The sequence below is a fragment of the Ranitomeya variabilis genome, chromosome 4, assembly GCF_051348905.1.
Source record: "Ranitomeya variabilis isolate aRanVar5 chromosome 4, aRanVar5.hap1, whole genome shotgun sequence".
In the NCBI taxonomy this organism is placed as follows: Eukaryota; Metazoa; Chordata; class Amphibia; order Anura; family Dendrobatidae; genus Ranitomeya; species Ranitomeya variabilis.
The window spans coordinates 637,750,554-638,038,911 of record NC_135235.1 but is presented as its reverse complement, the minus strand read 5'-3'; the positions used below and the strand labels follow the sequence as shown (position 1 = coordinate 638,038,911).

The following is a 288,358-nucleotide window of genomic DNA, read 5'->3' as shown; positions in this document are numbered from 1 at the left end:
GTCCAGAGTAACTCTGTTGCCTCATTACAGTGAATGGCTCCCTCAGGGGTTTCATCTGAATCACGTCACTCGGAGATTTAGATCGGGATCCAAGAAGTATCTTTTCTCCTTGCGGAGAGTGACATGTTAAGCATGTCGAGATGAGGAGACTTAGGGCTCCTTCTCACTTGCGAGAAATACGTCCGAGTCTCGCAGGTTAAAACCCTGCTATGGCGCCGGCACTCTAGAGCGGAGCGTGCAGCCGCACAGCAATGAATGGAGCTGCACGCTCCGCTCTGCAGTGCCGGCGCCACAGCAGGGTTTTAACCTGCGAAACTCAGATGTATTTCTCTGCAAGTGAGGAGCCCTTAAAGTCGCAATGCTCCTCTGGGAAATATGCAAATTGTCTCTTCAGAGAAGAACAGGACTAGAACTCTAATGCCACCTATTGGAAGTATCAATCCTAACATTGACCGTTAGGATTGCTACTTCCAATAGGTGGCACTAGAGTTCTAGTCCTCTTCCTCTTTGAAGAAACAAATTGGAGATTTAGATCGAAATTCCAAAGTAAGTGGTCAGCATAGAGCACCGGATAAATGTGATCCCAAACGTTATGTGCAATGTTCGCAATAAAAGCTTCAACTCAATCCACAAAAAAAGCAAGCCCTGGCTCAGGTCCATCATCTGTTAATGGAAATGTAGGGGCCTTCCACGTTACTGGTAGCACAAAGATTCTGGAAAAGCTAAATGGCTCCTCACCCGCCAAAAGAAATAGAGAAAAATTTCCGCTCCCAAATCCCACTCCCTTCTGAGCCCCAGTGATCGTAAACCACATAATGCGTCCACGTTTGGCATTTCTGAAGGGGTATAGTTTCCAAAATGGGGTCACTTGAGGGGGGGGGATTCTACTGTATAATAGTGCCCCGTTCCTCCCGAGTCTCTGTATGACTAAGTAGTACTGTACAGCCACATATGGGATATTGCTACGTTCAGTAGAGATTGTGGGACAAATTTTGGAGACATTGTTACCCAAAATCTGGGGCTAAAACAAAATTTTGGTGGTAAAAATGTAGTTATTTTGTCTTTACTGCCCAATGGTATAAAATTCTGTGACACACCCATGGTGTCAATATGATCACTGCACCCCTAGATGAATTCATTGAGAGGTGTAGTTCATAAAATGGGGTCACTTATGAGGGGGTTCTGCTGTTCTGGCACCTCATGGTTTCTCCCAGTGGGTCATGGCTCCTGCAAACCATTAGGGTATGTGTCCACCTTCAGGATGGCCGGCGGTTTGGACGGAGCGGTAAACCCGCTCCGCCCTAAGCCCCGCCCCCTTCTGTGACGCGATGATGTCGGATGTGTTCATTGCTCACATCCGGCATCATCGCACCCCACACATAGGGCCCTGTGATATACCTTGCGGCAGCGCAGCGTCGCCCCAAGGTAAACGGACATGCTGCGATCTTAAAAGACGCGCCGCATGTCCGGAATCGCAGGGCCGACGGATGCGTGTTACCACGCATAGTGGAGACGGGATTTCATAAAATCCCCTGCACTATGCTGTAACATCTGGACGCTGCGTGTTTGATGTTGGTTCCAAAATTGTGCTGATGTAAAGTTGACATTTAGGAGATGTTACTTATTAAGTATTTTGTGTGACTATCTCTGTGATTTAAGGGCATAAAAATTCAAAGTTTGAAAATTGCTAAATTTTTCACATTTTTGCCAAATTTCAATTTTTTCACAAATAAACGCAAATCATACCAAAGAAATTTTAACACTAACATGAAGTACAATATTCAAAAAGGGAATAACCTTTGGCACTCAAACAGTCAAGTTTTCGCTATTGTTTGGTGAAATACATTTTGGGTTTTATGGAGATGTACAGCCGCATATGATATTTTATTTGAGCTGATGTTTTATATGGTGAAATAAGTTTAGTTGATGATGTTAATCACTAGCTGTTCATATTTTTTTAATGTTCATAGACTTCCTTGACAAAAGCTAAGATTGCCGAAACATTGGAAAAATGATGTCTGTCACCCTATGATGTCGGCAATGTTCATTAATAAAAACCACTATTTGAAAATTGAACATATTGTTGACTGTTTGAGTGCCAAAGGTTATTCCCTTTTTGCGTATCATTTTTTCCTTTGAGCACCATATGCTTGGCAGAGTGCACCACTTTTGACCTCTCTGGATAAAGTACAATATGTCATGAAAAAATAATGTCAGAATCACTGGGATCCGTTGAAGCGTTCCAGAGTTATAAAAATATAAACTGACAGTAGTCAAAATTGCAAAGATTTGCCTGGTCATTAACGTGCAAACCACCTTCGGGGGTAAAGGGGTAAAGAATTGAGGATTAAAATATGTGCATCAGTTATACTCTGATAATCAAGTTGTTTAAGGAGTTTAATTTGCGTAAAACTGAATTCTTTAAATACTTGCAGCTAAGACATGCAATACGGGCTCAGGAAGCCATCTCCGATCTCTCTATATCCTCTTATGGGCTGTTAGACTTCGAAGTACAGGCGAAAGCAATGAAGGGAACCATCTCTCTGGTTTACAACTCATTGTTGCTAAAGATTTTGTGTGACCCAATGGTTCTGGTACGGAGTAAGTGGGAGGAGGGCGTGGGTAGCATTTCTACAGAGGAATGGGAAGAAGTGCTGGAATCTCAAGGGTTTCTATAGAGTATAGAGGAACCTGAACGTATTGTATAGAGCAGGCCGAAAGATGGATGACTGTTGTCCGTGTCGCAGGGAAGAAAATGCGGATCTGATGCACATGTTTTGGGCATGCCCGAGAGTGGTGGGGCTCTGGGGGGATTAACAGCAGAAGTGTTTAATATTCAAATCGCGCTTAGCGTGAACACCTGAGTGTTAGGATTAATGGGGGAGGTGGAAGGATGTCCCCAGGAACAGTTAGCTACTGCTAAAATACTCTACCAGGCTAGAGAATCTATAGCCACACACTGGCTGGCAACCAGACCTCCCTGTCTAGAAGAAGTGGTCCAATCACTCCACTCTTCTATCTTAATGGAAAAAAAGGTTTATATCAAGAGGGGGAGGGTGGTAAATTTGGTAAAGTATGGGGAGACTGGATTAGGTGCGCGGCTGGGGTTTCAGAGGAGCTACCTATACTGTAGATATCTGATAATGTAAATTATTATTACCACCTGCATGAGTAGTAGGATAATGTATGTGACTAATTGTTTAATAACACCTATTTGAGTATGGGTCTGGTTTTATTGTACTGCACACCTCATACACACGCACGGCTTCGCTCCGTACACATGCCGCTCTGCTCCGTACACCTCGTACACATGCCGCTCCACTCCGTACTCCTTGTACACATGCCGCTCCGCTCCATACACCTCGTACACACACGGTTCCTCTCCATACAAGTCGTACACTTGCGGCTCTGCTCCGTACACCTTGTACACATATGGCTCCGCTCCGTACACCTCGCACACACACGGCTCTTCTACATCCACCCTGTAAACCCCTCCTGACCCCACACATACACTTCCCCTCATCCAGCACCATGACAACCAGCACAGCAGAGCCCTGCATACACTGAGGCCCCTGATCATGTGACCCCTGACTCCTCCCCTCCTGTGACCTCATCACAGGTCCTGTGCGCACAGAACAGCCATATATGTGGTGTGCGGCTCTGCAGGTGGAGGTAGGTGCTGGAGATTCCCCATTACTGGGCGCAGGAGACATTAACCCCCTCAGTCACATTCCAGGACACAGAACGTGTTCCCGTCTGTGTCGCTATATCAGGGTCTCTGTCTGTATTGGATTACATTGGGTCACTTCCCTCCTGACGGCGCTCGCTGCTCTGTTACTGTACAGTCTCCATTATGGCCGTCGCCCGCTCCATGTTGTCACTATCAGGAGATATTAATGTTCTATTATTATCTGTTACTGACGTCCCCGGTTCTTCCGTCCCGATCTCTGTGGATGTTCCCAGCACTTTACAACTGTGTCTTGTTTTTATGGAATATTTCATGGAGATTCAGATATTTTTGATTTTTCTTTTAGATTTGTTCTGTGTTTTTGGTGCTGGATTGGAGATATTCTGTGAGAAATCTCTGTATGTAAGGTCCTTCATTTGAGCAGTCCCAAAATTCCCCCCAGAAACACCCAACTCAGAAATGTCTGCCTTATGGGTCACCATGTCATCTTCATCGCCAGCAAGTAAACTCATCCGCCTCTCACTGGGGATTCTTCATGGTTGAAAAGGCTCTTAGGCCTCTTTCACACTTCTGTCTTTGAGCTCCCGTCGAAATCCGTTGATGTTTGAAAGAACAGGATCCTGCAAATTTTTCTGCTGGATCCTGTTTTTTCTCATAGACTTGTATTAACGACGGATTGTGACAAATGGCCCTCTGTTTCATCCATCGTGCACTGGATCCGTCGTAAAAATTGCTGTCTGTCGGGTGGAGACAACGCACAGAGGAAGTTTTTTCTGTATGTGACAGTCGCTGACAGTCAAAAGCAGGAATCCAGTGACGGGTTCCGTCTATGGAAACTGAGCATGCGTGGAAGAATTTCCCGTCAGGGAAATTCTCTCTCTCTCGCTCACTCTCTCTCTTTACTATTGATGCTGCCTATGCAGCAGCATCAATAGTAACAAGGTATAATGTTAAAAAGAATAAAAAAATTAATTAATCGCAATATTCTTACCTTCTGGCGTCCCACGCAGCGTTACCGATGCTCCCGGCAGCTGGCGTTCCCAGTAATGCATTGCGAAATGACCCGATGATGTTGTGGTCTCGCGAGACTGCGACGTCGCCAGAGGTCATTGCACGCAAGGCATTACTGGGAACGCCAGCTGCCGTGAGCTGCGTGGGACGCCAGAAGGTAAGAATATTGCAATTTTTTTTATTATTTAACCTGGTTTGTGTTGTGTATGAGTTTTCGCAGTGTAAAACCGCTGCGAAGACGCATGCACAACAGGTGCACATAGCCTCGACGGGTCCTTCAGAAAAACTGGCCCAGTGCACCCATTTTTTACAATCTGCACAGGATCCGTCTTTTCAACATTTTGACGGATCCTGTGCAGATTGTAAAAACGGCAGTGTGAAAGAGGCCTTATCTGAGTAACTTAGCATCCCTGCCTTCCGTCGTATGTCTCAGAACAAGCTAAAATCCCACCTTATTATAACTAGCTGTAGCAGATCTTTAACTACTCCTCTCATGGGCCGCTTTGCCCCTGTTCATTTCTATAGTCACTTTTGCAACAGGGTAGTCCTTGGCATCCCTTTGAATACAATGAATGGGGGAGTGGACCTTTTCCAGGGTCACCGAGTTCAAGAGTCCAGACAACAGTACCCTTTGTGCTCTGACCAACATAGTCACACCTGAGAGTGCCGATATTTCAGATTTTAATTTGGCACACTACTGTGCGTCCTGTAAGGCCAGGTCGTAATAAGCCTTACGAGGCTCGCCAGTTAGATAGGTGGCCACCACCTCCACCCAATGCTCCGGCAGCAGCTTCTCTCACTCAGCTACCCTTTCGATTACTGTTAAAAATGCCCCAACATCACCCTGGGTGATCTTTTGCATAGCAGGTCTTACCACTTTCCAGACTTATGAGTCATCACCTGGACATGAGAGAAGGGCTGTTGGCCTCCCATGAACCGCCTCTGTGAGCAGCTCAATCTGCTACTGCTGTTGTCAATGCAAAACTTGTTGCTGTTGGAAGTGTTGCTGGATCTATTGCATAAGGCTGGGTTCACACTGCGTTACAGCAGCCCGTTCAACACATACGTTAAACGGGCTGCTGTAACGCAAGTGCCGACTTGGCACCATTGCTAGCGAAGATAGAGCATCTGCTAGCTCTATCTGCGCTAGCAGTGACGGACCCGGAAATGCTGCAGCCCGCGTCCCAGGGTCCGTCACTCAATGACGGCACATCCCTAGCGCACGCCCATTGTGGGCGTGCATTAGTGATGCGTCCGACATAGGAATTAATGGCGGCCGTTAAGGACTACGTTACACCGCATTTATGCCGCGGTGTAACGTAGTCCGTCTAACGGACGGGTTCAACGCAGTGTGAACCCAGCCTAAGCAGCTTACTTGTCTCCTGATGTGCCAGCTGTTGCTGCTGCTGGGCTTCACTAGGCGCTTAATCAGATCCTCCATGCTGTCTGATGTTGCTTGTTGGCTTATGGCCGCCTTCAACCAGGACATGCAGTACCCCTGTAGGACATGTAGAGAACCTCTGAAGTAGTCAAACGTGTTCCCTATGAACATTTTCCACACTTCCAACACCAACTGTGGTAGATCGGCTGCTCACAGAGGTAGACACAGGAACGCTTTCCTGTAAAGTCTTCCACTGGTTTATTAAAAAGGTGCTGCATAAACCAGTTCAAAAGTAGATAAACAAATATGGCCCTCCTAGCATAACGGGAAAAACAAAATAGCATACAGTACAGTCTGTGTAGCTGCGGGGATCCGCCCACTCAGGGAAAAGACGCAAGGTTTAGCTCCCTTTTAACATGAGCACACCTCTGGAGCTCTCCTCTCCAGGGACATCGAACACTGAATGAGTCCAAAGGCTTCACCTGTAGCTTCTAGCCCACACCCGGGGATGGAGATATGGCGAACAGCCTCCCACCCACTAAAACCCAGCTCTTTTTTTTTAAACAATAAATTTTTATTGAAATTCGCCAATATGGTACAGAAAGAGAAGGAACAACAATATTTTCATATATTACATTGTACAGTAAAGAAGAGGTAACTATCCTTCATTTATGTTCTGGCAAACTAACAACAAACTTAACACAAGACAAAACAAAAAAAACAGCAAGGTGGGGGACGAGGGTTAGGAAAGGAGGGAGGGGAGGGGAGACCCAAGAAGAAATTATACCAAGTCCGTTCCCTGTTGGGTAATTCAATCGGAAGCCTGAGAACTAAGGTTAGACAACTGAGATACCGTCATAGCGAAGGGGGTATGGCTTGCATAGTCCGCCCATGGGAGCCAAATAAGTTCGAATCTGTCCACTTTGTCAGCGAGTATGGCTGATAGTTTTTCGTTTACCATCTACCATGAAAGACGAGATTTAACTCCCGATAGGTCCAAGTTTGTTTTTTTTCCAAGCTGAAGCTATAGTTTGTTTAGCTGCTAAAAATATAAATGCGATAAGGACTCGGGAATATCTAGGAATATTGGGGATACGCTTATTTAGTAGAGCTTCCCAGGGGTTTTTCCTAAGGTTAACGTTCGTTATAGAGAGAATCAAGTAGTATACCCTGGACCAAAACCTACGTACAGTTGGGCATAGCCACCAAATATGAAGCATATCTCCTATGGAGTTACATCCTCGAAAAGAGTTTGGGGAGTAGTTATCGACTGCCTTTGCTACGCTGGCCGTGGTCAAGTACCATCTAGTCAGCACTTTATAATTAGTTTCTAACATGAGGGTATTTAGCATACCTCGAGTGGAGGAGGACCAAATCTGGGTCCACTCTGAGTCTGTCAGGGTTGAACCAATATCGGACTCCCAGCGAGAGGTATAGCCTAGGCATCGCCTGTGGGTTGTTGAGTTAATGTGTGAATAGAGAAGAGATATGATACCTGGAGCATGTGGGTTTTGGCGGCATCTCTGTTCAAAGGGAGTGAAGGAGTAAGGAGGGGTAGAGTTTTTTTAACAAAGATTGAACAAAATTTTTAAGTTATAAGTAGCAAAATATTTCTCTGGGTGGGAGATGATGTTTTTCTCTCAAAACAGAGAATGGGATAATCCCATCCACGTTGAAGAGATGGTGAACTCTTGTTATTCCCGCTGCCACCCATAGACGGAAGTCCCTGAGAGAATCCACGCCTGGGAGGAACTGGGTATTACCCCACAGGGGGGCCAAGGGTAGAAATGGTGATATTAAATGTGAAGAATATTTTAATGAGTCCCAAATTCTAAGAGAATGAACCATTATAGGGTTAGTGATTTCTGTACGCTGCGTTGGGAGAGTCCACAGTATTGTATCAAGGGTAGTCGAGTGGAGTTCAGAGGCCTCTAGAGCAAGCCACAGGGGTGATTCAGAATAGGCGTGGTATAACGTCAGTTGACCTAGTTGGGCTGCTTGATAATATTTCGGGAGGTTTGGGACCCCCAACCCCCCTTTTAGGCGGTGACGGTAGAGAGTGGCTCTATTAACTCTGGGGAGGCTGCCCCTCCAAACAAAGGTATTAATTGCTCGCTGGGCTATTTTAAGGTATTGAGTAGGAACCGAGACTGGGAGAACCCGAAATAGGTAAAGCAGTTTAGGGAGGATAGTCATCTTTAATGCACGCACTCGGCCGAGCCAGGAAAGATGAAGTTTGCCCCATGACTGAAGTATTAATCGAGGGTAATTAGCTGTGTTTAATGAATTGTAATCTGGAGTGAGTTTCACACCCAAGTAGTCCAAGTGGTTGGTAGCCCACTGGAACGGAAAATCTTGTTTTAGTAATGCGATAGTGGAGGGAGGGAGAGTTATATTCATGGCATAGGATTTAGAGGGATTAATTTGTAAACCTGAAATGTGCTCAAAATTGTTAAGAGTTTGAAGTAAGGCTGGAAGGGATGACCGAGGAGACGTTAGAAGGAGCAGCATATCGTCAGCGAACAAAAAAAGTTTGTGGGGTACTGATGCTATGGTAACACCCTGGATGGATGAATTGAGTCGAAGGTGTATCGCCAGAGGCTCAAAAGCTAAAAGGAATAATAGGGGTGATAAGGGACAGCCTTGGCGAGTGCCTCTATGAATAGGGAAGCGTGTGGCGGAAAAGCCATTGTACCGTACATATGCCGAAGGGGAACTATAGAGGGCGTGAATCCAGGAGAGGAAGTGATTAGGAAAATCCCATCTTTGCAGGACCGCAAACAGATAAGACCAAGACATAGAGTCAAAGGCTTTTTTGATGTCAAGCGACAGTAACATGCTTGGTATATTACTAAGTCTGCAGTGGTGCAACAGATGAGACCCTTCTTATATTATCCGATGCTTGTCTTTTAGGAACAAAACCCACCTGGTCCCTATGTATTAAGGCTCCCAGACCCGAGTTTAAACGGTGGGATAGAATCTTGGCTAGTATTTTAAGATCTACGTTGATTAGGGATATTGGTCTATAATTAGACCATACTAACTGATCAGAATTAGGCTTTGGTATCATAGACACTGCCGCTATCAATGATGCCTCTCCAGGTTTATTACCGTCTCTCAAGGAGTTAAAGTAGTTGGTGAGGTGGGGTATCAGGAGTGGGGCATATTTTTTGTAATATAAGGCTGTAAATCCGTCCGGGCCAGGCTTTTTATTGGCTTTCAATTGTTGGATAGCTAACTCTATGTCGTTGGGGGAAATAGGTTGGTTCAACTATTCAATCAAATTTGGACCCAGAGCTGGGAGTGGAATAGAGTCTAAAAAAGCGTCCAACTCCTTTGAATTTACAGTTGTAGTGGCGCTATATTCTGCTGAAACAATTGAGTAATCTTTTGTGGGTTGGACGTGATTCCTGGAGGGGTATGTAATCATACTGGGGGGCGGGGTTGAGGTAGACATTTTAACCGACGTGCTAAATTAAAATTGTTTTTATTATTGAGGGCATAAAACCGTTGTTGGGACCAGCGTATGACTCGGTCTGCATTTTCAGATAGGCAGAGGTCAAGTTCAGTTCGAGCGTGAGTGAGGTCTTTATATATGTCAGAGGAAGGCAAATTCTTCAACTGAGTCTCAAGCACTAATACCCTGTCCTCCAATTCAGCCACCCTCGCACATCTTTCTTTTTTCTTGCCGGAGGCCACTTGGATACAGAACCCTCTCAGCACTGCCTTATGAGCTTCCCATAAGGAAATTGGAGAAGAAGCTGATTGGAGGTTTAAAGAAAAATACTCTTCAAGGTGATTTTTAAGTTTTTGAGCGATTTCAGGGTAGGAGAGCAGAGAGTCGTTCAAGGTCCAATTGAATGAGTGAGGTTTAGGATGTAGCATAGAACATGTAAGTAGAATTGGGGAGTGGTCAGACCATGGGGTGGATAGGATGGAAATATTAGAGACATTTGGAATAAGGGATGGGTGGGCAAAAATATGGTCTATTCTAGTATAGACTAAATGTCGTCGGGAAAAATACGTGTAATCTCTACTTGAAGGATGCAAGTCCCTCCACAGGTGCACCCAGTGTTATTGGGAAAGGAGTTTATTAAGAGAGGTTGAGTCCGCCGAGGGAGGTGGCGATGGAGCAGTAGGGGATTGTGCAATAGTTGACCTATCCAGGTTAGGTTTGAGTATGCAGTTAGAATCGCCACAAAGTATCGTGGTTCCTTGGGCATGTTCGGTGATTAATTCACATAATTGGGAAAAAAAGGCGGTTTGATGGGTGTTAGGGGCATAGTATGAGACGATAGTTACCAGTTCGTCCGAAATGGAGCCTGTAACCATTAAGTAACGACCCTCTTTATCGGCAACTAAAGATTTAAAGACAAAAGGGACAGACCTCTTAAAACAAATGGCCACGCCTTTAGTTTTATTTGGGGCATTAGCTAAATAATATAACGGGTAGGAGGTGGATAGGAATTTTGGATAGGAGCTGGCCGAGAAATGCTTCTCATGGAGGCAGACCACATCAGCCCATTGAGTCCTGTAGTAGCGAAAGGCCTTGGTACGTTTGTGTGGAGAGTTAAAGCCATGTACATTGTGTGAAATGATCATTAGCGGCATGGTAAAAAGATATGAGGTTCGCTTATGGTAACTATCAATCATGGCATGGGACGGGAAGTGGAAGAAACCCCTTGGTTCAGGCAAGACAGGTAATAATTACTCGGGTGGGGAATGGGGAAGGAGTATTGGATGGTCGGGTTAACACAAGTAAAGCGGGTCGGGCACAACTGGAATGTAAGGGAAACAAGGGTAACTACAACATTGGCTAAGAACAACGTGCTGAGCAGCAGTGTATAGAGACACTGTAGGGACATAAGGACTAGTCAGGGACAACGCAGTATAGAGTAAAATTAGTAAATTTAGGCTTATAGGTAGGGTAGGGCAGGTGAGGGAAAGCTGGGTATGAGAAACGCCAATGAGGCATAACATTATACTGGGTCTCCCCGAGGCCAATCATCTGTGCCTTTACAGCCTTTTTACTAGGCACTGCTCCTAATAGCCAGATTCCTACTCCACACTGATGAGGGGCAAATACCCCGAAACAGCTGTCTGTGGATGGATACCATGCTTGGCATAGGTGGTTTTCCTGTATTGGATGTTTTCCTTTATTGGATGCTGCCCTTTCCGTGGTTGTTCCTTCCCGGGGAAAGGCCTGGCTATTCACTGCTTGCGTTGAGAAACACGTGATGGTGTCTCCGCAGCTACTCTACATGCATTATACTGGGGTTAACACATAGGCTGCAAACCAAGCTAGCTCCGTATAGGTAGCTGTTAAGAGAGAAAATTCAACCACAATAAAATACTGGAAACACTACATGGCGTGTAGTTAGTAACGATAACCTAAGGTTAAAAATAAAACATCAATGCATAATAGGAGAAATAGACCTTCTCGGGTGATCATGGCAGATAGGATAATATTTTGAATCTGGATTCCGAGTAGGTGTCTACCGTGAAATGGAAAAACAATAATATGCATTAATAACTTTAACTCGAACGTCCTGTCAGCTATAAAACAATTAAAAGTTATAGGTTAATAATGACACCAAGGGACTCTAAAGGCAGCGTTCAGAATTGCCTAGGTGTGCATCAGAGCTCCAGGTAGAGCTATCGTAATTGTAGGGTCTCAGGGAGGGGCCGATGAGGCTTGCAGTTCAGGTCGTCTGTCCTCCGAACGTGACAAAGACGATGATGGCAGTGAGGTGGGCGAGGGGGGATTCATAAGTTGCAGCTTGGTGAGGCAGCGGCTTGCGCCCTCTGGGGAAAGGACCGTATGAACCATCTCGCCGTGGGTAAACATCAGCTTAAAGGGGAATCCCCAACGGTACTTAATATTTTTGGAACGTAGAACTTGCACATATGGCCTCATTGCCCGTCTTTTCGCAATAGTAGTAGGAGCCAGGTCCGGGAACAGTTCGTAAGGGTGTCCCTGGAAGACCAATGATGATGATTTTCTTGCAGCTTGAAGAAGTTGATCTTTAGTTTTATAATAGTGAAGCTTTAATATTATATCTCTCGGGGGGCCATCAGGTTTCTTTCTGGTTAAAGCTCTGTGAATGCGGTCCATCTCAAGGCGTTCAATAGAAATGCCAGGTAAAAGTTCTTGGAACAGAGCTGTAGCCGTAGACTGGAGGTCTGTAATGGACTCCGGCAGACCTCTAATTCTAATATTGCCTCTGCGGGCTCGATTCTCGAAGTCCTCTAGCTTGTTATTGAGGGTATATATCTCTTCATGAAGCGACTCCATATCTTTTTCATGAGTAGCGAGATTGGCGAGAGTATAGTCCATTTTGTCCTCTAGGTCAGAGGTACGAGATCCCAGCTCCCTAATCTCTTTCGTTAAGTCTTTAGTCAATTTGTCGGACATTTTGGATAATTCCGTATGTAAAATAGACTGAAATTGTGAGAGTAGGGCAGTATGATCCGGAGTTGGGGTACTTGGGATCCTGGTGGTAGAGGCTGGAATTGTTTCGGACTCTGCTCCATCCATTATGGAGGAATTGGAGGATTCAGACTGGGAGTGTGGCCCCGGAGACATATTGTCCTCTAGATCAGTTAGCGCCTGAAACCTATTGCTAGCGTACCTTGAATTAGTTCTGCGCTGCTTAGTCATGGGAGCGGTGGAATTAGATAGAGAACCACAGTATTATAAGACCAGCTTAAAGGGATAAAGTCAAGGGGAATGCATGCTGCACGTTGTCCCTTACAGGGATTAGGGGGGTGTTGAGTTTAAGCCATTAATAAAGTCTCAGTGAGCCTCCAGGAATGAGACTTAGCAGGCCAGACCCCATGAGAGTGTAGCTTTAATGATGACCAGAAAGCTGTCGGTTCTAGAGTCACTGGGCCCCTGGGAGTATTTTATGAAAATAGACAATCTGCTGTTCTTGCCTCTATTTCCTCTTCAGAGCTTCGCTGTAGGACAACTTGGCAACCAGGACCTGTCACAGTCACCCTGGAGGAGCTCAACCCCTCTCTGCCCTACAAGTGTGCAGGTAATGCAGGGATGGGATAACGCAGCCGGGCCGCAGACCAGGGGGTCGGGTGGGGGAGCCTCAACACCAGCAGCGCCGTACTCTCCAGGGACGTGGCGCCGACAAGCTGCCCCCCGTGTCTGTCCCGGATCCGCACCGCGAGGCGAGTCCGGAGACCGCAGATATGTTACTCCTCAGGACCGCCGCAGTATAAGCTGCCTCACCCCAAGGCCGGCGGTCGCACAGCACCAGCGTTCCGGCACCGTCAGGCGCTCTGTCTCTCACCCTCAGTGTCCTGCTGTTGAGCGTTGCGGGGACCAGGCTTCCAGGGACGCCGCGGGTAGGCAAGTGACCTGCAGGGAGACTGTACCGAAGTCCCCGTTATATCGGCGGGTGCCGCTGGTTACCTCCTCTCTAGGTGTCGTCCCTCCGGCCGGTGTGCTTTTAGCCGAGGACCGCTGCAGGGATGGAAGAGGGGGAGGGCGGAAAAGTCTCCACCAACGCGCCTGAGCTCGGCTCGTCCCCGGTCTCTTCACCTCCCACCGGCCTCGGATCTCAACCGACAGAGTCGCTGGGGTTCTAAGGAACAGGGGTAAGCCACACCGTTATCCTGCTGATCACGCTCTTCTATGTGGAGGCGGGTGAGGTGCAGAAGGTCGATCGCTTCTTGCAGGCTTCAGGCCTGTATGTAGGCCTCCGGGTTTCCCTGCGGCTGAGGCTCAATTATATGGCCAATATAGCTCAATAAAGTTTCCAGGGCTTTTAGGCAGATGAATAGAGCCTTCAAAGCTTAATTTGACGATTTGGACGATTGGATTAGGCAGATTTTATCTGCTATTAGAGGATCTTAGGGAAAATGCATCCTGCTCCTTCTGCAGTTAGCCACGCCCCCCTAAAACCCAGCTCTTAACATGTCTGACTAACCCCTCTCAGCACATAGTATGCTGGAGCACTTTCCCAGGTTCATATCACTGAGGCTAACATCCTGAGTGACACATATCTCCTCTCCAGTATTTTACTAGTGACCTTCTCACAGCACTTTATAACTTTATGTATTGTTTTTATGAAATATTTAATAAAGATTCAGATATATTAGATTTTTTTCTATTGGGGTTCTGTGTTATTGGTGCTGGATTGGAGATATTCTGTGATAAATCTCAGTATGTGACTATTATTAGATTGTGTGTTATACCGGGGGCAGGATGGGGCCATGACTGGATGTAATGATCATGTGACGCCGGTAACAGCTCCGGAGATTTCTTACATGGGATCTTTATGATGTTACATCGTCATCTTCTCCCCATTCAGGTCCCTACAATATCAGATCCTCTCAGTGGAGATCTTCTATATAAGAGAATTCTCCTGAGTGACCCTACAAGGATGGATAGGGACAGGGACAAGATGGCGGAGAGGATATTACACCTCACCCTAGAGATCCTCTTCCGGCTTACTGGAGAGGTGAGAGATTCTGATGACGTCACATTACATCATTCTTATCTATGGGAGTAACAGATGGACAGAACTGGAGAGGTGAGGACTCTGGAAATGTCTGTAGTGAGATTTATTAATGTGTCTCTCCATAACCAGGATTACACAGTAGTAAAGAAGATCTCTAGTGAGCACTGTCAGGACCCTGTGTCTGAGGGATGGGGAAGACCCCTGAGCCCAATCACAGAGCCTCCACCTCACCCCCTGATACATGAGGACATCAATGACCAGAAGATCCTAGAACTCACCTACAAGATGATTGAGCTGCTGACTGGAGAGGTGACACTGCTGGGAATGTTGGGACACTATACAGTAATGCTATGGAGGGATCGGGGGAATGACGGTATCATTGTATGTGTCAGGTTCCTATAAGGTGTCAGGATGTCGCTGTCTATTTCTCCATGGAGGAGTGGGAGTATTTAGAAAGACACAAAGATCTGTACAAGGACGTCATGATGGAGGTTCCCCAGCCCCTCACATCACCAGGTAATAGCCAGGACTAAATACACACGGCCTATAATTATCTGTATGTAAAGAATGAATTCAGTCCCTGTATGTGTTTCCTACAGTTCTATCCAGTAAGAGGACAACACCAGAGAGATGTCCCCGTCCTCTTCTTCCACAGGACTGTAAACAAGAAGATCTCGATGTTCTTCAGGATCATCAGGTAGATGGAGAGAAGTTGTCATGAGATCTCTCCTTTGATGTGTAGAACGTTGTCAAGTTCTTGTGTTCAGTATTGCTTTATCGACAAGTATTATACACTGAACGGACAATTTATTAGAGACATCGCCACTTTCTTATTTGGAACTTTGCTGTATACAGAATAGACCTGTAACCACGCAGTATAATCTAAAATGAAGTGATCATGTTTCAGTGTGAAACCATTATACTGAGACTATTGAGCTCTTCAACAGCTAAGGCCCAAATTTTGAAAAACTCCCAACCTCAAGAGGTTGTTTGTCAAAAGTGCTGAGAATATTGTGGTAGAGGAAGAAAATACAATGAAAGGGGATCCTGTGGACATAAATGGCTTGTCGAGAAAGACATCAATAATTGTGCTGAGGAGCAGGTAGTTCACAGTCTTGTAAATTTGAACTGAATACAGAACTGGAGTCCAACTAACGTGTTAGAATACAATCATTGGTCCTTAGCACTAATGGACTACAACACCAGATGAACAAACCCAGTGCCACCATTGTCTGAGGGAAATAGAAAAAAAAGCTTGAGTAAAAATGATATCACTGAGCAGTGGAAAACATCTTCTAGTCAGATGAATCCAGATTTCTGTTGCAGCATGCTAATTAGTGGGTCAGAATTTAATACAAGCAGCATAAATCCATGTATCCTTTCTGTCAGATGTTGTCATTTCAGGTTGGTGGAGGTAGAGTAATGGCGGGGGATTTTTTTTCTAGGCTCATCCTGGGTCCTTTATCTGTGGATGGATGTTTTGATAATAGGGCTTACATAAGCATTCCGGCGAACCAAGTTCATCACTTCATGGCAGCTGTTTACCTTGCGTTAGAAGGACAATGCACCATGACACAATGATCGATTAGTCATGGATTGCTTCCAGGAATATTAGAGTTTTTGTTGCTTTCCCTGCCTTCATAGTCCTCATATTTAAATCATATAGAGCATCTCTAGGATGAGGTAAAACAGACTGTTCACATGTCAGTTTCTCTATCTTATTTGCGGCAATAGCAAGAAGCTATCCTGTCGGGATGGGCCAATATTTTTGCACAATTACTTCTTCATCTAGTGGAATCTATTACAAGATGAATTTCTGAGGTTCTGAAAACAAAACCTCACTAGATGGGTGTCTCTAATAATGTGGCCATTCAGTGTATGTTTTATACCTGGTGTGGAGATGACAGGGTAAATCTGATCATAGACATTACATATTGTCTGGATCTTCTCAAAATTTTCTGGTTATGGAGACTGCTGGTTAGAATTAGGAGCCAACAGGTTGGATTTATACAGGAGACCTGCAGCTATGTGATAATTACTGCTGTCATTTTTTTGACTGTCATGATAATTTATTATCTTTTCTGTTCTTCTGACTCATTTTTTACAACTTCTCCATCTGTTTCAGGGTAAATATCTGCCCCATATTAATACCCCAGAGACATATGTGAGGGGTGATGAGTGGTGTAAAGAGGAGATTAATACAGATAACTGCACAGGTAGGCATAGCCTAAAAAACAATCAGCACAAGAAATGCACTTTTCGGTTGGCTCCATCCCTGAGGGAACACAAATCCATTATGGGTATTTCTTATTTATGCTTTATGATTGTGCACATAATAATATAAGATTATTCTTGTGACTTGTTCTAACATTTCATGATTTCACATATCTGGTCACTTTACATTTTCTGTATCTAGTATCAATTGCTTTTAGGTTATCTGACGACCCATATTACACAGACATATGTGATAGGTGATGAGTGGTGTAAAGAGGAGTATACTACAGATAACAGCACAGGTGAGTATAACCTAAAAAGCAATCAGTGCCCGAAACGCACGGCAGGTTTGGCTCCAATAACACCTCCATTAAGGGTATTTCTTATTTATGCTCTATGATTGTGCACATAATGATATGTGATTATTTTTGTAATGTGTGAGGACATTTAATCTCTTGCACATATCTGGTCAGTTTACATTATGTTTTGCGGTGCATGATTATTATATTACATTATATGGTGATGTGCTGAAGATCTTTGCAATGTCCGGTATTACCCTGGTTTTTTGTAAACCTACTACCATGGATTTTGGTTTCCTTCATCATTTTTGTACAATCATGATTTTATTGCCATGGTATAGGACATGGTTCTTGTCCTCCTCTCTCAGGGTTTATATTGCTGGCCTCTCTTTGCATCTGGGAGGGGTATTTATACACACTCCAGACTAGGATTCCCTGTCAGCTATACTTTCGTTTAGTCTGTGTGTCTGACCCCTTGAGTGTGTGCTCTGTTTGCGTTTGCTGGTTTTGCTCTCCGTGCCTTATACTGCTCGTTTGTTCTGTTGGCTCTCTGACCTTTGGCTCACTCTCTGACTATCCCTCCGCCTTTTTCCTTGGTTACCTCGTTATCTCCTGGCTTTGATCTTGGCACGTTTTACTACTCTCCAGTGTATATCGTCTCCTTTGCACCCGACATCTGGCTCCGCCCTCGACCACCTCCTACCCTGTCATGTGGTTCAGGTCCTGTTTGCTACCCTGTGAGTTCCCCGTCGCTCTGCTCTCTGCTCCCTTGCTGCAGTGCGCAGCTCTCCCCACAGCAGTATACCCGGGAGTTGTGACATTATATCTGACCATACAGTCTTTCCCTGGTGGTGGGGTGTTAGTATATTATGGAGCCAGTACAGGCTCTCACTGAGCAGGTTAATGAGCTCTCCCAGATTATGTAGAAGCTGTCCATGGAACAGCAAGTCCTGGTTCGCTCGCACCAACAAGTGCAGAGAGAGGCGGCAGGCGCTCTACAGGGGTCTGCTCCATTGGGGTTCTGAGAGGGGGCTCTACTGATGTATCCCTAGCGGACCCCGAGCAACCAGTAAAATTACCCGACAATTTTTCCGGAGATAAAAAATTGTTTAGGGTCTTCAAAGAGGGATGCAAGTTGTTCTTTGAATTGCGTCCCTGGGCCTCTGGAAATTAAAGGCAGAGGGTGGGGATCGTAATATCCTTGTTAAGGGGGGCTCCACAGGCATGGGCTTTCTCTCTCCCTTCCTCTGCTCCTGAACGTATGTCTGTGAACCTGTTCTTTGAGGCTTTGGGGCACATTTATGATGAGTCTGATGGAGTGCGCCTGGCAGAGGATATGGTGATGAGTGTGAAAAAGAGGAGGCACTCCGCTGAATGGGTCTGCTCAGAGTTTAGGCGTTGGGCAGCCGAAGTATCTTGGAGCAACGCCACCCTGAGGGGGTTGTTCCGCAGAGGCCTGTCTGACTGTCTATAGGACGCCCTGGCATTACATCCTCTTCCTGATACCCCGGAGGATGCCATGATGCAGGCGGACTGTATGGATCGGAGACTCCATGCTAGAGGAGTGATGCAACAAGAGACTCCCTTGTACTCCAAATTGTGTGATGCTGCACTTGTTCCTGAGCCCATGGAGATTGGGTGTGTCTCGGTAAAGGAAAAAGAGAGAAGGCACCGTAGAGACAACCTACTATGCTTTTACTGTAGAGCCTCTGGACATTGGAAAAGGGACTGTCCCTCCTGCCCTGGAACAGTCGGAAAAGCGACTGAGTCTGGACAACAATCATGGAGGTTGTCCAGACTCCAAGGTACATTTTTTCTCGCTTGCTAACATTATGCTCCAGGTGGAATTGGAACTTTCCCGCGGTCCTGTCATGACCACCGCCTTTGTTGACTGCGGTTCCTCCATTAATCTAATTGATGCCCAAGTTGTGCCACTTAATAAGATAGGGACAGTCAGGCTGAAAGACCCTGTTAAAATTGTGGCTGTTGATTCATCCCCTCTTAAAGTCCTCTTTTTCTCAGAAGAGGCAATTTGCATATTTAAATTCCCAGAGGAGCATTGTACGGCAAATAAGCCTCCTTACCTTGACAAGCCAGAGATGGTATGTCACTCTCCATAAGGAGAAACGATACCCCTTAGACCCCATAGATAAGTTAAACAGTGAATTAAACTATCTAATATCAATTGTTTATTAGGTTGTAGTTCTGTAATCATGGTTCTTTTTCAGTACTATGTGTGCATGTCAATGGTTCGATTGCATGGAGAAATAGTAGTGGTTTTAGGTGGAATCCCTGACGAGTACCTCTTTTGAAAATATGCTGAGGAGAAACAGTTATAGGGGACATAGGCCAAAGGCGAACTTTACAAGGCATAGATCCATAAAAGAAATTGATAGGTATTTCCATTTGCGCAAGACTGCAAACAGATATGGCCATGAGATAGAATCAAAGGCTTTTTTAATGTCAAGTAATAGTAGCAAACTTTCAAAGTTATGTTGTTTGCATTGATGCAGAAGATGAGAAACCCTCCGGATATTATCAGATGCTTGCCTGTGGGGCACAAAAGCAAGCTGATCATTGTGTGTGAGAAATCCCAGACTTGAATTTAGATGTTGAGATACAATTTTTGCTAAGAGTTTGAGATCTATGTTGGGATATTGGTCTGTAATTAGACCATAATGTGTGATCTGAGTTTGGTTTAGGCATCATGGATATTGCTGCCATGAAAGAGTTTGCCCCTGGCCTATAACCATCTCTTAATGAATTATGAAAAGCTGGTGAGATGTGGGAGTATGCAAATGCATATATCATGTAGTAAAGGGCTGTGAACCCATCAGGACCTGTTTTTTGGTTATTTTTTTAGATGTTGAATTGTATTTTCTCTTTCACAGGGAGAGGTTGCTTGATTTAGAAGTTCAATCATGTATGGACCAAGGGTTGGAATAGGGTAGAGTTTAGGAAAGTTTCTATTTTTTGAGTATTTATTGGAGAGGTGTCATCATATAAATGTTCAATTTGCTGTTGAAAATGAAGAGCAATTAGTTGCACATTAGAGGTTAAACCTGTGGCGGTGGGCAGATGTATAGGATTATGAGGCAGCGGGAGGCATTTGTGGCAACCAGGCATCAATATTTTTATGTTGCAGAAACTTAAAAGTATATCCCATAGAGAGGGGGAGAATGACAGAAAAATCATATACCTGCCTGGCAGTGAGTGTCCTTGGTTGTGGTAAACAGCCATAGAAATTGAAGAAGGTGGGGGATAATGTAACTTCAGCTGTGCTAGTTCCTGAGAAATCAAAACATATCATGTGAGCAGCACTAGAGAAACATCCCGGGAGAAAAAAGTTTGTGGAAAAGGTGAAAAAAAAAAATCTATGAGCAGAATAGCTCAATGCTAAAAAACAGATATGTGCAACCTTATTACCATAGAAGCTTAGTCACATATGTGGTTACCTATTTGTTGTGCAGAAAAGTGTCCGTAGCCCGTAAGTTAGGTGAACTTTGAAAGAACCAACAACTGTCATCCATGGATGACTGAGGACACTGCTGCAAATTCATTTTCAGATCTCCCAATGCTCCCATATTCATGATGGAGTCTAATCCTTGACTTCCAATACATATAAAATTAGTCGTTTTTCTAAAAAAAAAAAAGTACAAAACCTACACTTGCATAAAAGCCATGGCTTATTATTACATGACCATACTGCTGTGCTCTGTGTTAGATGCATGTATATACCTGTCACGAAGTGTGTGAGAGAAGAACACTATCTATTAGCACTGACTTGCAATTAACTTTATGAGGGTCCACTGAACATGAAACTGCAAATGATTGGTGACATGTGAAATTAAACCAGAACCTACAGAGAAGACGGCTTCAACAGAGAAGAGAAAATATTTAAAAAGTACTATCTGGCCTAACATAATATACTAGTCTTGGTTTGCTGAAGCTGAATTCTGTTACAGTTTGTATGGAAATGTTCTAAAATATAGAATAACATAAATATTTATATATTTTCAATGCAGTGTTATTAAGAAATAATAATTTTATTCTTGACAGATGATGGTACCAGGAGCACAGAGGGACATCTCATATTTTCAGATTTTACAGCAGGTGATCATGGTATCAGATCAGATGCATATGAAGAACATGTAATTATTCCAGATACACCTCAAGCCCTTCTTAGGCAAAATCCATCATCTGATCCTTTTCAACAGATCCTTTCTTCTGCTTCATTAAAGGATAATATGAAAAAGAAAAACCATAACAGTACTGATGAACATGGAGCAGCTCACACAGGGGAGAAACCATTTTTAAAATCAGAATCTGGGAAAGGTTACCTCGTTAAATCAAGATTTCTTTCACATCGGCAAAGTCACTCAGGGAAGAAGCTATTTTCATGTTTACAATGTGGGAAATTTTTTAAAAGGAAAGCACATGTTGCTTCACATCAAAAAACTCACACAGGGGAGAAGCCATTTTCATGCTCAGAATGTGGGAAATGTTTTAATGAGAAAAAAAATCTTGTTAGACATCAAAGAACTCACACAGGGGAGAAACCATTTTTATGTTCTGAATGTGGGAAATGTTTTGTAGATAAAGCACAACTTGTTGGACATCAGAAAACTCACTCTGGAGAAAAGCCATTTTCATGTACAGAATGTGGAAAATGTTTTATGCGTAAATCTCATCTTGTTACACATCAGAGAACTCACACAGGGGAAAAACCATTTTCATGTTCAGAATGTGGGAAATGTTTTATAGCTAAATCACAACTTGTTAAACATCAGAAAAATCACACTGGAGATAAGCCATTTTCATGTTCAGAATGTTTGAAATGTTTTATAAGTAAATCTTATCTTCTTAAACATCAGAGAACTCACACTGGAGATAAGCCATTTTCATGTTCAGAATGTGGGAAATGTTTTTTATGTAAATCTCTTCTTGTTACACATCAGAGAATTCACACAGGCGAAAAGCCATTTTCATGTTCAGAATGTGGGAAATGTTTTATAGGTAAATCTTATCTTGTTAAACATCACAGAACACACACAGGGGAAAAACCATTTTCATGTTCAGAATGTGGGAAATGTTTTACAGATACATCACAGCTTTCTCGGCATCGCAGAACTCACAAAAGAGAATCCAGTTTTGTTTTAAATCATTACATTGTCACCATGTAAAAGAAAAGTTACAAGTTATAATCAAGTAAACTCTCTTGTCTACAAGAGAAAGGGAGAACAACTTACACACACACACACACACACACACACACACACACACACACACACACACACACACACACACACACACACACACACACACAATCTCAATGACCATTTGCTCTATAAAGTAATTACAATCCTGATGTCAGTAAAATATTTAACATTTGTATGTACTATTTAACCTTCAATTAGTCACAGAGTCGATTGGACCCCAATTGGGTTTGTTTTTATCATATTTCTACAAGTATGGTGAGTAACTGTCCATATTGGTATCTTTCTAGCTTAGGCGACCCTCCATACTCAGTGCATCACAAGATGCTGCATTAACTACACATAACATAGCAAAAAAAAATTCAAGGCATTTCTAGTACTGCCCACTATGCATTATGGTAAAGTTATATGTGAAGGTGATAAGAAGAAGCCGAAAATAGACTTTTACAATAAAACCCATGGTGGCGTTGAAACAAACTTCAAACCGTGCGAAACTGCTATGTGCACACGTTGCATATTGGGGTGCAGAATTTTCTGCACAAAATCTGCATCTCCTGGCGGAAAACGCAGGTGCGGATTTGATGCGCTTTTTGTGTGGATTTCATGCGTTTTTTACCCCTGCGGATTTCTACAGTGAAAGGGTGCAGAAACGCTGCAGATCCGCACAAAAGAGGTGACATGCTCCTTATTTTTATCCGCAGCGTTTTCCATGCGGAATTTTCCGCATCGTTAGCACATCATTTTTTTTTTCCTATTGTTTTACATTGTACTGTAAATCACTTTTCGGATCTGCAGCGTTTCTGTGCGGGAAAAAACGCTGCGGATCCGTAGTAAATCTGCATCGTGTGCACATAGCCAAAATATCGCTCTGCACTGTAAGAGATGGCCAATGGTCATATTCTTTCATCTCTTCAGTGTATCAGCAATAAATGCTTTGTGTTATTTATAACATGATTCATAAGAGTAAAATTACCCCAAGAGAATTTCTGAAACTTTTTCTCTAAGTAATTCATAACGGCTCATAAAAGTACAAAAGCCGAAGTTTCGAAATTACCATGTTTCCTGAAAAGACGAATCAATGATGACACTGAGACTTCTTTTCTAAACGTAGGTCAATGTCAATTGTATCTGAGATCTAGCGATGGAAAAAAAGAAAATTGCAGATGTGATAATTGTAAGAAATTTATGTGCAGTGTGCAGCATAGTGTGATTCTTGTGCCAAATAATTATTGTTTTTTCTTAGTACATAAGTAGATGATTACATTTTGTTGATTACTAAAAATCGATTTTCGTTTAGCTAAGATGTTGTACTTTAAATTACTAAATAAAGTAAAAAAAAAAATCTTCTTTTCTATTGTTTAATTTTTAAATATGAAAACTGAGGTCCCATGAAACCAATGCAACTAATAGTGTAAATATTTTGACCAAATATCTGAAGGTTAAAAAAGTGCAAAACTTTGAAAAATATGCTCACCATTACCAGTTCCATATATACCGTATATACTCGAGTATAAGCCGACCCAAGTATAAGCCGAGACCCCTAATTTTACAACAAAAAACTGGAAAAACTTAATGACTCGAGTATAAGCCTAGGGTGGAAAATGCAGCAGCTACCGGTAAATGTCAAAAATAAAAATAGATACCAATAAAAGTAAAATTAATTGAGACATCAGTAGGTTGTGTTTATGAATATCCATATTGAATCAGGAGCCTCATATAATGCTCGATACAGTTCATGATGGCCCCATAAGATGCTCCATACAAAATACGCCCCATATAATGCTCCATAAAATTTGATGGGCCCCATAAGATGCTCCATATTAAAATATGCCCCATATAATGCTGCACAAATGCTGATTATGACCCCATAAGATGCTCCATATAACAATGTGCCCCATATAATGCTTCATGCAGTTCATTATGGCCCCATAAGATGCTCCATGTAGCAATGTGCCACATATAATGCTCCATACAGTTCATTATGGCCCCATAGATGCTCCATATAACAATGTGCCACATGTAATGCTTCATGCAGTTCATTATGGCCCAATAGATGCTCCATATAACAATGTGCCACATATAATGCTCCATGCAGTTCATTATGGCCCCAAAGATGCTCCATGTAACAATGTGCCACATATAATGCTTCATGCAGTTCATTATGGCCCCATAAGATGCTCCATATAACAATGTGCCACATATAATGCTACTGCTGCAATAAAAAAAATGACATACACTCCTCAGCGTCCCGTCTCTCCGCTGTGACTGTTCAGGCAGAGGGCGGCACGTACACTAATACGTCATCGCGCCCTCTGACCTGAACAGTTACTGCAGAGGCTGCGGAAGATGGGGCGGTCCATGGCAGCTTCTCCAGGACAGATGGGCTCCGGGAGCCGGCAGCTTCTTCCTCTGTTCAGCGGTCACATGGTACCACTCATTACAGTAATGAATATGTGGCTCCACCCCTATGGGAGTGGAGTGTTGTGAATTCTGCTCTTGGGCTCCCTCAGGTGGTTGTTAGTGGCAGTGCAGTTGTCTCTGGATTGTAGTCCAGGGCAGGTGTTTCTGCTGATTGCAGCTCTATTAGGTATTTAGGTGTGTTGGATCCAGGATTCCATGCCAGTTGTCCATTGTTCATGGAGGGATTGCATCTCTGTCTGGCTCCTCATGCCCTGCTGTCAATTCAGCTAAGATAAGTGCCTGGTTTTTGGTCTCTGTTGCACGCATGCAGTGTGCTTTTCTGTGCAGTTCAATTTATTGTGTTTTTGTCCAGCTTAGACTTTGTTTGGATTTTTCTGTCATGTTGGATTCTCTGGAGACGCAGATATACATTCTATGTCTTTAGTTAGATGTAGAATATTAGTATAACCTGCTGTGGATATTTTTAGGGTTTTAATACTGACCGCTTAGAATTCTGTCCTATCCTTTTCTATTTAGCTAGAAGTGCCTCTTTTGCTAAATCCTGTCTCTCTGCCTGCGTACGTATTTCCTCTTAAACTCACAGTCAATATTTGTGGGGGGCTGCCTATCCTTTGGGGTTCTGCTCTGAGGCAAGATAGAATTCCCATTTCCATCTTTAGGGGTATTTAGTCCTCCGGCTGTGTCGAGGTGTCTAGGCCGTGTTAGGAACACCCCACGGCTACTTCTAGTTGCGGTGTCAGTTTAGGTTTGCGGTCAGTACAGGTACCACCCACTCTCATGCGGCTCCAGGGTCACGGGATCATAACAATGGAGTCCATATTCATTACTTTAATGAGCGGTACCACGTGACTGCTGAACAGGGGAAGAAGCAGCCGGAGACCATGGGACATGCAGAGACCGCGTCAGGAGCGCCAGGAGCAGGTGAGTATGTGACTGTCGTCGCTCCCCCTTATCCACCGACCATGACTCGAGTGTAAGCTGAGAGGGGCACTTTCAGCCCATTTTTTGGGGCAGAAAATCTCGGCTTATACTCGAGTATATATGTTGAGCAGTCCTGAAATTTGCAGAGAAGACTTGTCAGCTTCAGCAAGTGAACCTAAAAATGGAAAAAAGTGCAACTTTATTAACACAGAAGCTTAAGGTACCTTCACACGAAACGACATCGCTAGCGATCCGTGACGTTGCAGCGTCCTGGCTAGCGATATCGTTTCGTTTGACACGCAGCAGCGATCAGGATCCTGCTGTGATGTCGCTGGTCGCTGAATAAAGTCCAGAACTTTATTTGGTCGTCCGATCGCTGTGTATCGTTGTGTTTGAAAGCAAAAGCAACGATACCAGCGATGTTTTACACTGGTAACCAGGGTAAACATCGGGTTACCAAGCGCAGGGCCGCGCTTAGTAACCCGATGTTTACCCTGGTTACCAGCGTAAAAGTAAAAAAAACAAACAGTACATGCTCACCTGCGCGTCCCCCAGCGTCTGCTTCCTGACACTTACTGAGCGCCGGCCCTAAAGTGAAAGTGAAAGCACAGCGGTGACGTCACCGCTGTGCTGTTAGGGCCGGAGCTCAGTCAGTGTCAGGAAGCGGACGCCGGGGGACGCGCAGGTGACAATGTACTGTTTGTTTTTTTTACTTTTACGCTGGTAACCAGGGTAAACATCGGGTTACTAAGCGAGGCCCTGCGCTTAGCAACCCGATGTTTACCCTGGTTACCCGGGGACCTCGGCATCGTTGGTCGCTGGAGAGCGGTCTGTGTGACAGCTCCCCAGCGATCAAACAGCGACGCTGCAGCGATCGGCATCGTTGTCGCTATCGCTGCAGCGTCGCTTCGTGTGAAGGTACCTTTAGTCACCTACGTGGTTACCTATTTGTTGCACACAAAGGTGTCTGCAGCCTTTAAGCTAGGTGATCTTTGAAAGAATCAACAACTGTCAACTATGGATTACAGGGAACTCATTTTCAGATCCCCAGTGCTCCCATATTCATGAATCCTTTCTGTTCCAATATATATATAAAATAGTATAAATAACTTCTTCTCCAATCTTGTATCTATCGTTTGGTTCCTTTTTATAAAAAAAAATACAAACCTTCACTTGCACCAAAGCCGTGGCTTATTTTTACAAGACCATACTGCTGTGCTCTGTGCTAGATACATGTATATACAGATCGCGAAGTATATGAGAGATGAACATTATCTAATAGCACTTGCAGTTAACTTTATGAGGATCCACTGAACATGAAACTGCAAATGATTGGTGACAGGTGAAGTGAAACCAAAACCTACAGAGAATACGGCTTTAACAGAGAAGAGAAAATATTGAAAAAGCACAACCTGGTGGCCTAACATCATAATCTACTAGTCCTTAGATTGCTGAAGCTGAGTTCTATTACAGTTTGTATGAAAATGTTCTAAAATATAGAACAATATAGAATAATATAAATATTAATATAATTTTTTAGAACTAAATTTTTATAAAAGTTTTAAAATTTTAACAAAAAGACCTGAGTCCCAGCATACAATTAAATTCAAAAGACATCTTATGAAAAAGAGCGAAAGGAAGAAAGGTTACAAAAGCCAAGCTTTGTGAGATGGAACATGGAGAAATACTCCCTCTAGTATTTAGAATACCCATTTGTAAAATGAAGCAGTGGCTGCCATTTTTTCCACGCTAGTCTAGGTACCTGTATTCAATTAACAAACTTTAGCCAGAATCATCCAGCAATATACAGAAAAAAATACATAAGAAAAGTAATCGTGGATAGGGGCTGTGCGGGACTGTTCGTGTTCATTGTGGTAATGTCTATAGCCAAAATTAGAAAAATGTTGTCTCTGTCCAAATATATATGGACCTAACTGTAGATCTGCTACTAATACGCTACTCCATGCTCAATCGTCTCACCCACGATCAACAATCCAAGGGATCCCTATCGGTCAACATCTGAGAATTAAACGGATATGCTCCACGGAAGAAAAATTCCATAAACAGGCAAGAGAACTCTATTCTAGGTTCCGAGAAAGGGGCTATAGCCACAGGTCAATTCGCCGTGGTTATCATAGAGCAGAGGGGACTTCCAGGAATGCACTACTGTATAAACCATCAAGACAGCTGAATGGGGAAGGCCAACAGGTCAGATTAATAACAACATATAATAACCAGTGGAACCAACTTACTGAGATTCTTAATAAACACTGGAAAGTGCTGGAAACTGATCCAATTTTGCGAAAATTCATCTCGGCAAAACCTGCAGTAACAGCAAAAAGAAGTAAAAATCTACGAGACCTCTTAGTTGATAGCCACTATGCCCCCAAAATCAATAAAAACAACTCTATGGTTCCTGTCTTTTCACAAGGCTTTTTTCCTTGTGGTTTGTGCAAGGCCTGCAAAAATTTAGTTAAATGCAAGGAGTTTAGTAATTCAGGAGGGACACATGTTTTTAAGATCTTGCACAGACTTACCTGTTCATCTTCTGGGGTGATATATTATGCTCAATGCCCTTGTAAGAAAATATATATTGGCATGACTACTAGAGAATTTAACCCCTTTCTGTCATTAGACGTACTATTCCGTCCATGTGGGGTGGGCCCTACTTCCCAAGGACGGAATAGTACGTCCAGCACGATCGGCCGCACTCACGGGGGGAGCGCGGCCGATCGCGGCCGGGTGTCAGCTGACTATCGCAGCTGACATCCGGCACTATGTGCCAGGAGCGGTCACGGACCGCTCCCGGCACATTAACCCCCGGCACACCGCGATCAAACATGATCGCGATGTGCCGGCGGTGCAGGGAAGCATCGCGCAGGGAGGGGGCTCCCTGCGGGCTTCCCTGAGCCCCCCGCAGCAACGCGATGTGATCGCGTTGCTGCGAGGGTCTTACCTCCCTCCCTGCCTGCTCCAGACCCGGATCCAAGATGGCCGCGGATCCGGGTCCTGCAGGGAGGGAGGTGGCTTCACAGAAGCCTGCTCAGAGCAGGCACTGTGAAGCAGCCTGCACTTCTCTCAGATCGGTGATCTGTCAGAGTGCTATGCAAACTGGCAGATCACCGATCTGTATTGTCCCCCCCTGGGGCAAAGTAAAAAAGTAAAAAAAAATGTTTCCAAATGTGTAAAAAAAAAAAAAAAAAAAAAAAAAAATATTCCAAAATAATGAAAAAAAAAAAATATTATTCCCATAAATACATTTCTTTATCTAAATAATAAAAAAAAACAATAAAAGTACACATATTTAGTATTGCCGCGTCCGTAACGACCCGACCTATAAAACCCACTAGTTAACCCCTTCAGCAAGCACCGTAAGAAAAAAAAAAAAAAAAACGAGGCAAAAAACAACGCTTTATTATCATACCGCCGAACAAAAAGTGGAATAACACGCGATAAAAAAGACAGATATAAATAACCATGGTACCGCTGAAAGCGTCATCTTGTCCCGCAAATAACGAGCCACCATACAGCATGATCACCAAAAAGTAAAAAAGTTATAGTCCTGAGAATAAAGCGATGCAAAAATAATTATTTTTTCCATAAAATAGTTTTTATCGTATAAAAGCGCCAACACATTAAAAAATAATATAAATGAGGTATCGCTGTAATCGTACTGACCCGAAGAATAAAACTGCTTTATCAATTTTACCAAACGTGGAACGGTATAAACGCCTCCCCCAAAAGAAATTCATGAATAGCTGGTTTTTGGTCATTCTGCCTCACAAAAATCGGAATAAAAAGCGATCAAAAAATGTGACGTGCCCAAAAATGTTACCAATAAAAACGTCAACTCGTCCCGCAAAAAACAAGACCTCACATGACTCTGTGGACCAAAATATGGAAAATTTATAGCTCTCAAAATGTGGTAACGCAAAAAATATTTTTTGCAATAAAAAGCGTCTTTCAGTGTGTGACGGCTGGCAATCATAAAAATCCGCTACAAAACTCGCTATAAAAGTAAATCAAACCCCCCTTCATCACCCCCTTAGTTAGGGAAAAATAAAAAAAATGTATTTATTTCCATTTTCCCATTAGGGCTAGGGTTAGGGCAAGGGTTGGGGCTAGGGTTAAGGCTACAGTTAGGGTTGGGGCTAAAGTTAGGGTTAGGGTTGGGGCTAAAGTTACAGTTAGGGTTTAGATTACATTTACGGTTGGGAATAGGGTTGGGATTAGGGTTAGGGGTGTGTCAAGGTTAGAGGTGTGGTTAGGGTTACTGTTGGGATTAGGGTTAGGGGAGGGTTTGGATTAGGGTTTCAGTTATAATTGGGGTTTTTTCACTGTTTCGGCACATCAGGGGCTCTCCAAACGCGACATGGCGTCCGATCTCAATTCCAGCCAATTCTGCGTTGAAAAAGTAAAACAGTGCTCCTTCCCTTCCGAGCTCTCCCGTGTGCCCAAACAGGGGTTTACCCCAACATATGGGGTATCAGCGTACTCAGGACAAATAGGACAACAACCTTTGGGGTCCAATTTCTCCTGTTACCCCTGGAAAAATACAAAACGGGGCTAAAAAATAATTTTTGTGGGGGAAAAAAAAAAAGATTTTTTATTTTCACGGCTCTGCGTTATAAACTGTAGTGAAACACTTGGGGGTTCAAAGTTCTTACAACACATCTAGATAAGTTCCTTGGGGGGTCTAGTTTCCAAAATGGGGTCACTTGTGCGGGGCTTCTACTGTTTAGGTACATTAGGGGCTCTGCAAACGCAATGTGACGCCTGCAGACCATTCCATCTAAGTCTGCATTCCAAATGGCGCTCCTTCCCTTCCGAGCCCTTCCATGCGTCCAAACGGTGGTTCCCCCCCACATATGGGGTATCAGCGCACTTAGGACAAATTGGACAACAACTTTTGGGGTCCAATTTCTCCTCTTACCCTCGGGAAAATACAAAACTGGGGGCTAAAAAATAATTTTTGTGGGAAAAAATTTTTGTTTTATTTTTACGGCTCTGCATTATAAACTTCTGTGAAGCCCTTGGTGGATCAAAGTGCTCACCACACATCTAGATAAGTTCCTTAGGGGGTCTACTTTCCAACATGGTGTCACTTGTGGGGGGTTTCTACTGTTTAGGTACATTAGGGGCTCTGCAAACGCAATGTGATGCCTGCAGACCATTCCATCTAAGTCTGCATTCCAAATGACGCTCCTTCCTTTCCGAGCCCTCCCATGCGCCCAAACAGTGGTTCTCCCCACATATGGTGTATCATCACACTCAGGACAACTTGGACAACAAATTTTGAGGTCCAATTTCTCCTGCTACCCTCGGGAAAATACAAAACTGGGGCTAAAAAAATAATTTTTGTGGGAAAAAATTTTTGTTTTATTTTTACGGCTCTGCATTATAAACTTCTGTGAAGCCCTTGGTGGGTCAAAGCGCTCAAAACACATATAGATAAGTTCCTTAGGGGGTCTACTTTCCAAAATGGTGTCACTTGTGGGGGGTTTCAATGTTTAGGCACATCAGTGGCTCTCCAAACGCAACATGGCGTCCCATCTCAATTCCTGTCAATTTTGCATTGAAAAGTCAAACGGCGCTCCGTACCTTCCGAGGTCTCCCATGCGCCCAAACAGTGGTTTACCCCCACATATGGGGTATCAGCGTACTCAGGACAAATTGTACAACAACTTTTGGGGTCCAATTTCTTCTCTTACCCTTGGGAAAATGAAAAATTGGGGGTGAAAAGATAATTTTTGTGAAAAAATATGATTTTTTATTTTTACGGTTCTGCATTATAAACTTCTGTGAAGCACTTGGTGGGTCAAAGTGCTCACCACACCTCTAGATAAGTTCCTTAGGGGGTCTACTTTCCAAAATGGTGTCACTTGTGGGGGGGGCTCAATGTTTAGGCACATCAGGGGCTCCCCAAACGCAACATGGCGTCCCATCTCAATTCCAGTCAATTTTGCATTGAAAGTCAAATGGCGCTCCTTCGCTTCCGAGCTCTGTCATGCGCCCAAACAGTGGTTTACCCCCACATATGGGGTATCGGCATACTCAGGACAAATTGTACAACAACTTTTGGGGTCCATTTTCTCCTGTTACCCTTGGTAAAATAAAACAAATTGGAGCTGAAGTAAATTTTTTGTGAAAAAAAGTTAAATGTTCATTTTTATTTAAACATTCCAAAAATTCCTGTGAAGCACCAGAAGGGTTAATAAACTTCTTGAATATGGTTTTGAGCACCTTGAGGGGTGCAGTTTTTAGAATGGTGTCACACTTGGGTATTTTCTATCATATAGACCCCTCAAAATGACTTCAAATGAGATGTGGCCCCTAAAAACAAAATGGTGTTGTAAAAATGAGAAATTGCTGGTCAACTTTTAACCCTTATAACTCCCTAACAAAAAAAAATTTTGGTTCCAAAATTGTGCTGATGTAAAGTAGACATGTGGGAAATGTTACTTATTAAGTATTTTGTGTGACATATCTCTGTGATTTAATTGCATAAAAATTCAAAGTTGGAAAATTGCAAAATTTTCAAAATTTTCGCCAAATTTCCGTTTTTTTCACAAATAAACGCAGGTACTATCACAGAATTTTTACCACTATCATGAAGTACAATATGTCACGAGAAAATAATGTCAGAATCACCAGGATCCGTTGAAGCGTTCCAGAGTTATAACCTCATAAAGGGACAGTGGTCAGAATTGTAAAAATTGGCCCGGTCCATAACGTGCAAACCACCCTTGGGGGTGAAGGGGTTAAAGTAAGGGTAAGGGAGCATATAAGGGACATCGAAAAATCTAAGAATAAGAATTCTGATGAACCCCTAAAGACCCTACCAAAACACTTTAGGGAATTTCATAATTCAGACTCTAGTAAGCTCATCCTGAGGGCAATTGATCAGGTCTCAATGGGTCAGAGGGGTGGGAACTTGTTTAAGAGACTTGCGCAAGTAGAAAGTCGGTGGATTTACCGATTACAAACAGTGACTCCCCTGGGCCTTAATGAGAACTTTGGGTTTAGTTCTTTTCTCTGAATTAGCAAATTTTTACTTGGGTATGGGGAGGGTGGGTATTTATTTATTATAGGATATATACCGTATTAGTTTTTTATTTTAAATTTTATTCTGCTGTTCTCTTGCTGTCTGGTACTAATTTTGTATTGTTCTTTTTTTTAGACATATACTATGTTCTTACTGTTTTTTGGTATATGGGCCTGGACTTGAAAACCTCTTGGGGTTCTAGCAATGGACTACCACCAGATCATCTCTTTTCTTCTATTACTAAGTGATATCGATGCTATGGACATAATTCCGGAGGCCATATTAGTACAAGGGGCATCGTATTGTAAGAAGAAAGGAACTTAGTGTGCAGTATTGCTGCCTTTGTGCGATGTGTCAAAATTACATTGGTGTCTTGTAATTCTGTGAAATGTGTGTTTTTATTTGTAATCCAGGATATGTATATTGCTTATTCTGCATATTGCACTTTATCAGCTAATATTTATAATAATTTTTGCACATTAATTTAGTAGTGTGTATATATATATCAGTTATTGTATTTTCGGTATCACTTATTATAACCTTTTGTGACCCAGATGGTTATACTGCTTTATGCTGTTATTTATTCGCACTTTGCACTTTTTAGTCTAATATTTATAATCTCTCCATATATATGTTGTTTGTATATGTAGTTATAGGTGATAATCTTCGGTCATAAACTTTTTCAGGTTTTATGTTGATATATTTATATGCCTTTGTATTTTGGCACTTAGCACTTTCACCTCATAGTTATATATCTATTGGCACTCTGCTCACATAGTATATGTTAGCCTTTACAAGTATTTTACACATTTCACACATTTTCCGGGCTTGACACATTATTCTGTTCCTTCTTTCTTTCATAGTTACCGCAATCAGCGCGGGCCCGGCTGCCTCGCTCTTTGACGCTTACACGAGTGGCCATTAGAAGACTTGCGCATGCGCCGTCTCCATGACGGCCTATGTAAGCTTGCGCTTCACGGCCGCGGGTCTATGCGTTTCAATGAAGAGTGATGTCGGCCGCGCCTGCGCAATATGATTCCGGAACTAATTCACTAGTTGCTTTGTGCCACCTGATGCGCTGAGACGTGCCTCTGTACTATACACAATTGATTGGCCAGCCATACTTTAAATACAGCCTCACCCCTCCCCAACACACGCCTCCTGACGAAGAAGCGAAACGTGCGTTGGGGCGGCGGGGACGCCACATTATAGAGACATCTTTTTCATGTAAGTGCTGCTCATTATTGTTTATGTATTTTACATTGCCATCAGTGACTTTGACTGGGCGGTATGCCCCTACACTGGATAGTTGATGTGCATGTATATTGCAAGTGTGATTTACTATATTATGCAGGCATTACCATGACTGAATAACCGGTATAATACACCGGCAGTGGCTGTCTCTGCTTTCTAAGTAGCTACCTTGTATATGTTTGTGCGATTTTAATAGATTTAATAAAATTTTGATATATTGGCACTATATACTGTTTTTCTCTTTTGTGGTTTATATTATATGCAGTTTTTTGTGCCGTGAGAGTAGTTATGGGTTTAGTGGTTTTGCTAACTGTAGATCTGTCTATTCATCTCATCTATCATCTATCTGTGTGTGTGATTACTTTTAGTCCCTTTAAAACAGGGTGGCACATGTTAAGGAGCAGAAACTCCTAAACCCTTCATCCATTTTTAATGTGAATACCCTCAAATGAAAGCTGAAAGTCTGAACGTCAACTGCATCTGAATTGTTTAGTTTAAAATTCATTGTGGTAATGTCTATAGCCAAAATTAGAAAAATGTTGTCTCTGTCCAAATATATATGGACCTAACTGTAGATCTGTCTATTTATCTCATCTATCATCTATCTGTGTGTGTAATGGAGTGTGGGTTGGACAAATGTAAAAGAGGAGGTTGGACAATAATGACATCACAAATCTTTTTTTTTTTTGGTTCAGTAATACATCTTTATTTAGCTTTCAAAAACGCATAAAGACCGCGCAAAAACCGCACCAAAAACAAATAAAAAAATGCATCGAAACCGCGCAAAAACAGCAACAAAAATGCATCAAAAACGCCTCCAAACCGGCAAAAAAAAGCACCAAAAACTACATAAAAACACATCAAAAACTGATTCAAAACCGCGCAAAAACCCGCACCAAAAACCAGACCAAAAACTGCATTAAAAACACATCAAAATCGCGCAAAAAAAATGCACCAAAAACTGCATAAAAAATGCATTAAAACTGCATCAAAACCACGCAAAAAGCACACCAAAAACCAGACCAAAAACTGCATTAAAAACACATCAAAAACCATGCAAAAAATGCATCAAAACTGCACCAAAAATGCACCAAAAACCAGACCAAAAACTGCATTAAAAAAACATCAAAAACTGAATCAAAACCACGCAAAAAACGTATCAAAACGGCACCAAAAACTGCATCAAAACCCGCACCAAAAACACATCAAAACAGCGCAAAATACACACCAAAAACGCATCAAAGCCGTGCAAAAAACGCAGCTGGCTACAAGTGAACACATCGCTGGACCGGCGTCACACATGCCGATCCAGCGATGACAGCGGGTGATCCAGTGACGAAATAAAGTTCTGGACTTCTAGCTCCGACCAGCGATATCACAGCGGGATCCAGATCGCTGCTGCGTGTCAAACACAACAAGATCTGTTGTGAACTCTATTTTTGGGCTCCCTCTAGTGGTCACAAGCGGTATTGTGTAGTGTTGTCTTTCTGCAGGTTGCAGCATCAGCTGGTTCGTTATCCTGGTTGGTTTCCTATTTAGCCCACCTGGATACTCAGTTCCTTGCCTGCTATCAATGTATTCAGTGCTCTTCAGATTCCTTGTGTCTACCTTGCTCCCAGTCTCTCCAAGACAAGCTAAGTTTTTGTTTGATCATTTTTTGATTATCATCGTTCATTATGTTTTTAGTCCAGCTCGCTAAAATGTGATTTCCTCGCTTGCTGGTTGCTCTAGAGGACTGAGTTTCTCCCCCCACACCGTTAGTTGGTGTGGGGGGTTCTTGAAATCTCAGAGTGGATATTTTGTAAGGGTTTTTGACCGCATAGATTCCCTTTTCTATTTTCTGCTATCTAGTATTAGTGGGCCTCATTTGCTGAATCTGCTTTCACCCCTGTGTATGTGCCTTCCTCTTACCTCACCGTTATTATTTGTTGGGGGCTTCTATATCTTTGGGAATTATTTCTCTGGAGGCAAGAGAGGTCTTTCTTTCTCTCTAGGGGTAGTTAGTTCCTCAGGCTGGCTCGAGACGTCTAGGATTTTTAGGCACGTTCACCGGCTACTTCTAGTGTGTTTGGATAGGTTCAGATTTGCGGTCAGTCCAGTTTGCCACCTCCCTAGAGCTTGTCCTATGTTTGTTACTTAGCTGGAGTAATTTGTGATCCTCAACCACTAAGGATCATAACAGTATAGCAGGCCAAAAAGTGTTTAATGCATCGCAGAAGTGGGATAAAAAGAAGACCTGAGTACTTTTTTTTTTTTTTTCCTCCCGCTTTTCCTTTGTTGCAGTCTGTTTAGCTTCTTTCATCCCCTTGAACTCTGGGTGGTTTTGAGCTCAGCTGCAGACATGAATGTTCAGACTCTGACTTCTAGTGTGGATCATCTTACTGCACGGGTGCAAAGTATTCAGGATTTTGTTATTCATAGCCCTATGTCAGAACCAAAGATACCCATTCCTGAGTTGTTTTCTGGAGATAGATCTAGGTTCCTAAATTTTAAGAATAATTGTAAGTTATTTCTATCTCTGAGACCTCGTTCCTCTGGTGATTCCACTCAGCAAGTTAAAATTGTTATCTCCTTGTTGCGTGGCGACCCTCAAGATTGAGCCTTCTCTCTGGCGCCAGGAGATCCTGCATTGCTTAATGTAGATGCATTTTTTCTGGCTCTTGGACTGCTTTATGAGGAGCCTAATCTTGAGAATCAGGCAGAAAAAGCGTTGCTGGCTATCTCTCAAGGTCAGGATGAAGCAGAGGTGTATTGTCAAAAATTTCGGAAATGGTCGGTGCTTACTCAATGGAATGAGTGTGCCCTGGCTGCAAATTTCAGAGAAGGTCTTTCTGAGGCCGTTAAGAATGTTATGGTGGGGTTTCCCACCCCTACAAGTCTGAGTGATTCTACGGCTTTAGCCATTCAGGTTGATCGGCGTTTGCGGGAGCGCAAATCTGCTCATCCTTTGGTGGTATTTTCTGAACAGAGACCTGAGTCTATGCAATGTGACCGAACTCTGACCAGAATTGAGCGACAAAGTCATAGACGTCAAAATGGGTTGTGCTTTTACTGTGGTGATTCTACTCATGTTATCTCAGCATGCTCTAAACGCTTAAAAAAAATCGCTAAACCTGTCACCATTGGTACTATACAGCCTAAATTTATTTTGTCTGTTACTTTGATTTGTTCTTTGTCGTCCTACCCGGTTATGGCTTTTGTGGATTCGGGTGCTGCCCTGAATCTGATGGATTTGTCGTTTGCCAGGCGCTGTGGTTTTGTCCTGGAGCCTTTGGAATTTCCTATTCCTCTGAGGGGAATTGATGCTACGCCATTGGCTGAGAATAAGCCTCAGTATTGGACGCAAATGACCATGTGCATGACTCCCGTACATCAGGAGGTGATTCGCTTTCTTGTTCTGCATAATTTGCATGATGTTGTCGTTTTGGGTCTGCCATGGCTGCAAGCTCATAATCCAGTTTTAGATTGGAAAGCTATGTCTGTGTCAAGTTGGGGTTGTCAGGGAATTCATGGCGATACTCCGTTGGTGTCTATTGCTTCTTCCACTCCTTCTGAGGTCCCTGAGTTTTTGTCTGACTACCAGGATGTATTTGATGAGCCCAGGTCCAGTGCCCTGCCACCTCATAGGGATTGTGACTGTGCTATAAATTTAATTCCTGGTAGTAAATTCCCTAAGGGACGACTTTTTAATTTGTTTATACCAGAGCACGCCGCGATGCGGAGTTATATAAAGGAGTCTTTGGAGAAGGGACGTATTCGCCCATCCTCTTCCCCTCTTGGTGCAGGATTTTTTTTTGTGGCCAAGAAGGACGGTTCTTTGAGACCTTGTATAGATTATCATCTTCTGAATAAAATCACAGTTAAATTTCAGTATCCTTTGCCACTATTGTCTGATTTGTTTGCTCGGATTAAGGGTGCCAGTTGGTTCACCAAGATAGATCTCCGTGGTGCGTATAACCTTGTGCGCATTAAGCAGGGAGATGAATGGAAAACAGCATTTAATACGCCCGAAGGCCATTTTGAGTACTTAGTGATGCCTTTTGGACTCTCTAATGCTCCTTCTGTGTTTCAGTCCTTCATGCATGACATCTTACGAGAATATCTGGATAAATTTATGATTGTTTATCTGGATGACATTTTGGTCTTTTCTGATGATTGGGAGTCCCATGTGAAGCAGGTCAGGATGGTGTTTCAGGTCCTGCGTGCTAATGCTTTATTTGTGAAGGGCTCAAAATGCCTCTTCGGAGTACAGAAGGTCTCCTTTTTGGGTTTTATTTTTTCTCCTTCTACTGTGGAGATGGACCCAGTCAAGGTCCAGGCTATTCATGACTGGACTCAGCCCACGTCTGTTAAGAGTCTTCAGAAGTTCTTGGGTTTTGCTAATTTTTACCGTCGTTTCATCGCTAATTTTTCTAGCGTGGTTAAACCTTTGACGGATTTGACCAAGAAGGGTTCTGATGTGACTAATTGGTCTCCTGCGGCCGTGGAGGCCTTTCGGGAGCTGAAGCACTGGTTTTCTTCAGCTCCAGTCTTATGTCAGCCAGATGTCTCTCTCCCCTTCCAGGTCGAGGTTGATGCTTCTGAGATTGGAGCAGGGGCTGTTTTGTCGCAGAGAAGCTCTGAGGGCTTTGTGATGAAGCCATGTGCTTTCTTTTCAAGAAAGTTTTCGCCTGCCGAGCGGAATTATGATGTTGGTAATCGGGAGTTGTTGGCTATGAAGTGGGCATTTGAGGAGTGGCAACATTGGCTCGAAGGAGCTAAACATCGTGTGGTGGTCTTGACTGATCACAAAAATCTGATTTACCTTGAATCTGCCAAGCGCCTGAATCCTAGACAGGCTCCTTGGTCGTTGTTTTTCTTCCGTTTCAACTTCGTGGTCTCATACCTGCCTGGTTCGAAGAACGTGAAAGCTGATGCACTTTCTAGGAGTTTTGTGCCTGACTCTCCGGAAGTTTCTGAGCCGGCTGGTATTCTCAGAGAGGGAGTGATTTTGTCTGCCATTTCCCCAGATTTGCGACGGGTGCTGCAGAAATTTCAGGCGGATAGACCTGACCGTTGTCCACCAGAGAGACTGTTTGTCCCGGATAGATGGACCAGCAGGGTTATTTCCGAGGTTCATTCTTCGGTGTTGGCGGGTCATCCTGGGATTTTTGGTACCAGAGATTTGGTGGCTAGGTCCTTCTGGTGGCCTTCCTTGTCGCGAGATGTGCGTTCCTTTGTGCAGTCTTGTGGGATTTGTGCTCGGGCTAAGCCTTGCTGTTCTCGTGCCAGCGGTTTGCTTTTGCCTTTGCCTGTTCCGAAAAGGCCTTGGACGCACATTTCCATGGATTTTATTTCGGATCTTCCAGTATCTCAGAAAATGTCTGTCATCTGGGTGGTGTGTGATCGTTTTTCCAAGATGGTCCATTTGGTGCCCTTGCCTAAGTTGCCTTCTTCCTCCGATTTGGTTCCTCTATTTTTTCAGAATGTGGTTCGCTTGCACGGCATTCCTGAAAATATTGTGTCTGATAGAGGATCCCAGTTTGTGGCCAGGTTTTGGTGGACTTTTTGTGCTAAGATGGGCATTGATTTGTCTTTTTCGTCTGCCTTCCATCCTCAGACTAATGGCCAAACCAAGCGAACTAATCAGACGTTGGAAACTTATTTGAGATGTTTTGTTTCTGCTGATCAGGATGATTGGGTGACTTTTTTGCCTTTGGCCGAGTTTGCCCTTAATAATCGGGCTAGTTCTGCTACTTTGGTTTCGCCTTTTTTCTGCAATTCTGGTTTCCACCCTCGTTTTTCCTCGGGTCAGGTTGAGCCGTCTGACTGTCCTGGGGTGGATTCTGTGGTGGATAGGTTGCAGCAGATTTGGAACCATGTGGTGGACAATTTGAGGTTGTCACAGGAGAAGGCTCAGCGCTTTGCCAACCGCCGCCGCGGTGTGGGTCCCCGACTTCGTGTTGGGGATTTGGTGTGGCTGTCTTCTCGGTATGTTCCTATGAAGGTCTCCTCTCCTAAATTCAAGCCTCGCTTCATCGGTCCTTATAAGATCTTGGAAATCCTTAACCCGGTGTCTTTTCGTTTGGATCTCCCAGCATCGTTTGCCATTCATAATGTGTTCCATAGGTCTTTGTTGCGGAGGTATGTGGTACCTGTGGTTCCTTCTGTTGAGCCTCCTGCTCCGGTGCTGGTCGAGGGCGAATTGGAGTACGTGGTGGAGAAGATTTTGGATTCTCATATCTCTAGACGGAGGCTTCAGTATTTGGTTAAGTGGAAGGGCTATGGTCAGGAGGATAATTCCTGGGTTGTCGCCTCTGATGTTTATGCGGCCGATTTGGTTCGTGCCTTCCACGTGGCTCATCCTGATTGCCCTGGGGGTCTTGATGAGGGTTCGGTGACCCCTCCTCAAGGGGGGGGTACTGTTGTGAACTCTATTTTTGGGCTCCCTCTAGTGGTCACAAGCGGTACTGTGTAGTGTTGTCTTTCTGCAGGTTGCAGCATCAGCTGGTTCGTTATCCTGGTTGGTTTCCTATTTAGCCCACCTGGATACTCAGTTCCTTGCCTGCTATCAATGTATTCAGTGCTCTTCAGATTCCTTGTGTCTACCTTGCTCCCAGTCTCTCCAAGACAAGCTAAGTTTTTGTTTGATCATTTTTTGATTATCATCGTTCATTATGTTTTTAGTCCAGCTCGCTAAAATGTGATTTCCTCGCTTGCTGGTTGCTCTAGAGGACTGAGTTTCTCCCCCCACACCGTTAGTTGGTGTGGGGGTTCTTGAAATCTCAGAGTGGATATTTTGTAAGGGTTTTTTACTGACCGCATAGATTCCCTTTTCTATTTTCTGCTATCTAGTATTAGTGGGCCTCATTTGCTGAATCTGCTTTCACCCCTGTGTATGTGCCTTCCTCTTACCTCACCGTTATTATTTGTTGGGGGCTTCTATATCTTTGGGAATTATTTCTCTGGAGGCAAGAGAGGTCTTTCTTTCTCTCTAGGGGTAGTTAGTTCCTCAGGCTGGCTCGAGACGTCTAGGATTTTTAGGCACGTTCACCGGCTACTTCTAGTGTGTTTGGATAGGTTCAGATTTGCGGTCAGTCCAGTTTGCCACCTCCCTAGAGCTTGTCCTATGTTTGTTACTTAGCTGGAGTAATTTGTGATCCTCAACCACTAAGGATCATAACAGAGATCGCTATCCAGGATGCTGCAACGTCACGGATCGTCGTCGTTCTCGCTGCAAAGTCGCTTAGTGTGAAGGTACCTTTAGTTCATATATATGCAGTGACGCTGCTACCATGAGGCGACTTGAGCTCTTTGGCTCAGGCGGCAGAAGAGAGGGGGCGGCAGATTCTGTAACTGGATTTGCGCTGCTAGGTTTTTTGGTTCTTTTTAAACTCCGGGGTCAAGTGCCCGCCCCCCCCTCCCCCCCTCACGTGCGGTCACGTGCTGACTAGACATGTGTGGCCTCACTCAATGAAAATGAACTGAGTGAGGCCTGGCACGTCTAGTCGGAATGTGGTCTGAAGTATACAAATCACATGCTTGTGCTGACATGACCGTCCACCGGCAAGGGAGAATCCCAAAAGTGTGCAGTGCATGTGTTGTAAGAATTCAGAAGCCTGCGATGTCAGGATTCAGCTCTGCAGGTTCCAGTCGTCACATGGACACGTCACTCATATGCGATTTTCATACTCATGGTCCTGTGACAACGAGCTTCTCTTCTGCTTCTCTCAGTTTTTCACTGAACATTGAGAGCATTAGGGAGAGGATCTCGTGGGTACATGACTGAGTGTGCAAATCGCATATGTCCTTGGTGGGGGGGGCACCAAAACGAATTTTTGCCCCTGGTGCCAGAAACCCTAGATACACCTCTGCTGGTATGCTACTGTGAGTGGCGATTACCGGGTTCGGTGGAGGGATCTGTGTGCACAGGCAGTGAGACAGGGACTGTGTGTGTGTTTGTGTGTGCGTGTGTGTGTGGGGGGGGGGGGGCGCCATTTTTCCTTTCGCCTCAGGCAGCAGAGAGGCTAGGTTCACCCCTGTATATATGTGAATCTAAAATAGCAGAGAGCATGATAAAATATACTTCATAAAAAATATATATGTTATAAAACACACCTAGAATCATTAATTATCACACACATAAGGTATATATAGAGACAGATTCATATTAATATCAGAACTGAAAAAAACAAAACATTTCCCCTAAAAAAAAATTTCATTTTTTTTAATTTTTTTAAAGGGAAAAAAATAAATATAAAATATTTTTTTTTAAAGCTCAATACATTGCATGAGTCAAACATAGGAACATATCACTCCCAAAACAGCTTATTGGTTCATCATTTAGATCAGCAAACATATTCTGACCCAGTGTCATGCTCTATATGTTCTCCAATCTATCATTTTAGAGCATGACACTGGGTCAGAATATGTTTGCAGATCTAAATGATGAACCAATAAGCTGTTTTGGGAGTGATATGTTCCTATGTTTGACTCATGCAATGTATTGAGTTATTAAACATTTTATTTATTTTTTTAATTTATTTTTTTCCCTTTAACCCCTTCATGACCCAGCCTATTTTGGCCTTAATGACCTTGCCGTTTTTTGAAATTCTGACCAGTGTCCCTTTATGAGGTAATAACTCAGGAACGCTTCAACGGATCCTAGCGATTCTGAGATTGTTTTTTCGTGACATATTGGGCTTCATGTTAGTGGTAAATTTAGGTCGATAATTTCTGAGTTTATTTGTGAAAAAAACGGAAATTTGGCAAAAAATTTGAAAATTTCGCAATTTTCACATTTTGAATTTTTATTCTGTTAAACCAGAGAGTTATGTGACACAAAATAGTTAATAAATAACGTTTCCCACATGTCTACTTTACATCAGCACAATTTTGGAAACAATTTTTTTTTTTGCTAGGAAGTTATAAGGGTTAAAATTTGACCAGTGATTTCTCATTTTTACAACAAAATTTACAAAACCATTTTTTTTAGGGACCACCTCACATTTGAAGTCATTTTGAGGGTTCTATATGGCTGAAAATACCCAAAAGTGACACCATTCTAAAAACTGCACCCCTCAAGGTGCTCAAAACCACATTCAAGAAGTTTATTAACCCTTCAGGTGTTTCACAGCAGCAGAAGCAACATGGAAGTAAAAAATGAACATTTAACTTTTTAGTCACAAAAATGATCTTTTAGCAACAATTTTTTTATTTTCCCAGCGGTAAAAGGAGAAACTGGACCACGAACGTTGTTGTCCAATTTGTCCTGAGTACGCTGATACCTCATATGTGGGGGTAAACCACTGTTTGGGCGCACGGCAGGGCTTGGAAGGGAAGGAGCGCCATTTGACTTTTTGAATGAAAAATTGGCTCCAATCTTTAGCGGACACCATGTCATGTTTGGAGAGCCCCCGTGTGCCTAAACATTGGAGCTCCCCCACAAGTGACCCCATTTTGGAAACTAGACCCCCCAAGGAACTTATCTAGAAGCATAGTGAGCACTTTAAACCCCCAGGTGCTTCACAAATTGATCCGTAAAAATGAAAAAGTACTTTTTTTTCACAAAAAAATTATTTTAGCCTCAATTTTTTCATTTTCAGATGGGCAACAGGATAAAATGGATCCTAAATTTTGTTGGGCAATTTCTCCTGAGTACACAAATACCTCACATGTGGGGGTAAACCACTGTTTGGGCACATGGTAAGGCTCGGAAGGGAAGGAGCGCCATTTGACTTTTTGAATGAAAAATTATCTCCATCGTTAGCGGACACCATGTCGCGTTTGGAAAGCCCCTGTGTGCCTAAACATTGGAGCTCCTCCACAAGTGACCCCATTTTGGAAACTAGACCCCCCAAGGAACTCATCTAGAGGCATAGTGAGCACTTTAAACCCCCAGGTGCTTCACAAATTGATCCGCAAAAATGAAAAAGTACTTTTTTTTCACACAAAATTTCTTTTAGCCTCAATTCTTTCATTTTCACATGGGCAACAGGATAAAATGGATCCTAAAATTTGTTGGGCAATTTCTCCTGAGTATGCCGATACCTCATATGTGGGGGTAAACCACTGTTTGGGTGCATGGCAAGGCTCGGAAGGGGAGGCGTGCCATTTGACTTTTTGAATGGAAAATTAGCTCCAATCGTTAGCGGACACCATGTCGCGTTTGGAGAGCCCCTGTGTGCCTAAACATTGGAGCTCCCCTACAAGTGACCCCATTTTGGAAACTAGACCCCCCAAGGAACTTATCTAGATGCATAGTGAGCACTTAGAACCCCCAGGTGCTTCACAGAAGTTTATAACGCAGAGCCGTGAAAATAAAAAAATAATTTTTCTTTCCTCAAAAATGATTTTTAGCCCAGAATTTTTTATTTTCCCAAGGGTAATAGGAGAAATTGGACCCCAAATTTTGTTGTCCAGTTTGTCCTGAGTACGGTGATACCCCATATGTGGGGGTAAACCACTGTTTGGGCGCACGGCAGGGCTCGGAAGGGAAGGCACGCCATTTGGCTTTTTGAATGGAAAATTAGCTCCAATCATTAGCGGACACCATGTCGCGTTTGGAGAGCCCCTGTGTGCCTAAACATTGGAGCTCCCGCACAAGTGACCCCATTTTGGAAACTAGACCTCCCAAGGAACTAATCTAGATGTGTGGTGAGCACTTTGAACCCCCAAGTGCTTCACAGAAGTTTATAACGCAGAGCCGTGAAAATAAAAAATGTGTTTCCTTTCCTCAAAAATATTTTTTAGCCCAGAATTTTTTTATTTTTGCAAGAGTAACAGGAGAAATTGGACCCCAAAAGTTGTTGACCAGTTTCTCCTGAGTACGCTGATACCCCATATGTGGGGGTAAACCACTGTTTTGGCACACGTCGGGGTTCGGAAGGGAAGTAGTGACGTTTTGAAATGCAGACTTTGATGGAATGCTCTGCGGGCATCAGGTTGCGTTTGCAGAGCCCCTGATGTGCCTAAACAGTAGGAACTCCCCACAAGTGACTCCATTTTGGAAACTAGACCCCCAAGGGAACTTATCTAGATGTGTGGTGAGCACTTTGAACCCCCAAATGCTTCACAGAAGTTTATAACGCAGAGCCGTGAAAATAATAAATGTGTTTCCTTTCCTCAAAAATATTTTTTTAGCCCAGAATTTTTTATTTTTGCAAGACTAACAGGAGAAATTGGACCCCAAAAGTTGTTGTCCAGTTTCTCCTGAGTACGCTGATACCCCATATGTGGGGGTAAACCACTGTTTGGGCACATGCCGGGGCTCGGAAGGGAAGTAGTGACGTTTTGGAATGCAGACTTTGATGGAATGGTCTGCGGGCATCATGTTACGTTTGCAGAGCCCCTGATATGCCTAAACAGTAGAAACCCCCCACAAGTGACCCCATTTTGGAAACTAGACGCCCCAAGGAACTTATCTAGATGTGTGGTGAGCACGTTCAACCCCCAAGTGCTTCACAGAAGTTTACAACGCAGAGCCGTGAAAATAAAAAATCATTTTTCTTTCCTCAAAAAAGATGTTTTAGCAAGCAATTTTTTATTTTCACAAGGGTAACAGGAGAATTTGGACCCCAATATTTGTTGCCCAGTTTGTTGTGAGTATGCTGATACCCCATATGTGGGGGTAAACCACTGTTTGGGCGCACGTCAGGGCTCGGAAGGGAAGTAGTGACATTTGAAATGCAGACTTTGATGGAATGGTCTGCGGGCGTCACATTGCATTTGCAGAGCCCCTGATGTGCCTAAACAGTAGAAACACCCCACAAGTGACCCCATTTTGGAAACTAGACCCCCGAAGGAACTTATCTAGATGTGTGGTGAGCACGTTCAACCCCCAAGTGCTTCACAGAAGTTTACAACGCAGAGCCGTGAAAATAAAAAATCATTTTTCTTTCCTCAAAAAAGATGTTTTAGCAAGCAATTTTTTATTTTCACAAGGGTAACAGGAGAATTTGGACCCCAATATTTGTTGCCCAGTTTGTTGTGAGTATGCTGATACCCCATATGTGGGGGTAAACCACTGTTTGGGCGCACGTCAGGGCTCGGAAGGGAAGTAGTGACATTTGAAATGCAGACTTTGATGGAATGGTCTGCGGGCGTCACATTGCATTTGCAGAGCCCCTGATGTGCCTAAACAGTAGAAACACCCCACAAGTGACCCCATTTTGGAAACTAGACCCCCGAAGGAACTTATCTAGATGTGTGGTGAGCACTTTCAACCCCCAAGTGCTTCACAGAAGTTTATAACGCAGAGCCGTGAAAATAAAAAATAATTGTTCTTTCCTCAAAAATTATGTTTTAGCAAGTAATTTTTTATTTTTGCAAGGGTAACAGGAGAAATTGGACCCCAACAGTTGTTGCCCAGTTTGTCCTGAGTACGCTGGTACCCCAAATGTGGGGGTAAACCACTGTTTGGGCGCACGTCGGGGCTTGGAAGGGAGGGAGCACCATTTGACTTTTTGAATGCAAGATTGGCTGGAATCAATGGTGGCGCCATGTTGCGTTTGGAGACCCCTGATGTGCCTAAACAGTGGAAACCCCTCAATTCTAACTTCAACACTAACCCCAACACACCCCTAATCCTAATCCCAACTGTAGCCATAACCCTAATCACAAACCTAACCCCAACACACCCCTAACCACAACCCTAACCGCAACACACCCGTAACCCTAATTCCAACCCTAATCCTAACCCTAATCCCAACCGTAGCCCTAATCCCAACCCTAACCACAACTGTAACCCCAACACACCCCTAACCCTATCCGTAACCCTAACCACAAGCCTAATCTTAACCCTATTTCAAACCCTAGCCCTAATTCCAACCCTAACTCTAATTCCAACCCTAACCCTAAGGCTATGTGCCCACGTTGCGAATTCGTGTGAGATTTTTCCGCACGATTTTTGAAAAATCTGCAGGTAAAAGGCACTGCGTTTTACCTGCGGATTTACAGCAGATTTCCAGTGTTTTTTTGTGCGGATTTCACCTGCGGATTCCTATTGAGGAACAGGTGTAAAACGTTGCGGAATCCGCACAAAGAATTGACATGCTGCGGAAAATACAACGCAGCGTTTCTGCACGGAATTTTCCGCACCATGGGCACAGCGGATTTGGTTTTCCTTAGGTGTACATGGTACTGTAAACCTGATGGAAAACTGCTTCGAATTCGCAGCAGCCAATCCGCTGCGGATCCGCGGCCAATCCGCTGCGGATCCGCGGCCAATCCGCTGCGGATCCGCTGCCAATCCGCTGCGGATCCGCTGCCAATCCGCTGCGGATCCGCTGCCAATCTGCTGCGGATCCGCTGCCGATCCGCGGCCCATCCGCTGCGGATCCGCTGCCAATCCGCTGCGGATCCGCTGCCGATCCGCTGCGGATCCGCTGCCGATCCGCGGCCCATCCGCTGCGGATCCGCTGCCAATCCGCTGCGGATCCGCTGCCGATCCGCTGCGGATCCGCTGCCGATCCGCTGCGGATCCGCGGCCGATCCGCTGCGGATCCGCTGCCGATCCGCTGCCGATCCGCTGCGGATCCGCGGCCGATCCGCTGCCGATCCGCTGCGGATCCGCGGCCGATCCGCTGCGGATCCGCTGCCAATCCGCTGCGGATCCGCTGCCGATCCGCGGCCCATCCGCTGCGGATCCGCTGCCAATCCGCTGCGGATCCGCTGCCAATCCGCTGCGGATCCGCGGCCGATCCGCTGCGGATCCGCGTCCGATCCGCGTCCGATCCGCTGCCGATCCGCTGCGGATCCGCGGCCGATCCGCTGCGGATCCACGGCCGATCCGCTCTGTGTGCACATGCCATAACCCTACCCCTAATTACCCTACCCGTAACCCTAACCCTACCCCTAACCCTACCCCTAGTTCTAACCCTAGTTCTAATCCTAACCCTAGAGGAAAAAAAAAAAAAAAAAAAAATTCTTTATTTTATTATTGTCCCTATGGGGGTGATAAAGGGGGGGGGGGGTTATTTATTATTTTTTTATTTTGATCGCTGTGATAGAACCTACCACAGCGATCAAAATGTACCTGTAAGGAATCTGCCGACTGGCAGATTCGGCGGGCGCACTGAGCATGCGCCCGCCATTTTCCAACATGGCGGCGCCCAGCGAGGAGACGGACGGACACCGGGAGGATCGGTAAGTATGAAGGGGTGGTGGGGGGGTGGATCGGAGCACGGGGGGGGGGAACGGAGCACAGGGGGGGTGGGTCTGGGCAAGGAGGGAGCGGACAGGAGGACGGGGGAGCCGGCAGGCGGACGGAGGGGACCGGACCCCATAACAGAGGACGGGGGGGGCGATCGGTGGGCGTGGGGGGGGGGTACTTCAGTATTTCCAGCCATGGCCGATGATATTGCAGCATCGGCCATGGCTGGATTGTAATATTTCACCATTTTTTTAGGTGAAATATTACAAATCGCTCTGATTGGCAGTTTCACTTTCAACAGCCAATCAGAGCGATCGTAGCCACGGGGGGGTGAAGCCACCCCCCCTGGGCTGAAGTACCACTCCCCCTCTCCCTGCAGATCGGGTAAAATAGGAGTTAACCCCTTCACCCGATCTGCAGGGACGCGATCATTCCATGACGCCACATAGGCGTCATGGGTCGGATTGGCACGGGTTTTCATGACGCCTACGTGGCGTCATGGGTCGGGAAGGGGTTAAAAAAATTAAAAAAAAAAAAAAAAATTTTTTAAGGAGAATTTTTGTTTTCAGTTCTGCTGATATTATTAATATGAATCTGACTCTATATATACATTGTGTGATAATTAATGATTCTAGGTGTGTTTTATAACATATTTTTTAATAAGTATATTTTATCATGTTCTCTGCTATTTTAGATTCACATATATATGAACTAAAGCTGTGCAATGAAAGCTATTGAATGTTAAATAGACTGGTGAGTCACCTTCGGGTGTCTAACAATTAGCATCTAATATATAATTGTCTTGAATACTACTTCCTGCAATTTGTGCCAACTTCCGTGGCTTTGTCCGGAGCTAATGTCCGGAGATAATGTTCGGAGCTAATGTCCGGAGCTAATGTCCGGAGCTAATGTCCGGAGCTAATGTCCGGAGATTAATTGCCTAGAATACTGCTTCCTGCAATTTGTGCCAACTTCCGTGGCTTTGTCCGGAGCTAATGTCCGGAGATAATGTCCGGAGCTAATGTCCGGAGCTAATGTCCGGAGCTAAGTGACGTCACCAGTGTCCTACACCCAGGCAGAGCACAGGGGCCCCAGGCAGCATATGGGGCCCCAGGCAGAGCACAGTGGCCCCAGGCAGCATATGGGGCCCCAGGCAGAGCACAGTGGTCCCAGGTAGAGCACAGGGGCCCCAGGCAGCCTATGGGGCCCCAGGCAGAGCACAGGGGCCCCAGGCAGCATATGGGGCCCCAGGCAGAGCACAGGGGCCCCAGGCAGCATATGGGGCCCCAGGCAGAGCACAGTGGCCCCAGGCAGCATATGGGGCCCCAGGCAGAGCACAGTGGTCCCAGGCAGAGCACAGGGGCCCCAGGCAGCCTATGGGGCCCCAGGCAGAGCACAGTGGCCCCAGGCAGAACATGGGGCCCCAGGCAGAGCACAGGGGCCCCAGGCAGAGCACAGGGGCCCCAGGCAGCATATGGGGCCCCAGGCAGAGCACAGGGGCCCCAGGCAGCATATGGGGCCCCAGGCAGAGCACAGTGGCCCCAGGCAGAGCACAGGGGCCCCAGGCAGAACATGGGGCCCCAGGCAGAGCACAGGGGCCCCAGGCAGCATATGGGGCCCCAGGCAGAGCACAGTGGCCCCAGGCAGAGCACAGTGGTCCCAGGCAGAGCACAGGGGCCCCAGGCAGCATATGGGGCCCCAGGCAGAGCACAGGGGCCCCAGGCAGCATATGGGGCCCCAGGCAGAGCACAGTGGCCCCAGGCAGAGCACAGGGGCCCCAGGCAGCATATGGGGCCCCAGGCAGAGCACAGTGGTCCCAGGCAGAGCACAGGGGCCCCAGGCAGCCTATGGGGCCCCAGGCAGAGCACAGTGGCCCCAGGCAGAACATGGGGCCCCAGGCAGAGCACAGGGGCCCCAGGCAGAGCACAGGGGCCCCAGGCAGCATATGGGGCCCCAGGCAGAGCACAGGGGCCCCAGGCAGCATATGGGGCCCCAGGCAGAGCACAGTGGCCCCAGGCAGAGCACAGGGGCCCCAGGCAGAGCACAGGGGCCCCAGGCAGAGTACAGGGGCCCCAGGCAGCATATGAGGCCCCAGGCAGAGCACAGGGGCCCCAGGCAGCATATGGGGCCCCAGGCAGAGCACAGTGGCCCCAGGCAGAGCACAGGGGCCCCAGGCAGCATATGGGGCCCCAGGCAGAGCACAGGGGCCCCAGGCAGCTTATGGGGCCCCAGGCAGAGCACAGATGTAAAATTACTGTGAAAATACCTGATGGGCACACAAGTATGCGCCAGTATGGGTACTAAGAGCTTTTCCACATAATAATGAAATATTTTAAAATGTCATAGAACATACCAATATACATAGTTATTGATACATATTATTTATTATTTACATTATTGTTCTTAAGCAAAGAACCGTTGTTGTGGCAAATGCAAACCGTTGTTGTCTGATGTCTTTCATCACTCCCCTCATAAGCATGTTCATGGATCCTGTGTAACTGTACCTTAAATAACAAGAATTGTCAAGAGCTGGTGAGTGCAGCCATTTTTTGTTCTTTCTTACTATTATTTATTAATTGTATTATTCTTACATTTGAATAAATAAAGTATATATGGATTCTAGACTCCCGATTCTTTAGAATCGGGCTGCCATCTAGTAATTAATAATAATCTTTATTTTTATATAGCGCTAACATATTTTGCAGCGCTTTACAGTTTGCACACATTATCGTCACTGTCCCCGATGGGGCTCACAATCTAAATTCCCTATCAGTATGTCTTTGGAATGTGGGAGGAAACCGGAGTGCCCGGAGGAAACCCACACAAACACGGGGAGAACATACAAACTCCTTGTAGATGTTGTCCAAGGTGGGATTAGAACCCAGGACTCCAGCGCTGCAAGGCTGCAGTGCTAACCACTGCGGCGATTGCTTAAGCTGATATGTGCAGACTATATAACTCTGTTCATTCCTGAAGTAGTATTATACCTGAGGAAGGCTATTTTTTATAAATATATATCCAAAACGCGTTGTTTTATTTTATTTATTTTATTTTAATTTTCAGAGATTTGCACTATTGTTGCCTGGTGCATGTTACCTGGGAGCGCTGAATAGCCTGGATGATCCTTCCTTTTTCACTTCACTTCACGGTCTCCTGGCTGAGAGATCTGTTGTATCCAGACTGCTGCTGCATACCAGGGAAACCAGGCATCTTGTTCGGACCTAATAGGTCGATATGCTATGATACAAGCTACACACAAGGTGAGCATTTTTAACCTACATATTTGAGGTGAACGAAATTATTTACACTTAGATCTGTGCCCCGATCTCTTGTTTCCCTCCACTCTCCCTAGACCCTGTAGCCTTGGGGTCCTCTATACTCTTGATTAATAGAACACCTGTGGAGAGATCTAAAAATGGCAGTTTGGAGAAAGCACCCTTCAAATATCAGGGACCTGGAGCAGTTTGCCAAAGAAGAATGGTCTAAAATTCCAGCAGAGCATTGTAAGAAACTCATTGATGGTTACCGGAAGCGGTTGGTCGCAGTTATTTTGGCTAAAGGTTGTGCAACCAAGTATTAGGCTGAGGGTGCCAATACTTTTGTCTGGCCCATTTTTGGAGTTTTGTGTGAAATGATCAATGTTTTGCTTCATTCTCTTTTGTATTTTTTCATTTAAGACAAATTAAATGAAGATAACAATACCAAAGAATTTGTGATTGCAATCATTTTCAGGAAGAAACTGAGTATTATCTGACAGAATTTCAGGGGTGTCAATACTTTTGGCCACAACAATATAATACACATACACACAATAATATATATACACACACTCGCACAATACTCACCCCTCCTCCTTGTTCCCTGCGCTGCTTCAGGCTCTGCTGTTCGAGTCTCATTGGCTCCACTGCTGGCACAATGTGGCGCACGATGAAGTGACATCATCACTCGCCTGCTGAGTTACAAGCAGAGGGGAAGTGATAGGAGAGAGAGCGTCAGCACTCAGTATGAGGCCGTGCGATCAGTGCGCCGTACATATACTGCTCTTTGCGGGAACGCACCTCCCGCAGAACAGTATATGTACATCGCATGTCGGTACGGGGTTAAAGACAGATTTTGTTCCTCAATTTTTTTCTAAGATTTTTATATATTCCCAGTCCCTTAATGCATGCCTTACGCATTTCATAGATATTAGTTCTCTTGAAATCAAGTTTATTATTAATTAAAGAAAAAAATTGGTCACCTGCAGCACTGAAAGCGGTTTTTGTGAGTTTACTCGACTGTAATGTAACAGAAAGAACATAAAAGTGTATGAATAACAAATTTAATCCAGAAAAATGTTTCAATGCTTTTCCTCAGTTTTACAGGTCAAAGAAATGTTTACAGACCATGTAACACTGTATGTCTGAGATATGGAAGCCATCAAAATTTTTAAAAGCTTTTGTTCATGGAGATCACAGAAATATTCACAGACAAAGTAATATTGTATGTCTGAGCAATGGCATAATACTTCATGGATCAAAATATATTCAATTCTTCCAGCACACAAAAAAAACTGCAGTTGTATATTTGCCTACGGACTGCACAGGCCTAGTCCCCATCTACAGACTGGATTCTGTCACTCGTCCTGCTCCTGTGACTCTCTCCCTCGGCTAAATGCAGATTGTACATGCTGCAAACAATTAGCCCTTAGAAGGGCTGTTGGCATGATGGTTCAGCTTCATCACCAGTATCAACACTACAGGACTGTGATTCATTATACTGTGCACACAGGCCTTGACAAGCACTGTCTCCCTCCAGTACGAAGTGTCACAGAGCTGGGTAACTGCATCAGTGTGCTGAGCTGGGTGGCGCCTGTCCTTTTATAACCTCTGATGATGTAAGATGGCCAGCCAATTACAGTAATGCCACAACCAAGCTGGCTACGGCATTACAGTGACTCACAGGCAATCCCGCATGCTTATTGGCTGCGCAACAGGTGCAAAAAATGTGAAGATTCAAGTTTTACATCAAGCACCTCCCATTACTTGCCGAGTAACAAGCACATACGAGCACCATGATACTCGACTGCTAGCCAAGTATCACCGAGCACATTTGCTCATCCCTAGTGGCAGACTATATGTTATGCCCCAAGTTAGACCATTAGTAAGGGACGATGAGGAAGCTGACCAAATTTTAGCAGAATGTATGATAAGATGCTAACAAACAAGGAGATCTCTATTTCTATTCCAGGATAAGCCGTTCCTCTAGGATTAGTAGTGAAACCTGGAGATAGGGCTCTGATTAATGTGATTAAACAAACACATTGGCATTAGTGATGAGTGAATATACTCGTTACTCGAGATTTCTCGAGCATGCTCGGGGGTCCTCTTGAGTATTTTTTAGTGCTCGGAGATTTCGTTTTTCTTGCCGCAGCTGAATGATTTACATCTGTTAGCCAGCATAAGTACATGTGGGGGTTGCCTGGTTGCTAGGCAACCCCCACATGAAGTTGGATCGCCCCTCCAAGGGCCGTGGGGTACTCGGTACCAGGTCCGATGTTCACTGGGGGAATGTCATGGTGGCTGACCCGGTCCGTGGCCCTGGGATGTCCGTGTAAATGGGAATGGTCTTTAAAGGGCTAGTTTATGTTTCTGATGTCACCTGTGGTATTTGGTCAGGGTGACCGACGCTGCTTTAAGGGGTCCACTGGGGTGATGTTATGGCACCTAGATGATATACCTTCCCACAGGTGAAGTATGTCCCCAGGTCGTCCCGGTGTGTAGACGGTGGATGGTGAGAGGCGCAGAGAAGAACGAGGACACAAGGTTGCAGTCTCTTTACCTTTACTGAAGACTTCAGCATCCACAGTCCAGTGCACCAGATCACAGGGCAGGCAGAGTCCGGCCGGTTTGGAGGCAAGCCCAGCGTTCCCTTGTCCAGGTGGAAATCAGTAGCCTTCCCTTGCGCTGCAGTGGTGTAGTCCCTTACTGCCTATGGCTTCACATAAGGGTCTCACAGATGTGGTGTTTTGCTCTCTCTGTCCCCCATATAGGATAGGACAAAACCCGTATGACTGGTGACTTGAGCCTGTTTATAGGGTCTCTTAGATAACATGGCTCTGTAGGTGTCACTGTGCCTCCTGGGTGTAGGTGCGGACAGGTAACCTGCAATTAGCTGTTCTGCCAATCTCTGAAATAAGGCGTAGAGGTCCTTACTCCTTCGGTGTTCCGGCTACCAGATTTTGCACCTCAGAGGGAGGCAGCCTGAGCGGGGCTGGTCCCCTTCTGGTATCCTCTCCTTTGCTTTCACTTCCTTCACGCTCGCTGCAATATAATTCTGCCTTTCAATGTCTCTTTCTGGGAGCTGCAGCTCTGAGGGCATGCACAGCTCCATTGACTCTCTGTCCTCCTCAGACTTCTGTCTGGAACTTTCGCCTAACTTTCCCTACAGACTACCAGTTATATATATGTGGGGAGTGACCTAATAAATAGGAACAAATTTCCCCCTGGTGGCCTGGAGTGTGAATGTGTTGCATGTTTGTGATACCTGGATGCAGTTATCCTTTCTTGCCTCCAAACGTAACATCACTCTCCCCGGGGGGAAAGCAATACCACTGTAACGACCAGGACCCTGGGGCGCCGAATACTTATGCTGGCTAACAGATGTAAATCATTCAGCTGCGGCAAGAAAAACTAAATCTCCGAGCACTAAAAAATACTCAGAGGACACCCGAACGTGCTCGAGAAATCTCGAGTAACGAGTATATTCGCTCATCACTTATTGGCATATTCACAGATGGGAAGGACCTGCTCAGTATCTCTGCTGGATGACAGGTTGTATGGTCCCTATATACAAAAGAAGTTGCACTTTGTCGTGCTAAAGCATGTAGACATGGAATATATGAAATATGCAATACTGATCTGAATAATAAGAAAAAATTGAGACGCTTAGCACATAACTTGGCCAATTCATGCATGTCCAGCAACCAACAACAAGGTGGTCTCAAGCTGCTGGGACCCTACGTCTCTAGTGTGAACACCTCTGTTAGGTTGAAGTCTGAATTCCTCGGTAAATGTGGATACCTTTCTCTAATGCCTGTATTTATGGGTAGGTAGGATCCTGCTGTAATTAAAACCACCACATGTTGAAGGGTGGAGTGCATGGTTAAAGAGCTAACATACAAATAAGAAAAGAGTGACTGGCACTTCCAAGCTAATGTGAACAGGTGCATACTAGGAGCAGCCACCTCCATATACAATGTACACAAGAAGTTGCAATTTGTCTTGCTAAAGCACGTAGACATGGAATAGATGAAATATGAATATCAATACTGCTGTGGATAATCAGAAAAAATTGAGATGCTTAGCACAGAATTTTGCCAATTCAAACATGCCCAGCAACCAATGACAAGGTAGTCTCGAGCTGCTGGGACCCTACCTGTCTAGTGTGAACACCTCTCTTAGGCTGAAGTCTGAATTCCTGGGTAAATGTGGATACCTCTCTCTAAAGCTCAATTTTTTCTTATTATCCAGAGAAAAGATGTCCCTGTCAAACTTATTTCTGACTTATCAAGTCACATGCTTCAAAAATCGAGGGCACGGAGACCATTACTGGACATCTAAACATACTATACTCCTGAGGGTTTCCTTTTCTCCTGCAAGTGCGACACTTTGATTGTTCTCAATGCTGTTTTATTGTTATCCAATTAATTTTCTATGGTATGGTATTCTGTTTCTATGGCAGTTTTCATTAAAAACATAATTGTTAATACAATAGTATAGCTAACATGCTAATATATTCTTTAAAAAAAGAGCTGGTTCTGGAACTGGGGAGGGATTAACCTCCACAGAAAGTCTGCCTCCTTCTAGTGCATCTACACACTGCAAGTCAGGTTTAGGGCTCATACTCACTTGTGAGAAACTCGGATGAGTCCCGCACGTCAATACTCGGCACTGCACCCGGCACTCAGGAGCGGCTTCATGTATGGCTACGCGGCCGCACGCTCTGATCTGAGTGTCGGGTATTGACGTGTGAGACTCATCTGAGTTTCTCGCATGTGAGTATGAGCCCATAGAATATAACTCACAACTTCCTTACCCTTCTCCCTATTTTTTAGGCCAGAAGACTGGAGCACTTCTGAGGCCAGGTGACCACTCCTAATTACATCAGCTTAGGCCTTCTTTTTCCCACCCCTTCACGTTTTGCTTCATTCCCCTACCCCACCTCTTTTTCTCTTCTACTTGGAGCCACGTTCCCCATTCTTTCCTTTACCTTCTTTTGTCATGATATGGGATCAATTGAACTCAGCTCGCTTAATGCAAGAAGTTTTAACACACCACAGAAGTGATCACAAATTCTTTATACCATACGTAGACAAAGAGTGAAAATCCTATTTTTGTAAGCAACACATTCCAAGACAGGACACATACCCATTGTAAAAGACAGGTATTTCACTTACTGGTCTCACATCACCAACCCAGAGTCACGTTCCATAGATTTGTCACTGAGTACACAGGACAATCATCTTACAGGCAGAGGAGCCGTGTGCAGACAACAAACAAGTGACAGAACTCAGCGCTGTGCCGGAGACTGAGGAGACGGAGAAGATGGAGGAGACGGAGAAGACTGAGGAGACAGAGAAGACGGAGGAGACAGAGAAGACTGAGGAGACAGAGAAGACTGAGGAGACAGAGAAGACTGAGGAGACCGAGAAGACTGAGGAGACTGCTGCTGTACTGACAACCAGTGCACGGGGTTCAGCCAGGAGCGCGCTGTGTAGGCTCCGCACCCACAGAAAGCTGCATCGAGTGTCTGTGGAACTGAATACGGAGTTACCCTGACAACGAGCAAATTAGTTCACAAACAGCATCAGGAGAATCTTCTAGAAGGTTTCTGAAAGGTTTTCTTTTGGATTTCATTTATAAAGTATATTTGAAACTTTATTAGAAATCACTTGTCCTACATTATTATTAAGTAAAAATGAAAACGACGGTTACACTTTACATTCACACAGAATCTCCTGATCCCCGAGCACCAAGAATCTGAGCCTGACTGCACGATAAGCTCCGGAGCTTCAGAGACCATAGATAGAAGGGAACGGAGACGATACAGAGACCTGGATAATCCATTGCGGCTCACGGCGAGATTCTCCCCACCCCCTCCAAATGATTGACAAATGATTGACAGGTCTATCCCCAGGTGTACACAGCACACGGCTCCGCTCTGTACACCTCATACACACACAGCTCAGCTCCGTACACCTCGTACACACACGGCTCCGCTCCGTACACCTCGTACACACACGGCTCCGCTCAATACACCTCGTACACACACGGCTCTGCTCCGTATGCCTCATACACGCACGGCTCTGCTACATCCACACTGTAAACCCCTCCTGACCCTACACGCGTAAACTTCCCCTCATCCAGCACCATGACAACCAGCACAGCAGAGTCCTGCATACACTGAGGCCCCTGATCATGTGACCCCTGACTCCTCCCCTCCTGTGACCTCACCACAGGTCCTGTGCGCACAGAACAGCCATATATGTGGTGTGCGGCTCTGCAGGTGGAGGTAGGTGCTGGAGATTCCCCATTAACCCCCTCAGTGCTGAGCCTGTGATAAATCCCTGTATGTGACTATAATGGGACTGTGTGTTATACCGGGGGCAGGACGGGGCCATGACTGGATGTAGTGATCATGTGACGCCGGTAACAGCTCCGGAGATTTCTTACATGGGATCTTTATGATGTTACATCGTCATCTTCTCCCCATTCAGGTCCCTACAATATCGGATCCTCTCAGTGGAGATCTTCTATATAAGAGAATTCTCCTGAGTGACCCTACAAGGATGGATAGGGACAGGGACAAGATGGCGGAGAGGATATTACACCTCACCCTAGAGATCCTCTTCCGGCTTACTGGAAAGGTGAGAGATTCTGATGACGTCACATTACATCATTCTTATCTATGGGAATAACAGACGGACAGAACTGGAGAGGTGAGGACTCTGGGAATGTCTGTAGTGAGATTTATTAATGTGTCTCTCCATAACCAGGATTACACAGTAGTGAAGAAGACCTCTAGTGAGCGCTGTCAGGCCCCTGTGTCTGAGGGATGGGGAAGACCCCTGAGCCCAATCATGGGGCCTCCACCTCACCCCCTGATACATGAGGACATCAATGACCAGAAGATCCTAGAACTCACCTACAAGATGATTGAGCTGCTGACTGGAGAGGTGACACTGCTGGGACATTATACAGTAATGCTATGGAGGGATCGGGGGGATGACGGTATCATTGTATGTGTCAGGTTCCTATAAGGTGTCAGGATGTCACCGTCTATTTCTCCATGGAGGAGTGGGAGTATTTAGAAGGACACAAAGATCTGTACAAGGACGTCATGATGGAGGTTCCCCAGCCCCTCACATCACCAGGTAATAGACAGGACTAAATACACACGGCCTATAATTATCTGTATGTAAAGAATGAATTCAGTCCCTGTATGTGTTTCCTCCAGTTCTATCCAGTGAGAGGACAACACCAGAGAGATGTCCCCGTCCTCTTCTTCCACAGGACTGTAAACAAGAAGATCCCAATGTTCCTCAGGATCATCAGGTAGATGGAGAGAAGGTGTCATGAGATCTCCCCTATGATGTGTAGAAGGCTGTGAAGGTCTTGTGCTCAGTCTTGTTTTATCCACCAGTATTATACGCTGAATGGCCAATTTCTTACTTGAAACTTATCTGTCTACAGATTAGACCTGTAACTCCAGAGTGTAATCTAAAAGCAAGTGATCATTTTTCAGCGTTAAACCACATTAGACTGGGAGTATTGAGCACTTCAACTAGCTATGGCCCAAATTTTGAAAAATTCCCAACTTTAAGAGTTTTTTTGCGAAAAGTGCTGAGAATGTTGTGATCGAGAAAAAAAATACAATGAAATACATAACTGTGCTGAGGAGCAGGTAGTGCAGTGTTGGAAATTTCAACTGAATACAGAACTGGTGTCCAACTAACGTGTTAGAATACAATCATTGTGTCATGTCGGACGCTGTTCATACTAGGGCGTTCGACAGACAGCGGTAATTCCGCTTTTGTCCACTATGTGCTCAGTGGCGTCGGCTAGATTTTATCTAGCTGGTCCGGGGTTAATTTAGCTGGTGCTTGGATTGGTAGTTGGGTCACGCCCACTGCCTTTAAATAGTTCTTCTGAACATTGGGCATCGCCAATTATAGCTTCTGTCTTGTGCTTGGTTACCTCGGTCTGGAGTGGTGATCTAGGAGAAGGAGTATCGTGTCTGGTGGTGTATATTTCCCTTTGTCATATTTTCTCCCTCCTATATTCGTATTTCTTTTGCCCTGTTCATTTATAGTGTATTCCTGTGTGACTGCGGCGTGGTGTATATTTTCTGTTATCCTTGTCTGTGCTAACTGTGGGTATTGGTGTGTGGTCTCTTCACTGGGTGGTGGGTGGTGGTTTCAGCCTAGGGTTGAAACAGGAGACAGGGTGAGGGTGGAGGCCCAGACATGCACACCATCAGTGTAAACTCTGGGAGAGGGTCAGTCTGAGGGAAATCGCAGGGGCCCGGGTTATTAGCTCTTGCTTACCTAGGCTTCCTGTGACACATTGGTCCTTAGCACAGGTGGACTACAACACCATATGAACAGTTCCAGTGCCACCATTGTCTGAGGGAAATAGAGAGAAACAACTTAACTGAGTAGAAATTATATCTTTGGCAATGGAAATTATGCAAATTGTCTCTTCAGAGAGGAAGAGAGCTAGAACTCTAGTGCCACCTATTGGAAAGTAGCAATCCTACAAGTCAATTTTGACCCTTTAACGAGCCTCGTCACATGACTTAGGATAATAGCCAAACCAGAATCTCAATTTGCAGACACTGTGTTTCGGGGTACTGCCTCTCGTCAGTGCAAAGCAGAGACAATTTGCATAATTAGCATATTACCCAGAGGAGCATTGCGGCTTTAAGTCTCCTCATCTAGGCATGCTTATTATGTCGATCTCCGCAAGGAGAAAGGATACTTCTTGGATAATGGAAAACATTGTGCAGTCAGATGAATCCAGATTTCTGTTGCATCATACTGGTTAGAATTTCATGCAATCAGCATGTATCCTTTCTGTCAGGTGTAGTAATGGTGGAGGATGTATTCTTTGCTCATCCTGGATCCTTTGTTATCTGCGGATGGATGTTTGGACATTAGGGCTTACAGAAGCATTTTGGCCAATCAAGTTCATCGCTTTATGGCAGCTGTTTACCCTACTGTAGAAAGACAATGCACCTTGTCACAATGGTCTACTAATGGATTGATTCCAGGAACATACCGTATTTTTCGGCATATAAGACGCACCGGACAATAAGACGCACCCCAAATTTGGGGTGAAAATTGCAGAAAAAAAGATTTTTTATAAGATGGGGGTCCGTCTTATTGTCCGAATTTACAGTATCTTACCTGTGGGCTGGTGGTGGCAGAGCAGGGTCACAGGAGGCATGGTGTCGGCAGAGGTGGGGTGAGGCGGTACGGCGTGCACCTGAGCAGGGTCCCTTCCTGCTTAGGTGGGCGACGCCACGGCCTGGTGTCCATGGGAGGGTGGCAGCAGTGGTTACCGGCAGAGGTGTTGGGATGAGGAGGCACAGTGAGAGGTATGGCGTTAGAGGGGTCCCTTTCCCCGGTGAGGTGATGCAGCAGCCCGGTAATGCAGCAGAGCCGGGTGAATCCTGTTGTTACCGCGGTGGCAGAGGTGTGGAGACGAGGAGGCGCAGTGAGCGGGGTCCCTTTCCCTGGTGAGGTGATGCAGCAGCCCCGGTAATGCAGCAGAGCCGGGTGAATCCTGTTGTTACCGTGGTGGCAGAGGTGTGGAGATGAGGAGGCGCAGTGAGCGGGGTCCCTTTCCCCGGTGAGGTGATGCAGCAGCCCCGGTAATGCAGCAGGGCCGGGTGAATCCTGTTGTTATCGGTTCGCGCGGCCATCTTCCTGAGGCCGCGTGTTCGCAGATGGAGCTCTGCTGCCCGGGGCTTCAGGAAAATGGCCGCCGCGATCCCCATCTGCGCACACGCGGCATCCCGCGGCCATTTTCCTGAAGCCCCGGGCAGCAGAGCTCCATCTGCGAACGCGCGGCCTCAGGAAGATGGCCGCGCCCACCGATAACAACAGGATTCACCCGGCTCTGCTGCATTACCGGGGCTGCTGCATCACCTCACCGGGGAAAGGGACCCCGCTCACTGCGCCTCCTCATCTCCACACCTCTGCCGCCACACCTCTGCCGCCACGGTCCACGGTAAGCCTGCATTGCGAATATAAGACGCACCCCCCATTTTCCCCCCTTTTTTTGGGGGGAAAAAGTGCATCTTATATGCAAAAAAAATACGGTAAGAGTTTTGTTGCTTTCCCGGCCTTCATAGTCCTCATATTTTAATCATATAGAGCATCTCTAGGATGAGGTAAAACAGACTGTTCACAAAATGTTCTTTTCTCCATCTTCTTTATGGCAGCTGCAAGAAGCTATCCTGTCGGGATGGGCCACTGTTTCCTGTAGAATTACTTTATTTAGTGGAATCTATTACAAGATGAATTGCTTCAATTCTGAAAACAAAAAATTACTAGATGGGTGTCTCTAATAATGTGGCCATTTAGTGTATGTTTTATTCCTGGTGGAGATGACAGGATAAAGCTGATCATAGACATTAAGTGTTGTCTGGATCTTCTCACAGTTTTCTGGTTATGGAGGCTGCTGGTTAGAATTAGAAGCCGGCAGGTTGGATTTATACAGGAGACCCGCAGCTATGTGGGATATTCTGCTGTCATTTTGTGATTGGCGTGATAATTTAGGATCTTTTCTGTTCTTCTGAATAATTTTTTACAACTTCTACATCTGTTTCAGGGTAAAGATCTGACCCATATTACAGAGACATATATGAGAGGTGATGAGTGGTGTAAAGAGGAGATTCCCACAGATAACCGCACAGGTGAGTATAACCTAAAAAACAATCAGTGCCAGGAGCGCACATCGGGTTGGCTCCATCCCAGAGGGGACAGAAATCCATTATGGGTATTTATTTATGCGCCATGATTGTGCATATAATAATATATGATTATTTTGTGACATGTTCGGAAATTTCATCTCTTGCACATATCTGGTCAGTTTACATTATCTGTCTTGCAGCACATGATAATTATTATTATATTACATTATATGGTGATCTGCTGCAATCTTCTGCAATGTCTGGTATAACCTTGTTTTTTGTAAACCTACTACCATCCACTCTGATCATTACGCAGTATATTTTCACCTTATTTAAGACTTTAGACGCCTTTTTTTGTTTGTTTTTTAAGCAGATTTTGGTTCCCGTCCTCATTTTTCTGCAATCCTGTTCTTATATTCTGCAAGAAATTCTGCACTTGACCCATTTTTGTTAGATTCTATTTTACATGTGTGATAAAAATTATTGATGGTTTTTATTTCACTCTTTAATTCCACATCTTCATTTACAAAAATGGTGTACGGTCGTGCACTTGATGTGTGCATTGCAGACTAGTTTGGCTATTTGTGCAGCTTTAGATTTTCTACTCAGACAGGTACGGAAGCTAACTTCTATTACATGAAATATAGTGGCCAATTAACTGAATCAGAATTGTGTATGTTGCAATTTCTTTTGTTGCGAACCACCAAACGCCAATATTTTTACGGTGCAGATCTTCATAGTGTGAATATGTCCCATGGAGAGGGAGGAATGATGGAGAAATCCTATACCTGCCTGGCAGTGAGTGTGCTTGGTTGTGGGAAACAGCCATAGAAATTGAAGAAGGTGGGGGGGTAACGTAACTTCAGCTGTGCTAGTTCATGAGAAATCAAAAAGTATCATGTGAGCAGAGCTGGAGAAACATCCCGAGAGAAAAAAGTTTGATTGTGGAAGAGGTAAAAAACATCAGCTGTGAGGGTTTCTGATGAGCAGGATAGCTTAATGCAAAAAAAAACTTTATTAACTACGGAAGCTTAGTCACATACCGTGGGTAAGGAAAGTATTCAGACCCCTTTAAATTTTTCACTCTTTGTTTCATTGAAGCCATTTGGTAAATTCAAAAAAGTTCATTGTTTTCACATTAATGTACATTCTGCACCCCATTTTGACTGAAAAAAAACAGAAATGTAGAAATTATTGCAAATTTATTAAAAAACAAAAAACTTAAATATCACATGGTCATAAGTATTCAGACCCTTTGCTCAGACACTCATATTTAAGTCACATGCTGTCCATTTCCTGGTGATCTTCCTTGAGATGGTTCTACTCCTTCATTGAAGTCCAGTTGTGTTTAATTAAGCTGATGGGACTTGATTTGGAAAGGCACACACCTGTCTATATAAGACCTCACAGCTCACAGTGCATGTCAGACCAAATGAGAATCAGGAGGTCAAAGGAACTGGCCAAGGAGCTCAGAGACAGAATTGTAGCAAGGCACAGATCTGGCCAAGGTTACAACAGAATTTCTGCAGTACTTAAAGTTTCTAAGAGCACATCTTAGATGGAAGAAGATTGGGCCTTGGTGAGAGAGGTAAAGAAGAACCCCAAAATCACTGTGGCTGAGCTCCAGTGATGCAGTAGGGAGATGGGAAAAAGTTCCACAAAGTCAACTATCACTGCAGCCCTCCATCAGTCGGGCCTTTATGGCAGAGTGGCCCGACGAAAGCCTCTCCTCAGTGAAAGACATATGAAATCCTCCATAGAGTTTGCTAAAAAACACATGAAGGACTCCCAGTCTATGAGAAATAAGATTCTATGGCGTGATGAGACAAAGATAGAACTTTTTTTGGTGATAATTCTAAGCGGTATGTGTGGAGAAAACCAGACACTGCTCATTACCTGCCCAATACAATCTCAACAGTGAAACATGGTGGTGGCAGCATCATGCTATGGGGGTGTTTTTCAGCTGCAGGGACAGGACGACTGGTTGTCATTTACGGAAACATGAAAGCGGTCAAGTACAGAGATATCCTGGATGAAAACCTCTTCCAGAGTGTTCTGGACCTCAGACTTGGCTGAAGGTTCACATTCCAATAAGACAATGACCCTAAGCACACAGCTAAAATAACAAAGGAGTGACTTCAGAACAGCTCTGTGACCATTCTTGACTGTCCCAGCCAGAGCCTTGACCTTAGCCCAATTGAGCATCTCTGGAGAGACCTGAAAATGGCTGTCCACCAATGTTCACCATCCAACCTGACGGAACTGGAGAGGATCTGCAAGGAAGAATGGCAGAGGATTCCCAAATCCAGGTGTGAAACACTTGTTGCAGCATTCCTAAGAAGACTCATGGCTGTACTAACTCAAAGGGTGCTTCTACTCAATACTGAGCAAAGGGTCTGAATACTTATGACCATGTGATATTTCAGTTTTTCTTTTTTAATAAGTTTGCAAAAATTACTACATTTCTTTTTTTTCTGTCAAGATGGGGTGCAGAGTGTACATTCATAAGAAAAATATGGAACTTTTTTGAACTTACCAAATGGCTGCAATGAAACAAAGAGTGAAAAATATAAAGGGGTCTGAATACTTCCTATACCCACTGTATATGGTAACCTATTTGTTGTGCACAAAGGTGTCCGTAGCCCTTAAGCTGAGTGATCTTTGAAAGAACCAGTACCTGTTAACCATGGATTATAGAGGACACTGCTTTGTGCTGACTTCCAATACATATAAAATAGATAAAAGATAGAAGTTCTTTATACTATCGCTTAGTTCCTTTTCATAAAAAAAAAATACAAAACCTACTTTTTCACCAAAATCATGGCTTATTTTTACATGACGATACTGCTGTGCTCTATGCTAGATGCATGTATATAAATTGTATGAGATGGACACCACCTAATAGCAATGTCTTAAAGTTAACTTTATGAGGGTCCACTGAACATGAAACTGCAATAACAATAAATCTGAAAAACAATAAATCTTCAGGAGCGTGGTCCCGGCCGGTGACACACGCTCCCTGAGTCTCCTTCCTGGTGTAGCACAGACTCACCGAGCTCCGTAGTCAATGAATGCAGTGCCGCGTCCGGCTAGCAGGACCTTGGGTGACGCAAGGTGTCACGTGGTATGTCGGGACCAGGCTCCTGAAGATTTATTGTTTTTAAAGCTGCTGCAAGAGTGTGGATTTAACACAGCAACAACGGCATTCAGTGAAGGAGGACAAATAGAAGATCCCAGGGATTTTATTTGTGATTTCAACATCACCTTACAGATAAGGTAAAAACAACAATTTAATTTGCTATTTGAAGAATTCACTTTGTGCATGTGCATGAACAGTTTTAACTTAGAATATTCGTATTGCACACAGTGGACCTGAATTCGGAGCCTGTATTTGTATGAAAATCCTGTTCCTAGAGGATTTTGTATACATTTTTATTAATCAGCTTTTTCTATTCGCCACGACAGCACCCACTAGAGAGAGGGGATCCGCCCCTAGGAACAGGAAACCTACAGAGAGATAAAAGGGGCGGCCCCCCTCGCTCCTCAGTTGGTTTCCTGTTCCTAAGGGGAACCCACAGAGAAGACTCTATGGAGTTGTTAAAGAAGAGGAAGACTCGCCTGGATGCCGCCGGTGCTGAGCGACAGGGGCTCCAGAGCGAGTAGACAGAGTCGGGGGTTCCTGCTGGTTCCCCCCTCATCTGCTGCGGTCTGCTGGGAGGCCTGAAGTCAACAACGATCTCCCTGCTGGGACATCATTGTAGGGGATGACCGGTGGAGCGGTCTACCTGGTCTGACCCGGACCTGAGCCAGGTAACGGTGCCCTCCGGATGATGTGGAGCGGTCATCGACTTTCCCCCGGTCCCTCAGGTATGGCGGCGACATGGTGCGGGAGTAGCGCTCTCGGAGACTGCCGACAGGCTGCAGAGACACCGGCGCATGCGCGGTACAGCCGAATCCCGGATGTAGTCCCCTGAACCTCGAGGTCGGCGTTCTATTTCCGGGGAAACCGCCATGTTGGATTCTTCTAGGCGGTTTTTGTCCCCCTGACGCTACACTGGATCTGCAGGTAAAAAAAAAAAAAAAGGGAACGGCAGGAAAGGGTGTGGTTGGAAAAGTCCCTGCACTATAAAGTGCATTTTGGCAGTGCAGAGAGCGCGCTATCATGTCGTCCCAAGAGGAAGTCTGTGAGCGCCCTATGGAGGAGCCACTAGTACCCGGTGGTGAAACCAGAAATAGGAGTAGTGGACACTCGAAAAAGGGTGACTCCACTGACAAATCGGGAAGGAAGTCGTCCCGTTCCACACCCCAGGCCAAGCAAACCCAGCAATCGGTATACAGATATACTTCTGGGTGAGTGTATATATAGCTTCAGGGAAGCTTATATTGTTTTCCTCTGCTTATGTTTTTTTTTAGGCAAAGAGGATGGGGAAAACCAAGCACAAACAGTGTGCTATATGTACTGAGCCCCTGCCTGACTCTTATCTTAAAAAGCTGTGTCAGGCCTGTATAGACAGCACCTTGCGGCAGGAGGAGTCCGTTAAGATGAATGAGATACGGCTTATAATTCATGAAGAGCTTCAGTCGTTAGGAAGTGGTCCCTCCGTAAATATTGAAAGGAGAAGTAGGAGAGTGTCCTCACCTAAAGCTGACACATCAGCAGAGAGTGGGGAGGTTGACTCAGATGTCTCTCAATTGTCTGGTTCATCAGATGAAGAGGACTATGTCTGTTTTCCTACTGATGGTGTTAACAACTTGGTTAAGTCAGTAAGGAGTATGATGGGGTTGTCTGAGTCAAAAGAACCCCAAACGCCACAGGAGGTTATGTTCGCTGGTCTCTCTCAGCGAAAAGGCCACGTATTTCCGGTAAACCAGGCCATAAAAGACCTCGTTAAAAAGGAATGGAGTAAGGGACAAAAGGGGTTTGTGCCAATATCCTGTAAGAGACGCTACCCCTTCGATGACGAGGATTTAAATTCCTGGGCTAAAATACCAAAAGTTGATGCGGCTGTGGCGTCTACATCTCGCCGTTCTTCTTTACCTGTGGAGGATGCAGGTTCTTTATCCGATCCCATGGATAGAAAATCAGACGCACTTCTTAAAAAATCGTGGGAAGCCTGTGTCACTGCTTTCAAGCCAGCAATCTCGGCCACGTGTACTAGCAGGTCTATGCTAGTTTGGCTAGAGCAGCTGCATCAAAATATCAAGAGTGGCGTGTCCAGGGAGAAATTACGTGCGTCTATGCCCTTGACTAAGGGTGCTGCGGCTTTTATATCTGATGCCTCTGTAGATTCTCTCCGCCTGGGGGCCAGGACAGCTAACCTCTCCAATACTGCTCGGCGAGCATTATATCTAAAGAACTGGAAGGGGGATGCCCAGTCTAGATCCAAATTGTGTGCCATACCCTGTCAGGGTGAGTACCTCTTTGGAACCGTTCTGGATGATATACTCACTAAGGCGGGTGAAAGGAAGAAGGGGTTTCCTAATCCCTTTGTTCCTTCTTACAGAAGGGCATTCAGGAAGCCATCATTTGGCAGAAAAGGAGGCTTTAAGGACCAATGGAGAAACAAAGAGTTCAGGCAAAAGGGCAATTTATTCAACAAGTGTCCCTTCAGGCCAGCAGAAAAATTCCGGGAACCCTATTCCACCAGTGGGCGGTAGACTTCTGGGATTTATTAATCAGTGGAGGAAGATAACTGTTAATCCATGGGCCATAAATTTGATATCTTCAGGCCTCACCCTAGACTTTATCCGAACACCTCCGGACTCCTACCTGCTCACTTCCCTAAAATCCAGACTACAGCAAGAGGCACTGGAAATTGAAATTAAGTCCCTTTTGGCTAAACGGGTCTTAATAGAGGTTCCGTCGTCTCAAATAGGGAAGGGGTTCTACTCCCCCTTGTTTCTGATTACTAAACCTGACGGATCCTTTAGAACTATATTTAATTTAAGGAAGCTGAACACCTTCATTAAACCCAGAGCATTTAAAATGGAATCCATTCGGTCAGCCATTAAAAATTTGTTCCCTAACTGTTACATGGTAGTACTGGATCTTAAAGATGCTTATTACCATCTTCCTATACACCAGTCACACCAGCAGTTTCTTCGGGAAGCAGTTTTTATAGATGGTCAGGTTCGTCATCTACAATACAGGGCAATGCCTTTTGGCCTATCTATGGCTCCAAGGGTTTTTACTAAATTGCTGTAGGAGGTAATGTCCTTTCTGCGATTAAAAGACACACTGGTCATTCCATATCTGGATGATCTCCTACTTGTAGGAAAAAATGCCTTACAGTGTGAGCAAAGGTTGGAGGAAGTGGCGTTTTCTTTACAAACGCTTGGCTGGATTGTCAACTGGGAAAAATCCAGACTCCAACCTGTTACTTGTCAAAATTCCTAGGACTCCTTCTGGATTCAGTTAACCAAGTATGTTGGTTGCCTGACGATAAGAAAGCTTCCATAATTGACAAAGTGGGCTTACTACGTTTTTGATTGCTATCTCACTGAGAAGTGCCATGTCGTTGCTAGGTTCACTGACTTCATGTATACCTGCAGTTAAATGGGCGCAGTTTCATACCAGGCAGCTCCAGAAATTTATATTACAGGAGGACATTAGAAGTCGAGGACATTTGGATCAGACAGTTTTTCTAACGTCAGAAGTAGTACACTCCCTTACATGGTGGTTAAATTGGGAAAATCTGTCGAAAGGGGTACTATGGGTTATCACTCCTTCTAGTGTAGTGACCACAGATGCTAGTCCTGAAGGCTGGGGGGCACATTTTCGGGATCAGGTGGTTCAGGGTCTTTGGTCCAGATCAGAATCTGATAAACCCTCTAATGTTAAAGAATTAAAAGCCATATATTATTCCCTACTCCATTTTCTTCCCCAGCTACGAGGCTCTCACACAAGGGTCCTCTCCGACAACACCTCTGCGGTGGCCTATCTGAACCATCAAGGAGGTACACGGTCAGACACTCTCATGGAAGTCACATCAGACATCATGATGTTAGCCGAAAATCATTTGGTGTCCTTGTCAGCGGTGCACATCAGAGGCATAGACAACTTTCGTGCCGATTTCCTCAGCCGTCACACCCTTCATCAAGGGGAATGGATGCTCAACAGGAGAATTTTCAGATTGATAACAACCTGGTGGGGCATACCTCAAATAGACCTATTTGCAACAAGGTCCAACCGTCAGGTCAAAACATTTGCTTCTCTGTGCAGACTAGACAACCCGGACATATTCGATGCACTTCAGGTGCCATGGACATTCGACCTAGCTTATGCATTTCCTCCATGGAATCTATTACCCATAGTAATAAGAAAAATAAGGGAGGAAGGGGCAAGAGTTCTGTTAATAGCCCCATTTTGGCCCAAAAGGCCATGGTTTTCATGGCTCAGGGCGATGTCAACTACAGACCCTTGGATTCTGCCTCAGACCAAGGACCTGCTGTCTCAGTGACCGTTTTTCCATCCTTAAGTAAAAGGCATGAATCTGACTGTCTGGAATTTGAGAGGCAATTATTAAATCTAAGAGGATTTTCTAGTGGATTGGTAGATACCCTCATGAAGAGTAGAAAGCCTTCTACTACCAAAATCTACGTAAGGGTCTGGAGAAAATTTCTGGAGTTCCATAAAACACAACTTTCTTCTGAGGTGCCTATATTTTCAATATTAGAGTTGCAAAAAGGGCTTGAATTGGGGCTCTCTGTAAATACTCTGAAAGTTCAAATTTCAGCTCTAGGGGCTCTCTTCAGTTATGATACCGCAGGTGATAGGTGAATATCCTGTTTTATATCTGCATGTGAGCGGTCAAAACCAATAAATATACCACAGGTGCCTCAGTGGGATCTAGGTTTGGTCCTGGATAAATTGACACAGAGCCCGTTTGAGCCTCTACATACAGCCTCATTAAAGCACATCTCGTTAAAAACTATATTATTAGTGGCATTGGTATCTGCTAGAAGAGTAAGCGATTTACATGCCTTATCAATAGATCCTCCATATTTATCTGTGACACCTGATAGGTTCTGAAAACAGACCCATGTTATCTCCCTAAAGTGGCCACTAGTTTTCATAGATCTCAGGAGATCTTATTACCTACCTTTTATAAAGACCACTCAACTCCAGAAGAAGTAAGACTTCATACCCTAGATGTTAAAAAGGCTGTTCTAGCCTATTTAGAGATAACTAGGGACTGGAGGAAGAGTAGGGCTCTCTTTGTGTCTTTCCAGGGTAAAACCAACGGTTCCAGAGTCACAAAGAACACGCTATCACGCTGGATCAGAGACTCCATAATCCTAGCGTATAAAGCTGGAGGAAGAGATCCTCCGATGCATGTAGGAGCACACTCCACAAGAGCCTTGTCGACTTCCTGGGCAGAAAGGGCGAACGTACCAATAGACCTTATATGTAAGGCTGCAACCTAGTCTTCGCCTAGTGCCTTCTATAAGCACTATAGATTAGACCTATCTGCTGCTTCTGATCTAACCTTTGGGGTTTCGGTTCTTGACTCAGTTAACCCACCCAATTTATAGTCTCTGTAAATCTCTCTAGTGGGTGCTGTCGTGGCGAATAGAAAATACCGGATTACTCACCGGTAATGCTCTTTTATAGAGCCCACGACAGCACCCATTCACATCCCTCCCTTTTCCTTTATTTAGTTGCACGTGGTGCCTTGGTAAGGAGATATAAATAATAGAATACTACAATATAAGGTTGTAAATATGTATATACAGGTCCTTCTCAAAAAATTAGCATATAGTGTTAAATTTCATTATTTACCATAATGTAATGATTACAATTAAACTTTCAGATATTATAGATTCATTATCCACCAACTGAAATTTGTCAGGTCTTTTATTGTTTTAATACTGATGATTTTGGCCTACAACTCCCCAAAAAACCTGTCTCAATAAATTAGCATATTTCAACCGTCCAATCAAATAAAAGTGTTTTTTAATAACAAACAAAAAAAACATCAAATAATAATGTTCAGTTATGCACTCAATACTTGGTCGGGAATCCTTTGGCAGAAATGACTGCTTCAATGCGGCGTGGCATGGAGGCAATCAGCCTGTGACACTGCTGAGATGTTATGGAGGCCCAGGATGCTTCAATAGCGGCCTTAAGCTCATCCAGAGTGTTGGGTCTTGCGTCTCTCAACTTTCTCTTCACAATATCCCACAGATTCTCTATGGGGTTCAGGTCAGGAGAGTTGGCAGGCCAATTGAGCACAGTAATACCATGGTCACTAAACCATTTACCAGTGGTTTTGGCACTGTGAGCAGGTGCCAGGAAGCATGAAGTGCTCCAAAATCTCCTGATAGCTAGCTGCATTGACCCTGCCCTTGATGAAACACAGTGGACCAACACCAGCAGCTGATATGGCACCCCACACCATCACTGACTGGGTACTTGACACTGGACTTCAGGCATTTTGGCATTTCCTTCTCCCCAGTCTTCCTCCAGATCTGGCACCTTGATTTCCGAATGACATGCAAAATTTGCTTTCATCAGAAAAAAGTACTTGGGACCACTTAGCAACAGTCCAGTGCTGCTTCTCTGTAGCCCAGGTCAGGCGCTTCTGCCGCTGTTTATGGTTCAAAAGTGGCTTTACCTGGGGAATGCGGCACCTGTAGCCCATTTCCTGCACACGCCTGTGCACGGTGGCTCTGGATGTTTCCACACCAGACTCAGTCCACTGCTTCCTCAGGTTCCCCAAGGTCTGGAATCGGTCCTTCTCCACAATCTTCCTCAGGGTCCGGTCACCTCTTCTCGTTGTACAGCGTTTTCTGCCACATTGTTTCCTTCCAACAGACTTACCATTGAGGTGCCTTGATACAGCACTCTGGGAACAGCCTATTTGTTGAGAAATTTCTTTCTGGGTCTTACCCTCTTGCTTGAGGGTGTCAATGATGGCCTTCTTGACATCTGTCAGGTCGCTAGTCTTACCCATGATGGGGGTTTTGAGTAATGAACCAGGCAGGGAGTTTTTAAAAGCCTCAGGTATCTTTTGCATGTGTTTAGAGTTAATTAGTTGATTCAGAAGATTAGGGTAATAGGTCGTTTAGAGAAGCTTTTCTTGATATGCTAATTTATTGAGACAGGTTTTTTGGGTTATCAGGAGTTGTAGGCCAAAATCATCAGTATTAAAACAATAAAAGACCTGACAAATTTCAGTTGGTGGATAATGAATCTATAATATATGAAAGTTTAATTGTAATCATTACATTATGGTAAATAATGAAATTTAACACTATATGCTAATTTTTTGAGAAGGACCTGTATGTCTGAACCTATTAACTAAAACCTGGCGGCGGTTCCTCCTATTCTCTGTAAAACAACTGAGGAGCGAGGGGGGGCCGCCCCTTTTATCTCTCTGTAGGTTTCCTATTCCTAGGGGCAGATCCCCTCTCTCTAGTGGGTGCTGTCGTGGGCTCTATAAAAGAGCATTACCGGTGAGTAATCCGGTATTTCTCTACCGAGGGTGTATACAGGCGCAAACTTTTTTATTTATTTAATTTTTAACTTCTGACAACTTTGTGGGGTTGCCCTGTTTGCAGCCGTATACTACCGATACCTCTCCTGGCACGTGTGCCTACCTATACGCATATACTGTATATGAATTCTACTATAGTTTGTATGGAAATGATGTAGAATAATATACATATTGCTATAATTTTAATGCAGTGTTATTGACAAATTATAAATGTTATTCTTGGCAGATGACGGAACCAGCAGCTCAGAGGGACATCTGATATTTTCAGATTTTGCAGCAGATGATCATAGTATCACATCACATGCATATGAAGAACATGAAATTTTCCCAGATACACCTCAAGTCCTTCTTAGGAATAATCTATCATCTGATCCTTTTCAACTGGTCCTTTCTTCCACTTCATTAAAGGAAAATATGAAAAAGCAAAACCACAAAAGTACTGATGAACATGAAGTACCTCACACAGGGGAGAAACCATTTTCATGTTCACAATCTGGGAAATGTTACAGTATTAATTCAAGATTTCTATCACATCGGAGAAGTCACTCAGGGAAGAAGCTATTTTCATGCTTAAAATGTGGGAAATATTTCAAAAGGAAAGCACATCTCGTTTCACATCAAAAAACTCACACAGGGGAGAAGCCATTTTCATGCTCAGAATGTGGGAAATGTTTTAGTGAGAAAAAAATTCTTGTTACACATCAAAGAACTCACACAGGGGAGAAACCATTTGTATGTTCCGAATGTGGGGATTGTTTTAATCAGAGATCAAATCTTGTTAGACATCAGAGATCTCACACTGGAGAAAAGCCATTTTCATGTTTGGAATGTGGGAAATGTTTTATAGATAAATCCCATCTTCTTACACATCATAGAACTCACACAGGGGAGAAGCCATTTTCATGTTCAGAATGTGGGAAATGTTTTATTGATAAATCACATCTTGTTAAACATCAGAGAACTCACACAGGGGAAAAGCCATTTTCATGTTCAGAATGTGAGAAATGTTTTATAGATAAATCACAACTAGTTAGGCATCAGAGAACTCACATATTGGAGAAGACATTTTTATGTTCAGAATGTGGGAAATGTTTTACCCGGAAATACGATCTTGTTAGACATGAAAGAACTCACACAGGTGAGAAGCCACTTTTGTTTTAAAGCATTACATTGTCAACTTGTTAAAGAAAAATTACAAGTTATAATCAAGTAAACTTTCTTTTCTACAAGAGAAAGGGAAAACAGTATAGAGCACTAAGTGATTATTAGAAAATGTACAATGCTCAAAAAAATAAAGGGAACACTAAAATATCACATCCTAGCTATCACGTAATGAAATATTCCAGTTGCAATTGCAAATCTTTATTCATTACATGGTGGAATATATTGAGAACGATAACACATAAAATGATCAATGTAAATTGAATGAATATCCCATAAACGTCTGGATTTGGAATGACACTCAAAATCAAAGTGGAAAATCAAATTACAGGCTGATCCAAATGGAAATTCCTCAAAACAAGGAAATAATGCTCAGTAATGTGTATGTCCTCCACGTTTATGTATGAGCTCCCTGCAACACCTGGTCATGCTCCTGATGAGGGGCAGATATTCTTCTGAGGGATCTCCTCCCAGACCTGGATTAAAGAATCACTCAACTCCTGGACAGTCTGTGGTACAATGTGGTGTTAGTGGATAGAATGAGACATGATGTGCTCGATTGAATTTAGGTCTGGGGAATGGGCAGGCCAGTCCATATTATCAATGCCTTCATCATGCAGGAACTGCTGACAGACTTCAGTCACATGAGGCCTAGCATTGTCATGCATCAGGACCCCAGGGCCCACTGCACCTGCATATGGTCTTACAATGGGTCTGAGGATCTTATCCCGGTACCTAATAGCAGTCAGGGTACCTCTGGCTAGTCCATGAAGTGCTGTGCAGCCCTCTAAAGAAATGCTTCCCACACCATTACTGGCCCACTGCCAAACCGGTCATGCTGGAGGATGTTGCAGGCAGCAGAACATTCTCCATGGCATCTACAGACTCTGTCACGTCTGTCACATGTGCTCAGTGTGAACCTGTCTCATTCATGAAGAGCACAGGGCATCAATGTTTAATCTGCCACTCTTGGTGTTCTCTGGAAAATCCCAAGCACCCTTCACGGTGTCGGGCTGTAAGCACAACACCCACTTGTGGATATTGGGCCCACATATCACCCTCAAGGAGTCTTTATGACAGTTTGAGCAAGCACATGGATGTTAGTGACCTGCTGGAGATCATTTTGCAGGGCTCTGACATTGATCCTCCTTTCCCTCCTTGTACAAAAGAGAAGGTAGCGGTCCTGGTGCTGGGTTGTTGCCTTCCTACAGCCCCCTCCACTGCTCCTTGTGTACTGGTCTGTCTTCTGGTATCTGCACCATACTCTTGACACTGTGCTGACAGAAACAGCTACCCTTCTTACCACAGCTTGCATTGAGGTGCCATCCTGGATTAGCTGCAATACCTGAGCAACTTCTGTGGGCAGTAAACCCCACCTCATGTTACTGTACCTGTAGGGTTGAGAGCAATGACAAAATGCAAATATGACCAAAATAACAGACAAAAAGGATGAGAAAAGAGAAATGGTCTGTGTTCACGACTTGTAGAACCACTCTTTAATAGGGGTTGTCTTGCTAATTGCCTATCATTTCTACCTGTTGTTTGTGCCATTTGCACAACAGCAGGAGAAAGGGATTCACAATCATTGCTTCATAACTGAACAGGTTTGTTTCACAAAAGAGTGATTGGCTTGGAGTTACATTGTGTTGTTTAAGTGTTCCCATTTTTTTTTTGAGCAGTGAATATAATTACTGATGACCATTTGTTCTAAAAAAAAAAAATACAATCGTGATGTCTATAAATAATTTAACATTTTTATGCACTAGGTAGCCTTTAATTAGCTGCCTGGAGTCCGTTGAACCCTAATCGAGTTTGTTTTGTTATATTTTCTCAAGTATGGAAGGTTGGTAATCGTATGTCTCAGTAGCTTCCTAATTTGGGCACCCCTTTGTCTTTAGTGGCGCTGCGTCAACTATACAAAAAAATCCAAAGCCTTTCTAGTGCTATCCGCTATGCATCATGATAAAGTTACATAAGAAGCTGATAACAAGATGCCCGAAATAATAGACTTTTACAATAAAACCAAGGGTGGCATTGATACAAACTTTAAACTGTGCAAAACGTAAAACGTTGCTTCGAACAGTAAGAGATGGCCAGTGGTCATATCTTTTCATCTCTTCAATGTATCAGCAATAAATGTTTGTTATTTATAATATGAATAATAAGACTAAAATTGCCCTAAGAGAATTCCTTAAACTTTTTTGACGAAATTTATAAAAGTATGAAACCAGAAATTGCCAAGTTTCCTGAAAAGGCATCTCAATGATAACAGAGACTTCATTTCTGGAAGTGGTTCGATGTCATTTGTATATGAGATTTAGTGACTGAAAAAAACCCAAAAACAAATGTGATTATTGCAAGAAATGTATGTGCAACGAGCAACATAAGAAGACATATATTTACTTGTTTCTTCTAAGAATATAAGTAGAGGTTGTAGCATGGCTAAAGGGTGTCTAATCGACGGGAGGTATATATCACAGAGAAGGCTTGTCGCTGTGATGTGACCCGGAGTGTTTTCTGTAATGCTCATAAAGTAATAAGGAATTGTGTAGTATATTTGGGTCCGGGTTACGGGTAGCTATGAGAGATGGGAGGGTCTGGCTACCCATATACCTCACCCCTGGGTAAGGGGCATAACCACGCCTGTCTATGTTTGTTGCAGGACCTGTGGTGAGGTCACAACCACATGTCTAATCATGTGACAGGTACCTGGGTGTGGTTTCAGGCCACATAATGAAGGTGTGTTTGGCACATGTGGGTGAGTGTTTGGAAGTCTGTCAGAGTGGACACACTTCCATGTGTCTTGGCTGGACACTGCAGAGTGGCTTGTGTGTTGGACGGTTCCAAGTGGGGACAGACGTCCTGGAAGCACACAGAGACCATATTTAGGCTGGAGAGCCTACGTGCTGGACATGGCACAGCCTGTATGCCTACAGGTCTGAGGGAGAGCGGAGCTCTACTATGGACACTGAGGACTTATCCGTCTGATGTAAGACTGTTTACCTTTGTTTTGCTGACTTAAATGGTTTATGGAGTGAATAAACCTACATGAACGCTGAAGAGAATGTGCCTCCTGTTTCCTCCTATGCACCTGAGCGAGTGAATCCCTACAATTGGTGGAGAATGCGGGCATTGATCCAAGGAGCACGTCTTGCAGCGCTGGCTGGTCTGAGCCAGAAGATTGGACAGTCTTGAAAAACCGTGAGTAAAAACTGACCGGGGTCAGTGAGAACTGCAGTTTGTGGATACCTCTGAGGAGAAGAGGGATCCGGGAACCTGTGTGGCGGCACCAACAGGTAACGGACAGGTGTCCGTGTGTTCTGACCGGGGTCAGAGTGGAAGAAAACTGAGACAGTGCGTCTGGGCATCTCTGAGGCTGAGGGGTGTCCAGGAACCCGTGAAGTTGCCAACGGGTAACGGTCTGGAAACCGTGTGATACTGACCAGGGTCAGTGAAAAACTGTGTTTGGGCTGTAAAGCCGGGTGTGAAACAGACCGAAGTCTGTGTGTGCTGTACTGACCAGGGTCAGTGAAAGACTGTTTTTTTTTCTATAAAGCACGTGTGCAGGTGCTTGCTGTGGACCGGCGAGTCCAGGTATTTCTTTTTCCTTCTGTGGTAGACTTGCTGTGGCTCGGTGAGGTCACGAAATTTGCTGTGGCTCGGTGGGGTCACGAAGGTGACAAGCGGCTTGCTGTGGATCGGCGGGTCCACGAAGGTGACAAGTGGCTTGCTGTGGATCGGCGGGGCCACGAAGTCTGCGGTTGAGCTGTGCAGCGCGGTTGCAGCAAAGAGAGAAAAGAGAAGAAAAAAAAAAAGACATTGCTGGTTTAGTGTGCAGACTCTTAAAGGGCCAGAGGCACATTGGTGTGCTGAGCGAACTGGGGCCTGAGAGTACTGTGGGAAGTCCACAGGGTGTACCCCAGAGTGGGGTGGAGTCCCAAAAACGGAGTGGTGACCCCAAATAAGTATGGTTGGCCAAAAAGGGGCTGCGTCTCAAAAGGGGGTAGTTGCCCAAAAGGGGGTGATGGCCCTAAAGGAGAAAATAGTCCACAAGGGGGCGGTAACCCAAAAGGGGGTAGAGTCCAAAAAGGGGGCGGCAACCCAATTAGGGGTGGTGGCCCAAAAAGGGGCAGCGGCGAATGCGCTATTGAACTGTTGCCGGGTTCAATGTAAGAACCGCATGTTCAGAATGTTGTACTGACTTTTCTTCTGATAAGATGTCACAGAGTTGTTCTGTAGAAGTCAATGGAGTGTGCGTGACTGGACTTCTGGACTGAGGGAGCCTGGTGAGCGCCACACTCCCTGTCTATCTGATTCCCGGAAGGAATTATCCGGTGTCCAGGGTAATCGTTGAGACGCCCACTGTTATTGCCAGCCATGATGTACCTGTAGTCCCAGACTTGCCATTCCCTGTTGTAATAGGCCAGGACTTTGAAAGGTTTTGGGACTTGTGGGAGGAAAGGGGAGTGTCTGATTGCTCAGAATGGAGTCTGAGTGACCCTAAGGGAGCCTCACCACAACAGGAGGCTGTAGTGATTCCGAGTGGTGTGATGTATGTAAAGGAGATGGCGACACCTAAGGTTGACAGTCCAGAATTCCGGGTGACTGGAAGAAAGTGTGGGTCTGACACCTGTTTAAGTGGGGACTTGTTGTTCCAGGATGACAGTGTGAGAGGGGGTGACTCCTGTTCAGACTGTGACTCAAGCACAAAGGGAAAAGAGTGCAGTAAGGAGGAGCCGAGTAAAAATCGCAGGTCTTCATCTCGTCGCGGGGGACGCAAAAAGGTGGGACAGGTTACACCCTCTGAGAAGAGAGATGATGAGGAAGAGACGGGGTCAGGTGCAGATCAGGTTACTATCCTTGATAAGGAGGCCACTTTATCTCTGACAAACCCTAGCACTGAGATAGTTAGTGACGGGCTGGGATTAGAACAGACCTGTGGTAGTCCCACATCTGCAATGCCTGGAAAGACTGAAGTGGCTCAGTATGATGAAGTACCTGATGCTGAAGAGATGGAGAACTCTGAAGTTACCAAGAGTCCAGAGGTACCTAAGAGTAAACAGAGCCCAGGAGAGACCATAGAGGTTGATGCAGAAACAGGTGGACCTCTGAAGAGGCAGAGTGTGGGTGGGCAAGAGCCCCCGTTTGAAAGTTTAATTAAAGAACTGGTGGTGCGACATGTGCTGGCCAAAAGAGAGCAGGACCATAACATAGAGCTGCTTAAAGAAACTGTTGAACAAGAAAGGGTCCTGAGGCAAGCAATTGAGCACATAGTGGGTGACCTAGAGAAGGAGGTCGTTGAACTCAGAGGTCACCTATCAGCGTGTCAGGCCATGAATAGGGCCATATTGAAAGATATGGATGTGCTCAGAATGGCTCAAGAAAAGCAACAGCTGGAGCTTCTCCAGAGAGAGGAGGAACGTCGCTGCCTGGCAGAGGAGTTGCCAATGCCCATCTTGGCGAAGGCTCAAGCGGAAGAAAAGACTGAGGAAGAGTTCGTGCTAAAAGCGGAACAAGAGAGTCACCCGGTCGTGACAGATGTCTTGGTGGAAAGGTCAGAGGCAAAAAGGGAGCCATCAGTCTATGAAGAGAGTGAGACCCCGCTCTTCAAGACCGTGATTGATGTACCCGAAGACATGCGAGAAGCGTGCGCCAGGAAGGGTGTGCATGAGGCATTTAGAAAGGCGGTAGAGGCGTGTAGTGTGCACTGGGCGCCTGAGACTCAGCAATTGGTCATACTGACGACTAGGGAAGTCACAGTGAAGCGGGTGGCTGTCCTAAGGGATATGCACCTACACTGCCTCCGTACAAAACAGAGGATCATTTTGAAGAATGATGAAGCCGTTCGACGTTTGGAGCGTGAAAGGAAGGCCCTTAGTCGGCTGGGCTTAGTGGAAGACACAGTCCAAGTACCCAAAGCTCTGGTGGCGAAAGTCATTGGGAAACTTGGGAGAGTGATGCAGGAGATGGTGGATAAATCCGGTCTGAAGAGACTGAGGATACCGGCTGATGAAGAGGTCCAGGCCATGGGTGAAGATGGGATGGTTCCGTTCCTGGTTGTCGGATCCAGAGTGAGTCTTAGGAATATCCGCATGCTCCTGGAATATCGCATGGCATACCTAAGGGAGGTAGAACAGCTGAGACTTGAGAGACTGCAAGTTAATAAACAGCTGCCAGAGAGGCGAAGAGGTGCTCTAAAGCCTGGAAGTCCTCAAGCTGAAGTTAACAGAGGATATAGACGTAAAGAGAAGAGCTGCTCTCCGAAGAAAGACAATAGGAGAGATCAACAACTGAGAGAGAACCGAAGGTGGTCAGATGGAAGAGCTAGAAATAGTGACTCCTCAGTTAGTTCAGGGCTCAGTGACCTAAGCGGGAGATCCTGTAGCAGAGGAAATGACAAGGGGTCATCTTTTCCAAAGTGTGTGATGGAAGTGGTTGACGAATACCGACGTAAGGGTTCAGTGGCAGGCCCTGACTTAGACAGACGGTTTGACTGTCAGGGACGACTGAGAGGGGTCTCTAGTCGGTTTAGGACAAGTGCCAAGCCCCACGGCTTTAGGCAGAGGGGGGAGGTATGTAGCATGGCTAAAGGGTGTCTAATCGACGGGAGGTATATATCACAGAGAAGGCTTGTCGCTGTGATGTGACCCGGAGTGTTTTCTGTAATGCTCATAAAGTAATAAGGAATTGTGTAGTATATTTGGGTCCAGGTTACGGGTAGCTATGAGAGATGGGAGGGTCTGGCTACCCATATACCTCACCCCTGGGTAAGGGGCATAACCATGCCTGTCTATGTTTGTTGCAGGACCTGTGGTGAGGTCACAACCACATGTCTAATCATGTGACAGGTACCTGGGTGTGGTTTCAGGCTACATAATGAAGGTGTGTTTGGCACATGTGGGTGAGTGTTTGGAAGTCTGTCAGAGTGGACACACTTCCATGTGTCTTGGCTGGACACTGCAGAGTGGCTTGTGTGTTGGACGGTTCCAAGTGGGGACAGACGTCCTGGAAGCACACAGAGACCATATTTAGGCTGGAGAGCCTACGTGCTGGACATGGCACAGCCTGTATGCCTACAGGTCTGAGGGAGAGCGGAGCTCTACTATGGACACTGAGGACTTATCCGTCTGATGTAAGACTGTTTACCTTTGTTTTGCTGACTTAAATGGTTTATGGAGTGAATAAACCTACATGAACGCTGAAGAGAACGTGCCTCCTGTTTCCTCCTATGCACCTGAGCGAGTGAATCCCTACAAGGTTTAAATTTTGTTGACTGCAAAAAATGTTATATTTTTGTTTAGCTAAGATGCTGTATCTTAAATTCCTAGAAAAAAGTAAAAATTCATCTTTGATATATTGTTTATTTTTCAATATAAAAACTGAGGTCCCATGAACGCATCGTGACTACTTGTAATTAGTGTATATATTTGGACGCAACTAACTGAAGGTTAATACAATGCAAAACTTTGAAAAACATGCTCACCATTACCAATTCATTATGTATGTTCAACAGTCCTGAAATCTGCAGAAAAAACTTGTTAGCTTTAGGAAGTGAATATAAAAATGGAAAAATTACTGCTGGTTTTATATAAAAAATGAATCCTTTATTTAATTTTAATTAAAATTCCATATACATGTCAGGGAAAAGCAGTAACAAGTGGCGCGTTTCGACTGTTTAACCTGCTTAATCATATCAAGACTAATGCAGACAGGAAATCCTATTTTAAAGCAAAGACCACTCCCCTCAAGTGGTTAAAAGACAGTAGGGTATGTCAAAGACATAGGGCTGCGACAAAAGCATAGTTGGGTAACAGTTCAAAGTCAGAATTCCAAGAAGGTAGTGGGTCACGCACGACAAAAGGGTTTAACAAACGAATGGTCAAGGCAAATCCAAGGTCGAGAAGTAAAGATCAGAATAAAAGACTAGGAGCACAGAGCAAACACACATTTCTTGAGCAAAGCTACAACTGGCAGCAATCTAAGGCAGAGAGCTGGCTAAATAGTCTGAAAATAACTCTGAACAGGAAACACATGGATGAAGCCCCAGAACTCGGTGGTCTTGATTGGACAGCTAAACTGTCAAGACACTGACCATGTAGCACTCCCCAGCATCTGATTGGATGGCTGAGCTGTCAATCTCTATACTGACTAGATCAGTGAGAGTTTTAATGACTGGTGAAAAACCTCTAATAAACTTTCTGTAGTAATTGGCGAATCCTAAAAAATGTTGCAATGCTTTACGGTCACGAAGTTGAACTCAATCAATTATGGCCTGCACCTTTCCAGGATCCATATAAACCCTAAAGCCAAGACATTGAACCCCAGGAACAATATTTCTTGAACAGAAAATACTACATTTTTCCAGAGCCCATGACAGCACACCTGAGAGAGAGAGAGATCCTTCCACCAAGGACATTAAACTTACTAAAATAAAAGGGCAGTACCTCTCCCCTTCATCAGTTTGGTTACAGGGCATGAAAGAACCTTCAAATAGTTTGATGTTGGTTGTATATATAATTATTGTTTCACTCAACACAAACTTAAAACTATAGAGAACACTAAACACTATGATAGGGGAGTAATATAAGTGTGGTGTCATGGGCTCTGGATAAACCGATTACCAGTAAGTAATTTGTTATTTTCCTTTCTCCCGTGACAGCAAACCTAAGAGATTTATAGAGAAACTCTTCCACCTTATTGAGGGACCACCACTTCCAGCACACTTCTACAAAAGGTCAGGTCAGCAGATCCAGTCTATAGCGCGTACAAAATGTTGAAGGTGAGGACCATGTTGCTGCCTTACATGTCTGGTCAATGGATACCTCTGCGCAAGAGGTCGCAGCAGCTCTGGTGCAATGATCCTTAATGCCCTCAGGAACTGGAGCATCACTTGCAGAGTAAGCTAACCTAATGGCTTCTCTAAATCCATCTTGGTAGTTTTCGACACGTTACACACCTTCCTAGAGCCCTGAAAGGCTATGAACAAAGACTGACTCTTCCTCCACTGACTCCTTATTAACATATACTTTATTAATGTCCTTTTGACATCTAGATTGTGAAACTTGTCCTCTTTTAGGTTCCTAGGATTATTACAAAAGTAAGTTAGTATGATCTTCTGACTCCTATAAAGCCTCATAGCTACTTTTGGGAGATAGGTCGGATTTGGTCTCAACAACGTTCTATCATTGTAAACCTAAGTATCAAAAGGGTTAACTGATAGGGCTTGTATATCACTAACTCTACAAGTCGAGGTCAATACTACTAACAATCTTGCTTTCAGGGTAAGCTACTTAGTAGATGACTATTGTAATGGTTCGAACGGCGCCTTGGTTAATGATTCAAGAACCAAATTTAGATCCGTAGGAGAAATTCTTGGATCAGGGACTGGTGTAGATCTGTCACAGGTTCTTATGAATTTAGATATCCACCTGTTAGCTGCCCGATTATAATCATGTATGGCTCTCAGGTCTGAAATCTGAATCTTAAGGGTACTAGTATCTAACCATAGCTCTAGCCCTTTCTGGAAAAATTCCAAAATGACTTTAATTGGGACTTTACCCCTTAGTTTTTCCCCTGAAAAGTCTGAAAACTTTTTCCAAATCCTGTCATATATCTTTGTTGTTACTTGTTTCCTACTTTTTATAAGGTATAAATTAACCCTAAGGAAAACCCTTTTTGCCTCAATGGTGCTCTTTTAAATTCCATGCTGTCAGATAGAAACCATTCACTTGGGAACGACAGACTGGACCCTGAATGAGTTGATCCGTGATCTCTGGCAAAATACACAGATTTGACATTAGCCTCATCCAGGAAAACCACGTTTTTTGGGCCAAAATGGAACTATCATCATCACCCTCACATGATCCTCCCTGATCTTCCTCAAAACCGTTGAAATTATTACTATTGGAGGAAATGCATACGCCATCCTGAAATCCCAAGGAATCTGAAGGGCGTATACATTATGAGAGCTTCCTTTTGGATCCAATGAGCAGAACTTCTCCACCTTCCTGTTCTGTTTGCTAACAAACAGATCTATCTCCGGAAGTTCCAATAGATCTATTATCTGCTGATACATTTTCGAATTCAGAGCCCATTACCTTTGTTATAGCCGGTTTGGAGACAGGAGATCTGCCCTGTCGTTCTCTATTCCCTTTATGTGTAATGCTGTCAGGGAGAGAAGGTGTTGTTCTGACAGAAAAGACCTTCTACCGCTTTCATCAGTAAGTGAGCTCTTTGTTCCCTCCTGATGATTCATATATTCAACTGTAAAACAAGTTTCTGACATAATATCGACGTGGCGGCTGTAGAGAGTGGTGTAAGGAACCCTTTACTGCTTTCTGTACTGCCCATAGCTCCTTCAGGTTCGAAGAGTTTTTCCCTCTTGTAACCTGACCAAAGACTCTGTATTGCATGATCTTTTAGATTTGCTCCCAACCAGTCTTGCTTGCATCTGTGGTAAAGATATCACTGAGTCTAGGCATCCAAGGAACTACTGCTGACAGATTTAGCATGTCTAATCACTAAGAGAGGGAGTTTCCCATTTACGGAAGAAAGATTTACCCTTCCATACAAACACCCTCCTAATCACTTTTGTGCTGACAATATTTCCCATTAACGCTGTCTTGTATATAACTGGGCCCATAACACTGCAGGATATAGGAAGTCAGAGCACCCAATCGTGACATTGCTTCCCTCAATGTCATTACTGGATTGTCCATTGCCACTGACACCAGGGATACTATTTTGTCTTTTTCCCCTCGGGAAGAACGTAACCCTAGTTCTCAGAGTTTAGTATAAGGCCTAAAAGGACTGGATTTTTATGACTTATTCTTGATGTTTGTGTATTTTAAATCCAGCCCAACTTCCTTAAGATGTTCCTAACCTCTTCCAGCTGTGCTTTGCAATGTTTCTCCAACCTCCCCACCATCAGGAAGTTGTCCAAGTAGGGGAAAATCTGGTGCTGCTTTATATTCTGTCCCTCCTGCTGGCATTTCCTGCTGGTGATAGGTTTTTTTGGGTTCAGCTATAGCTTAAAGCCAGTCAGTGAAATGCCTTCTAGAGTTTTTCTGCTTTCCGCTTCTGTTTTCTCTGCACCTACCGTCTGTTTCTTTTTAGGAAGCAGGCAGCATATTATCTAACAGTACGTACTTTACACTTTATTTTGTATTTCATGGTTTTCTTTACTCAGTCTGGGATCTTTCCTTTTTTTCAGCACACTTTCCCTTTTGAGGTAAATTTACACTCTGCAATTCTCTCCAGTTCTATAGTAGTAATTTAAAGCGCTCGACAGCCTTTTAGACAGTTTAGGTCCAAGCTACCATTTTCTACGCTATGGATAGGGCTTTCTCTGTTCATGTAGGAACTATTAGGGACTGCTGGTCAGGATCTCTAGTTTGTAAAGGAACCTGCAGGTTTTTTAGCTTCTTACCTATTTTCCCAAATATTTTGTAGCATAACTTTTATCACCAGCCAACTCTATATTTTGTGTGCTCAGAAGTCCTCATGAACGTTGTGGACACCTTAACCACTCAATTGCGGTCTGCGTCCTTGGAGGTGGCAGATATCAAACAGAAACAATAATATGTTAACTGCTGCTGCACAGGTTATACTACACATGAAACCACTCAGCCTAAGGTAGATTTGCCAGATTCTTTCAACTGGGACTGAAGTACATTTTCCATTTTTCTTCATGTAAGTTGTTTTTTTGTTTCTGTCTTGCCTCATCCGGAGTACGGAGTCAACGTGTGGGTATTGTTCTGTCATTGCTCCATGGAAATACTCAGGCTTAGGGCTCCTTTCCACTTGCGAGAAACACGTCCGTGTCTTGCATGTGGAAACCAAGCACTGGCGCCGCCACTTGGGAGCGGAGTGTGCGGCTGCATAGCAACACATGGAGCTGCACGCTCCGCTCCCAAGTGCCGGCGCCAGAGCTTGGTTTCCACATGCGAGACACGGACGTATTTCTCGCAAGTGGAAAGGAGCCCTTAGGCATTTTCTCTGCCTGGCAGGGTTTAACAAAATAAACATGGCCTTTCTGGCAAAATGGCATAAACAAAAGATAAAGTATAGCAAAGTCCTTATGTTGGAGAGATTCACCCGCAGAGGACACTGCAAGTCTTCTGCTCCATCTGGAGCCACCGTCTGGAGATCTTCCTCTCCAAACACACAACACTGAGAAAAAAACAGTGGCTGAACATTTAACTTTCCAGCCACACCCTTGAGATGGAGATATGGTGAGTAGGCATCCCGCCCATCACTCACCAAAAAACCAATCCCTTATCAAGGCTGGTTAAACCCTTCATCACAGCATACTGGAGAGAAACTTATGGGTTTTAGATCATGGAAGAAAGTAATCTTCATGACACATATCTCCCCTCACATACAGTGCAAGTGACCCTGGCACAACATTTAAAATTGAAAACTCAGCTATTAGTAATGAGTGAGCATGCTCACCACTTCTCGGTACTTGCCCGAGCATCTCACTGCTCGAGATGCTCGGAGCTCACCGAGTATTGCTCGGGATTGCTCAGTGGGAGCTCGGGTCCCAGCCCTGTATGTTTGGTGCTCTTTAGAGAGCCAATGAACATGCAAGGATTGTCTCTGCCACACACTGTAATGCCGCAGCCATGTTGGTTGTGGCATTACAGTGATTGGCTGGCCGCACAGCGTCATCAGGTCTATATCAGACATGGCATCTAAATGCTCATAGTCAATAGTCTACTCTGGAATCCGGCAGTATAGGGAGAGTTGCTGCGGAGCTAAGGAGACATTTGCTTGTGTCTTAGTTAACAAACATTGGAAACATGTTGGAAACAATATTAGTTTTGTGGACTGCCACGGGTGTCCTACTGGGTTTGACACCGGGGGCAGTGGAACATGACAGAGTGAAGTCAAAACTAGGGTCATTTCTAATCCTAGCTTGCTCGGTGACAAAATCAACAAATACAGTGAAAGGAGTTAATGGTTCGTTATGAGTTTGCTTATACCATGAACCATGTGTAACCCACTTTTCTTGTAAGTTGTAAGGAAGTTTCTGTACTATCGGATTGATACTCTTAGCAGTGTCTAAGAATGCCAATTAGGGCAAGTGTTCTACCTCATGGGCAACCTGTAACTCTATCAATAAATCACTCAATTCTCTAAGCTCTTGATAACCTTTGGGCCCTATCTTAGGGAAATCATCAATTCTTTTGGATAAAGCATTCTCTATTACTTCTATGGACCCACAGCATTCATCAAGTCTTTCCCACACTTTGCGTAGGCCTATGTGTGGATGCTTTATATTAATCAATTTATAATAATAATTATAATTAATTAGTCTTTTGACATGGTCGACTGACTCACTTCTGAACCACTTTACCAGGAGATCTAACTCCTCACTACTAGAAAGGTCCAGTCCCTGAATGGTGTTCTGGAACGAGGCTCACCATGATCTATAGTTTTCAGCTTTATCAGTGAACTTTACAAGTCCTTTTGTAACCATTGATTGTTCCATTACCATGTGTTTCTGTCCTCCAAAGATAGCAACACAATAAACTGTAGGAGCTGATATAATAAGTAAACAGCAGCAATTCATCAATTCACAAATATCAAATCATTCTACAACAAGAGTCAGACTCATATGAAAAATGGCTCATATCACTGGGCCTACTAAATACAATATTAATTCAATACTGTAGCTAACCTTGTGACATATCTTTTTAAGAAAGACTAAAGGGCAGGTTCTTGGACTGGTGAAGGAGTAACCCTCCATTGAAAGTCTGCCTCCATATAGGGTATCAACACTCTGCGAGTCAGGTGTAGAATTATAACTCACCCCTTCTTTACTCATTTATTTTTTTAGGCCAGAGGTGTCTTCTAGCCCTTGGAACCCTCCCGAGGCCAAGCGACCACTCCAAATTACATCAGTTAGGACTTCTGTCCCTCATCTCTTCTCTTTTGCTTCATTCCCCCACCTCCACTCCACTTTTTTCTCTTCTGTTCTATCTCCCTCTACCCATAGAAAACCATATTGAGTAACTGTGGAACTGAATAAAAAGTTACCCTGACAATTAACAAATTGTCTGATTCAGAAACAGCATTGGGAGAATCTTCTAGAAGGTTTCTGAAGGGTTTTCTTTTGGATTTCATTTAATTCTCTCCATCCCCCTCCAGACGATTGACACGTCCACCTCCCATGAGCACATTGTACATGGCTCCGCTCCGTACACACACGTCTCCAATCTGTACACCTCGTACACACACGGCTTTGCTACAGCCACCCTGTAAACCCCTACTGACCCCACACAGAAACTTCCCCTCATCCATCCAGCATCATATCCACCAGCACAGCAGAGTCCTGCATACACTGAGGCCCTGATCATGTGACCCCTGACTCCTCCCCTCCTGTGACCTCATCACAGGTCCTGTGCGCACAGAACAGCCATATATGTGGTGTGCGGCTCTGCAGGTGGAGGTAGGTGCTGGAGATTCCCCATTAACCCCCTCAGTGCTGAGCCTGTGATAAATCTCTGTATGTGACTATAACGGGACTGTGTGTTATACCGGGGGCAGGACGGGGCCATGACTGGATGTAGTGATCATGTGACGCCGGTAACAGCTCCGGAGGTTTCTTACATGGGATCTTTATGATGTTACATCGTCATCTTCTCCCCATTCAGGTCCCTACAATATCGGATCCGCTCAGTGGAGATCTTCTATATAAGAGAATTCTCCTGAGTGACCCTACAAGGATGGATAGGGACAGGGACAAGATGGCGGAGAGGATATTACACCTCACCCTAGAGATCCTCTTCCGGCTTACTGGAAAGGTGAGAGATTCTGATGACGTCACATTACACCATTCTTATCTATGGGAATAACAGATGGACAGAACTGGAGAGGTGAGGACTCTGGAAATGTCTGTAGTGAGGTTTATTAATGTGCCTCTCCATAACCAGGATTACACAGTAGTGAAGAAGACCTCTAGTGAGCGCTGTCAGGACCCTGTGTCTGAGGGATGGGGAAGACCCCTGAGCCCAATCATGGGGCCTCCACCTCACCCCCTGATACATGAGGACATCAATGACCAGAAGATCCTAGAACTCGCCTACAAGATGATTGAGCTGCTGACTGGAGAGGTGACACTGCTGGGAATGCTGGGACATTATACAGTAACGCTATGGAGGGATCGGGGGATGACGGTATCATTGTATGTGTCAGGTTCCTATAAGGTGTCAGGATGTCGCCGTCTATTTCTCCATGGAGGAGTGGGAGTATTTAGAAGGACACAAAGATCTGTACAAGGACGTCATGATGGAGGTTCCCCAGCCCCTCACATCACCAGGTAATAGACAGGACTAAATATACACGGCCTATAATTATCTGTATGTAAAGAATGAATTCAGTCCCTGTATGTGTTTCCTCTAGTTCTATCCAGTGAGAGGACAACACCAGTGAGATGTCCCCGTCCTCTTCTTCCACAGGAATGTAAACAAGAAGATCTCGATGTTCCTCAGGATCATCAGGTAGATGGAGAGAAGGTGTCATGAGATCTCCCCTATGATGTGTAGACCAGAGGTGTCAAACTGCATTCCTCGAGGGCTGCCAACAGGTCATGTTTTCAGGATTTCCTTAGCATTCCACAAGGTGCTGGAATCATTCTGTGCAGGTGATTAAATTATCACCTGTGCAATACAAGGAAATCCTGAAAACATGACCTGTTTGCGGCCCTCGAGGAATGCAGCTTGACACCTCTGGTGTAGACGGCTGTGAAGGTCTTGTGCTCAGTCTTGTTCTATCTCCCAGTATTATACACTGAATGGACAATGTATTAGAGACACCGGCACTTTCTTAATTGACATTTTCCTAGATAGAGATTAGACCTATAATCCCGGAGAGTAATATAAAATAAAGTGATCATTTTTCAATGTGAAATCACATTACACTGGGAATATTGAGCACTTCATCTACGCATGGTCATCAGTGTTATGGTAAGGCCCAAAGTAAAAAAAAATACTCCCACACTCATGAGGTTTTTTGTCAAAAATAAAAGTACTGAGAATGTTGTGATCGAGGAAGAAAATACACTGAAACTGGATCCTGTGGATGTAAACAACCCATTGAGGAAGTTATCAATAATTGTGCTGAAGAGCAGGCAGTGCACAGTGTTGTAAATTTCAACTGAATACAGATCTGGAGTCCAACTAAGGTGTTAGAATACAAACAGATGGGCTATAACACCAGATGAACAGTTGTAGGGGGTATGATATATTATGTTTATTCCTTTGCCTTTCCCTCTCGCCCCGGTGCCGTATATTATCAGGGTTGGTCTATTTGTTAATGTATGTTGGTACTGTTACACGATTTAGTGTATTACCACTCTTATACAATTGCACCGCTACACTGTTGGGTGTATTACTGTGTCTTGATTGATTGAGATATATATATATATATATATATATATTTATATATGTGTGTGTTATACTGTTGTATTGTTGCTATGTATAGAGTAGGGAAAGCGTGGTGTCCAATTATGGGCACTAGATGGGGCACTATAGTATTAATATTGTATAAAGGAACATAGTGTAAGTAGATGGTTAATTGTAGGAGGGGCTACTGTGTGGTAAGCAGGTGTTTTGTTAGGTAAGCTGAGTAGGACCTAAGCACCCAAAGCATCCACACGGGCTCTAGGCCCAGGACACCGCAGCAGCCACGTAACGTGAAAGAGGAGAACCCAGCCATTCAGAGTCCTATAGGGACAGGACAGTCTCCAGCAGCAGCGTTTCAGCAGTGGGAAGCTTGGAAGAGAAAGAGGTCCAAAAGACGTACTGGGTGCAGATTGTTTATCATGTGGCAGGTCATTGCTTGGGCTGAAGCTCTAAGGTCCAGGGCGAAACGGACGAATGAATTCTCAAATGTAGGGACTCTACACCAGGATAATGCTGCGGTACCGCCTAAGGCGCTATTACCCCATAATGTACGTGAGGACATGAAGTGGAGTACAGGGAAAGTACAGGATGCGAACTGTATGGACTTTGATGCTGAAATTGTTTCTGATAAGGATGTGCTGCGAAGTATGTCAAGTAAAGTTGCCCGTTTTCAATTGCAATTGGACTGTGTGTCTGTTTATTCAGAAGGGACAGGAAGCAACCCTGAAGAGCAGAGGGGAATTCCAGAAGGAGTAGAAAACGGGAACACAAGTAAGCTCAAAGTGAGATGTGATTTTCATGTAGAGGGAGGCCAGGGTCTGCCAGACCCAGTATGCTCAGCCACGACTGCGCCCCTGGGGCTCCCCTACACAGTTCCAGTGCCACCATTATCTGAGAGAATAATAATTGCACTTGCAGGTGGGACCGGGGGCTTATCTACAGCATTATAGAATGCTGTAGATAAGCCCTGAAAGGCAGTGGCTGCATCTTATAGCGGCAAAATCTGCTGACAGGTTCCCTTTAATTGAACAAAAATGATATCACTGAGCAGTGGAAACATTGTGCAGTCAGATGACTCCAGATTTCTGCGCTGATTAGTGGGTCAGAATCTCATACAAGCAGCAGGAATCCATGGATCCTTTTTGTCAGGGGCAGTAATGGCTGGAATGTGTTCTTGGCTCATCCTGGGCCCTTTATTATCTGTGGATGGATGTTTGGACATTAGGGCTTACAGAAGCATTTTGGCCAATCGAGTTCATCACTTCATGGCAGCTGTTTCCCCTACAGTAAAAGGACAATGCACCTTGTCACAATGGTCTAATAATGGATTGATTCCAGGAACATTACAGAGAGTGTTTACTGCTTCCCTGGCCTTCATAGTCCTCATGTTTTAATCTTCAAAAGCATCTCTCAGATGAGTTAAAAGAGACTGTTCACCACATTTTAGCATCTCCATCTTATTTGCGGCAATAGCAAGAATCTATCCTGTCGGGATGGGCCAATACACCTGCAGAATTACTTCTTCATCTAGGGAAATGTATTACAGCATGAATTGCTGAGATTCTGAAAACAAAAAGTCACTATATTGGTGTCTCTAATAATGTGGCCATTCCGTGTATATTTTATACTTGGTGGAGATGACAGGAAAAAAACTGACTATAGACATTAGATTTATCTCACAATTTTTTGGTTATGGAGACTGCTGGTTAGAATTAAGATCCATTAGGTTGGATGTATACAGGAGACCTGCAGATGTGTGATAACTACTGCTGTCATTTTTTTGATCATCATGATAATTTATGATCTTTTTTGTTTTTCTGAATCAATTCTTGCGACATCTCATCTGTCTGTTACTCTTACAATATTTGTTTCAGGGTGAAGATCTGCCCCATATTAATAGTACAGAGACATATGTGAGGGATGATGAGTGGTGTAAAGTGGAGATTCCAATAGATAACGTCATATGTGAGTATAACTTAAAAAAACAATCAACACCAGAAATGCACATTTGAGTTGGCTCCATTCCAGAGTGAACACACCTCCATTATGGGTATTTATTTATGCGCCATGATTGTGCATATAATAATATATGATTATTTTGTGACATGTTCGGACATTTCACATCTTGCACATATCTGGTCAGTTTACATTATCAGTCTTGCAGCACATGATAATTATTATTGTATTACATTATATGGTGATCTGCTGCAGACTTCTGCTATGTCCGGTATTACTCTGTTTTTTTGTAAACCTACTACCATCCACTCTGATCATTACATAGTATATCTTTCCCCTTATTAGACCCTTTGATTCTGTCTGTTTTTTTTTAATCTTTTAAACCAATTTTGGTTCCCTTACAAATTATTGTACAATCATGTTATATATTCTGATGTCTTGCCTTTGGTGATTTCTTGTTATTCCACTTGATTCAGTTTATATTTTACATGTGTGATAAAAGATTTTGATAGTTTTTAATTCACTCTTTAAGTAATATTGATTTTTTTTTCACGTTATAGTGCTATAATCATGGCCCTTTTTTAGTACCATGACCTATAAGTCACTTATCCTTTTTCGTTCCTATTGTTTTGCCGCTTTTGATGCAGAAGAGAAACCTGTTTAATACAGAACACAGAGTGGTTGTCTCTTAATATACTTTTGAAGCTTGTCAATGATGGGGATTTGAACTCAGGACCCCTGATATGGAAGGTAGAAACATTACTAGGGAGCCAGAGGCTGTACTGTTATGTACAGGAGGATTTTCTCAGCCCAAAAACCTCAAAAGCATTCTTTTTTACGTGGTATAATATAAAATGATATTCAGATATCATGCCAGTACATTGTAAGTGCTAAAAAGCAATTACCAGAGATTTATATTTATAGAATTGCTATTAAAAATTTTATAAAATCATCCCAGTAAACATGGATATATTTTGTGTCCCTGTAATTGTAACAACATGTACAAAAAATACAAAACTTATACGTGCACCAAAGCCATGGATTATTTTTATATGACAGTACTGCTGTGCTCTGTGCTAGATGCATGTATATACCTGCATTTATGTACCTGTCACGAAAGGTATGAGAGATGAACACTGTCTAATAGCACTGAGTTAAATGTTGACATGAAACTGCAAATGATTGGTGACAGATTAGGTGAAATCAGAACCTATAGTGAAAACAACTTCAACAAAAGAAAGAAAATATTGAAAAAGAACAATCTGGTGGCCTAACATCATAATCTACTAGTCTTTGGGTAGTAGTCTACTGTCTAATGCTACGTTCACATTAGCGGCGGGCGCCGCAGCGGCGGGCGCCGCCGCATGCATCATGCGCCCCTATATTTAACATGGGGGCGCATGGACATGCGTCGCACTTGCGTTTTGCGCCGCATGCGTCGCTGCGGCGCCCGCGTCCGGGCGCAGAGGACGCAGCAAGTTGCATTTAAAAAGGACGCATGCGGCACAAAACGCAGCGTTGTGCATGCGTTTTACTGCGTTTTTGTTTGCGTTGTGCGCTGCGGCGCCGACGCTGCGGCGCATAACGCAAATGTGAACGTAGCATTAGTCACTTTAAAGCTGAATTCTATCTAATTCATAGTTTGTATGAAAAATGTATAAAAAATGGAATAATATAAATATTAATATAATTTAAATGCAGTGTTGTTGACAAATAATAAAAATATGTTTTTTCTTGGCAGATTATGGTACCAGGAGCCCAGAGGGACATCTGATATTTTCAGATTTTGCAGCAGGTGATCATGGTATCACATCAGATACATATGAAGAAAATATAATTATCCCAGATACACCTCAAGCCCTTCTTAGGAAAAATCTTTCATCTGATCATTTTCAGCAGGTCCTTTCTTCTGCTTCAGTGAATGAACATATGAAAAACAAAAACCTTATAAGTACTGATGATCATGAAATAACTGACACAGGGGAGAAACCTTTTTTATGTTCAGAATCTGGAAAATGTAACAGTCTTAAATCAAGATTTTTGTCACATCGGAGAAGTTACTCAGGGAAGAAACTATTTTCATGTATAAAATGTGGAAAATATTTTAAAATGAAATCACATCTTGTTTCACATCAAAAAACTCACACAGAGGACAAGCCATTTTCATGCTCAGAATGTGGGATGTGTTTTGATCGGAAAGCATATCTTGTTAAGCATCAGGTATTTCACACAGGATATAAAGCATTTAAATGTTTAGAATGTGGGAAATGTTTTACAGAGAAAAAAAATCTTGTTATACATCAGAGAACTCATACTGGAGAGCAGCCATTTTCATGTTCAGAATGTGGTAAATGTTTTAATGAGAAATCAAATTTGGCTAGACATCAGAGAACTCACACAGGGGAGAAACCATTTTTATGTTCTGAATGTGGAGATTGTTTTAATCAGAGATCAAATCTTGTTAGACATCTGAGAATTCACACTGGGGAAAAGCCATTTTCATGTTCAGAATGTGGGAAATGTTGTAGAGATAAAGCACAACTTGTTAAGCATCAAAGAAGTCACACAGGAGAGAAGCCATTTTCATGTTCAGAATGTGGGAAATGTTTTACAGATAAATCACAACTTGTTAAGCATCAAAGAAGTCACACAGGGGAGAAACCATATTTATGTTCAGAATGTGGGAAACGGTATAGCCAGAAATCCAAACTTATTACACATCAAAGAATTCACACGGAGGAAAAGTTGTTTTCAGGTTCAGAATGTTCATGTGATCTTGCTAGACATCAGAAAGCTCACACAGTGGATAGGCCATTTTCATGTTTAGAATGTGAAAAATGTTTTAAGAAGAAATGCGATCTTGTTAGACATCATAAAACTCACACAGGAGAGAAACCATTTTCATGCTCAGAATGTGGAAAATCTTTTATCAAGAAATACGATCTTGTTAGACATCATAGAACTCACACAAGGGAGAAACCATTTTCATGTTCAGAATGTTGGAGATGTTTTACCCAGAAATATGATCTTGTTAGACATCAAAGAACTCACACAGTGGAGCAGGCATTTTCTTTTTTTGTTTAAAATCAGTACAGTTTCAACATGTAAATGAAAAAATAAGTGTTATAATCTAGTAAATAGTAGTAAGGAAGAGCGCACAATAGGGTTTTAAATGTTAAAACAACACATAAACAACATGGATCTGCTCACCTGGTGGTGTTGCAACAAAGCAACATGTAATAAATGCATATACCAGCTGCTGCAAGACATGAATCCAAAGGACTTAGAGAAAGAACATATCCGGGTGAAGTGTTACTGGATGCGCTGCTGATAATTGAATTCAACGAATATTCTCCTTAAGGTACCGTCACACTCAGCAACTTTGAAACGAGAACGACAACAATCCGTGACGTTGCAGCGTCCTGGATAGCGATCTCGTTGTGTTTAATACGAAGCAGCGATCTGGATCCCGCTGTGACATCGCTGGTCGGAGCTAGAAGTCCAGAGCTTTATTTCGTCGCCAGGTCAGCGTGTATCGTCATGTTTGACATCAAAAGCAACGACGCCAGCAATGTTTGACATGGAGCTAACAACCAGCGAGAACGAGAAGTGAGTCGCCGTTACGTCACTGGATCGCTCCTGCATCGTTCTGGAGTTGCTGTGTTTGACGTCTCTACAGCGACCTAAACAGCAACGCTCCAGCGATCTAGTTTAGGTCGGCTCGTTGTCTATATCGCCGCAGCATCGCTGAGTGTGATGGTACCTTTAGAAACTTTATTTTAACAGGTTTCAAGGTCAGCGCAGGATCTCTTCATCAAGACAAAAGCCTAGTGGCCTGTGCTGACCTTAAAACGCGTTGACTTTGTAAACCTGTTAAAATAAAGTTTCTAAGGATAATATTCCTTTAATTCAATTATCAGCAGAGCATCCAGTGACACTTCACCCGGATATGTTCATAATCTAGTAAAGTCACTTGTGTACAAGAAAAAAAGGAAAGTAATTTTGAGCACTAAATTATTATTAGAAAATACATTTGATTACTGATGACCATTTGTTATTGTAAAGCAATGGGAATCTCAGTATGTATAAAATATTTATCATTTGCACTTACATTTTAACTTAATTTTAAAAGAATTGTTTGGTGCCTCTGTCTTTCGTCCTATTTGACATTGAGAGACATAGCGAGACGCTTCTACACATGATCAAGATAGCTGCTCAAGCAGCCATCCAAAGCCTAGCTTGTGTCATCTAATACACTGACATATATTTATTAGATGACACCATGGGCATATGTATAAATCGACCCTATAGTAAAACTATGATTTTCTCATCCTCCACCCTTCCCCAAACAAAAACAAAAAATTAATATAATTATTTGGCTTGTTCATGGCACTTAGACACAGTCACAGAAGAACATGCCCCACTGCAATGCACACTCACCCAGTACGATGCCCCATACAGTGCTCACATTACAGTATGATCCATGCACTGTGATTCTTTCAGAATGCCCTCAATACAGTTTGAAGTCCCTACAGTGCCCCCAATAAAATAGGCTGCCCGCATCCCCCCAGTACAGCAAGACTGCCCAACAGGCCCCATATACAGTGTGCTCCATAATACACAATGATGCACCCATAGTACCTCCAATACAGTTTGATGTTTCCACAGCAACCCCAATACAGCATAAGACACCATTGTGTTTCCAAAGCAGTTTGATACTCGCACTCTGACTTGAAATATGGTATAATATCAACACAGTGCTCCCCAATATAGTTTGGTATATTTCAACTCTCTTAGAAAAAAAAACACCTAGTCCTGTTGCTAGGATGCTTTACTCTGGTCTGTATTTTGTGTAGAATTAGGTTCCACAGAGCAGGCATGATTTAATGACATCATCGGGCCTACTTTGCACTGGCACAAAGGCATAATTGGGGAGTAAGGAGTTAAAGACCCTTGTAATGCAAGGAGCTGTGTCTGCTACTGAGTATACAAATACGGTTGAAATTGGGGCATCAGGCAGAGATATTCTTTAATGGGTTTCCCTGAATATCAGCCATGTAGTCTGCCACTAATGCCAGTCTGCCACTGGATGAGAACAACTGAAAATCAAATATTTGCCGAAGCATCCTTCTCAATCATGTACAGTAGAGTCTTCTCACTCCTGTTGTGGGTCAAGTAGAAGAGAGAAGTGTTGGATATCTACTTTCAAATCTGTTATTAATCATTATTAAACTGCTGCCTTTAAAATTTATATTCTTGTTTGGATCTATAGTTCTTTGTTATTTAGATGATAAAATAATGTCTTAGAATCTAAAGAGTTGAAGAAAAGTTGATAATTTGTGTCACGCAGGTAACTCGCAAGCCTTCTTAGTGCCATCCTACTTTCTTAATTTGCCACTCTGCTCCACCCCATGTCAGGCCATCTTGCTGAGCTGCCTCTTGCACTACTCCCTGCACTGCTTCTTCCTCCTGCTGTCTCCACCTGGCCATAAGGGGGTGCTGCCAGACTCTTCAGGAATTTAACCCTGCTGTGTCCTGCAGAGTTTTGCATCCCTGGCCTATACTCTGCCAGCAGGGAAAATATTAGGCAGCTCTTCCCTCCACAAATTGCCTGAACTTACTGTAGGTATCTAGTTCAAGACCGTTTTTAGTTAAATGTCTTGGTGCATTCCTGTTCTGACTCTCCGGTTACTGACCTTGCTTGTGCACTTATTTTGTCTGACCTCTTCTCTCCTGTTCCCGGCTTCATATTCTGAACCTGTGCAGCCCACCCATATCACTGACTTTCTCACCACATTTCTGTTTACTCGCTCTGTGCTTTGAATCTATGCCTCTGACCTTTGGTCAGTTGCTGCAGGTCCAAGCACTGCCTTGGAGTGGCACTTGGTGGCTACCCCAAGCCTATTCTCATGATCACAGGCTTTAGTGAAGACCAGGTAGCCACTTGGTTATGCTCCTCCAGGGTAAGCTTGGCCAGATCCGCAGAGGGTCCACACTACGGATCAGCAGAGGCTAATAAGAATACAGATGGGCATGTTGTAGCTGGTATTCAACTACTGCCCTCTGCTTCTTACTTAAGCCTTGCCAACAAGTGTAATGTGGTGTTTTAGTATGTGGTCACATCGCACACCTGTTGGTGAACTGACACTTGCAAACGCTGTTACAACACTGCAAGACTTTTGGAAATGGATGTACATGCGGCGCACCTTCACAAGTAGCTCGGGCAAATCAGGGTAGTTTTTCAGAAACCATTGAACAACTAAGTTGAGCAAGTGACCCAGGCACGGTACTTGTGCGAGCTTGTTAAGCTTCTGAGTCGCCACCAGTTTACGGCCATTATTACACAGGATCATGCCTGTTTGTAGGTTCAGCGGCGAGAGTCACAACTCTGTTTGGTCTGTTATACTTATCCTCAACCGTGCGGTGGTGTGCGGTTTGTCACCTAAACAAATTAATTTCAGCAGAACCTGTTGCCGCTTCATCGAGGCAGTGCTGCAGTTCTTCCAGCTTGAGACTGATATTGACTACATACTCCCAAGATGAGAATTTAGAGAGAATGAGGAGGGGTGCAGGAACTGGTGGAGGAAATCCTGATGGAACTCAGCCTCACAATCCTCGGTGTCAGTAACAAGTGTGCCGTCCCAGGGTCCGATTAGATCCGTTCCTGCAAAAGATTCACCAAGTGTGCCGTAAGGGAAATGCAGCGTCGCTGGCCACAAGCACTTATCCACATGTTGATCATTGAGTGATGTTATGGGACACGTGCTGGCAGGCGTGGAAGGTACACCAGGAAAAATAGTGGCGGCTGGGGACCAAGCACCGAGGGACACCCACCGCCATGAGGCTGCAGAAAGCCTTGGTGTCCACAAGTCTAAACGACAACATTTCCAGGGCAAGCAGTCTGTAAATATGCCTGTTTAGTGTTTGGGTCTTTGGGGGGGGTGGCTGGGTAGTTTCACATGCATTCCAAGGCCTGGGGTAGGGACAGCTGAATGCTGCACTGGGACAAAGAATTGGACATGGTTGCTGATGATGCTTGTGAATGTGCAACGACAGGTGCAAGGCGTGAGTCATACGTGCCTGCGTCCTGGACAGGGGATTAACAAGCACGTAGCACAAGGGAAGAGGCAGTGGTGTCACTTGCAGACACTGATTGTGGACCCAGGTGTTCGGCCCACCAAGTCGGGTGCTTTGATGATATGTGCCTGAGCATGCTGCTGGAGGTCAGGCTGGTAGTACGTCTGCTGATCTTGATAGTGCACAGGTTGCAAATGATAGTTATTTTATCGTCCGCAATTTCTTTAAAAAAAGTGCCAGACTGGGGAATTCCCAACAGGCAGCCCTCATTAAAATTTTTGCAGGGCTATCATGCGGCCCTCATTCAAAATTTTTAGAAGGTCATCAGGCAACCCTTTGTCAATATATTGAAAGGGTAAACAGGAGGCCTTCGCTCAACATCTTGAATGGGTAAGTAGGCGGCCCTAGCTCCAAATCTTTAGAGGGTAAACAAGGGGTTAACAACCCCAGTCCGCCAGGGCCACCCACAGTGCATGTTTTCAGGATTTCCTTAGTATTGCACAGGTGATAATTTAATCACCTGCACAGGTGATGATTCTAACACCTTGTACAATGTTAAAGATATCCTGAAAAAATGCAGTGTTGGTGGCCCTTGAGGACTGGAGTTGTACACCCCTTGGCTAAATAGGTGTCCCTTGCTCAAAATATTGAGAGGGCAAACAAGCAATCCATGCTCCAAAGTTTCAGAGGGTCATCATGCCACCCTCACTCTTAATTTTTCCAGTGTGTGTGTGGCACCTCAGGGTCCTGGTCATCACAGTGGTATTGCCTTTCTCCCGGGGAGAGTGATGCTACGTTTGGAGGCAAGGAAGGATAACTGCATCCAGGTACCACAAACATGCAACATTTCACACTCCAGGCCACCAGGGGGAGCTTCTGATCCTATTTACTAGGTGACTCCCCATATATACAGTATATAACTGGTAGTCTGTAGGGAAAGTTAGTCATTCCTTCAGGGAAGCTGTTCCTGGCAGGAGCGAATTCCTGTCAGAGGACAGAGGAGAGGGTTCACAGAGCTGTGCATGCCCTCAGAGCTGCAGCTCCCAGAAAGAGAGATTTGAAGGCCGAATTGTTTGAAACGAGTGCGCAGGAGAGGGAGCACAGGAGAGGATATCAGAAGGGGACCATCCCCGAGCAGGCTGCCTCCTTCTGAAGCGCAGAGAGCGGTAGCCAGAACACCGAGGTTGTAAGGACCTCTATGACTAAAATCAGAGACCGACAGGACAGCTGAACTCTACGTTACCTGTCCGACCTAACACCCAGGAGGCACAGTGACAACCTTAGAGGCTGGGGCATGCTAGAGTCTCTATAAACCGCCTCAAGTCACCAGTCATACGGGTATGTCCTATCCAATCCGGGGGACAGACAGCGATATCATCTGTGAGGACCTTATGAGAAGCTTAGCAGTAAGGGACTACACCTCCACGGAGCTAGAGGAAAGGCTTTTATTCTCCTCGTTCACACTCGGCTCTGCTCCGTATACACACGGCTCCTCGCCGTACATATGCAGAGCCACTCCATACACACACGGCTCTGCTCCGTACATGTCGTACACACATGGCTCCGCTCCGTACATATGCAGCGCCACTCAATACACACACGCTCTGCTCTGTACACCTCGTACACACACGGCTCTGCTCCGTACACCTCGTACACACACGGCTCCGCTCTGTACACCTCGTACACACACGGCTCCGCTCTGTACACCTCGTACACCCACGGCTCCGCTCCGTACACCTCGTACACACGGCTCCGCTTCGTACATGCAGCGCCACTCCATACACACACAGCTCTGCTTCATACACACACGGCTCCTCTCCGTACACCTCGTTCACACACAGCTCCTCGCCGTACATATGCAGCGCCACTCCATACACACACAGCTCCGCTCTGTACACCTCGTACACACACGGCTCCTCTCCGTACACCTCGTACACACACGACTCCGCTCCGTACACACACGGCTCCTCGCCGTACATATGCAGAGCCACTCCATGCACACACGGCTCTGCTCCGTACATGTCGTACACACATGGCTCCGCTCCGTACATATGCAGCGCCACTCCATACACACACGGCTCCACTCTGTACACCTCGTACACACACGGCTCCGCTCTATACACCTCGTACACACACGGCTCCGCTCTGTACACCTCGTACATCCACCGCTCCGCTCCGTACACCTCGTACACACACGGCTCCGCTTAGTACATGCAGCACCACTCCATACACACACACAGCTCTGCTTCATACACACACGGCTCCTCGCCTTACATATGCAGCGCCACTTCATACACACACAGCTCCGCTCCGTACACACACGGCTCCTCTCCGTACATATGCAGCGCCACTCCATACACACACACACAGCTCTGCTCCGTACACACACAGCTCCGCTCCGTACACCTCGTACACGCACGTCTCTGCTCCGTACACCTTGTACACACATGGCTCCACTCCATACATGTAGCACCACTCTATACTCACACAGCTCTGCTCCGTACACACACGGCTCCGCTCCGTACACCTCGTTCACACACAGCTCCTCGACGTTCATAAGCAGCGCCACTCCATACACACACAGCTCTGCTCCGAACACACATGGCTCAGCTCCGTACACCTCAGTCACACACAGCTCCTTGCCGTACATATGCAGCGCCACTCCATACACACACAGCTCTGCTCCATACACACACGGCTCCGCTCTGTACACCTCGTACACACACGGCTCCGCTCTGTACACCTCGTACACCCACCGCTCCATACACCTCGTACACACACAGCTCCGCTCCGTACACTTTGTACACGCACGGCTCTCTTCCGTACACCTCGCACACACACGGCTCCGCTCCGTACATGCAGTGCCACTCCATACACACACAGCTCTACTCCGTACACACACGTCTCCGCTCTGTACACCTCGTTCACACACGGCTCCTCGCCGTACATATGCAGCGCCACTCCCTCCGTACACACATGGCTCCTCTCCGTACACCTCGTACACACATGGCTCCGCTCCGTACACACACGGCTCTGCTCCGTACATGTCATACACACATGGCTCCGCTCCGAACATATGCAGCGCCACTCCATACACACGGCTCTGCTCCGTACACCTTGTACATACACGGCTCCGCTCTGTACACCTCGTACACACACGGCTCCGCTCTGTACACCTCGTACACACACGGCTCTGCTCCGTACATCTCGTACACACACGGCTCCGCTTCGTACATGCAGCGCCACTCCATACACACAGCTCTGCTCCGTACACACATGGCTCCTCTCCGTACACCTCATTCACACACGGCTCCTTGCCGTACATATGCAGCGCCACTCCATACAGACACAGCTCCGCTCCGTACACACACGGGTCCTCTTTGTACATATGCAGCACCACTCCATACACACACACAGCTCTGCTCTGTACACACACAGCTCCGCTCTGTACACCTCGTACACGCACGGCTCCGCTCCGTACACCTTGTACACACATGGCTCCACTCCGTACATGTAACGCCACTCCATACTCACACAGCTCTGCTCCATACATACACGGCTCCACTCCGTACACCTCGTACACACACGGCTCCGGTTCGTACATGCAGCGCCACTACATACACACACAGCTCTGCTCCGTACACACACGGATCCGCTCCATAAACCTCGTACACACGGCTCCGCTCCGTACACCTCGTACACACACGGCTCCTCTCCATATACCTCGTACACACACGGCTCCTCTCCGTACATATATAGTGCCACTCCATACACACGGCTCCTCTCCGTTCACCTCGTACACACACAACTCCTCTCCGTACATATGCAGCACCACTCCATACACACACAGCTCTGCTCTGTACACACACGGCTCCGCTCCATACACCTCGTACACACACGTCTCCGCTCCGTACCCTTCGTACACACACGGCTCCGCTCCATACATGTCGTACACACACAGCTCCACTCCGTACATATGCAGAGCCACTCCATACACACACAGCTCTGCTCCAGACACACACAGCTCCGCTCCATACACCTCGTACACACGGCTCTGCTCCATACACCTGGTACACACACAACTCCGCACACCTCGTACACACATGGCTCCGCTCCGTACACACACGGCTCCGCTCCGTACACCTCGCACACACACGGCTCTGCTCCGCACACTTCGCACACACACGGCTCCGCTCCGTACACCTCGTACACACATGGCTCCACTCCGTACACCTCGTACACACACGGCTCCGCTTCGTACACGTCGTACACACACGGCTCTGCTACATCCACACTGTAAACCCCTCCTGACCCCACACAGAAACTTCCCCTCATCCAGCACCATGACAACCAGCACAGCAGAGTCCTGCATACACTGAGGCCCCTGATCATGTGACCCCTGACTCCTCCCCTCCTGTGACCTCATCCCAGGTCCTGTGCGCACAGAGCAGCCATATATGTGGTGTGCGGCTCTGCAGGTGGAGGTAGGTGCTGGAGATTCCCCATTACTGGGCGCAGGGGGCAGTAACCCCCTCAGTGCTGGTGACATTCCTGGTCTCGCTCCCATATAACTTATTGACGGCCGTTTCTTCTCTTTCTTTGGAGCCAGAGCTTTCCCTTGTGAGGCTTAGTATTGGGTTTTATTTATCTGTCAGTAGGACCAACCCTGATGAAAAACAATTAAGGTCAGCTCACCTAAGACTAAATGTAACTCCCAGAGCCCAGATAGAGAGTGAGGGACGCACGGAAGGAAATCCCAGCCGGCTCCTAGGTGGAGTAGCACCGAAGAGGCAATAGCTGTAATCCAACAAGCCCAGAAGAATTGCAAATATATTTATTCCAAAAAATAAAAAACACGGTGAAAAAAAGAAAAGCAAGAAAAAATCTCAAAATCACACGGATAATGTGACGCGTTTCAACCACGTACTAGGAGCTTAGATCTTACGTCTGTTAACCTTCTCTATGCCAAAGGCACAAAAATGTGTTAGATCATTAGAATGAATATCCCAAAAAATGATGTGATGCTGCTGATAATGATTTTTGGTTATTTTGTGGCTGAGAATCATAAATCTGCTCAAAAATATTTATTTTTCATTAGCAACATACTTTGTATTACAGTTTATCAATTATATCATTTGGTAAGTATTATTAATGACGTGTGAACTGATTGGTTTTTATCTACAATACATTTCTGATTAACAGACTCAAATTTGGGCTGAAAATGGGGGTGCATCTTTTAATCCAAAGGTATTTTACCGAGATCTCAATCTGCGCATGCTGCCATTTTCCCAAACCCCACCGCAGGCAGATCAATGGGAAAGGAGGCTTTGCTCACTGGCACCGACATCTTATGAGAGCCCAGGGCCCGCAGCCTCGCACCGCCTGGTCATAGCATGTCATAGCATCGCCCCACTCCTGAAGTGTGCAGACTAGGAGAAATCATGTTCCCAATGTAGACTCCTCGTCTCCCCTCACTCATGATTCCATTCTTAAGTATTTTCGATAAATTTTTGTTTTGATCTGAAATGGGAAGATGACGCAGGATACATTTGGTAATGTCATAATATTGTTTTTCTTCTCATAATATAGATATTTGTTTTTGGTTGTCTCAAAGTATTGGAAAAATAGTCATTATGCGTTTTTTTTTATCCACAATATTCCTGACCCTCACTCCTTTGTAAGAGTCTTGTTAATAATTTTGCCTTCTGGTTTATATTGTCAGATCAAGTAGATTTGTGATAGTGTGTCTAGGATGACAGCTACCTGCATGTAGAATACTGTTTCTGTCAGGTTTAGTTTTAATGGTCCCATGAACTTTGTCTCCAAATAATGAAACATCTAGGAAAGAAACTGTATTTTTTGACATTCCATAGAATTAATGAAATCCAGAGTGAGGGCAGAACAATTCACAATTCTTTGCCACACCAAGTGAGGAGAATATCATCTATATAATGACCATACTATTTTATAGATTCCAAAAATGGATTGGTGGTCGTATATAGACAATTGTCCTCCCACCATGAAATGTAAGCTATTGCTTCTTTAGGATCAACCCTCCTAAGCCGTCTATATGGCCATGTAGGTCATAGGAAGCTGAATAAAATAATACCTTGATGTCTGCCATCTGATGTTCTAGAGAAATCAACATTTTTCTTGTGTTAGGATCTATGGGCCAGACATAGATCTCCCTGAGAATCTGCCTCCAGAGCATATTATAAATGAAAAAGGCAACAACCAATGTGAGACATGCATATTAGGATAAAAGACTGTCAGTCATTATATGTCTTACACTGGTAACACCCCCTTTCATTTAGAATAAGCCCTGGAGGCAGATTCTCAGGGAGACCTATGTCCTGCCCATAGATATTAACACCTAATTTACATATCAGAAAAATGTGGATCTCTTTGGAATAATACATTGGATCCCAGATATCAAAGTATCATTTTATTCACCTTTGATGGTTTCCTTCAGTCTCTGGTTACATCTATCCAATGACGATTTTTGTTCCCTTGGTAATGCCAGTATGTGATGTGTTTTTGAAGTAACTGTTCTGCTCCATGATTTTTTACAGAGATCAGGGTTCCTACATGCTGCCATTACTGCTACAGTCAGTGATTAGGTGCAATGGTTATGAGAAGATGTGGTATGCTTTGTGCTCAATATGGAGGAAATACATTGATAAGATATTAAATGTTCCAGTCCATACAAAGAGAATAAAACATCTACATGTTCTATCATCCCATATGTTTTCCCTTGTTATCTCTAGAAATTGTATTATTACATAGGATCTTTATGATGTTACATCATCATCTCCCCATTCAGGTCCCTACAATATCGGATCCTCTCAGTGGAGATCTTCTATATAAGAGAATTCTCCTGAGTGACCCTACAAGGATGGAGAGGGACAGGGACAAGATGGCGGAGAGGATATTACACCTCACCCTAGAGATCCTCTTCCGGCTTACTGGTGAGGTGAGAGATTCTGATGACGTCACATTACATCATTCTTATCTATGGGAATAACAGATGGACAGAACTGGAGAGGTGAGGACTCTGGAAATGTCTGTAGTGAGATTTATTAATGTGTCTCTCCATAACCAGGATTACACAGTAGTGAAGAAGACCTCTAGTGAGCGCTGTCAGGCCCCTGTGTCTGCGGGATGGGGAAGACCCCTGAGCCCAATCACGGGGCCTCCACCTCACCCCCTGATATATGAGAACTTCAATGACCAGAAGATCCTAGAACTCACCTACAAGATGATTGAGCTGCTGACTGGAGAGGTGACACTGCTGGGAATGCTGGGACATTATACAGTAACGTTATGGAGGGATCGGAGCATGACGGTATCATTGTATGTGTCAGGTTCCTATAAGGTGTCAGGATGTCACTGTCTATTTCTCCATGGAGGAGTGGGAGTATTTAGAAGGACACAAAGATCTGTACAAGGACGTCATGATGGAGGTTCCCCAGCCCCTCACATCACCAGGTAATAGACAGGACTAAATACACACAGCTTTTAATTATCTGTGTGCAAAAAATGAATTCAGTCCCTGTATGTGTTTCCTCCAGTTATATCCAGTAAGAGGACAACACCAGAGAGATGTCCCCATCCTCTTTTTCCAGAAGACTGTAACCAAGAAAATACCAGTGTTCCTCAGGATCATCAGGTAGATGGAGAGATGTCATGATCTCCCATATGATGTGTAGATGTCTGTGAAGGTCTTAAGTTCAGTCGTGTTTTATCCACCAGTATTATACGCTGATTGGCCAATGTATTACAGACACCTGTTGTATAGACCAGTTAATGTGGAGTGAAGAAGACAATCAGTAATTTGTTTTCCTTGGATCATTTGCAATGTAAATACTTAATTCTGGGAAAATCAAGTAATCTGAGCAACTTTGAAAGTTATTTATGTGCAATGGTGTGGAAAGTACATTGAGAATTTCTGATTGAGAAAAAACATCCAGTGAACATGGATATAATTTATGTTGGCAGATATGCAACAGATGCAGACTTATTTGTGTGCAGGTGAAGTTTACACTTTTCTGACAGTAGATGGCGATGTTACTGTTATATGCTTAGTTGAATGTAATGCATATACTTGTTGTTCTTTGGTTTCACTTTCTCTCTGGTAAAAGGTCCTTCAGACTTCCTGTTATGCTGTATTAAGAAGCCGATGCATGTACCTCATGTTCTGTGTAGATAAAAGTTGAATTACCCCATATAATCTACTCTCACAAGTTTCTTCTGCTACCAAGCTATGCAACAATTTGACTATTGCACAAAGCTTTTGTAATGATTCCACAACTCAGTTTGTCTTAGGATGCAGTGATTGATAGCTCAGTTGTTCAGTCTGGTGCAGGGGCGTGCTGAGCTGTTTGTGCAGTGATTGACAGCTCAGTTGTCCAGTGTATTGCAGGGGCATGCTGAGGTGGCTGTCTTTATTGACAGCTTTGCTGTCTAACATGAGACTCGGAGGTGCTCAGCTGTCTCCAGATGTTCCCTGTTCCCTTGATTACTCTGCTATGTACCTGGGTTGGCAGTCCCAAGTAGGTGTCAGCCATAGCTTCATCTCTGTGTGGTTTGTTTTCCCTGTGCCTAGTGCCTTGTTTGTTGATTTATCTCTGCCTGATCTTGGACCTTGTTCTGACCATTACCTGACTACGTCTTTATCTCTTCTCTCTGTTTATCTTGTACCCTCCTGTTTATTAACCGCGGGCTACTTGCCTAATCCCGGCTCACGGCTTGTCATTGAGAAGTGACTCAGCATCACAGCTGTCCTTTCAACATGGGCCAATATTCTTGCAGAACAATCAATTCTTACTGGTATAGATGACATGGCAATACTCTGGAGTTTAAAGGCCAAGGGAGGTCCTATGTACTACATGATGGGCTTCTCTAATAATGTGGCCATTCAGTGCATGTTTTATACCTGATGGAGATGACAGGATAAAGTTGATCATAGACATTAGATGTCTGGATTTCTGACAATTTTCTGGTTATGGAGACTGCTGATTACAGTCAGGAGCTGACATGTTGAAATTACACAGAAGATCTGCAGCTATGTGATGACTACTGCTGTCATTTGCGATAGTCATATTCATTTATAATCTTTTCTGTCATTCTAAATCATTACACACAGAATCTTTATCTCTCTTTGACTCTTACAATATTTGTTTCAGGGTGAAGATCTGCCCCATGTTAATACTACAGAGACATATATGATTGGTGATGAGCGGTGTAAAGAGGAGATTCCCACAGATAACCACATGGGTGAGTATAACTTAAAAAACAATCGGCGCTGGAAGCGCAGGTCGGGGTTGGCTCCATCCCAGAGGGAACACAAATCCATTATGGGTATTTATTTGTGCTCCATGATTGTGCATATACCGTATTTTTCTGACTATAAGACGCACTTTTTTTCCTCCAAATTTGGGAGGAAAGTGTGGGTGCGTCTTATAGTACGGATATAGCATGTGGGGAGGGGGCAGCAGCGAGTGGGATCGCAATGATATCCCACTTCAGGATGTCCCTGCTGCCGGAATCAACTGCTGGGGAAACCACATGGCCCCGCTTATTAAGTGCAGTGAATATTCATTAGCGGATCCCCGCCCACCGATCAGCTGAGCGGGGAGCAGCAAATGAATACTGCACTTAAGCAGGGACACACAGTTTCCCCAGCACTGATTCTGGGGAGAATCTGTGTGTCCGGGGGAGGAGGCAGCAGCAGCAGGGGCCAGGAGATCGCTGCATACCTGCCTGTGCTGGACGCTGAGCTGTCTGTGGTGCACAAGGAGGACCTGTGTGATGTCAGAAGTGGGCGGGCTGGAGCATCACATGGCAGCTCAGAGCCCTCCCTCTTCTGACATCATCATAGGTCCTTCAGACTCCCACCTAGAATCTGCAGCTTCCTCTTATGTCCTGCGCGTGCGCTGTGGAAAGGCAACAAGAGAGAGGGCTCTGTGTGTGCAGCCATGGGATGCTCCAGCTTTTACCTCACCACAGGCTGGCTCCCACAATTAAGAGGTTAGTCTTTACAAAACACAATAAAGCACTCTGCCACTCCTTTGGTGAACTATAACTCCCAGCATGTCATAGGATCTGCAGGACATGCTGGGAGTTATAGTTCTCCCATGGGATTTTAAAGCAGCACTCCAGTGTTATTTTGCAGTGCTGGAGTGGTGCTTTCACTATAAGCCTTGTGCCCCCATTCTTATACTCACCCTCCAGCGTCTTCATATAGTACTTCTCAGATACCACACTGGTCCCGCAGCTTCCAACATAATAACGTACTATTATATGTAATAACACCACATATAATAGTATGTTATTTATGTTATTAAATATTTTACCACATTTTTTTTGCTTCAAATATTTTTTTCCCTATTTTCCACCTCTAAAACCTGGGTGCGCCTTATAGTCCGGTGCGTCCTATAGTCCGAAAAATACGGTAATATGATTATTCATGTGACTTGTTCTGACATTTCGTCTCTTGCATACTAAATACTAATTGCATAGTAGTCACTAACTGCTACAATTATGATTATTTCGTTTTACCACATGTTATATTGTTATTGGGCTGTGGGTTCTATTATTGATGTGAAAATTGCAAAGTCCCAATTAGTCAACTGTAATTGGAGCTTTTTTCCACGCACAAAAAAATCAGGTTTTATCTCTATGCATTTTTATATTCTGTGCTGGATTTAAAGGCATGTGTTTGATGCAGCCAATAACTGGCCCTAGCAGAGATCCATGGGTCACTGCTGTGATTGACTCCAGTAGTCACGTGTTTTTCCATTCAGAAGAAATATTAGAGACTGGTGATGTAGTTGGGAGGCATTTTAAGAGCAACTTCAGGGAATCAGTAAAGTGAGTATGCATTATTCTAATATTTTAATACGCACTGTAAGGTTCAGTTTCTTTGACCTTGTATTCAGCACCAGGACCAGTGTCAAAGGCTTACCTGGTGAGGTGGGACCTCTAAGCCCAAGGTCCAGATGGGCCCAAGGGCAATGGGCATTGGTGCAGCAGATGGGTGAGGCACGCAGAATATAGAAAGCAGACAGAAGACCGTTATCAGAGGTACTGGAAGACTTAGGCAGACAGATAGCTAAGGTACTGTAAGCCATAGGCAGGCAGGAGATATCCTGTAGACCTTAGACAGGTTGTAGAGGTACTGAAAGCTGCAGGCAGACAGATAACTGAGGTTCTGGAAGCCACAAGCAAACCAGATGTGTCCTGACAACCACATGCAGGTAGCAGAGGTACTGGAAGCCACAGGCAGACAGAAGATGTCTTGGAAACCACAGGCGTACAGGTAGTATAGGCACTGGAAGCCGCAGTCAGGCAGGAGACATACCGGACAGTGCATAAATGTTGCAGAGGTATTGAAAGCCTCAGGCAGACTGTGGCCGGCGTGCATAGGAGATCAGCAGTTAGGCTACACATAGCAGGTAGTACAGGTGATCAAATGGTAAAATGATTTTTGGGGGGGTATTTAACATGCAGTTTAAATAATTTTATTTTTTGATCCTACATTTGAAGACATGACAATACCATTTTAATTTAACATTTTTTCATTTAAGTTTTCACAAATTGAAAGTAACTTTGGCAATGAGGGAAAGACGCACTACAAATCATTTTGAGCAATCAGAAATTAATTACATTGTCTCAGTAAATGGAATCCTAAAAATATAGCTGAAGAGTGGGTAGACCAAGTGCACTATCTTTAGTGAAATTGCGTAGGACAGCTTTCCGAAATAAGAATAAATCGCTAAAAGGGGGCCGTCAGCATTTCCCTGGGTGCCACGTTAACCCATTATTTTTTTTGTGATCTTGTCGCAGAGGTCTGATAGGAGCCAGTACGCTCTGGTCGTTTGCCGTTGCAGGCAGATGCCAGCCTTGTAACACTGACTGCAACTGCCTGGAAGGAAGCACTTATGAAGGTTCTTGAATAATTCTGACACTGAAGGAGTCATTAAAAGATTACTTTTGTGTTGAGTTTGGAGCAACCACTTGTTATATTATAAGAGGAAAGACCTCCACTATTCTAGACAAAAAAACACCAGTACACAGGCAGAGATGCTTACCTGTCCAGGGCCTCCAAACAATTGCACTAACCAAGGTGCAGTGGACCCAAGTTAAGATGGCAGATACACAGGTGCAATAATACCGATAAGGGAGCCACCCTACAATCAGGAACTGGCCGCTTGTTGCGCCTGTGCAAACAAATAGTCTGTATGTGGCGTGTTCACACAGAAATGCAAAGTATATGGCTCAAAGCCTATTAATGACGCCATATAGCCGGCTAACCATAATGCATCATGTGTGAACAGAGGTCACAGTATAGAGAGCCATCTAGGGCCCAGCCGCACCCTGGAAAAATATACAGTGCACCAAAAAACATAACAATGTATGCAAGGTATTGGTCGATATTATGGCCACAATATTTAAGCTGCCAACCCGCGTCAAGGGTCCTTACATATTGGCAGTCCTAATCTAAAAAAAAAACACCATAAGAGGAAAGACTTCCACTATTCTAGACAAAAAAACACCAGTACATAGGCAGAGATGCTTACCTGTCCAGGGCCTCCAAACAATTGCACTAACCAAGGTGCAGCGGACCCAAGGTAAGATGGCAGATACACAGGTGCAATAATACCTGGAGGCCCTGGACAGGTAAGCATCTCTACCTGTGTACTGGTGTTTTTTTTTCACTTGTTATATTAGTTGTGTTGTTACACTTAACGTGTAATGAGAGCCCATTAAGTTACAGACACACGAACACATGAACCATGAACTTGGTGTCAACAGAAAATTGAAAAATGAAACCTTGTAATGTAACTCATAAACTATTCGTCTCTACTATTGACTGTTGTCGTAGGCCTTATTCTGATGTCCCTTTTTTCATGGATAGCACACAAATCCATCATAGTTTATGGGGTTATTAACATGTCAGTGTTTACTTTATTGTGTGGACTGAGTGATACAGAAATATGTCCATTTTATACCTGAGTTGTGGATTAAGCTTGCTGATTAAAATCATTGCCTCAATTATGAAAGGACAGTATTTGGACATCATCTGTGTGTCATTTGTGTACTGTCTATTTTTACTGATTAATGTATAGAAGGAGCTTTTAAGTTTACTTTATCATGTGAGGAAAACAGTTCACACACTGATGTTAAGAACTGACACACTCATTAAACTCTGATGAAAAATGTATCCTTTTTTTTGTGTATGAGTTATGTCTAAATGGTGCCTTAGTCATTTGATTGTTACTACAATTTGTATTAAAATGTTTAAAATAATTACAGTTGGCCAAAAATAATAAGCATTGCCAAAACATCATGGCCCCATGATCCTTTCTCTTTCAGTAAGTATTCCCGACTCTTCATTTCATTAGTCTTCCTGGCAAAATGTCATCATTGTGGTTCAACGTAGGCATGATCTCATGAGTGGATTAATCAAATGAAGAGCCAGGGATGCTGGCTGGTAGGACAAGATTCACAGGGCTGTAGTCTGGTGGTCATGGACTATCGACATGGCCACTGGACTGGGGTCCTGCAAAAAATTTTTTTTACAGTCTCTAATATAATTAAAAATATAATTTCAAGGCAGTATTATTAAAAAGTAATACAACTGGCTTTATTCTTGGCAGGTGACTGTACCAGGAGGTCAAAGGGGCATCTGATATCTTCAGATTTTACAGGAGATGAACATGGTATTACACCAGATACATATGAAGAGTATGTTATTATCCCAGATATACCACAATCCCTTCACACTAAAGATCTGTCATCTGAATCCCTCAGACAGTTGCTATCTTTTGATTCATCACAGACTGTTAAACAAGCTAAAAATAATAGAATGGATAGTGACTATCAAAGAGTTCACATAGAAGAGAAACCCTTTTTATGTCCAGAATGTGGAAAATGTTTTACCCACAAATTAAATTTCCATAAACATCAGAAAACTCATTCAAAAAAGAAACAATTTACATGTTCAGAATGTAAGAAACATTTTACAGAGAAATCTCATCTGGGAACTCGCACAGAGGAAAAGCCGTTTTCATGCCTAGAATGTGGTAAACGTTTTGCAGCTCACTCAAAACTTATTAGACATATGATAATTCATACTGGGGAGAAGCCTTTTCCATGTTCAGAATGTAGGAAATGTTTTACAGATAAATCGGTTCTTATTAGACATCAAAAAATTCATACAGGGGAGAAACCATTTTTATGTCCAGATTGTGGAAGAAACTTTACTCACAAATCAAATTTTCTTAAACATCAGAGAACTCACACAGGGGAAAAGCCTTATTCATGCTCAGAATGTGAAAAATGTTTTACGGATCATTCACAGCTTGTTAGACACTGGAGAATTCACACAGGAGAGAAGCCATATTCATGTCCGGAATGTAGGAAATGTTTTACAGCTCATTCACAGCTTGTTAGACATCAGAGAATTCACACAGGAGAGAAGCCATACTCATGTCTGGAATGTAGGACACGTTTTACAGATAAATCAGCTCTTCTTAAACATCAGAGAATTCACACAATGGAGAAGTCTTTTTCATGTTCAGAATGTGAGAAATGTTTTACAGATCAATCACAGCTCTTTAGCCATCAGATAATGCACATAGGGGAGAAGCCATTTTCCTGTCCTGATTGAATTCTATTACCAGAGAGTGTGTTTGTGGATCAGAATGATTAAGCATATCATCCTATTCTGGAAGAATAGTTTGGCTCAAGAACACATATATATGTCCACTGAATGAGACATAAACATATTTACATCCTTGATTACCATGAACCTACCACCTGGTCCTTTATTATAATTTATTCACTATCAGCGAATAGGTGAGCTAAACTTCTGTTTACTCTGGCAGTATGGTGGAAAGCAGCAGATTGGAATGCACACTGTGGAAAACAACATACAGGCGTACAGCAAGCAATGTGGCACAAGCAGCTGACCTTTCAGGTCACACTGAATCCTGGAGAATACCACTACTTATTACATTTGATTTTTGCCCCTTTGACTGTTTATTTTTGCAGGATACATTTTGATCAGGTGTGGGCACTGAATAATGATTAGGAAGTGTATGCTGTTACCAATTAACATCTATTAGCAAAAAGCGAATAAAATCAAAATTACACACAAATATATTTCAATCATGTGTATAAAATATTCCACAGTATACTGCATCTTAAACAATTTCTTTTGTTTCTCGATATGTGATCTGAACAGTTGCTGAGCTCACAATCCAATGATGGGCTGCACTGTGGCTCAGTGGCTAGCACTGCAGCCTTGCAACAAAGCCAACGTCTGCAAGGAGTTTGTATGTTTTCTCTGTGTTTGCGTGGGTTTCCTTAGGGTACCGTCTCACAAAACGATTTACCAACGATCACGACCAGCGATACAACCTGGCCGTGATCGTTGGTAAGTCGTTGTGTGGGAGCTGTCACACAGACAGCTCTCAAGCGACCAACGATGCTGAAGTCCCCGGTTAACCAGGGTAAACATCGGGTTACTAAGCGCATGGCCGCGCTTAGTAACCCGATGTTTACCCTGGTTACCATCGTAAATGTAAAAAAAAAAAAACAGTACATACTCACATTCCGGTGTCCGTCAGGTCCCTTGCCGTCTGCTTCCCGCACTGACTGAGTGCCGGCCGGAAAGTGAAAGCACAGCGGTGACGTCCAGTCACTTTACGGCCGGCAGTCAGTCAGTGCGGGAAGCAGACGGCAAGGGACCTGACGGACACCGGAATGTGAGTATGTACTGTTTGGTTTTTTTTACATTTACGATGGTAACCAGGGTAAACATAGGGTTACTAAGCGCGGCCCTGCGCTTAGTAACCTGATGTTTACCCTGGTTACAAGCAAACGCATCGCTGCATCGGTGTCACACACACCGATGCAGCGATGACAGCGGGAGATCCAGCGACGAAATAAAGTTTCAAACGATCTGCTACGACGTACGATTCTCAGCGGGGTCCCTGATCGACGCTGCGTGTCAGACACAGCGATATCGTATGGATATCGCTGGAACGTCACGGATCATGCCGTCGTAGCGACAAAAATGCCACTGTGAGACGGTACCCTAAGGGTTCTCCGGTTTCCTCCCACACTCCAAAGACATACTGATAGCAATCTAGATTGTGAGCCCCTTTTGGGGACAGTGCCAGTAATAAAGTCTGTAGAGTTCTGTGGAATTAATGGTGCTATATTAGTGAGTAAAATAAATAGATAAAAATAAATTAGCTTGTCTCATGTAATTAGCAAGGTGTTGAGTATTTTACACAAGGTTTTGTAAGCCAAACTCAGGAGTGGGTGAAAAATACATGGTGACGTGTTTCTATTGCACATTTCTTCTGATTGTTCCACTGCTGATTTTGGCTTACAAATTCTGATGTTACATACTGAGCAAATACTGATCGTTTTTATGTGGCCTAAAGGAGATGCTTCAGACAGGCCATTTCAAACTTGTTGCAAAATCAATATTAACCCCTTCACCCCGAAGCCTGTTTTCAACTTCCTGACCAGGCCATTTTTTTCAATTCTGACCACTGTCACTTTATGAGGTCATAACTCTGAAATGCTTCAACGGATCCTGGTGATACTGAGGCTGTTTTCTAGTGACATATTGTACTTTATTATAATGGTAAAATTTCTTCGATATGACTTGCATTTATTTGTGAAAAAACGGAAATTTGGCAAAAATTTTGCAATTTTTAAACTTTTAGTTTTTATGCCCTTAAATTTGAGAGTCATATCATACATAATAGTTAATAAATAACATTACCCACATGTCTGCTTTACATTAGCACAAGTTTGGAAACATATTTTTTTGGTTAGGAAGTTATAAGGGTTAAAAGTTGACCAGCGATTTCTCATTTTTACAACAAAATTTGTAAAACCATTTTTTTTAGGGACCACCTCACACTTGAGGTGACTTTGAGAGGCCTATATGACGGAAAATGCCCAAAAGTTACACCATTCTAAAAACTGCACCCCTCAAGGTACTCAAAACCACATTCAAGAAGTTTATTAACCCTTCAGGTGCTTCACAGTAATTTTTGGAATGTTTAAAAAAAATTGAACATTTAACTTTTTTTTCACAAATTTTTTACTTCAGATCCAATTTGTTTTATTTTACCAAGGGTAACAGGAGAAGTTGGACCACAAAAGTCATTGTATAATTTGTCCTGAGTACATTGATACCCCATATGTGGGGGTAAACCACTGTTTCGGTGCATGGCAGAGCTCAGAAGGGAAGTTGCACCGTTTGACTTTTCAATGCAAAATTGGCTGGAATTGAGATCGGACACCATGTCGCGTTTGGAGAGCCCCTGATGTGCCTAAACAGTGGAAATCGCCCACAAGTGATACCATTTTGGAATGTAGACCCCCTAAGGAACTAATCTAGATGTGTGATGAGCACTTTGAACCCCCAAGTGCTTCACAGAAGTTTATAATGTAGAGCCGTGAAAAAAAAAATCATTTTTTTCTCACAAAAATGACCTTTTTGCCCAAAATTTTTAATTTTCCCAAGGGTAACAGGAGAAATTGTAATGAATACTGCTGATTAGTGATGAGCGAGCATGCTCGGGTGATCTCTGAGTATTTTGGGCATTCTCGGAGATTTAGTTTATGTGGCCGCAGCTGCATTATTTGCGGCTGCTAGATAGCCTGAACACATGTGGGGATTCCATAACAAACGGCAATGCCCACACGTATTCAGGCTGTCTAGCAGCCGCAAAGCATGCAGCTGCGGCCACACAAACTTAATCTCCGAGCATGCCCAAAATACTCGGAGATCACCCGAGCATGCTCGCTCATCACTAATCAGCAGTATTCATTACAAATAGCTAAGTAAAGCACCACATGAAGACACCCACAGGCCCAACCCAAAGCACGAGCATATCATTAATTCAAAACTGAAAATAAAGATTAAATAACTCATGGGGAGACTAGGTGGGTGAGAGCTAATAACCCGGGCCCCTGCAATTTCCCTCAGACTAGGGAAATGCTGACTGACCCTCTACCTGAAGTTTACACTGATGGTGTGCATGTCCAGGCCTCGAACCTCACCCTGCATCCTGTTACAACCCTAAGCTGAAAACCTCCACCCAGTGAATGTAATACACCAATACCCACAGTTAGCACAGACAAGGATAAAGGAAAATATACACCACGCCGCAGTCACTCAGGAATACACTATAAATGTGCAGGGCAAAATAAATACAAATATAGGAAGGAGTAAATAAGACAAAGGAAAATACACCACCAGCAACGAATCTCCAACCACCAGCTCTCCTCACCAGACCGAGATAACCGCACAAGACAGAAGCTATAATCGGCGACGCCCAATGATCCGGAGAACTATTTAAAGGCCATGGGCATGGCCCAGCTTCCAATCCGAGGATCAGGTAAATTAACCCTGGAACAGCTGGACAAAACCTAGCCGACGCCAATGAGCAAACAGTGGTCAAAAGCGGAATTACCGCTGTCTGTCGAACGACCTGGTCTGAACAGCGTCCGACATGACAATAACAATCACAAGACGGATTTTATCACCCAGGTATCATTTTGAGCAGTACAACGGCGCCAACCTGACACTGTAGGTTACTGAGCATAATTCTGCTGACAGACTCCATTTAACTAAACAAAATTTCCAGAGGTAGAATTAAAAGCACCCCATAAAACCTCAGAAAAAAGTGAGATAATCTTACATGGCCATTTCTTAGGAGCCACATACAGTATTTTTCAGATTACAATGTGCATTTTTTTCCTCCAAATTTGGGAGAAAAATGGGGGTGCATCTTATAATCCGAATTGAGCTTAACCGGTGGCAACTGTGGAGTAGGGTCACAGGAGGCAGGGTCAGTGCTTCAGGAGGCCGGGCAGTGGCGGAAAGAGCAGGGTGATGCTGCGGACCCTGGTCTTTCAAAAGATGTCGGCGCTGGTGAGCAGAGTCCCCTTTTCCGTAGATTTCCCTGAAAATGGCTACTTGTCGGCGTATGTGCAGATTGAGGTCTCGGGAGACAACATCTCAACTCTCCAGATCTCAATCTGCATGTGACACCCTCGGCGGCCATTCTCCCAAAGCCCACCACAGGGAAATAATTGGGAAAGGGGACTCTGCTCACCGGCACTGACATCTTCTACGAGCCCAGGGCACGCAGCTCCTGCAGCTACCGGCCTCTTGAAGTAGTGACCCTGCCTCCTGTAACCCCATCCCAGCAGCCCTTCAGGTAAGTTACCTTTAAAACTCACTATAAGATGCACCACCATTTTATTTAAAAAGAAAAATTGGCTATTTTTCACCCCTAAAATTAAGGTGCATCTTATGGACCAGTGTGTCTTTTATTTTAGGCCATCTTCATATGGTCCTTCTGTTCTGTGGACCAGGAATTCAGCTGCTAAAGGTCACACTTCTCCCTGAAGTTTTACCGGTCTTTTTTTTTTTATTATCTTTATTCTTTCTATGATGTACAGTGTTGGTGCCATTCTTAATTTGAACATAATATGTTGATGGGAGATAAGAGCGGATCTTTTCAAATTCGAATTTGACGACTTCACCGAATTTCACTCAAAATTTGATTTGTGGCAAATAAACACATAACAATCTCAATTCTGGAAAGCTTATAATTGCTTGAAAAGTACAAGTGCCAAAGAGGAGAGAGAGAATCCAGCTGACCATAAGAGCTTCCACTTCATAGGTGAGAGAGGACCTTGCTGACCATAAGAGCTTACTTACTACAGGAGCTTATACTTTACAGACGAGAGAGAGGACCCCATTGATCATAAGAATTTATACTCTGCAATGTAAATTCTGACCATAAAAGAGAGGGAGATGATCCATCAGATAGAGACTTACCCAGTGACTCTGGAAATGGAAAATGACTCTGCCAAATCAACTGTGCTCCACTGGGAACCGCTGACCTGTGATGGCCAAGATACTGAACACCACTTTTCAAAATATGATAATCCGTAAGATGTTATAGCTGCAGGGAAGTCCCGTGCAGACATGCAAAATGAGGTTTGCTCGTTCTCTGATGCTCCAGCAATGTGGGAAATGGTCCTGGGCAAGTTTTTTTTGCAAAGTCAATTTAAAAATGTTTTAATTTGCATGAAACCCTGAACTTCAAGAGTTTTGACTCAAACTTGATACTTTGAGAATGAATTCACTCATCTCTAGTTGGTGTTTTGTCATATAATCCATTGAACCTTCTTAGGTTGATTATAGAGGGCACTCCAGAACTGGGTTTTCATGCTCACATTATGAATAGTAGTGATATTGACACAGTATCAAGCTTAAATTTCACGTGGATGCACAAATGCCAAATGTGATGATCCCTTTTCGCAAGTCAAATCTAAGTGAAAGAAGGTGGCTGCTGCATCCAATACTGATGGACTTGCTTTATTATGGCATCACAAATTCTAAAGCAGCAGCAACGTTTTGTTCACAAGTATAAATATTGGACTTTATCAAGCATATTCACATTAGCGATGGAAACCAATGCCTTTCACCCATGGTACAAAGTCTGGCATTAAAAAAAAAATAACTTTTTTGTTTGAAACATAATTTATTTATAATTGAGCAAAAGTACTGAGGGATTAATTTATATTGTGGCTAGAATATTTGAAAAAAATGTATTCTAAGAAATTATAGCAGCATTGAACAATATTTTGGCAAATGCCGAACACCGTGGAGAAAGCTGTACAATTTATGTTTGATACATTTTGCCCATAATATGTGAACTTGTAACCTGTGTCAATTTACTTATAGTCTTGTGATTTCCTTCAGTAATCTAATGAAAAAAAAAGTCCCACTAATAAAAAGAGAATACAGCCATGGTTAAAAGGATACAGCCCTTCTGTCAAAGAACTTAGGGTTGACAGTAATCTGAATGCAATTTACTGATACGAATTCCAGATGTTCCAGACTTTCCATGTGGTATATGGTGAACAGTGTCTGGTATTGGTGAAACATGTTGGTATACAACGTCATCAAAGACAGAATAATGGATCGTAGTGAAATTATGAAGAATTGCACATTGCAACCCTCCCGCTCTCATGTTCATTATTATTGAAGACCAAATGACCCTCCATTAATTGGAAATAATGCCAAAGGCACACTCCACATAATGGCATACCCCGTTGAGACGATAGTTAAAGATGGGTCTCCAGATGTCCAAACCTTGTCTGGAGAATGGACATGACACATTGCGAGAGAGTTCAGATGCCTCACCAGCCACTATGGCAAAAGGACCTGTTCATTCTGGCTGTGGTTGGTGCTTCAGAAAGGTAAGATGGTTTCGTAGAAGCCCCTGACCCATTTTGGAAGGCGAAAGATGTAATCATCAGCAGTGCTTCTATGGAACCGAATATCTACAATTAAAAAATGGAATTGTCTCTAAGCCAATGCCAACAGCACAACGAAAAAAACCTATAATTATAGAATTGGAAGCCATACTGCGACAGCTTCTAACAATGAGTATGGTTTTCACACCTTCTCCACTCCGTGTACTTCACACACACATGGCTTCACTCAACGCATAGCATACTCACACACGTATCCCCTCCACACACCTTGTACACCCACGACTCTGCTCCGTACACCTTGTACACACGCCTCATCTACTGTATATCCACCCTGTTAACCCCCTCCTGACCCCACACAAACTTCCCCCATGACAACCAGCACAGCAGAGTCCTGCATACACTGAGGCCCCTGATCATGTGACCCCTGACTCCTCCCCTTCTGTGACCTCATCACAGGTCCTGTGCACACAGAACAGCCATATATGTGGTGTGCGGCTCTGCAGGTGGAGGTAGGTGCTGGAGATTCCCCATTACTGGGCGGGGGCAGGGGGCAGTACCCCCCTCACTGCTGTGGTCACATTCCAGGAGACATAACGTGTAGTTTTCCTCTGAAGTAGATGTATGAGGGGCCATATTTGCAGAATGAGCTGATCATTTTGTACATTTTAAAGACACATTATTCCAAAATTTATCAACATAAGAGGTATTCTCATGCTATTACATTTTTTAGTTAGACTGCATGAAAATAAGCAAGTTTCTGACTAGCTTTTTTATTTGCTGTGGTTCTTCTGCTTGGAGAGCTTTTATCTTTTATAGTGTACAGCTTGTTTCCAAGGAGACAGGCCATCAGAATCCATCCAAGTATGCACAGTAGCTACATTCCAGGAGAGGAGTTAACACCTAAGATCCCAGTAAGCTCCATTCATCCCCAATGATTTATATACAGCGCATAGCTGCTCATCTTCTCCCTCCCTTCCTGTCAGTTTCTCATCTGTTATCATCCCTTTATTATCACACTTCTCCCCTCCCCCAGGCCACAACAGAGTAGCTTACAGGGCAGCTAATCACAGCTCTCACTTTCCAGAGCTTTGTGTTTGATCAAATACCTTGCTATCTCTATATGCAAATAGGCTCAAACTGGACCACAAGGGACACTAAAGCCCCCGTCTCACTAAGCGAGATCGCTAGCGAGATCGCTGCTGAGTCACAAGTTTTGTGATGCAACAGCGACCTCAGTAGCGATCTCGCTATGTGTGACACGTAGCAGCGACCAGGCCCCTGCTGTGAGATCGCTGGTCGTGTCGGAATGGCCTGGACCTTTTTTTGATCGTTGAGGTCCCGCTGGGTAGCACACATCGCTGTGTTTGACACCTTACCAACGACCTCGTTGACGACTCAGACACTGAATCATCATAATAGCTCCCATGTGACATCGTTGTACAGGTCGCTACAGGTCGCTGGTGAGATGTCAAACAGTGAGATCGCAGCAGCGATCGTTGGGAAGATCTCACTGTTTGACATCTCACCAGCGACCACATAGAGACGCAGCAACGATCCCTGACAGGTCGTATCGTTGTCGGGATCACTTTAGCATCGCTAAGTGAGACGGGGCCTTAAGACCAGAAAAGCTATAGGGTGAGGTCCCAATTGAGCAACAAAACGAAAAGCAGAAAAAGGCCCCTTAGAATGTAACTTTTATTAAGAAGTTTAAAAAGTATCGGTTAGAGGGATATCATATACAATACTAAACAAGACATATATCACCAAAGATTCAAAGATGGAAAAAAAAAATATGGGGCTATAAGGGAGCAGACCCCCCCCCCCCCCAACCCGGGGAGCACAAGCAAATCATGATATATGGGCTAGTATGCCCTATAGCTCTCTACCTATCAGTGGAGGTTGGCAGCCTTAGTTGCTATGGCATGGCACCCCCCACTTGTCAGCGGCTAGCCCTTAAGCCAGTAATGTACCCTTAACCTAGTGTGTAAGAACAATCAGCAAACATGGTTATGTATACGAAAGCGGCCAGGTAATTAGTAGTAAAAAGAAGTTGCAGTATCACAAGAATAAGCAAAGTTACCAACGCCCACACCTTGTATGAAAATATGCAATTTAAAAATCAGGTAGCATGTGAATAAATGCCCCTTCCTACATCCTAGGAGGTGAGTGTTATGTGCTGGCCACTAGTCAATTAGTGGGTATGGAGGCGGAGGATTTGGACACAATATAGTCACCGTGTCCACTAGCCCATACATCGTGATTTCCTTGTCTTTGTCTTTTTCTGCTTATGGTTTTGTTGGCCACAAGGAAACAGGTGGATTCCAAGGCTCCTGTACTGGAGTAGGCTCTTTTACAGGAGTGGGCTCAAGCCCCACTATATGAGCAGTAGCTGGCACAATACAATTGATTCACTATGTACAGATGAAAGCAACATCTCCTCATTCATTTAACAAACTGCCAAGTGTATTACTATGTAGCAGCATAGGTAAACCTGTGAATGAGGGCAATGCAATATTTTCATGAATATTTTCATGTAAATAAATAGTTGGCCCCCAAATTCCATATTACTGGTGTGCCCCCATTTCAACACTGTATGTCAGTATTTTGATTTCAGTATATACTTCATAACAATGACAGTAACAGATGGAAACTGACCAGAAGTAAGCAGGCTGTAGAGCTGTGAGCTAATCAGTTCTTTACATCTGTCATGAGAAGCTTCAGTGATAAGTGAGTTACTAGATTGGGTTTATTGGCCTTCTGACGCTACTTAATAGTTTACTGCTGGAGAGATGTGTTACATGGGATCTTTATGATGTTACGTTGGATTATCTTCTCCCCATTCAGGTCCCTACAATATCAGATCCTCTCAGTGGAGATTTTCTTTAAAAGAAAATTCTCCTGAGTGACCCTACAAGGATGGATAGGGACAGGGACAAGATGGCGGAGAGGATATTACACCTCACCCTAGAGATCCTCTTCCGACTTACTGGAGAGGTGAGAGATTCTGATGACATCACATTACATCATTCTTATCAATGGGAATAACAGATGGACAGAACTGGAGAGGTGAGGACTTTGGAAATGTCTGTAGTGAGGTTTATTATTAATGTGTCTCTCCATAACCAGGATTACACATTAGTGAAGAAGACCTCTAGTGAGCTCTGTCAGGCCCCTGTGTCTGAGGGATGGAGAAAACCCCTGAGTCCAATCACAGGGCCTCCACCTCACCCCCTGATACATGAGGACATCAATGACCAGAAGATCCTAGAACTCACCTACAAGATGATTGAGCTGCTGACTGGAGAGGTGACACTGCTGGGAATGCTGGGACATTATACAGTAACGCTATGGAGGGATCGGGGGATGACGGTATCATTGTATGTGTCAGGTTCCTATAAGGTGTCAGGATGTCACCGTCTATTTCTCCATGGAGGAGTGGGAGTATTTAGAAGGTCAAAAAGATCTGTACAAGGACGTCATGATGGAGGTTCCCCAGCCCCTCACATCGCCAGGTAATAGAGAGGACTAAATACGCATGGCCTATAATTATCTGTATATAAAGAATTAATTAACTTCTTGTATGTGTTTCCTACAGTTCTATCCAGTAAGAGGACAACACCAGAGAGATGTCCCCGTCCTCTTCCACAGGACTGTAAACAAGAAGATCCCAATGTTCCTCATTATCATCAGGTACATGGAGAGAAGGTGTCATGAGATCTCCCCTATGATGTGTAGATCTTGTGTTCAGTCTTGTTTAATCCACCAGTATTATACAATAGTATTATACAATGAATGGCCATTTTATTACAAACATCGACCTCATCATGATCAGAATGCCTCCTGCAAGAAAATTAGACCCATGTCTGTGGAGTGGAGTAAATGACCATGTGGCTTGCGTTCCATAGATCTGATGAATTCACACCAGATTGGGAAGATATATAGCAATCTGAGTGATTTTCAATGAGACATGGGCATCGTTGCTTAATTAGCCAGGTTCCATTTGTCAAAAAATTGACGATAACATTTTTATATACAATGGTGTCAAGCGTATACCAAAAATATTGTGATTAAAGACATTTAAGGAAAGGGAATCCTGTTGATTTAAGCTTGTTAAGGAAGATATCCAGAATTGTTCACAATCATGCAAATTGGTTTCTAGCTAACACATCTGAATACTCACCTTGTTCATGAGCACAGATGGGCTATAACAGCAGACAATTAATCCCAATGCCATTGCTGTTTAAAGGAAACAAAAAGGCAAAACTTAAAAGAGAACAAAAAATGGAGGAAAACATTGTCCAGTTAGATAAATCCAGATATCTGTTGCACCATGGTAATGGCAGGGTCGGAATTGGTCACAGGCAACATAAGTCCACAAATCAACATTTCAGGTTGCTGGAGGTGGAGAATTGGGAATGTTTTCTTGGCTCATAGTGGGTCCTCTGATATGTTTGGACACTGGGGCCGACCTAAGCATTGTAGCCGAATAAGATAATCTTTTTATGGCAGAAGAGCAATGCACCATGCTACATTTGTCATATTGTCGTTGACTAATTTTTAGAACAAGGCATTGAGTTTTCCATGCTTCTTTAGCCTTCATAGTCGCAAGATCTTAATCTTATAGAGCATTTCTGGATGAAGCAGAACATATCAGTATCCTGTTCTCATGGGCCAATATTTCTGCAAATGTTTTTCAACCACTAGTTGATTTGATTACAAGCTAAAATTTCTGATGTTCTGATGGCCAAAGGAGGTCCTACGTGTCTCTAGATGAGTGTATTTTAATAAAGGAGTCATTCAGTTTATGTTTTATGTTTAAGGGAGATGACAGGATAAAGTGATCATAGACATTAGATGTTGTCTGGATCTTCTTACAATTTTCTGGTTATGAAAACTGCTGGTTAGAATTAGGATCCCACAGATTGATTTATACAGTCGACCTTCAGCTATGTGATGCCTACTGCTGTTATGTCATTTTTGGTCATCATGTTAATTTATGATCTTTACTCTTCTTGTGACTTCTCCACCTGTGTGTGACTTTTGCAATATTTTTTCAGGGTAAAGATCTGCCCCATATTTGTACTACAGAGACATATGTGAGGGGTGATGAACCGTGTAAAGAGGAGATTCCTACAGATAACCGCGTAGGTGAGTAGTGACCACTAAATGCAAGGAAGTCACAGATTCTACTCAATCTTTGGCTACTTCAGTTTTTGGAGAATTGTTTGGGTTTTTTAGGAAAATATGGATGTATAAGTGGCAAACTTTCAATTTGTTAAATTGCAAATGGGGATTTCTTTTACATAGAAAAAAATCACAGTGATGTCCACACATTATTTTCTGACCTTAAGGACACAAGATTGCTGCAGCCAATCGCTGACAACAGCAGAGTCAAATTGATCACCTCTGATATGAACTGGAGCCACTGGGAGAATATGATTGGGAACAGTGACGAGTTGAGGATCAGTAACCAGATCTATAGTGTCAAAAGAATGAGATATAGCCTCTGCTCTAACATTCTTGTTTACAAGGTAAAAGTGTTAGTAAAACTGAAAGTAGGAGAAGAGCAAGAAAATTCATATCAGGAAAGGAGAACAAACCTTCGGAAAAGAATGGAAAAATGGAAAATTGCCCCGTCATTAAGTGGTTAATGTGGGTGTTAATGTTATTTATTCAACGTCACTACATGTGTGGTTTATTGTACACATTGTCCTCCCCAAAAAATAAGGAGAATGTGAGCACTCTGATAGTATTAAATGAATACATGAGCTCCTCTGTTGCTACCTATGTAAAACATGTGAAATTCTTAATTATAATTTTTTTTGTATAAAGAAACATATAAACCACCGAAACGTGACATGTCCTTCCAGTGGCTTTTATATCATTCTCACTGTCTGACCCTACATAGAAGCACAGCGACCCGAACTATGGCGATAGTGATGATCTCAATGATATTATTGTCTCTGCAGTGATTAGCAGAGACCTATAATAGGGATCGGGTGTCATACACACTGCTCTGAAAAGCAAAAAGAACTAAGAAAATTTAGGGGATTAAGATTCAAGTCTTTACTGACATAATTTGTCTAATTAGATGAGAACAAAATGATTGATCAACTATGAATAGAAAACAATAGTCATCAAACAATTGAGGGCTGATTCCAAAATACTTTGAAACTGAAAGCACAAATTTGATATCACTTTTTGCTGTAATTTCAGTATGACAAGCCAAAATGTGACTCGGTAGTAGTGACTCAGTATTGCCCCCTATGTGCGTGTATACACTCCTGTCAATGATATCTGATCCTGATGAGACTGCGGATGGTATCATGTTGGATATCCTCCCATATTTTAATCAGGTAGTCATGCTCCTGCTTAGGACGTGGGGAATTCCAAGGACAGTCCGATCTCTCGGGGGTGGTAGTCAGGTTTCGAGCTGCCTCAAGGAGCCTCTCCCAGGCCCATTCACTTCTCAAGAAGGGTTCATCCTCCTCCCTTCCTTTCAGAACATAACCACTGCTTACCAGTAATGTTGCTCCTCTATTTTAAGGAACGCGTCCATGGTTTCGCTGTCAGCTCTTGCAGCCTTCGAGGCAAATGTTACGTCTGTAAAGCCCACTGGTTGAACAAGATGTTATGACAGGTCACAAACTCTTATATGAACCCTCATCTCCACTGGCGGTTGTACATAACTACCTCCCCTCAGAAAGCCAACTGTCAGTACATTGTGGCTAGCGGGCCCGCTAGCGTGTCAGCTGCCTTGGTCTTGGCTCGACTCCTTCTTTCTTCCGACCAGCTTAGGCCCTGCAGTCCGCTCACTAGTTGGTGGTTCATTGCTTTCCTGTCTGCAGTCCACAAGAACCCCAATGGTGAAGGCAGCAGCTTGGGTTCAGGCCTTGGTGGTTCTGAGAAAGCATCCAGTTCCGGACCACAGGCTCCTAACACCTCTGCTGTTGCGCCAGCTTGTTCTGGATCCGATATTCCTTTGGTCTCTCTCTTGGTAGTCTTGTGAGATTCTGTTATCCTTGTAACTTAATAAGCATGTAATACTCTATGGATGAATAATTGAATCCAGAAAAAATTTTCAACCCTTTTTCGGAGTGTTATATACCACCGAAATGTAACAGAAAACACATGATACCACCGAAATGTACCACAGAGCACGTAATACTCTATGGGTGAGTAATTGAATCCAAAAATATTTTCTATGTTTTTTGGAGTGTTATATACCACTGATATGTAGCAGAAAGCGCAGTATACTCTATGGGTGAATAATTGAATCCAGAAATATTTTACTATGTTTTTTTGGAGTGTTCTATATCACCGAAATGTAACAGAAAGTACCTAATACTGTCAGATGACCAAATGAATCCAGAGATATTTTTAAACACTTTTTTGGAGCATTTTATACCACCGAAATGTAGCAAAAAGCACATAATACTCTATAGATGACTACTTGAATGCAGAAATATTTTTCAACGCTTTTTTGGAGTGTTATATACCACCGAAATGTGACAGAAAGCACCTAATACTCTATGGATGACAAATTAAATTCAGCAACATTTTTCAACGCTTTTTTGAGTGTTATATGCCACTGAAGTGGAACAGAAAGCACCTAGTACTCTGTGGATGACTAATTGAATCCAGAAATATTTTTCCATGCTTTATTTCATGTAATATACCACCGAAATGTAACCGAAAGCATCAAATACTCTATGGATGAATTGAATCCAGAAATATTTTTCAATACTGTTTTGGAGTGTTATATACCACTGAAATGTAACAGAAAGCATGTGATACTCTATGGATGACTAATTGAATCCAGAAAAAAAATTTCAACGCTTTTTTATATTTTTATATACCACAGAAATGTATCACAAAGCACGCAATATTCTATGGATGACAATATAGTCTATACTGTATTGGTGAGTAATTAAATCCAGAAATATTTTTCAATGCTTTTTTCAGCTAATGCTCGCCGAGTAACACATCCAAGCACCCAGATATCCGAGTATCACCAAGCACATTCGCTAATCCCTATCGATCACTTGAAGGAACCCAGGCCACTCTGTAGCAGCTCAACTTCTGACAATGTCTCTAATAATTTCATCACGTAGGCTATTATGTGGTTTGTGTGAAATCCAGTAGATATGTCTGACCCTGAATATAACCACCAAAAACCAGCTATTCTTGATGATGTTGCAGGCAGCTAAATTCTCACTCTGGCATCTCCATACTCTTTCTCATCTATTACATGTGCTCAATGTGAATCTTTTCTCATTTGTGAAGAGAATGGCAAATTCCAATTGCGCAAAGAGATCCCACTGCAGGACATCAACACTTTTGGAGTCTGTTTATGACAGTTTGGTTAGAAACATGCATGCCTGTTGCTGCTGAAGGTCAATCTGTTGGACTCTGACAGTTCTACTCATGTTCCTCCTCACTGAATTGATGAGATAACACTGCTTGGTTGAAACAGTTTTACAACCCTGTCTTGCTGTCCTCATGTAATGGCCTGAGTCTTGATATTTGCTCCACATTCTTGAGACTGTGCTGAGAGGTACAGAAGATCTTCTTTAATTGTACTTATGATCCTACCATCCTGAAGGAGCTGGTCTACCTTAAAGAAACTTTAGGTACTACTTAATGTTAGCAGTAGTAACAAGGACACTTTGCAAAACACCATCCCAGTGAATAATCGGTCAGGAATGCTAAGAAAAGAAGGTTTGTTTGCGACCACCACTTGCAAAATCCCTTTTTGGGAGTTGTCTTTCTGTTTCCTTTTTGATGCCCCTGGTGTTTTTTTTTAACTTGCATCTCAGAAGGTGACATTGATTAACCATCAGTTGTGTTTCCTAACTGGACAGGTCCCTTAAAGTTTTGAGTTTTACTGTGATGTGCAAGTGTAGCGCCCCCACTGTCGCAGGGCCGAGGGGTACCCGGTACCGGGCCTCTGAGTCTCTGTTCTGGGGTTGTCACGGTGGCTAGGCCCGGTCCGTGACCCTGCTGAGGGGCGTACAATGATAGGAGTGCGTGATGGTGATGATGTTGTGGGGGTGCGGTGCAGTGCTGGTCACAGTAAATAACGAGGACACCAGGTTGCAGTCTCTTTACCTCTTTACTGAAGGTCTCGAGGTGTCCAATCCAGGGCACTGTTAACTGGGCCGTCTGAGACCGGCCAGTCCGAAGGCACATCAGGAGTCCCCTTTAACAGGTGGGAATCAGCGTCTACCTTCTAGCGCCTGTGTGTTGTAGTCCTTCCCTGCTGAGCACCCCGGGATAGTCCTCACAACTTATTCTGTCTGTCTCTGATCTTCGTTCTCTCCGTCCCCCAGATGATATGGCTAGGACGCACCCGTATGACGGGGTAGGCCTGGAGTTCTTCCGGGACTCTAGAGTCGCCCCTCTCCCACAGCTGCCTCCGTTGTCTGCTTAGGTGTTTAAGTGAGACAGCCAACCTATAATTGGCTGCCCTGCCGTGGTTTGAAGTAATACTTAAAGTCTCTTACTTTCTCGGCGTTCCGGCCACCGACTGTTTGCGCCTCAGAAGGATGTTGCCTCGGTCTTACAGCACAACTCCTTCTGGTCCTATTGCCTCTTTGCTGTATTCCTGCTTTTCTCACTCAGCACAATAAACCTCGCTTCTTGTCCTTTCTTAGGCATCTGTCAGGATCCCATCCCTGACAGGTCCTCTCTCTAGCTCTTCCCAGTTACTTCTCCCTGTCTTCCTGTCCAACCCCCAGTTTTACCAGAGTGTGAGGAGTGGCCTACTAGATAGAACCACTCCCCCTGGTGGCCGGAGTGTGAAGTGTAGTGTGAGTGTTACCTGATCAGGTGAACTCCTTTAGTGCAATCAGACGTAACATCACTCCCCTTAGCGGCAGAGCGACGTTACTGCAACGACCAGGACTCTGGGGCGCTGCACAAGTGTTCCCTTATTTTTTGAGCAGTGTATTTAATTTACATTGTCTTTAGTGTTTTGAAAGTTGGACTCTGAGATGGGCTGGCTTATGACTGTGAGAGGGTTTTTCATTTGTATGCATGGTTTCAGTGTGACAAACCACACTGAGTTTGAAGCATGGGGATGCACTTTTAGACGTGCGTACTGAGAGCTTCTGCTTTCAGTTAATGAATGTACCCGGGTGCAAGTCCACTGGCTCCTGTTTGTGCTCCCGGTGTCTGACATTGGCTGTAGTTCTGACGTCACGTCAGCAGCATGACAGCCTATCAGAGAACTCAGCAGCTCTGCCAATGTAGATTCTCGCTTTCAGAGCCACTAAGCATGATGTAACATCATCACCTAAACCAATGATAGACACCGGGAGCGTTGATGGAAACTCTGGCAGAGGTATTTAAGGTGAATGATTTTACATTATTGTTTGTAGGTTCCATAATTATATGGAAAGCGAAGGTGGTTGGGCAGTTTAGAGGATTTTTTGTTGGTTGATCTTTGGGTCTCCACTGAATATTTCACTAAATATAAATAGATCATTTATATTTCTCAAAAGATGGAGACTCGGTAAACTAAACCATGGACCTCTGAAGTAGTTTGTCCAACAGTGAAGTTAATAACGAAAAGAGCAAAATCTGGAGACCTAATATCAGAATCTGTTAGTCCTTGCTTTGATGCTTAAGCTTGCCACCACTGTCTTAAAGAGGATGTCTGGCATTATGATACAAGCGGGCTCGATCAATGGAATTGTAATGAGCGAGGCTGCACGCATCTAGTCCCAATGTGTCTGGATGTATCAGATACTTGCAGTCATATGACTGCCTGGTCTCGGCGCTGGCACCAGACAATGCTCACAGCATGTAATACGCATGCTGTGAGGATTCTCAAGTTTGCAGTCACATAGAGTGACTTCAGACTTGTACCCTAATGTTGGGTAACCCTTTTACTCAGTCGATAACTTAATTTTATTACAAACCGTATCAAGATACTTATATAAAAATGTTACAAAATGTATAAATATAATTGTTAATATAATTTCAGTGTACTCTTATTGTAAAATAATACATTCAGTTTTATTATTGGCAGATGGCTGTACCAGGAGCTCAGAGAGACATCTGATACATTCAAATTTGAAAGATGATCATGGTATCATGCCAGATATATGTGAAGATCATGTCTTTATCCCAGTTATATCACCAGCCCTTCACAGTAAAGATCTACCATCTGATCAATTTAAACAGGTCATATTTTATGGTTCCTCACAGACTGTTAAAAAGAAGAAAAGTAAAAGAAGGGATGGTGAACATCAAAGAACTCACACAGAGGAGAAGCTATATTCATGTTCTGAATGTGGTAAATGTTTTTCTAGGAAATTAAGCCTTGTTAAGCATGTAAGAAGTCACACAGGGGAGAAACCATTTTTATGTTCAGAATGTGGGAAAGGTTTTACACAGAAATACCATCGTGTCATACATCAGAGAATTCACACAGGGGAGAAGCCATTTTCATGTTCTGGATGTGGAAAATATTTTACAGATAAGTCAAGTCTTATCGTTCATCAGAGAATTCACTCAAAGGAGAAGGCATATTCATGCTCAGAATGTGGAAAATGCTTTACAGGGAGGTCAAGTCTTGTGATGCATCATAGAATTCACACAGGGGAGAAACCATTTTTATGTTCAGAATGTGGGAAATATTTTAGTAAAAAAACAAATCTTATTAAACATCATAGAACTCATACAGGTGAGAGGCCATATTCATGCTCTGAATGTGGGAAATGTTTTACACAGAAATTCCATCTTGTCACACATCAGAGAATTCATACAGGGGAGAAGCCATTTTCATGTTCCAAATGTGAGAAATGTTTTATAGCAAAAGCATATCTTGTTGCACATCTGAGAACTCACACAGTGAACCCATATTCATGTTCAGAATGTGGGGAATGTTTTCGCCACAAAACAGATTATAATAAACATCAGAAAACTCACACAAGAAAGAAACCATAGTCATGTTCATATGGGAAATGTTTTAACAGAAATACATCAGAAAGTTCAAAATGATAAAAGCCATTTTCATGTTATGAAAGTGAAAAATGTTTTACAGAGAAATCAGGCTTTGTTACACATCAAAGAGGAAGGGACTAGCCAATTTGTTTTGAAATCTTTATTAACAAATTTTATAAGAAAAAGTACAGCAGTTACTGTCTACAAGTGATAGGGAAATCAAAATAGATCACCAATTGATTATTAGGAAATGTATGCAACTATCAGTTATTGGAAAGCAAGCAGTATTCAAATAACTTGCCTATAAATCAATCCTGTATAAAATATTTCACATTAATATATGCAGTCTAATTAGTATTGTATTGGGGTGGCAAGGACCCAACAGTAACCAACTCCAGGGCCCCAATTCAGCTGCATGCATATGTGACATTATCCTCAATCACAAATATATATATATATATATATATATATATATATATCAATGTTGAGGGCAGAGCAAAGTACTGCAGTGCGCAGGCGCCGGGCCTCTCTGACCTTTCCTGCGCCTGCGCACTGCAGTACTTTGCTCTGCCCTCAACAGGGTAGACAAAGTACGCGTGCGCCGGACCTGCGGCGTGAAGACAAGAAGAGGACGTGATCGTAAGAAGATGGGAGGTCCCGGACCAGACCACGATGCCCACCGCAGCGGTCCCGCCCCTGGGTGAGTATAAGCTAACCACTTTTTCTCATCTTTCAGGTTACATCGGGGGCTTATCTACAGCATTCCAGAATGCTGTAGATAAGCCCCTGATGCCGGTGGGCTTAGCTCAACTTCCATTTTGGGGGTGACAGGTTTCCTTTAAAGAATTTGTCTGATGCTACTCTCTTCTGCCTGATATCACATTAGTTGTGAAGAAACATTGTTATACGTGATCAACACATTTGCCCAGTCAACCATGCAATTCCCAGCTTGTCTTATCTTATTAACAGCATGTCCTAAAATTAGATGAAACCAACTGAGCATTAGATGGCGGTTTTGCAAATGTCCATGTACACCATCCACTATTCATTCCTGATATCGGATTAGGTGGGAGAGGTGGTCTGATAACACCATTACAGTTTAAAATTAAGCATTTTAAAACGTATGTCATTGTGCTTAGTGCTTTATTCATTAGATGGTAAAAGATTTCCTTAGAACCTGTGGTGTTGAAGGAGAACTAGTATTTTGAATATACAGGGTGGGCCATGTATATGGATACACCTAAATAAAATGGGAATGGTTGGTGATATCAACTTCTTGTTTGTTGTAGTATATGGGAGGGGGAAAACTTTTCAAGATGGATGGTGGCCATGGCGGCCATTTTGAAGTTGGCCATTTTAGATCCAGCTTTATTTTTTCCAATGGGAAGAGGGTCATGTGACACATCAATCTTATTGAGAACTTCACAAGAAAAACAATGGTGTGCTTGGTTTTAACTTTATTCTTTCATGAGTTATTTACAAGTTTCTCTTTGTTTACAGCCATTGACATGTCACAGAGGTTAACATGTGAGGAGCGGGTAGAAATTGTGTTGATATCTGGTGAATGCAGTACCCGGGTCATTGCAGTATAATTCAATGCAAGACACCCTACGCAAGAAAAATGTCACCATTCCCATGTTATTTAGGTGTATCCATTTAAATGGCCCACCCAAAAAAGTTTGCCTCATCACTGAACATAATGCTCTGTGTAAACTGAGGGTCATGTTCCAATTTTTGTTTTGCCCATTCTGCAAATTCAGCGCGCCGATCTGGGTCATCCTCGATGAGATGCTGCAGCAGCTGGATTTTGTAAGGGTGCCATTATTGAGTAGCTAATATCCGCTGAAGGGATGTTCGGCTGATACCAGATCGGCGCGCAGAATTTTTTCCTGATCCACTCATCACTAGTCAGGGGGTACACAGCTGCAATGCAGCAGACCTGGGTATGTCAGGAGGCACATAGTGGCAATGTAGCAGAACTGGGAATGTCGGTAGGCACACAGTGACATGTAACTGAGTTGGGAATGTGAGGAGGCGCACTATTAGTAAAGTGGAGCAGTGGAAGACCGGGGTAGTTGCAGATACCATCTACCTGAATTCTTTGACAGTGTACAACGTTCTAAGCTGGGCTAAATGTGAGGGACATCACAGGAACACCCCAGATTATTATATGCAGAATAAGTAGGCAGCCTCATAGAAAGGATAGAGTGCTTGTTGCTAGATCCAGGGAAGGAGAATAACAGTATAATATTAGTAACACATGTTTGCTAGTAGGAAATATATGCCTATGCATTTCAGTTATTATGCTGTTACAATGCAGGTACCTGTGGGGCATTTCCTGAGGAATCAGCATTTGTAACCCATGGAGTCTTTCCTGCCACACCCCATTCTTACATATATATATTTTTACATGACCTCTTTAAATTGTGCTCCTTTGCTCATTTGTATGTGGTGATTCCATTCTCATGCTGGGATATATTGCTGTTTTACCTGTATTTTCTATGTATATTTATTTGCACTTGCACTTTGGATTGTTTTCTCTATTTGTGGTTGCTATTCCTGCACTTCTATTGTATGATAGTGTTTGATTAGAATTCTTTTGTATATCCCATTATTACTGTTTCATCTCCCAGCTTGTAAAAGGGAGAACCCATATATACAGCTCTGGCAAAAATTAAGAGAGCACTGCAGAGTTTTATAAAAATCAGCTTCTCTACATGTCTGACAGCCATTCCATTCCCGGGTCAGTTGAATGTTCTTCTGATTAGGTGATAACCTGAACCAAATTTTATTTAACGAAGGAAAGTATAAAAAACACTGCTGTGGTGTTCACAATCCTCTTGCAATAGGACAAGCTGGATGGCAAAACAAGTGCTAGTAATATCCCAAAAGTAATAGGAATGAAAAAAAAACAACTTTTAACCATGCCAAAGTAGGAGAAAAGAAAAATCTTGAGTGAGGAAAAGAAGGGCTCGATTCTGGCTTTACCAGCAGAGGGACACAGTGAGCATCATGTTGCCTACATCCTTAAAATTTCTATGATGGCAGTTCATTACAACAAGGTCAAGCAGCAGACAGTGGGGACAACAAAACTACAGACCGGCAGAGGGCGAAAACAACTCTCCACTGACAGGGATGACCGTCATCTTATTCGAAAGTCACTCAGCAACCGCAGGATGACATAAAGTGACCTACAAAAAGAATGGCAAATGGCAGCTGGGGTGAAGGGGATAACAAGAAGAGTTCGCAACAGGCTCCTAGAGGCAGGACTCAAGTCATGTAAAGCTAGAAAAAGCCTTTCATCAATGAGAAGCAAAGGACAGCCAGGCTGAAGTTTGCCAAAGACCATAAGGATTGGACCATAGATGACTGGAGTAAAGTAATCTCTGATGAGTCTAATTTTCAGCTTTGCCCAACACCTGGTCATCTAAAGGTTAGATGGAGACCTGGAGAGGCATACAAGCCACAGTGTCTTGCACCCACTGTGAAATTTGGTGAAAGATTGGTGATGATCTGGGGATGCTTCAGCAAAGCTGGAATTGGGCAGGTTAATCTTTGCGAAGGACATATGAACAAGCTGCATACAAGGTTATCCTGGAAAAAACAGTTGATTCCTTCTGCTCAGGCAATGTTCCCCAATTCTGAGGATTGTTTTTTTCCAGCAGGACAACGCGCCATGCCACACAGCTAGGTCAATCAAGGTGTGAATGAAGGACCACCACATCAAATCCCTGTCATAACCAGTCCAATCTCCAGACCTGAACCCCATTGAAAACCTCTGGAATGTAATTAAGAAGAAGATGGATAGCCACAAGCCATCAAACAAATAAGAAGTGATTAAATTTTTGTATCAGAAATGGCATATGGTCACCCAAAAGCAGTGTGAAAGACTGAAGGAAAGCATGCCAAGACGCATGAAAGCTGTGATTAAAAATCATGGTTATTCCACAAAATATTGATTTCTGAACTCTTCCTGAGTATTGTTGTTTCTAAAAGATTATGAACTTGTTTTTTATGCATTATTTGAGGTCTGTAAGCAATACATTTTTTGTTATTTTGACCATTTCTCATTTTCAGAAAATAAATACAAAATTTATTGCTTGGAACTTCGGAGACATGTTGTCAGTGGTTTAAAGAATAAAAGAGCAATTTACATTTTACTCAAAAAATATACCTATAAAGAGAAAAATCAGATAAACTGAAAATTTTGCAGTGGTCTCTTAATTTTTGCCAGAGCTGTATTTTTTGACCCTCATCCCCTTATTTCTGGGTAGTGTGGATACAGGACACCATTACTTATTGGCACTATTAATGTTGCTTATCAGTTTTAACTGGTTTTATTCTTTGTGATTGTTCTTGTATTTTAATGTTTTGTCAAATAAAATTGATGTATTGGTTTATGTATTTGGGTGTGTGCATATCTATTCTTTGATGTCTCTCTTTTGTGGTTGGAGGCAAATAGGGGGTCTATATAAAAAATAAGGGAGGCACACCGGGAAGTGTCATTATCAAAAATAAGGGCGGCAAATGAGGTGTCATTATCAAAAGGAGGCACATGGGAGGATAATAATCAAAAGCAAGGGAGGCAAACTTGGTGGGTATTATGATAAGAAGACACACTTGGGTGGTCATTAGTAAATAGATGAACAATGGGGTCATTATTACCAATACAGTGTGTCCCCTTTCAATAAAAAAAAATAATTGTCCCTCCATTTGTTAATGACCCCTTTCAGGGTGCCTCCTAATGATAACCTCTCCACCAGTGTACCTCCTTTTATCATCATAAAGAGGAACACTGGAAGGTCATTATTAAAATGAGACACAGGAGTATTATTATAAGGAGCAGAGGGATATAATATTATTGTTTTTATTGTAAGGCACAGGATGGCATTAATGGAGGGGGCAGCAAAACTATAAGGAGGCACAGGGGGCATTATTACTGTCTAGGGGCAGAGAGGAGTCACTGTTACTATGTGAGTGTATAAAGTGACTGCAGGTGGTAGCCATGGTTGAGTTATTGCTCCATAGTGCCCAGGTACTTTACAAGAAAAGATGGGTCCTGATAGGGTGTTGGCAATGAAAAGGCCTTGCGCCCGTGCAGGCTGCCTTTAGCCGACGGTATTGGCTGGCCAGGACCACGAATTCCACAGATTAATAAAAAGAGACTTCCATTCAAACATGGGGACTTTACTGAACTTTATAGGGTTTATGTACAAGGGATAGCAAGTATACAGTCTTAAGCACGTTTCCTTCACAATGAACAGCATTTTCACATACATTGTATCCTTCCACTGTAATCCACTCCAGGGCCAGTGAAGCACACTGCTTCTAGGCCACAGTCCTGATCAGCAAGTTTCTCTATATTTGCTCAGCAGTTCCGCATTCTATTACTATAGACACTCTGGATCTACCGCTCTGGACTCCCGTAAGTCCCACGCTCTCAAACCTCTTTAGTTCCATTACCTTCAGCCCTGTTAAGCTCTCAGGTTTCTTGTGGCACTATCCAAGGACCTCTTTAAAGGTATAAGTCCACTGTGTCTCTTCAGTAACTCTCATCATCAGCATCACTATTACGGTCATCTACATACTGGAGCATACTTTGAATAGTCTGTGGGAGGAGGTGGTGGTCCCAGAGAAAGAGATGGAAGCAGAGAAGGATGCTGAAGGGATAATAGTAACTCTAGGTTCTGGACTGTCATTGCACAGGCAAGTGCCATGGGATGGTGGATTACAGTGATCGAGGGAACTCATGGTACCTTACAAACCGTTAGTGAAGTTGCAGTAGTCAAGGAAAAAATTGAAGAGGATGAGGAGAAAGAGGCGATGGATGCGCAACAGTCAGGAGATGAAGAGGATAATGATCCCATCTCTGTTGTTTGTGAATGGTGTGAGGAGACAGAAAAAGCACCCTTGAGTGTTAACCCGTCACCAAAACACCATGGACTTGGACCTCATGGAAAATGAAAATGAGTGCCTTCTTGCTGCACTATCTGCAACATGATGCCAGTATTCTTAGGGCTAGAAATAGTACTGACTACTGGGTTGCCATTCTGTTAGATCCATGGCACAAAAGTAAATTTAGCCAGTTGCTTCCCCCTGGAAAGGGACACACACATGCTGGAGTATTGAAACACGCGTGCAGATAATCTTAAGTGTGATTTTCCCCAAGACAGCAGTGAGGCACACTCATAGTTCTAGACGTCCAATCCCAGGAACGTCACGGCATCATCGCAAAAAAATTAGCACCAGCAGCAGTGTAAGTGACATAAGCAAATTGTGTCGTTTCACACATATTTTACACCAGCCTGTGCACAGCAGGATAGAGTACAACTCCGACACGTTGTGAACGACTGAAGAGGGTGGTGCAGGAGTATCTCAAGGTCAATATCAATGCAATCAGGGGAGTTTGGATCCTTTTGCATTTTGGTCTTCAAAAATGAGTGGCCTGAGATCGCCTGTTACGCCTTGGAGGTTTTGTCACGCCCTGCAGCCAGCATTCTCTCAGAACGTGTCTTCAGCATCTCTGGTGGTGCCCCCACAGATAAGCACATCTAGCTGTCCCTTGAAAGAGTAGACCACCTAATTTTCGTCAAAATGAAAAAGTCACGGATCTCCAATGACTTTTGCACCACAATCGCAGACTGGTATTTTTGGGCTGATATATATCCAAATAAAGGTCAATAGTGCAATCTATGAAAACCCAAATAACCTTAACTCTTTATGATAACAGATAAAAATATCACAATTTATTTAAATCCAATTAAAACCAAACCACAACTACAACCAGATAACCACATAGAACACAAACCGTGCACTCTAGATAGCCCTACCAGACAAACCCTGTTAAAGCTTCCTACCTATCAGTGGAGGTTGGCACCCTAAACATTTATATACGAGAATGGCGCCCCCACTCACCGCTGGCTGACCCTATGTCTCCTAACATGAACCCTGACATAGGTGTCACATTTATAACCTCATGGATACTAAACAGGAAAAGATAGGCAGGTTTGAAGATGACTAGATATGTATATGTTAATATATCTTAACATACAGGCTTTGTTTGTGGCAGGGTGAGATACACGGACAAAATACAAAAAGGTGCAAAAACTAAAAAGTGCTCATGCTTAAAATGAAACCTCACTACCTCTGTACCCTGCTGATATACGCCCTGCCTGGCTGTGGGGGTTGGCGCCCTACTTTACAGCGGATATGGCGCCCCCACTTGGTTTGACTTCCCATTGAATTTAAAGGTGTTCGGGTGTGTACATCGAACTCTTTGGTGAATGTCTAAAGTCTGGCAACGCGAACCGAACCTTGAAAGGTTCACTCATCACTTAAGATGATGGCCTCATGCTGTATTGGGGACACTGTGGCAGCCTCATACTGTATTGGGAATACAGTGATGACCTCATACGGCACTGAGGGAAATGTGGGAGCATCACAATTTGTGTGTGGGAACTATGGGGAGGAATTATATTTTGTAAGGAAATACACGTATGGGCATTAATGTAGGAGTAAAATGTGTAATTGTGACCATATACTGTCTGGGACGCATCTTCAAGGTCATCATAGTATGTGGAGGGCCATTGTGGGAATGTCTTACTTAGTGGATGACATGGAAGATATGTCATAGTGGGTGGAATACTAAGTGGCATCACTACTTTTGTATGTCAAAATACATTTCTCTCTGCACGGTCTTCAAAAATTGTGAATTATACTTTTTATGACCACACTAAATAATAGTTTTATTTAGGGGTGAATGGTTGAAGGTACTATCAACTCAGACTTTTGCATTGGACCCTGTGATTTCTATGGACACCCTGGTTTCATCAAAATATCAAGTCAATCTATTAAATAGATGAACAAAGCTGGGTATTGGATGGGTATCTTGGCAACTGTCTTGAACATGTAAAGTAATGTCTATGTTTTTCTTCCCAATGTGAGTGTTAGGGTTCAGTCACAACAGTATGATTATGCAATTAGTCTACAGATCGGAGCAGTGCGCATAATGTGCACGTTAAGAGCTATAACTTTGTAATGCACCTGTATCCAGACTGTGTATGTAACAGATGTGTGTGACTTGCCATGTGATCTATTCATTAGTGGTGAGCAAATTTTCTGAAATTCAAATTCATCAGCTTTGTTGAATTTGCTAGGTAGTTCAATAGGCAGCAAATTGATTCGCCATGAATTGAAAGTTCTCTAATCCTCAAATTGCCCTGAAAAGTTGAGTATAACACTTTCAAGGTCTCCTAGGATGGTATTCATCCCCGTTTAAGATGTTTAGCATAAAGATACCCTTAGTAATGTTACAGTGACATCAACATACATGGCTATGAGTGAACAGATGGTAACTGGCTGCATCAATTAGTTTGATTATTAACACACTGCACAGAATGCATTTTAAGATTTAAAAAATAAATGTGCAAAGTATCCTTTTGCGGGGTGAGACAGATTGGGAGAAAATGTCCTGTTGGATAATGTAAATTTTTTATTTGAAATAATTGTTCAGATCATCAGCGTTTAGGTCATTGGTCAGGGCCTGAGACTATTTATTAATAATAATAATAATAATAATTTTATTAATATAGCGCCAACATATTCCGCAGCACTTTACAAATTATAGAGGGGATTTGTACAGACAATAGACATTACAGCGTAACAAAATCACAGTTCAAAATAGATACCAAGAGGACTGAGGGCCCTGCTCGCAAGCTTACCATCTATGAGGAAAAGGGGAGACACCAGAGGTGGATGGTAACAATTGCTTTCGTTGTTCGCACCATCCATAGTGTAAGGATCGAGTGTTCATATAAAGCTGCATGAACCAGTTATCAGCCTAAGTATGTAACAGTACAGACACAGAGTGCTATTAACTGCATGAAGTGTATGAGAACATGATGTGAGGAACCCGATTATGTTTTTTTTTTTTTTTTTAAATGGGCCACAAAGGGATAGTTAGGTTAATGCATTGAGGCGGTAGGCCAGTCTGAACAAATGCGTTTTTAGGCCACGCTTAAAACTGTGGGATTAATCGTATTAACCTGGGTAGTGCATTCCAAAGAATTGGCGAAGCACGTGAAAAGTCTTGGACGTGGGAGTGGGAGGTTCTGATTATTGACGATGCTAACCTCAGGTCATTAGCAGAACGGAGAGCACGGGTAGGGTGGTAGACTGAGACCAGGGAGGAGCTGTAGGGTGGTGCTGAGCCATGGAGTGCTTTGTGGATGAGGGTAATAGTTTTGTACTGGATTCTGGAGTGGATGGGTAACCAGTGCAATGACTGGCACAAAGTAGAGGCATCGGTGTAATGGTTGGTGAGGAATATAATCCTTGCAGCAGCATTCAGGACAGATTGGAGCAGGGAGAGTTTGGTAAGAGGGAGGCCGAGGAAGAGAGAGCTACAATACTCAAGACGAGAATGAATGAGTGAAACAGTAAGAGTTTTTGCAGAGTCGAAAGTAAGAAAAGGGCGAATTCTAGAAATGTTTTTGAGATGCAGATAAGAAGAGCGAGCCAATGATCAGATGTGGGGGGTGAAGGAAAGCTCGGAATCAAGGATGACCCCAAGGCAGCGGGCATGTTGCTTGGGAGTAAAGTTGGAACCACACACGGAGATGGCAATGTCAGGCAAAGGTAGGTTAGTAGAGGGAGGAAACACGAGGAGTTCAGTTTTTGACAGGTTCAGTTTCAGATAGAGGGAGGGCATGATGTTAGAGACAGCGGTAAGACAATCACTGGTGTCTTCTAAAAAGGCAGGCGTGATATCAGGAGAAGAAGTGTATAATTGGGTATCATCAGCATAGAGATGGTACTGGAACCCAAATCTACTGATTGTTTGTCCAATAGGGGCAGTATACAAAGAGAAGAGGCGGGGGCCTAGGACTGATCTTTGAGGAACCCCAACAGTAAGGGGAAAGTGAGAGGAGGAGGAACCAGCAGAGGATACAGTGAAGGAGCAGTCAGAGAGATAGGAGGAGAACCAGGAGAGAACGGTGTCCTTGAGGCCGATGGAGTGGAGCATAGTGAGGAGGAACTGATGATCCACAGTATCGAATGCTGCAGAGAGATCCAAGAGAATTAGCATGGAGTAGTGACCATTAGATTTAGCTGTTAGTAGGTCATTAGAGACTTTAGTGAGGGCAGTTTCAGTAGAGTGTAAAGAGCGGAAACCAGATTGAAGAGGGTCGAGAAGAGAGTTATCTGAGAGATAGCGGATAAGATGGGAGTGGACCAGGCATTCGAGGAGTTTAGAGATGAAGGAAAGATTAGAAACAGGTCTATAGTTAGCGGCACAGTTTTGATCGAGGGATGTTTTTTTAAGTAATGGATGTATGATGGCATGCTTAAATGAGGAGGGAAAAATACAAGAAGAGAGAGTAAGGTTGAATATTTTTGTTAGGTGAGAGGTGACAGCCGGGGAGTGGGACTGGAGGAGATGTGATGGAATGGGGTCACTGGTGCAAGTGGTCGGGTGAGAAGATGCAAGGAGCCTGATTACTTCTTCTGTGACTGGTTCAAAGTCAGAGAGTGAACTAGATGCAGTGGGGGAGGGAGGACAGTGCATGGGATTGGGAGATAATTTCCTGTCAAATGTGGTCAATTTTTTCTTTGAAGTAATTGGTCAGATCATCAGCATGGAGATCTGTGGTTGGGTCCTGCACTCTTGGGCTGAGTAGGGACTGGAAAGTGTCAAAGAGACTTTTAGGGTTATTGGACAGTGAGGTGATGAGGGTGTCAAAATAGGTTTGTTTGGCGAGGTGAAGGGCAGAGATGTATGTTTGAGGAGAAAGTGAAAAATGTCAAAGGGTCTTTAGCATTATTGGATAGCAAGGTGATGAAAGTGTTGAATTAGGTTTCTTTGGAGAGGTAAAGGGTGGAGTTTTATGTTTTAAGCAGGGCTGTGGAGTTGGTAAGCCAAACTACTGACTCCGACTCTTCAATTTCCCTGACTTACGACTCCACAGCACTGCCTCACTACTGAGCTTGTACATAAAGTGCAGCACAAGTTCATCTCAACTAAAATCCTAGATTCTTAGATCAGGAATAGAACAGATATTTATTGGACATTTCATAACTTTCCCAAATTATTATGAGAACATTTACAGCACATCATGCACCAAAATAGACAATGACTCCACGTCTCCGACTCCACAGCCTTGGTTTTAAGCATAAACTTATAATGGATGAAATCTTCAGCCAGATTGGATTTTTTCCAGTCGTTCGGCGCACCTAGAGCAGAGTGTGCTAAGGTTGATGCCATCTGCAGAGTTGTGCTAAATGTAGGATGTGCATCTTCATCCAGGGCACATTGCAGTGTTTCATTATAATGTTTCAGTGCAGAGTCAGGAAATGATAGAAAGGGAATTGGTGTCAATGATGACTGCAAATTCTTCATAAGTTTCTGGGTGTTAATGACACATATATTTCTATGTGTGGAAAGTGGGGGTGTCCTGCGCGGTGTGACAATTCTTGACAGAGAATGAAAGAAGGTTGTAGGCAGGGAGTGGAAGAGCGGAGTTAGTGAGGTCATATACTGAGCATAGCCGGGAGAAGATGAGGTTGAGCGTATTACCATCTTCATGCATAGGGGAGTTAGTAAGCTGTGAAAGGCTGAAGGAGGAAGTTAGCGATAAAAAGCAGGAGGCATATGGGAAGAAGGGATCACCAAAGGTGATGTTAAAGTCCCCTATGATGAGAGGAGGGATGTCACAGGACAGAAAGTTTAACAGTCAAATTGATCCAGGAATTGATGGGAGGAGCCCGGAGGGTGAAGAACAACCACCACTCTCTGAGAGACGGACTGGCAAAGTCTGACAGCGTGGACCTCAAAAGAAGGGATGATAAAGGAGGGTACTGGGGTGATGTTGAAAGGAGCAGGCCCACACCTCCCCCTGATCTTTTGTCAGGTGTCGGGATATGAGAATAGTGTAGGCCACCATAACGGGATATGAGAATAGTGTAGGCCACCATAAGGGAGAACAGCAGCAGCGGCGGTGATGTCCGACTGGTGGATCCAGGTTTCAGTAAGAGCCAGACGATTAAGGGGATTTTAAAGGAAAAACTCATGGATGTAGGAGAGTTTGTTTCACACTGATTGCACATTCAAAAAGGCACAACTAAGAGACAGAAGGTATGCAAGGAATATTAATGAGATTAGTGGGGTTTCTGAGTATAACGGAAGAAGTTAGGCCTCTTTCACACTTCCCTCTTTGTAGTCCCGTCGAGATACGTCGTTTTTTTGAGAAAACAGGATCCTGCAAAAAAAATTGCAGGATCCTGCATTTTCTCATAGACTTGTGTTAGCGACGTATTGCGACGGATGGCCACACGTTTCGTCCGTCGTGCACTGGATCCTGCGGAATTTGAAGGCCCGTCTTTTCAAAAAAACGTTCCATGACACGCTTTTTGTCTGCAGTGGAAAAACGTTCCCCGACGCCTCCTGCGGCATACGTCGTTCCACAGAATGGGAGCCTATGGACACTAGATCCTGGGCACACTTTGAAACGCAGGAATCCAGTGACGGATGCAGTTGTTACACCTGAGCATGCCTGGAAGCATATTCCAACCCGGGAAAAAGTTTCTCTCTCTCTCTCATCCCCGGAATAAGAAATCCCAAATCTACACTACAAAAACTCAGGCTGCGCATTCGTCATAACACTGGATGCGTTCCGTACATTTTAACACTATTTTCTACACGTCTGTCGGTACGTCTTCCTGACGCATTAGGACGGGATACTGCCGACAGAAGTGTGAAAGAGGCCTTAGTCTTATTATTACAAGAAGGTCCTAGATTAGGAGAGAGATCTACTGCGGCTAGGAGAAGGAAAATAGGGAGAGTGTCTCTTGTGCGGTATGGTGGGAGTGAATGGATCTGTGTGGTTTAACATGGTGAAGAGAGCATGAGAGCTGTACATAGAAGAAGAGAAGGGTTGATATGGATTGAGTGTGCAGAGTTTGTGAAATGATAGTAGATGTGAGTGATTGCAATAGCCAGAACATAAATGGTACAAATGCATATGGTGAATATTCTTTGCAAATCAGATAACCTGGAAGCAACTTTGTTTAATTGAATTATAAGGGCAGACTGCATGCTTTAAAATTGGGCTGGTGCTTGAAATAATGGTTTTTCTTCTGATAACCATGGTTTTGTCCAAGGAAACATCTGCAACCATCACTGCTTTACATTGAAAGGTATTTACTGGGAAGGACATTGCTGTTTGCAAGATTGCCCCTAAATCAATCATTTATCAGATCATTATCAGAGTCAAAGAAAGTTCATTTTCTGTGGAGGTTTCAGGGTATGCAATAAAATTCAGTAAGTCCTAGGTCTGTCTTCAACACCAGTACAGAGCTTGTTCATTAATGGTAGCAGGCAGGTGTCAACGCATCTGCACACTTAGTGAGATGAAGGGTTTTAGAGGATGTCCTGGTGTCAAGAAAGGTAGTAAAGAAGTCTCTACAACAGAAACCTAAAATACAGACTAAAATTCTGCAGGAAGTTCAGGGATTGGACTGAAAAGACTTGGGTAAAGTTGTTTTCTCTTATATAGCTCCATTCAGACTATTTAGGACATCTGGAAGAATGATTGGCCAGAGAAGAAAAGGTGAGCACTAGCTTGAGTCCCATGTAGAACCAGCAGTTAAGTATTTGAAGTATTTGTGTGTGTGGGACTTTATACCAATGGATGGGGCTTGCTCACAATTTTGCCTAAGAACAGTACAGATGGAATCTACATTTCCTCAACAGCAACTTCATCTCAAGGCTGTGAAGTCGGTGTCCATTTTGGTGGAATCATAGTCGGTATAAAATGGACCGACTCCAACTCCTAAAATATATAATACATTGGATTCAGTAGCACAATGCAGGATGTGCTGTAAATGCTTTCATAATAATTTGGGAAAGTTATGAAATGTCCTATAAATGCCTGTTCTGTTCCTGATCTAAGAATTTCGGCTTTTAGTTGAGATGAATCTGTACTGCACTTTATCTAGATGCTCAGTAGTGAGACAGTGCTGTGGAGACGGAGTTGGGAATCAGGGAAATTGAGGAGTCAGAGATTTGGCTTACCGAATCCATAGCCATACTTCTCCACACCATATAGGAGAAAATTGGTGATGAACAATTCTTTTTCCAGCATGATGAAGGCCATGTCACAAGGCAACATGGATAACTAAGTGACTTGTTGAACAAAACTTTGGAATTTTGGCTCCATGGCCAGGAAATTTCCCAGAGAACCTGTGGCAAATCTTCAAAAAGCAGGTGGAGAAATAAACAGCAGAAAGTGATCAATTTCAAGCTCTGTTCAAGAATGGTCCATCAGTGAGAATTTGTCCCAGAAGCTGATATCTAGCTGGGAGAAGGCCGATGATTTTATTTTGTATAGTTTTCTAATTTTTTTTCCTAGCAAAGTGCATATTCAATAAATAAACTTGGTTGTGGTCAGTTGCATCAAACCTCATTGTTGTGGACTGTATTATCATAGGCCTGGAGTACCGGTCTGTCCCAGGAGATGGCGATCCTATAAAATAAAGCCTTATCCTGTCAGACAGGATATAGCAAAGTTAATGTCCCCTGCCTGTGCCCAGTAATGGAGAATCTCCAGCACCTACCTCCACCTGCAGAGCCGCACACCACATATATGGCTGTTCTGTGCGCACAGGACCTGTGATGAGGGCACAGTCATTTGATCAGTCACATGGTGGGGAGGGGACAATCTTTGCAGCAAGCGAAGCATTTTCCATCATAGGAAGCGGCCACATGTAAGGTATAAAGCTTCTAATATGATCCATTAACCCTTTTATCCCCAAGGGTGGTTTGCACGTTAATGACCGGGCCAATTTTTACAATTCTGACCACTGTCCATTTATGAGGTAATAACTCTGGAACGCTTCACCGGATCTTGGCGTATCTGAGACTGTTTTTCATGACATATTGTACTTCATGTTAGTGGTAAAATTTCTTCTATATAACTTGCATTTATTTGTGTAAAAAATGTAAATTTGATGAAAATTTTGAAAATTTTGTAATTTTCAAACTTTTAATTTTTATGCCCTTAAAACAGAGAAATATGTCACACAAAATAGTTATGAAATAACATTTCCCACATGTCTTCTTTACATCCGCACAATTTTGGAACCAAAATTCTTTTTCATTAGGAAGTTATAAGGGTTAAAGGATAACCAGTGATTAATCATTTTTACAACAAAATTTACAAAACCATGTTTTTTAGGGACCACCTCACATTTGAAGTCACTTTGAGGGGTCTATATGGCAGAAAATACCCAAAATTGACACCATTCTAAAAACTTCACCCCTCAAGGTACTCAAAACCACATTCAAGAAGTTTATTAACCATTCAGGTGTTTCACAGGAGCATAAACAACGGAAGGAAAAAATAAACATTTAACTTTTTAGTCACAAAAATTATATTTCAGCAGCAATTTTTTTATTTTCCCAAGGGTAAAAGGAGAAAATGGACCTCAAAAGTTGTTGTCCAATTTGTCCTCAGTACGTTGATACCCCATATGTGGGAAGGAACCACTGTTTGGGTGCACGGCAGGGCTCAGAAGGGAAGGAGCATCATTTGACTTTTTCAAGCTAAAATTGGCTGGAATTGAGATACGACGCCATGTCGCGTTTGGCGAGCCCCTGATGTGCCTAAACAGTGGAAACCCCCACAAGTGACCCCTTTTTGGAAACTAGACCCCCTAAAGAACTTATCTAGATGTGTGGTGAGCACTTTGAACCCCCAAGTGCTTCACAGAAATTTATAACGCCCGGGCTATGCATGTCTTGTCACCACGTGACCGCATGTATGTAAATCGCCGGCACAAAAGAATCCTGACAGTGTCCAGTGCGCTGTGTGAGAATTCAGAAGTCTTTAGTCACATAGAATGACTGCAGACTCATCACAAACCCGGACAACCCCTTTAATGCTCCTAACATAAATGAAAATATGAGAATTAGTATCACAAAAAATGTTTGCATCCAGGTACCTTTTTAGATGAACGACTCCAGAGACAGCATCTTTCTTTTTATCTTCATTTTGTCCATTTTTGACTCTTCTCTGCCACAGCTCGTTTCATCAGACTTCCATCTTCTCTGGTCTTGTGCAGCATATCTCCTCATGATGCCCTTAAAGATAGCAGTGTCATTATAATGCTCCCGAATAAAAGTATCTATCCTATAGGGCCCAGTCTCAATACTGTGGCCCCTCGCCACACTCCCCCTCCATGTCTGTGACCTTACACTTTTCCCCCATGCTACCCCGCCACACTTCTCAGTCTTTATTCTGTGCCCACTCACATTCCCCTCATACTGTCTCCTCACATTATTCCCCTCAATAGTCTCCTCATACATTTCCCCTTGCCTCCTCATGATGTATTCTCTCACATCCCCCTGCTAACCATACTGTCGCCTCCAAAATCTAAATCCCCATACTGTGTCTGCAACCATTACCCCCTTCTATGTCTGCACCAATCTCCAACTCCACATACTGTCTGCACCCATCTCTCCCAATTACTATACTGTGAATGCACCAATCCCCTCCATACTGTTTCCTCATACATGCCTCCCATCTCCCCACATGCCGCTCATACTGTGGTTTCAAATCTTTCCCGTTTTACATATTGTGTCTGCACCTGTACCACCCTTGTTACCCAAACTTGTGTCCTCAAATCTTCCCTCTTCCATTACACTACCGTATTTTTCGGACTATAAGACTCATTTTTTTCCACAAAAGTTTTTTGGGAAAATGTGTGTGTGTCTTATAGTCGGAATATACTTACAAATAGTGTGACTGCAGCAGGAGTCGAGCGATTCTGCGGCGGTCCCGGTCCAACGCTGCAGAGCGATGATCACCCTCCCTTCCCAGGCAGGTGGGAAGGATTCGTCAGTGCTCTGAGGTGCGGGGGTGCTCTGCCGGCATTTTATGGAGGCCCCCTCAAATTCATTGCTGCGATGCCGTGGCCTCTGGGAAAATGGCCGCCGGGGGCGGCACATGCTCAGATTGAGATCTCAGCAAGGAGATCTCGTCCCAAGATCTCATGATGAGATCTCAGCAATGAGATCTCAATTTGAGCATACGCCGCTCCCGGCGGCCATTTTCCCAGAGGCCACCGCATCACAGCAGATTGAAATCTTGGCAACGAGATCTTGTCTCGAGATCTCAGGAGACGAGATCTCGGGATGAGATCTTGTTGCTGAGATCTCAATCTAACCATGCACCGCCCCCGGTGGCCATTTTCCCAGAGGCCGCAGCATTGCAGCTATGGATGTGCAGGGGTCTCTGGGCTTTCATAGAATGCAGACGGAGCCCCCCCCCCCCCCCCCCCCCCGCACCACAGAGCACCAGCGGACCAGCCATGGCAGCCTGGGATGGGATTTCCCAGAGGTCACCGCATTGCAGCAATGCTTCGGGCTTTCACAAAATACCGCATCACAGTGCACTACCAAACATGCCTGTTTTCCTTCTGAAAATTTGGGGTATGTCTTATAGTCTGAAAAATATGGTAAATCTTTCCCCCACAAAATAAATCTTCCCCCCACAGAATAAATCATCCTCACAGAGTAAATCCCCCTCACAGAATGAATCCTCCTCACAGAATACATCCCCCCACAGAGTAAATCCCCCCAACAGAATAAATCCCCCAATAGAGTAAATCTTCCCCCATAAAAACCGCACAGAATAAATCTCCCCCACAAAATAAATCTTCCCTGCCACAGAATAAATCCCCCCCAAAAAATAAATCCTCCTCACAGAATAAATCCCCCACATAATAAACTCTCCTCACAGAATAAATCACCCCCACAGAATAAATCTCCCCTCACAGAGTAAATCTCTCCCCACAGAATAAATCCCCCCACATTTAATCTTTGGTATTCTCACATCCAGAGTGGAGCACTTACCACTGATGCTCTTTGTGCTTCTGGGTGCCAGCAAGTGAAGTCAGCAGCATGATCACATGACCCGATCACGCTGCTGGCATCGGTTTGTACTATAAGACGCGAGTACAATTGAGCACTGGGAGCCGGAGTGCTGCAGCTTCTCTGTGACGTCTGTCAGCTTCACAGCCAGCTCAGAGAACTGCCGACTCCCAGTCTGGGGGTTGGCAGAATGCAGCTGCTAGAGGAGAAGACACTTAGGACCGCCACAATACGCAGCCCGACTGCACCTGCTGCTGGCTGCGTCCGGGGCACATGCCCCTCCTCCTAGATATGCCTTTGGGGTCTGATGTCTCATCTTTCCTCTTGACAATGCCCCATAGATTATGGGGTTAAGGTTAGGCGAGTTTGCTGGCCAATCAAGCACAGCAATTTTCTTGTATTTAAACCAGATATTGGTACTGTTAGCAGTTTGGACAGGTGACAAGTCATGCTGGAGAATTAAATTTTCAACTCCAAAAACCTTGTCAGCAGAGGGAAGCATGAAGAGCTCTAAAATTGGCTGGTAGACTACTGCGCTGACTTTGGTCTTGATAAAACACAGTGGACCTACACCAGCAGATAACATGGCTCCCCAAACCATCACTGTGGAAACTTCACACTAGACCTCAAGCAGCTTGGATTGTGTGCCTCTCCACTCTTCCTCCAGACTCTGGGACCTTGATTTCCAAATGAAATGCAAAATTTACTTTTGTCTCAAAACAACACCTTGGACCACAGAACAACAGTCCAGTTATTTTTCTTCTTATCCCAGGTAAGATGCTTCTGGCGTTGTCTGTTGGTCATGAGCAGAGATGGGCAAACCTGAACAGTAAAGTTCTGAACACCTACTGATCAGGCATGAACACCGAACATGGACTTCATCATTAAGTCCGTGTTAATGTTTGGGTTCGGCTACCCAAACACCGTGTGTTTGTCGCGCTGTCATGTCCATATCACTGCTTCTGATCGGCTGTGAAATCACCCCCACCGGTCAGAGAGCCGCGGTTCCCATGCTGTCAAAAGACAGCGTGAATGCTCAGCTGAGATCAGAGGTATGAAGTTTACCTCCGGTCACTGGGGACAGCTGATGGGACTACTGCTCCCATCATCCAACACCTGCAGCCGCTAATAGCAGTCAGAGCAGGGGCAGTGGATGGGAGTATTCATCAGCCGCTCCTGCACTGTAAGTAAATAATTTAAAAAAAAATGGTGTGAGTTCCCCTGTATTTTTGATAATCAGCCAGGCAACCCTCAGCTGTCAGCTTCAACAAGGCTGGTTATCAAGAATAGAGGGGTCCGCACGCTGTTTTTTTTAAATTATTTAAATAAAGAATTTTAAAAAACAGCATGGGGTCCCCCTCATTTTTAACCATCAGTCTTGCTAAAGCAGACAGCTGTGGACTGGTATTCTCAGGCTGGTAAGGGGACATGGATATTGGCTCACCACAGCCTAAAAATAGCGGCCCGCATCTGCCCCGAAAAGTCAGTTCTATTAGATGCGCCAATTCTGGCACTTTGCCCGGCTTTTCCCACTTGCCATGTAGTGGTGGCAAGTGGGGTTCATGTTTGTGGGGTTGATGTCACCTTTGTATTATCAGGTGACATCAAGCCCAGTGATTAGTAATGGAGAGGTGTCTGTAAGACACCTTTCCATTACTAATCCTATAGTTGTATTGTAGATAAACACACAGCCAGAATAAAGTCCTTTATTAGAAATAAAACAAAACACATTTTTATTTAAAAATAGCATACACAGTTATACTCACCTAACACCTAATTCCACCGAAGCCCTTGATCTCCTGTAATAAACCAAAAATAAAAAAAACAACAATATACCATACCTGTCTGTTGTTCTGTCCCACGCCGTAATCCATGTCTGAGGGATAAACAGTTTTCGACCAGTTTTGGTGCCAAGATGCGACCGTCCAGGCTGAGAACCACTGGTGAATTAGCTGCTGGGAACGCGGCCTCAGTGATCGGTGGTGACATTATAGATGTTACCTCCGGTCACTGAGGCTCCGTTCCCAGCTGGGCTTGACTGCCGTGACCTTAGGGAGTTCTTCTCACGGTGCTAGCGGTGATTTCATCAAGGTCACAGCAGTTAAGCTCAGCTGGGAAAGGAGCCTCAGTGACCGGAGGCCTGTGTCCCTGCATGGAGGGGGAAGGAATCCATGTATTTAATGATAATTTAACATCTTTTGAACGTTCTTTTCTCAACCAACTAAAAATTGTCCTGATTTAAAAAATGTGTTTTTCTGTAAACACGTATACACGTGTTTCCATGGAGCAGTATCATTATGATAAGGTTTAGGAAATATACCGGCGGCATTAACCTTCGTCCGGCTGAGTATGTACAATTGTAACTATTCCAGTTTAAAATTGCAATAACTTTTTTTCGAAAAGCCGTAGAGGGCTGACATTTCGTGACATCTCTGCAGTTTTGGTCCAGAATATATAGGTCAAATTTCAATAAAATATCTCCACCCCCTTCCGAGATAAGGGGTCGAGATATTTTTGCATCCATAACAAGCTGCATAGGTACAAATGTACCCTCATATATTCTGAATGAAGATAATGCAAGGAAAAAAAAATATTTTTTTTAATGATTATGCTATTTTATTATTATAAACAAGTAAAAAAACTGTTCATTTACATTATAAAAGAAAATGTAAGAAACTTTTTTTATTGATTTTCTTCGCAAGTAATGCATGTTGTCTTTGCTACTGAGTGTTCATCGCAAATGGGTTTCACACAAACCACACAAGACTTTCTAGTCTTACGTTGTTTTCGCCTCAGGTCTCGGCAGACATAGCAACTACCAACAACAGGGGAGGGTCCATGACTACCATAAGGTATTTGAGGGCCAGCTGCTGCTTGCGATGCTACCAGAATGCATCATCCAAGCACCATTTCTACTGCACCTCGAAGAAAATGGTTTCTCATCATCATTCGGTTTGTACTACGATCTTCAATTGCAGGCATACACAGCTGATTTGCGAGATCTTTAGGGAACTTTCTTCGTTGATCCTTTGTCGTGAAGCTTGGATTGTGTTCTCTGTAGATGATGTAGGATGCTAACCCAGTGACGTCAATCATATTGTAGAAAAATACCAGAGGCCAACGGTAATGTTCGTCGTTTCACAGTGTACTCTCCCAACATTTTATCCATAACATCAACTCCGCCTTTTGTTTTGTTGTAGTATTTTATTATCTCTGGCTTGGCTGCTAGTGTCTCTTCAACTTCTCCCGTCATGTGCATAGATGATAGAAGAATGACTGATTTGTTCTTCTTTGGTACATATGAACAGACTGTTGCATCATGATTGTAGGCAAAATTTGTCGAGTTTACAGGCCTTTCTTTGGCAGGCTGCATGTTGCTAGGTAGGAACCTTTTGTTTTTTCTCACTGTACCAACTAGTGTCATGATCCAGGAGTTCAATACCTTAGCTAGTTCCATGGTTGTAAAGAAGTTATCGGTGGTGACATTTCTTCCAGAGCCTTTATACGAGCTCACTAGGTCCAATACTGTTCGTTCATCAATGTTTACTTGTCGAGGACCATCAGTTGGTTTCCCAGTGTAGACTGACCTTGTAATGGGTAGGCGTTTGACGAGTCACAAGCCCAGAAAATCTTTATGCCATATTTAGCTGGTTTTGAAGGTATATACTGGGTAAATTTAGTATGGCCTCTAAATGGAAATAATTGCTCGTCGACGGTGATACAATTATATGGCTTGTAGGCTCTCTCCAGATTTCTGTTCAGCATTGTCCAGATGTCCCGTATTGGTGCAGCTTTATCTGTTTGCACATGTTCTGCACGTGTATTTTCGTTGTCAAATCTGATAAATCTGAGTATCATCTTGAAGCGGTCACGAGACATGGCTGCACGTATAAGAGGCAGAGCAGCAACATTCCACATTTCCTCCAGATTCTCTTTGTTGTCTCTGTGCACACCAGCAGCAATCAGTATGCCCAAAAATGCATGGAGTTTAGTTTCAGTAAATTGCTTGAATGTATTTTGTGGTGGCCGTTCAGAAGAATCAGGAAAACGTTGTACCAGTTCGTTGTTGTAAGCATCACAAACTCTCTTGGCTTTTCAATTCGTTTCTCGTAATATGATGTCACACATCTCGGGAGTCATGATTGACTTGAATAGCTCTTTTGCTGTATACAGGTTGCTGATTGCTGCAGGGCCACCTCTTTGTCGTAGGACATTACGAGATTTTGTTTGTGCATTTGGCAGTGGATCACTACACCATTGAGTTTTATCCTTAGCAGTCCAAATGTCACCTGCACTTTGAGGCACAGACTCATCCTCAACACTTTCGTCTGAGTCGTATTCTTTTTCCTGCTCTATGACCATTTCTTGTTCAATGTCTGAATCTTCTTCAGTAACATCCACTTGTGGTACATAGTTTTCATCATCAGATGCAACATATGGTTCTTCCTCATGCTCAGAATCAGATTCTTCTAGCATTCGCATTATTTCGTCAGACGTAAATCTGTAAATAAGAAAAAATGAAAAATAAATAATTTTCCGAAATACTACACAATACTACATTATTGGCTTTTCACAAAATGATACTAACCTGCCAACACGTTTTCTTGGATTATGGCGGAAACTAGATCCAGCATCACTATCACTCATGATGACTTGGTAGATGAATTTTGGCTTCGTAATTTAGTTCAGTAACACGTGGCAAGTAGAATGAAACTCGATTCAGATACAAAAGTAAATTATTTCTAGTGATAATTATTTATAAATGTCATTTATATATTATGTAAACCGTATACGGTTTCAGAATTTTCATTCCATCTTCGACTGTTTGTTCGACCAATAGGAAAATTGTAACAGAGCCACCATCTTTATTTTGTGCTGAATATAAGTAAAACATCGTAAAACAATATGTAGATACTAATTATTATCCATTTTTCATATAAAAATCATACCTATAGTGATAAGTTTCATACAAAATATATGTAAGCCAAGTCCAGGCTCAAAGACAATTTCTGACTATTCTGTCCCCACATAAGGCGGATGAAGGTATAACTGGCTGTTAGATGCTGTGAGTAGTGTTGAGCATTCCGATACCGCAAGTATCGGGTATCGGCCGATACTTGCGGGTATCGGAATTCCGATACCGAGATCCGATACTTTTGTGGTATCGGGTATCGGTATCGAAACAACATTAATGTGTAAAATAAAGAATTAAAATAAAAAATATTGCTATACTCACCTCTCCGACGCAGCCTGGACCTCACCGAGGGAACCGGCAGCGTTGTTTGCTTAAAATGCGCGCTTTTACTTCCTTCCGTGACGTCACGGCTTGTGATTGGTCGCGTGCCGCCCATGTGGCCGCGACGCGACCAATCACAGCAAGCCGTGACGTAATTTTCAGGTCCTCAATGCCTAATTCTAGGCATTCATGATTTTAAAATTACGTTCCGGCTTGTGATTGGTCGCGTCGCGGTCACATGGGCGACGCGACCAATCACAAGCCGTGATGTCACGGGAGGCAGGAGACGCGCGCATTTTTAAAATTACGTCACGGCTTGTGATTGGTTGCGTGCCGCCCATGTGACCGCGACGCGACCAATCACAGCAAGCCGTGACGTAATTTCAGGTCCTGATGCCTATTTCTGCATTCAGGACCTGAAATTACGTCACGGCTTGCTGTGATTGGTCGCGTCGCGGTCACATGGGCGGCACGCAACCAATCACAAGCCGTGACGTAATTTTAAAAATGCGCGCGTCTCCTGCCTCCCGTGACGTCACGGCTTGTGATTGGTCGCGTCGCCCATGTGACCGCGACGCGACCAATCACAAGCCGGAACGTAATTTTAAAATCATGAATGCCTAGAATTAGGCATTGAGGACCTGAAAATTACGTCACGGCTTGCTGTGATTGGTCGCGTCGCGGCCACATGGGCGGCACGCGACCAATCACAAGCCGTGACGTCACGGAAGGAAGTAAAAGCGCGCATTTTAAGCAAACAACGCTGCCGGTTCCCTCGGTGAGGTCCAGGCTGCGTCAGAGAGGTGAGTATAGCAATATTTTTTATTTTAATTCTTTCTTTTACACATTAATATGGATCTCAGGGCCTGAAGGAGAGTTTCCTCTCCTTCAGACCCTGGGAACCATCAGGAATACCGTCCGATACTTGAGTCCCATTGACTTGTATTGGTATCGGGTATCGGTATCGGATTAGATCCGATACTTTGCCGGTATCGGCCGATACTTTCCGATACCGATACTTTCAAGTATCGGACGGTATCGCTCAACACTAGCTGTGAGACTTTCCTATCTTCGTATCCAAGAAATTGAAGACTTCACAAGCCTAGAAATGTGTGTGCTCACAGCAATGAGATGAACAGCAAAATGGCTACTGAGAGGAGGGAGGGAGGAAGAGAAGTAGAAGCCACTCCCAGTTTGAATCAACTTAATTGACAGCAACATAAGTGAGCAGTAACAACACTGGCCAATAGATATCAGCATAACATTTGTAGCTGAATGAACTTTAGTTTCTGAAACCAAGTAAAGGAGAAAGTCTTCCCACAGTGGAGGTATATATGAAGGTAAAATTGTACCTCTGCAGCCTGTTAACGTTGTAAAATTATGCAGCCTGACGAAGGTTAAGAAACAGTAATCTACATATCAGAAAAAATGCTTCACCTTACAAAACAGTTTTTATTGAACCAAAATAATTTCACATGCAAAAAAGAAACCAAAATATGAGCAGAAATTAAAAAAAACTGACATTAGACTGTCGTTGATACGATTTTTCAGGGTTGTCCCTATATAACATCCAGTAATCTGCCATCATTGAGTCATTGCAAAAACCCTGGTAGCGGTGTTCCATTACTTTAAAGTCCTGGTGAAACCACTTGCCTTGTTCATCGCCTACATCCCCAAGATTTTGAGGGAAGAAATCTAAATGTGAATGCAAAAAGTGAATTTTCAGACATGTGACGTCCAAAACACTGGTATGCATTTAGCAGTTCATCACCTTCAACATATTCTGGAAATTTTTGTTTTCCTAAGAAGTTTTCACAGATCCACTTGAAGCTTTTCCAAGATATCAATTCCTTATAATTTAGAGTTCCTTCAAACACATCATCTCTTATAAGCTCTCTGATCTGAGGACCAACAAATACCTGTTCCTTCAGTTTTGCTGGTGAAATGCAGGAGAATTTCTGTGAAATATCCTGGAACCCTTTGAATTTGTCTTTGCCATGGCTTTCACAAAGTTTTTAATCAATCCCAACTTTATATGTATAGGAGGAAGAAAGATTTTTGTTGGAGCAACTGAAGGATGATGCTGAACATTGTCTCTACCTGGAGCATAGATGATTCTCTATCCCCAATCATGATGAACATAATGTTCTACTGTATTTCTACTGTCCCATAAACACAAGAAGCAACAATATTTTGTGAAACCTCCTTGTATTCCCATTAGCAGACAAATCGCTTTCAAATCCCCACAGATATTCCATTGATGATGCTTATATTGTATAGCATCCAAAACAACTGACAGATTTTCATAACTTTCCTTTAGATGACATGAGTGAGCAATAAGGATTGATGGTTTCATATTTTTATTGTGAAGCAACACTGCTTTCAAACTTCTCTGTCAATAAACAATCGCCAATCTGCAACAAAATACTCTTGATTCAGTTCTTCAAAGAGGCCATTCACATTCTTACAGTACACCATTGGTCCATCAACTGTGAAAAATTGTGTTAAAGTGTTACTTCTGCTTCGGTAATAGCATACTTTGAAATCATCATGGAGAAGATTCTTCTGTTTCAACCTAGATACAAGAAGTTGTTCAGCTTTATCTTTTGACAATGAAAGGTCTTTGAGATAATTTAATTTATGTTGAGTAAAGTGTTCTGGCTGCTCAGATGCTCCATCAGGTACATACTCATCTTGACTTGAGGTCTCCATGTCTTCGCCAGTAGCTTCAGCTCCATAATCTTCATATTCTACTTCATTTTCATCCAGTCCAGACAACGGTGGTACAGGAACTCGCAAGGTACCATCATGTGGAACTGGCCTAATCGCAGATTCTAGTTCAGGGTAATTAATCTTATGTTTGCTCTTTGTAGAAAAGCCCTTCGGTTTGACAAAACAAAAGTAGCGGTCATCACTATGATTTTTGGGTTCTCTCCAAATCATGGGAACAGCAAATGTCATAGTCACTTTCCTCATATTCAACCAGTCACGAAGACCATTTGAACAACTTGATCATATCACATGAGGGACCCAGCTTTTGTCTTGATCACCAAGTGGACACTTAAAGTACATCTGGTACAGCTTTTTAATATAATGAGTGTTTGAATGTACATGGCATTTTGGTGTAAAAGAACGACACACATAGCAGAATCTGTTCGGATGATTGATACACTGTCAGGGCATTTTTCTCCTTTAAATTAGATCAAACAGTAAAGTTCAGTTCAATGAGCCGACCGACTATATGTAGATATTTCCCCAGAGATGACAGAGGGAGCTTGTATTTAGAACTGATTTTACTGGAGGTAATCTGGTTGATAACTATATACAGTTGTGTGGTAAAGGGGTCAGCCTATTCCTTACAGATGAACATTTGCAGATGGGCAGTTTCTCAGTGTGATATTGGCTGCTTTCAGGTTCTCTTTGTAGAGACCATCACTCAGTTACACCTCAGTGGCTGAGCTGCTTTCTTCCCTCTGAGGCGACTTGCCCTCCCAGAAATGCAGTGAAAATCATCTCGCAATGGCAGCTGTCCACTGCCTTCCCTTCTATCTCCTCAGATCCCTGTAGAGGCCTGTCTCCTGTCAGAGTCTCACATACCAGTCCTTGCTGCCACCACCATCCTTTTCTGACTGATTCAAATCTTACTGCCTCATAACAGTTAGCTCCTCCCCATAAAATGTGACTTTCTGAGAAGCAGTCATTGGTTGACTGCACTGTCAATACTCCTTCCCAAAAAACTCACTAAAACCTTTACTTATGTTGTCCCTGTAAGAAAATTCACAATTAAGTAAGATAAGCAAAGAAATGGTAATAACATAGGAAAAACCACATAAATTGAAAATTCTGAAATAACGTAATAACTAGTGATGAGCAAACCCTGCAATGATCAGGATCGGCGGGTTTGCCCGAGTTTTTTGTAAAGTTTGAGTTCGGGGCCGGAGATGATAGCGAACTTGCGTCTGAACCTCGAACTTGGACTTTACAGATTTGGGATGGGGCTGGGGGCTGTAAAAGAAAGAATACAGTTAATAATAAACATAATTATACTTACCTCTCCAGCGAATCGTCCTCCCGTCCCGCTGTCTCCCAGTCGCATCTGCTTCCGGGGCTGCTCATTACCTTCTGGCGGTATTCACTGCACTCGGCAGTCTTTGGCTTTTTCCTGCAGTGTTCGTGCAGTGATGTCATATTTAAATATTTATAATGTTTATTATTAATTTTATTCTTTCTTTTACAGACCCTGGACCTGAACTGAACCCGAACTGTAACAAGGGTTTCCCATGGAAACCCATGTTTGGGACCTTGTGACCGAACACTATGTGTTCGGTATGGATCCAGAACTTTAATCTCACAACCTCTCCCTACCCCTTATCTGACCACCATCTACTCACCTACTCTTCCTTGTCCTCCTCACCTGCCCCCCACGTACAGCCAGTACCACATCCTCGCAGAAACTTTGCACACCTACACATTCACAGACTCTCAGACTCTCTTCTACCCCTGTCTTCCATATCTTCACTCCACTACACGGATAGCGCCACCGCTTTCTATAACTCCACCCTCACATCAGCCATAGACTCAGTCACCCCTCTCATGCATGGCAAAGTGCGACAAATAAATAGGAAACCCTGGCATAACAACCTCACCAAGAAACTCCGACAAGCATCCAGGGTCGATGAGCGGCATTGGAAAAAAACACGCCTGCCAGACAACTTCACCACTTTCAAACAAGCTACACTTGCCTTCAAACTAGCCCTCACTTCTGCTAAACAGACCTATTTCACTAACCTTGTATCTTCACTATCCTACAACTCAAAACAACTGTTCAGCACATTTAACTCTCTCCTCCGCCCACCACTGCCACCTCCAACTCCCCTAATCTCTTCTGAGGACCAAACAAGGCAAACCTTTACTTTTCCACCACCCCAACCACTCCATATACCAGACCTCTGCCCTTCCCCAATAACTTCCCTCTCCAACATCACTGAAGGAGAACTTACTCGCCTCCTTTCCAAATCACACCTCACCACCTGTGCACTTGACCCCATCCCTTCCCACTTGCTCCCCAACCTCACTAACACACTCATTCCTGCCCTAACCCATCTCTTCAACCTATCGCTATCTTCTGGTACTTTCCCCTCTGCCTTCAAACATGCCACCATCACACCCATCCTCAAAAAAGCTAACCTTGACCCAACCTGCTATCGCCTCATATCACTGCTCCCGTTTGCTTCCAAACTCCTTGAGAGGCATGTCCATGGTCAACTTTCCTCCCACCTCTCATCTAACTCTCTCCTTGACAACCTCCAATCTGGCTTCCACCCCCACCACTCCACCGAAACTGCTCTGACCAAAATTGCTAATGACTTACTCACAGCCAAAGCTAACAGACAGTTCTCCATCCTCCTCTTTCTCGATCTGTCCTCTGCTTTCGACACAGTCGACCACCTCCTACTGCTACAGATTCTTTCTTCCCTCGGCATCAAAGGCCTTGCCCTGTCCTGGATTGCCTCATACCTTTCCGACCGCACATTTAGCGTTTCCCACTCACACACTACCTCCTCACCCTGCCCACTCTCTGTTGGAGTCCCTCAAGGCTCTGTCCTAGGGCCTCTACTTTTTTCCATCTATACCCTTGGCCTAGGACAACTCATAAAGTCCCATGGCTTCCAGTACCACCTATACGCGGACGACACTCAGATCTACCTCTCTGGCTCAGATGTCGCCTCTCTTCTGTCCAGAATCCCAGAGTGTCTGTCAGACATATCCTCCTTCTTCAACTCTCGCTTCCTAAAACTCAATGTAGACAAAACCGAACTCATCATCTTTCCCCCATCTCGCGTATCCCCCCTACCTGAACTATCTATTATAGTAAACGGCATCACACTCTCTCCCGCACCTGAAATCCGCTTCCTCGGGGTAACTCTCGATTCTGCCCTGTCCTTCAAACCGCACGTCCAAACCCTTGCCACCTCCTGTCACCTCCAACTCAAAAATACTGCCAGAATCCATCCCTTCCTCAGCCCGCAATCTACTAAAACTCTTGTGCATGCCGTCATCATCTCCCGCCTCGATTACTGCAACACCCTCCTCTGTGGCCTCCCCGCTTACTCCCTTGCACCACTCCAGTCTGTCCTCAACTCTGCTGCTCGGCTAATCCACCTCTCTCCTTGCTACTCCCCTGCTTCACCCCTCTGCAAATCCCTCCACTGGCTCCCAATTCCCCAACGAATCCAGTTCAAACTACTAACACTGATCTACAAAGCCATCCACAACCTCTCCCCTCCCTATATCTCTGAACTAATCTCCCACTATCTTCCCTCATGTAATTTTCGATCCTCCCAAGACCTCCTTCTCTCCTCCACACTTATTCGTTCCTCACACAACCGCCTCCAAGATTTCTCCCGTATATCCCCCTTCCTCTGGAATTCCACGCCTCAACACGTCCGATTATCCACCACCCTCGGATCCTTCAGACGGAACCTGAAAACCCGTATCTTCAGGAAAGCCTACAGCCTGCAATAACCATTCTGCCGCCTCACCAACCGCCCGAGCTGCCGCCATGTCCCGACCACCCGAGCTGCCGCCATGTCACCGACCACCCGAGCTGCCACGTCACCGACCACCCGAGCTGCCGCCATGTCACTGACCACCTGAGCTGCCGCCATGTCACCGACCACCCGAGCTGCCGCCATGTCACTGACCACCCGAGCTGCCGCCACATCACCGACCACCCTAGCTGCCGCCACGACCACCCGAGCTGCTGCCACAACCATCCGAGCTGCCGCCTCACCACCACCAGTGCTGCAGCACACCTCCTGTCTCTTCTCCACTATCCTGAAGAATGTAAGTTCGCAAGGACAGGGTCCTCTCCCCTCTGTACCAGTCTGTCACTGTAAATTTGTTTACTGTTAACGATATCTATAACCCTGTATGTAAGCCCTTTTCACATGTACAGCACCATGGAATTAATGGTGCTATATAAATAAATAATAATAATAATAACTTTACAGTTCGGGTTCGCCCATCCCTAGTAATAACAAAATACTTCTATCTCAGAAACTTTATGTGATAGAGCAAAACTAAGCACATTTTGGAATCAGCATATCAAACTCCATAAAACAGACATATTACCTTTGTTGATGATTTTTTTGTGTTACCAGTGTTATCATCCAAGCTATTTCAACATTAGGGTTGTTCCTTTTGTGGAAAATGTATTTCATGCACAAACGCGGATAATGCAACGGAATTTTGGTTTTCAGAAAATAAAGGGCAGCCGGGGCATGTGCCCTGTGCGCAGCCGTCATGGGGGGCGCAGTCGGGCAGCCTAATGCGGGAGTCTGCAGTGTCTCCCCCGGTGGCTGCATTCTGCCGCCCCCCGAACTGAGAGTCAGCTGTCTTCTTCGCCAACTGTCAAACTGACAGCCAGCACAGAGAAGCTGCACCCCCCCACTCTTCCTCTCATTCAAACAGCAGCGCTGCTGGATGACAATCATTCAGCGGCCGGCTGTGCCAGAGAGAGAGGAAGCTGCCGACTGAGATGCTGCAGCAGAGCGGTGAGTGTGTGTGGTGATTGTGTGTTTGTGTGTGTAGCGCTGCGGGGAATATGCGGAGAGTTGAATGGTGTGTGTGTCTGTGTGTGTGTAGGGGGAGGAGAGGGCAATGATGGGCAGATGGGGAGAAGGCAATGATGGGGTGAGGAAATGATGGATGTGGTGGAAAGGGCAATTATGGGGATGGTGGGGGAGGAGGAAATGATGGAAGTGGTGGAATGGGCAATGATGGGAGTGGTGGTGGAAAAGACAATGATGTGGTGGTGGGGAAGGAGGAAATGTTGGAAGTAGGATGGGCAATGATGGGAGTGGTGGAGGGAAAAGACAATGATGGGGTGGTGGGGGAGGAAGAAATGATGGAGGTGGTGGAATGGGCAATGAAATGGGGTGGTGGGGGAGAAAGCAATTTTAGTGGTGGTAGAGAGGGCAATGATGGAGGTGTGAAGAGGGCAATGATGGGGTGGGGGAGAGGATAATATTGGGATGTGTGGGGAGAATTTGAGTGGGGATGGGGGCTTTACTATGTGGGGAGAATTGGAGTGGCGATGGGGGTATTTAATGTGTGGGGAGAATTGTAGTGGGGATAGATTGTGTGGGGAGAATTGGAGTGGGGATGGGGGGATTTATTGTGTGGAGAGAATTTGAGTGGGGATGGGGGGATTTATTATGTGTGGGGAGAATTGGAGTGGGGATGGGGGATTTATTATGTGTGGGGAGAATTGGAGTGGGGATGGGGGTGTTTAATGTGTGGGGGGAGATTTGGAGTGGGGATGGGGGATTTAATGTGTGTGGGGAGATTTGGATGGAGATGGGGTTATTTATTGTGTGTGGGAAGATTTGTAGTGATTGAAAGAAGGTGGAGGGCACCGCACATTATTTAAAAGCATGAGGGCTCACCATGGGCTTGTAATTGAACATAGCAACCAAGAGAAGAAAAAAGATCATGCCCACATATGCGGGAACACCTCAACAAATCCAGAATATATAGTTTATAATTTTATTAGTATCAAAAAATACATACATATGCAAGACAAAAAGCACACAAAGGGTTAAAAACACTAAAACTACAACATGCAACACAGACCTATACTTGAGTCATGCCCTCATATAGGAGCAATGACAACCCACATCTGGATTCCCCAAAGCAATAAAATGCAATGCAATACAATGTAATATGGCTCCTACAATAAAGTTGATGTATATAACCGAGCCAGAGCAAACAGGATCAATATATATACATATATAACCAGACGAATATCACAGTACCATATAGGCCCAAGAGGGACAAAAGATTGTCTTGGCACAAAATACGTGCCTATTCCAAAACACCAAAGACAAAGCCTTAAAAATTGGCATAACTGCAGAAAAGTTCTATGTTTTTTGGGAAGAAATCAGGTGTACAGAACTGATAATCCGACCAATGTGTCCCTATGCCCAGAGTTCAATGTATCCCTGTGCTCAAAGTCCAAATGCTCAAGCCGGAGCCATATATGCAATGGGGAAAACAAGAAGAGAAGTGGGAAAGAATAGCTATTCTTTCCCTGAGGAAGCCACAACTCTTGCGGCGATACGCGTGGGAACCTATCCCACATCTCTTCTTGTTTTCCCCATTGTATATATCTACCAATGTGATATATCATGGCACATTTTTTCCCAATGTCTTTCTTATAACATTATCTGAAGTAATTGAGGCATGCAGGTCTTTGGATGTTATCGTGGGCCCTATTGTGACCTCTTGGATGAGTTGTTGCTGCGCTCTTGGGGTAATTTTGGTTGGCGGGCCACTCCTGGGAAGGTTCACCACTGTTCCATGTTTTTGCCATTTGTGGATAATGATTCTTACCGTGGTTCTCAAAGCTTTAGAAATGGCTTTATAACATTTTCCAGACTGATAGATTGCAATTACTTTGTTTCTTATTTGTTATAGAATTTCTTTGGATAGCAGCATGATGTCTAGCTTTTGAGAATCTTTTGGTTGACTTCACTTTGTCAGGCAGGTCCTATTTACGTGATTTCTTGCTTGAGAACAGATGTGGCGGTAAGCAGGCCTGGGTGTGGCAAGGGAATTTGAACTCAGCTTTCCAAAGATGTGATAAACCACAGTTAATTTATGTTTTAAGTGGGAGGACATCACATTTTTATACAGGACCCAGTAGGTTTGGACTTCTTTTCCCTTAATAATAATGACCTTAATTGAAAAACTGCACTTTGTGTTTACTTGTGTTATCTTTGTCTAATGTTTAAATTAGTTTTGTGATCTGAAACATTTTTAAGTGTGACAAAGATGCAAAAGAATAGGAAATCAGGAAAGGGGCAAACACTTTTTCATCACTTATGCTTTTGTAGCATTATATGCATTGTCTTATATATAGTAATTTTTACATCCATTCATGTCTAGTTATCTATCTTTTATAATTAACATAAATAATATATATATTTTATTGCGCAGTGATTTAAAGGGAACCTGTCACCAGGTTTGGCTGATATAAGATACGGCCACCGCTTTTCAGGGCTTTTCTACAGTATTCTACAATGCTGTAGATAAGCTCCCGATCAGACCTGAAAGATAAGAAAAATAAGTTTTATTATACTCACCCGGGGGGTGGTCTGGTCCGATGGGTGTCACATGTCCGGCACCTCCCATCTTATGATCGCCGCCCTCCTGTTGCTTCATGGCTCTCAGCATCGCACTCCTGCACAGGCGTACTTATCTACCCTGTTGAGGGCAGAGGAAAGTACTGCAGTGCGCAGGCGCCGGGAAAGGTCAGAGAGGCACAGTGCCTGCGCACTGCAGTGCTTAGCTCTGCCCTCAAAAGGGCAGATAAGTACGCCTGTGCAGGAGCGTGATCCCGAGAGCCATGAAGCAAGCAGGAGGGCGACGATCATCGGACTGGATTATAGAATGCTGTAGGTAAGCCATGAAAGGCGGTGGCTGTATCTTATATCAACCAAACCTGGTGACAGGTTTGTTTTAAATAATGCTTTTAAAACATTGATAACATATTTTTATACTTTTTTTTTATTTTTAATCTCTTTTTGCTGATATCTACTCATATTCAGATATCATAATTCATATACAATTCTTAGCACCAACATTATTGCACTGTCACTTTGTTGATATATCATTGTCTATGATATATATCAAATGTTTGTGCAATGTTATATACATTTTCTTTATGATGCCCTTTAATTGTGACTGTTTCATTTTTATTGGTATTGTATATTGTGCTCATATTATGTATACATATGAACTGATTATTTCCATGACGATACATTGCTGGCATATGATTATGCCTTAATAATGATGCACATGCGGGCTGTTCTCCCCCTTATTTCCGTCTTTGGTGATCTCTGCACATGACCCGGCGCCCGCTCACATGACTCACTGGGGTGTTGCTATTGGTCCTGTTACCCCGGCATCACCTCTGATGCCCCTGGTGATGTGACTGGTGGGTGAGTACTTGCTTGTACATGTGCCAATCAGCACTGTATATACAAGCCTCTTAAGCAGTCAACCCCTCCATGAGTTGGTAGGTTGTGAGTGGTTGCCTCATCAGTATTTTGCACCTGTATTGCTGCCATCTTTATTACATGGGTTACATGCATCCTGAGAGTACACTAGGCCTGGGCAGGTAAGCACTGCTGCCCCTTTTTGCTGTATTAATAAGCCAATCAGCACTGTCATCATATTTTCACTCACCTTATGAAGTTTTTTACATTGCTCTCTATTGGACCCCTGGAATTATAAATGGATGCTGGGTATAATGGGTAGCCACTACCCAAAAGAAGGCTAGTGTGCCAAAAAGTGCATCAGGGACTTGCTGGACCACTAACATTTCTAACATACAATTGTTTATTCTTTACCTTGGCCCTAACAGAGTCATGCAACTGCTATGTATGATAATTATGTGTATTTTCTGATTGTATCAGTGGATACTAACGCAGCTGCTGCAGTGTTTAGCAAGTTGCAGTGTTTGGGCTCAACGTTTAAAACTATTCTGCACTGTTATAAAATCATTTAATCATTTAGATATTATCTTTTGTTATTTGCAGTATACAACCCCTGGCAAAAATTATGGAGTCACTGGCCTTGGAGGATGTTCATTCAGTTGTTTAATTTTGTAGAAAAAAGCAGATCACAGACATGGCACAAAACTAAAGTCATTTCAAATGGCAACTTTCTGGTTTTAAGAAACACTAAAATAAATCAAGCACAAAAAATGTGGTAGTCAGTAATGGTTACTTTTTTTTAACCAAGCATAGGGAAAAAATTATGGAATCACTCAATTCTGAGGGAACAAATTATGGAATCATGAAAAACAAACAAAAAAACACTCCAACACATCACTAATATTTTGTTGCACCACCTCTGGCTTTTATTACAGCCTGCAGTCTCTGAGGCATGGACTTAATGAGTGCAAACAGTACTCTTCATCAATCTGGCTCCAACTTTCTCAGATTGCTTTTGCCAGATCAGCTTTGCAGGTTGGAGCCTTGTCATGGACCATTTTCTTCAACTTCCACCAAAGATTTTCAATTGGATTGAGATCCGGACTATTTGCAGGCCATGACATTGGCCTTATGTGTCTTTTTTCAAGGAATGTTTTCACAGTTTTTGCTCTATGGCAGGATGCATTATCATCTTGTAAACTGATTTCATCATCCCCAAACATCCTTTCAATTGATGGGATAAGAAAATTGTCCAAAATATCAACATAAACTTGAGCATTTATTGAAAATGTAATGACAGCCGTCTCCCCAGTGCCTTTACCTGATATGCAGCCCCATATCATCAATGACTGTGGAAATGTGCATGTTCTCTTCAGGCAGTCATCTTTATAAATCTCATTGGAACGGCACCAAACAAAAGTTCCAGCATCATCACCTTGCCCAATGCAGATTCGTGATTCATCACTGAATATGACTTTCATCCAGTCATCCACAGTCCATGATTGCTTTTCCTTAGCCCATTGTAACCTTGTTTTTTTCTGTTTAGGTATTAATGATGGCTTTCATTTAGCTTTTCTGTATGTAAACCCCATTTCCTTTAGGCGGTTTCTTACAGTTCGGTCACAGACGTTGACTCCAGTTTCCACCCATTTGTTCCTCATTTGTTTTGTTGTGCATTTCCTGTTTTGGAGACATATTGCTCTAAGTTTCTGGTCTTGACGCATTGATGTCTTCCTTGGTCTACCAGTATGCTTGCCTTTAATAACCTTTCCATGTTGTTTGCATTTGGTCCAGATTTTAGACACAGCTGACTGTGAACAACCAACATCTTTTGCAACATTGCGTGATGATTTACCCTGTTTTAAGAGTTTGATAATCCTCTTTGTTTCAATTGACATCTCTCGTGTTGGAGCCATGATTCATGTCAGTCCACTTGGTGCAACAGCTCTCCAAGGTGTGATCACTCCTTTTTAGATGCAGACTAACAACAAATCTAATTTGATGCAGGTGTTAGTTTTGGGAATGAAAATTTACAGGGTGATTGCATAATTTATTCCCTCAGAATTGAGTGACTCCATAATTTTTACCCTATGCTTGGTTAAATAAGTAACCATTACTGACTACAACATTTGTTATTCTTGATTTTTTTTTAGTGTTTCTTAAAGCCAGAAAGTTGCCATTTGAAATGTACAGTTTACATTTCACATTATGTTTCCCTCATTCTGAACATGAAAATAGCTTCTGCCCTGTGTTACTTATCTCATGGATCACTAAAACTGACTTTTTACTCCCTTCATGATTTATATGATGTGTACAAAAATGTGACTTCTCTTTAAAACCTTTCTCACATTTTCAATACTAAAATGGCTTCTCCACTGTATGAATTCTCTTATGTCTGAGAAGATGAGCTTTCGTAGAAAAACATTTGTCACATTCTGAACACGAAAATGGCTTTTCGCCAGTGTGAATTCTTTGATGTGTAACAAGATCATTTTTCCAAGAAAAACATTTTGCACATTCTGCACACGAAAATGGCTTCTCCCCTGTATGAATTCTCTGATGTTTAAGAAGATGAGATTTTCTATAAAAACGTTTCTCACAATCTGAACACGAAAATGGCTTCTCCCCTGTGTGAATTCTTTGATGTTTAACAAGTTCATTTTTCCTAGAAAAACATTTTTCACATTCTGAACACAAAAATGGCTTGTCCCCTGTGTGAATTCTCAGATGTGTAACAAGATTACCTTTGGTAGAAAAACGTTTACCACATTCTGAACACAAAAATGGCTTCTGCCCTGTGTGAGTTCTCTGATGTATAAGAAGATGAGATTTCAAAGAAAAACATTTCTCACATTCTGAGCATGAAAATGGCTTCTCCCCTGTGTGAATTCTTTGATGTTTAACAAGTTCATTTTTCCTAGAAAAACATTTCTCACATTCTGAACATGAAAATGGCTTCTCCCCTGTGTGAATTCTCAGATGTACATCAAGTTCACCTTTTGCAGAAAAACATTTCCCACATTTTGAACATGAAAATGGCTTCTCCCCTGTATGAGTTCTCTGATGTCTAAGAAGATGACATTTCAAAGTAAAACATTTCTTACACTCTGAACACGTAAATGGCTTCTCCCCTGTGTGAGTTCTCTGATGTCTAACAAGTTTTGCTGTCTGGTTAAAACATTTCCCACATTCTGAACACGAAAATGGCTTCTCTCCTGTGTGAATTCTCAGATGTATAACAAGTACAGACTTATTAGAAAAAGATTTCCCACATTCTGAACACGAAAATGGCTTCTCTCCGGTGTGAATTCTCTGATGTATAACAAGTATAGACTTCTTAGAACAACATTTCCCACATTCTGAACACGTAAATGGCTTCTCCCCTGTGTGAATTTTGTGATGTCTAACAAGTTTTTCTTTCTGATTAAAACATTTCCCACATTCTGAACATAAAAATGGTTTCTCTCCTATGTCAGCGATTTCATTTTCAACAGCCCTTCCGTGACTTTTGTTTTGCCTATTTGTCTTTGATAAAGCAGAAGAAAGGACCTTGACTTGAGGTGTAATAACATGTTCTTCACATGCATCTGTTGCAAAATCTGAGAGTATCAGATGTCCTTCTGAGCTACTGGTACAGTCATCTGCCAAGAATAACATTGATTGTATTATTTTTCAGTAACTCTGCATTGGAATTATATTAATATTTATATTATTCTATACAGTCATAGCCAAAATTGTTGACACCCTTGAAATTGTTCCAGAAAATGAAGTATTTCAATGACACATGTTTTGTTATATATCTGTTTATTTCCTTTTTTCCTAGGTGGGACAACACATAAAACAAAGGAAAAAGGCAAGTTGTAGATAATTTCCCACAAAATCCCAAAAATGGGCCAGACAAAATTGTTTGCACCCACAACTTAATATTTGGTTGTGCACCCTTTGGAATATATAACTGCAATCATTTGCTTCCTATTACCATCATCAAGCTCCTCACACCTCTCAACTGGAATTATGGACCACCCATCTTTTGCAAACACTTCCGGGTCTCTCATATTTGAAGAGTGCCTTCTCCCAAAAGTAATTTTAAGCTCTGTCCACAGGTATTCAATGGGATTTAGATATGGACTCATTGCTGGCCACACTCCAGAACTTCATTTCCATCAATTTCTGGGTGTTTCATGAAGTATGTTTGAGGTCATTGTTCTGTTGGAAGACCAATGACCTAGGATGCAAACCCAGCTTCCTGACACTAAATTGTGACCCAAAATCCTTTGGTAATCTTCAGATTTCATGATGCCTTGCATACATTCAAAGCATCAAGTGCCAGAGGCAGCAAAACAACCCCACAACATCTTTGAACCTCATCCATATTTAAATATAGGTACTGTGTTCTGTTTTTGTAAGCCTCATTTTGTTTAAAGTAAAAGTAGAATGATGTGCTTCACCATAAAGCTCTCCTATCTTGGTCTCATCAATCCACAAGATTCCCAGAAGGATTTTGGCTTACTCGCATATATTTTGGCAAACTGCAGTTTACCTTTTTTATGTCTCTATGTCATCAGTGGGTTTCAATCTCATGCCATAGCGTTTTATTTCATTCAAACGTCAACGGATAGTTTGCGCTGATGCACCCTGAGCCTGCAGGACATCTTGGATTTCTTTGGAATTTGATTGAGGTTGCTTATCCACCATCCTGCCTTGCAACATTTCATCAATTTTTCTCTGCCATCCATGTCCTGGTAGATTAGCTACGGAGCCATGGGTTGTAAACTTCTTGATTATGTTCCGTACCATGGACAAAAGAACATCAAGATATAAGGAGTTGTAACCTTCAGATTGTTAATATTGTTCAACAATTTTTATTCTCAAGTCCTCAGACAGTTTTCTTCTCTTTCTGCTCTATATGCTTAGTGTGACACACACTGCAAAGATTGAGTCAACTTCTCACCTTTCTATCTGTTTTCAGGGTGTCATATTGCCTACACTTGTTACTAGCCGCAGGTGAATTTGAACAAGAATCAGTTCCATGAAACAAAGTTGCTTGCCCACAATTTTGGAAAGATGCCAACAATTTTGTCCTGCCCATTTTGGGATTTTGTGTGAAATTATGTCCAATTTGTTTGTTTTTTTTACCATTTTTGTGTTGTTCTAATACACACAAAGGAAATAAACATGTGAACAACAAAACATGTGTAATTGCAATTATTTTCTGGAACAATTTCAAGGGTGCCAACACTTTTGGCCATGATAGTACTTTATAACATTTCCATACAAACCATAATACAATTAAATTATTAAGAGATTAAGGCAGTGGACCACAAAAAATGGCTTGATAGGTTATGTTCTTCAAATTTTCTCTTCTTTATTGTAGCCTCTTTCTCTGTAGGATCATGTTTCACTGGGCCTGTCACCAAATGTTTCAAGTTACATGTTCAGAGAAAATGCAGTAAAGGGCCTGTAATTACTTTTCTTAGGAGACTACAGCTTACTATATACTACTTACACTCTCATTGGACCAGCACATTTGAAGAACATATTGGCCATGTATTCATAAGCCATCACTTCGGAGGAAGTGTAAGATTTTGTATTATTGGTAAATGCAACTAAACAGTGGATACAAGAAAGGAGAACAAGTCCTTTAATTTCTTTTATATGCCATGCAAGCCAATAGAACCACTGCCCTTAAATACAAATATGGGAGCACTGCAGAATATGAAAATTTTTGCAGCAGTGTCCTCTACAAGCCATGATTGCCAGTCCCTGATTCTTTTCTACATTACCTAAACTTACAGTGGTGTTTAAAAATTTGCGAACCCTTCAAAATTTTCCTCATTTCTGCATAAATTTGACCTAAAACTACATCAGATTTCAGAATAAAACAAGCTAAAGAGACACAAATGAGTTAAAAAATAGATTTTTTCTTTTTTAATTCAGGAAAATTAACCAATATTACAGGACGTTGAGTGTCAAAAGTGTTAGAAACTTTAGCTTCGGTGTCTGTTGTGATTTCCTTGCGCAGCAATATCTTCATTGAAATGGCTATAGTAATTATTGATTTTTCTTGCACATTGACTTGAAGGAATTTTAGCCCATTCCTCCCTAGTAGGGATGAGTGAACTCGTGAATGTTCAGGTTCCTCGGGTTCGGCCAAACTTGTGCTCAAAATTCAGTTTGGTACACAAACTTGACCCCAAAAGAAATAGAAGTCAATGGCGACTCGAATTTCAGTACTTTAAAATGGCTGTAAAATGTTCATAGTAAGGGCTAAGCGGCTGTGCATTGCCATTCACCTCACCGTGCCAAGTGGTGTTTTCTCTCCGCCTGCCACTTCTGAAACTGCCCGCGCAGCGAGCCGCTCTCTCTTCAGACCCACCCCCCATGCTGTTCCGTTACATGCTTTTTTCCTTGGAGTACAGTAAATCAGGGTATGAATCACACACAGAGTATAATTTTTTTTAGGTTCACGAATGGCACAGGCACAGTGGTAGAGTAAAATAATTTTTTAGGCATACTACTTTTACAGACACAGCGGTAGAGTAAAAGTATTTTTTAGGCCTGGCCACAACGTGTACAGAGACTGCAGCAGAGTAAAATTCATTTTTAGGTCCATAAATGGCACAGACAATGCAGCAGAGTTTAATTATTTTTTAGGTCCGGCCACAACTTGTACAGACACAGCGGAAGAGTAAAATTATTTTTCAAGCCTGGTCACAACTTGTACAGACACAGCGATAGAGTATAATTATAATTTTAGGTCCGCTACTCAACACACACGGCTGCAGAATAAACACAGAGCCTTAGGCCACCGTCACACTAGCAGGATTTGGTCAGTATTTTACATCAGTATTCGTAAGCCAAAACCAGGAGTGGGTGATAAATGCAGAAGTGGTGCATATGTTTCTATTATACTTTTCCTCGTTTTGTTCCACTCCTGGTTTTGGCTTACAAATACTGATGTAAAATACTGACCAAATACTGGTAGTGTGACGGCAGCCTTAAAGGCACAGTACTCCTGCAGGCAGGGGTGCAGAGTATACACAAAGGCTTAAAGGCACAGTACTCTCACAGATATGGGTGCAGAGTACACACAGTGGCTTTTTGGCACAGTATTCCCACTAAAACAAGTGCAGAGTACACACAGCGGTTTAATGGTACAATACTCTCACAGATATAGGTGCAGAGTACACACCCGTGATCTGGCATTTACAGGTAGGGTCACATGGTGGTGCCAATACCTGGCATGGCTGCGATGCCTCCGAAGTGCCCACAGCCTCAAAACTTGCTGATTGCCTGCGCTGTAGACTTTCAACAAACTATATTTTGGCTGCGCTATAGACTTTGAACAAACTTTATTTGACATCCAAACCCAAACAGTAAGCCTACATTCAGTGACCCTCCCTGAAAAATCAACCCAGCCTAACGGCCAGACAATTCAACCCAGGTGTCCATACTGTTCACAGGGGAAAAACTAGACATGAGTACTAAAATGGAAAGAGGATGTCACTGTAAGAGGATATATCACGAAAATCCATCCACATATAGTAAATGTTGGGTGTCAATGAGTATAATATATACCTCTAAATCAGTATGAAACCTAACTAAACATATACTCAATATAAAAGATTAGTGAATATATATTGGTGATATCCATTCAAATAGACCAAACCCTGTGGAGCTAGAAGAAAATGCTTAGCTTATACATATTGCAGCATAGTTCCAAAGGGGTTCATCAGGGGATCCCACAGTGAGGAAGAAAAAATACCTGATACGGAAGTGCATCATCAAAGAGAGCTAATCTTGGAACATAAATGCGTTCCACAGATATGCTGAATACCAGAAAAGAACTATTCAGAGCTAAAATGATGCTCTTGGGTGAAAAACATGTACATATACAAATGTAATAAGGCACACAAAGGAAAACATTAGATATCTATATATGATGAAAATAAATGTATATCAGAAGACCTCATATTAGACTGGATTGCATCAGAGACACTTTCCAGATATCTGATGGGTTAAGAAGGAGCAATCCCTTATTCATCAATATTGAAAAAGCGCATTCATATTAAGATTTATACGCTACAGGATGCTATTCTATATGATATACACTGCGTAATTATAGCTGACCATTCTAAGCTATTCGTTAACGCCTCCCGGATAGACTGACTCCAACCAGAAGATCCACCCGCCTCCCTTTATTTATGAAATTAATAAACCTCATCTTGTTGGACCAGAGACGTTAACTGTGTGTATGCTACTGGCTACCAAATAGCATGGATTCCTACATTATACAGTAAATTATAGTAATATTAGTTTATTTTCATCATTAAAAAATTATATTTTTCACTTGTTTGATTTGCTTCTTTCTTCTGCTTTTAGGACGTTTGTTAAAATCTGATGTAGTTTTAGGTCAAATATATGCAAAAATATAGAAAATTCGGAAGGGTTCGCAAACTTTCAAAGTCAAACTACAGTTTTAAATCACTGAAAAGTCCCTGGCTAGCCCAGCTTCCCCTTCATCTTCAACATCTGACCCAGCTGCTCTTACTCCCCTTGCTTTTGTCTCCCTTTCTTATTTCCTTTTATCAGTAACATAGGATTGTAGTTCTAATGATGACTCATGCAGGGAAAAGAGACTTCCTGTTTCTACATAGGGCTTAGAAGGATTCAGCTAGTCCTAATGGAAAACAGAAGGATTTACTGGATAGAAGGACACAATGAGCCAATGTAAGTACACAATGCTATATAATATGATGATTGCAATATATTAAGAGGATAAAAACTTTGTTTGGAGTGCTTCTTTAATTGGCATTTGCCTTTTAATACATTCGGTGCATTTTACTTCACTACTTCCCTTCATTAAGACTGGTGTGAATAGCACAGTCTTAAAGGGAACCTGTCACATGAATTTGGCGGGACAGGTTTGCGGTCATATGGGCGGGGTTTTTGGGTGTTTGATTCACCCTTTCCTTACCCGCTCGCTGCATGCTGGCCGCAATATTGGATTGAAGTTCATGCTGTGTCCTCCGTAGTACACACCTGCGCAAGGCAATCTTGCCTATGCTTTGCCCAACTGCGGGCAAAGCCGAAAAGCATTAGTGCGCATGCGCCAACGCACTATGTCCCGGAAGTATTTTGCTGTGTTCCAGGATGCCGGCGCATGCGCATTAATGCGTTTCGGCTTTGCCCGCAGTTGGGCAAAGCATACTGCGCGTGCGCAAGGCAAGATTGCCTTGCGCAGGGGTGTACTACGGAGGACACAGCATGAACTTCAATCCGATATTGCGGCCAGCATGCAGCCAGCGGGTAAGGAAAGGGCGAATCAAACACCCGAAAACCCCGCCCATATGACCGCAAACCTGTTCTGCCAAATTCAGGTGACAGGTTCCCTTTAAAAAAGCGGACCCTAAATTTTTAAGCATAAAGTCCACATCAAATATTCCATGTAAAAAAAATTACAACATATATAGTTAATAATATCAAAAAAACGGAAACCATAATGAGCCTACCCCGGGAACGAAAAAAGCACAAGTGTGATAATTAATAATAAACCGGGGGCTTGATTCATTGCTCCAATAACATTATATAGGAAGGAGAAACAGGGAGCCAAGAGTACAAATGTACAAACATAGTTTATTATTTAAAATAAGGACATAAAACGAGAACAAGATGATTGAGGTATCATGGCAATACAAAAGGAAAACAAAAAAGGGGAACACCTCTACCTGTCAGTCCTCACAAAGCACTAAATGTAATAAATATAAATAGGCACAGATGAAAAGATGGAAAGTAGTAAGTGCCAATATAACACAGGGTGCTGGGAGGGCGGAGAACACAAAGCACATAGTATAGAAAGATTGATATGCAGGCATACAAAAAGGCAGGCTAAGGGCCAGTGCCCTATAAATCTTTATATAGTCCCACCATGCAACACTGACCGGGCAGAGTGCCGTGCTTACCGCTATAAGTGAAGGCAGATAGGAGAGGGTCCCTCCGGTGAAAAGTGCCCCAACGCACGTTTCGCAGCGCACAACGCTGCTTTCTCAAGGGGAAGTGATGTACGTAGGTGCAGGGCCTGCTTTAACCCTCCCTGACCCCGATCACATGATCGGCGGCCTCCAATCACATCGGCGCTATCGGCGCATGCGCACTGCGGCGGAGCGGCGCCGCACAAGGACCTTTGTGTTCTCCGCCCTCCCAGCACCCTGTGTTATATTGGCACTTACTACTTTCCATCTTTTCATCTGTGCCTATTTATATTTATTACATTTAGTGCTTTGTGAGGACTGACAGGTAGAGGTGTTCCCCTTTTTTGTTTTCCTTTTGTATTGCCATGATACCTCAATCATCTTGTTCTCGTTTTATGTCCTTATTTTAAATAATAAACTATGTTTGTACATTTGTACTCTTGGCTCCCTGTTTCTCCTTCCTATATAATGTTATTGGAGCAATGAATCAAGCCCCCGGTTTATTATTAATTATCACACTTGTGCTTTTTTCGTTCCCGGGGTAGGCTCATTATGGTTTCCGTTTTTTTGATATTATTAATTGTGTTTCTGTGTGGTTCACAGCTTTCTTTGTTATTAATATGGACTTTCGTGCACGCGATCGCACCTGGCGTGCACAACTTAATGAGGTACTTCATGACAATGTCGAAGGGGACATCAACGGGCCCAACAGAGAGCTGCAGGAGGTCATCACACGGTTTAAGGACCTTCTCCGCAAGAGAACACGTATATGGTGGAATTTTGAATTTCTTGACCGTTACATTCAAAAAGATCTTATCCCCAGGGGACTCCGTATTCAGGTGTTCCCATCCTTTCCAATTGAAGATGAGGAGTTTAGGGGTAAATGGGAGGGCCTTACTAACACCTGTTCGAAAGGATTCATGACCCTCCTTAAACAATTAAATCAGAAGTCCCTTGACTCAATTGAAATCGAAATTGATGACCTACAGGCTATCCTCCTAAAAGATATGCCAGGTGAGGCCCTGAAAAAATTCAATGATGAAGTTGATGGGGATCTTCAGAGGTGGGCCAAAGAAATACAGGCCACCAAAGCAAAAAAATTCCAGCGGGATGTATTAGACAAGCAACAGTCCAGAATGTATAGATGGCAGAATCCGTCTGGTCGCTCCCGTAACAGATCAAGAAGTACTTTTCAATCGAGATCTAGATCTACCTCTAATCGATCTAATAAATCCACCCGTGATGATGATCCCTTAACCAGCGGTCACTCCAGCGGTTCCGCTCCATTGGGTCCCGGTGATGGTAGGATGACCACGAGACAGCACAGCAAGGCCCACGCGTCTGGAGGGAGGGTTGCCCAGGTTGGTACACGGGGCTGTTTACAAGTGTTAAATTTATCTACTCATTCCCTCACGGAGGACCAGTCATTTGTCCTCAGTATGGGTCTCACTTTTTCTCCTACTAATTCCTTTAATTACTTTGCAGCATTAAAAGATCTACATTTATTTTCCCGCAAACTTATTTTGAAGAAACTGCATTCCAGCAGGGATCATATGGCCGGTCTGAGTGAGATGGAGAGGGAGACCCTTCGTGATTTGGAGGATTTACTTGAGGAACAACAGACATCTGATGTAAGTAGATTTCCCTCCTTCACCCGGCCTAGATCGACCAGGTTCCCCCCCTTGTCCTTATCACCTGCCATAGAAGTCTTTACTAAATTGGTGAGTGAGGACTTCAAAAGATTGTCAACACGGCGGACCTTTGATAATCTGACTTCGAGGCACCGCCTGGCAATACAACAACTTAAATCTCTAAAAGATGTGGTCTTTAAACAAGCGGACAAGGGGGGAAACGTGGTGATCTGGCCGTGTGTTAAGTATGAGCGGGAAGCTTTCCGGCAGCTTAGAGACCCAAATACTTACCTCAGGTTATCCTCCAATCCGACGGCTCCCTTCCTACAAGAACTTCAAAATATTCTGATTGGGGCCCTTGACGATAACATAATTTCCAAGCAGGTGTTTGATGGGCTGCTTGTTAGGTCACCGAGGGTTCCCACTTTCTATCTTCTGCCCAAGGTCCATAAGGATGCCCTCAACCCTCCGGGACGTCCTATCGTGTCAGGGATTGACGGTATTTGTGATCCGGTTTGCCGTTTTATTGATTATTATCTCAAACCTTTAGTTGAGACCCTCCCATCTTTCGTCAAGGACACGACGGACGTCCTGTCCAGGGTTGATGGCATCCTTGTGGACCAGGGTACTATTTTTGTTACGGTTGACGTCGAAAGCCTTTATACATGCATAGATCACTCGCATGGCCTGGCGGCTGTCCGTCACTTCCTGGGGGCCTCCGACCTGGGCGGCCCTTTGTGTGGGCTGATCCTCGAGCTGGTTAGGTTTATCCTCTCCCACAACTTCTTTGTCTTCAAGGACCATTTCTATCTTCAGAAGCGCGGCACGGCCATGGGCGCGGCGTGTGCGCCCTCGTACGCCAACCTCTTCCTAGGCGCCTGGGAGAGGGAGATTTTTGGCGACGGGGGCCCACCGCTTGCTGCCCATGTGCTGTGCTGGCATCGCTATATTGACGACATTTTGTTTTTGTGGGGGGGGGTCTGCACACCAGCTCGAGGAATTTATGAGGCATCTTAATGAAAATTCTCTCAACATCCACCTTACCCATCAGAGTAGTATGACCGCGGTCGACTTCTTGGATGTCCACCTGCAGGTAGATTCTGACCGGCGCATCCAGGTGGACGTCTACCGGAAGCCGACCGCTGTCAATTCTTTACTACATGCCTCATCCGCTCATTATCCAGCCACCATTAGGGCCGTCCCGGTCGGACAATTCCTCAGGGTGCGGCGGATTTGCTCCACTGAGGCCAAATTCGAATCACAGGCCCTGGACCTAAAGGACAGATTTGCTGTCCGTGGGTACAGTCGTAGATCCATTAAGGCTGGCTACGACCGGGCACGATTCACACAGCGCAGTGATCTACTGCATTCGAGGGCCCGACGCCGTACTGTGGGTGGAGACGGACACATCAGATTCATCTCCAACTACAATCACGAATGGGAAAATATGCGGGCTATTATGAAAAAACATTGGCCGATTCTTCAGGCCGAACCAGCCCTGTGTGCCACCCTGGGCATTGCTCCCCTCATGACCCCCAGACGGGGTACCAATCTCAGTAATTTGCTCGTGAGGAGCCACTATGTCCCGGCTCCCGCAAGGAACTTTTTTGGCACAAGTGGCCCCCGTGCGGGCTGCACCCCTTGTGGGCACTGTCTTGCCTGCGCCAATGTCCTGCGCTGCTCCAATTTCTCTACCAGTGATGGTACTAAAATCTTTCAGATCAAAGAACGTATATCCTGTGGCACTACGAACGTTATATATTATGCCACTTGTCCGTGCCCCAGGATATACGTTGGTCTTACCACCCGTGAACTTAGAGTCCGGGTCAGGGAGCATGTGCGGGACATTGGCGCGGCCAGGACGGTATCCCCGGGGGTGGAGATTAAAACAATCCCCCGTCACTTTAGGGCATACCATCATTGTGATGGTGGACTGCTCAAGGTGAGGGGTATTGATGTGCTCCATCTGGGGATCAGGGGTGGGGATAATAAAAAACGACTTGCACAGATCGAAACTAAGTGGATTGCTTTGCTTGATACCATGACCCCTAAGGGCCTCAATGAGTCCCTTAGTTTCGCTCCCTACCTCTGATCCGTGCTCCTTGCTGTGCTCTCCTCTATTTTAATGGTCTCTTCCATCCTCTCCGGTGTTTTCAGCGTTTGGTGTTTTTAAATGTTTTTAATTTTTTTCATGGTTTCTTTTTCCCTATTTATAGTATTTCTCCTTTGGTTCTGCGGCCCCTCCCTCCCCGCTCCATGTCATTTGATTTCGGTATGACTACTGACTTTATTACATCAATGAACACTTGGATGACTTCCCGGATATCAGCGATATGATGGCTATGAAGATGGATTTCCCTGTGTCATTTATCCACAGCAATATTCATATAAATTGTGTTCATATATGTCCTGATGTTATTTCAAAAACTGTTCTTGTATATTGCTGAGCTTTTCATGCCTTACTATATGTATAATGTGCGCCCTTTAAAAATTACACTAGGCCCTCTTCATTTTCACCACTGTGTTGGCCCCCACACGGCCGTGCGCGTCGCGCTGCGTGCGGGTGGTCGCCGTACTGGGACGGGCGTCTCGTGGGCCTGCTGCGCGTACCTGGAGTTTTTCTCCCGGTCTGCGCATCTGGCTTGACGTCAGGTCCTTGTGCGGCGCCGCTCCGCCGCAGTGCGCATGCGCCGATAGCGCCGATGTGATTGGAGGCCGCCGATCATGTGATCGGGGTCAGGGAGGGTTAAAGCAGGCCCTGCACCTACGTACATCACTTCCCCTTGAGAAAGCAGCGTTGTGCGCTGCGAAACGTGCGTTGGGGCACTTTTCACCGGCGGGACCCTCTCCTATCTGCCTTCACCTATAGCGGTAAGCACGGCACTCTGCCCGGTCAGTGTTGCATGGTGGGACTATATAAAGATTTATAGGGCACTGGCCCTTAGCCTGCCTTTTTGTATGCCTGCATATCAATCTTTCTATACTATGTGCTTTGTGTTCTCCGCCCTCCCAGCACCCTGTGTTATATTGGCACTTACTACTTTCCATCTTTTCATCTGTGCCTATTTATATTTATTACATTTAGTGCTTTGTGAGGACTGACAGGTAGAGGTGTTCCCCTTTTTTGTTTTCCTTTTGTATTGCCATGATACCTCAATCATCTTGTTCTCGTTTTATGTCCTTATTTTAAATAATAAACTATGTTTGTACATTTGTACTCTTGGCTCCCTGTTTCTCCTTCCTATATAACATATATAGTTATTATAGAAGCCAGTGACTGGATAGAACCTGTGACTTCTCTGCATTTAGTGGTCACTACTCACCTGTGAGGTTATCTGTGGGAATCTGCTCTTTACACCACTCATCACCCCTCACATATGTCTCTGTAGTATTAATATGGGAAAGATCTTTACCCTGAAAGAAATATTAAAGAGTCACAGACAGATGAAGACATTTGAGAAGATCCAGACAACATCTAATGTCTATGATCAGCTTTATCCTGTCATCTCCACCAGATATAAAACACACACTGAATGGCCACATTACTGGAGACACCCATCTAGTAGCAGGTTGGATTTACTTTAGTTTTTAGGAGCTCAGCTATTTATCATGTTAAATATAGGTAATGAAATAGTTCTGCAAGATTATAGGACCATGGGGACTTGAAAGCTTCTTGCATTTGCTGAAAATTAGATGGAGGTGCTGACAAGCATTGAACATCCTATTCTACCTTGTTACAGAAACTTCATAGGCTTAAGTTCTGAGGACTGTGAAGGATGGGGAAACAAGGAAAAGTAATGTCATGTTCCTTGTGTAAAGAAATGGAAGATCCTGGCACCTCCTGAAGATAATTACTATGTGACAAAGTTTAATTTGTGGTGGCGCAGGATATAATATTTTTACTGCACACGCAGTATTGTGATTATATGGTTAAAACCATGGTTAATTGTAATTCATTTTAGGTGAAAATTATGGGAGAAAAGGCGGCTTGGCAGATTAGAATTACAGAGGGTCAGCCCTGCAGCTGGGAAGAGAAGAGTTACAGAGGGTCAGCCCTGCAGCTGGGCGGGGGGAGTTACAGAGGGTCAGCCCTGCAGCTGGTCAGGGGAGAGTTACAGAGGGTCAGCCCTGCAGATGGGCAGGGGAGAGTTACAGAGGGTCAGCCCTGCAGCTGGGAAAGGGAAGTTACAGAGGGTCAGCCCTGCAGCTGGGCAGGGGAGAGTTAGAGGGTCAGCCCTGCAGCTGGGCAGGAGAGAGATACAGAGGGTCAGCCCTGCTGCTGGGCAGGAGAGTTACAGAGGGTCAGCCCTGCAGCTGGGCAGGAGAGAGTTACAGAGGGTAAAGCCCTGCAGCTGGGCAAGGGAGAGTTACAGAGGGTCAGCCCTGCAGCTGGGCAGGAGAGAGATACAGAGGGTCAGCCCTGCTGCTGGGCAGGAGAGAGTTACAGAGGGTCAGCCCTGCTGCTGGGCAGGAGAGAGTTACAGAGGGTCAGCCCTGCAGCTGGGCAAGAGAGAGTTACAGAGGGTAAAGCCCTGCAGCTGGGCAGGGGAGAGTTACAGAGGGTCAGCGCTGCAGCTGGGCAGGGGAGAGTTACAGAGGGTCAGCCCTGCAGCTGGGCAGGGAAAAATTACAGAGGGTCAGCCAGGCAGTTCGGCAGGGGAGTGTTACAGAGGGTCAGCCCTGCAGCTAGGCATGGGAGAGTTACAGAGGGTCAGCCCTGCAGCTGGGCAGGGGAGAGATATAGAGGGTCAGTCCTGCAGCTAGGCAGGGGAGAGTTACAGAGGGTCAGCCAGGCAGTTGGGCAGGAGAGTGTTACAGAGGGTCAGCCCTGCAGCTAGGCAGGGGAGAGTTACAGAGGGTCAGTCCTGCAGCTGGGCAGGGGAGAGTTACAGAGGGTAAGCCCTGCAGCTGGGCAGGGGAGAGTTACAGAGGGTCAGCCCTGCAGCTGGGGGGAGTCTTGGTAGATATTACTAGATGGTTCACTGTATGGTAACACTGCACTTGTTCTCCCCCCATTTCTGTAGAGTGAAGTTGTGGCAACATTACTGCTCTTGAGGAGTGATATTAGGTGTGCAGAAAAATCTAGACGAAGGGGAGAGTTTACTCTATAAATAGGCCCCCTTCCTTTAGTAGTTTCCTCAACAGTATATTCCAACATTGTTTTACTTGTATTTAGTAAGTCAGAGGGGAGAAAACCTACAGGCTGGGGAGGAGATAACATGAATATGAAATAATATGAAAGAGTCCAGCAACACAATCCAGCACTTCTTTTACATTTTTTTTATAAAGCTAACTTAATTTCATATCCAATAAAAAGACATTCAAACACAAAGTTTGGTAGGAAAAGAAAATCATTTCCAACTTATCTAGTTCTTGTTCATGATATAATGTGAATTTACAAAGTGCGAACATTTAAAAGCGACAATTGTAGAAAACCACAAACTTATTGATTAGTTACAAGGCCTAAATTAATATATCATATTTCAAACAGCATTAATATAAAAATGCAATTGCATGATTCTTTTTACATATGATTTATTATATATATATATATGATTTATTATATATATATATATATACATATATATATATATATATATATATATATATATATATATATATATATATTATTATTATTATTATTAATACTTTTTTTCAGTTCCTGTAAAAAAATATATGTTTCCTTTTGAATTTTTATATTAATGTTTTTAGAAATGTGATAAACGTATTCAGGTCTTGTAACTTTAAGAACTAATGTAGATGGGTGAGGTTTGCTATGATTGTTGCTTTTAAATGTTCACACTTTGTAAGTTCACATTATGCCATGAAGAAGAACTAGTAAAGCTCAAAACATGTAGGTGTTTTCCTATCCCACTTAGGTATCTGTCTGTATGTCATTTTATTGAATAATAAAGAAAGAAGATTTTTTTTGTAATATTTTAAAGGAAATGCTGAATTGTGTTGTTGAAATCTTTCACTTCGTTGTTAGAATTTAGATAGAGATTGAGAGTGGAAGAAAGAAGTCAGAGACTAAGAAGCAACGAGAAGGCTGGACCAGGGAGTGAACAGCATGGAAAAGAAGTAAAAGAAAGATACAGGGCCAAATAAAACTAATAAATGTAACTGCTTGTTACTATATAACTTATAGAATGCTGTATAAAACTTAACTATGTACCTCTGTTGGAAACAGAACATTTGATTGATAAGTCATGTACCTGCTCTTCTCTATCTTTGGGTACATTAATCAGTAAAATTCAGCTTATTTTCATATTATGGATTGAATCCTTCCTTGTTGACATGTTACATCTGGGGTTCCTGTGTCATCTGATCCCGTTTTACTGATATCTAAAATCAGAATAAGACACCTTGGCCCGTGTGACCCTTAGGGTACCGTCACACAGTGCCATTTTCATCGCTACGACGGCACGATTCGTGACGTTGCAGCGTCGTATGATTATCGCTCCAGCGTCGTAGACTGCGGTCACACGTTGCAATACACGGCGCTGGAGCGATAATTTCATGACGTACTTGCTATGTAGAAGCCGTTGGTTACTGTGCGCACATCGTATACAACCTGTGTCACACGATGCAATCATGCCGCCACAGCGGGACACTAGACGACGAAAGAAAGTTTCAAACGATCTGCTACGACGTACGATTCTCAGCGGGGTTCCGGATCGCAGTAGCGTGTCAGACACTACGATATCGTAACGATATCGCTAGAACGTCACGAATCGTGCCGTCGTAGCGATGAAAATGGCACTGTGTGACGGTACCCTTACACTGGAAACAATCCATCACTACATGACCCTTATGGTATGGGTCATTGTCTTACCAAACAGCAAACAGAACTTGGTCTGTCACAATGCTGAGGTAAGCTCTAGTGACCAAACATCCATTCATAGGTATCAGGGGACCCAGGATGAGTCCAATAACATTCCCCACACAATCACATCCCCACCACCAGTTTGAAAGGTTGACATCTGGCATGAAGAATACACAGATTCATAGCGCTCGTGTCAAATTCTGACCCTTCCATCATCAGGATAGAACAGCAACCTGGATTCCTCTAAAGTCTAAACCATGTTTTCCAATGCTCAGTGATATCATTTTTTATCTCTTTTCTCCAATTAAGTGTTATTTCTTTCTGGTTCCTTAGTCAGCAATTTTTGAAATACTGACCCTGGCTAATCTAGCACCAGTCTCCTTGTTCGAAATCATTCAGATCACCCAATCTGCATATTCTGAAAGATGATCACTTCATTATGTGCTGCACTACACTGACATGTGTCTACTTGGTCTCAGGTGCAAGTGTGAACGTTTCTTTACTTAATTGGTCATTCAGTGTATTATTATGGTTTATAAATGAAGACTGAACACAAGACCTTCACAGCCCTCTACACATCATAGGGGAGATCTCATGACACATTCTCTCCATCTACCTGATGATTCTGAAGAAGATTGGGGTTTTCTTGTTTACAGTCCTGTGGAAGAAGAGGACGGGGACATCTCTCTGGTGTTGTCCTCTCACTGGATAGAACTGGAGGAAACACATACAGGGACTGAATTATTTACATACAGATAATTATAGGCTGTGTGTTTTTAGTCCTGCCTACTACCTGGTGATGTGAGGGGCTGGGGAACCTCCATCATGACATCCTTGTACAGATCTTCGTGTCCCTCTAAATACTCCCACTCCTCCATGGAGAAATAGACAGTGACATCCTGACACCTTATAGGAACCTGACACATACAATGATACCGTCATTCCCCCGATCCCTCTATAGCGTTACTGTATAATGTCCCAGCATTCCCAGCAGTGTCACCTCTCCAGTCAGCAGCTCAATCATCTTGTAGGTGAGTTCTAGTATCTTCTGGTAATTGATGTCCTCATGTATCAGGGGATGAGATGAAGGCCTCGTGATTGGGCTAAGGGGTCTTCTCCATCCCTCAGACACAGGAGCCTGACAGCGCTCACTAGAGGTCTTCTTCACTACTGTGTAATGCTGGTTATGGAGAGACACATTAATAAATCTCACTACAGACATTTCCAGAGTCCTCACCTCTCTAGTTCTGTCCATCTGTTATTCCCATAGATAAGAATGATGTAATGTGACGTCATCAGAATCTCTCACCTCTCCAGTAAGCCAGAAGAGGATCTCTAGGGTGAGGTGTAATATCCTCTCCGCCATCTTGTCCCTGTCCCTATCCATCCTTGTAGGGTCACTCAGGAGAATTCTCTTATATGGAAGATCTCCACTGAGAGGATCCGATATTGTAGGGACCTGAATGGGGAGAAGATGATGATGTAACATCATAAAGATCCCATGTAACAAATCTCCGGAGCTGTTACCGGCGTCACATGATCACTACATCCAGTCATGGCCCCGTCCTGCCCCCGGTATAACACACAGTCCGATTATAGTCACATACAGAGATTTATCACAGATTATCTCCAATCCAGCACCAAAAATACAGAAAAAGAATAATCTAAATATCTGAATCTTTAATAAATATTTCATAAAACAAGACGCAAAGTTATAAAGTGTCGGGAACATCCACAGAGATCGGGACAGGAGAATCGGGAACTTCAGTAACAGATGATGATAGAAGATCAATATCTCCTGATAGTGACAACATGGAGAGGGCGACTGTCATGATTCCCCAATGGCATGGGAACATCAGAAACACAAAATAACAGACTAGCCCTCGGGTGATGGAAACTCAAGCTGACCGTGACCTAAATCTACCACACAACTAACAGTAGCCAGGAAGCATTCCTACGGCTGCCTAGATGCCATGCGCCAGCCGGAGAACTAACTACGCCTGGAAGAGGAAGGAACAGACCTGGCTTACCTCTAGTGAAATTCCCCAAAGATGATAGTAGCCCCCACATATATTAACGGTGAGTTCAGAGGAAAAGACATACACAGTATGAAGGTAGATTTAGCAAAGCGAGGTCCACTTACTAGATAGAGGAAGGATACAAAAGAGGACTTCACGGTCAGCTGAAAAACCCTTTCAAAAACCCATCCTGAAATTACTTTAAGACTCCTGTGTCAACTCATGACACAGGAGTGGCAATTTCAGTCCACAAGAGCTTCCAGTAACAGGAAATGACAAACTGTAAACTGGACAAAAAATACAAAACAAAAAGGACAAGAGTCCACTTAGCTGATCAGCAGACTGGTAGCAGGAACATGCAACTGAAAGACTCAGGTTACAATGATGACCGGCAAGGAAGTGACTGGAGAGCAAGGCTAAATAGGGAACTCCCAAAACTGATGGAAGCAGGTGAGCTGAGGCAGAAAAGAACACACAAGTCTCCAGTACCACCAGCCACCACTAGGGGAGCCCAAAAAGCGGATCACAACAGTACCCCCCCCCTTAAGGAGGGGGCACCGAACCCTCACAAGAACCGCCAGGGCGACCTGGATGAGCCCTATGAAAGGCACAAACCAAATCCGAGGCATGAACATCAGAGGCAGTTACCCAAGAATTATCTTCCTGACCATAGCCCTTCCATTTAACCAGATACTGGAGTCTCCGCCTGGAAATACGGGAGTCCAAGATCTTCTCTATAACGTACTCCAATTCACCCTCAACCAGCACAGGAGCAGGAGGCTCAGCAGAAGGAACCACCGGCACCTCGTATCTCCGCAACAACGACCGATGGAACACATTATGGATAACGAAAGATGCCGGGAGGTCCAAACGAAAGGAAACAGGGTTAATAATCTCCAAAATCCTATAGGGACCGATGAACCGAGGCTTAAATTTAGGAGAAGAAACCCTCATTGGGACAAAACGGGAAGACAACCACACCAAGTCCCCAACACGAAGGCGAGGACCAACCCGACGCTGGCGGTTAGCAAACCGCTGAGTCCTCTCCTGGGACAAATTCAAATTGTCCACCACTTGTTCCCAAATCCGATACAACCGATCCACCACAGCATCTACTCCAGGACAATCCGAAGACTCCGCCTGACCAGAAGAAAAACGGGGATGAAACCCCGAATTGCAAAAGAAAGGGGAAACCAAAGTGGCCGAACTAGCCCGATTATTAAGAGCAAACTCCGCCAACGGCAAAAAGGCAACCCAATCATCCTGATCCGCAGACACAAAACACCTCAAATACGTCTCCAAAGTCTGATTAGTTCGCTCCGTCTGGCCATTAGTCTGAGGATGGAAGGCAGACGAAAAAGACAAATCAATGCCCAACCTGGCACAGAATGCCCGCCAAAATCTAGAAACGAACTGGGTACCCCTATCAGAAACGATATTTTCAGGAATACCATGCAAGCGAACCACATTTTGAAAAAACAAAGGAACCAACTCAGACGAGGAAGGCAACTTCGGCAATGGCACCAAATGAACCATCTTAGAAAAACGGTCACACACCACCCAGATAACAGACATCCTCTGAGAGACAGGAAGATCAGAAATAAAGTCCATCGAGATGTGCGTCCAAGGCCTCTTCGGAATAGGCAAGGGCAACAACAACCCGCTAGCCCTAGAACAACAAGGCTTGGCCCGAGCACACACATCACAAGACTGCACAAAAACACGCACATCTCGAGACAGAGATGGCCACCAGAAGGATCTAGCCACCAAATCCCTGGTACCAAAAATTCCAGGATGACCCGCCAGCGTAGAAGAATGAACCTCCGAGATGACTCTACTGGTCCAATCATCAGGAACAAACAGTCTACCAGGTGGACAGCGATCAGGTCTATCCGCCTGAAACTCTTGCAAAGCACGTCGCAGATCTGGGGAAATAGCGGATAATATCACCCCATCCTTAAGGATACCTGTAGGTTCCGAATCACCAGGGGAATCAGGCTCAAAACTCCTAGAAAGGGCATCTGCCTTCACATTCTTAGAACCTGGTAGATATGAGACCACAAAATTAAACCGAGAGAAAAACAACGACCAGCGCGCCTGTCTAGGATTCAGGCGCCTGGCAGACTCAAGATAAATCAGATTCTTGTGATCAGTCAAAACCACCACCTGATGTCTAGCACCCTCAAGCCAATGACGCCACTCCTCAAATGCCCACTTCATGGCCAAAAGCTCCCGATTACCGACATCATAATTTCTTTCGGCGGCAGAAAATTTTCGAGAAAAGAACGCACAAGGTCTCATCACTGAGCAATCGGAACTTTTCTGCGACAAAACCGCCCCCGCTCCGATCTCGGAAGCATCGACCTCAACCTGAAAGGGGAGAGAGACATCAGGCTGGCGCAACACAGGGGCAGACGAAAAGCGGCGCTTAAGTTCCCGAAAGGCCTCCACAGCGGCAGAGGACCAATTGGCAACATCAGCACCCTTCTTAGTCAAATCCGTAAGAGGCTTAGCAACACCAGAAAAACCAGTTATAAATCGACGATAAAAATTAGCAAAGCCCAAGAACTTCTGAAGACCCTTTAGAGAAGTAGGCTGCGTCCAGTCACAAATAGCCCGAACCTTGACAGGGTCCATCTCAACAGAAGAAGGGGAAAAAATGTACCCCAAAAAGGAAATCTTTTGAACCCCAAAAACACACTTAGAACCCTTTACACACAGAGAATTCTCCCGCAAGACCTGAAAAACCCTCCTGACCTGCTGAACATGAGACTCCCAGTCCTCAGAAAAAATCAAAATATCGTCCAAATACACAATCATAAATTTATCCAGATATTCACGGAAAATATAATGCATAAAGGACTGAAAAACTGAAGGTGCATTAGAAAGGCCGAAAGGCAATACTAAATACTCAAAGTGGCCCTCAGGCGTATTAAATGCGGTTTTCCACTCATCCCCTTGCTTAATTCGCACCAAATTATACGCCCCACGGAGATCAATCTTGGAGAACCACTTAGCCCCCCTTATGCGAGCAAACAAATCAGTAAGCAGCGGCAACGGATACTGATATTTGACAGTAATTTTATTCAGGAGTCGATAATCAATACAAGGCCTCAGCGAGCCATCCTTTTTAGAGACAAAGAAAAACCCAGCTCCTAAAGGTGATGAAGAAGGACGAATATGTCCCTTTTCCAGGGACTCCTTAACATACTCTCGCATGGCAGCATGCTCAGGTACAGATAGGTTAAACAAACGACCCTTTGGAAATTTACTGCCTGGAATCAGATCTATGGCGCAATCACACTCTCTGTGGGGAGGGAGAGAACCAATTTTAGGCTCTTCAAAAATATCCCCAAAATCCGACAAAAATGCCGGAACCTCAGAGGGAATAGATGACGAGATAGAAACCAAAGGTATGTCCCCATGAGCCCCCCGACATCCCCAGCTTAACACAGACATAGTTTTCCAGTCCAGTACTGGGTTATGAGATTGCAACCATGGTAATCCAAGCACTAACACATCATGTAAATTATGCAACACGAGGAAGCGGAAGCGAATCATCTCCTGACGGTCTGGAGTCATACGCATAGTCACTTGCGTCCAGAACTGTGGTCTATTACAAGCCAGAGGTGTAGAATCAATACCCTTCAGAGGTATAGGAACTTCCAGAGGCTCCAAATCAAACCCACAGCGCCTGGCGAAGGACCAATCCATGAGACTCAGAGCGGCGCCAGAGTCCACATAGGCATCCACGGTAATAACTGATAATGAACAAATCAGAGTTACAGACAGAAGAAATTTAGACTGTAAAGTGCCAATAGAAACAGACTTGTCAACCTTCCTAGTACGTTTAGAGCATGCTGATATAACATGCGCGGAATCACCACAGTAGAAGCACAAGCCATTTTTGCGCCTATAATTCTGCCGCTCGCTTCTTGACAGAATTCTGTCACATTGCATTTTCTCTGGCGTCCCTTCAGAAGATACCGCCAAATGGTGCACGGGTTTGCGCTCCCGCAAACGCCGATCAATCTGAATCGCCATTGTGATGGACTCATTCAGACCTGTGGGCGTAGGAAACCCCACCATGACATCCTTAACGGCATCAGAAAGGCCTTCTCTGAAAATTGCCGCTAGGGCACACTCATTCCACTGAGTAAGCACAGACCATTTACGAAATTTTTTGGCAGTATATCTCAGCCTCATCTTGCCCTTGAGACAGGGCTATTAAAGCTTTTTCAGCTTGAATCTCCAAATTAGGTTCCTCATACAGCAACCCTAAAGCCAGAAAAAACGCATCCACATTGAGCAACGCAGGATCCCCTGGTGTCAATGAAAATGCCCAATTTTGAGGGTCACCTCGCAGCAAAGAAATCACAATCTTAACCTGCTGAACAGGATCTCCAGAGGAGTGAGGTCTGAGAGAAAGGAATAATTTACAATTACATTTGAAATTCAGAAACCGAGATCTATCTCCGGAAAATACCTCTGGTGTAGGAATCTTAGGTTCAGAAATAGGAGTACGTATAACATAATCTTGTAAATTCTGAACCTTCGTAGCAAGATTATTTAAACCTGCAGCCAAACTCTGAGAGTCCATCCTTACACCGGAGAGATCAGAGCCATTCAAGGATTAGAAGGAGAGAAAGGCAAGGCTGTAAATAGAGCAGAAATACAACTGAGCCAACTAAGTAGCAAACATGTGAGGAAAAAAAAAAAAAAATCTACAGACTTCTTTTACTCTCCTTTCTTCTGCCAATTACTTTAACAGTCGGTCCGGTCATACTGTCATGATTCCCCAATGGCATGGGAACATCAGAAACACAAAATAACAGACTAGCCCTCGGGTGATGGAAACTCAAGCTGACCGTGACCTAAATCTACCACACAACTAACAGTAGCCAGGAAGCATTCCTACGGCTGCCTAGATGCCATGCGCCAGCCGGAGAACTAACTACGCCTGGAAGAGGAAGGAACAGACCTGGCTTACCTCTAGTGAAATTCCCCAAAGATGATAGTAGCCCCCACATATATTAACGGTGAGTTCAGAGGAAAAGACATACACAGTATGAAGGTAGATTTAGCAAAGCGAGGTCCACTTACTAGATAGAGGAAGGATACAAAAGAGGACTTCACGGTCAGCTGAAAAACCCTTTCAAAAACCCATCCTGAAATTACTTTAAGACTCCTGTGTCAACTCATGACACAGGAGTGGCAATTTCAGTCCACAAGAGCTTCCAGTAACAGGAAATGACAAACTGTAAACTGGACAAAAAATACAAAACAAAAAGGACAAGAGTCCACTTAGCTGATCAGCAGACTGGTAGCAGGAACATGCAACTGAAAGACTCAGGTTACAATGATGACCGGCAAGGAAGTGACTGGAGAGCAAGGCTAAATAGGGAACTCCCAAAACTGATGGAAGCAGGTGAGCTGAGGCAGAAAAGAACACACAAGTCTCCAGTACCACCAGCCACCACTAGGGGAGCCCAAAAAGCGGATCACAACAGGCGACGGCCATAATGGAGACTGTACAGTAACAGAGCAGGCCGTTTTGCAGAATACACCACACAGAGGCTTTTTTTGCAGAGTACTCCCATTGAGAAGTGTGCAGAGTAGAATTTTTTTAATGCACAATTATCCCACATACACGGGTGCAGAGTAGAACAATTTGTTTTTATGCACGGTACTACCACAGACAGGTGAAGAGTAGAAAAATTTGTTTTTTGCACACAGTACTTCCACAGATACCGTTGCAGATTAAAAAAAGTGGCTTAAAGGCACACTACTCCCACAGACATGGGTGCAGAGTCGAACAATTTGTTTTTACACACAGTACTCCCACAGACATGGGTGCCGAGTAAAAAAGTGGCGTATGGCTGCGATGGCTGCAGAAGTGCCCACAGTCTAAAAGCTTGTTGATTGGCTGAGCTGGAGTTTTTCAACAACCTTTATTCGGCACAGAACCCAAATATTAAACCGGACCTCCGGGACCTTCGGAGTTTAGTACCAGACATAGGTGTCCAGTACGAACCCCAAACTTTAGAATTTGGGTTCACTCATCCCTACTAGTAAAGTTAAAAACATGTAGCTTTGGTGTCAGTCTGTATGTCAGTTAATTGGATAAGAAATAAAGAAGTCTTTTGAAATATTTTAAAAGAAGTGCTGGATTGCAATGTGGAAATCTTTGTTCACTTGTTTTTTAGAATTTAGATGGAAGTTTAGAATGGAAGAGAGCAGTCAGAGACTGACAACAGGCAATGAGAAGGCTGGACTAGGGTCTGTAATAAGAAAGGATGAGGACAACGTGTTTCTAAACTGACCCCGATACTGATACATGGCTGAGACACTGGAGTACAGCTGGTAAGACTTGGCACCAGATCAATTCAGTAGGGAATCAACCCCAGTGGTACTGAGCTGGAAGAACAGAAAGGTTTCTGTCAGTTTTTATGGACTGTAAGTTACATTGCAAAGACAAATGCTAAGTGCAACACGGACTTGGGAGTTTAAAAAAGTCTAGATAGCCAAACCGGGGCATGTATTGCACAATGGGAGTGGACAGAATGGAAAAAGAGTCAGAAAGATGGAGGGCCAAAGAAAATGAATGAATGTCACTGTTAGTATATAAGTTATATACCTCTGTATAAAACTTAAATATGTCCCTCTGTTGGTAACAGAACATTTGTTTGACAAGTCATGTACCTGCTACTCTCTATCTATGGTACATCTATCAGTAAAATTCTGTTTATTTTTATATTGTGGACTGAATCCTTCCTTATCTATACGTTACATCTGGGGTTCCTGTGTCATCTGAACCCATTTCAATGGCGTCTAGGATCATAATAAGACACCTTGGACCATGTGGCCCTTACACTGGAAAAAATCCATGACTACATGACCCTTATTGCAAGCGTCATTGTCCTTCTACCAAACAGTAATGAGCTGCTGTGAAGGGATGAACTCGGTCTGTAACAATGGTAAGCTCTAATTTCCAAACATCCATCCACAGGTATCAGAAGACCCAGGATGAGTCCAACAATTTCCGCACCATCACATCCCCACCACCAGTTTGAAAGGTTGACATGTGACATGAAGGATACACGGATTCATGGTGCTCGTATCAAATTCTGACCCTTCCATCATCAGGATGCAACAGCAACCTGGATTCCTCTAAACAATGTTTTCCACTGCTGAGTGATATCATTCTTGCTCTCTTTGTTCAATTAATTTGTATTTCTTTTTGTTTCCCTTGGTCAGTAATGACACTGAAACTGGTTGTCTGCTGCTATTATTATTATTATTATTTATTTATATAGCACCATTAATTCCATGGTGCTGTACATGACAAAGGGGTTACATACAGAGTTATAGATATCATTTACAGTAAACAGGTTTACAGTGACACACTGGTACATAGGGGAGAGGACCCTGTCCTTGCGGACTTACATTCTATGCTACAGCTCATCTGTGCTAAGGAATGATAACTGCTTTCTAATACATTAGATGAACACCATCATTGTATTCAGCTGCAGATACCTAAATGATCAAGTTGGCAATTTTTGAAATACTGGTCCTGGCTAATCTAGCATTAGTGACCATATTCTAAATCGTTCAGATCTCCTAATGTGCATATTCTGAAATCTAATCACTTCATTATGTGCTGCACTACACGGACATGTGTTTACTTGGCTTCAGATGCGAGTGTTAAAGTTTCTCTAATAAATAGTCTGTTAGGTGTAAAATACACAGCCTTCTACACATCATAGGGGAGATTTCATGACACCTTCTCTCCATCTACCTGATGATCCTGAGGAACATTGGGATCTTCTTGTTTACAGTCCTGTAGAAGTAGAGGATGTGGACATCTCTCTGGTGTTGTCCTCTTAATGGATAGAACTGGAGGAAACACATACAGGTACTGAATTAATTCTTTACAAACAGATAATTATAAGCCATGTGTATTTAGTCCTGTCTATTACCTGGTGATGTGAGGGGCTGGGGAACCTCCATCATGACGTCCTTGTACAGATCTTTGTGTCCTTCTAAATACTCCCACTCCTCCATGGAGAAATAGACGGTGACATCCTGAGACCTTATAGGAACCTAACACATACAATGATACTGTCATCCCCCCGATCCCTCCATAGCGTTACTTTATAATGTCCCAGCATTCACAGCAGTGTCACCTCTCCAGTCAGCAGCTCAATCATCTTGTAAGTGAGTTCTAGTATCTTCTGGTCATTGATGTCCTCATGTATCAGGGGGTGAGGTGGAGGCCCCGTGATTGGGCTCAGGGGTCTTCCCCATCCCTCAGACACAGGGGCCTGACAGCGCTCACTAGAGGTCTTCTTCACTACTGTGTAATCCTGGTTATGGAGAGACACATTAATAAACCTCACTACAGACATTTCCAGAGTCCTCACCTCTCCAGTTCTGTCCGTCTGATATTCCCATAGATAAGAATGATGTAATGTGACGTCACCAGAATCTCTCACCTCTCCAGTAAGCCGGAAGAGGATCTCTAGGGTGAGGTGTAATATCCTCTCCGCCATCTTGTCCCTGTCCCTATCCATCCTTGTAGGGTCACTCAGTAGAATTCTCTTATATAGAAGATCTCCACTGAACGGATCCAATATTGTAGGGACCTGAATGGGGAGAAGATGATGATGTAGTATCATAAAGATCTCATGTAAGAAATCTTCGGAGCTATTACTGGCTTCACATGATCACTACATCCAGTAATGGCCCCGTCCTGCCCCCGGTATAACACACAGTCCCACTATAGTCACATACAGATGCCTCTACCCTGAGTCAGTCATTGTACTGGTTGTCCATCCACTAAAGAGCTCAATAGAAACGTATCACTGTCACCTACAAACCTCTGCATGGTTCAGCATCTCACTACATCTCCCTCGTCTCAGTTTATCAACTTGCCCGTGCCCTCTGTTCTGCTAAGGAATTAAAACTAATATCCTCAATAATCCAAACCTCCCTTTCCCATTTCCAAGACTTCTTGCATGCTGCGACAATTCTTTGGAATACACTACACAGGACAATTTGAGACGGTTATTCCCAATACTTACAGTTTTAAGCGTGGGCTAAAACCGCATTTCTTTAGAGTGGCCTATTGCCTAACCCCAATCATCTAACTATCCCCGTTTTGCCAATTTATAACATTGATGGCTGGACCGTACAATATAAGCAAATTTTACCATATACCTTTCATGTCTCCCCTTTTTCCTCATAGATTGTAAGCGCCCGAGCAGAGTCCTCACTCCTGGTATCTGTTGACTTATGTGTTATTCTGTGATGTCTTGTCTGAACAAGTCTCCTCTAAAATTGTTAAGTGCTGTGAAATATGATGGCGCTATGAAAAAAAAATTATTATAATTATTATTACTTATCACATCTCCAATCCAGCACCAAAAACACAGAACAAATCTAAAATATCTGAATCTTTAGTAAATATTCCATTAGAACAAGACACAAAGTTATAAAGTGCAGCAAACATCCACAGAGATCGGGACTGCAGAGCCGGGGACGGCAGTAATAGATAATGATATAGCATTGATATCTCCTGATAGTGACAACATGGAGCGGGCGACGGCCATAATGGAGACTGTACAGTAACAGAGCAGCGAGCGCCGTCAGGAGGGAAGTGACCCAATGTAATCCAATACAGAGAGAGACCCTGATATAGCGACACAGACGGGAACACGTTCTGTCTCCCCGTAATGTGACCACAGCACTGAGGGGGTTAATGTCCCTTGCGACCAGTAACGGGGAATGTCCACCTGCAGAGTCGCACATATTTGGCTTTGACAGAATCCTAGTAAGTGTAAGGATATGCTCGGCTCCCTCCATTCACCAGGATTCAGTCATGTTCCCCTTTATCACACACAGTCTGTTCCTGCTTATTCTTAGTGTAATCATTACCTGACACTCAGCTCCTCCAGCTTCAGCTTCCTTTCTACAAGAGAAAACCCTTCACTTCCTACAAGTGCCCATCCTTCTCCTCCCCTCTTGTGACCTCATCACAGGTCCTGGAAACACAGAACAGCCATATATCTAGGAGACAGAAATTGTTTTCCTCTGTATCTTGTGTGACAGGTTGAGGGATTAATTTATAGGGTTACCACAGCCGCCTGACAGCTGGTTATCAGGTTCTGGGCCAAATCCTGACTGAAGGCCCATTTTTGCCCAATCAGCGCTTGAAGTTGATCTCAATTTCTGTGTTTTTGGCTGTCCACCTGCTTTTTGAAGATTGACTACAGGGTCTCTTGGGAGGTTCCTGCCCATGCAGCCAAAATCCTAATGTTTTGTTCACCGAGCCACGTAGCTATTACTTTTGACTTGTGACATGGTCTCCAACATGATGGAAAAAGCATTTATTATTCATCACCACATTGCTCCTGGATGGTTGGAAGAAGTTGCTCTCTAGATCCCATTCTTTATTCATGGCAGTGCTCAAATGCATAACTGTGAGTGAGACTCCTCCATGGATGAAAAGTTCCCACACACGAATGGTCTCAGGATATTTTACTGTAGACATGACACAGGACTCATGGTTAGCAGAGGACCATGATTCATGGCAGCAGGAAGGCTCAATAGTTAGCACTGCGGCTTTGGTGTACTGGAGTCCTGGGTTTGAATCTCACCAAGGACAATATCTGCAAGGAGTTTGTCTGTTATTACCATGGGGTCTTCTGGAAAAATGCTTGAGTTTCCCATTGACTTCCATTATACTTGGTAATCGAGTCAAGCTCATCCGAGCATCCAACCTGCTCGATTCGAGTACTGAGCACTTGAGCATTTTAGTGCTTGATCATCACTAATAATTTGCTATTGTTATTTGAAAAATGTAAAAATTGTGAACTTAAAAAAATTGTAAATTAAATTACAACCACTCTCCTGGACTTACAAATGAGATAAATGTTTGCCTGATCCCAAAAAAAGGGAACATTTTTGGACTTTTTTCATTTTAAAACACATAAAAAGTTCTTCAGCACAGTGTGTTATTCATCAAACTAGTTGTTATCGCCAGATACAATCTGTTCACCATACCCACATGTTGATGTCACTTTTACTGAACTAAGTATCTTTAGGCTAAAGATCTTAAAAGGGGGTGACTACAGGGGACCTGAGAGTGTTATACTCAGCTTTTCAGGGCAATTGGAGGATTGCAGAACTTTCAATTCAAAGTGAATCAATTAGCTACTTATTTATATACCTGGCGAAATTCTGCAATGCTGACAAATTTGAATTTCAGAAGATTCCCTCACTAATGACTGGATTACAGAGCGTGTCACACACAATTCTGTTACACAGTCTGGCTACAAGGTTGCATGTCTCATCATGCACATTATGTGCACAGATCTACTCCGCACACCCATCATACGTGTATGCCGCTCCAATCTGTTCACACGTCATACGCGCATATGGCTCCGCACCATACATACGTCATAAGCGCATACAGCTCTGCTTCATATACAGGATGTGCACGTATATGGTTCCATTGCTTGTACACATATATGGCTTTGCTCCGTGCACACGTCATACACGTACACAGCTGTACACTTGTAAGCGCACGATCCTGCACCATACATACTATATAATACTTGCATAGATCAGTTCTGTAAACATCATACACACACAGCTCTGCTACATCCACACTGTAAATCCCTCCTGATCCCACACGGGAATTTCAACTCAGACGCTAAATCTTAGTGAGCTAAATGACCAGCTTTCTTCTTCCACCAGGATTATCGATGTTCCCCGTTATCACACACTGTTCCGGTCCATTATCAGTGCCATCATTACCAGTCCCCAGTGCACTCAGTGTCTACAGCATCTTCTGTCCACTCACTACAAACCCTAGAATGGCTCCTCCCCTCCATTAGACTGATCACATGACTGTGACATCATCACAGAACATATATCTAGCGTGCGGCTCTGCAGGTGGCGGCATTGTGAGAGGGCTCCTGCTATCACCCCATGTCCCCCCGAAACCTGATTGCCTCTGGTTATCCTTCCAGTTATAATGGCCTGCGTGAAACTAACAGGTAAAAAGTATTGCTGCGTATTAGACCAGCGATTAACCCCTTCCCGACATATGACATAATGGAATGGGTGTTGGGAATGGGTTCTCGCAAATTGAGGTACAGTTAGTCGTAATGGCGATTATACGGGCATAGGAGCTGTACCGCACCTGCCCTGTCTGTTACAGCCAGGGCTCGGTTATCACGTAACTGAAAAATAGAGGGTTCCCATGACACTGGTAGAACAAGGGCTCTGGAAAAGCTCCATGGCTCCCCCAAAAGTAATTCAGTGACATCTGCACCCCCAAATTCACATGCCTCCCTCCTTCCTGAGCTACACAGTGTGACTAAACCGCAGTTAACGTCCACGTTTGGCATTACTATAGTGACGAAAGCCCACTTAATCTACGGGGTTTGAGTTTCCAGATGCACAAGTTTCACATAATGTATTGAGTACTACAATGGCATATTTGCAATTTTCATTCTGCAACATCCACTGCTGCTTGTTTCTGGAAAACACCTAAGTAGTCAAAATAGTCACTACACCTGTAGATAAATTCCCAGAGAGGTGTAAATTCCAATAAGGGGGCACTCGAGGGGGATTTCTAGTGTTCTGGCACTTGGGAGTTCTGCAAATGGAGTCTGCAAACTATTCTAGGAAAATCTGCGCCTCAAAGTCAAATAGTTTTTTCTCCCTCCCAAGTCTCACCGTGTGGCCAAACAGTATTGCACAGTCACAAATGGAATATTGCTACATTCAAGAGAAATTGTGTAGTATATTATGGGGCCATTTTTGTATTTTCTCTTGTGATAACGAAAAATCTGGGGCTAAAACAACATTTTAGTGGTGAAAAGGTAATTATTATTTCTTTATTGCCAAATAGTATAAAATTCTGTAACACACCTTTGGTAACATGTAATTTTGTTCACTGCAACCCCAGATGAATTGTAGGGTGTTATTTGTAAAACGAGTCAGGCTGTTCTGGCACCTCAAGGCTCTGCTAATGTGACATGGCACCTGCAAACCATTCAAGCAATATCTGCTCTGTAATATGGCTTCTTCCCTTCTGAGCTTTGCACTGTGGCTGAAATATTGTTTCTGATCACATATGGGATATTGGGGTACTCAGAAGAAATTGAGTAACAAATTATGTGTGTATGTATGTTTTCTCCCATTAACTCTTTTGAAAATTAAAAACTTGGGGCTACAATAAAATAATATTTCAGGGAAAAAAATCCTCTTCCGGCTTACTGGAGAGGTGAGAGATTCTGATGACGTCACATTACATCATTCTTATCTATGGGAATAACAGATGGACAGAACTGGAGAGGTGAGGACTCTGGAAATGTCTGTACTTTGCAATGACATCATGATGAGGTTCCCCAGTGAGACTACAACACCAGAGAGATGTCCCCGTCCTCTTCTTCCACAGGACTGTAAACAAGAAAATTACAATGTTCCTCAGGATCATCGGTTAGATGGAGGTGTCATGAAAGCATCACTCCAATTTTTTTTTTTTCAATGTTGGAGTGCTGCTACTAATCTAAGTTCCCTGCCCATATTCCTATACTTCCTGTTGATTCCCCTGTCTCGTGCCACCATCTTCTCAATGAGCCGAAATGGGACTCTCATAAACGTACATTGAGTTATGACTTCTGTATAACTCCAGCAAACACTGGGGCAATCCGTCCGGCAAGTCACAAACCGCTGGAGACAGACAAGATCAGCGCCAGGAACAGATTAAGATGATTTCTGGGAACTAGGAGCACGGGACTTATATTAGTAGCACAATTCCAGTGGAATGAAAACAAGTGGTGCTTGAAATCTTCCATATAATATTTAGGAGGCTGTGAAGGTCTTGTGTTCCATCTTATTTTATCCACCAGTATTATACACTCAATGGACAATTTATTAGAGACAGTGGTCCTTTCCTGATTGAAGCTTTCCTGCATGGAAAGTAGACCTGTGACTGTGTCTAACATGGAGTGATTAGTTTTTAGTGTGAATATACATTACATTAGGAAAATCAAGCTATTTCAGCACCTTTAGATAAGGCATAGTGATAGGTTATACATTAGCCAGGGTCAGTATTTTAATAACTGCTAATATCATGGGGTGTTAGAGTGTCAAGATTATACTGAGAATGAAATACATCTAATTAAAGGGAAATAGTCCTGAGAAACATACGGTGCACAGCTTTAATTTCCAAATAACATTCTCGGTGGCACTATAGTTCTAGTTCTCTTCCTCTCTGAAGAGACAATTTGCGTATTTCCCAGAGGAGCATTGCGGCTTGAAAGTCTCCTCATCTCGGCATGTTTGACATGTTGCTTTCCGCAAGGAGAAATTATTCTCCTTGGATCTCATCTAACATTCTGAATGTACTTATGGTTCCTTTACTACAGAAGGGCTATAGCACCAGATGACAAATTCCAGTGCCATTCCGCCTCAAGAGAGACAGAAAGGGGAAAAGTTCAGTGCAAAATTATCACTAAGCAGTGGAAAAATACTGCCTGGTCATATGAATCCATATCTTTCTTTTCTAATTCTTTTGATTTAACATGTTAAAAGAAACACTAATAAAAAATACAAAGCATATACAAATCAAACAGGCGGTCATATAGAGCATTATTACAGCCTGAACACAGACCAAATAGATGGAGCATACTCTCGCTGAATAAGACATCTGGCCTGATTAGAGACCTAATGTCACGGTTTTACCACAACAGAGAGGAGCCAGAAGACCGCAGCGTCTGCTTTCTCCTACTCCTGCACTGATAATACGCACTTCACCTTCATATTAGGCTACGTTCACGCAATCCTTTTTTCACTGCGGATTTTTCAGGTCCTTTTTTTGGAAAATCCGCAGTGAAAACCGCAGTGCTTTTCACTGCGGTTTTTGATCCTTTTTCTACTGCGGATTCCACTGCGGGTTTCCAACTGCAGTTTCCTATTGGTGCTGCTGGAAACCCGCAGCGGAATCCGCAGAAAGAATTGACATGGTACTTCTTTTTTCCGCGGGCAAATCCGCGCGGATTTGCCTGCGAAAAAAAGGATCGTCGGCACAGCGGGTTTTGTTTTCCATTGGGTTACATTGTACTGTAACCTGCATGGAAAAAGGATGCGGATCCGCAGCTGCAATTCTGCTGCGGATCCGCACCAAAAACCACACCGTGTGAACGTAGCCTTAAACTGTGAAAATTTATTTCAGCAGTGCAGGGGTTAATCTGCTCAGTTGAGAGCTCCTGGAAGACTCTCACCTGTGCACTGCTAGCCACTCCCATACAAACTGGGTCCTGGCTATCACTCATTGTTAGAGCTAGCTTTTTGTGCATAGATGGAGGTTGTTGTTGGCTATTATATTAAAAGGCGTTAGGTGGATTTATCTGAGACTGTTGCTAGGTTTTGAGTGTGTGATAATTCCCTTTTTTCTCATACTTTGGTTTAACCCCCTCTGCCATTCTCAGGTGTTTACCTCTGTTGCTTATGTGTGGATATTTATTTGATTGGTATTTTTATTTATCATAGTTTATCATAGAACTTCTTCATAGTTCTTCACCAACCAACCCAAACAATGTGTAACAACCCTGCTGGCATCACTGCGTAGCCTCCCATCCTCCACCTGCATTACACTCAAACTCACTTCTCTGGGCCTTGTTGTGACTTCTCTATGCTGCCAGCTCCATGCTGTGTGCCTCATGTCTGCTGCTTGCTCTGTGCATGCTCTGTCTGTGTGCATAGGGGGCGGCGCTGGCAACTCCTGTGTCTTATTGAGACTGTGTGCACTCTGCTCTGTACATGTCGTACACACACGGCTCCGCTCCGAACACCTCGTACACACGCATCTCCGCTTTGTACACCTCGTACACGTACGGCTCCGCTCTACACCTCGTACATGCACGGCTCCACTCCGCACACCTCGTACATGCACGGCTCCACTCCGCACACCTCGTACACACGCAGCTCTGCTCCGTACACCTCGTACACATGGCTCTGCTCCGTGCACCTCGTACACACGCGGCTCTGCTCCGTACACCTCATACACACGCAGCTCCGCTCCGTTCACCGCATACACACGCAGCTCCGCTCCGTTCACCGCATACACACGCGGCTCTGCTCCGTACACCTCGTACACACGCACCTCCGCTCCGTTCACCTCGTACACACACAGATCCGCTCCGTACACCTCAGAGGCACGCGGATCAGCTCCGTACACACACGGCTCCACTACATCCACCCTGTAACCCCCTCCTGACCCCACACAGAAACTTCCCCTCATCCAGCACCATGACAACCAGCACAGCACAGCCCTGCATGCACTGCTGCCCCTGATCATGTGACCCCTGACTCCTCCCCTCATGTGACCTCATCACAGGTCCTGTGCGCACAGAACAGCCATATATGTGGTGTGCGGCTCTGCAGGTGGAGGTAGGTGCTGGAGATTCCCCATTACTGGGCGGGGGCAGGGGGCAGGGGGCAGTAACCCCCTCAGTGCTGGTGCCATTCCTAGTCTCGCTCCCATATACCTTACTGACGGCCGTTTCTTCTCCTTCTCTGGAGCCAGCGCTTCTGTTATTTCCCGCTGATGTCGCCGTATGTGGGATATTTATGGGTCGGATTTAATAGAAGGTTCTGGGAACATATAAATTATTAATGACGTTTATTCCTTTTCTGGGGACAGAAAACATCAGCGATTCCCTCATCGTCTCCTTATAAGTCGCCTTCTGCATTGTCAGCAATCAGAGCCGCGCTCGGTTCTCTGCCGTCCCATAGACGATGAATAGAGCGAAGCGCACGCGTCTCCTGGGGAAACCTCTCTGCGGTTCTATGCACCGGACTTGTGTCTGTCACGGTTTCTTCAGGCGACATTTATAATACTATCAGAAAGTACAGGGAAAGGTCAGGAACTGCAAGAGAAAGCGGACTGTGCTGTGTTTGTAGGGGAACTCCTGTGTGTGAGTAAAGTTGATTTGTTGGAAATTAATCCTAAGTCTGGAATAGTTTTTGTGGACTCTGGAACGGGAACCAGGGTAACAGGACCGGAGGAGACCCCAGAGTGGGTGTTCTGTTCCTCATGCAAGACACACCACAATACCTCAACTCCTCTAAAGGATATGGGTTCATCCAAGAGGCTGGGACCAGTGAGAAGGTTTATGTGAATGCAGGGTCCATTCAGTATGTGAGTCCCCTGCAGGAGTGGGACCGGGTGGCCTTTATAATAGAGGAGGGGACCATACGCCATCGCGGTCACCATGATTTCCAGTATGGAAGAGCTGCGGGCGAGAGAGTCCCGACATATCGTGCGGCCACCTGTTATGGCCGCAGCTCAAGTGGCTACCCCTATATCTGAGACCCCAAGAGTGGTAGCGCACCTGAGTGAAGCGGTGGCAGCAGCCAGGCCATGGGAGCGGGTGGCTCCAAGATCACAGAAACAATTGCTTACCGGAGGAAGGAGCAGGAAAGGCAGTGGAAAGTCCTCCTCCATCAGATCCTCAGGCAACACGTTTATATGTGTGCAGGGGCACGGAGTGGCTCAGTATGTCGGTTGGAAGGACAATGCTGACTAAAAGCGACCTTTTTTAAGTTTCTGCAATTGTGATAGTTGTACAGGAAAGAATGGGACTGTTCTGCGTCCCTGAGGGCAGGAGCCCCTGAATAGTCGGAAGTAACCGATGTAGGCCAGTGTGGTCAAAGTTTTGTTTAAAGGCGTTATATTGTTAGAAATGGCAAAAGAAAACAGACTGTACTGTATTTGTACGGTAACTCCTGTGTGTGTGAGTAAAGTTGATTTGTTGGAAATGAATCCTAAGTCTGGAATAGTTTTTGTGGACTCTGGAACGGGAACCAGGGTAACAGGATCGGAGGAGATCCCGGAGATTAAAGTGAGTGTTCTGTTTCTCATGCAAGACACACCACAGACAGAACATTACAATTTCTTTGCAGGGTGCGGGAACCCATCAGCCCCTCGCAATGACTACCACCCTGGCCACCTCACAGTTACATCACTCTTCAGCCATATTTCTGGAGTCCCTGTGACTTGAGCAGTTTATGTAGTGACAATTTCCACCATTATTCATGTAGACGACTGGGGGACAGACATAAAGCACACGGCGCTCAGGCTGTGCTCCATCTTTATGGCATGTATCCTGCTTTGTCCGCCTTCGAATCCTGATATCCGTGACATATAAGGCAGAATACTGCCCCCAAATGCGACCCATTCACAATGACACAGCACCAAGTGTCACCGACCTCCAGGCATTGCTCGCAACCATCCCGGATTCAGTGGGACAGTCCCAGATTTGGGTCTCTGTCCCACTGTCCAAGGCGGTTTGCCAAGTTCACTGCACTGCCCTCATCAGTATAGCTCTGTGCAGCATGAGCATTACCAGCTGAACTCATACTGCAGAGCACAGAGTGTCCCCGTATGAGAAGGCAGAATCAGGTTATCACCGCTATTTGTCTTCTCTCCCGTTGGCACAGAGCTCTGATAGCCAGACAGGTACGGGAGTGCCGAATCAAGCACCAGCAACATAGCACTGCACATGCCTTGTGCAATGGCCCACTGTTAAGAAATTCCTTTTCTCTTGCTCCATCCACTTAAAAGACATAGCGAAAAAGACCATCGTGGGGTTGAAACGTATTAACTTTGTCGCTCAAACCCAGAGCTATAACTGTCTTTACCCGCTCCCACAAATAAACTTTTTTGCACTTTTGAAATAAAGAATGTGCGGTGAATTTCTCTTACTTCAAGTTTTGGGGTCATGTACCCAGTTACACCTGAACCTCGACAACTGACCGAGTGCATGCCAATCCTCTGAATCTTTAGCAGAAGCTTCACACAGCCAAGGCTTTTTTTTTTTTTTAGACCCAGTGGTCACATGATCATTAGGTCTCTGCCTAAGGCCACGTTCACATGTTCAGTATATTACATCAGTATTTGGAAATCAAAATCATGGGTCGAACAATTAGGAGAAAAAGTATAATAGAACACTTCACCACTTCTGCATTTTTCACCCATCCCTGGTTATGGTTTACAAACACTGATGTTAAAGGAGTTGTCTGGGCTTGCTATATAATTTGTATGTGAATCTAGGCTGCAGAATACTGTCAGTGTGTAATATACTCCCTGCGAGCATTCTGCATGGTGTCTTAGGTATCACACTTAGTCTGGTGAGCAGCTGTCTCCTGATTCTGGAAGGTCTGCTCACTCCCCGACTAGCGATTTCCTGTCTGGCAGAGTAATATCAGTAATATCACAACAGACGACATCTTCAGTCTCTGCTAGACCCTCCCCTGAGCTAGTGTTCCAGCCTTCTTATGCAGCTCACAGTGGGAGGCAGCAAGGAAATGACTCAGCTGATTGGACAAACCAAGAAGGAAAAGGCTTCTACATAGGTGAGCATAATGTGTGCGTGCATCCATCCCTCATCCATCCATCCCTCATCCATCCATCCCTCATCCATTCATCCCTCATCCATACATCCCTCCCTTCTTCATCCATCCCTCCTTTTTATCCATTCCTCCTTTTTTTCATCCATTCCTCCTTTTTTCATCCATCCCTCCTTTTTTCATCCATCCCTCCTTTTTTAATCCATCCCTCCTTCCTTCATCCATCTCTCCTTCCTTCATCCAACTCTCCCTCATTCATCCATCCATCCATCTATCTCTCACTCATCCCTTCATCGCTCCCTCAGTCATCCCTCCCTCCCTCCCTCAGTCATCCCTCCCTCCCTCCCTCAGTCATCCCTCCCTCCCTCCCTCAGTCATCCCTCCCTCCCTCAGTCATCCCTCCCTCCCTCAGTCATCCCTCCCTCCCTCAGTCATCCCTCCCTCAGTCATCCCTCACTCTCTCACTCATCCTTCCCTTTCTCCCTCCCTCATCCATCACTATAGACTGAGGTTCTACAGCAGCTGAGGTGTATTATGTGGTATGTACCGTATTTTTCAAACTATAAGACGCACTGGACTGTAAGACGCTCCTAGGTTTTAGAGGAGGAAATTAAAAAATGGAAGCAAAAAATGTGGTCAATTCTGTACTTAATATCCTTTATCCTGGTATATATGGTCCCCTCATCCCTATCCTGGTATGCATGGCCCCCTCATCCCCATCCTGGCATGCACGGCCCCCTCATCCCCATCCTGGTATGCACGGCCCCTTCATCCCCAACCTGGTATGCACGGCTCCCTCATCCTGATCCTGATATGCACGCCCCCCTCATCCCCATCCTGGTATTCACAGCCCCTTCATCCCCAACCTGGTATATATAGTCCCCTCTCCTGATATGCACGGCCCCCTCATCCCCATCCTGCCATGCACGGCCCCCACATCCCCATCCTGGTATGCACAGCCCCTTCATCCCCATCCTGGTATGCACAGCCCCCTCATCCCCATCCTGGTATGCACGGCACCCCTAATCCCCATCCTTGTATAACTATATGGAACTTTCAAAAATAAAGTATTGCTTGTTGCACCCTGGAAAAATTTAAAATGAATATACGGGACTGTTCTGCGCCCCTGCGGGCGAAGGAGCCCAGGAACACTCCCAGAGTTGGGAGTAATGTGGCCGGTACGGCCAGGAGTGAACATTGTTTTCATTAATAATGTTTTTTTTGTTGCGCCTTTTCTGCTGTATAGCAGGACTCTGCCTTTGGACTGAAATATGGACCATGTGTGGCTGCTGCAACAGACTGTTTAAGACAGGTAGTACACACATCATTAAAGGGCTGTGCTATGCTAAAAGGGAGGGGGATGCCTTCCTTCCCCCAAGGACTGTTGAACCGATAGATAGGTCACATAATTGTAGAATATGTATAATACCGGTGGACAAGACCGGAATTTGAAGGACTGTGAGGGTTACCTGAAGGACTGTAGGTCAGGCACCCCTCAAGAGAGAAAGGACTCTCATGCAGCATCAAAAGAGACTTTGGTTACGTTGAGCAGTATATTTCTACCTCAACTATCTCCCTGCGTGGAGTATACTTTGTACATAATAAAGTTTTACAAGGGAGTTTTCGGGGACAACCATTGTTAAAGGGAGGGGTGCATCAGGACCGTGTGATGCCCCACTCCCTTTCTGCATGTATTACCTTGTATGTATATTGTCGCCTTGTAATGTTGTTAAACTCTGTGTATATGTTGTATTTAATATTCTGTATCTAGTGCTGCTATTTGTACATTGTTGTTAGGGAAAGAAGCCCAGCCATCCAGGGTTCAGAAGGGCATCAGTGCCAGCAGCAGTGGGAACAGGCGCTGTGGCTAAAGCCGCAGCAATAAAGGGACGCAGGTTGCTCATCATGTGGCAGCTTACTTCATGGGCAGATGCCCTCTTGTCTGGGGTGAAGCGGACAAGGGAATTTCAAAATGTCGTAAAGCTGAACAGGGAGGACACTGTGGTACTGGATGGAACGGTACGACCCCGGCACCTACTGGAAAGCGTAGGGAAGAGTTCAGGGAAAACGAAGATTGTGTATTGTATGAAACCATGCCTTGATTCTCTATCTGATATGGACGTGCTGTGGAATGAAAGAAGTAAAGTTATCTGATTTAAGTTGAACTTGGACTGTGTCTCTGTATATGCGCAATCATATGGAGGGGTCTTCAGCAACTCAGAGGAGACCCTGAAGGTGCAGAGAGCGGAGAGGCAAGTGCATTGACAGAAGGTCATTGTTTGTATGTGATGGGAGACCAGGGTGTGCAAGAGCCATTAGTCTCAGCCACGACTACGGCCCTGGCGCTCCCTCACAAACACACCAGGCACAGGCATACTATGCTCCTTCGCCTTAAAACAACATCACTCTTGCTTAAAATCTACACTGCTATACAAACAAAACTGCAGGAGTTAAAGGTCCACCTCTCCCAAAGTGATGTCCTCCTCTGCTTAGTACTCCGGTCGTTTCTATCTTGGTGGTAAAATTGTAAATTGTTTTTTCTTCAGCACTAAGGCTCTGGAAAAACTAAATGGCTCCTCGCCCCCCAAAAGAAATTTGGAAAATCCTACACTCCCAAATCCAAATGCACCCCCCTCCATTCTGAGCCCCAGTGTGTCTAAACCACATTTAGCGCCCACATGTTTGGCATTTCTGTAGTGATGAGAGGCCGCTTAATTTACAGGTGTGTGTCCCGAGAAGCATGAGCTGGGCATAATGAACTTGTGACTGCAACGTACTGGTCACTACAACATATTGGTCACTACAATGGCAGTTTGCAATTTTCACTCAGCAACAGCCACTACTGCTTGTTTCTGGAAAACACCCATGGAGTCAAAATCATCACTACACCTGTACATAAATTGTCAAAGGGGTATAATTTCCAAAATGTGGTCGCTTGAAGGGATATTCTGCTTTTCTAGCACTTAGGGACTCTTTATATGGAATCCACAAACTATTCTACGAAAATTTGCGCTCCAAGAGGCAAACTGCGCTCCGTTCCTCCCGAGTCTCGCCATGTGGCTAAGCAGTATTGTACCACATATGGGGTATTTCTACATTTAACAGAAATTGTGAGATAAATTTTGGTGCCATTTTTAAACATTTCAAAGTGTGAAAATGTAAAACTTGGGGATAACACACAATCTTGGTGGTAAAATTATGAATTATTTTTTCTTCACTGCCCAGTGGTATAAAATTCTGTGACACCCCTAGATGAATTCATTGAGAGGTTTAGTTAGTAAAATAGGGTCTCTTATGGGGGGTTCTGCTGTTATCGCACCTCAGGGGCTCTGCTAATGTAACATGGCACCCTCAAACAAGTATATTTCACGATTTTGGTGATCAAAATGAAATTAATCCCAAATAGAGTGGTAATTTGATCTAAAATAGTTTTTTATTAACAACAAAGTTAAAATACATACAATAAGAAAAAGATGCTAGATCCAATTGTAGAGGGACTGAAGTGCCATAGCATACTCCAAATCAATGGCCAAATATAAAGTAAGCATCTATTATTATTATTATTATTATTATTTATTGTTATAGCGCCATTTATTCCATGGCGCTTTACATGTGAGGAGGGGTATGCATAATAAAAACAAGCACAACACAAAATCCCCTTGTTTGGTAACGGCACATACAACTGACTGGCGCTTAGGAAAACCACGCTGAGAAGTTCACCTTTCATGTAAGTGTCTTATTCTTAATATGCGTTTATTCGATCCCATGGTGAAATAGGTGTCCATGAGTACAGGACGCCACCTGGGGTTGTTACTGGGAATAGCACTTAGCACTTTTTAGATGAAGGGTAGACCTTGTAAACGTTGATGTATTTTCCTATATTTATCAAGTAGTGACATATATTATATTTACTGTTTATTGAGATAAATATGAATTGAAATTGCAGCTACAGGTGTTTGTAGTGTTTGCGTAATAAAGAATACTTTTTAATATAGCACAGTATACTGGTTGTTCTTTGGAGTGGTTTATAATAAAAACAAGTACAATATTCTTAAACAATACAAGTCATAACTGGTACAGGAGGAGAGAGGACCCTGCCCGCGAAGGCTCACAATCTACAAGGGATGGGTGAGGATACAGTAGGTGAGGATAGAGCTGGTCATGCAGCGGTTTGGTCGATCGGTGGTTACTGCAGGTTGTAGGCTTGTCGGAAGAGGTGGGTCTTCAGGCTCTTTTTGAAGGTTTCGATGGTAGGCGAGAGTCTGATGTGTTGTGGTAGAGGGTTCCAGAGTAGGGGTGATACGCGAGATAAATCTTGTATACGATTTGTGGGAAGAGGAGATAAGAGGGGAGTAGAGAAGGAGATCTTGTGAGGATCGGAGGTTGCGTGTAGGTAAGTACCGGGAGACGAGGTCACAGATGTATGGAGGAGACATGTTGTGGATGGCTTTGTATGTCATGGTTAGTGTTTTGTACTGGAGTCTCTGGGCAATGGGGAGCCAGTGAAGGGATTGACAGAGGGGAGAGGCCGGGGAATAGCGGGGGGACAGGTGGATTAGTCGGGCAGCAGAGTTTAGAATAGATTGGAGGGGTGTGAGAGTGTTAGAGGGGAGGCCACAGAGCAGGAGGTTGCAGTAGTCAAGGCGAGAGATGATGAGGGCATGGACTAGAGTTTTTGCAGATTCTTGGTTGAGGAATGTACGGATTTGTGAAATAGTTTTGAGTTGAAGTCGGCAGGAAGTGGAAAGGGCTTGGATATGTGGTTTGAAGGAGAGATCAGCGTCAAGGATTACCCCGAGGCAGCGAGCTTGTGGGACTGGGGAGAGTGGGCAGCCATGCACTGTAATGATGGATAGGTTCGTTGGGGGGGTCGCGTGAGATGGGGGAAAAATGATGAATTCTGTTTTGTCCATGTTAAGTTTCAGAAATCTAGCGGAGAAGAAGGATGAAATAGTGGACAGACATTGAGGGATTCTGGTTAGTAGGGAGGTGATATCTGGTCCAGAGATGTAGATCTGTGTGTCATCAGCATAGAGGTGATACTGGAAGCCATGAGATTCTATGAGCTGTCCCAGGCCAAAGGTGTAAATGGAGAAGAGCAGGGGCCCAAGGACTGAACCTTGTGGGACTCCGACAGATATGGGGCGAGGTGAGGAGGTGGTGTGTGAGTGGGAGACGCTGAATGCCCGGTCTGTTAGGTATGATGAGATCCAGGATAGGGCCAAGTCTGTGATGCCAAGGGATGAGAGGGTCTGTAATAATAGGGAATGGTCCACTGTGTCACAGGCAGCCGACAGGTCGAGGAGGAGGAGGACAGAGTAGTGTCGCTTGCTCTTGGCGGTTAAGAGGTCATTGGTGACCTTAGTTAGGGCAGTTTCAGTGGAGTGGTGTGACTGGAAGCCAGATCTATAAGAGGGTATAGCAATAACCAACATACAAAAACCTCTTAATACAAATTGCACAGCAAGGGGAATACCAAACAATAACCCCTGGTGATTTTACTAAATATAAGCTGCTATAGCATGCTACACTATTTTTGGGGACATAATGCATGGAAACCTTAGCCCCTAAGGCAATTCAATGTAAGTATGAATGCGATACCGCAATAAAATAAAGTATGTGTTACACATTACCTAATGTTGGCCGTGTGGAGATCCTTGGCGTCCCTCTGCCTCGACGCGCATTTCGCAATGCTTCTTCGGGAGGTGTGTCTAGGCAAGGGGAAGGCCAGTTTAAATATGAATGGGTACCGTGCTCATTGGACGTAGTTTGACGAAGGAGGATACAATGTGTCATAGCTTCCGGTGGCCGCTATAGCTATATATTATAATAAAACTGTGTCCATAGTGACGCCAATGAATATAAATAGACAAAACAAGATGTAATGGAAGTGTATATTATAATACTGTTTCTGCAGTGACACTTCAAAGGTGTACCCTATGCGGAGAAGGAATGTAGCGGCGCATGCGCGGATTAATCAGACCCGTGCTAAAGGTGGGGACGGGTTGCGATGTGATCGCACCGGACCAGTCATCTGAGAAGATGACAGTGGTACGTAGCACCACTACAGTCCGCTTCCCATCACCCTGCCCGGTCCGTGATCCACGCATGCGCACCACTCCAAGTCCGTGACTTATAATTAATAAAGTCATATGATGACCTGTGCCATTGAATATAACGTGTAACCAGAGATCTGTGACCAAATATGTGGGAAATAAGTAGAAGAGCTATATTAGGGATGACATAAAAAAAATAGTGAGAAATAAAAGGAAAACATAAATAAAATAAACAGCCTATATCTTAAAAATGAATATATTAAGAATAATAATGCTATAATGTGTTACTTTGTTGTTACTAATTATCTACCGGTAGGCAAACTGTGTGACAAAGATCATAATATGTTAGGGTTTGCGGAACGCACAGAATATATTTATTGACGTGATTGGTGCGTTCGCAACCCGGGATCCACGGTGCAGGAAATATCCTGCCGCTAAGTAAATGGCGGCACTATAGGGCGGTATTAACCAGCTCTGTTAGCTTTACAGAGCGGCCGAGAAAGCAAAGCTCTGTGCCCTGTTAACTCTCACAGAGACACAGGCTAACTACCCAGAAGAGAGCAGTCAGTTGTCATACATGCACACAACACTCCTCGCCGGAGGTGCCAGCATTCTAGGGGCTTATTTCAGCCGGGTCCCTGAATACATTCATGCATATGACCACAGTGGCGCAAGCATGTAACTTAGAAGATACTAGCGCATGGCCGTGCGGCCATGCGACCATTAAATAGCTGCAGCACATATAGGACCTTAAAGAAGAGGACCAATGAGAGATTGCTACAGAATCTGCGTACCTACAGGACCTTCCTAGAAAGACCAATAGGCTTGGCTGCAGTACCTGAACATGTGACCCTTGATCTCCACTGAGAGATCTTACCCTGGGCATGCTCAGTGTGTGCAAAGCAGGACTTAGTCCCAGAAAAGCCTGTTCGCCGTAGATCAGTGCAGGGTACAATAGCAGAGCCTGGAGAGGCAGCAAAAACCCTTTGCACTGAATCAGACTCAGTGAGACGCTGGGACCGACGTCTCCGCTGAGCAGGCTCCACTGCGGCCGAAGGAGAATGAGAGACCGCAGCAGAGACGGATCGAGATTCCCCCTGTGCAGCAGAGAACACTCGACTCCTAACATTACCCCCCCTCCTAGGGCCCCCCCCTCCTTGAGCCTCGCTACGCTCAAAAGCTGCAATGAGCAGCGGAGCCCGAATGTGCTCCACAGGCTCCCAGGTTCTATCCTCTGGACCGTGACCCTTCCAATCCACCAGATAAAATTTCTTGCCATGTACCACCTTGCATCCCACGATAGCATTCACCTCAAACTCATCCGTGGATGAACCCGATGTCCCGGCAGATGACTCAGAAAACCGGGACAAATGAACCGGCTTTAAGAGGGAAACGTGAAAGGTATCGGTGATACCAAGGCGTAGAGGAATAGCCAAACGGTAGACCACAGGGTTCACCTGTTCCAGAACCTTGAACGGGCCAATGTAGCGAGGCGCAAACTTAGTGACTCAACTCGCAGCCTGATGTTACGGGCGGAGAGCCACACTAAGTCCCCAGGAGCAAAGGTCGGAGCGGGGTGCCGGTGTGTATCAGCCGAGACCCTCATTCTCTCCTTGCAGGCCCGGATGGCATCCTGTGTGCGGTCCCAGATGTCACGTGCCTCCACCGCCCAGTCTGCCACCCTAGAATCGGTGGATGACACGGGCATGGGCACAGAGACACGCGGATGCTGGCCGTAATTAAGGAGAAAAGGAGTCTGACCAGTGGAATCGGCTACGACGTTGTTCAAGGCAAATTCTTCCCAAGGTAGCAAAGATGCCCAGTCACCTGCCTAGCAGAGACAAAATGTGGTAAGTATGTCACCAGAGTCTGATTGGTTCTCTCTACCAACCCATTCGTCTCGGGATGATATGCAGAGGAGAGATTCAGCTCTATGCTGAGTAAACGGCAGAGCTCTCTCCAAAACCGAGACGCAAACTGGGGACCCCGGTCGCTGACAACTTTATCAGGCATTCCATGTAAGCGGAAAATATGTTTAATGAACAACGCCGCCAAGGCCCGTGCAGAAAGTAACTGTGGTAGCGGCACCAAATGCACCATTTTCGAGACATGATCGGCGATGACCCAAATGATGGTACAGCCGCGAGACTTGGGCAAACCCACCACAAAGTCCATCCCAACCATCTCCCAGGGCCTGTCTGCCACCGGCATGGGGTAAAGTAAACCAGCAGGCCGTTGTCGTGAAGACCGATTCTGGGCGCAGGAGACACATGCCCGAATATAGTCCCCGACATCACGGGCCATATGTTGCCACCAGTACGTCCTCGCCAAAAGCTCAGATGTCCTCTTGGTTCCAAAATGTCCACCCACTCTGGACGAGTGAGCCCAAGAGAGAACCTCCGGTCGCAAATTCGCTGGTACGAAAGTCTTGCCCGGGGGCAAAACCGGGACCACAGTTCTCAGGCTCTCAGAGGGGACAATAAGCCGAGGATCCTCATCCTCCTCCTCAGATGACACTACGGAGCTGGAGAGAGCGTCTGCACGAATGTTCTTCTCCCCAGAGAGAAAATGGAGAGTAAAATGGAACCGGGAGAAGAAAAGGGACCATCTGGCCTGGCGAGAATTCAGCCGCTGGGCCGTCTGTATGTACACCAAGTTTTTGTGGTCGGTGAATACTTGGAAGGGAAAGCGAGCTCCCTCCAAGAGGTGTCTTCACTCAGAAAAAGCTAAATTCATTGCTAGCAACTCCCTGTCCCCGATGGAATAATTCCTCTCCGCTGGTGTGAAGGTCTTGGAGAAGAAGAAGCAAGGATGCTTCCGACCTTGAGCATCCTTTTGGAAAAGGACTGCTCCAGCACCAACGGATGAGGCATCCACCTCCATTATAAATGGCTTATCTACATCGGGGCGATGTAGAATAGGAGCGCTAGCGAAGTGTGACTTAATCGAAAGGAATGCCTTGGAGACATCCTTCGACCACAACTTGGGATTTGCTCCCTTCTTGGTGAGGGCAACCAAGGGAGCTACCAAAGTTGAAAAGTGTGGAATGAACTGGCGATAGTAATTAATGAACCCCATAAAGCGCTGCACCGCTTTAAGAGAATGGAGTTCCTGCCAGTCCATCACAGCCTGTAGTTTGGCAGGATCCATAGCCAAACCCTGGGCAGAGATAATATAACCAAGGAATGGCAAGGACTCCTGCTCAAACACACACTTCTCCAACTTGGCGTAGAGGGAGTTTGCCCGTAAGAGGTCGAAGACTTTGCGAACATCTCTCCGGTGGGAGTCAATATCTGGAGAGTAGATGAGACTATCATCCAGATAGACTACGACCGAGGTGGTGAGACATTCACAAAGTCTTGGAAAACGGCTGGGGCATTACAGAGCCCGAAGGGCATCACCAGATATTCATAGTGCCCATCCCTGGTGTTAAAGAGCTGAGATATCAGGGGTAGTGGGTACACTTGGAGGCAAGATGTCCGGACTGCCGGCAAACATGACAGACATTAAGGGCACAATCGGCCTGGGACTTAGACCCCGCTCGCGACCCCTCTATGGCCTCATGTGACTCGGGCGCCTGGACCGGAGATTCCAAAGGTCTGGCGAGGGTGGGAGCCAGCCGAAACCTCTGTTTAAACTGGGCTCGCTCCAACCCTCGCTCGTGAGAACTAAGGTCTATGCGAGTTGATATAGATATGAGCTCCTCCAGTGTAGCGAGAATCTCCCTAGTGGCCAAAGCGTCCTTCACATGGTCAGCCAGCCCCCTCCAAAATACTGGGATGAGGGTTTTATCTGACCACTCCAACTCAGACGCTAAGGTCCGGAAGAGAATGGCAAATTGGCTGACCATGGTCGAACCCTGAGTCAATGCCAGCAGTTGGAGCGCCGTATCATGGGTGACTTGAGGTCCTACGAAGACCTGCTTCAGAGTGCCCAGAAACCGAGGAACACTCTGCACCACATGATCGTTGCGCTCCCACAGCGGCGTAGCCCACTCCCAAGCTCTGTCCGAAAGGAGAGAAATTACAAATCCCACCTTTGCCCGCTCTGTGGGAAAACATGCAGCCAGGAGCTCGAGATGTATACTGCACTGGCTCACGAATCCCCTACGGGACTTACTGTCCCCAGAGAATTTTTCAGGCAACGGAAGGTGGGATAAGGTCGGAACAGAGGTGGCAGTGGGTAAAGCTGCTGCAGCCACGCTAGCAGCCTGAACAGCAATTGCGGTAACATCCACCGCCGAGGTTGCACGCTCGAGAGACGCCAACCGACCCTCCAGCAGCTGGATGTACCCCTGCAATCGCTGTTCGTCCGCCATTACTTAGCCAGATCCTGGCACTAGTATAATGTTAGGGTTTGCGGAACGCACCAAATATATTTATTGACGTGATTGGTGCGTTCGCAACCCGGGATCCACCGTGCAGGAAATATCCTGCCGCTAAGTAAATGGCGGCACTATAGGGCAGTATTAACCAGCTCTGTTAGCTTCACAGAGCGGCCGAGAAAGCAAAGCTCTGTGCCCTGTTAACTCTCACAGAGACACAGGCTAACTACCCAGAAGAGAGCAGTCAGTGGTCATACATGGACACAACACTCCTCGCCGGAGGTGCCAGCATTCTAGGGGCTTATTTCAGCCGGGTCCCTGAATACTTTCATACACAATCTCCTCCGCGGAGGTGCCAGCATTCTAGGGGCTTATTTCAGCCAGGTCCCTGAATACATTCACGCATATGACCACAGTGGCGCAAGCATGTAACTTAGAAGATACTAGCGCATGGTCGTGCGGCCATGCAAGCCTTAAATAGCTGCAGCACATATAGGACCTTAACCCCTTACCGACATCGGACGTACTATACTGTCCGATGTCAGCTCCCCCGCTTTGATGCAGGGCTCCGCGGTGAGCCCGCATCAAAGCCGGGACATGTCAGCTGTTTTGAACAGCTGACATGTGCCCGCAATAGGCGCGGGCAGAATCGCGATCTGCCCGCGCCTATTAACTAGTTAAATGCCACTGTCAAACGCAGACAGCGGCATTTAACTACCGCATCCGGCCGGGCGGCCGGATATGACGTCATCGCCGACCCCCGTCACATGATGCATCAGGAAGGTAACCATAGAGGTCCTTGAGACCTCTATGGTTACTGATGCCGGCCTGCTGTGAGCGCCCCCCTGTGGTCGGCGCTCACAGCACACCTGCATATCAGCTACATAGGAGCGATCTGATGATCGCTGCTATGTAGCTGAGCCGATCAGGTTGTGCCAGCTTCTAGCCTCCCATGGAGGCTATTGAAGCATGGCAAAACTAAAAAAAAAAAGTTAAAAAAAATGTGAAAAAAATAAAAAAAATAAAAGTTTAAATCACCCCCCTTTCGCCCCAATCAAAATAAATCAATAAAAAAAAAATCAAACCTACACATATTTGGTATCGCCGCGTTCAGAATCGCCCAATCTATCAATAAAAAAAGCATTAACCTGATCGCTAAACGGCGTAACGAGAAAAAAAATCGAAACGCCAGAAATAAGTTTTTTTGGTCGCCGCGACATTGCATTAAAATGCAATAACGGGCGATCAAAAGAACGTATCTGCACCGAAATGGTATCATTAAAAATGCCGGCTCAGCACACAAAAAATAAGCCCTCAACCGACCCCAGATCATGAAAAATGGAGACGCTACGAGTATCGGAAAATGGCGCAATTTTTGTTTTTTTTATTTTTTTTACCAAAGTTTGGAATTTTTTTTCACCACTTAGGTAAAAAAATAACCTAGTCATGCTAGGTGTCTATGAACTCGTAATGACCTGGAGAATCATAATGGCAGGTCAGTTTTAGCATTTAGTGAACCTAGCAAAAAAGCCAAGCAAAACCGCACTTGGAATTTTTTTCCCGTTTTCTAGTACACGACATGGTAAAACCAATGATGTTGTTCAAAAGTACAACTCGTCCCGCAAAAAAATAAGCCCTCACATGGCCAAATTGACGGAAAAATAAAGAAGTTATAGCTCTGGGAAGGAGGGGAGTGAAAAACGAAAAATCCCACGGTCATGAAGGGGTTAAAGAAGAGGACCAATGAGAGATTGCTACAGAATCTGCGTACCTACAGGACCTTCCTAGAAAGACCAATAGGCTTGGCTGCAGTACCTGAACATGTGACCCTTGATCTCCACTGAGAGATCTTACCCTGGGCATGCTCAGTGTGTGCAAAGCAGGACTTAGTCCCAGAAAAGCCTGTTCGCCGTAGATCAGTGCAGGGTACAATAGCAGAGCCTGGAGAGGCAGCAAAAACCCTTTGCACTGAATCAGACTCAGTGAGACGCTGGGACCGACGTCTCCGCTGAGCAGGCTCCACTGCGGCCGAAGGAGAATGAGAGACCGCAGCAGAGACGGATCGAGATTCCCCCTGTGCAGCAGAGAAAACTCGACTCCTAATAATAATATAATATAAAATATGTGACATAACAGATCCAACTATGAGGATCATTACCATAGTGATAATACGAAAAGTGCTTAGTGCTAAAGTATTGCGTGCTTATAAAGTGCTACAATTAGAGGTTAATATGACAGCAAATAACCTTCAGTAATATACATGTGTTTTTATCAATAATACCCTACTAAAAAGCAATGAAAGAACCTTTATATTATTATCATTAAGAAAGCAATAAAAAAATAAAAAACCCAATAAAGGACCAGATGTTATGTATGACTCCGCTAAACTGCAACATATTCCTTGAAGTCCGGCTCAAAGTTTGTCCTTAATGTATAACAGTCCCAAAAAGCAATGTACATTCGAATTCCTCCAGATGAAGTCCCATGATAGTTATTGATGAAACCATCAACCTCGTCCAAGCAATGACAGCCATTATACCAGTACTTGCATCAGCCATTGCATCAGCACATAAAATATAATGGACAGCATAGAGCAACTGAAATATAAAGACAAATGTCAATAAAACAGTATTAAAAACCGACGCATACTTGAAATTTAAAACCCCTACCATATACTTCCAACGTCATGAAATGATTTGAAAAACTCTTATGTGGTGTTAAAGAAAAGCCCCAAACCCAAAACTCTCATTTAACCTCTGTGGCGTCAGTGTACCCAGTCTATATATCCATTGGCACTCTTTCTTGGCTAATCTCTTACTAAGATCCCCTCCTCTAGGACCCAGATCAACCAAATCAATGCCCTTTATCTGAAGCAGTCTAGAATTGCATTGATGGAATCTTTAAAAACTCTCCCTAGACATTTTAAGAGTGGTATCGTCAGTAGCTGTTCTAGCTTTCTCAATATCCAGGCAATGTTCCCGTACTCTAATTTTAAGTTCCCGGCTAGTCATGCCGATATAGATTTTTTTGCACGGGCATTGAGCATGGTATATCACTCCCTTCGTAGTACATGTTGTATGGGCCCTGATCTCAAATTTTCTGTTGTTGTCAAAATTACAAAAGAAGGAACCTTTTTTCATATTAGCACATCCTTTGCATAAACCACAGGGGAAAAAAACTTTACGTTCCATATGTTTTTTAATAATCTCCTTTCTTTTGGGATCATATGAGCTATGCGTGAGTAAATCACGCAAGTTGGGGGCCCTTTTGGCCACAAAAGAAAGGCATTCTGGTAAGATATTTTTAAGGGTTGTGTCTGTAAACAGGATCTGCCAGTGTTTTAAAATTATGTTTTTTAAGTCATACCATCCATTGCTATAATTTGTGATAAACCTTACCTGATTGTCTCCCATCTCAAGAGTGGGGGTAGGTTGGTTTTTGTGTAGCAATTGTTTCCTGGGGGTATTTTTGGCTCTTCTATATCCCTTGTCAATAACCCTTCTATTGTCCTGAAAAAGTTTTCTTAAAGCCCTTTATTGATCCTAAAACTCCTGATCTTCAGAGCAAATTCTCTTCACCCGCAGGAATTGACCTATGGGTATGCCGTTTGATTTGAGATGTGAAGAGGAGGCGTTTAATAATGAATTTGTTGCCGTGGGTTTTCAGAAAACTGTCGTGGACAAACAACCATTGGATTGTACTGAAATGGATAAATCCAAAAATTCGATTTTACGTCCAAATTTATATGACAATTTAATATTCTGGTTTTTGTTGTTCAATTTGTTCATTAGAAGCTCTAAATCATTAATTGGGCCCTCCCAGATAAACATAATATCGTCGATATAGCGAATCCAATAATGGATTCGCTCGATGCCCTGGATCTCATCCTCTTGAAAAATTGACCACTCCCAAGCCCCCATAAACAGGTTGGCATATGAGGGGGCACATGAGGCCCCCATCGCCGTACCCTGTAATTGTAGATACACTTTTCCATTGAAAGTGAAGGCATTGTGTGTAAGAACAAACTCTAGTAATGTCAACACCAGTTCCGACATGTCCCTGTCAATATTGCTGTGTGTCAGATATCTCTTTATTGCTCTTAATCCGTCAGCATGCCTGATGGATGAATACGGAGCCTCCACATCCGCGGTCACTAGGACCATATTTCATGTTAACTGCATATTTTTAAGGTGCCCCAGGGCCGCTGTGGTGTCCTTGATGTATGATGGCAACTGTATAACTAAAGGTTTGAGAAAAAACTCAATGACATCACAGATGATCTCACAAAGACCCTCATTGGCTGCTATAATTGGTCTACCGCAACCCGTCCCCACCTTTAGCACGGGTCTGATTAATCCGCGCATACGCCGCTACATTTCTTCTTCTGGGATTCCTGGGCATGCGCACTGCGCTTGTCAGACGCTCCCCAGGTCCCCCGCCTTCCAGCGTTGTTCTGTGCGGCTGTTCCAAACGCCGGCAAGGATACCTGTATATTCCGGCAACGCTGAAAGGCAGGGGACCTGGGGAGCGTCTGACAAGCGCAGTGCGCATGCCCAGGAATCCCAGCCCCACACTGTGCATAATGCATAACACAGTGCGGGGCGGGATTCAGTAACAGGGTGGCCGCACTGCCCGCACAGGCGCAGAACGGAACCCGGCACCAGCGCTAGGACGGCAAATGCTCTATGCGCCTGCGCAAGGCAGAAGAGCAGAGCGCAGGCGCAGGATTTCAGACAATAACAGCGCTGAGGGGGCGGCGAAAATCAACACAAAAGAGATGACTGACGGCGGTTGGGCGCTTCAAAGAGGAGGCTTCAGACCCGCCTCCAGGTACAAAGAGAGGTATTTGAGCTACTTTATAAATACCTTTATTGTGGGAATAACACCAACAAAAACTAAAAGAGTCACCTTGTTAGACTGCAGCATTACTGCAGAGGTGGCTCTTTTAGTTTATAACGGCTGGAGGGGGTGACAGTGTCCCTTTAACTATTTTGTGTGACAGAACTCACAGTCATATTGAAGAAATGTTACCATTATCATGAAGTACAATTTGTCACAAGAAAACAGTGTCAGAATCACTATGAATCATTGAAGTGTTCAAGAGTTATTATTTCATAAAATGTCGGTGCTCAGAATTTAAAAAAAAAAAAAAATATATATATATGGCCTGGTCAGGATGGTAAAAACAGGTTTTGAGTTGAAGGGGGTTAAATACTGACGAAATGCTGAACCTGTGAACGTGGCATCACACAGAGCTACTGGGTCCTAGCTCACCCAGATCAACTCTGCCACGGGCTTATCACTGAATTTTTTCCCTGTAACTGGGGCTCAGAGATGTTTCAGCTACAGTCGAAAAATATGTACAACAAACAAAAAAGAAGTATATGAGCTCTTGGTTACAAATTATGTTAAAAAAACCTCTCTTATCACATATGTATCTATCTTATAACTTATTTATCTATCACATATTTATCAGTCCATCATATTATCTCTCTGTCTGATACAGTAACTACAATAAAGATGTTACTTCCCTAATCCTGACATCTGGCATCATAGACTCTGTCTCCTATCTTTTACAGCGCGGCTGCTGAGGCGGGCTATGCAATGACCTCATTGCGCCGTTTGCTTTGGTTTGTTGACAGCTTGTAAACCGCAGGTCTACAGTGGTCTGTGGCTTACAAGATGGACAGTGATTGAGAAGGGTGTTTTGGCTCCTGGCTTAATTACAGGATTGAAATACAACACCCCTGCCAGAGCTGAGGAGACAGCCTGAGGACTGAGAGGAACATTGAGAATGCAGTCCCATGGCTCAGAGGAACGCTAAGGAGACAGGCCAAGGGTAGAGAGGAAAGCTGAGAAGACAGCCCAAGGATAGGAAGGAGCATTGAGGAGATGGTCTGAAGGCAGATAGGTGCGGTGAGGAGATGGTCTGATGGCAGAAATTAGTGCCAAGGAGATGACCTGAGGGCAAAGAGAAGCGCTGAGGAGGTGGCCTGAGGGCAGAGGGAAACACTAAGGAGACAGCCTGTGGATAGAAAACATCACTGAGAAGACAGCCTGAAAGCAGAGAGGAACGCTGTGAACACTGAAGAAAAGCCCTGCGGAAACAGCCTAATGACAGATATGAGTGCTGACAAGATGGTCCGAGACCAGAAAGGAGCACTAAGGAAACAGCCTAAAGACATAAGAACACCAATGACATATGCCAACACGCAAATTTCAGCTGCTGGCCTCTGATTGGCATTGATATTGCTGTGTAGAGAGCACATTCAAAGAAAGTGCTGCTATGCCTGAACAGTTCCAGTAACATCAATGGGTCTAAAGTGCCTGAGGGCCACATGAAGCTTGAGACCCCTGATCTAAACGTTATGTCTCAAGATATATGTTTTCCCCTATTATCTCTTCTAATTCTTTTCTAATTGTATTATTACATGGGATCTTTATTACATTTGGCCCATCTTTTCCCCCTTCAGGTCCCTACAATATCAGACTAACTCAGTTGAGATCTTCCAGAGAATTGTACTAATACACTCGTCAAATATGGATAGAAACAGGGACAAGATGATGGAGAGAATATTACACCTCACCCTAGAGATCCTCTTCCGGCTTACTGGAGAGGTGAGCGATTCTGATGACGTCACATTACATCATTCTTATCTATCGGAATAACAGACAAACCTGGAGAGGTGAGGACTTTGGAAATGTCTGTAGTGATATTTATTAATGTGTCTCTCCATAACTAGGATTACACAGTAGTGAAGAAGACCTCTAATGAGCGCTGTCAGGCCCCTGTGTCTGAGGGATGGGGAAGACCCCTGAGCCCTATCACGGGGCCTCCACCTCACCCCCTGATACATGAGGACATCAATGACCAGAATATCCTAGAACTCACCTACAAGATGATTGAGCTGCTGACTGGAGAGGTGACACTGCTGGGACATTATACAGTAACGCTATTAAGGGATCGGGGTGATGACGGTATCATTGTATGTGTTAGGTTCCTATAAGGTGTCAGGATGTCGCCATCTATTTCTCCATTGAGGAGTGGGTATATTTAGATGGACACAAAAAACTGTACAAGGACCTCATGCTGGAGATGTCCCAGCCCCTCACATCACCAGGTAAAAGTTCAAGACTAAATGTACACAGCGTATAATTATCTGTATGTAATGAATTCAGTCCCTGTATGTGTTCCCTCCAGTTCTATCCAGTAAGAGGACAACACCAGAGCGATGTCGCCATCTTCCACTTCCACCACAAGACTGTAAAGAAGAAGATCCCACTGATCCTCAGGATTATCAGGTAGATGGAGAGGTGTCATGATATCTCCCATATGATGGGTAGAAGGATGTGAAGGTCTTGTGCTATCGACCAGTATTATACACTGAGTTTCTTTGATTCACTAGTAGTGATGAGCCAGTGTGCTCGTTACCTGGGTTTCTCTGAGCATGCTCGGGTGGTCTCCGAGTATTTTGCCGTGCTTGGAGCTTTAATTTATGTTGACGCAGCTGCATGATTTGTGGCTGCTAGACAGCTTGAATACATGTGGGGATTGCCTGTTTGTTAAGCAACCCCAACATGTATTCAAGCTGTCTAGCAGCCGCAAATCATGCACCTGCGTCGACATAAAGTAAATCTCCGAGCACGGCGAAATACTCGGAGACCACCCGAGCATACTCGCTCATCACTATTCACCAGCCCTTTCCAAAGTTTATATTTTCCTATATAAAAATTAGACCCATGACCCTGGAGTGCAGCAGATAATTAACTGATTAGTTTTCCATTAATCCAGTTTGCTGTTACACCATGCTAATATGCAGGTCACAGTTTTGTAGAAGCTGAATCCATTATATCCATCCTCTCCATGTATCCATCCTTTCAGGTGGAACCTAGGACAGAACATAGGACATCTAGCTCGCTTTTTACTTGGTGGAAATGAGAGTATAAAGCTGATCATAGACATTTGATGTTGTCTGGATCTTGCTAAATTGCCAACAAAGATTTAGATTGCCTAAGTGCATGCCATGTTTTGTTGCACTATTATTTTGAGGGACGTTCAGTACTGCAGAACACCAAAGTCTTCTAACTATTGTTGCGTGCCAACCAGAAATTATGATGTATTTAAACTAGAGACTGTCAGCTATGTAGTTACTACTGCTGTTACTTCGGTTTTCGTCATGTTCATTTATGATCTTTATTGTTCTTCAAACAACTTCATCTGTCTATGACTTATTTGTTTTCAGGGTAAAGATCTGCCCCATATTAATACTACGGAGACATATGTGAGGGGTGATGAGCGGTGTAAAGAGGAGATTCATACAGATAACCGCACAGGTGAGCAGTAGCCACTAAACGCCAAGAGGTCACAGGTTCTCCTCAATCACTGGCCCATATAATTTGGTGTTAAATTTTTTAAGGTTTGCTCGTAGAAAGTATTGTGATGTGGAATTTAAAGGGAATCTGTCACCACACTTGACCTACCTAAACTATTAATATGGGCATTCCAGATGCCTTGTTGATGATAAATCATCTTTTATCACTTTATATAGATGAGCTCTTCCAGACTCTGGGGAGGATGTTGCCTGAAAGAAAACTCTGCGTCCAGATGTTATTTTAAATAAAAGGCAGTGTTACCAGTGTGAGACAAGTAACTAACACAGAATCAGAGAAAGTAAATTTGTCTGTTTGCAAACACATTTTTTGCATCTCTCTCAGCTCTGCTGTATTGCAACAATATTGCAATATTGAACCTGCAGATGTATGGGGTATAATCGCACCCAGCTCTGCAGTGAGATCAGGAGAGCAGCTATTTCACCTCACCATGGTACGCCCCTTCATGTAAAATAAGCTCTGGAGGCAGAGTTATCTTCCAGGCAGCATCCACCCCATAGCCTGGAAGAGGTCATTTATATAAAGTGATAAAACATGATTTATCCACAATAAGGCACCTGATAGTAGGCATACAGATAGGACTCTTTCCAGCAGTCTACATCCTGTGACGCCCCCTGACTAAGGTCACATGCCAAAACACGTGTTGAGATCTGACAGCAGTCCATCAGCAGGAGATGACCACAGGTATTAACACTGACTTTCTACTTTGCTGTTTTATTGTATGTGTAATGCACTCAGACTAGTTTGAAGACACATGCATATCAGGTTTTTAGGTTTAGGCCGGCGTCACACTGGCATATTGCATCCGATGCGAGATCATCGGATGCGATATGCTAATTACACTCGGCTCCTGCTCGCAGCAGAGCAGGAGCCCGAGTGTCATGCGTCTGTGCTCCGATTCTCTCGCACAGGGAGGATCGGAGCACAGCTGCGGAGGAGGCGGAGAAATGAATTTCTCCATCTCCTCCATTGCTGGGGTCCGCTTATAACGCACATCACTCGGATGATATCCAAGTGATTGTCTCACTCGCACCCATAGGCTTATATGGGTGCGAGTGAGCCGAGAGTTTTCCTCCGTCCGAGACAATCGCAGCAATAATTTACGGCAATAATTTACATAATTTACATTTCTGAATGCCACAGGAATAGCACCCCGTACGTGACCACCAGGTAGCTCTGTTTTCCCTGATTTGCTCTTCCTTAAATAAACTATGGAGATAACTCATATGGCAACATGCTTTTATATCCATATCAATCATTTTTAAAGCAAAACCAAGCCACATGACTTGGGGAAAAATGCCAAACCAGAATCTCTATTTGCAGAAACTTGTTTCAGTTGTTAACTCTCCTCAGTGCAAAGCAGCAGATCTGATGTGGATGTATGAGAGGCCTCTGACTGGATAGAGATTTTAATTTGGCCTTTATCCTAAGTCATGTGGCATGGCTCGTTATAGGATCGATATTGACTTTTAGAATAGCTACTTCCAATAGGTTGTACTAGAGGTCCTCTCTGTTGGAACAATTTGCATATTTCATTTCCCAGAGGAGCATTGCATGGCTTATATGTCTCTTTACTGTGGCATGTCAGGCATCTCACTCTCCACAAGAAGAGATGTTACCCGCTCCAGTCAGTTTTCTCATAGAGCTAAATCAGACCTCTTGTTTTGAACTAAGGAGGGACAACACCCCGAAACATGTCTGCAAATAGAGAATCTGATTTGGCTTTTATCTTCAGTAGCAAGGCTAGTTGAGGAGTCAATATTGACTTTTAGCACTGCTACTTTTAATAGGTGGAACTAGAGATCAAGACCTCTTTCTCTCTGAAGATGCAATGTGCACAGTACAAACTGTAGATATTTTTATGCTATAACATATTTAGTAATACATTTGAATGAATATATTTTCAAAGAAGTGCTTTTGAAAAAAATGTATTTCTTTTTTTCAGATTTTAAAGCGGATGATCATGATATCACATCAGATATATATGAAGGACATGCTATTATATCAGATATACCCTCAGTCCTTCACACTAAAGATTTATCATTTGATCCTTTGAAACAGGTTCTATCTACTGATTCTTCACAGGCTGATAAGCAAAATAAATATGACAAAAGAGATGGTGGACATCAAAGAACACACATGAAAAAGAAGACAATTTCATGTTCAGTATGTGGGAAATATTTTCCATACAAATCAGCTCTTGCTAGACATCAGAGAACTCACACAGGGGAGAAGCCATTTTCATGTTCAGAATGTGGGAAACGTTTTACACAGAAATCACATCTTGTTGCACATCATAGAGTTCACACTGGGGAGAAGCCATTTTCATGTTCAGAATGTGGGAATTGTTGTTATACTAAATCTGATCTTGTTAAACATCAGAGAATTCATACAGGGGAGAAGCCGTTTTCATGTTCAGAATGTGGGAATTGTTGTTCTACAAAATCTGTTCTTGTTAAACATCTTAGAATTCACACAGGGGAGAAGCCATTTTCATGTTCAGAATGTGGGAATTGTTTTTATACAAATTCTGATCTTGTTAAACACCAGAGAATTCACACAGGGGAAAAGCCATTTTTTTGTCTTGAGTGTGGGAAATGTTTTACAGATAAATCAGTTCTTGTTAGACATCAGAAAATTCACACTGGGAAGAAGCCATTTTTCTGTTCAAATTGTGGGAAATGTTTTAATCGGAAAATAAGTCTTGTTAGACATGAGAGAACTCACACAGCAAAGTAGCTATTATTTTTCTTTCTTTTTTTTGTTCATTAATAACTTGTACGAGAAAAAATACAAGGTATAATAAAGTCACATGTCTACAGGCGAAAGGATACACAATTAAAAATTCTAAATGCTTATTAAAAAATATATACATTAAGAATTGTAACCATTTGTTGTGCAAAATATGGAAAATGTTTTTCAAATACATTAAGTTTAGTTAAAAGTCACACAGCCTTGTTCAGAATGTGGAGAAAGTTTTACCTACAAATGTAACGCCCTATTCCCAGCAGATGGCTGTGTCATTCAGCCATTAGCTGCCTTCAACATCAGTGAATGCCTCTACCTGCCGCTATCTTAAATACTGCTGTGAAACTCTGGGAGCGGCATTTAACATGCACAAACCGGTTGTGCCATTCCACATGCCCATCCCCCCTCCCTTGTCCTGGAATCAATGGGTTACTACAGAGTGCTGTTGAAACACCGGAATTGTCGTTTTTCGTTCACCACAACTAGGCAGCAAAATTCAATAAGAAGCACTCAAATATTTTATCTATTCCAAAATGGTATCAATAAAATAATCAGCTTGGCTACAAAAAAAGAGGCCCTCCCAATCAACAGAAAAATAAAGTTACGGACTTCAGAAAATGGCAACATGAACAAGATTTTTTTTACCCGTAAAATAATATAAAACTAAACCAGTTTGGTATTGATGTAATTGTACTGATGAAGAATCATGATACCAGATCATATTTACTGCAGAATGATCACAGTTCAGCTCGGTGGTTAGCACTGTTTCTTTGCAGCGATGGGATCATGTGTTCAAATCCCACCAGGGACAATATCTGCCAGGTCATTCTATGTGATCCACGTGTTTGCGTGGGTTTTCTCCACATTCCAAAGACATACTGATATGGAATGTACAGTTTGCCAGAACACATTGACTGGCCTGCAGAGATGTGGCGCAACATTCTATGGACGGATGAGGCACAGACAATTGTGAAACAACCCATAAACACCGAATTCAAGCCACAGTACACAGTGAAGACTGTAAAACATGGAGGTGCAAGGATAATGATTTGGGGATGTTTCTTATACAATGGAGTTGGGCCCATTCATTGTATACCAGGCACCGTGGACCAGTTTGAATATATCAAAACACTGGAATAGGTCATGTTGCTTTATGCTGAGGAAGAAATGACCTTGAAATTGTTGTTTCAGCAGGACAATGACTCCGAAACACACCAACAAGTGGGCAATATCCTGGTTCATTCCAGACCAATATGATTGATGTTATGAAATGGCCAGCACAGACTTCAATCCATCTTAAGAATTTGTGGAGGGACATCAAAAATACTGTTTTTGATACACAACCTGTTTTTGATACAATTGTGGCACGGGCTGGCCATGACCTGCAGGATGGGGCTGTGCATAGATGAGATGTGAGCTGCTGTAAGATAGTTGTATATAGAGGAGTTATTTACAGCAGGATAAGGCTGTGCATAGATGTGAGGAGTAAGGTGCTGTAAGGTGAAGTTGTGCATAGATGAGAGGAGTGAGGTCATACAGGATAGAGCTGTGAAAGGAGTGAGATGCTGCAGGAGGGAGCTGTGCATAAATGAGAGGAGTGAGGTTGTGCCGTATTGAGTGAGGGGCAGTGCAGATGAGTTTAGCTGTGTCACCTCACAATCTCAACAGCTTAACTCTCTTAAAAAACAGAAAGTTTGAGCTAGGATTGAGTTGGTATACATGCAATACATAAACATTTCACATTGGCCACAAAACATACAAAACCTACAAGAAACAAAATGAGCAAAAAACCCTGCTGTAACTAAATAAGTAAAAAGCAAAAGTGCATTTAAATAAAACCGAGTTCTTAGTAATACTGGTTTGATAAAAAAAAAAAAAGCTTAAAAGCCATCCCACCTCGGCATCGTGCAGGGTTTTTGCTCATTTTGTTTCTTTAGGTTGTGTAAGCTTTTCTCTATTAGCATGGTAACCTCTGCTGTACTTCCCCTTCCCCACATTGTCTGTCCAGAGATGAGTCACACTTTATCTGTTGTGCTTAGGGCAACTTGAAATCTTTTTGCAGTGAGCATACAACAAGCTCTGCTCTCACTGCAGAACGACTACAAGACACTGTGAGCACAGCAGACACACAGGTCCTTCTCAAAAAATTTGCATATAGTGTTAAATTTCATTATTTACCATAATGTAATGATTACAATTAAACTTTCATATATTATAGATTCATTCTCCACCAACTGAAATTTGTCAGGTCTTTTATTGTTTTAATACTGATGATTTTGGCATACAACTCCTGAAAACCCAAAAAACCTGTCTCAATAAATTAGCATATTTCACCCGTCCAATCAAATAAAAGTGTTTTTTAATAACAAACAAAAAAAAACATCAAATAATAATGTTCAGTTATGCACTCAATACTTGGTCGGGAATCCTTTGGCAGAAATGACTGCTTCAATGCGGCGTGGCATGGAGGCAATCAGCCTGTGACACTGCTGAGATGTTATGGAGGCCCAGGATGCTTCAATAGCGGCCTTAAGCTCATCCAGAGTGTTGGGTCTTGCGTCTCTCAACTTTCTCTTCACAATATCCCACAGATTCTCTATGGGGTTCAGGTCAGGAGAGTTGGCAGGCCAATTGAGCACAGTAATACCATGGTCAGTAAACCATTTACCAGTGGTTTTGGCACTGTGAGCAGGTGCCAGGTCGTGCTGAAAAATGAAATCTTCATCTCCATAAAGCATTTCAGCCGATGGAAGCATGAAGTGCTCCAAAATCTCCTGATAGCTAGCTGCATTGACCCTGCCCTTGATGAAACACAGTGGACCAACACCAGCAGCTGACATGGCACCCCACACCATCACTGACTGTGGGTACTTGACACTGGACTTCAGGCATTTTGGCATTTCCTTCTCCCCAGTCTTCCTCCAGACTCTGGCACCTTGATTTCCGAATGACATGCAAAATTTGCTTTCATCAGAAAAAAGTACTTGGGACCACTTAGCAACAGTCCAGTGCTGCTTCTCTGTAGCCCAGGTCAGGCGCTTCTGCCGCTGTTTATGGTTCAAAAGTGGCTTTACCTGGGGAATGCGGCACCTGTAGCCCATTTCCTGCACACGCCTGTGCACGGTGGCTCTGGATGTTTCCACACCAGACTCAGTCCACTGCTTCCTCAGGTTCCCCAAGGTCTGGAATCGGTCCTTCTCCACAATCTTCCTCAGGGCCCGGTCACCTCTTCTCGTTGTACAGCGTTTTCTGCCACATTGTTTCCTTCCAACAGACTTACCATTGAGGTGCCTTGATACAGCACTCTGGGAACAGCCTATTTGTTGAGAAATTTCTTTCTGGGTCTTACCCTCTTGCTTGAGGGTGTCAATGATGGCCTTCTTGACATCTGTCAGGTCGCTAGTCTTACCCATGATGGGGGTTTTGAGTAATGAACCAGGCAGGGAGTTTTTAAAAGCCTCAGGTATCTTTTGCATGTGTTTAGAGTTAATTAGTTGATTCAGAAGATTAGGGTAATAGGTCGTTTAGAGAACCTTTTCTTGATATGCTAATTTATTGAGACAGGTTTTTTGGGTTTTCAGGAGTTGTATGCCAAAATCATCAGTATTAAAACAATAAAAGACCTGACAAATTTCAGTTGGTGGAGAATGAATCTATAATATATGAAAGTTTAATTGTAATCATTACATTATGGTAAATAATGAAATTTAACACTATATGCTAATTTTTTGAGAAGGACCTGTATGTGTGACCCTTCTCTGGACAGGCAGTGATGGGGAAGGTGCAGCACAACAGACATTGCTAGGAGAGGAGAGCTAGAAGGGTTTGAAATGTGGCACAGCTAAACTCAGCAGCACTTTGGTCAACGTTTGGTCAGCATCATACAGGTAGAAGAAGTACACGCCCTCAGTGAAAAATACCTAATAACATACACTAAAACTTAACTGTTAACTCATTAGATGCCAAATACTTTGATTGCTAATATCTTTGCAACAGAGATATGAAATGAAAAAGTCCAAAAACATTTTATTCCGCTCTGCAGCCACTATTACATTGAGTATCCAATGCAACAAGAGGAATTTGGTGAAATGTTCTCTTTAATACTAATTAAGTATAATAAATTTCCAGGATTGAAGTTGTTTTGGTGCCTTCTTTTTTATTTAGGTCATTATACTTACGTTGGAATGGCCATAGTAATCTTGATGAAGAGGCTGGATTTCTTTTTACTATTAATAAAAGTGCAATTCAATTGATTAATGCTATTCACGACACATTACACATATGGCTGATTCATCAAATAATGATTATTATGCGCTCATAGCACACCTGCATTTCTGTTGCATAGCAGTGATCTGATGATCGCTGCTATGTAGCAGAGGCGATTGAGTTGTGCCAGCTTCTAGCCTTCTATGGAGGCTATTGAAGCATGGCAAAAGTAAAAAAAAAAAAGTTGAAAAAATTTGAAAAAATAAAAAAAATATAAAAGTTTAAATCACCCCCCTTTCGCCCCATTCAAAATAAATCAATAAAAAAAAAATAAAACCTACACATATATGGTATCGCCGTGTTCAGAATTGCCCGCTCTATCAATAAAAAAAAGCATTAACCTGATCGAAAATTCGAAACGCCAGAATTACGTTTTTTTGGTCGCTGCGACATTGCATTAAAATGCAATAACGGGCGTTCAAAAGAACCTATCTGCACCAAAATGGTATAATTAAAAACGCCAGCTCAGCATGCAAAAAATAAGCCCTCAACCAACCCCAGATCATGAAAAATGGAGACGCTATGGGTATCGGAAAATGACGCAATTTTTTATTTTTTATTTTTTTTTAGCAAAGTTTGGAATTTTTTTTCACCACCTAGATAAAAAAGTAACCTACACATGTTAGGTGTCTATGAACTCATAATGACCTGGAGAATCATAATGGCAGGTCAGTTTTAGCATTTAGTGAACCTAGCAAAAAAGCCAAACAAAAAACGTGTGGGATTGCACTTTTTTGGCAATTTCACGGCAAATGGAATTTTTTTCCCACTTTTTTCTAGTACCCGACATGCTAAAACCAACGATGTCGTTCAAAAGTACAGCTTGTTTCGCAGAAAATAAGCCCTCCCATGGCCATATTGATGGAAAAATAAAAAAGTTATGGCTCTGGGAAGGAGGGGAGCGAAAAACGAACACGGAAAAACGGAAAATCCCAAGGTCATGAAGGGGTTAAACATCCTCTTTGGGACAAGCAAAACAACAAGTTATTCCACTCCCTTATGAAAATGCCAAGATTTAAATCTTCAGCTTCTATTTTTTAGTCACTGTAAATCAGACCTGGGCAAAGTGTGGCCCGCGGGTCACATGCGGCCCTCTGGCTGTCTCAGTCCGGCCCACAGACCGAGACAGCCGAGGGACTGGAAACCAGAGGTCTATGGGCCACACCATGCCCGCTCGCTGTCTCCGGGATCTGCTCTGATCTCTTTGGTGGAGGGGGCCTCCGGCCACTTTCTCCACCGATCAGCGTGAGAAACAGCTGACGTGATGACATCATTTCATCACGTCAGCTGTGTACTGTGGAGAGTCAGCGTACCCAAGGCAGGGAGAGAAGCAGAGCGCCAGGGAACGGGACCTGGGTGAATATGTGCTGTTCTTTTTTTTTCATGTGTATGGGATGTTTGGCTGGGTATGGGGATGTCATGCTGCACATGGGGAGGCTTTGGGCGTGTCATGCTTCACATGGAGAGGCTATGGGGGTGTCATATTGCGCATGAGGGGTCTATGGGGGCATCATTCTGCACATGGGGAGGCTATGGGGGTGTCATGCAGCATATGAGGAGGCTATGGGGGTGTCATGCTGCACATGGGGAGGCTATGGAGGTGACTTGCAGCATATGGGGAGGCTATGGGGGTGTCATCAGCAATTCTGAATCGGAGAGGAGGCCACCAAAGGAGCACTGCTAGGTAAGGAAAACCTTTTTTTTTGTAAAGTCGGGCATATTATACCAGTATGGGGCTGCATTTTTACCACTATGTGATGCATTATGCTCCTGCATTATACTATGGGGCTGCATTATACTCGTATGCGGCTGCATTATACTGCTATGGGGGTAGATTATACTGCTATGGGGCGCATTATACTGCTAAGGGGCGCATTATACTGCTATGGGGCTGCATTACACTGCTATGGGGTGCATTATACTGCTATATATCACTATGTGGTACATTATACTATTATGGATGACTATGGGGCAGTAAGGAGAGACATGAGGCAGAATGGTAGGACACATGGGGTCCAGAATGTGAGATATTATTACTGTAGGGGCTAATTAAAGGATATTATTTTTGAGGATACTGTTTTCAGTGTGGGGGAGGAGCGGTCCTGTTACTGTGCAAGGTGACACGGTCACTTTTATTTCTTCACCTGGCGTAGTGTAGAGGTTGGGGAAAAATTGGGGAATGTGCTCTAGATAACTGTTATTTTCTGCAGAGACAAATCCTGGCTGGAAGAAGTGATGGTGGTGTGCGCTGGATGAAGATGAAAAGCAAAGATGAAGGACTTCAACTAGAGATGTCACCGATGAGTCAGTGTGTTACCTGTACACTGACACTATACACTGTACACTGTATACAGAGCTCCTGTGTATAATGTCATCGGTGATCACTGTATTACCTGTACACTATACACTATATACAGGGCCCCTGTATATAATGTCTCTGGTGATCACTGTATATTACCTGTACACGGACACTATACGAAGTACAGATCTCCTGTGTATAATGGCACTTATGGTGATCTCAGTATTGTTTTTTTTTTATTAATGATCAGTATTGCAGTATTTGGTCACTGTGGTGGTAATATGTGATCTGGTCATGGTGTGGTGGTATTTGTTCCTTGTATGTAGTATTAATCGGTCACTATGTGGTGGTAATTTGTGGTCTGGTCATGGTGTGATGGTTTTTGCTCTTTGTATATGCTATTATTTGATCACTATATGGTGGTAATATGTGATTTGGTTATGGTGCAGCAGTATTTGTTCCTTGTTTGTGATATTATTGTCATTTTAAAAATTGAAAAATAAAAATATACTGAAATTGTATTGGATATTTTAACAAATGTTTAATTAGTTACAGTAGAGTAGAGCCCGGCCAAAAGAGTCTACGTTGTCACGGTGGCGGATTAAAAAATCTTTTGGCCAAAACAAAAGCTGCTGGCTATGTATGTGGTAATGGGAACTGTAAATGTGTGATTGGTGAGGATGGTGCAGAAGTGGAGTTTTTCCAAGAGAGGGTGGTGGGACTGTGGACGGTTCGAGGGGTGTAGTCCCAAAATTCCTAGTGGCATCCCTGTATACCACACACACTATCAGTAGTGGCTGCTGCACACAGCACAGACAAGCTCGACATGCTGTACATGACAAAATGCACTAAACATACTATAAACACACTGGACATACTGTATACCGCTCACGTCACTCACATATTGGACATATACTGCACATGACACTCACAAACTGGCCATATACCACACAGAGGAGCCAGACACGGACCACATACCCTACACAGCCCACACACACTGGTCCTATACCACACATCCCACACACTGGACACTGACTGTATAACGCACACCCCACACTCACATACTGGCCATTTACTGCACACCCCACACTCACATACTGGCCATTTACTGCACACCCCACTCACATACTGGTCGTATATTCCACACAGTACTCACACACTGGCCGTATAACATGCACTCCACTCACATACTGGCTGTATAAAGCACCCTCCACTCATATACTTACCATGTACAGCAGAGGTGTCAAACAGCATTCGTCGAGGGCCGCAAACCATGAGTGTTTTCAAGATTTCCTTAGCATTCCACAAGGTGCTGGAATCATTCTGTGCAGGTGATTAAATTATCACCTGTGCAATACAAGGAAATCCTGAAAACATGACCTGTTTGCGGCCCTCGAGGAATGCAGTTTGACACCTCTGATGTACAGTACACCCCAAGCACACACTGGCTGTATACCGCACACAGCACTCACACATTGGCCGCTTACTATACACAGCACTTAGACACTGGGCATACTGTATACCATACACAGTCCTCATGCATTGGGCATCCTGTATACCGCACACAGTCCTCACACACTGGGCATAATGTATACCAAACACAGTCCTCATGCATTGGGCATCCTGTATACCGCACACAGTCCTCACGCACTGGGCACACTGTATACTGCAGTGCACACAGTCCTTACACACTGGGCACACTGTATACTGCACACAGTCCTCACGCACTGGGCATACTGTATACCATACACAGTCCTAATGCATTGGACACACTGTATATCGCACACATCCATCACTCACTGGGCACACTGTGTATCGCACACAGCCCTCACACACTGTATACTGTTCGGCACTCGCGGTCCCAGGGCTCTCGTGCGGTTGTTGTGACACTTGAGCCCGGCGCCCAATCAGCGATGGTGGCACTGTCCCCACCTTAACACGAATTGAACATGAGGAGTCTCATTGTCCAATTCATACACACACGGCTCCGCTCTATGAACATCATAAATAAATACGCGGCTCCGCTCCGTACACACGCGGCTCCTCTCCGCACACCTCGCACACATGCAGCTCCGCTTCGCGCACTCATACACATGCGGCTCCGCTCCGTACACACACAGCTCCGCTCCATACACCTCGTACACACACGGCTCCGCTCCGTACACCTCGCACACATGCAGCTCCGCTTTGCGCACTCATACACACGCGGCTCCGCACCGTACACACACAGCTCCGCTCCATACACCTCGTGCACACAGCTCCGCTCCGTACACCTCATACACACACGGCTCCGCTCCATACACCTCGTGCACACACAGCTCCGCTCCGTACACCTCATACACACACGGCTCCGCTACATCCACCCTGTAACCCCCTCCTGACCCCACACAGAAACTTCCCCTCATCCAGCACCATGACAACCAACACAGCAGAGTCCTACATACACTGAGGCCCCTGATCATGTGACCCCTGACTCCTCCCCTCCTGTGACCTCATCACAGGTCCTGTGCGCACAGAACAGCCATATATGTGGTGTGCGGCTCTGCAGGTGGAGGTAGGTGCTGGAGATTCCCCATTACTGGGCGCAGGTCACATTAACCCCCTCAGTGCTGGTGCCATTCCTGGTCTCGCTCCCATATACCTTAGGCTAAGTTCACACTAGCGTTGTGCGCCGCTGCGTCGGCGACGCAACGCACAACGCACGCAAAAACGCGGCAAAACGCACGCAAAAACGCTGCGTTTTGCGACGCATGCGTCGGTTTTTGCCGAAAATCGGACGCAAGAAAAATGCAACTTGCTGCGTTTTCTTGGTCCGACGCTTGCGGCAAAAAAGACGCAAGTGTCGCACAACGCAACACAAAAAAACGCATGCGTCCCCCATGTTAAGTATAGGGGCGCATGACGCATGCGTCGCCGCTGCGTCGCCGACGCAAACCCGACGCAAATTAGCTTAACGCTAATGTGAACGTAGCCTTACTGACGGCCGTTTCTTCTCCTTCTCTGGAGCCAGCGCTTCTGTTATTTCCCGCTGATGTCGCCGTATGTGGGATATTTATGAGTCGGATTTAATAGAAAGTTCTAGGAACATATAAATTATTAATGAGGTTTATTCCTTCTCTGGGGACGGAAAACATCAGCGATTTCCTCATCGTCTCCTTATAAGTCGCCTCCTGCATTGTCAGCAATCAGAGCCGCGCTCGGTTCTCCGCCGTCCCATAGACGATGAATAGAGAGAAGCGCACGCGTCTCCTGGGGAAACCTCTCTGCGGTTCTATGCACCGGACTTGTGTCTGTCAGCCATATTTATAATTGCAGCAGTTGTAATTAATGACTCCTGTAATCTCCCTCTTGGCCGCTCCCCGGGACCCTCATAGTTATGTAAAGCTATGTTCACATGCTGCGGTTTCCCATGCGTTTACAGTACAATTTAAACCTATGGGAAACGCAATCTGCAGTCCACATGCTGCGGAAAAAAACGTGCAGAAATGCAGCAGTTTATATTCCGCAGCATGTCAATTCTTTGTGCGGAATCCGCAGCGGTTTTACACCTACTCCATGATAGAAAACCGCAGGTGTAAAACCGCAGTGGAATCCACAGGAAAACCACAGTGCTTTTGGCCTGCGGATTTATCAAATCCGCTGCAGAAAAATCTGCAGTGGACCATTTCTACGTGTGCACATACCCTAAGAGCACAGTGGCCTCCATAATCCTTAAATGGAAGACGTTTGGGACCACCAGAAGTCTTCCTAGACCGGGCACCAGCCAAACTGAGCAATCGTGGGAGAAGATCCTTGGTGAGAGAGGTAAAGAAGAACCCCAAGATCACTGTGACTGAGCTCCAGAGATGCAGTAGGGAGATGGGAGAAAGTTCCACAAAGTTAACTATCACTGCAGTTCTCCACCAGTCAGGTCTTTATGGCAGAGTGACCCGATGGAAGCCTCTCCTCAGTGCAAGACATATGAAAGCCTGCATAGAGCTTGCTAAAAAACACATGAAAGGCTCGAAGACTATGAGAAATAAGATTCTCTGGACTGATGAGATAAAGATAGACCTTTTTGGTGATAATTCTAAGTGGTATGTGGAGAAAACCAGGCACTGCTCATCACCTGCCCAATACAATCCCAACAATGAAACGTGTTGGCAGCATCATGCTATGGGGGTGTTTTTCAGCTGCAGGGATAGGAGGACGACTGGTTCTCATTGAAGGAAGCATGAATTCAGCCAAGTACAGAGATATCCTGCATGAAAATCTCTTCCAGAGTGTTCTGGACCTGACTTGGCCGAAGGTTCACCTTCCAACAACACAATGACCCTAAGCGCACAGCTAAAATAACAAAGGAGTGGCTTCAGAACAACTCTGTGACCATTCTTGACTGGCCCAGCCAGAGCCCTGACCTAAACCCAATTGAGCATCTCTGGAGAGACCTGAAAATGGCTGTCCACCAACGTTCACCTTCCAACCTGATAGAACTGTAGAGGATCTGCAAGGAAGAATGGCAGAGGATCCCCAAATCCAGGTGTGAAAAACTTGTTGTATCATTCCCAAGAAGACTCATTTCTGTACTAGCTCAAAAAAGTGCTTCTACGCAATACTGAGCAAAGGGTCTGAATACTTATGACCATGTGATATTTCAGTTTTTCTTTTTTAATAAATTTGCAAAAATTTCTACATTTCTGTATTTTTCAGTCAAGATGCGGTGCAGAGTGTACATTAATGAGAAAAAAATGAACTTTTTTTGAATTTACCAAATGGCAGCAATGTAACAAAGAGTGAAAAATTTAAAGGGGTCTGAATACTTTCCGCACCCACTGTATACAGAGCTGGGTGGGCACTCAGAGGACATTTTTTGTTATAAAGGGGGACATTAATAGTTTTCAAAGGGGCACCCGAATCAGAAAGAACGTCATCTGTAAGGCTGGGTTCACATTACGTTGTGGCGTCCGTTAGATGGACTACGTTACACAGCGGCATAACGCGGTGTAACGTAGTCTGTTTAACGCCGCCATTGACACAATGGGGCGTGCGCTAGGGATGTGCCGTCATTGAGTGACGGACCCTGAGACGCGGGCTGCAGCATTTCCGGGTCCGTCACTGCTAGCGCAGATAGAGCTAGCAGATGCTCTATCTGCGCTAGCGTGCTGCCATACCAGCACTTGCGTTTACAGCAGCCTGTTACCGTATGTGTTGGAACGGGCTGCTGTAAACGTAATGTGAACCCAGCCTAAGTTACTATATATGACTGTACTGTAATCACATGTATGTGCAGGGCAGGGATCTACCAATATACCATTACTATAAGGTGGTATTATTGCTTTTTAGTAGCGTTTTGTTTTTTTCCTTTTTTTATTTAGTAACAGTTTAATGTGTTTCAGTCATTATGTAGTAGAAGGTGCATGGTGGTATCATTCGACTTTGTATAAAGTGTTTTGTTATGTAGAGGTAATGGTAATATTATTATAATATTATGTATTCGCTGTGTAGTAGTTATGATGGTGGACATTGTGTAGCCGTATTATTTTGGCATTTTATAACAGTAAGTTTATAATATTGGTCATTGCATTGTGTGTTTTTGGTTAGTAACAGTGGTATACTTTAATTATACATGTATAGATGCTATTTTAAATGGCAATAGGGGGTCATATGGGGAGACATGCACTTTGGGGCTTGGGCCCCTGATCTTTTATGACCCTAACAACTCCCCTGCCATACTGTGTGTTTTACATGTCCGTGTTTCTGGAGTTGTAGGTATGTTTGTAAATAAGCTTTAATGGCACCATATGTAAGCAATAAGCTTGGTTCTGGTACTGTATCAATGTAGTAATGTAGATTCAGGTACCATAAGTATGCAGTAAGCTTGGTTCTGTTCCCATATCTACGTAGGAGGCTTGGGTTTGTTGCTCTATCTATGTAGTAGACTTAAGGCCCCGTCTCACATAGCGATTTACCAACGATCACGACCAGCGATATGACCTGGCCGTGATCGTTGGTAAGTCGTTGTGTGGTCGCTGGGGAGCTGTCACACAGACAGATCTCTCCAGCGACCAACGATCAGGGGAACGACTTCGGCATCGTTGAAACTGTCTTCAACGATGCCGAAGTCCCCCTGCAGCACCCGGGTAACCAGGGTAAACATCGGGTTACTAAGCGCAGGGCCGCGCTTAGTAAACCGATGTTTACCCTGGTTACCAAAAAAAACAAACAGTACATACTCGCCTTCTGATGTCCGTCAGGTCCCTTGCCGTCTGCTTCCTGCTCTGACTGAGTGCCGCCGTACAGTGAGAGCAGAGCACAGCGGTGACGTCACTGCTGTGCTGTGCTCTCACTGTACGGCGGCAGTCAGTCAGAGCGGGAAGCAGACGGCAAGGGACCTGACGGACATCAGAAGGCGAGTATGTACTGTTTGTTTTTTTTTTACATTTACGCTGGTAACCAGGGTAAACATCGGGTTACTAAGCGCGGCCCTGCGCTTAGTAACCCGATGTTTACCCTGGTTACCAGTGAAGACATCGCTGGATCGGTGTCACACACACCGATTCAGCGATGTCAGCGGGACCTCAACGACCAAAAAAAGGTCCAGGCCATTCCGACACGACCAGCGATCTCACAGCAGGGGCCTGATCGCTGGTACGTGTCACACATAGCGAGATCGCTACTGAGGTCGCTGTTGCGTCACAAAACTTGTGACTCAGCAGCGATCTCGCTAGCGATCTCGCTATGTGAGACGGGGCCTTTAGTAAGCGAAAGCTTGGCTCTGCTCCCTTATCTCTGTAGTAAGCTTCGTTCTTTTTCCATCGCCTTGTAGTAAGCTTGGTTCTGCTCCCATATCTCTTTAGTAAGCTCCTTTCAGTTCACTTATATATGTAGTAATCTTAGTTCCAGTCTTGTGTCTATGCAGTCAGCTTGCTTCTGTTGCAGTACCTCTGCAACTCGTGGGCTTGTCATGTCGGACGCTGTTCACACTAGGGCGTTCGACAGACAGCAGTAATTCCGCTTTTGTCCACTAAGCGCTCAGTGGCGTCGGCTAGATTCTATCTAGCTGGTCCGGGGTTAATTTAGCTGGTACTCGGATTGGAAGCTGGGTCACGCCCACTGCCTTTAAATAGTTCTGCTGAACATTGAGCGTCGCCGATTATAGCTTCTGTCTTGTGCTTGGTTATCTCAGTCTGGAGTGGTGGTCTAGGAGAAAGAGTTTCGTATCTGGTGGTGTATTTCCCTTTGTCATATTTTCTCCTTCCTATATTTGTATTTGTTTTGCCCTGAGCATTTATAGTGTATTCCTGTGTGCGGCGTGGTGTATATTTTCCGTTATCCTTGTCTGTGCTAACTGTGGGTATTGGTGTGTGGTCTCCTCACTGGGTGGTGGGTGGTGGTTTCAGCTTAGGGTTGAAACAGGAGACAGGGTGAGGATGGAGCCCCAGACATGCACACCATCAGTGTAAACTCTGGGTGAGGGTCAGTCAGGGTTTCTCTAGTCTGAGGGAAATCGCAGGGGCCCGGGTTGTAAGCTTTTGCCTACCTAGGCCTCCCGTGACAGGGCCACTGCCTTGTGATTGCCCCCTGGCTGAAAAGTACCAGCCAGCCCCTGGCCATGGCTACCACCCTGGCAACCTCAGTTACATCACTCTTCAGCCATATTTCTGGAGTCCCTGTGACTTGAGCAGTTTATGTAGTGACAATCTTCACCATTATTCATGTAGATGACAGATTCTGGGGTACAGACATAAGGCACACAGCGCTCAGGCCATCTTTTTGGCATGTATCCTGCTTTGTCCTCCTTCGGCTCCTGTTATCAGTGAAATATAAGGCAGAATCCTGCCCCCAAATGCGGCCCATTCACAAAGACACAGCACCAAGTGTCACCGACCTCCAGGCGTTGCTCCCAACCATCCCGGATCCAGTGGGATAGTCCCAGATTTGGGTCTGTCCCACTGTCCAAGGCGGTGAGCCAAGTTCACTGCACTGCCCTCATTAGTATAGCTCTGTGCAGCATGAGCATTACCAGCTGAGCTCATACTGCAGAGCACAGAGTGTCCCCTGATAAGAAGACAGAATCAGGTTACCACCGTCTTCTCTCCTGTTCGCACAGAGCGCCTTGAGCATTGTGTGTTGAGCAGAAGTTTCACACAGCCGAGGCTTTTTTTTTTTTAGACCAAGCGGACACATGATCATAAGGTCTCTGCCTAAGGCCACGTTCACATGTTCAATATATTATATCAGTATTTGGAAATCAAAAGCATGGGTGGAACAATCAAGGAAAAAGTATAATAGAAACATTTCACAACTTCTGCATTTTTCACCCATTCCTGGTTATGGTTTACAAACACTGATGTTAAGAGAGCTGTGTTTCCATAAAGCGCAGTACATGTACGTTGTCGCAGTCGGGTCCGGGTGACAGCTCTTTATGATGGCTGACACCCTGCAGCAAGGCCCACGATCGATGCTAGCACCAATCGCTGGCGTTTATCCTCTGTGATGCTGCTGTCAGTAATGACAGCGACATCGAGGAGATCGCACAGGAAGGGACTTCCCTGTACGCTTTCATCAGCACAACATGATGCGATCGCGTTGTCCTGATGGTCTCCATGGAGACCCCTGTCCATAAGATGGCCTTGGGGTCCTTCAGGGAAGGAGAACTGTGGGTGCCTGCGAAAACCAGGAGATGACATGCCTCCATCCCTGCCTGTCAGACACTGCCTCGATGCTTTGCAGTGCAGAAGCATTGCAGAGCATCAGATCAGCGATCTGTCACTATACAGTGATGTGCCATCCTGGGACAATGTAAAACAGTTAAAATATTTTTACACTTTTAAATTTTTTTTTTTTTTTAAATCCCCAAATAAACACCAAAAAATGAAAACCTATTATTCCAACACATACATTTATTTATGTTAAAAGAAAAAAGTACATATATTTGGTATCACCGCATCCAGAAAGATCTGCTCTATAAAACTATTGTACTAGTTAGCCCCTTCAGTGAACACTATAAAAAAAAAAAAACACGAGGCACTAAATGCTTTATCATCATACCGCCAAACAAAAAGTGCAATAAAACGCGATCGAAAAGACAAATGTAAAAAAAATGGTACCACTGAAAATGTAAAATAAGCCGTCCTACAGCTCCATCAGCGAACAAATACAAAAAAGCTATAGCTCCCAGAATAAAGCAATGCAAAAAGAATTATTTTTTTCTATAAAAGTTTTTGTCTAAAAGCGCCAAAGCATTAAAAGAGTTATAAATGGGTTATCACTGTAATCGTACTGACATGAAGAATAAAGCTGCCTTATCAATTTTACCACATGCAGATTGGTATAAAAAAAAATCACAAAAAAACAGTTCCTGGTTTGTGTTCTTTGTATATCCCAAAAATCGGAATAGAAATCGATCAAAAAATGGTATGTGCCTAAAAATGGTACTAATAAAAACGTCAACTTGTCCCTCAAAAAACAAGTCATCACATGACTCTGTCGGTTGAAATATGGAAATATTATATGTACTAGTACTATAGAACTGTTTTTTGCTATAAAAAGCGTCTTTTAGTGTGTGACAGCAGCCTAACAAAAACCCGATATAAATCCGGTATCGCTGTAATCGCACTGACTTGAACGGCGTAAAAAATAACTAAAACCAATTTTACCTGCTGTTGATTTTTTAATTCTGCCTCCCAAAGATCACAGTAAGTCTTGGCTCACATTTACTCTGCATTGAGCACTTACACCAGGGTATCCATGTAAATCTCTGAAATAAATGATTCAGACAGAATCCCCGGCGGAATATTCCCTATAATGAGGCAGATGGAGGCAATGTGGACCCATCCGGCCTATGATACGGTGGTGTTCGTCTTTTTAGACTAGTATAAAGGCGCGGTCAACCACAGTTTTGTGCACTTTTGAAAAAAAGGACAAAGCTGAACAGAGACCAGACGGAGTCCACTGTAACTCTGCTGTCTTATTACAGTGAATGGATCCCTCGGGGGTTTCATCTGTCAGTTCAATCCACAAAAGTAGCAAGTCCTCATGCAGGTCCGTTATCTGTTAACGGAAATATAGCGGTCTTCCACGTTACTGGCAGCACAAAAGCGAAATGGCTCCTCGCCCCCCAAAAGAAATTCGGTAAATTCTGCACTCCCAAATCCAAATGACCCCCTCCGTTCTGAGCCCCAGTGTGTCTAAACCACATTTAGCGCCCAAATGTTTGACATTTCTGTTGTGATGAGAGGCCGCTTAATTTACAGGTGTGTGTCGAGAATCATGAGCTGGGCATAATGTACTGGTGACTGCAACGTACTTGTCACTGCAGCGTACTGGTCACTACAACGGCAGTTTGCAATTTTCACTCAGCAACATCCAGTACTGCCTGTTTCTGGAAAACACCCATGGAGTCAAAATCGTCACTACACCTGTAGATAAATTCCCAAAGGGGTATAATTTCCAAAATGTGGTTGCTTGAGGGGAGATTCTGCTTTTCTAGCACTTAGGGACTCTTTATGTGGAGTCGGCAAACTATTCTATGAAAATTTGCGCTCCAAGAGGCAAACAGCGCTCCGTTCCTCCCGAGTCTCGCCGTGTGGTTAAGCAGTACTGTACCACATGTGGGGTATTTCTGCATTTAGCAGAAATTGTGGGATAAATTTTGGTGCCATTTTTACCCATTTCAAAGTATGAAAATGTAAATCTTGGGGCTAACACACAATCTTGGTGGTAAAATTATAAATTATTTGTTATTCACTGCCCAGTGGTATAAAACACACCTGTTGTATCAATATAATCAATGCATGCCTAAATTAATTCATTGAGAGGTTTAGTTTGTAACATAGGGTCACTTATGGGGGATTCTGCTGTTATGGTGCCTCAGGGGCTCTGCCAATGTAGCATGGCACCCTCAAACCAGTGTAGCAAAATCTGCACTGTAATATGACGCTCCTTCCCTTCTGAGTTTTGCACTGTGCCTCAAAATAGTTTTCGAACACATATTGGTTATCTGTTAATTCAGAAGAAATTGCACAACAAATTTTGGGTCCATTTTCTCCTGTTACTCTTGTGAAGATACAAAATTTGGAGCTAATAAAGATTTTTGTGGGAAAAGTTTTTTTTTTTTTTCACGGCTCAACATTACAAACTTCTATGAAGCACCAGGGGGTTCAAGGTGCTCAATAGACAATTGACATCTAGATAAGTTCCCTAAGTGGTCTAGTTTCCAAAATGGTGTCACTTGTGGCTGGTTTCCACTGTCTAGGCACATCAGGGTTCTCCAAGTGCAACATGGCGTCCGCTAATTATTCAAGCACATTTTGCAGTCAAATGGTGCTCCTTCCCTTCCAATCCCTGTCATTCACCCAAACAGTTGTTTTCCTCCACATATTGGGTATCGACATTTCTCCTGTTACCCTTATCAAAATGCTAAGATTGGAGCTAAAAAAGATTTTTGTGGGGGTAAAAATGTGTTTTTTTTTCACTGATCATTGTTCTAAACTTCTGTGAAGCACCTGGGAGGTCAAGGTGCTTACCACATATCTAGATATGTTCCCTAAGGCGTCTAGTTTCCAAAATGGTGTCACTTGAAGGGGGTTTCCACTGTTTAGGCACATCAGGGGCATGTCGAGGGCAGAAAGTAACACTGAGGATGTAGCCTGAGGGCAGAGAGGAGCTCTGAGGAGGTGGCCTGAGGGCAGAGAGGAGCTCTGAGGAGGTGGCCTGAGGGCAGAGAGGAGCTCTGAGGAGGTGGCCTGAGGGCAGAGAGGAGCGCTGAGGAGGTGGCCTGAGGGCAGAGAGGAGCGCTGAGGAGGTGGCCTGAGGGCAGAGAGGAGCGCTGAGGAGGTGGCCTGAGGGCAGAGAGGAGCGCTGAGGAGGTGGCCTGAGGGCAGAGAGGAGCGCTGAGGAGGTGGCCTGAGGGCAGAGAGGAGCGCTGAGGAGGTGGCTTGAGGGCAGAGAGGAGCGCTGAGGAGGTGGCCTGAGGGCAGAGAGGAATGCTGAGAACAATGAAGAAAAGCCCTAGGGCAGAAAGAAACGCCGAGCAGACAGACTCAGGAGAGAGATGAGTGCTGAGCAGACAGCCTTAAGATGGCCTGAGAACAGAGAGGAGTGCTGAGGAGATGGCGTAAAGCCAAAGGAACACCAATGACATCATACACCGTCACCAAATGTCAGCTGCTGGCTTCTGATTGGCATTGATATTGTTGTATAGAGAGCACATTCAACTGAAAGAAAGTGTTGACATGCCTGAACAGTGCCGGTAACATCAGTGGGTCTAAAGTGCCTGTGGGCCTCATGGAGAGCCTCAGAAGCCGCGTGTTTGAGACCCCTGATCTAAACATTATATCTCAGCATATGTTTTTCCCTATTAGCTCCACTAATTGTATTATTGCATGGGATCTTTATTACATTGCCTTATCTTTTCCCCCTTCAGATCCCTACAATATTTGATCGTCTCAGTCGAGATCTTCCAGAGAATTGTACTGATAGACCAGTCAAATATGGATAGCAACAGGGACAAGATGATGGAGAGAATATTACATCTCACCCTAGAGATTCTCTTCCGGCTTACTGGAGAGGTGAGAGATTCTGATGATGTCACATTACATCATTCTTATCTATGGGATAACAGACAAAAGTTGAGAGGTGAGGAGTCTGGAAATATCTGTAGTAAGATTTATTAATGTGTCTCTCCATAACCAGGATTACACAGTAGTGAAGAAGACCTCTAATGAGCGCTGTCAGGTACCTGTGTCTGAGGGATGGGGAAGACCCCTGAGCCCAATCACGGGGCCTCCACCTCACCCCCTGATACATGAGGGCATCAATGACCAGAAGATCCTAGAACTCACCTACAAGATGATTGAGCTGCTGACTGGAGAGGTGACACTGCTGGGACATTATACTGTAACATTATGAAGGGATTGGGGGGATGATAATATCATTGTATGTGTCAGGTTCCTATAAGGTGTCAGGATGTCACCGTCTATTTCTCCATGGAGGAGTGGGAGTATTTAGAAGGACACAAAGATCTGTACAAGGACGTCATGATGGAGATGTCCCAGCCCCTCACATCACCAGGTAATAGACAAGACTAAATGTACAAAGGGTATAATTATCTGTATGTAAATAATGAATTCAGTCCCTATATGTGTTACCTCCAGTTCTAGCCAATGAGAGGACAACACCTCATAGATGTCCGCATCCTCCTCTTCCACAGGACTATAAACAAGAATATCCCAATGTTCCTCCGGATCATCAGGTAGATGGAGAGAAGGTGTCATGAAATCTCCCTTATGACGGGTAGAAGGGTGTGAAGGTCTTGTGTTCAGTCTTGTTCTATCGACCAGTATTATATACTGAGTTTCTTTGATTCACCAACCCTGTCCAAAGTTTATATTTTCCTATATATAAATTAGACCTTAACGGATCAGTTAAAATTAATTAACTAATTCGTTTTCCATGAATCCTCAGTTTGTTGATGGGCAGGTCACAATTTGAAGAAGCTAAATCCATGTACCCATCCTCTCAGGTGTCAACATTTCAGGCTGGTTGGAGAATTTGTAGGAGCTGTAAGAACCAAGCACATCTAACTTGCTGTATACTTGGTAGAGATGAGAGAATAAAGCTGGTCATAGACATTAGATGTTGTCTGGATCTTCTCACTATTTTCTGATCATGGAGACTCCTCATTTATCATTATGAGCCTACAGGTTGGGTTTATACAGGATTTGGAAAGGATGGACAATGTTTTGGCCTGTCCCTGACTTGATCACTTCCATATGCTAAATTGCCAACAAATCTTTAATTTCCTAAGTGCGTGCCATGGTATTTTGCACTATTATTTTGAGGGGCATCCACTACTACAGAACACCAAAGTCTTCTAACTATTGTTGAGTGCCAACCAGAAATTGTGATGAATTTAAAGGGAACCTGTCAGCAGTTTTGGCCGATATAAGATGTGGCCATCAACTTTCACCGCTTATACACAGCATTCTATAATGTGACACCCATCCGGTCCAATGGGTGTCGCTGGTCTTGGTACGGCGCCTCCCATTTTCTTATGATCGCCGCCCTCAAAGCACTGCAGTTCACAGGTGCAGGAAAAGGTCAAAGAACCCAGGTACCTTCGCACCGCAGTACTTTGCTCTGCCCTCAAAAGGGCAGAGAAGTATGCCTGCACAGGAGCGTAATGTCGGGGAGCCTGTGTGGATGATGCAGGCTCGCGCCATCCACAAGAAGCAAGCAGGAGGACGGCGATCATAAGAAGATGGGAGGCGCTGGACCAAGACCAGCGACACCCATCGGACCCGACCGCCCCGCAGGTGAGTATAATAAAAGTTATTTTTCGGTTCTTCCAGGTCGAGTTGGGGGCAGATATACAACATTATAGAATGCTGTGTATAAGCCCTGAATGGTGATGGTCACATCTTATATCTTCCAAAACTGCTGACAGGTTCACGTTAAACATAAGACCTGCAGCTATGCAATAACTACTGCCGTTACTTCTGTTTTGTCATGTTCATTTATGGTCTTTTTTGTTCTTCAAACAACTTCATCTGTCTCTGACTTATTTGTTTTCAGGGCAAATACCTGTCCCATATTAATTCTACAGAGACATATGTGAAGGGTGATGAGTGGTGTAAAGAGGAGATTCCTACAGATAACTGCACAGGTGAGTAGTGACCACTAAATGCCAAGACGTCACAGGTTCTCCTCAATCACAGGCCCGTATAATTAGGTGTTGAATTTTTTTAAGGTTTGCTCGTAGAAAGTATTGTGATGTGGAATTTAAAGGGAATCTGTCACCACATTTGACCTACCTTTAACTATTAATATGGGCATACAGGTTATAGAATGCTGATGAGAGTGATACCTGTATGCCTCATCTCAGATGCCTTGTTGTTGAGAAATCATCTTTTATCACTTTATATAGATGAGCTCTTCCAGGCTCTGTGGAGGATGTTGCCTGGAAGAAAACTCTGCCTCCAGAGATTATTTTAAATGAAAGGCAGTGTTACCAGTGCGAGACAAGTAACAGCACAGAATCAGAGAAATTTAATTTGTGTGTTTGCAGACACATTTTTTGCTTCTCTCTCAGCTCTGCTGTATTGCAACAATATTGCAAAACTGTATGCCTGCAAGATGGAAACTGAAGCTGAGAGGAACATGCAGATGTGTCAGGTATAATCGCACACAGCTCTGCATTGAGATCAGGAGAGCAGAGAGCGGCCATTACACATCACACTGGTACTCCTCCGTTATGTAAAATAAGCTCTGGAGGCAGAGTTATCTTTCAGGCAGCATCCACCCTATAGCCTGGAAGAGGTTATTTATATAAAGTGATAAAACATGATTTATCCACAACAAGGCATCTGATAAGGAGATAGGACTCTTCAGCAGTCTCCAACCTGTGATACCCCCTGACGAAGGCAACGTGCCAAAACACGTGTTGGGATCTGGCACCAGTCCAGCAGGAGGAGATGACCACAGGTATTAACACTGTCTTTTCTACTTTACTGTTTTATTGTATGTGTAATGCACTCAGACTAGTTTGAAGACACATGCATATCAGGTTTTTAGGTTTATACATGGGATCTTTTTGCCTAGAGACTAATATCTTTCCTGCTGCTTTGTCACCCTAGCTAGCTCACCTTGCCTATGTGTATGCCTTTTTTCAAATATTTTTTTTCAAATAAAGATATATAATTATTCACGATATTTTGGCTATATAATTTAGTGTATAGATTTTTCTAGTATTCTTGTATAGCTCTCCTTATCACTGTTTGCTAGATTAGTGGTTTACATTTTATACTATTATACACTATTCTCTTAAACCACTCTGCTTTGACTGATATAGGTTACTTAATCTGTGACAGATGTGGTGAAAGATTCTCTTTAAGGACAGAAGTATTTTTTCCAAGTAGAAAATACTGTGCCGATCTCTGTACTTTCTCGTCTGGCCATACAGATACAGTGGGAAAAATAAGTATTTGATACACTGCCGATTTTGCAAGTTTTCCCACCTACAAAAAATTGAGAGGTCTGTAATTTTTATCATAGGTACACTTCACCTGTGAGAGACAGAATCTAAAACAAATGCAGAAAATCACATTGTATGATTTTTACATAATTAATTTGCATTTTTTTAAACCTTGTATTTATTGAATTAAAAATAAAATCTTTACATACATCAATGCAAATATTGCCGGAAGCATACATACTAATGACAAAGACTAAACAAAGCCTACTATCATATGCTTGGTATGTGGTTATGAGATGATGGGTAGCAAAATACCTATTACAGTTATAATTTTATTGATTCAAAAGGAAAACCGAAAAGTCGGAAGGGGGAGGGGAGAGAAGAATATGCAATTTATTGCATGAAATAAGTATTTGATACAATAGAAAAACAGAACGTAATATTTGGTACAGAAACCTTTGTTTGCAGTTACAGAGGTCAGACATTTCCTGTAGTTCTTGACCAAGTTTGCACACGCTGCAGCAGGAATTTTGGCCCACTTCTCCATACAGATCTTCTCCAGATCTTGCAGGTTTCGGGGCTATCGCTGGTCAATGTTGCGTTTCAGCTCCCTCCAAAGATTTTCTATTGGATTCAGGTTTGGAGATTGGCTAGGCCACTCCAGGATCTTGAAATGCTTCTTACACAGCCACTCCTTAGTTGCTCTGGCTGTGTATTTTAGGTAATTGTCTTGGTGGAAGACCCAGCCACGACACATCTTCAATGCTCTTTCTGAGAGAATGAGGTTGTTGGCCAAAATCTTGCAATGCATGACTCCATCCATCCTCCCTTCCATACGGTGCAGTCGTCCTGTTCCCATGGCAAAAAGGCGCCCTTAAAGTATGATGTTTTCCACACCATGCTTTACAGTTCGTATGGTGTTCTTGGGGTTGTACTCGCCCTTCTTCCTCCAAACACGGCAAGTGGAGTGGATACTAAAAAGTTCTATTTTGATCTCATCTGACCACAATACCTTCACCCATGCCTCCTTTGGATCATTTCACATGGTAATTGGTGAACTTCAAAACGGGTCTGGACATATGCTGGCGTGGGCAGGGAGATCTTGCGTGCCCTGCAGGATTTTAATGTATGAAGGCGTAGTGTGTTACTAACGGTAATGTTTGAAACTGTGGTCCCAGCTCTCTTCAGGTCATTGACCAGGTCTTTCCATGTAGTTTTGAGCTGATTGATCTTGCACGGAGCCCCAGACCAAGGAAGATTGTCAGAAAATTAATAATATCTAACAAGAAAAAGGCCACGTACTTGGCAGCTATGTATATTGGGAGTGCCTCATGCACCAACATGAAACACTAGGGAGAAAGTAGTGCAAATAGGGTTTTATCCGACATACAATGATAATTATTAATCAGATTATGCTAACCTGATACATGATTTAAAAACTTTTTTAAATCATTGTACAGCTGCTGCGGATCCACGGGTAGTCAAACCAATGAGATAGAAGATATGGAAGAATTTGTGGCTACCTCCCACACCGCTGTGTATGGAAGATGTCTATATTTAGGAGTTTATTCAATCATGCGTTATTTTATTTAATAAAAAAACAGCATGTTTGAATAAATTCCTGGGTATTGAAGTCTTCCACATACAAATGTTTCCTCATCTTCCTTCATGCACTAGCATAAACAGATCAAGGTAAGAAGGAAAGAATACATGGAGCACCTCTACAAGAACGGCTCAGTGATATGGGAAGAAACCGAGACTGGAAATAAATACGAGCCAAACATTTTGAAAGATTAAGTTGTTGCTGCAATAAAGCTTCTTTCAAACAACAAAGCGCCTGGATGTGACAATTTTCCAAGAGAGCTAATAGTCTTCTGAAGCAGCAGTTGATGTCCTCACGTGCCTGTATTAACAGATATGGATCGCTGGTAAGTGGCCCAAGGACTGGACAAGCTTATTCCTATTCTAAAGAAGGGAGATGCTACCGACTGTGGAAACAATTGGACTATTGAGCTTCTACCTCATGCCAGCAAACTACTACTGAAGATCCTACAAAGACGGCTACAACCTTTTACTGTGTTGATCATCAGAAACGTAAGAATACATGATGCATATGGGTGCGCTGAACCATCTGATTAGCCCCATTAGGAACCTTTACATCGACCAGGAAGCAACAGTCCGAACGAAACATGGCGACAAGGCATGGTTCATTGCACTGTGTCACCATTTTTCTTCAATTCATATGCAGAAGCTATTTTTAGGAAGGTTGGACTTGCCTAAAAAGAAGGAATCAAAATTGCTAAGCAAATCATCAACAATCTTAAATACACAGACAACACAACATTGATAGCAACAAATGTACATGGAATGAAGGACTTATGGAGTGTCAGCATGATGTCATGATGATGATGATATAAAAACGACAAGAAAAATAAACACCTTGGAAATGTGGTGCTTGGAAAAGGGTGTTATCAATACCATGGATGGCAAGAAAAAACAAATCAATTTTGGAACAAATCAAGCCAGACATGTTACTTGAAGCAAGGATCACAAATCTATGACTTGCCTACTTTGGACACATCATACGAAGAGAGGAATCACTGGAGAAGGAGATCATGGTCGGAAGAATAGAAGGATCAATACAAATAGGAAGACTAGCAACCTGATTGCTTGATACAATCAAGATAACAGCGGAGAAGTGGTGGATCTATTTAGGCACATGATCAGTCTTACAGAGAGTTCAACCATCAAGTACCCATGGCTCGAGATGGAGCTGAGGGTCAATAAATAATAACATGCACCAGCCCTATCTAGGACTCAGAAGAGGTAAATATGTTAAATTCGCCCCTTATAGGATGGGCCTGCAGGTCCACAGGATGAGATTTTGGAGGATATTTGGAATAAAGATTTGTATAGCCGTAATCCATCGTCACGTAGAAAGGTTGAAATGTTAGTATTAATCACTCTATAAAAACCTTATTTCATTGCAGGTATGTGCTACAGAAAAACACATATGTATGGTTGCACAACTAAAGGATTTTGTGCTTGTTCATAGCTTTTAATCAAAACGTGGGGAACATTACAAGCTGGTAGATTACATAATGCATGAATAATCACTTATCCCACAGTAGGAAAGAGACCGGAACAGCACAGAAAGACATAATATTAAAAAAGGAATAATAGCATTTTATTATAATAGAGGGAGATCTGTCTTATCATTTATACCTTTTTGTACTCGTGTATCAAGATCTAATGTCCATTTTGCCTTTAGTAATGGACACATTCTTTTCCAGTCTTCTGCTCATGAGGGCTTGTTAACATTTTTATGTCAATTACATTTAACCTAGACACATCGCTATTGTGAACTTATTAAGAAATGATGAGGCTCTTTTCCACCCTGCGAAAATGGATAGACGCTGTGTTATTTGATTGAGCCCCTGATGTGTTCTCGGACACTCTATTCTTTAGAGTTCTAGTAGTGTGTATAACCGATGATATATTTTTTATCGCAAGTCCCACATCTTATTAGCTACACCAAGTGTGCGGTATTACAATTTATAATTGTATGTGCAGACAATCATCGCTGCAGGTTTGACATTGCATGCTTATGCAGCCTCTAACTCGCAGCGGACAAATGTTTCAGCATAGTGGATGGGATTTCAAGAAATCCCATGCCCAGTATGCATCCACAGGCGACCGAGACTCATCCGCGGAGACTGACGTGCAGCGTTTCTCTCCAGACCGCAGCATATCAATCTCTCTTGTGGAGACGCTAGTCTCTGCAAGAGAAATTTCACCCGTAGAATGTATTGAACGCTGTTAATCCGCACGGTTCAATGAACTTATGCATAGTCACCTGCGTTCAATAGATGGCAGCGCTTTGGATGCTGTGTCCAAAGCTCTGCTAGTTCTGGATTGTGTGCACCTGGCCATAAAGATTGTCTTCTGATCACTGTCAACAATTTTGTTTTCAATAATTTACATAAATTACAATTTTTAGTGCCACCGTAATAAGAGCCCCTACGTGACCACCAGGTAGCTCTGTTTTCCCTGATTTTCTTTTCCTTAAATAAACTATGGAGATACCTCACATGACAATAAGCTTTTATATCCGTATCAATCATTTTTCTAAAGCGAGCCAACCCACATGACTTGGAATAAAAGCCAAACCAGAATCTCTATTTGCAGAAACGTGTTTCGGGTGTTGCTCCTCCTCAACGCAAAGCAGGAGATCTGATTTGGATGTATGAGAGGCCTCTGAGTGGATAGAGATTCTGATTTGGCCTTTATCCTAAGTCATGTGGCAAGGCTCATTATAGGATCAATATTGACTTTTAGAATAGCTACTTCCAATAGGTGGTACTAGAGGTCCCCTTCCTCTCTCTAGGAACAGTTTGCATATTTAATTTCCCAGAGGAGCGTTACATGGCTTATAAGTCTCTTTACTCTGACATGTCAGATATCTCACTCTCCACTAGAAGAGATGTTACCCCTAAAGGTACCTTCACACGAAACGACTTTACAACGAGAACGACAACGATCCGATCGCTGCAGCGTCGCTGTTTACATCGCTGTAGAGATGTCAAACACAGCAGCTCCAGAACGACGCAGGAGCGATCCTGTGACGTAGCGGTGACGCACTTATCGTTCTCACAGGTCGTTAGCTCCATGTTTAACATTGCTGGCATCGTTGCTTTTGCTTTCAAACACGACGATACACGCTGATCTGACGACCAAATAAAGTTCTGAACTTTAATCAACGACCAGCGATATCACAGCAGGATCCAGATCGCTGCTGCGTGTCAAACACAACGATATCGCTATCCAGGACGCTGCAACGTCACGGATCGTTGTCGTTCTCGTTGTAAAGTCGTTTCGTGTGAAGGTACCTTTAGACTCCAGTCGGTTTTCTCATAGAGCTAAATCGGACCTCTTGCTTTGCACTAAGGAGGGGCAGCACCCTGAAACATGTGTGCACATAGAGATTCTGATTTGGCTTTTATCTTCAGTAGAAAAGGCTCATTGAAGGGTCAATATTGACCTTTAGGACTGCTAATTCCAATACCAATATCCAGTACTAGAGATCAAGACCTCTTGCTCTCTGAAGATGCAATGTGCACAGTACAAACTGTAGACATTTTTATGCTATAAAGTATTTAGTAATATATTTTCAAAGAAGTGTTTTTGAAAAAAAATGTGGTTTTTTTTTTCAGATTTTCAAGTGGATGATCATAATATCACATCAGATATATATGAAGGCCATGCTATTATATCAGATATACCCTCAGTCCTTCACACTAAAGATTTATCATTTGATCCTTTGGAAAATATTCTATCTACTGATTCATTACAGAATGATAAGCAAAATAAATATGACAAAAGGGATGGTGGACACCAAAGAACACACATGAGAAAGAAGACATTTTCATGTTTAATATGTGGGAAATATTTTCCAGACAAATCAGCTCTTGCTAGACATCAGACAATTCACACAGGGGAGAAGCCATTTTCATGTTCAGAATGTGGGAAAAGTTTTACACAGAAATCATATCTTGTTGCACATCATAGAATCCACACTGGGGAGAAGCCATTTTCATGTTCAGAATGTGATAAAAGTTTTACACAGAAATCGTATCTTGTTGAACATCTTAGAATTCACACAGGGGAGAAGCCGTTTTCATGTTCAGAATGTGGGAATTGTAGTTCTACAAAGTCTGATCTTGTTAAACATCAGAGAATTCACACAGGGGAGAAACCATTTTCATGTTTAGAATGTGGGAATTGTTGTTCTACAAAATCTGATCTTGTTAAACATCAGAGAATTCACACAGGGGAAAAGCCATTTTCATGTTCAGAATGTGGGAAATATTTCAAAGACAAATCAACACTTCTTAGACATCTGAGAAATCACACAGGAGAGAAGCCATTTTCATGTTCAGAATGTGGGAAAAGTTTTACATCAAAATCAACTCTTATTGGACATCATAGAATTCATAGAGGGGAGAAGCCATTTATTTGTTCAGAGTGTGGGAAATGTTTTACAGATAAATCTGTTCTTGTTAGACATCAGAGAATTCACACTGGGGAGAAGCCATTTTTCTGTTCAAATTGTGGGAAATGTTTTAATCGGAAATTAAGTCTTGTTAGACATGAGAGAACTCACACAGCAAAGTAGCTATTCTTTTTCTTTCTTTTTTTTGTTTATTAACATGTATAAGAAAAACAAACAAGGTATAGTAAAGTCACATATCTACAGGAGAAAAGATACACAATTGAAAATGTTTATTAAAAAATGTATACATTAAGAATTGTAATCATGTGTTCAAAATATGGGAAATATTTTTATAAATACAATAAGTTTTGTTACAAGTCACATAGACTTGTTCAGAATGTGGAGAAAGTTTTACCAAATGTAACGCCCTATTCCCAGCAGATGATCGCTGTGTCATTCAGCCATCAGCTGCTTTCAACATCAGTGAATGCCCCTGCCTGCTGCTTTCTTAAATACTGCAGTGAAACTCAGAGAGGCAGTTAAAGTAAACAAACCGATTGTGCCGTTCCCCATGCCCATCCCCCTTCCTTTGTCCTGGAACCAATGGGTTACTACAGAGTGCTGTTGAAAAACCAGAATTGTGTTTTTTTGTTCACCAGCAATAAGAAGCAACAAATATTTTCTGTTCCAAAATGGTATTAATAAAATAACCAGATTGGCTACAAAAATGAGGCCCTCCCAATCAACTGAAAAATAAAGTTACGGACTTCAGAAAATGACAACATAAGATGTTTTTTTTTTACCCCTAAAATAATATAAAACTAGACCAATTTGGTATTGATGTAATTGTACTGATGAAGAATCATGATACCAGATCATATTTACTGCACAATCATCACAGTTCAGCTCGGTGGTTAGCACTGTTGCTTTGCAGCGATGGGATCATGTGTTCAAATCCCACCAAGGACAACATTGCCAGGACTTTCTACAGCTCTGGCAAAATTAAGAGACCACTGCAAAATGTTCAGTTTCTCAGATTTTTCTCTTTCTAGGTATATTTTTGAGTAAAATGTAAATTGTACTTTTATTCTATAAACTTCTGACAAAATGTCTCCGAAGTTTCAAGCAATAAATTTTGCATTTTTTTTCTAACAAAGAAAAATGGTCAAAATTAAAAAAAAAAACCCAGTGCTTTCAGACTTCAAATAATGCAAAGAAAACAAGTTTGTAATCATTTAGAAACAACAATACTAATGTTTTAACTCAGGAAGAGTTCAGAAATCAATATTTTGTGGAATAACCATGATTTTTAATCACAGCTTTCGTGCGTCTTGGCATGCTTTCCATCAGTCTTTCACACTGCTCCTGGCGCAAAAATGTAAGCAGTTCTTCTTTGTTTGATGGCTTGTGACTATCCATCATCCTCTTGATTACATTCCAGAGGTTTTCAATGGGGTTCAGGTATGGAGATTGGGCTGCCCATGACAGGGTTTTGACGTGATGGTCCACAACTGTATGTGATCCACGTTTTTGTGTGGGTTTCTTCTGTGTTCTCCACATTCCAAAGACATACTGATAGGGAATGTATGGTTATGTGCAAAACAATATCAGTCTAGCATCACTAATGTGTTTAATTACCATTTTGGGAGAAAGTTCATACAGCATGGTAAAAAAATTCATGACTAGGTGGGCAACCAAAAGAATCAACAGTCATGACATGCACGTTGCTAAATAAGTGTAACTGACTCATTTAATAAAAGTGGAATGTCCTAATTAATAGTAGTGCGGAGTTCAATTAGAGAGGTCATTCATTCTGTGAAGAAAAAGGTGTCAGCTATAGCTCTAATTTAAGCTACAGAAAGATCAAAGAAGATCTTTGTTAGGGTATGTTCCCTAACGTGCTGCGTCCAAAGCGCTGCCTAATACTGAACGTGTGGACATACCCTCACATGACTCACACTTCACTAATCAGAACATACCTACATGAAGTCAAACTATTTGCAAGAAACCATCGTAAAGTACCATTGCTGAAAAAAGACGTGTTGAAAAGGTTACAGTTTGCCAGAACACATTGACTGGCCTACAGAGAAGTGTCTCAACATTCTATGGATAGATGAGCGCAAGATTGTTCTTGGGTATAAAGAACACAGATAGTTGTGAGACAACCCATACACACTGAATTCAAGCCACAGTACACTGTGAAGACTGTAAAACATGGAGGTGCAAGCACAATGGCTTGGGAATGTTTCTCATACTATGGAGTTGGGCCCATTTATCGTATACCTGGCACCATGGACCAATTTGAATATATCAAAACTCTGGAAGAGGTCATGTTGCATTATGCTGAAGAAGACATGCCCTTAAAATTGTTGTCTCAGCAGGACAATGACTCCCAAACATACCAGCAAGCGGGCAATATCCTGGTTCGTTCCAGACCAACATGATTGATGTTATGAAATGGCCAGCCAAGACTCAAGAATTTGTGGAGTGGGAGTGACATCAAAAATGCTGTTTTTCAAAGCCTAAGAATGCAAAAGAACTGTGGAATGTAGTTCAGTCAGCCTAGGCTGGAATATCTGTTTGCAGGTGTCAGATGTTAGTTGACTCCATGCCACACAGATGTAAATCAGTTATTAGATAGAAAGGTTATACAACTAAATATTAGTTCAGTGATTAACAGAAAAGCGAAGTCTGGAAATAAATTTCAATTTTTACTGTAAATATTCAAGTTTGTAAATGAAACTGCTATTTTTTTTTAGCAGCCTATTATTCCTTTTTCTTCATTTTAAATTTCAAAATTTTATATTTTGTTCTTGTTTTCCTTTGGAAATGAATGTGCGGTGCTCCCAGTGCCTTTGTGTACATGGAAATAAATGCCATTATGGGGATTGTGCTTTTTCCCAGTTATTTCCAATACACTGTTATTATTTTGTACATAACTGTCATCCCTCACATATTGGATTTTATAGAGCCCTGTTTTTATTACATACTGTCCTGTCTTGTTAGCTGTATAATGCAATGATGGCTGATGGAGCATGGGAAAGCTTCTTTTCTAAAGGAGGAGCTGATGGACTGGTAGTCTGGTCACCGGCTCCTCCATCAGTAGTCATTTTATATCTAACAAGAGAGGGGACTATGTAATAAAAGAGGGTGCTGTGAATAACAAATATAACAAGAATACACTATGTAAGAGACAGCACTGTACACTTGTACATAACAGCAGAGGAAGCTATATAATAAGAGAGGGCATCATATATAACTAGAGAGGATGATACGTAATAGGGGACGGTGTTATACATAACAAAAGGTGAAACTGTAACTAAGGATGGTGTTATACATAATGAGTACACTATACTATACCTGTTGTGCTCTCTCACATTTTGCATAGCTTGACGCCGTATTTTGCTCATTTGGAGGGGAGCAATTGTTGGACAGATAGCCCTTGAAACTCATCAAGTTGTCAACTGCAATATTTTGCTCAGGGATGTTTGAAATTAAAAATAAATATTTTAGGAGGGAAATTAGAGGTCTCTGTTCAGGCGTTCATAGTTGGGGTCAGTTCTTGGGAATTGCCACTAAAATAAAGAAATCTCAGGAAGGTTTCATAGCGGCTCGGAACATTAGAGCTGCAAATAAAGAGGTGCTGTGGATAGATTTTGTTGCCCAGTAGGAGTGTCTTTTTTTTACTAATCCCATGCTCAGAGTAATGCCTAAAAATGTTTTTATTTGGGGGACATTTGTGGGGATCTAGTAACCAGAATGAAATGATGTGGGTTTTTGGAAAATATATTGACGGGCATATACATTTGTTTGGTGGGCAATCAACTGTGGGACTTCTGGGATAATGAAAATTGGAATAAAATCAAAAGGAGTAAAATTAGCTACATCAATTTTTATACCAGGGGCTGCTAAAAAAAAAGGGAATTTGCAAGGAAAGGGAATCGCCGGGATACCACAGTGAAGGGGGAACTGTGGAACTTGGTCTATCACATCCCGTGGACTCGTGGAGGAATAGTCATCATTGTCTGAAAACTGCTCTGCTTCAGAGGCAGATTGTTTCAATGCCGGAGCATAGCAGGGTGAACGCCTACTCCACAGTGAACGTTCTGCAGGCCATTTTTATATTGTATATGCCTGCCTAACAAAAAGCCTAAACCTAATAGAACACTACTAGACTAAAACCTACATCTTATTCAAACAAATTTTATTAACATTTTCACGTTTTACACACAAATTTGGAACAATCTTAGAAGTACTATTAATATCAGTTTAACTATAGTTGCGCCATTTTACACAATTAGTGGTTAATCAGGATAAAAGTGGATTCTGGAGAGATGTGATTGATGTGACTTTCCAATCATATGACTTTTTCGAGCAAGTAGATGGGCAGCGCTCTTTTTACCATAGTCACTGGACCTCCACTCTCCAGGTCTACTGAACACTGAATGCTTCTAGAGGCCGACTATTAAAACCCCAGACCACACCCTGGGGTGGACATAAGGTGGACAACCTCCCACCCACTCTATGGTTGTCACAAATCCCCCACCTTTGACCGAAGCCAGTGGTTTTGGCACTTTTACTCACTAAGCAGGGAAGTGTAGACAGGGCATCTATGTTACCATGTAATTTCCCTGGCCTATACTCCATGTGGAAGTTGAAGTCCTGGAGCACCAGAAACCATCTAGTCACCTAGGGAATCTTCCCATTTCTTTCCTTCTTCCATCGCAGGGGCGCATGGTCTGAGACTAACCTAAATATCCGTCATAACATGTAGTACCTCAGCGTGTCAATTGCCCATTTGATGACCAAGCATTCTTTTTCCACTATGGTGTAATTTTTCTCACAGGCAGAGAGTTTTCTGCATAGGTATAGGATGGCATGTTCCTCTCCATTTACTTCCAGGAATAACACGGTGCCCACCCCAACCTCCGAGGCATCCGTCTGGACCACAAACCCCTTAGGGTATGCTTCCACGTTCAGGAAATGCTGAGTGTTTGACGCTGCATAGAGCCGCAGCATCAAACACGCTGCGTCCAGATGTTACAGCATAGTGGAGGGGATTTCATGAAATCTCGTCTCAACTATACGTTAAAACACGCATGCGGCAGACCCGCTTAAACGGACATGCGACGCATATTTTCGGAACGCAGCATGTCTGTTTACAATGCGGCGACGCTCCATAAATTTACCATAGACTATCATTAGATGCGATAAAACCGCATCTAATGATTAGTCACATGCTCATAACAAATGTATTTTTAGTCTAAAAAGTAAGTTTATTCAATAAAATACAAAAACAAAGACTACAAATCCCTAACACATATAAAGAAAATAATCCACTTACACTATTTGTATCCTGTTTTTATACTCCTCCCCGCCACTAGACAATAGCGCATGTTACTGACGATTGCGGGCGCCTAATGCCGCATCATACCATGCGCCAATATGGCGGTGCGGGTCACCGGGAAATCCCGGATGACGTCACTGACCCGCACACGTCATTAGTAGGCGCCGGAAATGATGCCGCGGCCATTGCCCGTGTCAGGGACATGCGCATTAGTGGCAAACATCTTTCTGCAGTGCCTGATATTACCACCGCAGCGCATCATCGTTCAGGTACCCAGATGTGTCCGCAAATCATTTGTAAATAGTGATACGGTGCTCTCCCATAAACCAAAAACTCAATAAAATATCAAAACCCATTCTACAGAACCATTTTACCTATATAAAGGGATTAAATATCTAAAAGCTCCGTACTGCAATTCAATAGAAATAAAAGAAGTAAAAGGAATAGAAAAAAAGAAGTGAAGAGTGAAAAAAATGAGAAAAATATATAGTGATAACATTATTATAATTATTATAAATAACATATGCAGCATTATTATATAATATAAATAGCCTAAAATACATAAATAAGAACAGTGATCAAAAATTCTGACCACCATAATAAATCACAAAATCATAACACCCCCCAATATGAATTTATATAAACATATTGTACAGATACAAATAGTGTAAGTGGACATAATAAAGTGACGACGTGCAGATTTATGACTCCATCCATAGATACGAGGGAGGGAGGAGAAAAAACAGCCCAAATCTCCCGGATCCACATCCTGAACACCTGAGATTCTTCTTTTACTTCCGAGGAGTATATAAATAACAATAGTTCTTAAATTATTATAGCACTAGATTAGTAAACAAAAAAGACAACAAAAAGACAAATTAAAACCAGGATAAAACATAATAGTACTGTGAATTACAAGATCCAGAGACGACCCATTATTACAGGAATGGTGAGAAATTTAGTTGCTCATTAAGTCCAAAAGGAACCATTGTATTTAGATTGACTATCCATCTGCATTCCTTTTGCATGAGGATCCTTACAGCATCCCCCCCTCTACTCCCCATATGTACACAGTCAATTCCCCAGACCTTCAATTCTTTAGAATTGCATTTATGTTTTAATTTGAAGTGTCTGGGGATTGTTTTCAAGGAATCCACGTCGTCCACCTCACGGGCGGCCTCAATATCTCTCACGTGTTCACGAGTTCTAACTCGCAATTCACGTGATGTCAGTCCAATATATATCAGGCCGCAACTACACATGGCGTAATATACGACATGCGTCGTCGTGCACGTGATGTATTCCCTGATTTCAAATGTCTTTAGGCCGCTCGATGAGGTGAAGGACGTGGACCTTGTATGATTCTTGCACGCTAGACACCTACCACATGGAAATTTGGTTTATGATTAGTATTAGTGCAGTGGTGGTTCACGTATGTGAAAGGTAGTGTCATATGGACTAAAATTAGTTCTGATCCAGCTTTGGCATTTCATGTGACTCTATTCTCTTACTGTCTGTCCCTCCCCATGCTGTGACACGTAGCGTGTTCTTTTTGGTGCACCTGCACCCAATATTCTAAACACTCTGTAGTGGATTATTTTCTTTATATGTGTTAGGGATTTGTAGTCTTTGTTTTTGTATTTTATTGAATAAACTTACTTTTTAGACTAAAAATACATTTGTTATGAGGTTGTTTATACTTCAATTCTTTGTGGTTGATATCTGGTTAGGAAGTATCTCAGGGCATTGTTTCCAATAGGATCTTGGTTGATCCTGCTAGGATATATGCATGATTATGGTTTCTGGACCTGGGTCATTGTTTATGATTAGTCACATGCGTAGTAACTGCGTAATCGCAGCTTACTATGCATGTCCATGCTGGCTCACCTGTCCTGCCGCAGGAAGTCCCTCGTCAACTGCAGTTCTCGCGATAACTTATCTTATCCAAGAACTGCCATGACCGGGAGTTATCTCCGGTCACTAGTCTGGTTCTCACAAACAGCTGATTGTGAGAATGCTGCAGTGTAGGTGATCGCTGGAGAGTTATCTCCGGCGATCATCTACAGGCTCTGCTACATCTGGATGTCATAGTCATAGTTATTAAGGTTGAAGGAAGACTTTAAGTCCATCTAGTTCAACCCATAGCCTAACATGCCCTAACATGTTGATCCAGGGGAAGGCAAAAAAAACCCATGTGGTAAGAGTAAGCTCCATCATGGGGAAAAAAATTCCTTCCCGACCCCACCTACGGCAATCAGACTAGTTCCCTGGATCAACGCCTTATCAAGGAATCTAATATATATACCCTGTAACATTATACTTTTCCTGAAAGGTATCCAGTCCCCTCTTAAATTTAAAGGAAAGGTGCCGCAATTTTGTTTTTGTATTAAAAATGATTGTTTATAGAAACAATTATCTTTAATACAAAATTATTTTTTTTAACCTTAATATCTTTTTTATTATTAATAATTTTTGCAGCCACTGGGCGCCGCCATTTTGTTTTGCAGGAGTGTAAGAGTCCCAGCACGACAGTTTCTCTCTGCACTTACGGCAGCTCTGTGCATAGGACTCAGCAGTCGGGAGCCGACCGCGTTATCTCCTGCTCTGATCTGGCCACGCCCCCTGGGCTGTCTCCACATCACAGCAGAGGCAGGAGGTCGGCGCCATGTTTCTTCAGCCCGCAGTGTGTGAGCTCCACTGTGACTGAGAGCTGGGCTGTTGGAGGGGCAGCTCCAGCTGCCTCTCCTCTCACACTGTCAGCAGTCGGCTGTTCCCTGTCCTCTGCTGCCTGGTGCCCTGGCTCAATCTCTAGAATCGCTAGAGAGGGTGAAGTGCTGGGGTCTGATGTCCTCTATCAGGAGCTGCAGAGAGGTAACAGGGGGGGAGGGGGAGGCTCTGTGCTGCTCCGACCCTGACTCACTGCAGCCACTGATCAAGGACATCAGACCGTGTATCTATCACTATACTGTGCTGAGCCATGTATCTAATCCTCTCCTGTATGATACTGTCTGCTGTGCCCTGTACCTAATCCTCTCCTGTGTGATACTATGCTGAGCCATGCATCAAATCCTATACTGTGTGATACTGAATGCTGAGCCGTGTATCTAATCCTGTATTGTGTGATACTGTCTGCTGAGCCGTGTATCTAATCCTATCCTGTGTGATACTGTGCTGAGCTGTGTATCTAATCCTATCCTGTGTGATACTGTGCTGAGTCGTGTATCTAATCCTCTCCTGTGTGATACTGACTGCTGAGCCGTGTATCTAATCCTCTCCTGTGTGATACTGTGCTGAGCCGTGTATCTAATCCTATCCTGTGTGATACTGTGCTGAGCCGTGTATCTAATCCTATACTGTGTGATACTGAATGCTGAGCCGTGTATCTAATCCTATCCTGTGTGATACTGAATGCTGAGCCGTGTATCTAATCCTATCCTGTGTGATACTGTGCTGAGCCGTGTATCTAATCCTATCCTGTGTGATACTGTCTGGTGAACCGTGTATCTAATCCTCTCCTATGCACTCCTCTCCCCCCTGCATATCTTTCCCCATTGCACACACAACTCTATGCGTGCGATAACAGGAGCTGCAGGGGTCATGCTGTATTATGGCATTATGTGAGATCTATATGACGGTATTATGTGATCTGTATGGTGGTGATTATGCTTGATCAGTATTGTGAGAATTATACGGTGGTATTGTGTGTGATCTATATGGCGGTATTATGTGTGATCTATATGGTGGTATGTGAGAACTGTATGACAGTATTGTGTGATCTATTTGATGGTATTGTGTGTGATCTATATGGCGGTATTATGTGAGAACACTATGGCAGTATTATCTTCAGAAAGTGGACCCATTCTATGGTGGTTCTGGCTGAGCAGCTGCATGCGGGTCTGGGGTAATAGAGGGGCAGCATGACCTTCAGTTAGGTGCAGTCAGGGGAAGGCTGGTGAGGCAGCTGAAGAGAGGGGTCTCATTTTTATCATTACTATATGGCTACATTTCCTTCCCAGCGTCACCCCGTACTTCGCCTGTCGCCTCGCTTTCACACATCGCCAGGACAGGATGGAGAAGACAGGATCTGAGGAGGGGAATGGGGTCTGCATGCAAAGTCTGGATCAGAACAGGCCATCAATCCACAGAAATGTTTCCTGGATTTCTGTGGAGCAGACGGTCCATCCACGTGTATAAAAGACAGCGTTCTATGTACAATCCCTGGCTGCTCCGCGCACTGAACATGGTGCCTCCCCATAGACCAGCACACTGCTCTCCTGAAATAATCTGTGCTGCTGTCACCCTGCTCCCTCCACCACATATCTCCCAGAATCCTTGCTGCCTGCCATCCTCTGTGACTGTCTACTTGTCAGTGTAAGGCTGCTTTCACACTATCATCGGTACGGGCCCCTCGCAGTGCGTCGGGCCGACGTACCGACGCATGCTGTGAAATAAATGCCCGACGTGGGCAGCGGAAGCAGTCTTACGACGCTTCCGCTGCCCCATTGTAAGGTCTGGGGAGGAGGGGGCAGAGTTTCGGCTGCGCATGCACGATCGAAAATGGCGGACTCGACGCACAAAAAAAGTTACATGTAATGTTTTATTTGTGGCGGTGGTCCGCCAAAACAGGACGCAACCATCGCACAATGGTTGCGACGTGTGGCAATACGTCACAACGCGTCGGAAATGTAAGTCTATGGGGAAAAAACGCATCCTGCAGACAACTTTGCAGGATGTGTTTTTTCTCCTAAACGACGAATTGCGATGTACAGCCAACAACGCTAGTGTGCAAGTAGCCTAAGGCTGCCGTCACACTAGCAGTATTTGGTCAGTATTTTACCTCAGTATTTGTAAGCCAAAACCAGGAGTGGGTGATAAATGCAGAAGTGGTGCATATGTTTCTGTTATATACTTCTCCTCTAATTGTTCGACTCCTGGTTTTGGCTTACAAATACTGAGGTAAAATACTGACCAAATACTGCTAGTGTGACGGCAGCCTTACTCTGCAGTCACCAACAAAATGGCTGCTCACTGTGTTCCTGAATCCTCTTATCCCTTAGCAAACACCCAGAAGGGAAGGAGAGGAGACATCACACACGTCAGCAGACTCCGCCCATAATTACTGCAGTGCAGTAATGTGAGCTAGTTGTACACGAGGTTTTTCTGAAATTTCAGCAGCTGCTCCCCCTAGTGTTTAAAAGTGGAAATTCCAAAACTTTTCAAATTATTTTTCATATTTTACTAAATTATAAACAAATGATAATATTTTTTAAGAAAATGTAAACATTAATTCTCTACATTTTTACAATTTCTGTAAAAAAAAATTTTTTGATGGCACCTTCCCTTTAAGTAATGAATCACTCATTACAACATCATACAGCAGAGAGTTCCATAGTCTCACTGCTCTTACAGTAAAGAATCCGCGTCTTATTATGCTTAAACCTTTTTTCCTCCAGACGTAGAGGATGCCCCCTTGTCCCTGTCACCGGTCTATGATTAAAAAGATCATCAGAAAGGTCTTTGTACTGTCCCCTCATATATTTATACATTAACATAAGATCACCCCTTAGTCTTCGTTTTTCCAAACTAAATAGCCCCAAGTGTAATAACCTATCTTGGTATTGCAGACCCCCCAGTCCTCTAATAACCTTGGTCGCTCTTCTCTGCACCCGCTCCAGTTGAGCTATGTCTTTCTTATACACCGGAGACCAGAACTGTGCACAGTATTCTAAGTGTGGTCGCACTAGTGACTTGTATAAAGGTAAAATTATGTTCTCCTCATGAGCATCTATGCCTCTTTTAATGCATCCCATTATTTTATTTGCCTTTGTAGCAGCTGCCTGACACTGGCCACTGAATATGAGTTTGTCATCCACCCATACACCCAGGTATTTTTCATTGACGGTTTTGCCCAGAGTTTTAGAATTAAGCACATAGTTATACATCTTATTACTTCTACCCAAGTGCATGACCTTACATTTATCCCCATTAAAGCTCATTTGCCATTTATCAGCCCAAGCTTCTAGTTTACATAAATCATCCTGTAATATAAAATTGTCCTCCTCTGTATTGATTACCCTGCAGAGTTTAGTGTCATCTGCAAATATTGAAATTCTACTCTGAATGCCCCCTACAAGGTCATTAATAAATAAGTTAAAAAGAAGAGGGCCCAATACTGACCCCTGTGGTACCCCACTACTAACCGTGACCCAGTCCGAGTGTGCTCCATTAATAACCACCCTTTGTTTCCTATCCCTGAGCCAGCTCTCAACCCACTTGCACATGTTTTCCCCTATCCCCATTATTCTCATTTTACGTATCAACCTTTTATGTGGCACCGTATCAAAAGCTTTTGAAAAGTCCATATACACTACATCTACTGGGTTCCCTTGGTCCAGTCCGGAACTTACCTCTTCATAGAAGCTGATCAAATTAGTCTGACATGAACGGTCCCTAGTAAACCCGTGCTGATACTGGGTCATGAGGGTATTCCTCTTCAGATACTCCAGTATAGCATCCCTTAGAATGCCCTCCAGGATTTTACCCACAGTAGAGGTTAAACTTACTGGCCTATAATTTCCGAGTTCAGCTTTTGTCCCCTTTTTGAATATTGGCACCACATTTGCTATACGCCAGTCCTGTGGTACAGACCCTGTTATTATGGACTCTTTAAAGATTAAAAATAATGGTCTATCAATGACTGTACTTAATTCCTGCAGTACTCGGGGGTGTATCCCATCCGGGCCCGGAGATTTGTCAATTTTTGTGATTTTTAGATGCCGCCGTACTTCCTGCTGGGTTAAGCAGGTAACATTTAATTGGGAATTTTTATCACTAGTCATATTGGCTGCCATGGGATTTTCTTTTGTAAATACTGATGAAAAAAAGTCATTTAGCATATTGGCTTTTTCCTCATCCACCATTTCACCCAGACTATTTTTAAGGGGGCCAACACTATCATTTTTTAGTTTATTACTATTTATGTAGTTAAAGAATATTTTGGGATTATTTTTACTCTCTCTGGCAATGAGTCTCTCTGCCTCAATCTTTGCTGCCTTGATTTGCTTTTTACAGAATTTATTTAATTTTCTGTATTTATTTAATGCCTCCTCACTACCTACTTCCTTTAATTCTCTAAATGCTTTCTTTTTGTCCCTTATTGCGCCCCTTACAGCTCTATTTAGCCATATTGGTTTCCTCCTATTTCTAGTGTTTATTCCCATACGGTATATACTGTGCACAGGTCCTATCCAGGATGCTAATAAACATCTCCCATTTTCTTTGTGTACTTTTATGTCTCAGGATATCGTCCCAGTTAATTGCACCAAGATCCTCTCTCATCCGTTGGAAATTTGCCCTCCTGAAGTTTAGTGTCCTTGTCACCCCTCTACTACACATCTTATTAAAGGAGACATGAAAACTTATTATTTTGTGATCACTATTCCCCAAGTGACCCCCAACCCTTATATTTGCTATGCGGTCTGGCCTGTTGGTTAATATTAGGTCTAGCAGTGCCCCCCTCCTTGTTGGGTCCTGAACCAGTTGTAAAAGGTAATTATCTCTCATAGTTGTCAGACACCGATTACCTGTACTGGAATTGCAGGTTTCTGTTCCCTAATCTATTTCAGGGTAGTTGAAGTCCCCCATAATAATGACTTCTCCTTGAGTCGCAGCTTCATCTATTTGCTTTACGAGGATATTCTCCATTGCTTCCATTATTTTTGGAGATTTATAACAAACCCCATCAGTAATTTATCATTTTTTCCCTCTCCCCTTATCTCCACCCACAGGAACTCTTCATTTTCATTAGATTCACCTATATTATCACGCAGGATGGGTTTTAAGGTCGATTTTACATACAGACACATCCCACCCCCTCTCTTATCTGTACGGTCATTTCTGAAAAGGCTATAGCCCTGCAAGTTAACAGCCCAGTCATGGCTCTCATCCAGCCATGTTTCGGATATCCCCACCATGTCATAATTATGTTCCAACAACATTAGTTCTAATTCGTCCATTTTGTTGGCGAGGCTTCTGGCATTGGTATACATGCACTTGATGTTCCTCTCTGTACCTCTATTCTTTCTTAAATTACTAACTGTTCTAACCCCACCCCCCATGCCACCGCCACCCCCAACTTCCTTATTAAACCTGCCTTCCTCAGCACATCCAGTACTGCCTGAACCTTCTAAAGATTTCCTTCCCAATCTGGGCTGAAAAATCACAATGTGCACACGTGGCTCCGCTCCGTACACCTCATACACACCCGGCTCTGCTCCGTACACCTCGTACACACACGGCTCTGCTCCGTACACCTCGTACACACACGGCTCTGCTCCGTACACTTCGTACACACACGGCTCTGCTCCGTACACCTCGTACACACACGGCTCTGCTCCGTACACCTCGTACACACACGGCTCCATACACCTCGTACACACACACACGGCTCTGCTCCGTACACCTCATACACACACGTGGCTCCGCTCCGCCCCTCATCCAGCACCATGACAACCAGCACAGCAGAGTCCTGCATACACTGAGGCCCTGATCATGTGACCCCTGACTCCTCCCCTCCTGTGACCTCATCACAGGTCCTGTGCACAGAACAGCCATATATGTGGTGTGCGGCTCTGCAGGTGGAGGTAGGTGCTGGAGATTCCCCATTACTGGGTGGGGGCAGGGGGCAGTAACCCCCTCAGTGCTGGTGCCATTCCTAGTCTCGCTCCCATATACTTTACTGATGGCCGTTTCTTCTCCTTCTCTGGAGCCAGCGCTTCTGTTATTTCCCGCTGATGTCGCTGTATGTGGGATATTTATGGGTCGGATTTATTAGAAGGTTCTGGGAACATATAAATTATTAATGAGGTTTATTCCTTCTCTGGGGACAGAAAACATCAGCGATTTCCTCATCGTCTCCTTATAAGTCGCCTTCTGCATTGTCAGCAATCAGAGCCGCGCTCGGTTCTCTGCCGTCCCATAGACGATGAATAGAGAGAAGCGCACGCGTCTCCTGGGGAAACCTCTCTGCAGTTCTATGCACCGGAATTGTTTCTGTCAGCCATATTTATAATTGCAGCAGTTGTAATTAATGACTCCTGTAATCCCCATCACCATGGCTACCACCCTGGCCACCTCACAGTGTCATCACTCTTCAGCCATATTTCTAGAGTCCCTGTGACTTGAGCAGTTTATGTAGTGACAATCTCCACCATTATTCATGTAGACGACATTTTCTGGGGGACAGACATAAAGGACACGGCTCTCAGGCTCCATCTTTATGGCATGTATCCTGCTTTGTCCACCTTCGGCTCCTGATATCTGTGACATATAAGGCAGAATCCTGCCCCCAAATGCGACCCATTCACAATGACACAGCACCAAGTGTCACCGACCTCCAGGCGTTGCTCCAAACCATCCCGTATCCAGTGGACAGTCCCAGATTTGGGTCTCTGTCCCGCTGTCCAAGGCGGTGAGCCAAGTTTACTGCACTGACCAGCTCTCATACTGCAGAGCACAGAGTGTCTCCTAAGAAGACACTGTGTGTGTGTAGGTGGAGGAGAAGGCAATGAAGGGGCAGAAGGCAATGATTGGGTTGACGTAGAGAGCAATCATGGGGTGATGGGGCAGAAGGCAATGATTGGAATGACGGAGAGGGCAATGGTGGGGGTGATGGGGCAGAAGGCAATGATTGGGTTGACTGAGAGGGCAATGATAGGGGTGGTGGGGGAGAAAGAAATGATGGGGTGGTGGAAAGAGCAATAATGGGGTTGATGGGGAGGAGGAAATGATGGAGGTGGTGAATGGGCAATGATGGGGTGATGGGGAAAAGACAATGATGATGGCAGTAGAATGGACAATGATGGGGTGGTGGGGAGAAAGCAATGATGGAGGTGGTGGAATGGGCAATAATGGAGTGGTGGTGAAGAGGGCAATCATGGGGGTGGGGGAGAGGGCAATAATGGGATTCTGGGGGAGGAGGACAATGAGGGGTGTGGGGGTTTGGGATGGGAGGAAGGTGGATTTATAATGGATTTAGGAACAGGGGGAGGTGGAGGAAGATGTTATCGATTATTATGTCTAACACAGTTCCTTGGTATAAAGTGAATTCCCTTATGTATAGCCCCAAGCTGTCTGTGTTCGCCCCTGGCTATTTGTCTTCTCTCCTGTTGGCACAGAGCGCCGTGAGCGATGTGTGCCGAGCAGAAGCTTTACACAGCTGAGGCATTTTTTTTTTTTTTAGACCCAGCGGTCACATCACTAGGTCTCTGCCTAAGGCCATGTTCACATGTTCAGTATATTATATCAGTATTTGGATGTCCAAATCATGGGTGAAACAATTAGGGGGAAAAGTATAATAGAAATACTTCACCACTTTTGTGTTTTTCACCCATCCCTGGTTTTGGTTTACAAACACTGATGTTAAAGGAGTTGTCTGGGCTTGGTATAAAATTTGTATGTGAATCTAGGCTGCAGAATACTGTCAGTGTGTAATATACTCCCTGTGAGCATTCTGCGTGGTGTCCTAGGTATCACGCTTAGTTTGGTGAGCAGCTGTCTCCTAAATCTGGAAGGTCTGCTCACTCCCCGACTAGCGTTTTCCTGTCTGGCAGAGGACTAGTCAGTAATATCACAACAGACACCATACTCAGCCTCTGCTAGACCCTCCCCTAGCTCGTACTCCATCCCTCATCCATCCATCCCTCATCCATCCATCCCTCATCCATCCAATCCCTCACCCATCTTTCCCTTCCTTATCCCTCGCTCATCCCCCACTCCCTCACTCATCCCTCACTCCCTCTTTGCCTCCCTCACTCATCCTTTCCTTACTCATCCCTTCCTTCCTCCCTCCCTTACTCATCCATTCCTCCCTCTGTCACTCATCCCTTCCTCTCTCCCTCCCTCACTCCTCCTTTCCTCCCTCCCTCCCTCCTTCAATCCCTCCCTTATTCCTCCCTCAATTCCTCCCTTATTCCTCCCTTATTCCTCCCTCCCTCATCTCTCCCTTCCTCATCCCTTCCTTCCTCATCCATCACTATAGACAAGATAAGTTCTGCAGTAGCTGAGGTGTGTTATGTGGTATATATGTATATACATCACCATAGACTGAGGTTATGCAGCAGCTGAGGTGTTTTATGTGGTATATACAGTGCCTTGCGAAAGTATTTGGCTCCCTGGAACTTTTCAACCTTTTCCCACATATCATGCTCCAAACATAAAGATACCAAATGTAAATTTTTGGTGAAGAATCAACAACAAGTGGAACACAATTGTGAATTGAACGAAATTTCTTGGTTATTTTAAATTTTTGTGGAAATTCAAAAACTGAAAAGTGGGGCGTGCAATATTATTCGGCCCCTTTAACGTAATACTTTGTTGCGCCACCTTTTGCTGCAATTACAGCTACAAGTCGCTTGGGGTATGTCTCTATCAGTTTTGTACATCGATAGACTGAAATTCTTGCCCATTATTCCTTGGCAAACAGATCGAGCTCAATGAAGTTTGGTATGAATAACCCCCTCACCCATATCCATGTATGCATAGCCCCCTCATCCCTATCCTGGTATGCATAGCCTCATCATCCCAATCCTGGTGCGCGTGGCTCCCCTTATCCCCATACTGGTAGGCGTGGCCCCTCATCCCCATCCTGGTAGGCGTGGCCCCTCATCCCCATCCTGGTGGGCGTGGCCCCCTTGTCCCCATCCTGGTAGGCGTGGCCCCCCTCGTCCCCATCCTGTTAGGCGTGTACCCCTTGTCCCCAACATGGTAGACGTGGCCCCCTCGTCCCCATCCTGGTAGGTGTGGCCCCCTCATCCCCATCCTGGTAGGAGTGGCCCCCTCATCCCTATCCTGGTATTCAGCGCACCCATTTCCATCCTGGTATGCAGGGCCCCATCTCAATCCTGGTATGCATGGCCCCATTCTTATCCTGTTATGATTGTCCCTCATCCCCATCCTGGTATGCATGGCCCCATGCCCATCAGAAAAACCTAAAATAAAAACCTTAAACCATTATACTTACCTTCCTGCGCTAGCGGTGATCTACCCAGAAGCGCTGCAGCCCGCGTCCCATGGTCCATCACTCAATGACGGCACATCACTAGCGCACGCCCAAAATAGCGATGTGTCCGAAATAAGGCTTAATGGCAGCGTTAACGGACTGTGTTATGCCGCGGTGTAGCGCAGTTCGTCTGACTGCCTATAACGTAACGTGAACCCAGCCGAAGACGTAGCGTGAAGACAAGAAGAGGACATCATCCTATGAAGATAGGAGGTCCCGGACCGAACCGCGACTCCCATCGGACCGCCCAGAATGCTGTAGATAAGCCCCTAATGCCGGTGGGCTTAGCTCACCTTCGATTTTGGGGGTGACAGGTTCCTTTTAAGTCTAGACCTTAGATCAGAAATAGGACAGACATTTATAGGACATTTCATAACTTTCCCAAATTCTTATGAAAAAAATATTCCCCATAAACTGCATTGATCTACTGTACCCAATTTATTATGTATTTTCGGAGACGGTCCATTTTGTACAGACTCCGGCTCCACAGCCCTGGTTGCAGCTACAGTCAAAAGTACCGTATTTTTCCGACCATAAGACGCACTTTTTTTCCTCCAAATTTGGGAGGAAAGTGTAGGTGCTTTTATGGTAGGGATGTAACATGGGGAGGGGGCAGCAATGAGTGGGATCGCACTGGTATCCCACGCTGGAGGCAGAAAAATGCCCCTGCCCAGCTGCAGGAATCAGGGCTGGGGAAACCACATGGTACCGATGATTAAAGTGCAGTGAATATTCATTAGCCGCTTCCCTGCCCAACTGTCAGCACCAAGCAGGGAGCAGCAAATGAATACTCCTTCACTTAAGCAGGGGACACACATGGATTCCCCAGCTCTGGATTCCTGCAGCAGCTGGGGAGATCTGTGTGTGGAGTGGAGGAGGCGGCAGCAGGGGCCCGAGGAGACAGCTGCATACCTGACAGCACAGCTTCTGCCTGCCTGGTTGAGCTGGATGCCAAGTGCATAAGGACCTGTGTGATGTCATGAAGTGGGCGGGCTGGAGCATCACATGACCGCACGGAGCCCTCCCTCTTGACGTCATCACAGGTCCTTTAGAATCCCCACTAGAATCTGCAGGTTTCCTCTTATGACCTGTGCTGTGGGAAGGCAACAAGAGGGAAAGCTCTGTGTGTGCAGTCGTGGGATGCTCCAGCTTTTCACCTCACCACAGTGTGGCTGGCTGCCACAATTAAAAGATTAGTCTTTACAACACACAATAAAGCACTCTGCCACTCCTGTGGTGAACTATAACTCCCAGCATACCGTCGGAGCTGCAGGACATGCTGGGAGTTATAGTTGTTCCATGGGTTCTTAAAGCAGCACTCCAGTGTTATTTTTCAGTTCTGGAGTGGTGCTTTAAATATAAGCCCTGTGCACCCCTTCTTATACTCACTCTCCAGCGTCTTCATATAGTACTTTACAGACACCACACTGGTCCCTCAGCGCCGTCTTCTACCCGCAGTTTCCAATATAATAACATACTATTATATATAATAACACATATAATACTAGAATAATAGTTGCTACGCTTGAGTGCATGGGTTTTGGTCCAGGCTTTATTGGTTGGATTAAGCTTTTGTACTCAGAACCGTCGGCAAGAATACGAGCGAATGGACTTATCTGAGCCCTTCAATCTGTATAGGGGTACGAGGCAGGGTTGCCCTCTGTCTCCGCTGCTTTTCGCCCTAGTGGTGGAGCCTTTGGCTTCGAGAACACTTAGCCCAGAAATTGAGGGATTTAGGTACGGGACATTAGAGGAGAAAGTGGCTCTCTACGCCGATGACATTCTCCTGTTTTTGGCTGACTCTGACGAATCGCTCAATGGAGTAATGTCACTTTTTGCTGCGTTTGGGGCTATATCGGGTTCGGCCATAATTTGGGAAAAGTCTGCTGTTTTACCATTAGACCCAACTGTGATTAGAGCTCCACAGGTGCCAGTAGTGTCATGTTTTAAATACCTGGGTATCAATGTATCAAACAACATATTAGATTATGAACGCTTAAATCTTTCCCCACTTGTGGCTAGGATTAAACAGAAGATTGGACTAAGTTACACTTGTTAATAGTTGGGAGAGTGAACCTGTTGAAAATGGTGATTATGCCTCAGCTTTTATATGTTCTTCATAAATCCCCAATTTGGCTTCCCAAAAATAGGTTCTTTAAAATTAATGCACTGTTTAGGGAACTTATATGGTTGAAAAAGGGTGCGAGAATTAAGTTAGAGCACTTACAAAGGAGTAAGGGGGAGGGAGGGTTGGCATTGCCTAACCCTTGGCTATATTTTCCATCTTCCCAGTGACAACATCTGGCAAGTGGAATGGAGGACATATCTGTGGAAATAGGGGGAGGTCAAGGGATTCTTCAGTTTTTGGGGGTCAGGGTCCCCTATTGTCTAAGTTAGAGGCGAATAATTTTAAACCGTGGTTGTCTAAATTTCCGACGGTAATGCTTATGGTTGAAGTGTGGGGTAAAATTAAAAGTTTAAGAGGAATTACTGGGTTCACGAGGTATACCCCTTTATGGGATAATCCATACCTGCCGCAATTGAGGACATTGAAGGGGTTTGCGCAATGGCGTCAAGTGGGTATTTGGTGGCTCTCACAGCTGATAGATGGGGGTGTCTTTAAATTATATGAGGGCTTACGAAAGGAGTTCTCACTTCAGCATTCTGTATTTCATCAGTATTTACAAGTAAGACACACTTATATAATGCAGACTCATATACACCCTATTATTATACATCATGATACTGTTATTAATAGGCTCGGTTTACAGGCATCTACAAGGGGACTAATTTCATTTGTGTACGGGGAGCTCCTCTCGAGGGTGCTATTGGGTCACCCGATGACTGCATTAGCGAAATGGGAACAACAAGTGGGGGGGATTTCGGTAGATCAATGGGAGTCAATAATGCAAATGATCCCTAAGTTGTCCCTCAGTGAGCCTAACCGTCTGTCTCAACTATATATCCTTTATAGGGTTTATAGGACTCCTAAGTGACGGCTTGATTTGGGTCTAAGGCCAGATTCAAAATGTCCCAAGTGTACGCTCGATAATGCAGATATCCTACATACGTTCTGGACATGTCCCTGTATACAAATATTCTGGATTATGGTTCTCAATTTAATATATATTGCCACAGAGCAGGATATTCCCAGAGATCCTATTGTCTGTGTGCTTGGATATGTTGAGGAGGCGGGAGGAGATGATTATTCACAAATAGCTGTTGCGAGAATGCTTTTTACTGCTAGAAAATTAATAGCATATCACTGGATCTCAGATAAAGTTCCTACGAGGAAAGAATATGTAAATAAGCTAAACCTCATACTATGCAGAGAGAAGGCCATTTATCTTAAACGGGGTAGACCGGCAGTGTTTGAGAAAATTGGGACAGGATGGTTGAATAGTCCGGGCTTACCGTCTGTAAGTTTATTCTCGTGACACCATGTTTATATCACCCTGAAAGTGATTTAGTTGTACTCTATGACAGGTGCTTTGGGATATGTGCCTTATGTCTGTATCTTTTTTGTGATATATTTTATCAGTGGACCAGGGTTGGGTAGGGAGGGAGCAGTTGGGAACGGGGAAAAGATTGTGGGGTATTTTGGAGAAAATTCTGTTCTGTTCTGCAAACTTTAATAAAAAATATGTGATTAAGAATAATAGAACAACACGGCACTCGTAGTAGAGTATAGAGTAGGTGCTCAAGTAGGGTATCCAGCCCAACAAATCCAAATCCGAAAAAACTTGGCACTCTAGATGAATAATTATCATATGCAAAAGGTTTATTGATGTGCATCCATAAAGGCAAGTTGAACGTTTTCGGTCCACATCCGGACCTTCATCAGAACAAGTATAAGATATATGGTGCAGGGAGAAACGTTAATCCTGTCTCTATAAATTCCAATACTGGTAGGGTAGCCTGGATGCAGCAAGAAGTCCTGTCCACGTAGGCACACGAGTAATCCGACTGGAGTCGCTGGGTAAATGGCGCACATTCAATTGAAAAAAAATCACTGCCATGCCTGAACAGGGCCGGTAACGTCAATGGGTCTAAAGTGCCTGTGGGCCACATGATGCTGCCTCAGGGGCTGCGAGTTTGTGATCCATGATCTAAACGTTATGTCTTAGCAAATGTTTTCCCCTATTATCTCCACTAAATGTATTATTACATGGGATCTTTATTACATCTCATCTTTTCCCCCTTCAGGTCCTTACAATATCGGATCGTCTCAGTTGAGATCTTCCAGAGAATTGTACTAATAGACCCGTTGAATATGTATTACAATAAGGACAAGATGATGGAGAGAATATTACACCTCACCCTAGAGATCCTTTTCCGGATTACTGGAGAGGTGAGAGAGTCTGATGACATTAGATCATTCTTATCTATGGGAATAACAGATGGACAGAGCTGGAGAGGTGAGGACTCTGGGAATGTCTGTAGTGAGAGTTATTAATGTGTCTCTCCATAACCAGGATTACACAGTAGTGAAGAAGACCTCTAGTGAGCGCTGTCAGGCCCCTGTGTCTGAGGGATGGGGAAGACCCCTGAGCCCAATCACAGGGCCTCCACCTCACCCTCCGATACATGAGGACATCAATGACCAGAATATTCTAGAACTCACCTACAAGATGATTGAGCTGCTGACTGGAGAGGTGACACTGCTGGGACATTTTACAGTAATGCTATAAATGGATCAGGGTAATGACAGTATCATTGTATGTGTCAGGTTCCTATAAGGTGTCAGGATGTTACCGTCTATTTCTCCATGGAGGAGTGGGAGTACTTAGAAGGAAACAAAAATCAGTACAAGGACTTCATGATGGAGATGTCCCAGCCCCTGACATCACCAGGTAAAAGACAAGACTAAATGTACACAGTCTATAATTATCTGTATGTAAATAATGAATTCAGTCCCTCTATTTGTTCCCTCCAGTTCTATCCAGTAAGAGGACAACACGAGAGAGATGTCCACGTCCTCTACTTCCACCACAAGACTGTAAAGAAGAAGATCCCACTGATCCTCAGGATCATCAGGTAGATGGAGAGAAGGTGTCATGAAATCTCACGTGTGATGGGTAGAAAGGTGTGAAGGTCTTGTGTTCGGTCTTGTGTTATCAGCCAGCATTATACATGGACTGTCTTTGATTCAGCAGCCCTTTCCAAAGTTTATAATTTCCTTTATAAAAAATTAGACCCGTGACCCTTGAGTGCAGCAAATAATTAACTGATTAGTTTTCCATGAATCCAGTTTCTTGTTGCATGGTGCTGATGGGCAGGTCAAAATTTGGTACAAGTTGAATCCATGTATCCATCCTCTCAGGTGTCAACATTTCAGGCTGCTTGGAGAATTTGTAGAAGCTGTAAGAACCTAGGACATCTAACTTGCTTTATACCTGGTGGAGATGACAGGATAAAGCTGATCATAGACATTAGATGTTGTCTGGATCTTCTCACTATTTTCTGATCATGGAGACTGTTCATTATAATTATGAGCCTACAGGTAGGATTTATACAGGATTTGGAAAGAAATAGAAAGGATGGACAAAGTTTTGGCCTGTCCCTGACCTGATCACGGCCTATCTGCTATGGTTCATGGGAAATACAGGGGCTGACAATTTCCATATGCTAAATTGCCAACAAATCTTTAAATTGCCTAAGTGGCATGCCATGGTATTTTGCACTATTATTTTGAGGGGCATCCACTACTACAGAACACCAAAGTCTTCTAACTATTGTTGAGTGCCAACCAGAAAGTATGATGAATTTAAACATAAGACCTGCAGCCAAGTAATAAATACTGCTGTTACTTCAGTTTCGGCATGTTCATTTATGATCTTTTTTGTTCTTCAAACAACTTCATCTGTCTGTGACTTATTTGTTTCAGGGTAAAGACCTGCCCCATATTAATTTTACAGAGACATATGTGAGGGGTGATGAGCGGTGTAAAGAGGAGATTCCTACAGATAACTGCATAGGTGAGTGGTAGCCACTAAATGCCGAGAAGTCACAGGTTCTCCTCAATCACAGGCCCGTATAATTGGGTGTTGAATTTTTTTAGGGTTTGTTTGTGAAAAGTATTGTGATGTGGAATTTAAAGTGAATCTGTCACCACATTTGACCTACCTTAACTATTAATATGAGCATACAGGCTATACAGTAGAATGCTAAAGAAAGTGATACTTGTATGCCTCCTATATGATGGCTTGTTGTTGAGAAATCAACTTTTATCACTTTATATAGATGAGTGTAGAAAAGCCGCGGAGACACCATCACGTGTTTCTCAACGCAAGCAATGAATATCCAGGTCTTTCACCAGGAAGGAACAACCATGGGAAGGGCAGCATCCAAGAAAGGAAAACCACCTATGCCAAAACATGGTATCCATCCACAGACAGCTGTTTCGGGGTATTTGCCCTTCATCAGTGTGGAGTAGGAAACTGGCTATTAGGAGCAGTGCCTAGTGAAAAGACTATAAACATAAGGATGAATGACCTCGGGGAGATCAAAACATCCAACACCGCGGAGACGCCATCACGTGTTTCTCAACGCAGTGATCCAGAACCCTGCCCCCATCCCTAAAGGGAAATATGCAAATGCATGTAGAAAAGCTGCGGAGACAACATCACGTGTTTCTCAACGCAAGCAATGAATAGCCAGGTCTTTCACCGGGAAGGAACAACCACGGGAAGGGCAGCATTCAAGATGGATACCATGTTTTGGCATAGGTGGTTTTCCTTTATTGGATGCTGCCCTTCCCGTGGTTGTTCCTTCCCAGTGAAAGACCTGGCTATTCATTGCTTGCGTTGAGAAACGCGTGATGGTGTCTCCGCGGCTTTTCTACTTGCATTTGCATATTTCCCTTTAGGGATGGGGGCACTGTTCTGGATCACTGCGTTGAGAAACATGTGATGGTGTCTCCGCGGTGTTGGATGTTTTGATCTCCCCGAGGTCATTCATCCTTATGTTTATATAGATGAGCTCTTCCAGACTCTGGGGAGGATGTTGCCTGGAAGAAAACTCTGCACCACAAGCTGTGCACCATATCTGAGATCCGCCACATTGATGCAGGCACTACCATCCCCATTTAAAGGGACGTTACCTATCGACACACATTTTTTATCTAGTTGTCTACTGAGTTAGCACTCTTGTCGTTCTGAACATTTTGAAGTAAAGTGAACGATAACTGATGAAGGTCTAATTTTCACAGAAACGTTTTCTGTTTACTACTCCGTGAACAGCATTAAATCCTGTTATCGATCATATCAAGTTGAATGCCGAGTTTTTGATACATATTTATGGTGTGGGAACCTACTCTGGCACCTTCTATAGTTGTGCACACGTCACTTTATTATATTATTGTAATGCAGGGAGACCCAGCCACGACTCATCTTTAATGCTGAGAGAAGAAGGTTGCTGGACAAAATCTTGCGAGGCATGACCCTATCTATCCTCCCTTCCATCCAGTGCAGTCGTCCAGTCCCCATGGCAGAAAAGCGCCCTTAAATTATGATGTTTCCCCCACCATGCTTTACCGTTGGGACAGTGTTTTTTGGGTTGTACTTGTCCTTCTTCTTCCTCCTCCACACACGGCAAGTGAAAGAGGCAGCATGGAAACTGATGGGGAGACTGATCAATAGTGGAAGAAGAGCATCGGCTCTTAGCAAATTCATAATATCTAACAAGAAAAAGGCCACGGACTTGGCAGCTATGTATATTGGGAGTGCGTCATTCACCTGCATCAGACTGTAAAGGGAGTTAGTGGACAATATTCCGCACTGCCGACATAATGGAGACAAATATCCCAGTATGGTACAGTAAGGTGGTGGTTTATTTCAACGCATTTTGAAGTATATAACTTCTTCAGGAAACACCACGTGTCTCCGCAAGATAAATTTCACCTGTAGAATGTATTGAACAAGGTGAATCCGCATGGTTCAGTGAACACATGCGGATTCACCTGCGTTCAATAGATGGCAGCAATTTAGACGCAGTGAACATGCTTCTAGTTTCGGATTGTGTTTTTCAACAGTTTGCATAAATAACATTTCTAAGTGCCACAGGAATAAGAACCCTTACGTGACCACCAGGTAGCTCTGTTTTCCCTTATTTGCTCTTCCATAAATACACTATGGAGATACCTCACATGGCAACATGCTTTTATATCAGTATCAATCATTTTTTAAAGTGAGCCAAGCTACATGACTTGGAATAAAAGCCCAACCATAATCTCTATTTGCAGAAATGTGTTTTGGGTGTTGCCACTCCTCAGTGCAAAGCAGGAGATATGATTTGGATGTATGAGAAGCCTCTGACTGGATAGAGATTCTGATTTGGCCTTTATCCTTAGTCATGTGGCAAGGCTCGGTAAAGGATCGATAATGACTTTTAGAATAGCTACTTCCAATAGGTGGTACTAGAGGTCCTCTTCCTCTCTGTTGGAACAATTTGCATATTTAATTTCCCAGAGGAGCATTGCATGGCTTATAAGTCTCTTTACTCTGGGCATGTCAGGCATCTCACTTTCCACAAGAAGAGATGTTACCCCTTAGACTACAGTCCATTTTTTTCATAGAGCTAAATCAGACCTCTTATTTGCACTAAGGAGGGGCAACCTTTTGAAACATGTCTGCAAATAGAGATTCTGATTTGGCTTTCTTCAGTAGCAAGGCTTGTCAAAGAGTCAATTGACCTTTAGGACTGCTACTTCCAATAGGTTGCACTAGAGTTCAAGACCTCTTCCTCTCTGAAGTTGCAATGTGTGCAGTACAAAATGTAGACATTTTTATGCTATAAAATATCTAGTAATATATTTTTGAGTTATTATATTTTCAAAGAAGTGTTTTTGAAAAAATGTAATTCTTTTTTTTTTCCAGATTTTAAAGCAAATGATCATGATATCACTTCAGATATTAATGAAGGCCATGCTGTTATAACAGATATACCCTCAGTTCTTCACACTAAAGATTTATCATTTGATCATTTTGAACAGGTTCTAAATACTGAATCATCACAGACTGATAAGCAAAATAAATATGACAAAAGGGATGGTAGACATCAAAGAACACACTTGAAAAAGAAGACATTTTCATGTTCAGTATGCGGGAAATATTTTCCAGACAAATCAGCTCTTGCTAGACATCAGACAGTTCACACAGGGGAGAAGCCATTTTCATGTTCAGAATGTGGGAAAAGTTTTACACAGAAATCATATCTTGTTGCACATCATAGAATTCATACTGGGGAGAAGCCATTTTCATGTTCAGAATGTGATAAAAGTTTTACAAAGAAATCATATCTTGTTGAACATCAAAGAATTCACACAGGGGAGAAGCCGTTTTCATGTTCAGAATGTGGGAATTGTTTTTCTACCAAATCTGATCTTGTTAAACATCAGAGAATTCACACAGGGGAGAAGCCATTTTCATGTTCAGAATGTGGGAAATATTTTGCAGACAAATCAACACTTCTTAGACATCTGAGAACTCACACAGGGGAGAAGCCATTTTCATGTTCAGAATGTGGGAAGTGTTTTGCATCAAAATCAACTCTTATTAGTCATCAAAGAATTCACAGGGGTAAAAGCCATCCTCTTGAAATGTTTTACAGATAAATAATCCCTTCCCTACATCCAGTGTATGTGTATAGTGCACGTCAGGAGCAGATGTATGGAGTGGGCATAGAGGCTGAGCCCGCCCTACTCCCAGCAGTGAATGCCTCTACCTGCTGCTATCTTAAATACTGCTGTGAAACTCTGAGAGCGGCATTTAAAGTGCACAAACCGGTAGTGCCGTTCCACATGCCCTTCCCCCCTCCCTTGTCCTGGAACCAATGGATTACTACATGGACTTGAATGAACATTAATATTTAAAAATGAACAATATTTTATTAGGAATCGAGTAAAAAGAATTCATTTTAAAATTTAAACAAAGATTTTCAAATAGAGGTAGCAAGGTGTAAACTATCAATAGCTGGGGGCTTGACAGCGCTATGTGGACTATGAATAAATATTCCTTATAACGAACGTGTTGAAGGTCAATCGATACTCAAGATTATCTTTAAGTAAAAGTGCAGCGTGCTTATAATGATATATAACTTAAGTCAGTGTTTCTAAAGCAGAAGGTTTGTAAAGGCAAATGTACCTAATACTGCTGGTAAATATTTCATTAAAGGTCAAGTGACCTAAATGTTATTGAGAATTGAGGGCCCTTCTTAAATGGGAGTTTTATGGTGAAGGTTGATGCTGCCCAAAAAGTTGATTGTCAATAGACTAAGAAACTGACAGATGCCATGGAAGGAACCTATGACTGTTATTGAAAAGAAATGGGTTATATTGGTCACTGATACATTTTTTTTGAAATATCAGGTTTTGTACATTTTGACTTGTTTGGTTAATTACTCTCACTTTAACCCCTTCATGCCGCGGCCCTTTTTCGTTTTTGTGTTTTCGTTTTTCGCTCATGGCCATGTGAGGGCTTGTTTTTTGCGGGACGAGTTGTACTTTTGAAAGTCATCATTGGTTTTACCATGTCTTGTACTAGAATATGGGAAAAAAATCCAAGTGTGGTGAAATTGCAAAAAAAGTGCAATCCCACACTTGTCTTTTGTTTGGCTTTTTTGCTAGGTTCACTAAATGCTAAAACGGACTTGATATTATGATTCTCCAGGTCATTACGAGTTCATAGACACCTAACATGTCTAGGTTATTTTTTAGCTAAGTGATGAAAAAAAATTCTAAACTTTGCTAAAAAAAACCAATGCGCCATTTTCTGATACCCATAGCGTCTCCATTTTTCGTGATCTGGGGTCGTGTGATGGCTTATTTTTTGCGTGCCGAACTGAAATTTTTAATGATACCACATTTGTGCAGATACGTTCTTTTGATCGCCCGTTATTGCATTTTAATGCAATGTCGCGGCGACCAAAAAAACGTAATTCTGCCGTTTCAAATTTTTTTTCTCGCTACGCTGTTTAGCGATCAGGTTAATGCTTTTTTTATTGATAGATCGGGCGATTCTGAACCCGGCGATACCAAATATGTGTAGATTTGATTTTTTTTTTTTATTGTTTTATTTTGGATGGGGCGAAAGGGGGGTGATTTAAACTTTCATATTTTTTTTATTTTTTTCATATTTTTAAAAACATTTTTTTTTACTTTTGCCATGCTCCATGGGAGGCTAGAAGCTGTCACCACTCGATCGGCTCTGCTACATAGCAGCGATCTGATGTTCGCTGCTATGTAGCAGAAATGCAGGTGTGCTGTGAGCGCCGACCACAGGGGGGCGCTCACAGCAGGCCGGCATTAGTAACCATAGAGGTCTCAAGGACCTCTATGGTTACTGTCCTGACACATCGCCGACCCCCGATCATGTGACAGGGGTCGGCGATTACGTCATTTCCGGCCGCCCGGCCGGAAGCGCCGGTTGAATGCCGCTGTCTGCGTTTGACAGCGGCATTTAGCAGGTTAATAGCGGCGGGTGAAGAGCGATTTCACCCGCCGCTATTGCGTGCACATGTCAGCTGTACAAAACAGCTGACATGTCGCGACTTTGATGTGGGCTCACCGCCGGAGCCCACATCAAAGGGGGAGACACGACATGCGCAGTAATAGTACGGCGCATGTCGTGAAAGGGTTAATAGATGAAAATAAACAAATGAGATGGGAAAATTTATGTTTTTCATTCAGATGCATATGTAGATATTCTCCTATGAAAGGCAAAAATATTTCTTAAATATTCAGGTTTTGGGTTAACCTTTTGGATTGAATGACAGCACTGTCATTGTCCAATAATAAAATTAAGCACCAAAAATACAAATTGCCTAATAATTGTACACAGTGTAATTGTGACCACCCTCATATAGTTGAGGTTATGGTTGTGTTCAAAATGAACCAATCACATCTAATCTCATTTTAAATAGACGTCAGTACACAGCTGCCATTAGTGACAGTGATTTCGATTAACCCCATATAAAGTTTTTCTGTTCCAGTAGTATTTTCCTGACGTATTTTCGTTTACAGCAGAAGCCATGGTCCATAAACAGCTTATGACCCAGCAATGGGATCTCATTGTTAAAAGTTATCTTGTAGATTGTGAGCCCTCGCAGGCAGGGTCCTCTCTCCTCCTGTACCAGTTGTGACTTGTATTGTTCAAGATTATTGTACCTGTTTTTTATTATGTATACCCCTCCTCACATGTAAAGCGCCATGGAATAAATGGTGCTATAATAATAATAAATAATAATAATTAGTCAGGAGAAGAGTACAAAAAAATCCAAGGTGCACAGATGAGAGGAGTGAAATCCTGCAGGATGGAGTTGTGCAAAAATGAGGAGTGAGGTCCTGCCGTGTTGAGTGAGGGGCAGTGCAGATGAGCTTAGCTGTGTCACATTACAATTGTTTCCAACAGCTTTCCTCTATAAGGCTAAGTTCACACGTTGCAGAATTGCCGCGGAAATTTCCGCGGCAATTCTGCGCCTCCTGCCGCGGGTATATCGCATGCAGAATTTGCATGCATATACCCGCAGAAAACTAGCGTTTTGCAAGCATAATTAGCTTGCAGAATGCTAGAGTTTTCCAAGCGATCTGTAGCATCGCTTGGAAAACTGACTGACAGGTTGGTCACACTTGTCAAACATAGTGTTTGACAAGTGTGACCAACTTTTTACAATAGATGCAGCTTATGCAGCATCTATAGTAAAAGATCGAATGTTTAAAAATAATTAAAAAAATAAAAAACATGGTTATACTCACCTGCAGACCTCAGCGGCGTCCGTTCCTATAGCTGGAGTGCAGTGAAGGGCCTGCGATGACGTCACTGTCTTGTGATTGGTCGCGTGAGTCACATGAGCGGTCACGCGACCAATCACAAGACAGTGACGTCATCACAGGTCCTGAACCACATCATCTATAGGAACGGAAGAGAGATCATGCACCGGAGAAGCGGGAACACTTCGGGGGCCATCAGAGGGTGAGTATAGGACTATTTTTTATTTTAATTCTTTATTTTTTACCAATTATATGGTGCCCAGTCCATGGAGGAGAGTCTCCTCTCCTCCACCCTGGGTACCAACCGCACATGATCTGCTTGCTTCCCGCATGGTGTGCACAGCCCCGTGCGGGAAGTAAGCAGATCAATACACTCCTATGGGTGCAGAATCGCCACGATTCCGCAATTTTAATGAACATGCTGCGTTTTTTTCTGGAATGCGATTCCACTCAGGAAAAAAATGCAGCATGTGCACAAAAAATGCGGAATGCATTCTATTACATAGGATGCTTAATGTAAGCGTTTTTTTCGCGGTTTTATAGCGTTTTTATAGCGAAAAAACGCGAAAAAAACGCGAAAAATATGCTACGTGTGCACACAGCCTTAGCGTGGTAACCTCTGCTGTACTTCCCCTTCCCCACATTGCCTGTCCAGAGATGAGTTACACTTGCATCTGTTGTGCTCAGGGGAACTTGAAATCTCTTTGCAGTGAGAGTACATATAGTTACATGGGTTGAAAAAAGGCCTAGGTCCATCAAGTTCAATCTTTCTCCACCACTTGTACATTTTGTCACTAATTTAACTATAGCCCACAATGTTATGTGTAGCGAGGAAATCATCCAGCCTTTTTTTAAAAGCTGTTTTAGTGTCTGCCATTACTACCTCTTGTGGTCGGCATTCCACAGTCTGACTGCTGTAGCAGTAAAGAACCATTAACTATTTAGCTGCTGGAATTGCCTTTCTTCCACCCGCAATGAGTGCCCCCTAGTCCTCAGTATGATCTTTGGAAGGAATAAGTCATGTGCCAGGGTTTTGTACTGGCCAAACATATTTATACATGTAAATGAGATCTCCTCTGAGGCGTGTTTTTTTTAAGCTAAACAAGCATAACTTTTCCAACCTTTCATCATATGAGAGGCCTTCCATCCCTTGTAATAACCTAGTTGCCCGTCTTTGAACTGACTCTAACTTCTGAATATCCTTTTTAAAATGTGGAGCCCAAAACTGGATCCCATATTCTAGATGTGGCCTCAACAGTGATTTAAAAAGTGGTAACAATAGAGTGGGATTGTTGAGGGAGGATCTAAATTGATCCTTCACGGTTAACCCAGTGATTTCCAAATTAATCTACAGGGCGTTGCCGGCAACTGAAAATGACCAGACAGAGACGTGTGCCTCTGTATGGGGGATCGAGCAGATCTCTGGCCCCCGTTTTTATTGTGTATGAGTTTTCATAGTCATAGAAATTATACTTCAACCAATCAGCATAAGAACACGCTCACAGTTCTTAACCTATAAGAATACAGGAAAAACTTAACCCATGAGAATACAGGAAAAATGGAAACTACAGATATGGTCATGTCTTTTTGGCATAGTATGTGTTTTTCTAACAGATGCCTCAGTCTTGTATAGTGATACACCCCCGAATCTATTATCTGGCTCGAGTCAGAAGACTCAAGGTCTTTATACCAATTATGAACCATAGCCTA

General features: G+C 43.7%; 8 protein-coding genes across 10 annotated transcripts; 7 read left to right on the top strand and 1 right to left on the bottom strand.

Moving 5' to 3' along the window:
• Window positions 1-12,937: 12,937 nt before the first annotated feature.
• On the top strand, window positions 12,938-97,282 carry LOC143768154 (uncharacterized). Its single transcript, XM_077256842.1, has 16 exons — window positions 12,938-13,120; window positions 14,408-14,557; window positions 14,687-14,866; window positions 14,950-15,073; window positions 15,157-15,254; window positions 61,936-62,020; window positions 72,743-73,670; window positions 82,337-82,411; window positions 82,754-82,774; window positions 84,793-84,817; window positions 88,335-88,487; window positions 88,617-88,796; window positions 88,879-89,002; window positions 89,086-89,183; window positions 91,961-92,051; window positions 93,784-97,282. Exons 1-16 carry the CDS (start codon window positions 12,938-12,940, stop codon window positions 95,124-95,126), a joined length of 3,858 nt encoding a protein of 1,285 aa, XP_077112957.1. The 3' UTR covers window positions 95,127-97,282.
• Window positions 17,987-23,615, top strand: LOC143767312 (uncharacterized). The gene has a single exon (XM_077255551.1). It carries the CDS (start codon window positions 21,318-21,320, stop codon window positions 22,251-22,253), a length of 936 nt encoding a protein of 311 aa, XP_077111666.1. The 5' UTR covers window positions 17,987-21,317; the 3' UTR covers window positions 22,254-23,615.
• Window positions 97,283-103,559: 6,277 nt separating the features above from the next.
• On the top strand, window positions 103,560-114,492 carry LOC143767271 (uncharacterized). The gene is made up of 7 exons (XM_077255478.1): window positions 103,560-103,603; window positions 105,943-106,092; window positions 106,222-106,401; window positions 106,484-106,607; window positions 106,691-106,788; window positions 108,305-108,395; window positions 112,781-114,492. Exons 1-7 carry the CDS (start codon window positions 103,577-103,579, stop codon window positions 113,791-113,793), a joined length of 1,683 nt encoding a protein of 560 aa, XP_077111593.1. The 5' UTR covers window positions 103,560-103,576; the 3' UTR covers window positions 113,794-114,492.
• Window positions 114,493-123,300: 8,808 nt separating this feature from the next.
• LOC143768153 (oocyte zinc finger protein XlCOF7.1-like) lies at window positions 123,301-132,924 on the top strand. Its single transcript, XM_077256841.1, has 6 exons — window positions 123,301-123,446; window positions 123,579-123,758; window positions 123,841-123,964; window positions 124,048-124,142; window positions 125,510-125,600; window positions 131,488-132,924. The coding sequence occupies exons 1-6, from the start codon at window positions 123,369-123,371 to the stop codon at window positions 132,405-132,407; spliced, it is 1,488 nt and encodes a 495-aa protein (XP_077112956.1). The 5' UTR covers window positions 123,301-123,368; the 3' UTR covers window positions 132,408-132,924.
• A 35,797-nt stretch (window positions 132,925-168,721) lies between these two features.
• LOC143767228 (uncharacterized) lies at window positions 168,722-197,031 on the bottom strand. Of its 3 annotated transcripts, XM_077255395.1 has the most exons (12): window positions 196,955-197,031; window positions 196,238-196,385; window positions 195,514-195,663; window positions 195,205-195,384; window positions 194,998-195,121; window positions 194,817-194,914; window positions 186,310-186,459; window positions 186,001-186,180; window positions 185,794-185,917; window positions 185,617-185,714; window positions 181,498-181,588; window positions 168,722-170,213 (listed from the first exon to the last, which is right to left on the bottom strand). In XM_077255395.1, the coding sequence occupies exons 3-12, from the start codon at window positions 195,589-195,591 to the stop codon at window positions 168,931-168,933; spliced, it is 2,406 nt and encodes an 801-aa protein (XP_077111510.1). In that variant the 5' UTR covers window positions 195,592-195,663; window positions 196,238-196,385; window positions 196,955-197,031; the 3' UTR covers window positions 168,722-168,930. The 3 variants fall into 3 exon arrangements, with proteins under 3 accessions (XP_077111510.1, XP_077111512.1, XP_077111511.1); XM_077255397.1 differs by lacking the exons at window positions 185,794-185,917; window positions 186,001-186,180; window positions 186,310-186,459; window positions 194,817-194,914; XM_077255396.1 differs by lacking the exons at window positions 186,310-186,459; window positions 194,817-194,914; window positions 194,998-195,121; window positions 195,205-195,384.
• A 1,949-nt stretch (window positions 197,032-198,980) lies between these two features.
• Window positions 198,981-284,291, top strand: LOC143767323 (uncharacterized). Its single transcript, XM_077255564.1, is given in 11 exon segments — window positions 198,981-199,080; window positions 223,300-223,444; window positions 223,570-223,749; window positions 223,824-223,947; window positions 224,028-224,128; window positions 225,070-225,160; window positions 227,163-227,952; window positions 255,886-256,684; window positions 256,864-256,897; window positions 274,996-275,014; window positions 282,937-284,291. Coding segments are annotated over 11 exon segments (2,910 nt in total). The 5' UTR covers window positions 198,981-199,012; the 3' UTR covers window positions 283,496-284,291.
• Window positions 237,023-255,833, top strand: LOC143767320 (gastrula zinc finger protein XlCGF66.1-like). The gene is made up of 6 exons (XM_077255561.1): window positions 237,023-237,084; window positions 246,937-247,081; window positions 247,206-247,385; window positions 247,460-247,583; window positions 249,087-249,177; window positions 255,699-255,833. Exons 2-5 carry the CDS (start codon window positions 247,004-247,006, stop codon window positions 249,107-249,109), a joined length of 405 nt encoding a protein of 134 aa, XP_077111676.1. The 5' UTR covers window positions 237,023-237,084; window positions 246,937-247,003; the 3' UTR covers window positions 249,110-249,177; window positions 255,699-255,833.
• Window positions 270,430-283,016, top strand: LOC143767317 (gastrula zinc finger protein XlCGF66.1-like). Its single transcript, XM_077255557.1, has 7 exons — window positions 270,430-270,466; window positions 278,089-278,233; window positions 278,358-278,537; window positions 278,612-278,735; window positions 278,819-278,919; window positions 279,770-279,860; window positions 282,875-283,016. The coding sequence occupies exons 2-7, from the start codon at window positions 278,156-278,158 to the stop codon at window positions 282,886-282,888; spliced, it is 588 nt and encodes a 195-aa protein (XP_077111672.1). The 5' UTR covers window positions 270,430-270,466; window positions 278,089-278,155; the 3' UTR covers window positions 282,889-283,016.
• Window positions 284,292-288,358: the final 4,067 nt, after the last annotated feature.

Bases quoted from the DNA above. Each gene is read 5' to 3' on its own strand.
- LOC143768154 (XM_077256842.1), top strand. From the start codon at position 12,938: ATGACCAGAAAGCTGTCGGTTCTAGAGTCACTGGGCCCCTGGGAGTAT. The intron at 62,021-72,742 runs GTGAGTATAACC...TATTCTTGGCAG, and splicing joins TCCCACAGATAACCGCACAG to ATGACGGAACCAGCAGCTCA. The intron at 82,412-82,753 runs GTCAGGTCAGCA...GTCCTCTTTTAG, and splicing joins CCAGCACACTTCTACAAAAG to GTTCCTAGGATTATTACAAA.
- LOC143767312 (XM_077255551.1), top strand. From the start codon at position 21,318: ATGAAAAAGAAAAACCATAACAGTACTGATGAACATGGAGCAGCTCAC.
- LOC143767271 (XM_077255478.1), top strand. From the start codon at position 103,577: ATGTGGTGTGCGGCTCTGCAGGTGGAG. The intron at 106,402-106,483 runs GTGACACTGCTG...TGTATGTGTCAG, and splicing joins TTGAGCTGCTGACTGGAGAG to GTTCCTATAAGGTGTCAGGA. The intron at 106,608-106,690 runs GTAATAGACAGG...TGTTTCCTCCAG, and splicing joins CCAGCCCCTCACATCACCAG to TTATATCCAGTAAGAGGACA.
- LOC143768153 (XM_077256841.1), top strand. From the start codon at position 123,369: ATGGATAGGGACAGGGACAAGATGGCGGAGAGGATATTACACCTCACC. The intron at 123,447-123,578 runs GTGAGAGATTCT...CTCCATAACCAG, and splicing joins TCTTCCGACTTACTGGAGAG to GATTACACATTAGTGAAGAA. The intron at 123,965-124,047 runs GTAATAGAGAGG...TGTTTCCTACAG, and splicing joins CCAGCCCCTCACATCGCCAG to TTCTATCCAGTAAGAGGACA.
- LOC143767228 (XM_077255395.1), bottom strand. From the start codon at position 195,591: ATGGATAGGGACAGGGACAAGATGGCGGAGAGGATATTACACCTCACC. The intron at 195,122-195,204 runs GTGACACTGCTG...TGTATGTGTTAG, and splicing joins TTGAGCTGCTGACTGGAGAG to GTTCCTATAAGGTCTCAGGA. The intron at 181,589-185,616 runs GTAGATGGAGAG...TATTTCTTTCAG, and splicing joins ATCTTCTTCAGAATCATCAG to GGTAAAGATCTTTCCCATAT.
- LOC143767320 (XM_077255561.1), top strand. From the start codon at position 247,004: ATGGATAGCAACAGGGACAAGATGATGGAGAGAATATTACATCTCACC. The intron at 247,082-247,205 runs GTGAGAGATTCT...CTCCATAACCAG, and splicing joins TCTTCCGGCTTACTGGAGAG to GATTACACAGTAGTGAAGAA. The intron at 247,584-249,086 runs GTAATAGACAAG...ATTTGTTTTCAG, and splicing joins CCAGCCCCTCACATCACCAG to GGCAAATACCTGTCCCATAT.
- LOC143767317 (XM_077255557.1), top strand. From the start codon at position 278,156: ATGTATTACAATAAGGACAAGATGATGGAGAGAATATTACACCTCACC. The intron at 278,538-278,611 runs GTGACACTGCTG...TGTATGTGTCAG, and splicing joins TTGAGCTGCTGACTGGAGAG to GTTCCTATAAGGTGTCAGGA. The intron at 278,736-278,818 runs GTAAAAGACAAG...TGTTCCCTCCAG, and splicing joins CCAGCCCCTGACATCACCAG to TTCTATCCAGTAAGAGGACA.